The 288,358-nt window shown below is 34.7% G+C and overlaps 5 protein-coding genes and 2 long non-coding RNA genes across 16 annotated transcripts; 2 read left to right on the top strand and 5 right to left on the bottom strand.

Moving 5' to 3' along the window:
* Positions 1-9,649: 9,649 nt before the first annotated feature.
* LOC143242864 (dehydrogenase/reductase SDR family member 11-like) lies at positions 9,650-18,284 on the top strand. Of its 2 annotated transcripts, XM_076486468.1 has the most exons (6): positions 9,650-9,893; positions 10,272-10,453; positions 13,465-13,621; positions 14,138-14,229; positions 14,486-14,612; positions 14,906-18,284. In XM_076486468.1, exons 2-6 carry the CDS (start codon positions 10,356-10,358, stop codon positions 15,104-15,106), a joined length of 675 nt encoding a protein of 224 aa, XP_076342583.1. In that variant the 5' UTR covers positions 9,650-9,893; positions 10,272-10,355; the 3' UTR covers positions 15,107-18,284. The 2 variants fall into 2 exon arrangements, with proteins under 2 accessions (XP_076342583.1, XP_076342577.1); XM_076486462.1 differs by lacking the exon at positions 9,650-9,893 and having other exon boundaries at positions 9,942-10,453.
* Positions 17,754-40,065, bottom strand: LOC143242879 (uncharacterized). The gene is made up of 3 exons (XR_013023364.1): positions 39,656-40,065; positions 28,336-28,421; positions 17,754-23,047 (listed from the first exon to the last, which is right to left on the bottom strand). It is a non-coding gene; the product is annotated as an uncharacterized LOC143242879 (long non-coding RNA).
* Positions 40,066-68,286: 28,221 nt separating this feature from the next.
* On the bottom strand, positions 68,287-78,772 carry LOC143242709 (failed axon connections-like). The gene is made up of 5 exons (XM_076486185.1): positions 78,357-78,772; positions 73,993-74,195; positions 70,146-70,278; positions 69,695-69,832; positions 68,287-69,399 (listed from the first exon to the last, which is right to left on the bottom strand). The coding sequence occupies exons 1-5, from the start codon at positions 78,627-78,629 to the stop codon at positions 69,058-69,060; spliced, it is 1,089 nt and encodes a 362-aa protein (XP_076342300.1). The 5' UTR covers positions 78,630-78,772; the 3' UTR covers positions 68,287-69,057.
* A 20,921-nt stretch (positions 78,773-99,693) lies between these two features.
* LOC143242681 (WD repeat-containing protein 47-like) lies at positions 99,694-138,587 on the bottom strand. 3 transcript variants are annotated; one of them, XM_076486156.1, is made up of 7 exons: positions 138,038-138,560; positions 114,147-114,343; positions 113,316-113,485; positions 112,982-113,152; positions 112,351-112,491; positions 106,585-106,803; positions 99,694-99,967 (listed from the first exon to the last, which is right to left on the bottom strand). In XM_076486156.1, the coding sequence occupies exons 1-7, from the start codon at positions 138,188-138,190 to the stop codon at positions 99,822-99,824; spliced, it is 1,197 nt and encodes a 398-aa protein (XP_076342271.1). In that variant the 5' UTR covers positions 138,191-138,560; the 3' UTR covers positions 99,694-99,821. The 3 variants fall into 3 exon arrangements, with proteins under 3 accessions (XP_076342271.1, XP_076342277.1, XP_076342285.1); XM_076486162.1 differs by lacking the exon at positions 138,038-138,560 and adding an exon at positions 127,432-127,566; XM_076486170.1 differs by lacking the exon at positions 106,585-106,803 and having other exon boundaries at positions 138,038-138,587.
* LOC143242658 (cytosolic phospholipase A2-like) lies at positions 127,681-204,030 on the top strand. Of its 6 annotated transcripts, none has more exons than XM_076486138.1 (20): positions 127,681-127,800; positions 128,252-128,460; positions 132,358-133,880; positions 163,441-163,496; positions 165,594-165,618; positions 166,370-166,451; positions 172,725-172,871; positions 178,295-178,413; positions 182,067-182,104; positions 183,583-183,715; positions 184,514-184,650; positions 185,853-186,075; positions 187,996-188,119; positions 188,636-188,773; positions 189,967-190,152; positions 191,391-191,469; positions 192,934-193,130; positions 196,963-197,144; positions 199,920-200,112; positions 200,934-204,030. In XM_076486138.1, the coding sequence occupies exons 4-20, from the start codon at positions 163,441-163,443 to the stop codon at positions 201,176-201,178; spliced, it is 2,304 nt and encodes a 767-aa protein (XP_076342253.1). In that variant the 5' UTR covers positions 127,681-127,800; positions 128,252-128,460; positions 132,358-133,880; the 3' UTR covers positions 201,179-204,030. The 6 variants fall into 6 exon arrangements, with proteins under 6 accessions (XP_076342253.1, XP_076342252.1, XP_076342256.1 ...); XM_076486137.1 differs by lacking the exon at positions 127,681-127,800 and adding an exon at positions 127,927-128,069; XM_076486141.1 differs by lacking the exons at positions 127,681-127,800; positions 128,252-128,460; positions 132,358-133,880 and adding an exon at positions 140,047-140,298.
* On the bottom strand, positions 159,874-170,245 carry LOC143242698 (uncharacterized). 2 transcript variants are annotated; one of them, XR_013023154.1, is made up of 4 exons: positions 169,944-170,245; positions 164,240-164,513; positions 163,789-163,883; positions 159,874-159,994 (listed from the first exon to the last, which is right to left on the bottom strand). It is a non-coding gene; the product is annotated as an uncharacterized LOC143242698 (long non-coding RNA). The 2 variants fall into 2 exon arrangements; XR_013023159.1 differs by lacking the exon at positions 159,874-159,994 and adding an exon at positions 162,190-162,582.
* A 1,653-nt stretch (positions 204,031-205,683) lies between the features above and the next one.
* On the bottom strand, positions 205,684-247,005 carry LOC143242672 (solute carrier family 53 member 1-like). The gene is made up of 16 exons (XM_076486152.1): positions 246,741-247,005; positions 240,362-240,413; positions 238,975-239,076; positions 238,729-238,828; positions 238,133-238,313; positions 224,055-224,156; positions 220,864-220,944; positions 219,354-219,432; positions 218,491-218,678; positions 217,535-217,714; positions 215,933-216,080; positions 213,997-214,197; positions 212,237-212,406; positions 210,256-210,389; positions 209,452-209,637; positions 205,684-208,619 (listed from the first exon to the last, which is right to left on the bottom strand). Exons 1-16 carry the CDS (start codon positions 246,807-246,809, stop codon positions 208,553-208,555), a joined length of 2,040 nt encoding a protein of 679 aa, XP_076342267.1. The 5' UTR covers positions 246,810-247,005; the 3' UTR covers positions 205,684-208,552.
* Between the last annotated feature and the right edge of the window lie 41,353 nt (positions 247,006-288,358).

Genomic DNA, 288,358 nt, shown 5'->3' with positions numbered 1-288,358 from the left:
TAGAGGTACTTTTATATAGGGATGTGTTTTTATTTATTTGGTAAACTTTTAAAATGTATCTAAATAAAAAATGTACAACATACCTAATATACCTACATACTATATCATCTGTGTACAAATACATACCTACCATTAATTTTAACTCAGTCATAAGGTTGCTAAAAAGCTTCAAAGACACAAAACGAAATACATTATGTTGACTTTCTAGAAGCTCCACAACCAAGTTTAAAACATCAGGATCCCATGGAATATCTTCCAGTTGTACCTTTTCACAGTTAAAGAAATCTGGTTTATTCAGAGATTGTTGAAACATTTCCAAAAAGATTAGAAATAAAAATGCTGTTTGAGGCTGGCATTCTTTGGTTACAGTTGGTCCTCCTCTGTAGCAAACTAGATTGACCAAACCATTCATCTCCTGGGTGAGAATTTCTGAAAAGGAAAAACAAATATTCATAAACAATCCTTTAATTTTTTTACCTTTTACTTTTATATTAGTTTTTTTTCCTTTAACATAACAAAGAAATATTAAGTTTTTTTATTTTCAAAATTATAAAGCATGCATTATTGCATACAATACTGAAAAAAAGATATTTTGTGGTTCATCAACAAGGAGTTATTCACATACTATAAACAGGGTGGCCCATAAGTCCCTACCCATCCATAAATTTTTATGTATCCAGTGTATCTGTGTGCTGTCCCTCATTCTCACTGCATAATATTATGCGACACCATAGTCTGCAAGACATTTTCCTCAACATAGCAATAGTTATTGTTCCAAATGCCACAGTAACAGCTGCCTTCAACTCATCATTAGTATTATAACGTTGTTTAGACACAACATATGGATGGGTAGGGACTTACAGGCCACCCTGTACTTTTACATCATTGCTATCACAACTTCTAAATGACCACATGCACTATTTATAGTTTCAGCAGTAACATTAAAAATGTAAACAAGACGGAATGGGTCCCACATGTAATTTCATCTTTACCATAAGAGGCAAGTATTGTCCTGTAATGCATACGGAGAATAACTTGCAAATAATAAGACCACATGGCAAACCACAAATTCCAAACATACAGAAATAATAAAATATGATTACCTGAATGACTAAGACATAGAGACAAACAGCTAAGAAGATAGAATATCTGAACAGGAGCAGTAATATATATAAATGTAATATACAACAAACTGTGGATCTGTCACACAAATCATAACATGCTAAAAAATTATATCATTTCCAGTGAGTGTAAAACTTTAATGCAGCAACAGAAATATACATTTTTCATGCCACACAAGCACGTTGACTTTTCACGAGACACATTTTTCATGCCACACCAGCACGCTGACATTATTTCACGACACATTTTTCATGCCACATGCCACACCATGCCACACAAGCACGCGTTGACTTTTCCACACAAGCACATTTTTTTTCATGCCACACAAGCACGCTTGACTTTTCACGACATTTTTCATGCCACACCACATTTCACGCACATTTTTTCATGCCACGTTGACTTTTTTCACGAGACACATTTTTCATGCCACACCAGCCGTTGACTTTTCACGAGACACATTTTTCATGCCACACTTTTCACGGACACATTTTCATGCCACACAAGCAGACACACGGACACATTTTTCATGCCACACAAGCACGCGTTGACTTTTCACGGAGCCACACATTTTTTCATTTTTCATGCCACACAAGCACGTTGACTTTTCACGAGACACATTTTTCATGCCACACAAGCACGTTGACATTTCACGAGACACATTTTTCATGCCACACAAGCACGTTGACATTTTTCATGCCACACAAGCCGCGTTGACTTTTCACGAGACACATTTTTCATGCCACACAAGCACGTTGACTTTTCACGAGACACATTTTTCATGCCACACAAGCACGTTGACTTTTCACGAGACACATTTTTCATGCCACACAAGCACGTTGACTTTTCACGAGACACATTTTTCATGCCACACAAACCGCGTTGACTTTTCACGACACGTTTTTTCATGCCACACCAGCACGCTTGACTTTTCACGAGACACGTTTTCTTGCCACACCAGCACGCTTGACTTTTCACGAGACACGCTTTTCATGCCACACAAGCACGCTTGACATTTCACGACATTTTCATGCCACACAAGCATCGCACGCGACACGTTTTCATGCCACACAAGCACGTTGACATTTCACGAGACACGTTTTTCATGCCACACAAGCACGTTGACATTTCACGAGACACGTTTTTCATGCCACACAAGCACGTTGACATTTCACGAGACACGTTTTTCTTGCCACACAAGCACGTTGACATTTCACGAGACACGTTTTTCATGCCACACAAGCACGTTGACATTTCACGAGACACATTTTTCATGCCACACAAGCACGTTGACATTTCACGAGACACGTTTTTCATGCCACACAAGCATGTTGACATTTCACGAGACACATTTTTCATGCCACACAAGCACGTTGACATTTCACAAGACACACTTTTCATGCCACACAAGCAAGTTGACATTTTACCAGATATATTTTACATGCCACACAAGTAAGTTGACTTTTACAAGATATATTTTTCATGCCACATAAGTACATTGACATTTCAAAATTATATTTTACATGTCACATAAGTTTACTTTTTAAAAAATATACTTACATGTTACATAAGTAAATCAAATTCTTAAAAAATATATTTACATGTCATATAAATAAGTTGGCTTCTTAAATTAAAGCTAAAGCCAGCCAATTAATTAAAGTTACAAATACATACATGGTTTAAGATTAAAGGTGTCATGTAAAACATGATATTAAAATATTAAGTTAAAAAAGTGAATTATGGCAACAACAGCTAAGCCTAAGCTGATTTTATATAAAAATAGCAGAAGAGGCTCACCTGCTAATCTTTGAACTGTCATTGGTTAAAATTACAAGAAGCGAAAATCTTAGAGAAAGAAAAATAAACAGTATACGACTTTCAACCAAATAACTGAAAATCTATTTCCAAAATTGAAGGTAATTGTAGATCAGAAAAGGTTTGAGCCAAGAAGTACTATCAAGGAAATGTCAATAAAGTTGCAGCCACAGTAAGGTTTTTATCAATAATTTATGTGACAGTTTTAGAAGTGGTAGGTTATAACCAGCATAGTGAGTCATGGCTGCAGAAATGTTATACATGCCAAAAAATTATACCAGTAGACAAATTCAAACATTAAGAACAAACTTTGATAAATAATATTGCTTCCAAAAATTGGTATATTTTTAGTTATTGTTAAATACATAGCTACAAAATGGGCTGTCAGTACTGTGCCCACCAGAAATATTGAAATCTGATTTTTTAGCATCATAAGCCCACAGGACTTATCACCAAGACATGGGGGAATATTAGAAATTAACATGGTCACCTTAAATTTTACACGAGATATTACAACTGTAATTAAGTGTAAGTGTAAGAAAAAATTTTTTACAGTTTAATACTATTGTATCATACTTAAAAATGAATTGTTTCCAAGAAACACAATACCTTTATCATGAGATAACAATCGTTGTTGATATTCTCCAAATATATATAATACATATTTCAAACAAAAATTTCAAATAAAGCTTGCTTTATTTAATATTAAGCACAGTGTATGCCTCCTACTCCACAAGTTACATTCAAGTAGTCCAAAAGTTATGGAGCGGTGCCTCAATATTTACAGCAATAATAACAGTGCATGAACGTTTTAATATACTTTTATGTTTCAATAAAGTTTTATTAAATGTACCAGTAACAGATATATATATATATAAACTATAAACTACAGGCTTAAAGTTAAAACACTGTTAAACATAACTCACATAACTTTGTAAGGCATTATTATTCAAATACTTACGTAGTACTTTGATTAACTTACCCCTAATAACTTTCTGCATACGATGTTTACAAGCATGTTCAAAAATCCATGCTTTAACACCTGAAAGTGAAGAATCTGACAAATCCGTCCTTGTCTCACCCTCAATTTTACTAACCATCATAGAAATGTAGGAAACTGTATTGTATCGCTCATTAGAAACATAAATCCCGAACACGGTTAGTCAAATAAGTCTAATCTTAGACTAGTTAAGACCAACACATACTTTAAGTTTCACCTTACCCATACAACAATGTAACTTATAGATCTTAAAACAATTGACCAGTCTTACTCAGAAATTGCATAGTAATCACTAAATCATGATTCGTACAATGATAATAATAAATTATTCACTTATTGTTAAAACTCTCGCTGCTCTAAAGTAGTGTTTAATTTATTTAAACATGCGTTATTTTAGAATAAATAAATAACATGAAACTAAAGCAACAGAAGCATTAACATGTATAACCAACCACGGTACTTTAAATTAACTTCCCGATTTACAAAGCAAACTAAACACACATAATAAATTCAAAACGCCATTGTGCCATTTTATTTTCAAATAATAATACAGATTTATTAATATCGTGGCGTTTAATAAGTTCTTAATCCCAAACAGATAAAAAGATTTATTTTGTGTGTTTACCTTTTAAAAACTGGCGGAGCATGATTACACTTAATTATACTTGTTATAACACATTAGTATTAGGCCGATTACGTTTTCAAATAGGACATTCTTTATCTAGTCCCTGGAGGATTTAAAAATTTTAAAGAATTAGAAAAGTGTATAATAATAGTGTTCTAGCATACAATATTTGTTTTTTGTTGTTGTTTTTTTCCTTTCAAATAAAGTGTTTCATTCAATTCAGAGTTCTTCGGGTTGCTGAGTTTGTTTGTTTGTTTTGAATTTCGCACAAAGCTACAGGAGAGCTATCTGCCCTAACCGTCCCTAATTTAGCAGTGTAAGAATAGAGGGAAGGCAGCTAGTTATCATCACCCACTGCCAACTCCTGGGCTATTCTTTTACCATCGAATAGTGGAATTGACTGTAACGTTATAACGCCCCCACGGCTGAAACAAGCTGCTAGGATACAACAAACACAGAAATTGTCATAACATTATTTATACAAGCCATTTGATACAACAGTATTTGCTATACCATGTGTGCCTCTTACAAGATGATGTTTGTTGTATCCAACCAAGCTAAAGAACTCTGGACTTTAGCGAAACACATCGTCAGCAATGAATATGGCAAATATAGTATGTTCAAAGAATGTTATTATACACTCTTATAATTATTTAAAATCCTCAAAGGACTAGAGAAACGTAGTGTTGAAAATGTAATAGATGTCTCATGAAAAGTTTATGAACAAATGATTTGTTTGTTTATTTTTCAACACAAAACTGTACTTTGGTCTATCTTTTTGGTGCCCAACACAAATATCGAAACCAGATTTTGGGCATTATAATTCTTTAGGCTTACCGCCAAGCCACTGGAGGGGAATGAGCAAATCAAAAGAACAACAGAGAGTTAACCACGCATTGGAAAATAGGAATTAACTAAATAGCTACAGAAGCAAGGTTAAGAAAAGTATTGTACACTTGAGGAATTATAGAATATAATTAGAAATTATCCCTTACAATTTTAAGTGTGTTGGGATTAGTGCTCATTTCAAAAGTAAGTGTGAAGTACAGGCGAATGTTTTTGCGCTCGACTCGCTAATGGGTAAAAATCAGCTGAGAATTCTTCACCTGTTCCAAATGAGATAAGGAATTTGTTATTTTAGACCTTTTTCTTAGCAATAATAATTAATGGACCTGGTCAACTGAAGAGCGTCTTTTATTATATTACGTTTAATTTTTTATTAATCAGTATTATCTTTCTCCTATGATGTGATCAAAATACCAGACCCTTTTAGAATAATGGGATTACCAGAATGGCAGAATACAAGCATGCCACAAAAGATAGAAATTTTTAGTGTATCCTTAAGCTGAACATGTTTCTTTGACTAGAGGTTTACCAAATTTTAAAAATAGAGTATAAGTAGGAGGATGGCATATAGCAAATGCAAATACAACATTTATTCCAAGAAATAATCTGCTGTTCAACAGCTCTCTTGCTCTGGTGTACAGTGTTGTTGTTCTTGTTTTTCTTATAATAAAACTACTTCAAGCGACATGCTGCGTCTACCGAGAGAGGCCTGGCATGATCAAGCGCGTAAGGCATGCGACTCGTAATCCGAGGGTCGCGGGTTCGCGCCCGCGTCGCGCTAAACATGCTCGCTCTCCCAGCCGTGGGGGTGTATAATGTGACGGTCAATCCCACTATTCGTTGGTAAAAGAGTAGTCCAAGAGTTGGCGGTGGATGGTGATGACTAGCTGCCTTCCCTTTAGTCTTACACTGCTAAATTAGGGACGGCTAGCACAGATAGCCCTCGAGTAGCTTTGTGCGAAATTCCAAAACAAACAAACAAGTCTACCGAGAGCAAATTGAACCTCTGATTTTAACGTTGTAAATACGAAGATTTACCGCTATCGTCGCGGGTGACAGTGGATACACCCCCATTTATTACCATTTAAGGTCTAAATTATAGATGGCGCTATGATAATTTAAATATCCTGTAATTACCATAATTTGTCTGAATCTTGGGATGACTACCAGTAATATTAGAAATAGCTCACTGTTGTTATTCTTTTAGCTGGTGTGATTTTTAATTTTAAATTTCTCTAACTCGCTAATTACACATTTGTACTTTACATATTTATGCACTAAGTAACGCACTCAACAAGTAACTTATTAAATGACATTTCCTAAATAGCATAGGAAGCTTCGAAATACTAACTTAATGGCTAGATTCCTCTAACAAACAAACATTTAAATTCAAATGTTAAAGATGTAATTTGCAACAAAAACGATAGACCTCAGTTTCTTAGTTGATAAAAGATTAGGAGCTGCGCTATTTAGCATGTGTGTGTTTGTCACATCGAGGGGAATCGAACCCCTGAGTTTAGCGTTGAAAATCCGTGGACTTACCGTTGTATCAGCGGGAAACACGTTATTTAGCAAATAGGAAGTGTAGAGTAAGGGTTTGACCACCTGCTGGTATTATCTAATTTGCCATCAATAATAGCTCATCTTGCTTTTCAGTTTCTGTAATATTCCTCAAAGCAAACCATATAATTGTTTAATTACATGCTTCTTCGTTCTCTCACATAGACAGGGAAATGTTAGGAATACAAAGTTATATCTTTAACACCAGAGTGGGCACTTGTCACTGGTCCTGTAACGACAAGAGGAATCCACCGCCATTATAAAAATAGTCATGAAGCAGAAGGCCTGCTAAAAAAAAAAAGAAAAGGAAATAAAATGTTGTAGAATCTATACCTGTTATAGCTGCTTAAATCGCCGGAAAAAGAAGAAACCCGTCTCTCTTTTTTTACAAGTGTGTATATTTTTTCAACTCTTAACTGACAATACAACCAACCATGGACAAAACTTACGAATGTTTTGACAAATTATGTGCAGTGATTTGTGTAATCCAGCAGAGGGTGTAGTTGAGTCGGAGATCTATGCTCAGTAGTAGAAATACCGAAGTAGGAAGGCCCACTATTTGACAGCCCTCAACAACTTTTGTAATTGATTTATTAGTGCATATTTATTTTAATATCGATGTTTGTTTCAGTTAAATATACGTTTAGAATTGCACGTAACTTATATTGTTAAATATGTATTGCAAAAGTCTCTCCCATTCTCTGAATCTGTAGAAGATTCTCGAGTGTAAAAATCAACAATATATGTTTTATATTACTGCCAACTGAACTTTCGAGAACTTCACCCTAAAACTATGACTTTGATAAATGCGTATTAATCGGGAAACTGCAGATATTTGATCAGAAACGTTTATAGATTTCGAACACAACAAACCATTTAACTTCAATGAATTAACTTCGGACATTAATATTTCTACGAAGACATTAGATATTTTTGTCGGAGAAAAGTCAATTTGTCAACGTCGTGTGGCTAGCCAGTCAGCGAAGTGTTACAATATCAACTCAAAATTAGTTCGCTCATCGTGAACCATCGATAAAATTTTGAGTTCCAGATGAGATAAAAGAGTCAGTACGGTTTGAAAGTTTATAAAACTTTTGTAAATAAATCATTATTTAAAAAAAACATTAGTAATAACCGTTATTATAAATTGTATAGTTTTGTGTTTGTATATTGAATTATGTGTTTTGAAAAACAAATGAAAGTTGTGTGTGTAGCAGTCTTCTTGGCAAATATCATAAATTTAATATATATTGACATTTAATTAACTTCTGAGTTACTATTAAAATCTCTGGCTATTTGAACTCGTGATATGTAACGTGATAAACTGGAATCTCTTCTTGAATAGATTATAATATACAATATTTTCAAAGAGTATTCGAGGGCCCTTCAAAATGTTTGTGCTGTTCTGGTGTCCTGAACTTAAGTGGTGTTTGACCATTCATTATATAGTTATCTAAAGCCGTAATAACAAAGGTTTAATTAATATTAAACAAAATGGTAAAGTTTTAAACTCTATAAAATTATTGAAGAAAATTTGTCAATGTTTTTCAAAACGCCAGTTGTTTTTCAGACCTATGTTCAACGACGGTAGTGTACAACAGCGGTTCTCAACGTGGGTCATATGTAAGGGGAGCCACACGTAAATGACGGAAAATTAGGGGGCCAAAATAAATTCTGAGTGGGGCACGAAATCTTCGCTGCCCGCATAAAATATTTAGAAGTGAATTAAAGGTTCCTGTATCCCCCACAGCTCAGAAGCCAAGTTACCAGACACAACTAGTACTCGAGTAACAATTAAAATGTTTGTCTGGTATCTGCAAATGTTTTAGACTGATTCTCAAGAGCAGCAAAGCTATCGTTGTGCGGCGTGCCAAGCAATTTCCCTCATTGGTTACTGCTGACATTGAACTGAAAGATGACGACATTTTTGTGAATGTGGAACATTTAAAGCATTTGTTTGATATACTATTTCAGTTCAGCGACCTGCTAGATATGAATATTCCGTATTGAATCGTAGATCCATTAAGGGTGGATGCGGTTGCTGTTTATATCACACTACAGGAGTTCCTCATCAAACTGTAGAGTGATATAACAGCCCAAGCTAGATTCAAACGTGACAAACATTATTTCTGGATAAAAAGTGAAACAGCTAACAAGTTTCCATAGCTTTGGGAGTACCCCGCTGGTGCGATAAGTCTACAGATTTACACGATAAAATTATGGGTTTGATTCCTCTCGGTGGACTCAGCAGATAGCCCAATGTGGCTTTGTTATAAGGAAAATACACACATGCACAGACAGTTTTTGAAGAAGGCAAAGTTCTGTTTTATCGCTTTTCCCCTGCCTTATCTGATTTTCGTCATGTGACTTATTTGCTATTAAAAATATGTAACCGCCTTGATGTTATGAAGAAAAGTGATCTTCGCTTATCACTGACCGCTCTGCAATAGAACATTCAAAAACTTTAAGTTGTTCATCAGGCCCAAGGATCACACTAAAATGTCGGTGATTAACAGAATATTTTTTTACTTGTATAATTCAACAGTATATTATAAACAATATGTTTAAAAACAATAACATATTGTAAAAATAATATTATAAATCAATAATGTGGAAATAAAGTAACTTTTTTTCCTAAGTTGCATCGTCTACGAAGGGTGGTGCTACGGGGATAAATCAAACTGGGAAGGGGGTCACGTGCAAAAAAAGTTTGAGAAACGGTGGTATACAGTGTAACATATTCTTTAATTTTGATGGAGAAAACGTGTTTAACATATAAAAAAAGGCACATGGCCTATCAATGTTGGAAACAAAGACTCCTAAACAGACTAAGCCATGGCTGAACAGGCCTGTTATGAAAAAAAAAAAATTGTTGTAGTCCGATATTGCCGTATATGATTTCCAGTGATTGATCTCCCTTCTTTTCATGTAGGTATATGTAATTATTTTATTCTAGTATGATGAATAACTTATCATAGATTACTTACAACAAAAGCATTTGTAACCGTGTTTTCTTTAACACTTTAATGGCATAACTTACATACATTTTAATATTTTTTTATTTCGATTTATAAAGACATTTATTTATTTTTTATATGATTACTTTAATTATATGATATCCCTCTCTCGCGGGCGGACATAGAAAGTTTTAGTACGTAGACTATTTCCATAGAACTATAAGATTTAATAACCTTTTGACTTTACAAGTAATATATCCACACGTCACTGAAACTGAATTTTTCAATAGCAGTTGTTAGGTGCTTATTTGTTATTTACGCTTTTTATCGTAAATTTGTGACAATGCAGAGATGGGTTGATCGTGTTGCACTTGTAACCGGAGCTTCTGTGGGTATTGGTGCGGCAATTTGTCAAGTATTAGTAAAACATAGCATGAAGGTCGTCGGATGTGCTCGTGATGTAGATAAAATTCGATCTATTTCTCAAGAAGAAGATATAAAGTCAGCAAAGGGTTCTCTAATGCCAATCAAGTAAGTTTATAAATTATGTTTACGAAATTTTTTCACTTATTAGTAATAGAATGTACTTTAAATTAGAATACAGCAACATATACGAAGAGTATACAATGGTTCATCAAGATTATTCCAACTTAGATTGTGGTCATTTCATGTCAAATCATCCAGGGGGCTGCAGGTGACCCCACAGAATGCCTTGAAAAACTTCACGTACTGGTCTACCAATATAATGAAAAATTGCCAAAGATTAGATCAATATCTCTAATAGTTTCTGATTTACCACCCTGTAAAATTTAGTTTTTTTGGGTTTTTTTTTTGCGAATTCATTTTTGGGTAACTGGCTGCTTAAAGCTGCAAGAGTAATGGTGGTAGAAGGCTGAAATGTGCTACACTGACTGAATTAATCTCACAAAATTCAAAAATGGTCTCAAACCAAGTTTATCTCTCTTAGGATTTGCATAGTCAGGCTGTAAAATCACCTGAAAACCCAAAATTGTAAAAACATTGGTTTATTTAATAAGCCATAGCTCTTAGACTTCATATGATATAAAGCTGAATTTTGTTTTCAAATTTTCTATAACATATCAGTTGATAAATCAGCAATTGTTGTAATTAAAAGTCTATTAGATCTCCTGAAAAAAAATATAGTTGCATGCAACTTTTTATGACTTAGCTAAAAATAGCCCTACTTCAGGCCACAGTTTGACCATGTCACCAGTTATTCAGCCTTTTCAGATTTGTATCATATATTTTTACATCTCTGAATATGATCCACAAAAAAAAATCAGGATGGTGTTCAACCTACTTTTTGAGTTATAATTTTTTTAAGTATCCTCTGACCATACATTTTTTACTTGAAAAAAGCAAGTTCCATTCAGGTGTGTTACTGTGTGCAAATATATCCATACAATTTTGAAAATACCTGTCAGAATTTTATGAATCCCACCAAAATATTTCTCACCAGCATTTCACAGTGTTAAATAATGAAGTTGTAAGAAACAAGAAGGAATTAATTCATTTCTAAACAAGTTTATTGGCATAACTAGTTAGATCACATGACAATGCAACTATATTGTGCATGCATTACAGTTATGCAGATATGGCTGAGTTTAAGATTCATAATATAATAAATACAAAGGTAAATTAGACACAAAAAGCACAGTGCAACAACAGGGGATAACTGAGAAAGATTATAGTCACACCAAACTGTAATAATCGTGACAGTGAAATGTTTCAAAAACTGCTTTGGTGATAAATTAGCCTTAACAACATCAAACAAACATTGCTTTGTTCAGACAGCTTGAATAAATTTCTGAAATTCAAATTTGATTATGTTGAGATCACTTTGACTTAGAACATAGTGGGGAGCACTACTGCCTTGCATGGTAGGTGCACTTATCAGACAAAGAATATGTTGGAAAGGAATCGAACTTTCATCTTTACGTGACCTTGCAGGCCATGAGAACGGTTCGTTTCTTGATTTCTTCATAAATGACACGAACACATTGGAATGTTCATCTGATCTATCTTTTATGTTTCCCACATACCATTCATGATTGTATATGCATGCCACATATTTCCCTGGTTGATAATTGTCATTGTTATCATTAGACCCTATTTGAGCTGCTGCAGCATCACTTTCACTGCTACTACCAACAGTTACAACTGTGTACACATCATCATCTGATAGCCTTCTCATATACAATTTGTTGGTAGAATAAAGCTGTGATGTGACCTAATACCTATACCTGCCACAGTTTTGTATTTTTCATAGTGCTCAAGTAGGTCAAACTTACACAATTCTGCAGGACTGATTCCTGATTGACAAGAAAGAACTGAATGCCCTGAATGTGGTCCTTTGCCCAATGGTACATATCAGAGACACTTAAAATTTGATAATTTTTTATTTTACACAACCTTGAATTTTTTGAAGATCATATTCAGAGATGTAAGAATATATGGTAAAGGCTGATTAGAATATTTCAATGGGATTTATAAATTATTTCAAAATTGTATGGATATATTTGCACACAGTAACACACCTGAATTGAAGTTGTTGTTTTTTTCAAGAAAACAACATATGGTCAGAGGATACTTTAAAGAATTATAATTCAAAAAGTAGGTTGAACACCATCCTGATTTATTTTGTATATCATATTCAGAGATGTCAGAATATATGGTAAAAATCTGAAAAGGCTGAATAACTGGTGACTTGGTCCAACTGTGGCCTGAAGTAGGGCTATTTTTAGCTAAGTCATAAAAAGTTGCATGCAACTACATTTTTTTACAGGAGATCTAATAGACTTGATTACAACGATTGCTGATTTATCAACTGATATGTTATAGGAAATTTGAAAACAAAATTCAGCTTTATATCATATTAAGTCTTAGAGCTATGGCTTATTAAATAAATCAATGCTTTTTTCATGATTTTGGGTTTTCAGGTGATTTTACAGCCTGACTATGCAAATCCTAAGAGAGATAAACTTGGTTTGAGACTATTTTTGAATTCTGTGAGATTAATTCAGTCAGTGTAGCAAATTTCAGCCTTCTACCACCATTACTCTTGCAGCTTTAAGCAGCCAAAGTTGCCTGAAAATGAATTTGCCAAAAATAAAAAAACACTTAACTTAATTTTACAGGGCTGTAATCAGAAACTATTAGAGATATTGATCTAATCTTTGGCAGTTTTTCATTATATGGGTAGATGAGCACATGTGAAATTTTTCAAGGCATTCTGAAGGTTTACATGGAAAATTTTCCAAAATCTGGATGATTTAATGTGGAATGGCAAACAACCTTTTCCTCGTACTTTATTCGTTTTTTTTCAAAATTTTAAAAAAATTAAAATTTTGGTACAACATTCAGGATATATTTATTTGAAAATTTTTATCTTTTTCAAATTCATATATCAATCAACTGCTTTTAACATTACTAGTCAATGTATATATAAATTATTTCAGAACATTTAGAACACTTAAAGATTTTGTTTTGCGTCAATTTTTTTTTTTCATTTTTTTTGTCAGATGTGACCTGACAAAAGAAAATGAAATCTTGGACATGTTTGAGGAGATCAGAAAAACGTATGGTCGTGTTGACGTGTGCATCAACAATGCTGGGATTTCCGAAAGCAATTCAACCTTGCTTGAAGGTGATACAGCCTCGTGGAGACAAATGTTAGAGGTAAAATTTAAACATTTGTAACTGTTTTTAAATTGTTGTAAGTTCATTTGAAACAAACATACATTTTATACAAACAAATCTAAACTTGTTTCACTATGTTGTTGATCTTAGGTGTGTGTGTAAATAGTAAATTAATTTTTCTATTAAGTTTTTGTAATATCAATAAGAAGAAACAAGATGAATTTGACTCTTTTCTTTTAGTACATTTTTTTCTTAAAATGTCACTTATTATCCATTTTAATAAAATGTGTATTACTTTAAAGACATAAGTAATATATCTCTTGTGATTTTATAATTAAAGATTGTTTCAGTGGCACTTTAAAGTAGATGTAATAGGTTGGAAAACTTCAATTGCATGTATATATGTATTTCTTAGTGAAAGATTGGTGAAATGTTATAAAGACAATAACATTTAAAATAAATAATGCTTGTTTTTAAAATAAAATGTTGTCACTCTTAAAACTATCACTAATTACTTTACATGTTTCAATCAAATGAACTTAAATTATTTGTTAGGTGAATGTAATAGGCCTCTGCATTTGCACAAGAGAGTGTGTTAAACTTATGAGAGAAAATAACACTGATGGTCAGGTTATCCATATTAGTAGGTAAGTTTTGTCACTGTAATCTGTAATACATTGAAAAGTATTCTCTACACCATTGTGTTTTGTATAATACACAAGTTTTTGAAGTTTTTAATGGAAAAGAATCAGTTTTTTTATGTTTTGAAAATGTTATTTTGATATCACTTTATCAAATTGATGGTTAATCAATGTTAAAATTTGCTGTGATTGAAATAATGTAGTTTACAAATACTATGAATATTCTTGGCTGATAGTGCAAACTTTTTTCTTTCACTCACAGCATGTCTGCACATCGGATTCCACCAGGAGGTTTTGCTTTTTATTCAGGAACCAAGTTTATGGTGAGAGCATTAGCAGAGGGACTCCGAAACGAGTTGCGAGCTGGTAAGAGTGGAATACGTGTTGCTGTGAGTATGGCTTTTGTGGTACATTAATTAATTATACATAGCTACACAAAAAATACTACATTTTAATTTTGTAAGTGTATATTTCAAATGTTCATTAAGTTTTAAATTTTTATTTGCAAAAAGTATGTAAAGTATAAACAAGTTGACACAAATTATTTAATATTAAATAATTCTACAAAGATCTACTACTATGAACACATTTTCAAAAAGTACTTGTTTTTTAGTTATTGTAAAATTAGATGAGCTGAATAACTGTTTCAAACAGCTTTGCTTTTGTTTTTATTTCTTATCAGTGTATCAGTCCAGGGAGGGTTGACACTGAATTTCACAAACGTTTGTTCAAAGATAATCCTGAAGAAGCAAAACGTCGTGTTTCTCAGTTCACCTGTTTGAAAGCGGAAGACATTGCAAAAGCAGTTGTTAACATCCTTGAAATGCAACCACACATAGATATCAATGATATTTTAATACGTCCTACGGAACAACCTTTTTAAATTTTTAATATGACTATTAAAATAATTGTTTGATTAATTCTTTTCTTTTTCTAGATTTTGAATTTACATGGTCTAATTCCATAACAGTATAACAGCTAATGATTTAGTTGAATAAAATGCTTGTATTTAAAATATTAAGTAATTAATTATAGTATTAACTTTATTACTTTTTATGGGAAGAAAATGTTTCAAAAAGTTACATTTAATTAGAAGAAATTCTTAGAATCAAATTATTTCTCAATATACATTTTATTATTATATAATTTAGCTTTTTGGAAGGTTAAGGGGAAAAAATGTTTTATTTGAAAGTTCATGTCCAAATAGATGGTTATGGGAATTTAATAAAGTAAGAATGACTGGCATACAAGAATGTCATATGCTGTATCTATCCTAGATAAATAGCCTTAACGAGCTAGGCCATGCCAGGCCCTAATTATAAACAAGTAAATTCACTTGTACTTGACTCTGATCCACCATGACATGACTAAAGATATATAAACAACAACAACATACAGGTGTGAGGTTACCAAAGAGATTAAGTGTATTAGTGTAGATGAATGTAATATAAATGTCACTTCATTTACTAACAGGTCCTCGATGTAAAAAGGAGAAAAAAAGGTGCTTATTCATTTATACACAGAAACTTAACCAAGTCATTTAGGCCCATCATGGCCAGATGGTTAAGGGACTCGACTCGTAATCTGAGGGTCATGAGTTCAAATCCCCACCACACCAAATATGCTTCCCCTTTCAGTTGTGGGGACGTTATAATGTTACGGTCAATCCCACTATTCATTGGTAAAAGAGGACCCCAAGAATTGGCAGTGGACAGTAATGACTAGCTGCTTTCCCTCTGGTCTTACACTGCTAAATTAGGGACAGCTAGCGCAGATAGCCCTAGAGTAACTTAGGACAAAGTTCAAAACAAACCAAAACCACGTCAATTCAACACATAATTTGCTTCTTATGTTGTAAAATAAACCTACAAAATAATTATTAAAAGAGAATATCCAAGAACTTTGAGCTAGTAAACCTAATTTCTATGAATTTAGACTTTTTGATCCTTAGAATTTGTACAAGGCTTGTGATTAAAGTGTGATGTGAACTTAAAACATATGTAATATTAGTACTACTACTTTTATTATTTTGAAATTATAAAAACAAAAGATCTATCATAATTAATGTATTTCACATTCTTATGTATCACAAAATGTGCTTACAATTTTTACGTGAAATTACTGGAATTCAGTGTCTATTATTTTGCACAGTGTCTAAAGTTTCTAATAATTTTCTGCAGTCACTGATTTCATAGTACTGCAGCAAAAATACACAACAAATTTCAAAGACTAAAAACGTGTAGGATTATGCAAGTTTCCCTGGCTTAAAATTAAAATGTGTTTGTTTGGAATCAAGCACAAAGCTACATAATGGGCTATCTGTGCTCTATTCACTACGGGTATCAAAAGCCAGTTTTTAGCAGTGTGAGTCTGTAGACATACATGAGAGAAAATAATAAATAATCATATGTATTAAAAAGCATTTAGATTATAAGATATTAATATAAAAGAAATTGTAATTAAGAAAATGACAATTAAGAGACTAAGCACAATCACTCTTGTCGATTGTCTAAAGCAAATATATTACCTCATAGTACAACTCCAATCAACAGGTAGTAAATAATTACTTATACAGAAATGGTGTGATTTCACTAACTTCTGATGAAACATGAGCAAAGTACCATGAGTTAGAATAATTTTGGAATATAAAACCTTATTTTTAATATGCTAAAGAATAAAATGAATAAAAGATAATTTTAGATTTATATGTGATGATATATAAACATGCATGAACTCTGGTGTATCAATGGATTTAATTTTAGTTTTGACGACTTTTCCAATAATAGCATATAGGTAATACAATGTATATATTCTATTTCTTTACTGTATTATTGCTTTTGAATTTGTTTCTAATCTAGTTTTTGTGGTGGTTTTAGGCACTACCTGATAAAAGGCCTTGGTTAAAAATGTTGTCACAATTTCAAAATCAATTTACAATGTTTACTATTTGGCATTTTTAGTTTTTGACATTTAAAATGTTTTTCAGTTGTACTCTATAATCTATGCAGACCGTTTTTGGTATTTATTATTTGGATAACCAAATCTTAAAAACAAAAACCTTGTTACCCAAAAAGCCCATCCAACTGGTACATTTTGAGATATCATAAATAACTAAAATTAAATCAAATGACTAAATATGCTTTCATAATCCTTTCAAGTTAAATAAACAAATAAAATAATATAATAAAAACAAAATACAAACAACTTGAAACAAATCTGATTTATCTTCTACAGTTTCTAACTTGTCTCTTGTTACTATGTTACATATTACAATTTCAGATCGTCTGAAACTGTGTTAAATGATAATTTAGATTTAGAAGTTAAATAAATGTTGACATGTATCCAATTTATCATAAATGCCAACAAGATTGAATACACACAGTTACAGCTTTGAAGGTTTGTAGTACACCAACTATAGCAAACCAATAATATATACTGTCTCTTGGTGCATTGCATTGGTTACATTTATAAGTGTGAGGAGGATTTCTAGAAATTTCAGCCTGCACAACAATATGGACGATACACTAGTGTTTACATACACACATATATTGTTTATTCTTACACTTGAGAATCTTCTACAACTTTAATGAATAAGCAGGAATTTTGCAACACACATTTAATAGTACAAGATATGAATAGCTCTAAATACCACATTAACTTAAACAAACATCAATATTGAAATAGGTATATAATAGTAAATCTGTCACACTTCCTTCCTTCAAGAATTAAAAATTGGCATTAGACAGTTTTAACCAGATATATATACATATATACACACACATTGATAACAATACATTAAATACAATACACTGGCAAAGAATTATACAACTTCAATAATCATGACAGCATTAACGCAATCAATACAAATAACCTTATAATCATGAAATTACATTTGGTTCAAAAATGTCAATGGGTGATGATTAGTGTTAATGACAATAGGTCGTGGTGTTGCAAATATATAGATATTGAAATGTTCTAAGATAATACTAAAACCAATGTTTCTTTTTCCACAGTTGAATAATTATTTTCATGACAATTAAACTTTTTAGGAAAATAACAAACAGCATGTTCAATTCCTTTGTCATCTGATTGTTACAGAATAGCACCACAATTTCTGGCATCAACAGCTATTGTGAAAGGCTTATCAAAGTCAAGTGTCATCAATACAAGGTAGTGCACAATAAATATTTGACCTTTTCAAAAGCAGATTGACATGTTTCAGACCACTTGTACTTTTGAATTTTCTTCAACAGGTTTGTGATACAGTAATGTCAACAACATTTTTACAAAACTTCTTGTAATAAACAGCCACTCCCATATATCTTAAATTTTTTTTGATGGCAGGAAGTGGATAATTCAAAATACAATCAACCTTAGCTTGAATGTCAGAATTACTCAATTTGATGTTGCATTTATCTCCAATATTTTCAAATTTCCAATTTTCTGAGTCAAAGAGACTGTTATCAGTTTCAGAAAAACATTCAGTGGCTAAAATATTTTCAAATGCATCTTGGATAATGACAGAGTTTCAACATATTGATATGACACATCTGAATAGCCTTTGGATGATCAGGTGTTTTTACAATATAGTCTGTATCATTAACTTTACTCAAAGGGATCATGATACCTAACTCTGAGTGGATGTTCCCTAGTGGGTAACAATATTAAGACCATGTCATCAGGATGAAACTTATGTTCTTCAGCTTTGTGGTCATAAATATTTTTCATTCTAGCTTGGGATGGCTTCAAATTGTTTTGAGCCAATTCACAAGCACCTAAGAATCTGGACCAAAACTGACAAATGTAATCCAGTAAGCACATTTCTTTCAGATCATCTTCTAACCATTTTCCTTTCAGCAACTTCAAAGGAACACTCATTGAATGGTCAAACACCAACTCAAATGGGCTAAACCCCAACAACTTATGAACTGACTCATGAACAGCAGATAATAGCAAATTAACTCCTATATTATGTTATGTATTCTAATTTCAAATAGATTGAAACTAAATTAAATGATAATCTGTGATGATGAGAAAACCCACTTGTAGATAAAATACATACGTAAAAACATAAAAAATTTTCTCAACCCATACCAGCCATTTTTACATATAAATTAAATGATAATTTAGAATTTAGGTAAATGTCAATATGTATCCAAATTATGACACTTGCCAACAAGATTGATACACACTGTTATAACTTCCAAGGTTTGTAGTGCACCAACTATAGCAAACCAATAATATATACAAACTCATCTATTTGTAGAAATATTTTCTCACCATCTAACAAACTGTTAACATCAACATATATTTATCAAAGTCATCAAAATAATTTACTTCTGTATTGAACATGTTTGTTTGTTTCATAGTTAATCACAAAGCTACACAATAGGCTAATTGTGCTGTGCACACCGCAAATATTGAAACCCAGTTTTTTTCAGCATGATAAGCCTTCAGATCTACTGCAGTGCCACTTGAGAAGGGGAGTATCAAACATGTAACAACAATAAACAGTTTTGTTTAACAACATTGCAATTAAAGTCTAACTTCCCTTTACTTGAAATAAGAGATGAAATGATTTAATTCAGTGAGGTCATTCCATTACTCATTTTCACCATAGAAACTGAATATATCTCATTAAACCAACCATTTCCTATTCACAATGTGGTAGTATGACACCTTAAAATGTGCCTTGCAAGTAATATTTAGTTCAGTTATTTGACCACTTATGTGAAATACAAGTTTCTAATTGAATACCAAGCCAATAAAATAAAATATTAGATTACCATGAAAATAAGAAACTTAATGTAATTAATGAACCATATGTAAATAATGCAAAATTATATTAATTTTTTTTAAAAATTCAATGACATGTGTTAATACCCTTTTTGTAACAGAAGTAAATCAATGGTCAATTAAAGCTTACATTGCCATAAATTATGAAAGTGGTTACATCTACAAAACAAATGGATTTAACATTACTGATAATTCTAGGACATTTGTTTATACATTCTGCTTATATTGTACATATTTTATATCTGATCCAGTGTTTTCCACTACACTTCAGATGTACTTGTGGGAACTGTAGGTGGATGGTTTTAATAATCACTTCACAGTTACATTAGGTATCAACTTAAAATTGTTAAGTTAATGAAGGAAACCCTTCTTAAGATGTTTCACTGAGTTGCAATAATTATTAAAACTCAAAACACAAAAATAATAAATGATGTAGAAAACAACATTAAAAGAACAGTCTGTGGTTCTATGAATTATACTTTTAGTTGAACCACTAAGAATTTTTCTTTAAATAAATATAACTGTTTGTTTTGATAAACTGAAGATGGAGTAATACCATTACCTGTTTGTCAGTGCATGAACTCTACAACCGCAGAAGTTCTGTGGATTACTTATAAAAATTTTAAGAAGTGTCAATTTGGAAACATATTTTTAACATGTGTAGACTGTAAAAATTTAGGTATACAATAAAAATTTCAGGTAAAGATGGTATTGCTGTGAGCCACTCATGAAGTATGAACTGGGAGTGCAAAGTCTGACATTCATTTATTATAGGCTAGTAAGAAAGTCATAATGACTTTATCACTCATTTACAATTGTGATGCAACATTGAATAAAACAAATATTCCATTCATTTCTGTTTCCCTTTAGACCAGGGGTTCCCAACCTTTTTGCACTCGCAACATGAAAATGTAATTGATGAAATAAAATTAATGTTATCCCAAGCTACTTCTAACAAGGCTACGCAACCCCCCTGCCAAGGCTTTGCGACCCCAAGGGGGGTCGTGACCCACTGGTTGGGAACCCCTGCTTTAGACCATGCTTTTACATGAAAATATTAAATTTTATTTAAGTTTAAAACCAATAACTAAAGGTAAACTAAGACATTTGCCTAAAGGTTAAGAATCTAAGCTTTGTATACATGGTAAAGGAACAAATATTTGAAGCATGGAGCACATCCTAAAGTAATGACAACACTTGAAAATTATGGATTTGAGGCATGATTTGAATTATTATAATCCTTATTCTTAGTGAAAACATTTTCTGGTACAACTGAATGTTTCTTGGCATGGCTATACTCTTATAGGCAATTTATATGGTTTCTTAAGAATTAAACTGACCACCAAGACCATGCATTATTAAAACCTAGTGACCCAAAGATTAACACGGTAGTAATGTGCTCAGGGATATTTTAAAAATTTGCTCTGCAGAACTAAACTGGAAAAAGAAGGTTAACATAATTATTTCAAAATTATATTCATGCACATTTCACCAGACACTGCTTGAATTAGACTTTTTTATCTAAGATAAAAGCTTCCATCTTTGTTGTCATCATCTGACCACAAAGTCTTTTATTTATAGAAGAAATATAATTCACAAAATGTTTATGTGATGAAGAACAGCAACACAAAACTATAACTATCATTTTATTAACTGTGAAATATTTATTTTTCTTATGTTATAAATTTCTTTAACTTCTACACAACAGAAAATACAAAAATATTGTTGACTTCAACATTTTAATAAGATCTTTTAAACCTGTGACTGAGTTTTAGTACCAAGTTTGATCATGGAAAACTTTTGAAAAATATTATTTCTATAGATAATTAGAAATAAAAACTATAATATTCTCTTGTTTGTTTGTTTTTGAATTTCACTCAAAGCTACACGAGGGCTATCTGCACTAGCCATCCCTAATTTAGCAATGTAAGGCTAGAGGGAAGGCAGCTAGTCATCACCACCCACTGCCAACTCCTGGGCTACTCTTTTACCAATGAATAGTGGGATTGGCTGTCACATTATAATGCTCCCATGGCTGAAAGGGCAAGCATGTTTGGTGTGATGTGGATTCAAACCCATGACCCTCAGATTACGAGTCAAGTGCCTCAACCACCTGGCCATACTGGGCCCTATCTTGTTAAAAATTGTTGAAATAAAATTGCCTCTTTTATTTTGAAGTGATTAAACTATTTATAATTTTTATCATCAGTGCTTTCTTTCATGTAAAGGGCAAAAAATAATAAAAAGATATAAAAAAAGTTAAACAGTCAGTAAATAATAAATAAAAATAAACACAAAATTTGACCTTTTATACAGTAGGAGCTGACTGAAATTAGGTCTTCTAATGATAAATTTCTCTCAAACCTTGGTTTTGGAATCATTTTGTATCCAAATTACTGTGATTTAAATGAAAACAAAAGAAAGAGTTTTACCAGTTTAAATGTCTTTAGCCAGATATTTTATTATTCTACTGTTCCTTGTCTGAGCTTTCCAAGGACATCAATACCTTATGGAACAAATTAACACTGTATTCTAAATACAATGAAATAGCTCTTCATCAGTTTTATAAGGAAGTGAAACCACTTTTATTCTTAAACTCAATTTTTTTAAATGAATTTCAGAACTCTTTCAGTTTTTTTCATCATAACCAGTGGTGAAATTCTGCCTGTAATCACTGGAACTTATTTCCTAAGGCAGTATAAGTACTGAGACACGTTTGACCTGCTCTGTCATTTTTTATGTTTACACAGAGGTTTTTTATTTCATATTCAAAAAAAGGTCTACTTTGTCCAATTAAGTACCTCTATTTTTTATTTTGGATAATTTCACTCTTGACCACGAATAACATTCTGCTGGAAGTTCTAGCTATTATCAACATTTACATCCACACAGTTCCCTTTATCCATAACACTACAGTGTCATCCTTTCATATTGCATCATTTCACACCTTTCAAAGCTCATGATGTACTATGTTGGTGAGGTATTTATCTTCTGTCAGATGAATGGCAATGAATATCTGAATTAATCGCTGACAAAGAAAAACAATGGATCTCTTAAAACACAGTAAAGTTAAAAGGGGAAATAAAGCCATTTACTCTAATAAGATCACACATAAACCAAAATGGTAAACTGAAATTAAATGTTGTCTCAACACATCTCTAGACAGATATCTGAAGGAACTTAATACTAACACATTACACTTCTTAATTCTAGCTGACAATTACACACAAAATATATTTTGTTGTAGAAGGGCAAGTTTTTCCTTCCGTGTCAGAACCCTTGCTCTATTTGATTTATATCAATAATATAGATGAAGGAATGGTTGACAAACTACTTAAAATATTTTGCTGATGATATTAAGGTCTTAAGTGTCACTTGCTATGAAGAGGACACTGCTGATTTAGAAAACGATGTAGATCATATAGTGAGGTGGGTAAATAAATGGCAGATGGCTTCTGATTAAAGTAAATACAAGGTAGTGCATGTTGATTATTGTAATTTGAATTATAAATATAATTAGAATTGGAATAAATCTAACAATGTCACAAAAGAAAGGGGTCTTGGTTGATTAGTTTCTAAAAGTCATCCTAGCAGTGAGCTTATGCTCATGGAAGAACAAACAGGATTTTATGCTGTGTCTACATAAATACTGAATACAAGTCTAAAGAGGATATGGTTTTATTACGTAGGTCACTAGTTAGGCCACATATGGAGTACTGTGTTCAGTCTAAATCTCCTTACTCTAGAAAGGACATTTAACTGTTGAAAAGAGTTCATAGGAAGATTACTAGAATGGTGTCTGAAATAGAGGGGTTGTTATGTGAGGAAAGGTTAAGATCTATAAACTTTTCTTGAAAAAAGAAGAGTTAGAGAGGATCTGATTGAGGTATTTAATGAAAGAAAACTGGTAATGTTGATACAACATCTTTTTTTCAATCATAATGGTAGAGAATAATAGGAACACAAATATAAATTCAGGCAGCATGAGAATCATCTTCAGCTAAGACAGTTTTATTTTTCTAACAGGCAGTTGACCCCTGAATTTGGTTGGGTTGCCTTTGGATGTTGTGGTAGCAATACATTTAAGGGAATTTAAGAGGAAGCTTGATAATTATAAGAGTGATAAGGGGCAGCTTTAAGTTTTTTTTCTTTTAGTTTATGCATTTAATAGTTTTAGTTCAGAAGATGGGTGTTGTCCTTAAACATTATGTAATAGACATACATGTACCTTTTTCCTCAAATTCAAAAGCACAACGTAGCTTAGATGTACTGATTTGCAACTTTACTTCTTCTATCAATGACCACAAAACAAATAAAACCATAAAGTGATATCCCAAGGGAAATTAGACACCAAACAAACAAAAAAAGGTTTGTGAATAACATACACAAGAAATGAAGTAGGACTTTCACAAAACAATGTTTTTTCAAAAAATGAAACTTAGACTATGTTCAGTTGATAAAGTAAATCATGTAAATTGTAAATCATATTATGTATTTGGGATACACGTGTCTTGTAAAAAGAAAAGAAAGGTACTAACCCTCTTCTAGTTATAAAAACTCGGAATACAATCTGCTATCAACATGATTATTTTCCACTATTGACACTGTGGTTCAATAAAAATTTTGTTTCTGTTGTTATCAGTAGCATCTTCTGTAAACAAGTGATCAGTATACTTGAAGCTCCAGTAAAATATCTTTTTTTCCTTTCCTTTACCCACCAGGGGTTCAGTGGTAAGTCAATGAGATTATAATACTAAAAAAATCAGCTTTTGGTATCCACAGTAAACAGTTCAGTGCTTTACAACAAACAAAAAAATCTTTTGTGCTTAGAAGTCCTCTAGATATTTGGGTGTAAGTTCACGGACTCGAGTTAAAGTACTACAGTTCAGAATTTAATTTTTTTGCAGTTAAGTGTACCTCCTCTTAAAAACAAATACTAATAACATAACAAAAAATTCCTCTGATACATTTTTATGATAAATGTCAGCAGAAAATAACCAAATATGAAAATATCAACGGACTATAAATATTGTTTACATGTTTTTTTCGTTGAGAGGGTTCTTTTATATTATCTAGCAAAAATAATACGAAATACTGACCATATATCAATAGCAAATTATCACATTGTTTCCCTATTCAAGTTATTGCTATAGGCTACTTTCACTTATATTTTAGTTTCAAGCCTACGTGCATAAATAACGTTTCAGCAGAAATTTTGAGAATACCGGTACAATAACTTACAAATAAACTTATTTACTTATTAATAGGCACGATAAGATTAAATGTTAATATTAAACTAGGTATAAATTTTCTGACACCGAACTTATAAACTCACTAAACGTCCACTAAATTTACTAACTATATTAAAAGAAATGAATCCATTAGTCAAATAAATAAAATTAGCATCGAAACAGATCTGATTTGCTAAACAGGTGTTAATTCCCTCCTAAAATAAAATAAAACTCAAAAATTAGATTAATGCCTAAAGATATAAACACATACAGCAGTGTTTTACGGTGTCTATAATTAATTTGTTGTTACAAAAAACACAGAAGAGTGAGACTGAAATACATCATAAACATGAAAAGAATAAAATAATATATATATATTCTTCTTCTTTTGGTGTTTCACATGAAATAAATTTGTATTTGTAATGACTGAATATAGTTGATTTTAATATAACCAAAATGAGTGGTTTGAGAAAGAGAAACAAAAACATGACAGAAAAAGTTAAAGATCAGTTATTAATTCTCAAAATCTGTAAGTTATTGTTTTCTATGACACATTTGGATTCACAAAAGAATATTTATGATATCTTTTTTTATCAATAGACACAGTGTGTCGTGTCATAGGAAAACCTTGATTTGGTGCTCAACGACAAGGCCTTCAAATTTATCATTTGAATCTAGACTAAATCACATTCATAAGACATTTAGTGTAGAACATACTAAGAACAACCTTTTTCGTTTCTGTTATTACGATTCGGTGTATTCTTTAAAGATAATGCCCCTTACAAGGAAATGATGGTAGCAACATGTGAATCTCCTTTTTTTTTTTTTAACACAATGCCCAGGCTGTGTATAGTTTGGAATAATTTATTAAGTTTTCACGCGCTTTACATTTTCTACGGATTTACAACGCTAAAATCAGGGGTTCGATTCCCCTCGATGGGCTCAGCAGATAGCCAGATGTGGCTTTGCTATAAGAAAACACACAAACACTGGTTTACATTTATTTTATCGGCATCAAACAGTTTCACCTCGTTAACATTCTCACGAATGTTATGTAAATCACTTTTTTTGTAATTCTAAGAAGTATTTGTATTTGCATTTTGAATTTCGCACAAAGCTACTCGAGGGCTATCTGTGCTTCTAAGAAGTAAGCAATAGGACAAGAAACCATAAAACGAGTCCTAGCAACTAAACTATTCTAATGGAGCTCATTATATAAAAAATATTGAAAAACATTTAAGGAAAAATAACAGCATGTGCGTGTTCTCCATAACTTTTTATTTTGTTGCAGTCAAAGTTTCAATTTGTTTAGTGCATTGAACGCGTCAACGATATACAAATCTTTTTTTTATATAAATAGTAGTTATTTAGCGTAATTTTCTGTTTAAATTGTTTTGTTTGTTTGTTTGTTTTGAATTTCGCGCAAAGCTACACGAGAGCTGTCTACATTAGTCGTCCCGAATTTAACAGTGTAAGACTAGAGGGTTTGTTTGTTTGTTTTTGAATTTCACACAAAGCTACTCGAGGGCTATCTGTGCTAGCCGTCCCTATTTTAGTAGTGTAAGACTAGAGGGAAGGCAGCTAGTCATCATCACCCACCGCCAACTCTTGGGCTACTCTTTTACCAACGAATAGTGGGATTGACCGTAACATTATAACACCCCCGCGGCTGAAAGGGCAAGCATGTTTGGCGCGACGGGGATGCGAACCCACGACTCTCAGATTACGAGTCGCACGCCTTAACACGCTTGGCCATGCCGGGCCCAATACTAGAGGGAAGGCGCTAGTCATCACCATCCACGACAAACTCTTGGGTTACTCTTTTACCACCGAATAGTGGGATTGACCATCACATTATAACGCCCCTATTGCATTATGTGACGGGATTCGAACGCATGATTGTGGAATTGAGCACTCCTAACCACCTGGCCATGCCGGGCTATAATTAAACTCACAATGACAACGCTACCTATAACTTAAGGTAATCATTCTCGAAATATTTGTTTCCACCTATATACATATATAATAAGTATCCCTTTTACGTAAATATACACCAAACTCAAAAGTATTAAGTTTGAGTATTGACCCCTGTGATATTTGTTTTTGGTTTTTGTTTATTTTATTTCGTATGTACCACAAGATGTCGCTTGCTCTGTCAAAAGAAAGGTTACTTTGCACTGTCTCCATACTATGAGTAAAACCTTTATCACCAAAAAATGTTGATGAACTTTCCAATAAACTTCATTAAAACACTAGAAAAATAAGTCGTTTTGTTTGTTTATTTGAATATTTTGTAGCTCAAAATAAAGGTGTAAAAGCACTGATTCTCACACAATTTATTTTAACCGCGCTTGGACTGTAAGCACAACATACGTAGATAGCTTTCCGTAAAAATTCTGAAACAAACAAATAAACAACCAACACTTTTAAGCAAACTACATAATGAGTTTAGATAAATCAGTTTAGAAAGTGATTAGTTTTCAAGTATTTCGACTTTTACTGCTGTTAAATTATGTTGTTATTAAAATTCTGATGAAATGCAAAAGGTTACTCTCTCTACATAAGAACGAATTGCTTGTATTAATACGATGGCGTGTCGTTGCAACTGTGAACTGTAACATCAGGAACGCAACGTTTAGAATGTTTATCAGGTTCATGACAAATTCCAAACGAATCAACAGTGCATTGCCACTACGAATATACTTATGGTTGTAAGATAACGCTACAGCTTTTCACGGAATGATATTTGATTAACAAGATATTAAACGAGGTATAACTAAAGGACACAATATTTTTTGAAGGAAGTTTTCAATGTGTTCTACAGAAGCGAAACACTCAGTAGAGCACTGACAACATCAAGTCTTCGAATCATGTGATAAGTCAATCCAAACCAAAACCATTATCCTCAGGTTGAAGGAAATAACCATTCAACCCCTCTCCCCCCAAAAAAATAATAGAGATAGTTATATCTACTAATATCATTAATAAGATCATGAACAGAAAATAAGTTTCCAGCCACAGCTCACAATCAGTTGTTTATTTCAAGACAAAAAAAACTTGAAAAGACGAAATCATAAAAACTCACCAAGTTATGTGCTGTCAAATCTCCCGATGTAATTCCATTGGACTTTTGTGCTTTTATCTACTGCAAATAGTCTTGGAAGCCTATATCTAGTTACAAAAGAAAATATCCAGAAATTCTGTTAAGATGTGTGTCTCAACTTTGATCTCGCTTTCTTCGAAGGAGCTTGCTACAATGAAAGTTGCGTTGTTGGACAATGTTGCAAAATCATAAGCTGAGAACAATCGACAATAGAAAATACAGTTCCATGAGGAGAACGAGACTTGGAACATCGTTCTAATAAAATGCAATTAACACTCAGTGATCGGTTATTTAATACTAGTTTACTCGCTGATTTATAGGCATGTACATGCAGGTATAAAAGGATAATATAATCTTTCAAAGCAAATTCCACACGAAAATAGTTATATAAAAATATCACTAATAAGGAATTTTATAAAGTATGAGTGAGGAGCATAATTTTCTGAAACTAAATATTAAAAAAAATGCTGAGCTGTGATTGCGAGAAGTAATTAACATTCCAGTTATTTCATAAAAAAAATAAATAGAATAAATACATTTATATTTTGAGATGTTTTGCTCATATGTGATGTTGCCTGAAGGTCAGTTTCGAAGTTGATGAAAAATTAAACATATGTTTAATGGAAATTAATCAAAATATCTTGGAATAATAAGACAATGTGTTATAACTGGTGCAGTATATTAACTGCACCAAAACGTTATATATATGTGTGTGTGTGTGTGTGCATCAATAATTTTTAATATGATAATTCATTTATTGTTTCGATTTCATTTTTTGGCAAGTTAGAAACTCAAGTTTGTATCAATAATAAATTTACATTACATCACGAATTGGCTTTAAAACGAAGTGCATGCGAGGGTCGCTTACTGTCAGATGTGTAATTGTTTATTTCTGAATTTCGTGCAAAGCTACACGAGGGCTATCTGCGCTAGCCGTCCCTAATTTTGCAGTGTAAAACTGGATAGAGGGAAGGCAGATAGTCATCACCACCCACTCCAACTCGTGGGCTACTCTTTTACTAACGAATAGTGGGATTGACCGTCACATTATAGCGTTTCCACGGCTGAAAGGGCGAGCATGTTTAGTGCGACGGGGATTCAAACCCGCGACCCTCAGATTACGAGTCGAACGGGCCACAAACGTATAATCTATCTTACAGTGTCATCGGAACAAAATACGTAATATCTTTTAATTAAAAGAATAATGCTTCCCAAAAGTATAAGCGAAGTAATTCATCGAATCTTTGCAAGAAGGCACTGACAACAAAATATTTATTTAACTGTTTGATCACTAGGTCAGGCCAATAACAGTTCAAGCCTACAGCTTGGTAAATGTAAGTTGATTAATATATATTAATGAACATGTGACTTAACTAGAAAATAAATAGATTGACGGTAATGAATTTTCGACTGACATTCCAGTGAGAAAGAAACCAGTGACGACGAAGTTCTTTAAACTGTGTTTTATTCGATCTCCGTATAGTGTGTGTCATCAAGTCAACCCAAATACCACACATTCCGGTCATTACTCAATCGTTCATATATTACTTTCACCACACACGATTCCTCTGACACATACTTCATGCGGTTAGCGCGTGTTTGTCTGTAGTAACGTTAGTCGAGATAATGTTTATATTAGCATCATGACACAGGGCTTAACAATGATCAGTATACGACACAAATAGCACGTGCACAGTTTTTGATTTCTGTTCTATCTACAAGACGAACTCTTTTACGTAGCTGCATTAGGGCATTATCGGTGTTACTCTATAGTAAGGTGTATATTCAGTGGTTCTGATGTAAAACTGGTTACAATCTGACTATGGAACATTACATACCTTGTTTTGTTTTGAAATATAATAGTTATTGGCGGTAATATTAAAGTGAACCATTAGAAACGTATATTGTTCTCAGTAAAAAAAGGAAAAAAGTAATTATATGATAATTTTATTAATCCAATCCGGCAAGAACATAAGTACTAGGAGGAGGAAGAGGTCATACAGAACCTGACCCTCCAGGGTATAAACTTTTCCTACCCAAACACCGACAGAGATTCGAGATTGTTCTCAGGAAAAAAAGAAAAGAAAAACAGATTGTGAACAGAATTAAAGAATATTTTTCTTATGGAAAATACATAAACAATGAATAACCAGTATAATCACTGCATTACAATCAGAACGTTGACAGAACTAGTCAATGTTACATAGTCAAAATACATAAACAATGAATAACCAGTATAATCACTGCATTACAATCAGAACGTTGACAGAACTAGTCAATGTTACATAGTCAAAATACATAAACAATGAATAACCAGTATAATCACTGCATTACAATCAGAACGTTGACAGAACTAGTCAATGTTTTATAGTCAAAATACATAAACAATGAATAACCAGTATAATCACTGCATTACAATCAGAACGTTGACAGAACTAGTCAATGTTTTATAGTCAAAATACATAAACAATGAATAACCAGTATAATCACTGCATTACAATCAGAACGTTGACAGAACTAGTCAATGCAATACGTTTAGAACTTAACACTATATACAGGTCAAGACAATCTCTTGCGATTCGGACTTCAATATTATGATACAATTGTACAAATAAGTGTTCAGAGAATGATCGCGGAGTGATTGTCTTCATAATCTTATTTATTCAAGCAAGAAAGTGCATTAAACAGCTATATTTACATATACAGTTACACATATATCATATACAGTTTAAAAGTTTGAGAGTCATTGTTTTATAAAGTTTATCCACTCATCTAAGCCCATACCTTCTACCACTTCTGCTACACAGACATTAAATTTTCGTTGTATTTATATAATTTGTTAATGTACGATACATTCCGTCTCCTGCTGTGACAGAGGTAAGTCTACGGATTTACAACGCTAAAATCTGAGGCTCGATTCCCATCGTCGGCCACAGCACATAGCCCGATGTGGCTTTGCTATGAGAAAACACACACACGATACATATCTGTGATTGACCTTGTACATTACGCTGTATAACGATACGGAAAAGAAAACACGCAAAATAATCGATGAAATTAAATATCAATTATAAATAATGTACAGAAAAGATTGAACATAAGAGCAGTAGTGTACAGGAAAGGATAAACGTAAGGTTAGACAGTCCATTCTGTAGTTAGTGCCAGCTTTACTTACAGTATCTTCTTAGCTAGCCACACCTCATGAGATATTAATGGGATTGTGGACAAAGTAGCTTGCTTTAAACAGATGCTACTAATAACAAGAAGTGTCACTTCTAGTTGAACAATATGGTATGAGTTTTTTATATACATATACGTTATGTAGAACAATAGGTGATGTAAGTAGTTGTGAGTTATAGAATGCCTCAATTCTTCATCTGTTTTGAAAGTGTAGTATATCACAATTCATACTTACAGTGGAGCGCCGTTAAGTTGCGGTATTTGGGGGGTCAACCTGCTTAACCGCGGCTTAAGCTTAAGTGGTTCGCGGCTTAAACCTTTGTGACAGAAAAGCCGAAATAGCCAACAGCTCCGCCGAGGACCCTCATCCGGGCCATTGCATGATCATTATAATATTAATGTATAGACTATTCAGATACAATTGACAAGTACCGTTTTAATAAGTGCCGAGTTATTACATTTGAAATTCTTACGAATATATACGAAAGCACATTAAATTTTTGTCCACTTTTTACATTATTATCACAAAAATTTATTCAATTTATTAATTTTAAAAATTACAAATACAGATAATATAGTTCAAATACAGTTTATTTCTTGGTAAAGTATGACGTTATTGTTGCTTGCTTCTTGCTCATTGTTGCCCTCTTCTTGGCGTCTCTAATCATGGACTTTAGTTGTAGTGCTTGTCTCCCTCACGCTCGTAGTACTCTAGGGCTACCTCAAGTCCTTTGACGGCTTCATGTGCAGTTCTTGTTGGAGGTACTGGGGAAGGATCTTCTTCTTCATCATCTTCGCTCATGGTCTCTTCTGGTAAAATTGAGGAAGCTACTGGTACATCATCATCAATGGAGAACCACGCTGACAGAATTTCTTGGATGGGAACAGTTGAGTGGACAGCTTTCATTAACTTCTGCTCTGCTTCTTTCACTTCTGCTGGGGTGAAACCAAGGAATTCTTCTTCATCACTATCTTAGTCTTCTTTTCTGTTGCCTTCAGTGAATGGACCCCCCAGGGCCTTGTTCCAAAACTTCTGGATCGATTCTGCCTTTACCGCTTGCCACGCTGTCTCTGATAAATAAAGCGCTTGCTTAACCCATACCTTCTTGAGAAACTCGGGGACGCTCTTGTCTTCTTCTACATTGACTTGATTAACTCTTTACTGTAATTGGACTTAAAAGCTGAAATTATTTATCACTTTTTACACGGATTTACCGCGGATTAACTTTAATGTATGGAGAGGTGTGATTCGGTAACAATGGCGGCCTCCATAAAGCTGACATAGAGAGCAGATAAGGTAGATTAACGGTCGATTTCTGTTGTAATATATTTTATTTATTTCCCAAATTAAAGCAAATCCTTTTTAAATATCCCCTTGAAGTTATAAAGCCAGGATTAAATTCGTAAGGCGCGTTTTTACACGTTTTTAAATTAGCGGTGAGCCACGATAATCCTCGCTCACATTTGTCATGTCAGTGTCAACGACAAGGTGAGTGTGAGAAACTTTAAAAAGCCAGGTAGTAGATTTAATACATCAAAAATTTTGGGACAAGACTTGCTACAGCGGCTTAAGCGGTTTCACGGTTTACTGGTCCGCGGCTTAATGGCGCTCCACTGTATTTTGTCCTGTATGATGTTTTTGAAAAATCTCAATTTTCACTTCAACAGATAGTGAAAGTTACAACGTAGATATGTAAGCTAGTCACTTTACCTAATACATTACAGTTCATTATAAACAAAGAATTGTTTACTTGAGCATGAGTCGTTTTGTGTATGTGCTTTTATTTGAGTTACGGTTTGCTTTAACAGTCCAGAAATTAAGTTTTTGACAAAAATTTTGGCTAACTGTTGGATATAAGCGTACCTCAAAAGAAAAGAGGACCTTACAGAAAAAAGTCAAAATAAAGGTCATCATGAACTTAATATTTTAACTTTACTTTTCCTCGTAAATTAGTGACCATCGCTACATAAATCTAAATTATTTACGTTATTAAAAAGAATAAAGGTTACACCTCTTTTAAGTAACGTACTTGTTTGCCCATTATCACGTTGTGGATTAAGAGTCAAAAGTCACAAAAAACTCTGATACAGATTTTCCAGTTTTTGCCAGAAAATCGGTTCTACAGCAATGGAACTGAGAGAGATTGACTTGTAATAACTGTTCATATTCTGCTTCTATTAAAAATCTAATTGCTTTCCTTTTTGATATTTCTAATTATATGCCCCGGCTAGTACAGCGCTATGTCTCCGGAATTACAACGCTAAAATCAGGGGTTCGATTCCCCTCGGTGGGATCAGCAGATAGCCCGATGTGGCTTTGCAACAAGGAAAAACACACACATTTCTAATTATAATCTCGTTAATAGAACTTAGGTCCGGATATTATTTGGGAAATTCCTAATCTGTGTTGGTCAGATCGGTATTTGGCATTCCTTAAAGGACGTTGATCTCTGAGTGAACTTTGTAGTTTTACCTTTGATTCAACTGATCGAAAAGTGTTTGTGTTTTTCTTAACATCTTTCTTTCTTAACTAAACTGTTTTATTTTTCCTTCTAACTGTTGTTTCAAACAGAGTTTCTTTAACTTCTAAATAGTTTTTCTGTGTTGTTCATCTAATGATTATCTTGATCTAACCTCCATTTCTTGAAGAGTTCCCACATCCTTGAATAACTTTCAACGTTTTTTTCCTTTTTGAGAATTCTTCGCAAGTTCGAAGTTCTTCCATTTAAATTTTAAACTGTTCTAACTCTAATTTACTGTCTTCAACAGAGTAGGAAAATTACACATAAAAACCATCTAAATTTTATATGGAATAAATGGAGAATATCAGAGTAAGATATATTCCCAAAGTGTACTCAGTTTTCAAGCTCGTAAACTACACCCCAAAAAATTATTTTCGCTGATATATGTATTTCTTTACACGTAACTATTTAAAATACGGTCGAGAATGTCCTCCATAATTCTGACATCTTCAATCTTACGAGTTTCCATAAAGTATTTCGAGTTAAAGCCAAGTCAATTTGACCTTGATTTTAATTCGTAATTAAACACAAAGAGATATCTATGCTCTGCTCACCATAGGAATCAAAACCCAGTTTTTAGCAGTATAAATCCGCAGACATACCACTGTACCATTGAAGTGCATTAATTTTAATAATTCTAAATAATTCATTCTGCTGTTTAAAACAAATTTTAAATAAAGGATCGAGTTTGTCAACTTCTCTCGTTTTTCTTTTTTTAAAATAAATTACTTCAAGGTTTGAAAAAATAAATATACTTTCGTGAAGTGAAAATTATATAGAAATAATAAATTATTTCACTTTTTTTAAGGTTTCCTTCTAACAACTTTATTTGTTCCCTATTTTAAAAATTTATAAATCATGAATTTTTGTTTTGTATTTGTGGAAAAGCTTCTATGGTTATCTACCATTATCCATGATTTTTTGACTGCTAAACAGTGAGAAAGCAATCATCTAGTGGAACTCTACCAATCATGCTAAGGAGCTGCCTGTCACTCTCATATCTTATATCTGATTAACTAGCTATGGAATCCATATTTTTATGATAGGTTTAACACATCTTTATACAAGTCATGAAACAGGCTCAGTTCGAATAGAATAAAGCATTTCACAATGTAAGGAGAGCAAGGATGATTCTTTATAAATACATGCATAGAAAAGGGTAATTGTAACAATTGTAGTGCATAGAAAGGAGTGAATATAACAATAGTAATGTGTATGAATGAGTAAATGTAAAAATCATAGTTTGTTTGTTTTGAATTTCGTGCAAAGCTACACGAGGGCTATCTGCGCTAGCTGTCCCTAATTTAGTAGTACAAGACTAGAGGAAGGCAGCTAGTCATCATGAACCACGGCCAACGCTTGGGCTACTCTTTTATCAACGAATATTGGGATTGACCTACATCATAATGACCCCACGATCGAAAGGGCGAGCATGTTTGGTGTGACAGGGATTCGAACTCGCAACCTTCAGATTACGATTCGAGCACCTTAACCACCTGGCCATGCCCGACCAAAGTTGAAGATACTGAAATGAGAAACAGATTATTCATGAACATTCTGCTTGCCCCACATATTTTGATCCAGTTCATTAATAGAACGGCCTGCGAAAAATTGTTAGCAAAAATAAAACAACGAATAAATTGTTCAGAAGTTTAAGATAACTAATATTAATTATTCATTTATATTAATGAATAGTTTAACTCCAATAAATAAAGAACTTCTGCGGGGGACGAAAATTAGAGCGAAAGAAAGTCAATATAAATTTGTTTAATTATAAATATGAGGGAAAATGTGGCCCGGCATGGCCAAGCGTGTTAAGCGTGTTAATATAATTTCAAATCTTCATTTAGCTTTACAATTAATTCATGAAATTCCATATTCCATCATAATCCGCATATGTATTCAAGTTTGTCATAACTTAAATAAACTGCATTTGTATTGTAACTGGAAGCTGTCCGACTGTCTTCGTGGCTACTTTGTTTTAGGATTTCTACACGAGAAGGGGGAAAATAAAATTCCCCTGAAATGGGGCACATTTCCACTTTTTTAATATAGATTGGTGGCTTTAAATTTAATATCACAAGTACTTGATGAGTTAAAAAATTAATTATTACCTTTCACAAAGGAGGGTATGCAGTTAGCACCTAACCAGGTTTTTGGTAAGAGGAACATTATCACACATTGTCTTTCATATGTTTATGCCTTCTTAATGGACGTTCTCAGCTTTTATAGAAAGATGTATAAGAATGTTATTTGTTGAATTTCACGAAATATAAAAAAAAAGTTCCTCAAAGACTATCTGTTCTAGCCATCCACAATTTTGAAGTGATAAATCAGAAGTCAGACAGCTAGTCAACACCACACATAGCCAACTCATAGGTTCCTATAATCAAATAGTGGGGTATGATCGTCACTGCTATATTGCACCAGTGGCTCCAAAATGCTGAGTATTATTTTTCTGTTTTGTTTCTCTAAAATATCTAGAATCTATAGTCCTGGATCATAAGGTCAACTGGGATAGCAATGGTTGAGATGCTACTCATGTCATCAATTGCTTGAGAAAGAACGTTTTCAGCTAGAGCTATACTTGATTGATAAAAATCTAAATAGAAAAGATTAATTATACAAAGTCCACTTTTTCTTCTTCCTTTTTTCATCATCATGCCTTGTATTGTAACTCACCTCGTGTTGACCGAATTAATTCAAACACGGTTGGGTAAGAGTGGGTAAGACCATAATGAGAATCGTTACATTACCTTAGTAAAGACAAAATTTTGATATTTTTAAAGTACGTATATAAAAGGCTTAATCTTATAAACAGATGTTTGTTTCGCTTTAGCGCAAAGCAAAAGTATGAGCTATCTGAACTCTATCCACCAAGAAAAATCGAACCCCGGATTTTAACGTTTTAGGTCCGTAAACTCCTTGCTGATCCACAGGTTGACCTTATTCAAATAAACTATGCTATGCCTATTTTAGTGAAAATTAAGTAAATTTGTTTTTATTTGTTTTTGAATTTTGCATAAAGCTACACAAGGGCTAATTGCGCTAGCCGTTCTTAATTTAGCAGTGTAAGACTAGGTGGAAGGCAGCTAGTCATCATAAACTACCGCCAACTCTTGGGCTACCATTTTACCAACGAATAGTGAGAGTGACCGTCACATTATAACGCCCCCACAGCTGAAAGGGCGAGCATGTTTGGTGTGACGGAGATTCGAACCCGCGACCCTAGGATTACGAGTCGAGTACCTTAACCACCTGGCCGTGCCGGGCTGGTGTTAGTTAGAAGTCTACAGGAATGATGAGAAACTTCTCTTGAATATTTTGAAATTGTCAAATAGAATAATTCATTATTGTATGGCTCTAGTATGGCCTGAGGGCTTGAAACCCCCTTGTCTAACATAGCGTCGTTATAACGTAACGGTCAATCCCACTATTTGTTGGTGAAAGAGTAGGTTTAGAGCTGGCGGTGGGTGGTGTTGACTAGTGGCCTTTCACATATAGAACCTGGTAAGTTAGGTACGGCTTACGCAAACAGTCTTCAAGTAATTTTGCGCGAAATTCAAAACAAACAAACAAACAATTAATTATTTCGTAATGTCCAGCATGGCTAGGTAGTTGGACTAACAATTTGCAGGTCGAGGGTTTGAATCTCCATCACACCAAACATGCTCACCGTGGAGGCGTTATAAATTTAAGATCAATCCCACCATTCGTTGGTAAAAAAGGAATTCAAGATTTGTCGGTGGGTGATGGTGATTTGGTTTGAATTAAAAAACAACAACAAAATAAACCTCCCTAATTTGAAAACTGACAAGCTGGAGTGTATGGTACTTCAGTAAACACGTTCTCAAACATAATTCTGTTATCCCTCAGCTTACTTCTTTGTTTTTCACTAAACAACATCGTTAAAGGAAATATGTACTTAATCTAAAAAAAAAAAAAAGAACTTTTCTTTAAACTTTTATTTTCGAGATCCAGCATTGTTTCAAAATGTTTTTTGTTTTTTAATATTCATATGTATAGAGAGAAAGAGAGATACACATATATATAGGAATGTATCTATATAAATTCATTTTATTTGTCAAAGTCATAATTTTACACAGTTTCAATCAATCAGGATAAATAGATTTTTGAATTTCTATGTGAGTTGGGGTAGGAGTTGTCATGTGATATTTATTGGCAGTTATCTTGCTTTGGTAATGATGTTACATGATCTATATGCTATAGCTACAAATCCTTAACATGCGTAAGAACGAAGAAGTAATGGCATATATAAGCCTCTGTAACCGGCTCTAAATTAGATACGCGACAAGATGTCGCCTACATTATTGGTTTCATAATGTCAGCCACAGATGAATATCAAACAGCTAGCTTGGTCAAGCAGCAACAAACAAGGCCGTTTGAAGTATATTAGTAACCGCTCCCTTTGTTCTGTGGATAGCGGCCCGTGACGGTTGGGTACAGGGGCCTACAGCTACCATGGTATTCAATAATTAGGTTCCCTTAAAGCCACAGAGTAAATAAAACCTAGAAGAAAAATTCAGGTCACACATCTGTAAACGAGGATATATAAACACTTCATAATTTTAAACAATGCATAATTATGCAACGCGGTTCATAGATTTCTAATACTATATTGCAACTCGAGCCAAGTGCTCTAAATGTAATCTTTGTTCTAACATGCCAAAAAGAAGAAACGAAACGTTAACATCAGCACAGAGTGACACATGAACGTGTTATTTTTTTCTCCAAATATATTATAACTAACCACTTCCCGCATGTAGTCGTATGTTCGTAATAAAGTCACTCAGTAGGTCAGCAATAAGTTCATGGACTTAAAACGATCGTAGTGGATGGACACGGTGCCCCTGTAGTCCATTACGCTAAAGCAAATCAACTACTGTTATCAGTAACTAAAAACGTAAAAAGTTTTCGCTTATTGTTTTGTTGTTGTTTTTTTAATTTCGCGCAAAGCTACTCCAGGGCTATCTGTACTAGCTATCCCTAATTCAGGAGTGTAAGACTAGAGGGAAGACAGCTATTCACCACCCATCGCTAACTGTTGGGCTACTCAATTACCAATGAATAATAGGATTGATCGTCACTTAATAACGCCCTTACGGATGAAAGGGCGAGCATGTTTGATGCGACAGGGATTCGAGCCCGCGACCCTTAGATTATAAAGCAAGCACCTTAACCACTTGGCCATACTGTGCCTTTCGCAGTTTTACTCACGGAGTTCTGATAACATAAGGTCCGTGTTTTTCCTTCTCATGGTAAGTCTGCGGATTTACAACGTTAAAATCAGGGATTCGACTTCCCTTCGGTAGACATGGCAAATAGCCTGATGTGGCTTTACTATAAGAAAAAAATGTTGTTCTTGTTTTTTGTTTTTTTCTGAAAAAACAAATCTCCAAGGAAGTATTTTTACCTTCTTAAAATTACAAAAGCGCCACCACTTGATTATTAATTATAATAAAAAAAAGAATAAAAGTTGGTGTATAACATAATCTACTACTATGTATTCTATTTTAGTTATTATAATTGGGAAATATATATATATTCATATACAATCCCGAATTAAGGTATGGGCTTACCTGGCTGAAGCCCAGGGCCTCATACTAATTAGGGGGCTTCAAGCTATGACTATAAATGTATTGCACGTATAGATACTGTCTCGAGGGGTCCTCTATAAGTTGAAAAGCCCGGCGCCAATAAAACCCATAATCCAGTCTTGTTCATATAGAATGTTGTGTGCCCAGGAAGAAATAGCCTCTTTCCGACGTTTTACTGAACAATAACAAAACAGTAAAGAGTATTCAGCCATATCATCATGTGGACAGAACGAACAACATTTTAGAAAAACCACACAGTTAGAGAGAAATATTTTGTCTGAAAATGAGAATGTGGGCCAAGGATCCATGGCATTTGTTGTTTTTTTAAACCACGACGCGACCTTAGGTGCGTGGTTTCACCCAACTTTGTTTGCCATTGCGCAAAGCGATAACTAACGTTGTCCAGAGCACTGTTAATAAAACCTGATCCAACATTTCAGCAAAACGAAATCACTGAAGAATGTGGGAGAGGCTAAGAGCAAAGAGTCAGATTTCCCATAGGAACAGACTGTCCAAAATTAAGAAACTTATAATTTATTTTCCTGTCAATCTAGATATGGAAAGATTTAAAGAAAATATTAAATAGATTTTCATTTGTGATGCAGGTTTTCAATTAGTTTTCTCTATGTCAATTTCCACACACACACACAAACACACAAATATATCAGTATTTATAGTACATACTTAAGGAATTTACACGTTTTTGGCAATAAACTTTGAAAAAACGACCTTTACTCGTCAGTTAATAATGTATATATTTTTTGTTTTAACCAACGTTTCGCCAGTGCATTTTCATTGAGACAGTTGCACCAGTACTGCGTGTTTTTTTTTCTTGTAGCAAAGCCACATCGGGCTATCTGCTCAGCCCACCGAGGGGAATCGAACCCCTGATTTTAGCGTTGTAAATCCGGAGACATACCGCTGAACTAGCGGGGGGCAGCACCAGTACTATTCTTGTATTATCACCTCTATAAAGCTCCAATAGAGAAACGTTGACTGAAGTACTGAAAAACGAATTTATTATTCAAAGCGTAGAGATCGTTTTTTTTTTTTCTGAACTTTAATCTTTTTAAAACATGCTTTCCTAAGGTTTCTATATTTTGTACTGTTTATATAATGATTTTATTTTCCAACTTGAACTGTAGTATTTCAGTTAAGAAATAAGTTGTTTATTTTGGAATTTCGCGCAAAGCTACATGAAGTCTATCTACGCTATCCGTCCTCAACTTAATTAATACTGTAAATCTAAAAGAAAGGCAGCTAGTCATCACCTCCTTGGGCCCAGCATGGCCAGGTGGTTAAGGTACGTGACTCGTAATCCAAGGGTCGCGGCTTCGAATCTTCATTACACCAAACATGCTCGTCTTTTCAGCCGTGGGAGCATCATAATGTGACGGTCAATCCCACTATTCGTTGGTAAAAGAGTAGCCCAATGGTTCGCAGTAGGTGGTGATGACTAATTGCCTTCCTTCTAGTATTACACTACAAAATTAGGGACGACTAGCGCAGATAGCCCTCGTGTAGCTTTGCACGAAGTTCAAACCAAATGCCGGGCCTAAATTACGGACAATCATGCGCAAATAAGATGTACATTATGCAGGTATTTTACACACTATAAAATTTAAAAATAAAAAACAATTGGAGGTTAAAAAAGTCAAATGATACCACGTTAACAACGGCGAAACGTTGTTTTATTCGATTTTTTTTTTCTATCTCATTTTAGCTATTTTCTGAGTCTTGAAAACTTACACGCAGTTAGCCTTGGTGTGGATTTGTACAACATTCTAAAAATGACAAAAATGCTTTTTATTCTTGCTGACAATGCGAAGTTTATGATTAAAAAAAAAACAATAACAAAAAACGAGATATTGACAAAATGAATGAACATTGTTCTGAACACATGATGTTCGTATTAGCCTTACCTAAAGGAATAGCTCAATATACCGGTTGAGAATGATGGAAAACGGTTTTGAGTTGTTTTTTTTTTAATTTCGCCCAAAGCTACTCAAGGGCTATCTGCGCTAGCCGTCCCTAATTTAGCAGTGTAAGACTAGAGAGAAGGCAGCTAGTCATCACCACCCACCGCCAACTCTTGGGCTACTCTTTTACCAACGAATAGTGGGATTGACCATGACATTATGAAGCCCCAACGGCTGAAAGGGCGAGCATGTTTGGCGCGACGGGGATGCGAACCCGCGACCCTCAGATTACTAGTCGCACGCCTTAACCCACCTGGCCATGCCGGGCCCGTATTTTGAGTTCTACGTAACAGATTTTAAGACACCCTATGGCCTATGGAATATCCAGAATTTATCGAATAAAATTACGGTTCTCAGTGTAACTTTGAAGAAATTTATCTGCCCAAAGACAAACTGTTTTCAAGATACAATCAGGCACGACATGGCCAGGTGGTTAGGGCGTTCGACTCGTTATCTGAAGATCGCGGTTTCAAATCCCCTTCACACCAAATATGCTTACACTTTTAGCCGTGGGGGCGTTATGATGTGACGGTCAATTCCCCCTATTCGTCGGTAAAAGAGTTGGCCGGTGGGTGGTGATGATTAGTGGCTTTCCCTCTAGTATTTTAAGTTTAAAATTGAGTCGATGTTTTTACTTTCAAGATAATAGTTATGTACTTGGTTCAAGGCTAGGTGATCCCACACTACGTCTTTATTATTATAATATTATTATTATTACTTATTATACCAACACTCGCTACACTTATAAGGTTTCAAGCCTCCCCTCACGGCCCCCTTCACTAAAATCGTAATAGGAAGACAGTAATTGAACTATTCTACCTGGATAAATGCATTTTGAATTTTATGACTCTTCCTATTTCGCCTCCTTCTCCATTGGCACAGAGGAATGTCTGTGGACTCGCACCGCTAGAAACATGTTTTCGATATCCGTGGTGGGCAAAGCACATATAGCCCATCTCGTAGCTTTGTGCTTAATGCTAAATACACAAACAAACCTATTTCGAGAGATCAAGCGTGACGTGATGTGACACACAATGATTTTTACATACGTTATATTTGTAGACAAAAAGTTACAAAATGCTATAAAAGAAGAAATTAACCGTTAATTGAAGAAAAAGATATATTTCTTTTTCTAAAAAGTACAAACATTCTTATACATTAATTATGTTTCTGTTTTTTACAGTATGATACAAAAGCCTAACACATCAAATATATTTAGTTTTCTTCTATAATAAAAACAAGCTAACTCCTTTATTTTGTTTCTTTTTTTTACTATATCATACAAACAGAATGATAAAGTAGACGTATTTCTGTTTTTTACTATATAACACGAAAGCCTAACACATTAGTTATACTTATTTTTCTCTATAATACAAACAAACTAACAACTTTGTTATGTTTCTTTTTTACTATATAATACAAACAAGCTGACACATTAATCATGTTTCTGTTTTTTCTATGCTATACAAAAGCCAACACATTAGCCTCGTTTCTGTTTGTTTTTTAAATATAATACATAGAGCCTGATGCAATAGTCGTGCTTCTCCTTGTCATACATAATCGTTCGATTTGTTTGTTTGAAATTAAGCACAAAGCTATACAATGAGCTATCAGTGCTCTGTCCATCCCGGGCGCGGCATGGCTAGGTGGTTAAGGCACTCGACTCGTAATCCGAGGGTCGCGGGTTAAAATTCCTGTCACACAAAATATGCTCGTCCTTTCAGCCGTTGGGGCGTTATAATGTAACAATCAATCTCACTGTTCGTTGGTAACAAGAGTAGCCGAAGAGTTGGCGGTGGGTGGTGATGACAAGCTGCCTTCCCTCTAGTCTTACACTGCTAAATTAGGGATGGCTAGCGCAGATAGTCCTCGTGTAGTTTTGCACAAAATTCAAAACAAACCAAACTGTCCACCCTGAGCATCGAAACCCGGCTTCCAGTGTTGTAAGTCCGCAGACATACTGTTGTGTTACCAGAGGGCATTCTGTATAATACTAACAACCTAACTCACTAATTATATTTCTGCTTCTTCCTCTATAATATTAATAGCCAAACACATTAGTTTTGTTTCTATATTTTCTATAAAGTACAAGCACCTGTCACTTTAGTTATGTATCTGGTTCTTTCTGTATAGCACCAAATGTTTATTGAAAGACGAGATATCAAATGTTATTCTTGGTACTTGTGAACGCAAAGGTTAATTTAAGCAACACGTTCATCAGCTATGTTTTGGGTTACTATCGCAAGGTTATCGCTGTTAGACATTTTCCTTCTTACTCGCTCGGTGCGACTGGGTGAAATTAAAACTTTAAACTTAAAAAGGATTTTGTTTAAAAATAAATAAATGAAAAGGGTTCTAGGAAAATCGCTGAATTTTAATAAATTACAACAAAAAGAGTGGAGCGGTGAAAATTTGCGTATGTTACCTTTACGGCTTCATTAAGGCGCGGAAAATTGAGAGCCTTGTCTGGTTTTCTTACTTAAAATTCGTACCTTTTGTTGACATATCTGCTAACAGGTGGAGCGTTTAACAACGTGCGATGAGATCGCTGAGGATTGAAGGTGGGGCGTAGGGGTAACTTATAGCACGATCAAAAGTTCTTGTTTGTAGGTGCGACGCTTGTTGTGAACCTCATTAGCAGTTGACCGCTGTAGTTCTCCAAATATTTTTCCTTACTATTACGTCAAGAACTGCAACCGGTTAAACATCGACTTCATCATGAGCTGTCGCAGATTTCACAAGAGTAGCTCAGTACTTTTAAAAACTAAACATAGAAACAGTGCCAATAGACAAATAAAATAAAATGTCTGTAAAATGTATTAACTGGTTACGTCCCAGCACTTACAATTTCATAAATTTTGGAAGAAACTCGTTTTCTTCCTTCCCGCTTTGTTTCCATGGGAACTCTAAAGATTAAAGGGGGTTTCCATGGAAACATTAGCTTGTCTGCCCATCCATGTAAGCCGGTTGATTGTTCCATCAGATACCGAAATCTGTTTATCAGATTCTGGCAGAAAAACGACACAGAGTAGACAAATATCTTTGTATGATTACAAGAAAACTGTAATTAAATAGAGAAAATATTAAATGGAAATTTCATGTGGATAGTAAATTATTAATACTGTTCAACACTGTAATTCATTAGTATTTTAACATTTTGCGTGTCTACACACGTACATGTCTATAGAGAAGGAATACAGTGTTAAACACTACACAAGCAATTGCTTTTAGAGCACTAAAACAATCGATTGTTCCTCGACCAACAAATTAAGGCCCAGCATGGCCAGGTGGTTAGAGTGCTTGACTTGTAACATGAGGGTCGCAGTTTCGAATCCCCTTACACCAAAAATGCTCGCCCTTTCAACCGGGAGGCGTTGTATTGTGATAGTCAATCCCAAAAGTTAGCGGAGTGTGATGATGATTAGCTGCCTTCCCTCTAGTCTTACACAGCTAAATTAAGGACAGTTAGCGCAGATAGCCCTCGTGTAGCTTTGCGTGAAATTCATAGAAACAAAAATGAATAGCGTACATACATCAATAATTAAATAAATAAAGACCCTGTAACTCGAGCGCTTTCGAAAGGTGGACTTTTTTGCTTCCGTGGCAAACTTCTTGAACCTACCTGTTTTTCCAACATCATGAATACATCAGTACAATGTTGAGAAAGAAAACGTCCAAAAAATCAGTTTCAACCTAAATGTAACTCACCGTACCGTTTTCCAGTTGACATTTACACGTACACTGGTGTTTTGTCTATTAAATTTGTTTGTTTGGAATTAAACACAAAGCTACACATGAACTGACGGTACTCTTCCTACCACGGGTATCGAACCCCGATTTATAGCGTTGTAAGTCTGCAGAAATATTGCAGTGCCACTGGGATTTTGTTTGTTTGTTTGAATTTTCGCGCAAATCTACATAAGGGCTATTTGCGCTAATCGTCCATAATTTAGAAGTGTAAGACTAGATGGAAGGCAACTAGTCATCACCACCCACCGCGAACTCTTGGCCAACTCTTTTACCAACGAATAGTGGGATTGACTGTCACAATATAACGCCCCCACGGCTGAAAAGGCTAGCATGTTTGGTGCGACGGGGATGCGAACCCACGACTCTGAGATTACGAGTCGCACGCATTAACCCATCTGGCCATGCTGGGCCCACATGATTTAATTTATCGGTTTCGTGGTTTACTTTATCGACTACTTAACCTTTTGGCAGACCCAACTAGCAAGAACAACCATAGTCTAGTTTCATTTATCCTACAATATTGTATATCCACCTTCAACTTATTGTTCTTTCCTATTAACTTCCATAACTTCACTACCTACCTCTTTCATTCTAGTTTGTAGCTTAGTTTGCATAACACTTTTCTGTATTAACCTGCACCGTTTCTGAGAATGCATCGTACTAGCCCCCAGTGGCTCAGTGGTATGTCTGCGGTCTTACAACGCTAGAAACCGGGTTTCGATACCCGTGGTGGGCAGAGCACCGATAGTCTATTGTGTAGCTTTGTGCTTAATTCAAAACAACAACAGTCTCGGACTGAATATTATTATTTCTGTGATTTGTCAGATTTTGTTTACCAACTTGATAAGTTCTCTCTGTTATGATGTGTTTTTTTTTTTTAATTTCGTCACGTACTTCTGTCTTTGAGTTATTAATTCGTATCCTATAAATCTGTTTTGTAATAACTTAAATAAAATTAATAATAATTATAATTCACTCGCTAAATCTGATAAACACCATAAAAGTTTTTGTTTTTGAAAACTAGTGATATCAACAAGGACAGTAGAGCTTAGTATCTGGGGATGAGCCAAAAACAATAGTCGCCTCACTCAAATATATTACCCTATGATGCATAAAAATAACTAATAAAGTTGTGATGTTGGTTTAATTTAGCACTTAATTGCCATTGTCAAGTGTTTCACAACTTGTATAATAGTAATATTAATAAGTTCTTCTATCATAAGTATTTTTGAGGAAACGTATTAAAAATGAGACTACTTATTATCAGTCAGTTTAGTTTGTGAGCATGTATTATTTCCATGTTTCATAAATAACAGTTGCTGTGTTCTAAAGACGGCTGGTATGGGTATTAAAATTTAATTAGAATAATGTACGAACAACGTTTCGACCTTTATTTTAATTAAAGTTTTAATACCCATATCAGCCGTCTGTGAAATACATTTTAACTTCTTCAAGTGGGTTTCTCGTCATCATGAAATAATAGTTTAATATGTGGTCGCTAGATGGCAGAACAAACTTTTTATCGACGGATTGTGACTTTTCATTGCACAAACATGATACCAGACGAAACAGGTTCATTCAGAATAAATATATATAATTAAAAATAATCTAAATACATATTCAAGGTATGAAAGACAGTTTCATAATTATCTAAACAATACATTATATAGCAGTCTACTTTTCTCTAGATTTGCACTGAAGCAGAGCTTGGAACTGTGTTTGTGTGTCTATCCATGGTATCATAATTTATTACCTTGGATTTGTATGAAATTCTAAAATATAATGTGTTAGGGTGAAGTTTGAAGACGTGGGCTCTGTAATTATTCCTTTAATGTTAGTCCTGAGTATTTGTACCTTCCTGCAGGAACCATTCCAGCTTCACTGGTTCTCAATATAATCTAAAGTTAGAGAAACTGAACAAACTGATGTGATGTTAACAATGTATATTACCATTAAATTATAAAAAATAAAACAACTGCTCACTTATCAATCTGCTTCAATTAAATTGTTGTTGTTTTTTAAAGAAAGAATACAAGTAATAATTTATTTTTGCAAAAATTAGGTATGATGTAGAGATGACAATGAAAAAAATAACAAACAAAACAGGGATGTGTGCACATACAAGTAGACAGTAAGTAGTGGGTGAACATTTCAAGTTTATTACCCACGGTAAGACTGTATAGCAATGTTCAGATCAAGTTATTTTATTCCAATCTGAATTCAATCAACTAACAGGAATTCAACATTCAGTTGTTTAAAAGTTACTTTGGAAATATTTGGTTATTTATGTAGTGTTTTTTATATCTGTTTATGCATTCATTCCTACACCATACGTAATTTTTGTAAAAAGATTTATGACCTGTATATATATTTATATGGGTATTTTATAGTGTCTACATCAATATTATGTCTGCTATATTCTAGTTAGCCTGGTGAGTCCTAATGTTAGGCGAAGGGTTTTGTCGGCATTGGATTGGTAGCAAATGAAGTTTGTTAAACATACAATAATCTTTTCTTTCTCTGATGGATTCATAAAATTCACACTTTTAAAACGTTAAAGCTTTGGGGTGTTTCGTGGATTCTTATAGCTATTATGTTTTACACGATTGACTATTCTTCGCCCTTGTTTTCCCCCTACCCACTCCCGCCTTTTCACTCATATCATTCGGAAAGTAAACAAAACAGCACAGAGTGTTTTTTTCTGCTCTTTGCAGTTGTCAAGCCCAATTTTTAGCGATATTAGCTCTCAAACCTACTGTTGATCCACCGTTGGAAAATTTGAACTGATAAACTACACGGAACCGACTACTTATTCTTGGTCCATTTTGTATTGGCCTTTATTGTTGGACTTATATTTTACGGTACCAAAGTATGGAATGTGATTTTGCGGCAACGAATCACAAACCATGAATCTTGAGATTTACAGTCTGGACAGGTTAAAATTATTGACATGCTAGGCCTAATTCTTTCTTAATGTTATATTTTATAATATTACTCTACGTAAATCTCGAGCCATAAGGTTTCGATAATTGTTGCTTTATTTTTTATTTGCTATCGCAACATGGCATGACCTAATAACCTTCCAGTGATCAAGCGATAAATCCGCAGGATTAAAACACTAAAGATCGGGATTCGATACCTGTGGCTGGTAGACCACATATATCTCATCGTGTAGTTTTAGTCTTAACGACAACCAAACAAAACCATGACCTGATTACCGTGCTCGACTCGCAATCTGAGGGTCGCACATTTGAATTCCCGCCACACCAAACATGCTCGGCCTTTCAATTGTGGAGGCATTATAACGTGTTTATCAATCCCACTATTTGTTGATAAAAGAGTAACCCAAGAGTTGGCGGTGGATAGTGATGACTAAATAACTGCCTTAACTCTAGTCTTAGAGTGCTAAATTAGGAACGGCTAGTGCAAATAGCCCTTGTGCAGTTTTGCGCGAAATTCAAAACAAACCAAATCGTATATAGAGATAAATAAATGGAATTTGGAATTGTGAGTAAAACTGTTTGTGGTCATCTTCAGGAACGCCCGAACTAAAATCATCTATGAGAGCGAAGAAAAGCAAGTCCCTCTCATTGGACACGCCATCCATGAATTATATATCTGTGAATACTTCCAAATTGAGACTGATGAGAAGCATACGGTGTCGTGTTCAACCTAAAGTAAAAACATTTTATGTTGATCATAACCGACGTTTAACGAGCCAATGATCTCAAACTTGCGATAATTGAAATTCGTTTCTTAGTGCAGTTCTTATGGTTTAATAAATATATAATGGTTAAACTTGTACGTGTATTTATTCAATTCGTGTGATATCGAGTCGTTTTTGTTTCTCTACTTTTCTGAGTGTTTTCCTTTGTTGCGTAAACCTCACTGACAACGAATTAGTTACATTTAATACTGATTAGGCTTGGAAAAGATGCTTATCTGGAAGCGCGTGTATCAAACCCTGATCTCTTGCTATTTTATGTCACATTTATTTATCATTTTTATTTATCTTTCTATTATAGGAATCAATTACGTTGAAAACCAAATCAGTCGATAACAGATTATTCAATTTGGAACATTGATTTGGATGTTTATAATGAGAAAAAAAAAAGACAGGAGGTAACAAGAAAGTCAACGTTCGAAAACAGGAATCGAACCTGATATTTTAATATAAACACAGGTCACTACATAATCTTAATCTGGTATCACTTTTCTGAAAAAATATGTACTTCGACCAATTTTTACACACACATGTACAATGTATAAACATGAAACAGAATACACATAGTTAGTGAAACATCTATAAGATGAGGATTTATTTTTAATATGTGTGTGCATGCTTATATGTTGTAATTGGTTAATGCAAGTTTTGGTTACAACCACGTGACTTATAATGGCCTTCAACCAGACGAAATGTCAGACGCCTCTCTTAAAAAAAATAACTACCAAAAATTGAAAAGGTTAAAGTCTTCTGATAGAAATAACCTTTTCTTCTTCCTATTTCTGAAAATTCAGTTGGAATGGAGAATATTAATTTTCCATAACGGTTTCTGTAAGTGCCTCACTCTTTTGGTCAGTGGTAAATTTACAATGCAAAATTCGGGAATCGATTACCAACAGTGGACAGAGAGCACTGTATGAGTAGCTTTGTGCCAAATAATACTACACAAACCTGTTATTTATATTATCATTTTATTTTATTATGGAAACTAAATTAGGAAAAAAGGCCCGTCCGGGCGGTTTTGAATTTCGCGCAAAGTTACACAAGGGATATCTGCGGTAACCGTTCCTAACTTAGCTTCGCTTATTTTTCATGGGTATTTGGATATGTTGGAAATTTTGATACCCAAGAGGTTACGGTGCAAAATACCTCTTTCTCCTTCCTAATTTAGCAGTGTAAGACGAAAAAACCAGTTAGTCATCACCACTCACCCCAACATTTGGGCTACTATTTAACCATGGAATAGTGGGATTTACCGTCAAAACATAACACCCTCTGGGCTGAAGAGGCGAGTATGTTTGGTGGGACTGGGATTCGAACCCATGACCTTCAGATTACGAGTCGAGTTCCCCTAATTACCTGGCCATGCCGGGACCTTAAAACAGTATAAACATTGAAATATTAAGGCTTGAGCAAATTCTCAGGATTCTAAGCTGAAAAGGTATTCCAGCAGTTAGATATGTGTAAACATTTTTGCAATAAAAAAATGTATACAATACTCAAGAAGCAAGTCTTAGCATGTATTATATAAATCATTTATTAGAAAATCAATGCATACTCTAATGAAATATTAACAAATTTAGAAGTACAATTTGTAAAGACGATTTTCAAAATGTTTCCTTGACAACCCAACACTGTACAAGCCAAATGTAAAAATTGATTTAGGGTTAAATTAGGAGTGTATTCGTCAGTTAATCAGTACATTATTTAGTAATTTTTTGTTGCTTACTTAGTTCAGTGAATTTTTTAAGTTTTGAATTTGTGTTTGCGACGAAGTGGAAAAGATATGAAACTAGCATGAAGGTGGAAATTTTGTTTATGCGCTGTTTGTTTGTGAAGTGTATTGTTACAGAACTGGGAATATTATGACAAATATATCATGATATATTATGATAAATATATCACGTTTTTCAAAATAATTTTATTCTCGTACCTATTTTTTTCAAAAATAGTAATTTTTTTATCAATAATCTTCGCTCGAAATTAAGGTAATAAACAAAAGTATTTAATATTCGATCTTTTAACAAGTGTGGTCTGCTTTGAATTTCACGTAAAGCTACTCGAGGGCTGTCTGTGCTAGCCGTCACTAATTTAGCAGTGTAAAACAAAGGGAAGGCAACTATCATCACCACCCAACGCCAACTCTTGGGCTAAACTTTTACCAACGAATAGTGGGATTGACTGACACTTTATAACGCGACCCTCCGATTATGAGTCGAGTGCCTTAACCACCTGGAGTCCGGCATGACCAGTTGGATTGAGGCTTTCGACTCGTAGTCTGAGGGTCGTGGGTTCGAATCCCCGTCGCACCAAACATGCTCGCCCTTTCAGCCGTGGGGGTGTTATAATGTGATGGTCAATCCCACTATTCGTTGATAAAAGAGTAGCCCAAGAGTTGGCGATGGCTAGTGATGACTAGCTACCTTCCCTCTGGTCTTACACTGCTAAATTAGGGACGATTAGCGCAGATAGCCCTCGTGTAGCTTTGAGCGAAATTCAAAAACAAGCAATAATCACCTGGCCATGCCAGGCTTAGCAAGTGTGTAGGACTAAAACAAATTTAGGCTTATTCTAAGTTTAGAAAGGGATCAAGTTATATGACTATTTCTTACGATCCTAAAAATACTTTATTAGAATATGTATCTTCAATGTGATAAATTAGGAGTTAGTGAATGTGTATTTATATAGCAAATAGCAAACTGTTATATGCCGCAACACCGCAATGAATGTGAAACGTAATTAATTTTTCAGAGTGTGTATGTGTTTTTCTTATAGCAAAGCCACAAGGGGCTATCTGCTGAGTCAATTTTTCAGAGAGAGAGAGAATTATTTTAAGGGTATTGAGACACTCTGACTTAGTAAAGGATTTTTTATTTCATTATTTGTTTAGTTATTTTGCAGTGTGTGTATTTTTATTATAGCACAGCCACATCGGGATATCTGCTGAGTCCACCAAGGGGAATCGAACCCTTGATTTTAGTGTTGTTATTTTGCTGGACTTTCGTACACAGGGGGTATGAAAATTAATAATTTGAAATGAAAGCAGATAAAAGTGAAAAAAATGAATATTAATTAAATAATTTCTTATTGAAATAGTGAAAGAAATTGAACCGTTATCATGGAAAGAATAGAATAAAAAAATTTGAAAGTGAGACAGTTGGCTTTTTATTAAAAATACAGTGATCGTACAAGATAATGCTACTGGCTGATTTGGTGATGGTCCGATCTGGAGGTTTGAACTTGCTGCACTTCAAGGTCAGAGATCACAAGGCTCAGGTATAGTCATCTCTAATTTAGAAATGGAGAGGGTAGCTACTGCTGACTACACAACTGCTTTAACTCAAATACTTGGATTAGTTGACATGTGTGGAGGTTGTTTGTTTTATAACAAGGCTACATTGGAAAATCTGCCGTGTTCACTGCGGGGAATCGAATCCCTGGTTTTAGCATTGTAGGCCGTTAGACTTACCGCTATCCCAACGGGGGACCATTAGCGGAGTTTGTTCAGCGGAATATTTCGTTCGATCCTCGGCCTGCCAAGGCAGCTCAGCACAATAACCTCCAGTCCACACGCGGCCAACATTCAAAAGAAAGACTTCCTCTGATCAGTAAAGTTATAGCACTTTAAAGTTAAGAGTATCCACTAAAATGAATTGCGGAGAAGGGGGTCAGTTCAAAAATTTAACACGTGAGGCATAAAGAAAAAAAAAGATTTTTAAAGGATTATTGTATAGTTTATAGTTAATCGACGCGCGCAATGAAACTTTGAAGTTCGCACAATGACAAATTCTCTTCCATTTCTGCATTGTTACAACAAAATAATAATATTATTTTGATTTTCTATTTTTTTAAAATATATCGTTTTAAGATTCTTTAGGGAGGGGGAGTGCTCCCTATTATTTCTTGGAGCAGACGCCCCCTGCTTATAGTTTGACCAGTCATGTTCATGAGAGCTGGCGATAAAAAGTATCTACTTTTTCTACATGTGATCTGTCCGCTGCGGAGGATCGAACTCGGGACTTTAATACTGTAAATCAAGAAACTTACTTCTGGCTAACCCAGATGGGACTGGGAGATCACTTGTTCAGAAAACGTTACATCAAAGAATATAACCTGTCAAACATATCTAGGTAAAGACTGCACTACGTCAAAGAATATAATCAAATAAAGGTTATCCAGGCTAGAACTATACCCATTATTAAGGACACAAACGTATTTTTTTTTACGGTGATGATGAATTTTTATGGTTTCCCAGTCCAAGTTGAGGAACAAATTGTAAAAAAGTTTTTGTATTTCTAAAATATAGAAGTGGAGGCTACGATATATGTTTAGCACAATAGCGTGTGCGTGTTTTCTTACAGTAAAGCCACATCGGGCTATCTGCTGAGCCCACCGAGGGGAATCGAACCTCTGCTTCTAGCGTTGTAAATCTGTAGACTTACCGCTATACTAGCGGGGTGGACACGCGAGTATGACTAGTATAATATGTAATAGTTGTAACTGCTATAAAGTTGGCAGTGACTTGATATATGTATATCATTAACGAGATTCAATTAGTTAAATTTTGGCCGGAAATGTTGTATTAAAAAAAGTCTATTGATGTATTTCATTCTTCTCAATTAGTCAGTGTTTAATGATGAGATAGGGATTTCCTTGAAACCTGTTTAACTTCGTGACAAGAAGTAAACCGGATGATAGAATGTCCTTCATGTTTATTTATGACACCAAGATCTGAACGAAAAAACATAAAACATTGTTCCTGTCCTTTTTTAGAATGATTTTTTTTAAAGTTTAAACACAAAACTCACACAATGGACTATATTCTTTGCGTCCATTGCAGGGCCAGATTTTAGGGCTATGAGCTCTCGACCATGTAGAAGAGCCTCCGAGGGGCATTGATGAATGAAAAAAGATCAGAAAAAAAAAATGCAAATCTGTTGAATCATTTGTGGAAGCGAAACCTTATTGGCAACCCTTGAAGGAGGCGTCAAAGTTAAATGCAATTTATATTCAAATGCTGGTAAACTAATGTCAAGCAAAACTTATAATACGTAGTTTACAATGGCTCTAAAATAACTAATATATAAAACATCGCAAAACTAGGTCAAATGTCAAAATATGATTACATCCAAAAACGTATCCTTATTCTGTTTGACAATCTTTCTTTTTTGGAAGATAAAACGATGGGCTAAAAATATAAGTTAATCTAAGATCCACAAGAGGAGAACGTGTTAAACAACGTGTGGACCCAGACAGGAGGCTCACATCGGGCTTGGGAGTTCAGACACGAGTTGCCCTTTTTCTAGTAGCAGAGTTGTAGTCACGTGACTCTTGTTTACCACGGAAGACTAGTCTTGGCTTTTAGCCAAATCAGAGGGTATTTCAAGGTCTGCGATGCACATGTGCCGCAAACATCGTATATGTCTATACTACTATGCGCTCCAGACATGCAGAACAAAAACAATCCGTTATTTCTTATCAAACACTACGATAATTTGAAAACATTCTACAGAAGGTTTTATTTCATCGTTTTTCTTATATTTTTATAATTTTCCGAGGAATTAATCATTATAAACACCCACGTGTATACAAAAACTCCACTGTTTAATCGCATGAGATTGTTTGTTTCTGCCTGTTCGAAGTCGCATAACAGAGAGAGAGAAGGCAGACAGTCAACATCACCTACTGTCAACTCTTTTATCAATGGCCGTCACATTATAACGCCCTATCTGCTAAAAGGGTAAACATGTTCGGCAAAAGATTCCGATTCAGCGACACGCACGCATATTGCGACTTAAGCGTTTTATCAACGCCCGCCTCAGATTGTAAAATGTGTTTTGGTGAATACAAGAACTTATTTCAGATGGTAGCTACTGACATCTTTCCTATGGTTTCAGTATTTCAAGTAATGTCGATGAATGTTTAAATATTTTAACAGTTTGTCTATAAGGAACCGAAACACCGAATATTGACAAGTTGTAATTTTTTTTTAATTGCTTCCTGAGTGGGACAGTGGCAAGTCTTCGGATTTACAACGCTAAAATCAGGAGTTCGATTTTCTTCGGTGGACACAGCAGATAGTCAGGCGTGGCTTTGATATAAAAACACACACACGTGTTCCGAAGCGGCACATAGTAAGTCAGCGGATTTACAACGCTAGGAATCGGGTTTCACTACAGGTGGTGGGCACAAAACAAATAGTCCATTGTGTAACTTTGCACCAAACTACAGACAAACATTTTTTATTTAATAGTGTAACATTTTTTGATACGTCTTATACGAAAAATCACTTGTAGTACAACCAAGAAAAAATAAATAAACCTATTAGTTGTGAATATTCGACATTGTAATTTTTAGAACGTAGCTGAGTTAAAAGGACATTTAATGTTACATTCAATGTAAGCATTGAAAGAAAAACCCATTTATCAGAGCCAACTTTATGAGACTACACACAGTCCACCAAATAGGATGCACCGGTATGGCCAAGCGTGTTAAGGCGTGCGACTCGTAATCTGAGGGTCGCGAGTTCGCATCCCCGTCGCGCCAAACATGCTCGCCCTTTCAGCCGTGGGGGCGTTATAATGTACGGTCAATCCCACTATTCGTTGGTAAAAGAGTAGCCCAAGAGTTGGCGGTGAGTGGTGATGACTAGCTGCCTTCCCTATAGTCTTACACTGCTAAATTAGGGACGGCTAGCACAGATAGCCCTCGAGTAGCTTTGTGCGAAATTCAAAACAAACAAACAAAACCAAATAGGACGCACTCTAATGTAACGGTTAGGAACACTTGTTTCTCGAAATAATGTGTTTTCTTATAGCAAAGCCACATCGGGCTATCTGCTGAGTCCACTGAGGGGAATCGAACCCCTGATTTTAGCGTTGTAAATCCGTAGACTTACCACTCTACCAGGGAGGGACCCCCAAATAAATAAATATGTATTTTAATTAATTAATTAAGGATGAAATTATGTGTGCTACTTTGAGAGACCCGACATTCACTTTTTTTAATGTTCACGAGAGGTGAAAGTTCAACGACATATGGGCTAAAAATAGTAAGTAATTTAATTTGAGTTTTATTTTTAATTCACAAGCATGAGAGTCGTAAACGCGTGAAACTTCGAGCGGTTGCATATTATATTTATACTGCTGGCACCGTTAATTTTTGTTTTCGTCTTGTATAAACGTTCACTCAAACGTGCTTTTCTCGTTAATGATTAAAACGTTTTATATCAAAAACAAATTTTGCTCTCACTGAGTCGTTAGAAAAGCTTATGATACAATTTGAGGATAAGTAAGTCTTGATCCACGAAGATATTATTTTTTAAAGATACTTATATCGCATTCGCGAAAGTTTAGCAAGTCTGTGCCATTCATTTCTGTAAGGCAATGTTTCCCGAATGACCCAGCATCGCCAGGTGGGTTAAGGCGTTCAATTTGTAATCTGAGGGTCGCGAGTTCGAATCCCCATCGCACCAAACATGCTTGCTCTTTCAGCTGTGGGGGCGTTATAAAGTTACGGTGAATCCCACTATTCGTTGGTAAAAGAGTATCCCAAGAGTTGGCGGTGAGTGGTGATGACTAGCTGTCTTCCCTCTAGTCTTACACTGCTAAATTAGGGACAGCTAGCACAGATAGCCCTCGTGTAGCTTTACGCGAATATCAATAAACAAACAAACTTTTCCCGAGTCTTTGTCATTTACGCCCTCCATTTAATAAATATTTTTCTTCTCCTACCTTCTTTTTAACGAATGAAAACATGTGATAAGTGACGAGATATACAGATAGAGATTAAAACGGCTCTGCTTGGGCAGGTGGATTAAGGTGCTCGACTCGTAATCTGAGGGTCGTGGGTTCGAATTTCCGTCACACCAAACATGGTGGGTGGTGATGACTAGATGCCCTCCCTCTAATCTTACACCGCTAAATTAGGGACGGCTAGCGCAGATAACCTTCGTGTAGCTTTGCGCGAAATTCAAAAACAAACATATTAAAATACTACTGATTATTTTATTAGTGAAAGTATTATTAAATTATTTTTTATTATTTTAGTTTTTCAATTATATTTCAATAAAATAGCAAAACGTGTAATTTTGCATTATGACGCTATTGTCTCTACTCTCTCGCCCATCCACCCCCATTTGCGCTCCCCATTTTGGGAAACGATGCTGTGAGGTGACGATGATCCTCTGTTCTGACTGGATAATGTAAAATGAATTGCTTCTCGGTTTCTCAATAGTGTCTGAGCTTCCATTAATTGAAGCTGTAAGCTTAATGCAGTTAAAGACTACTAAATTTGGATCGTGTTATAAACAGTTCTTAAAGTAATAAAACTAAAGGACGTGAAACAACTAAGATCAGGCAAAAAGAAAAATTGTGGATCCTGTTATAAACAGTTCTTAAAATAATAGAACTAAAGGACGTGAAGCAACTAAGTTTGTTTTTGGAATTTCGCACAAAGCTACTCGAGGGCTATCTGTGCTAGCCGTCCCTAATTTAGCAGTGTAAGACTAGAGGGAAGGCAGCTAGTCATCACCACCCACCGCCAACTCTTGGGCTACTCTTTTATCAACGAATAGTGGGATTGACCGTCACATTATAACGCCCCCACGGCTGGGAGGGCGAGCATGTTTGGCGCGACGCGGGCGCGAACCCGCGACTCTCGGATTACGAGTCGCGCACCTTACGCGCTAGGCCATGCCAGGCCTAGCAACTAAGATCTGGCAAAAAGAAAAATTGTGGATCCTGTTATAAACAGTTCTTAAAATAATAGAACTAAAGGACGTGAAGCAACTAAGATCTAGCAGAAAGAGAACATTTTGATCGTGTTGTGGACAGTTCTTAAAGCACTAAAACTAAAGGGTGTGAAACAATCAAGGTCTAGCAGAAAGAGAAAAACCAGAAGTTTTAGACACTCCAGGTTTTTAAAAGACATACAGAAATAACACTTGCACCAGACTGCCACACTTAGGACATTTACCATGTACATTTAAAGTATTTGATAGAAATGGATACAATCTTATTCTAGGGTTACCGATAGGGTGAAAAATACTGACTCTCTTTTTAAACTTCATTTTCTGTAGTATTCCTGCGCCATTTTATTTTTGTTCATGTCGGATAAAAAGTCATTAATAATATACGAGTTGTACAAAAATAAAACCGAAATACAAAAAAATTGCAATTAATCCCACTAATTATAGATAGTCTCTTATTTATTTTACATGAAAAATGAGTGAATTCTCCATTCATTTTTATCATTTAACAGAGTTTTGCAATACACGTAATAAAATATTCATTATGATGCAATATGTGAACACCATCGTAGTGAACGGCATAAAAGGATATCGGTAATTAGGGTTAAATTCTTTGGGTTGAAAAGCAAAAATTACATCCTGTTATTTTAGCGATTTCATTTAAAAAAGAAGTGGTAAAAATATACTCACAAAGTAAATTTTGGTTTGAATTTCGCGCAAAGCTACATGAAGGCTATCTGCGCTAGCCGTCCATAATTTTGCTATATCATCACCACCCACCACCAACTCTTGAGCTACTCTTTTTACCAACGAATAGCGGGATTGACCGTCACATTATAACGCCCCTACGGCTGAAAGGGCGAGCATGTTTGGTGCGACGAGGATTCGAACCCGCGACCTTCGGATTGCGAATCGAGGGCCTTAACCACCTGTCCATCGTGGGCCATCATAACCTACCTATGTAATTATATCAACAACGAAATTCGGACTATTTTGAAGGAAATACATTAAAAAAACAAACTTATTTACAGAACCACCAATAATAACCTGGCTCAACTAGGGAATATATTTTCTTAGTTGCAGTAAAATTGATAAAAGTAAAAAGAAAAAAAGGAAAGTGTTAGACGATAAAGTTTTGTACATCGACCAAACAAGTTTGGTTTTATTAGACGTGCTTTAATCATAATGTGCTGTTCAAGAAGACAGCGTACTTGGTGTGTATGACTTACGGCTAATTGGGTTCTATGTAGTAATCGTAATAGAGTTCTGTTGTCAATTGTCTATGAACTAACACACACATACGAGAACGACTGTCCGAAATATCTGGTGCAACCTCGATGAAAGCACCGCCAAAGGCTAAAGCGGGTTACTCCTTTCGAAACGGATGCGCATAAAATAATTATCACATCAATAGGCTTAACAAGCCATACCGCAACGGAATGTGCAGGATCAAACCACCAATAAAAAAAAATTTAAAAAGGCAAAGCTTTTCAAATAGATGTAGTGCTGAGAACAATCCCTTATTTTATACAGCAGCGTAATTTTATAGCAGAGCTGAATCTAGAGGCCCCACTTCTTAGGGTAATTCAAAATGGAAGCCCTCTTCTTGGAAAGATCGAAGCATTTTATTGCTTGAGATCCCCCAGGCAATATTGTGATACTGGAAGCTCCCTTCGTAGGATGATCCAAACTTGAGCTTCTCCCAGTCTTTAATCTCGAAGCCCCTTGATATCTAAGGCCTCCATACAATTATATGGTTTCACTTTTTCTAAACCCAGCACTGAATTACAGTCTCAGTTTTTGTGACCAAAGCTATGTAGCTATAAAATAAAGACGATCGTTTACTTTTACATAACACTTGTGTAAGGTTAAGAGTAATTGGCGAAACTGTCAAGTGAAGGTAGAAACTTTTTATTTTCTTTTAAAGTTTTATGTTCTCCGGTTGTTTCCTTCGATCCTTATAGATGACACTTCATTGAAATCGTAGAGCTTTATATGTACATTTCAAAGGTAAACACCTGTAGAACTTACTGTAGTGTAAGAAATAACAGTGAGTAAAATAATTACTTTTATTACGATGGTATTAGATTTAGAACTGGGGAGTAGCCAATATGAATAACATTAATATACTTATCACCAGCTGTCTCTGACTGGCTGACCTGTTTACTCTGTGACTCTAAAAGCCAGGTTTCCATAACCGTAATGACAAAGCGCAGATGGTCCATGGTGTAGCTTTGCGCTTATTTAGAGACACAAATTTATCAGCATCTGGGAATAAAACAAAAAGTAATTATTATTATAATTTGAGTGATATTGAAGACTAAAGTCATTCCTTTACATCTGTTGTGTTTATATTAAGTTTACAACTAAATTTACAATGTGTATTCACATCAGCAGTAGCTAACCAGCGTGTTAGGCTTACATAAAGAAAGTAATACAATAGTAATAATGAAAATCAAACAGACTCTTTGCTAGGAAAATCAAAAACAGACCATTCAAATAACAAACTTAACTCTCCCGCTGGTACAGTGGTGAGTCTACTGGTTTACAACGCTAAAATCAGCGGTTCAATTCCCCTCAGTAGGCTCAGCAGATAACCTAATGTGGCTTTGCTATAAGAAAACACACATACACTAAACCTACACAGAACGCCACCAGGGTATGTTTGCTTCTTATTTTTTGTCTAATTGTCTAGAATTATACAGCTTCTAAATGCGTTCTATCTTGACAGTTACTGATGCATCAGATGGCCTATATAAGTAGTATTTCAACTACTACTGTATTACTTGTATCCCAGCCGGCCTGATGAGCTCTGGAACGAGAGAAAGGCGTCGTTGGCAGTAGATACAATGAATGTAATTTAGTTGAAATGATATCATTATAAACTCTTTTAATTGTCGAGTACCTTATGTATTTTAAACATCTTTTTCTCTTAAACTCACAAATAATTATTATTATTTGTAAACTTGCATGTTTGGGTAACTTATTTTAATAGATATGTTCCAGTATTAATTAAAACATATTTGCTAAATTCAGATCTATCCATATACTTTGTTTTCATTTCATTGATTTGAATTAAAAATAATAGGTGGGTAAATAATTGGAGACAAGTACATAAATAAGTATGGTAAACAACAACCAATAAAAAAATATAGCTAAGCCTAAATTAAATAAATTATAATAGTAAATAGAGTATAATAAACTCTTATAATTATATAGTACAAAAAACATCTTTATTTTTATGAATAATAATGTAATTATCAATTAACATTAAACAGTTTATATTGCTAAGTATTTATTTAATAGGCAAGCCTAACTATATTAAGTTTGTTTATTTTTTAATGTATGAAATACCTACGCTTATGTCTGGCATAGCCAGGTGGTTAAGGCACTCGACTCGTAATCCGAGGGTCGAGGGTGCGAATCCCTGTCACACAAAACATACTCGCCCTTTCAGCCTTGGGGGCGTTACAATGTGACGGTCAATCCCACTATTCGTTGGTAAAAGAGTAGCCCAAGAGTTGGCGGTGGGTAGTAATGACTACCTGCCTTCCCTCTAATCTTACACTGCTAAATTAGGGACGGCTTTGCGCGAAATTCAAAAACAAACAAAACACACCAAAATCTACGCTCGTATAGGGTTAGGCTTCCTACTGCACAGACAACTAAGCCTTACAAGGAGGTAGGTAATTTCCAGTTAATTTTATTTTTGTAATAATAATGTAAAATAACCTAATAAAGAATTTTTTTAAAGGAAAGCTTTGATTAAGCTTAGCCGTTTGTACTTTTTGTATTACCTAGCAGACGGTAGCCAAAAATTCACAAGTAGTTAATTTTTTTTCGGACATGCTGTGGGATCCAACTATACTCAATCTTTACTATGACTCTTTGTTCTCTGTTACAACTTATTTCAATACAAAAAAAAACTTAAATCTTTATGGATAATTTTTTATCTCATCTGATTAAGTTTGTTTGTTTGTTTTTGAATTTCCCACAAAGCTACTCGAGGGCTATCTGTGCTAGCCGTCCCTAATGTAGCAGTGTAAGACTAGAGGGAAGGCAGCTAGTCATCACCACCCACCGCCAACTCTTGGGCTACTCTTTTACCAACGAATAGTGGGATTGACCGTCACACTATAATGCCCCCACGGCTTAAAGGGCGAGCATGTTTGGCGCGATGGGGATGCGAACCCGCTACCCTCAGATTAGGAGAATCACGCCTTAACACGCTTGGCCATGGCGGGCCCGCGTCATCTGGTTAAAGTGGTTGCGAAATTTGAAATAAAAGTTTATTGGTTTGATAATTTGAATCACCTAACTTTAGTTACAAAGATGATATATATATTTCTACCCATTAAAATAATGTTCTACAGTAGCGATATTGGATGTCATCGTCATGTGTTTGTTTGTTTAGAATTAAGCGCAAAGCTACACCATGGGCTATCTGTGTTCTACCCACCACGGGTATCGAAACCCGGTTTTTTGTGTGTAAGTCCGCAGACATACCACTGTGCCACTGGGGGCTATGTTATCGTCGTGTGCACTCAAAGAAATTTAATTTTACAGTTTGTAAAAGTCAATCTCTATATTTGAATATCAAACATGATATTCAAATGCTAGCAATTGGAGGTAGAATTGTGCCCGAACTTCAAGTAAACAAAGTTTCGTTTCAAACATCATCTTTTGAACTAGACGTGTTTGTTGTTATTTTTCTGGCCACCGAAATATCACTTAGCGTCTGGCTCACTCCCCACTGATGTTGCCTCAGGTCATCTTTAGGTGAGGATGTTGCGTTGAAAATGTTTACTGTATAATGTTTAGTGATAATTTGCAATTTTACGAAATTAAGATTACAAAGTTGTATGAACGCGTCTTATTTTTGGTTTCGGGACCGGTTCAATAATAATTTTACCGTGACCTATATAGCTTCGGTTTCTTCGGTACTTAATACAAAATACAGTTCATTTAACATAACTCGATAGTTTTGTAAAATCTGTAGTTTCTTTATCAGCCAGAAGATCAATGTATTTAGGAAATAAATACCCGAAAACGGGGTCAACAAACTAGTTATTCTCAAACTAATGTGTTTTTAATGAATAATTCATTCATTCATGATATTATGAATGCTGTAATTAAAATACTATATCATGAATACACAGCTACGTTCCCGGCTTGCTATAAGAGCATAAGACGCAGGAAGTTATACCCTAATCATTGTTGTAACGTATTCTATCCTTGGGCGAATTATTTTTGATTAAACAAATAATATCAAGTTCACTCCAAAATACGATAACGAATTAATTTATTTCGTCAATAAACGTTTGATACAGACATGTTAACTTTGACACAAATTTTATGTTTGAGTACACAAACACGTTTCAATAAAAACTACGATATTAATATAAGACAAACTTCAAACACAACGTTTCAACAAAAATTTTGATTGGTAAGCCTAACTTGTTTAGATTGATAAAGAAATGCGCTAACTCACCCGAGTAACTTAATAGCAGAATAGACGCGATAATTATTACTTCTAACACTAAATAACTCTTCTGATGCTGACCTGGCTCATTCATTAAATATAAATATTTTAATTCACCTTTGCTTCTACATATTACATAAAGATTTTCTATTCTTCACTTCAATGAACTTCCTAAATCTTGACGTTATGCACAATTTAAGAATATTTAAACTGAAACATTAAACACACGGCTTACAATTATATTTTAACACCACTTTGAAGGGCGCGATAGAGATTATTTTAACTAAAGCTTTCACGCAGAAGGATAGTAAATTATTAATACGGTTCAACACTGCAATTCATTAGTATTTTGATATATCTGACGTGTCTACACACACACGTGTAGATAGAAGGAATACAGTGTTAAACATTACACAAGCAATTGCTTCTAATTAGAGCACTGAAACAGTCGATTGTTCATCGACAAAGGCACAGCATGACCAGGTGGTTAGGACAATCGACTCGTACTCTGAGGGTCGTGGCTTCGAATCTCCGTCACATCAAACATACTCGCCCTTTCAGGTGTGGGGGCGTTATAATGATAGGTCAATCCCACTATTCGTTGGTAAAAGAGTGGCCCAGGAGGTGGCAACAATGATTAGCTGCCTTCGCTCTAGTCTTACACTGCTAAATTAGGGACGGCTAGCCCGTGTAGCCGTTGTGTTATTTTGCGCGACATTCAAAACAAACCAAATCAAACGAAAAACGAAACAATTATATTCCGAGTAGTTCAGCGCAGCACCCCTCCGTCTCCAGGGGCTCAACGGAAGTCCGTAGGCTTATAACGTTAAAAAACAGGTGTTGATATCTGTGACGGGCACAGAACTTAACAGTCCATTGTGTAGTGAAGTGAAACTTTGGAAGTATTGAATGATTTCTTTAATACGTCGCTTTTTATCACATTTTGACGTTAGCTCTCAGCAAAAAGTACCATTGCTTTTACAAAACGAAGGCAGTTGTATGAATACACTTCCAGTTTACTAGTAGTGTTGGAGATACAGACATTGTGCGTGTTACAAAGTACTTGTTATATCAACGTATTTCGCTTACGTTCAGCATAGTTGTACTGAACATGACACTACAGTTTCCAGATATGAAAAATATTTACGTACAAAAACAGGTAGAAGGTCAAAGTTCATGGATACAAGTAAGACGTTTGTTTGACAAGAATCTACACAAATTCCTCTTGACTCGCTGCTAAAACCTAATCTAAGTTCGGCTGTGATGAAAAACATATGTAGTGAAGGCTTAGGATGGTGCATACTTCTCACACAAGTTAAGGCAGACATTTATGTTTACTATTTACAGAGAGGCGTTCCAAAAGTGTTTAAGCATATTCGAAGTTCTATAAAATTGCGCACAGAACAGTTACCGATGTATCCTATGGAATGAAAGTCCTGAAGAATAATTGGATCTCCTTTATTTTGTTTTACGCTCGCTCCATATGTTGAAGATTTAAAACTTCTTATCCTAGTTCAAACTAGATACGGTGCTGATCGCTTGTAGCCAGAACTCGAGTAATTAGAGTACACTTTTAAATGTTCTCATAAGATTCTTTTTTGCCACTGGTTTGGTTGGTTTTGAATTTCACGAAAAACTACCCAAGGGTTATCTTCTCCAGACGTCCATAATTTGATAGTGAGAGATTAGAGGAAAGACAGCTTAGTAATCACGGCCCACTGTCAATTCTTAGGTTACTCTATACAAAATAAAAATTAATGGAATTGACCACGCATTATGACGTCTCCATAGTTGAAAGGGCAAGGATGTTCAAGGACTGGATTTGAGCCTACTAGTTTCAGACTGTTCAAATGGAGGCCATTGCAGAAGATACATTTTGTGCAAGAAGCTCCAAAGAGACATTTTAGATCGATACCAAAGGTTGTTTGAGGTTAAAGTACCACAGATGGTTTGCTCATTGGAGAATGGTATCAACATGTACTCGTGGCTCCTTATTTTAACTTTGCGAATGAAAAACAGGCGACCTTTTCTGTACGGAGTTGCCACTTTGGATTATGGATAAACGTATTTTTCAGACAGAGCTTGGCATAAATTTAGAGTTACGTCCCGGCCTACTCGAACTCCAGATTTATTATTAGCGATACGTTGCTGAATAACATTCTGCGTTGTTGGGGAACGTATGAGTTATAAGAATGACAGTCAAATCTACTAGTCGATTGTTTGTTTTCGAATTTCGTGCAATGCGACACGAAGACTATCCGCGCTAGCCATCTCTAATTTAACAGTGGAAAGCTAAAGGGAAGGCAGATAGCCATGGCCACCTACCGCCAACTTTTGGGCTACTGTTTTACCAGAATAGTGGGACTGACTGTCACGTTTTCACGCCCTCACGGCTAAATGGGGAAGCATGTTTGGTGTAACGGGTATTCGAATCCACGACCCTCAGATTACGAGTCGAACGCCCTAACCACCTGGACATGTCGAGCCCCTAGTATTTGATTGGACAAGAATAGCACAACTGTCGGCGTTGGGTGGTGTAGCTGTTTTGCCTCTTCCGTATTAGTTCAAAGTTACAAACGACTAGGAGTAGATAGCCCCTGCGGTAAATTCTGAAACTTTTTATACGACTTAAGAGTCATCATATACAAAAGTTTCTTTCACAATCATTTAAAACCGAGCGACTTAGTTACGATCTACAGGATTTTACTTCACCACATGGCAACCTAAACTTAAGTTTACAAATACAGTAGTGGCATTTCGTTGAATTCATAATATCAGAATCTCCTCGATTCGTCTTTGGCGAAAATCGAAAATATTTTAAAGATACACATATGTAACGTGATTAGTATTTTATATCATAACCAATGTATTTTTATTTAACCATTCACTCCATAAAATGTCCGCCGCTGGTACAACGGTAAGTCTACGGATTTACAACCCTGAAATCATGGGTTAAATTCACCTCGGTAGACTCAGCAGATACCCCGATGTAGCTTTGCTATAAAAAAAAACTTAAAAAGAATGTTGGCGTCATCAATAACCGAAATTGTTAGTTTATTTTCAAGGTAAAAATGTCTTAGAGAGGTCGGTAGGTCATCGTGTTGACGTACATTTAACGTTGTACCAAATCAAAATAAACCTCTAGTGCTCGTAATTAAAACGATAGTATAATAAATAATAACACGTGAACATTTCATTATGCTCTTGGGACTTTGGTTGAACAGATGAAAATGTTTATAAACAATGTATAAATCGAGTTATTCTACAAACTGTTTACTTTTATTGACGATGTTTTATATAAAACTACTCGAGAGATCCTCTCCAATTATAGGCTAGAGGAGAGAAAGTCAACAATACCCACCGCCAACTCTTGTGCTACTTTTTAGGAAAGGGGTACAAGGATTTGACTTTTACTTCTGTAACGTCATCGAAGCTGAAAGGCTTAGTTAAGGGATAAATACGTATCATTATACGAACAGAAGTTATTTTCAAACGTATCTAGATCCGAGTGCTTATAGTTAACAATTTACACTTCGTAGCACGTTTTACTATTACATTTTTGTTTTCAATAGCGCTGACAAATGCACTGCTGTTTAGAACAGCTCGTCACGTTGGATGACCGGAAATGTTTTAAGATACTTTATTTTAAGCTCTTTCCATTTACAAATTATATTTGAAATACGAAGAAACTATTAAAGTTTTCTGCATCTTTCACTTTTAGATTTTAAAATATTTCATATTTTTAAATAACTAAATTGTCTGGTATCGCACTACCACTCGTATGGTTTAGCGAGTACTAAGTAACACGTTACAATAATTTTTTTCTGGTGGTTGTGTTCCCCGGTGGAAAAGCAGTAAAACATCGGATTTACAACGGTAAAACTAAGGGTTAGATTTCCCTCAGTGGACGAACTAGAGCCCATTGTGGCTTAATTAACAAAACAAATAGTTGTTTGTAAAATAACAGGACATTACCCTTTACAAATATATAATGCTAACGTGTTAATTCATACAATGACTTCTTGCTATGGACAAATATTCCACAGGTTAGATATCTGTGGGTTTATATATCAAATACCAAAAAAACTTTAAAAGTTACAATAACTTATCGATTTCCAGTTTACGTTTATCCAAACCTGTACTGCATACTCACGACTAACTTCTCCTGTAAATGCAGTAGAATGTTGATAAGCGTAAAAATACAGAATGGGCTGTGTCATGGCCACTGTCGGGCTCGGATCTCTAACTTTAGCATTACAAGTTTCCAACTTACTGTCAAGGGTATAAAAGGATGTCTAAAGTCAATGTAGATCACTTATAGTTTGTAATATGCTTTCACACACAACATTCCAGTGTCCGTTCAAACGGAACCGATTTAATTAAGTTTGGAACAAAAGATGACCTCAGATGAAACGCCACGTTTTCGAGCTACTTATGGAATTTTTACGTATAAAAATAATTTTAGGACACTTAGTGCCTGGTAATAAAATCGAGATGTTTATTATCTTATAACTTCAACTTTTAGTTTAGAACTTAAGAAAACGTTCCTATTAATATAAGACAAATACTATTCCCCCCTCCCAGTAGCACGATTTCCCCAACCGGATAAGAGAATTAACAATGAAAACTTATCTAATTTTTAACTTGATAGGAATTTTTGTAACTGTCTTTAAAACACAGCTAGTGACACCCATGTAAGTGTATTAAATTCCAGGTTTTGAGAGGGTCATTTCTCTTATGACTAACTACATTGATTTCTGATCCTCACCTTGTTATAGGATGGCAGTGTCTTACTTGAATCAAAGGGAAGTAGATGCGTAGTCAAGCTCGTATCTTTACAGAAATGATACTGACATATCCAGTACGATAAAGAGGCAGTACAAATACTATACCAAACGTGTAAGAATCAAGAATTTAAAGTCACAATGCTAGTGGTTAAACTATTTTTAATGAGAAACTTATAAACAGATAACGTTTACAAACATCTATACGATACAGCATAAAAGTGCAAGTCGTAAAAAAAAAAAAAAAGAATAACTTGAACATAAATTGTTACATTTAAGTATATACCTGATGCTAAAAATATGACAATGTTTTACCTTTACTTCGGTGTTCAACGCACCGACATATAGAAATACTGTATTATTCACATTTTAACAGTAGTCTTTACTAAGACTTAAAATTCATTGTTAAAAACGAATTCTTAATACAAGGGCGTAGATTTGTTTTCTGACACTTCAGTAAAATACATAGAAAATTCTGTAAAAAGATATTAGTGCGCGATCAAAAGTTGTATTTTTAAATCTCCCGTTTAAGTTAAGTATGGGAAGCACAGTAAGACATTTATGGGTCAATAAGCACATTGAGCAAACTAGCGGCCAATTAAACGGCTGACAAGTAGGACTATAGAACTGTACATCCAGTATAACTACAGCTACATAAAACTTCAGTTATAAATTCAAATAAAAAAGATTTCTGAACATGCAAAGGGGTGAAAAATACTGACGACGTTTGGAATGAAAAAACGTAATTCAGAATATAGCTATCATTTATCCCCCACACACAAAGTTGCCTGGGGGTTAGCCACGAGCAACATGAAATACAACATCCATATCAAAGTGAGCTGGTACATCATGTCTATACTTATGACCATAAATCAGAGTGGTCAGTTCGGATCACAAATAAGTGATAATGTGTCCATCATTCTTTTTTCTCACTTTCTTCTTTAGTTTTATCTTCGGTTTTTTCATCCTTGTCCTTTTCTTCTTTCTTTTCATCAACATCTTGTTTTTCATCTTTGTCCATCTCTTCAGCTGTAGCTTCAGTTTCTTTACCCTCTTTTTCTTCTTCCTTCTCTTTTTTCGGAAGATGGGTATTGAGTGCGAGGGTCTTGGTCATTTCTTCCCAGTCTTGCCAATAGCGTTCTTTCATCCTTTCCAGAAAGGAAACCAAGTTGGTGCATTCATTATCCATATATTCTTTCATGTCCCCAAATGGAACGTAGTAGAACTGGCACAAATGAGCGAAGGCCACACAGTCCAACTAAAAATAAAGTATTACGTAAATATACATCGGTTTATAAAACACAAGTGCTGAAAAAGGAAAAAAATATTTTAGATTTAGAGTTTAAATCTGTTAAAGTGAAAACGAAATATTTTATCCTATGTAGTTAAAAATTTATTGTTCTAATTAACTACCACTTAAAGAACCAAGTCAAAAATGGTAACATTAAATAGCCTGTTACCAATAGCAATATTTTTGCGGACTTTGCTAGATCGATTGGTTCTAGTTAATCACACAAAATTCACAGTTAAACATATACAAGAAACTAGCTTACAAGATGGGGTTCATCCCCAAAGAAGAAGGGTTTGTCTTGAAGATATTCCGAGAGTGCCTTCAAGTCATTTTTTCCGAATTGCAAAATTTCTTCGTTACTGTGACGTCCAAGCCCGTGACCAATGGTCTTTTTAACGTTCTACGGGATAAGATTAAAATAGAAATAGAATTTCCATTTACAGATCAAAAAACAAAAATTAGTTGAAATATTAATATCGTTATTAAACATTGGAAAAAATTTATTTGATTTAGATGTATACTCGGGCTTTACCAAATATTTTGTTTTGATCGTGACTATGTAAAGAAAAGATAAAAAACCCGACTTATTTTAAATATTGACCTACAACAGATAGAATGAACTTGAAAGTATTGCTTTGAAACTTATTTGCGGGAAAAGCGTTTCAAACGAAAAACTACCTAATCTTAGAATTGGGAACTCATGAGGAACTTACACTTTTGAAACCCATCTTAAAGAAGAACTGTAAGACGCCTTTTGGTAGTTTAGAATTTAAAACTTGTTTTACGTCCAGTTGAGCTGTCTTTAGAAACTGACTTGGGTGAGTGTAACGCCACCAACGCATCACCCTAAAATACAAAGTTAAAAGTAAGTAAAACAAAAAGACTTGCGATAAACAATAGAGTTGTTTCAAAAGATTAAAAACACGAGTTTAAACACTTCACGTTTATCATAAAATCTATTAAACCTTGAGACCATCCTCTACGGCTAAGCATGAAAAGTGTGTTTACTTTCACTGCTTCTCAGATGTGCTAACAATGTCTCGTCTGTTTTTAATTTTTTACTTTACGTTTAATAAAATCAGTTGAATAATCCACCGGAACAGAACACGTTCTCAGGGTTAGGCTGGATACGCAGACGATAATTAACATATTACAAGGCTCAATGAATTAAATTTGTTTAAATACTGCAATGGTAAAGTCTACATGCTGAATTCCTGACAGGCTTAACTTATGCCAGTGCTAATCGCACTGGCGTTAGTCCGAGTAACTACTCAGTATTCCTGACCCACATTCCAATCTCGCAACATGCTCAAATATTTATGGCGCGTAGCAAGGAATAAAGAAATTAAGTGACAACGATAATGTTCATGTTTCTCAAGCTAAAAAGCAAAAACATCTCGGTATTTATCCCCGAAAGAGATGCGAGTATTCCTGAAATCTGACTGTACTAAACACATTGTACAAATTATGTATTAATACTTGCATATAAATGAACTTCGCAATTATCAGGGAGTTTGTATCGCACGAGTTGATGGGTCGTGACTGATGACCAAAAAAATTCCCCTCAAACTTTACTTGTATTTTCGTTTCAAGTTTGACATCGTGGCGTTGTTGCCCTGAACCTTAAATATTATGGTTGTCTCGTGTACAAACACAAGAGAGCTTTAGTCTCTCGCAGAAGGAACTTAAAAATAACGTTTAATTAACATTTTTTTTTCTCCCGACTCAGAAGATATGCGTTAATTTTTTTTTAAAGGGGTATCCCTCCCCTTTCCCCACTACTGCTAAACACGCTCGTGAACTGTATGATCTAATTACCCTACTGCTTGAGGCTTCACCATTTATAGGGTCAACACTGCCCGAATAAATCAGTGTAATAGATTAAAGCATTTAACTGAGAATGAAGGCAAAGGAAGGGGGGGGTGGCCACTTGTGGAAAACTGGACTTTTTTGTCAATAATAAATTTGCCCTGGAACGTGTGATAAGATGGAGAAAAAAAAAAAAAAACTTTGTACTTAATTTGAAAAACGTTAGAAAATGATACGTCAGGTCTTATCACGATTACAATTATTGGTCATCAAGCGAGCAATGTAGCAGAAGTTTGCTAAAAAAAATTCCTCAGTTTGGTTTGTTTCGAACTTCGCACAAAGTTATTCGACGGATTGTTTTTGAATTTTGCGCAAAGCTACTCGAGGACTATCTGCGCTAGCCGTCCATAATTTAGCAGTATAAAGCTAGAGGGAAGGTAGTTAGTCATTACCACCCACCGCCAACTCTTGAGATACTTTTCTACAAACGAATAATGGGATTAACCGTCACATTATAATGCTGCTACGACTGAAAGTACGAGCATTTTTGATGAGACGGGGATTCGAACACGCGACCCTCAGATAACTAGTCGAACGCCTCAACACACATGGCCACTCAGTTTGGTGGATTAGAATCTGGCAATTACTAGTTAAACATTAATTACCCTTAACTATCTCGTAATCATTTAACAAAATAGTCTGAAGAAAAACTTAAATCAATGCGAAAACTACATAACCATTCAGATGACAGTTAGAGTCAACGTAAAAGAAAAAATACTTAACACTCGTAAATTGGAAGAAAAATGAATATGGAAGACAAATTTTACACACACGCACCATTAAGAAAAACATAGGAAGCACTCCCTCGTTGAATAACATTCAGCAGTTTTGTTGTTGGTTTTGTTTATAAAGAATCTTCGGGAGTATGTAGACATTTACCCTAACCCTGTAGCTATCTAGACCAACCCACCCTCCAAAACGTTAATGGTAGTTCCCCCAGAGTAGTCAACCTTTATCCAATATCGATTAGATTTCTTGGCACGTGTATGTAAAAGGTTAAATAAGATACGTTTCTTAGATCGTTTTAAACCAAGAAACAGATGGAGTAATGGATATGCTAAATTTCAGGAGTTCATTTTGTAATTGATATGAAAGCTAAAACCATGGAAATGTGGATACTTAGTTAACTTTGTGAGGAAATACCACCCTCCCCATCAACCTAATGCAAGCAAAACACGATATGAAACACAGAAAAAATACAAAGTTAGTAGTTCTCAGAACTAACACTAACGTTTTCCACCAAAGAGGTGGTCATTACGTGTTATCCAAGGTTAGCAATAAGATTCTGAAGTTATAGTAATTATATATGGCCGATACCGACACAGCTTTTGCTACTTAAGTTTGTTGCTAGGGTCGTCATTGTGAGATATCTGAGAAAACAGCTTGCATTATTTCCCCCCCCCCCACACACACACACAACTATTAATGATTGACCTGAGCGAGCTGTTGAAAAACTAAATTCTAAAATGAACCAATATATGCTTATAAAAAAAGGGCATTTGGTAAAGATGACTTTACACCTTTATAGTTCGACATCTTAATCATAAAACACCAAGAGACACGTGTCAGTATTAATAATATTCAATATATCATAGTCCACTTTTATAGAATGGTTCTCAGAACTTTTGGCATTTGGAATCAAGCATCCCATACGTGGTTGACAAAAGTATACAAATAAGAGTACAGATCCTTTCATTTGAAAGTGATCGCTTCCTTCTTTCTCCGAAGAGAGAAAGAGAGAGAGAGACACACACACACATCGGGCCATTTGCCAAGTCCACAGAGAGAGAGAGAGAGAGAGAGACACCCTGTTTTTAGCGTTGTAAATCCGAAGACTTACCGCTATACCAGTGGGGGAGAACGTGGTAAACTATTAAACTGAAGTCAGGGCTAAATTAATTCATGCCAGCCAAAGGATTGGCAAAATATGATTCCTAAGTCGGTCTTACATTCACGATTCCAATAATTCCTTCCACAACCATATGCATCAAGATACTATCTGAAAATGGAGTTGGATATGGTTCTAGTTTCACTTCAAACAAAAACATCTATGTTATCTGACTGTCGAGCTAAGCGCGGGGTCTTTTTGGTTTGTTTCCTTGTTTTTAAACAAGTTTTTGGTTTTTTACATTTCATGAACATTGGACATCTTTTGAACGTCACTACAAAAAAAAACACGACCCATTTACGCTTTCCTACTAGCGGAAGTGTCTCTGGAACTTAATCTTGCAGAGAGACTGTTTAGCTTAACAGTACGTACTTTGTGTACAGTCTAGTAGCAGATACTCAACGAATGTAGAAAATAAAGTTCTTCTGCTGTGTTATGAAATGAGTTAAGTGTTCGGCAACTGTTCCATTAGTTTGGAATTAATCTGACAGTCTGCTAATGACACGATATACTTAAATCACACTAGAAAGACCGGCTATGCATGACAAGCTGGCTGCCAATAGTTCAATGACTCTCGACTTATCTTTCCATGGAATACTTTAACCGCTATGACTGAAAGTGTAACAAGTGACAAAAGTATACGAAGCCATCGCACAAGCTAAATGAAGAATTATATAGCATTAAACAGGTGAAATACTTTGGTGGAAACACTAAGAAATAATCTATTGTACTAGTGTTCTCATGCTATTAAAAGAGTCAAACCCTTTAAGGAAAATAAAGTCAGAAAAAGATGTCAAATTTACCAAGAGGTGTGATTGTTGAGCATCGAGTTGAAAGCATGACTGATATTCTTCTGGTCAATACTGAGATCTGCATCAATATCTTTCTCAAACTTCTTGGTCAATTCACTGATGATGATGTCAGAATCTGCTATTTCGGTACCATTCAATTCCACAAAAGGAAGTTGGCCCTTTTTGGACTTGTACTTTAAACGGTGGTCCACATTCTGAAATTTGTTTTTACACTTTAATGACTAAGCACAAGACTAAAGAAAATTAACTTTTAACAAAGGGTTCGAATTTTAGTAAATAAGTTCACTTCGTAGAAAAATACAATAAATATTCATTCACTCAAAGTCAAGACAAGTAAGCTATTAGGAAACTTGAAAATTATAGATCTACCCTGCGAATTAATTAATGTAGCTGTTTATTTAGACAAACTGAACAGACAAACGATACAGAACAATTAAAAATTCTATACAAGTATGAACTTAATGTTCAACCAATAATAACGAACAGTTTAATGTTTTCCTTTAGAGTAATTTTAACTGAATCAAAGCTCACTACCAAATGACGCTAGGTGGACCTGCTTAAATACTTTTTTTAAAAAACATTCATAAGCTACCTTTTCACGTAACAGACCATTTCGCATTTATTACTAGGAAAGTTTTACGGGAATAATATTTTGTACGTTAACTTACTAGTCTACGAATGAAACATTTTTCATTCTTAACTTCAAGTAAGACAAGTGCACGTGTGTTACATGTTTCTTCCCTCGTATTTCTTTACACCCTAGGGGTTGTAGTGACTCAAGCTTGAAGTATGGAGCAGAGAAGTAAAAGCACCCTAAAGGAAGTTGGGCTAGCAATTACTTCTTACGCCTCGACATTGAACTTAATGTTCCACATACAGTATTCAACAGGCACCGCTACCCACTCTTAACAGTTATTATATATTGATGAGAAAACATTCAAAGTTGCGTTTGGGAATAGATGACTTAAGGAATTTGAAAGATACTCGTATTATAGACAAAATGTTTTAGTAGTCATTGATAAATGACGGACCAACTAGTTGATTTTTTTTTGAAAGGTCACGTGTGCCCCAAAATACGCTTTATCACATCATGCCATAAACGTCCATATTTTGTGTTTTATAGAAATCGTAGGAGCCAAATACTAAAGGCGAGCTAGTTGCAGTTCAACCAGGAAAAACTACTTATGTCAACAGTTCTAACACTAACAAGTCAGACAATAAACACTGAGTCTCGCAACAAAGCGTTAAGTTTAATTTTAAAAAAGCCATTCCTATTTTACCACACGTAACACGGGCAACAAAATGTGTTTAATCTTCAAATAACAATGAGGTAGTTTAATTTTAGTATTAAAATCTGGATAGGAAAGGTACGACTTTTATTTTAATATAAAACTTTAGGAGACTAAGATTAACAAAAGTAATTATAAAGTGTGTGCGTGTCAGCGTATGACTGATGAAATACTGGGCCGATCATCACCAAACATGACATACTCTTCAGGCCCTTCGGGGAGCGTCATAGAAGTGTGGATCTGACCCAACGTCTTCACGTGCGTTAAGTGGATACGCCAGCTAGCATTTTATAAAGGAGGCACTTGGAATAATACAGGATCTGAACACATTAAAAATATGGTCTTGAAGTCCCAGTTTCCTTTGAAATTCAGCATCAGTGTAGAATTTAATGTAATATACTTGTAAATGTTTGTCTTACATTACACTTTCCCAAAACAATTAGAAGTTTCTATAAAAGCGCCTTTCAATGGGCTCAAGTTAAGTCAAATTAATCTTATATATAATAAAAAAAACATTTATTTCCACGTTACTCACCCTACAATAAAGCGATGAATAAATATTCAGTTACTATGACATTCTATGACGAAGTGGATATCTATAAAAATATTTAAAGAAACTAGCCTCATTATCAGTTAGTGACACTCATTGGTATTCGTGTAGATGGAACATTGATGTCCGTTACTTTTGTTTGCGTATGTGAAAAAAACACCGAATTAACATTTTTAAATACTGAAGTAACTATGAAATGTGTAGATTAATTTGTGTTTAAAATTATTCACAAAACCAGTTAATTTCCACGATGCGAGCATGCAGCAAGGATTCCTAAACACCCATGGCTTAATGACCACTCCCAGGAAGTGACGTAACAAAAGTTATTTTACGATTATTATTGACTTAGTTGTTACCTTCTCTACTTTCCTGCAAATTTCAGTTGCCACCTTACAGTTAATTATACATCACAAGAACTACATAATAGTGTCAGCAGAAAAAACCTAATGTATATTAACGCTATTAGCAGTATCATTTCACATTGATTCTGGTAAATTCAAGACGTATTCATGTTTCAAAATTTTTTTTAAAGTTTGAAACGAACTGTTAAACTACGAACATAAACACCTTTTGAAGGGCCAAAAATACACAAGTAGTGGTAAAGGGTATTCGTGATTAACTTTATTTTCATGTGAACGTCAATTCATGCCCCAACAACTGAATTCCTCTTGTGCAGACAAAAATAAATTTGGTAATTAAAGTAGTTGAACACACTCACAAAACATTGAATTCAAAGTATGTGGGAAAGAACCGGAAAAACTAGAAACCAAAGAACTAAGTAGAGAACACCAGAGAAATGTTGCTAATTATCACTATTTACAAAAAAAATAAACATCTACTCCAACCTGAATATTTTAGTAACTAATGCATTACACAGTTAATAAATGCAAGAATATACGTCATTGCAGCCCCCCCCCCCAGTCTTGTTGAAGTAACGCTGAAAAATATTGAACTATATTCTTCTCCAGATACGAGATGCTTATCGAAAATGGATAGCTCCATTTAAACTTGTATCAGTTCAACTGTTAAAACTCGTCTTCGGAGATATGCGAATGACGCAGTCGTCTACAGTAGAGACGTGGAGCAGGAACCGGTTCACCGTTTATTTTTTCATCAATTGCAGGGTTGTATCTCGCGGCACCAGGCCCTCTTCAAGGTCAAAAAATAATTCAAATATGCGAGGTGATAAAAAATAAAGTGGTTAATATTCTTACCTCTCTTAAAGCAAAGAAATTATGCAGGTGTCTAACACTGAAAAAACTGCTTTATTTAGCCACTGGTCTATTCTGGTTTGTAGTTTCATCGGTGTGATTTTGACATCGAAAGAACACATACAGCAAACGATGAATGGTTGCTAAGTTAATTATGTATGATATAGTACGAAACATACGCATCCACATCACACTAATCACAATGGAAACACGAGCAAACATAATATGAAACAAACAGCCGGGTTTAACATTTTAACGCGTCTTGAGCTTGGCATTAATTACTGACTAGGCAAATGATAATTTAATAATTATTAAAACGAATAATTTGATGAAATAGTCCCTAACCCTGTTATGACGAGGATGACTTGTGTACGTTTTTCAACCTTCTGTTCGTTTTGAACTACAATTAAGAAATATGTCGTGACACTTTCTACAAAATTCAAACCTTAAGGGCATATAATTAATATTTCAATTAAGAGTTACACATTTCAAATGTTATATTGACATGGGAGGTTACTTATTTAACGTTGCACTTTAACAATTACATGTTACAATACCTAGATAAAATGTAAAGAGAATTTTCATATTCGTTGGATTTTTTTTTCCTAACGAACATTTTCTGCGGACTACGTCAACGTTTCGAGCCATATGAAAGTCTCAGCCTCAACATGGCAGACAGAACTATCAAGTTCCAAACCTCAGCTTATTGTCAAAGTTGCCTTGTCAGTTCTGCCTTATCTCAAACGAGACATGTTACATGCGTGTGCGCGCGCCCGTGAATTGTCACACGACAGCTGGTTAAATCGTTCAACTTACTTAACATCACTGGTTTCTAGAAATGTATTGCAAGTCACTTAATTTTGTTAAGCAATTAAAAAACAACAGCTGCTGCTCTTGGTTTGCGATACAAGACAAGATGGAGTGGAGCTGGAATTCGTTTTGGAGTCCATATTATGAGACATCTACAATCTCCACTGTGACAGGTCGGTGCAAGTTTTACGATACAACACTCGCGTAAGGTTACAAGTACTAACAGTAATACTATTATAGTCTGGTTATTTATTCTTATTTAACTCTTCTAGATAGAAACAAATATTAAAGAGGAAGATAAACTTATACAGTATTTTAACTTATAGTTCTATAGATTCGATACAACACTACTTTCATTCTACGTTTGACGAGGATTGTAACTATCACAATAAATTTTCTTTGTACTCGCAATTAATTTTTAACTTAAGATGCCTATTTGTAATAATAAAAAACCGGACGATTTCAACTTTATAAAAGATGTCGAATATGTCTCACCTCGTATTTCAACCCTGTCATTCGTAACCATGTTTCTACCTTCAGACAGAAAGGTGATACGGAGGGTACAACCGGACACCGTACAAACTGATACAAATAAACGACATCCTTTTCAAAGTCGATTTTGTGTACAGTTGGTTGTTTTCTGGTTTGTGTTGTAGTCTTGCTGGTATTTTCGCCCTTAGTTTCGGTATTGTCAGCATTATCCGGCGGGGTAGCAGTTGTTGTGGCCTCGATGGTAGCGTTTTCTGCGTTAGCTTCCGTACTAGTCATGGTGTCGACTATCAAGAGACAAATATCTACTTCAAAATGGCGACAGAAATGATTACCGATCAGCTCTCGTCGCTCGCGATCTTTCTTCTGCTAAACACACTTGCAGCTGGTCGTTTGGGAGTCTTCCTTCTCACGTCAAACGACATGCAGGTGGAGCTTTCTTCTCATTGGCTAAAAGCGTTAAATTTAGGTTAGTACGCATGCACTAAAAAAGCAATGTAACGAATAGGGAATCAGCTGCCGGGGGATTTAAATTCAGACAGTAGGGGTGGAAAGACCTAAATAAAATAATAATAAAATAGGGAGGAACAGGTCAAATACACCTGATACTCCCAGGTCTGTGAGACCTAAACACCGATAAAGATCAACGATGAAAACCTAAATAAAATACGCAAGCGATAATTACTTCTAGTGAAAAAAAGTGACATTTTGCTATGGAACTGTTTGTGCGTGTTTACGACCAAATGAAGAAAAATAATTATATGAAATTGTTTTCGAGTATGTAATTAAATAAAGAGTAATAAGATAGCACTAAATGCTATCGATAGTCTGCTCGTGGGTATAGCTCTGAAGAGGGAGGTAAAAATCGATGTTCCAACACAATGCTTTACACTAATGTTCATCTATTTTGTGAAAAACTGCATGGAATTTGGAAGTTCAGAAACAATAGTAAAGGATAGAGGGGGAGGTCCGAATGAACCTGACCCTCTCAGATCACGCAGAGTGACCAAATGCCGATACAGCAACGACTGAGGTCTAGATACAGTTTGTAATTGCAACATCATAAAATCTTATCAAAACATTTAAAGATGTCTAACGTTAGATCTTAAAATAATATTATATATGTTATTACTGATGAAGTTTAGCCTAAAATAAAATGAAACAAAAAAAAAACACACACACCCAAAATTTATACTGGTGATCAATCTATTTATAGAATACGGGCCATACTTAATAAAGGCTTAATTAATGTTAGGCCTAAGAGAAGTAGATTTGTAGATTTCGATGTATGTGATTATAATTTTTTTGTATTAGTCCATAAATTCAGTATTTAGACAAGTAACTGCTACAATATGGTACTAATTTGACCACAAATGTTTGTTGACATTCACCTGGGTAAAAGTAAAAAAGGGTTTGAAATATGCTGTTATTTCCAAATGTCAACATAATTAGTGATATTCTTAAATTTAAAATTAGAAGAAGTGGACAAACAAAAATGTTAAATATTTGGTGATCATGTGAAATCAATAAACTTTCTTAGATTAGAAGATCATGGATTGATGATGTGGAAATAAGAATTTGGAAATTATCAATAACATCAGGGCGTTAGTCATTTTTACTGTGAATACGAACACGAGAAGTGAAAGGTTATAAATACGTGAAACCTTATAGTTAACACAGGTGTATTTTACTTCATAGTTACTACAGTTGTGTGTTACTCTATAGTTACTACAATACTATTTTATGTTATAGTTAGTACAATATTACTTATCTGCATTTTACGTCTTCCAACATTCAAGTAATATAGGCCCAGCATGGCCAGATTGTTAAGGCACTTGACTCGTAATCTGAGGGTGGCGGGTTCGAATCCCCGTTACACCAAACATGCTCGCTCTTTCAGCTGTGGGGGCGTTATAACGTTACAGTCAATTCCGCTATTCAATGGTAAAAGAGTAGTCCAAGAGTTGGCGATGGGTGGTGATGACCAGCTGCCTTCCTTCTAGTCTTACACTGCTAAATTAGGGACGGTTAGTGCAGATAGCCCTCGTGTAGCTTTGGGCGAAAATTAAAAAACAAACAAACAATCATGTAATCCATTTTTAAGACTATTTAAAATATCAACAATCGTTCCCCGGTAAGACAGCGATAAGTCTTCGGATTTACAATGCTGATATCGGGGGTTAGATTCCCCTCAGTGAACACAGAAGGTAGCTTAATGTGGTTTTGTTAAAAAAAAAAAACATACATAGAAATTCACACTAAACAAGCGATAAACTTTCTTTTTAATGAATTGTCCTATGGACATATACAGTGTCTCAATAACTATTTGTTATCATATTAAGTAAATGTATATTTTTCTTTACACTTCTTTAAACACTTTTTACCAAACATTTCAAACGGACTTTTGTACCTAACTTTCTAACATTATAGCTTGCAATATGTGTTCAACCTATGTTTATATTCATTCCGGAACTTTTATTTTTCTATCACAAACCAGCTTTGCGCGAACTTCAAAACAAACAAACAAACTTGAATAAACACCCACGCCTAATTTAGCAGTGTAAGACTAGAGGGAAGGCAGCTAGTCATCATTACCCACTGCCAACTCTTGGGCTATTCTTTAACCATCGCATAGTGGGATTGAGTGTCACGTTATAACGCCCCCACGGCTGAAGGGGCAAGCATGTTTGGTTTTATTTAAGTTATTTGGGAACTATAACGCATGTTTTTCTGACAAGTCCATAATGAGGACTAACTAAACAAACGGTTACATTCAAATTTTCCATTTAATTATTTCTATTCAATTCACTAAAATCAGGTTTCATAAGCCTTGGTTGAACACAGTACAGACAACCAATTGGGTACCTTTGTGATTAACAATCAACCAATCTTAAGTTTTTAACAAAACAGAGAATTCTAATCAGAAATTACCTTCAGTTTGCATTCCCATTAACAATGACAATCATCCCATTTGTTTTAATAATTTAAAATTATTTACTATAAGATTATCAATTTGCGAACTTTCAAAGTGGCTGGTGTTCATTGCTTCATTGTTACTGTGTTATCGCAAAGCTACATACTGAGCGAGATATCAAACTTCCACATTTTATTTGGAGAAATGTCTTTGACATTTTTAAATATTGGTGTATTTCAATATTTTTTTCTTTTCATTATAAATGCCTGTCACATCAAACATGCTCGCTCTTTCAGCTGTGTGGGCGTTATAATGTTACGGTCAGTCCCACTATTCATTGGTAAAAGAATAGCCAAAGAGTTGGCAGTGATGTCTAGCTGCGTTCCCTCCGGTCTTACAGTGCAAAATTAGGGATAGCTAGTGCAGTTAGCTCTCGTGTAGATTTGCGCGAAATTCAAGACAATCACACAAACACTGTAATTATTTAATTGGGTTTATATAAACACGTTGTACGGCGTGCTGATTTTGTATAAAATATTACACATAACTTAAGATGCTTTGTTTATGTTAGAGCAGTACTGTAGAAAAGGATATTTATGACCTGTCCCCTACAGTCGCTTATGATGGAATTTGTTACTTTCAACACTCCTAAATTTCTTTTTACGTTCTGCACAATACCATGGCAAGTAACGAAACATACAATACCATGGCAAATAACGAAACATACAATACCATGGCAAATAACAAATCACACAATACCATGACAAGTAACGAAACATACAATACCATGGCAAATAACGAAACATACAATACCATGGCAAATAACGAATCACACAATACCATGGCAAATAACGAAACACACAATACCATGGCAAATAACAAATCACACAATACCATGACAAATAACGAAACACACAATACCATGGCAAATAACAAATCACACAATACCATGGCAAATAACAAATCACACAATACCATGACAAATAACGAAACACACAATACCATGGCAAATAACGAAACACACAATACCATGGCAAATAACAAATCACACAATACCATGGCAAATAACAAATCACACAATACCATGACAAATAACGAAACACACAATACCATGACAAATAACGAAACACACAATACCATGACAAGTAACGAACCATGCAATACCATGGCAAATAACGAATCACACAATATCATGGCAAATAACGAACCATACAATACCATGACAAAACGAGTCTTTCGCTTAGAACTTACAATTGAGCAGGCACATATAAATATTTTCGAGGATATAAAAATTATTTCCATATCTAATAAGATAACATATCTTTCATTGCTATGCTTTATATATGTCATTTTTAAAAGCTATGATTTTCGTGTGTTTTTTTGTTTGTATTTAAGCACAAAACTACACGTGTTCTATCCATCACAGGTATCGAAATTCGGTTTCCGGCAGTATAAGTCTGCAGACATACGGCTGTGTCACAAGAAAATAACCGAAAACTATCGAACATTTAATTGTCATGGTTAATAGTTCATTATAGATGAACTTTCAACCTAAACAGGGCTCGATTCTCCATGATGGATAGTACAGATATAGTCAAATATGTAGCTTTACGGCAGAAAAAAAAACAACAACAAAGTAAATAAATAAAACAAAAGGGTTTATTTTAAAGAATAAACTTATTTCAAAACTTTCACCTGTTTACACACCAAAACACTGATGTGCTGTCAAACGGTTTACGAACACTGTTTAGTAATATTTCCAAGTTCGTAGTTCTAGAACACGTCATTTTATCAGCAAATTGCTAAGACATTTCCCACTCTCATGTTCACGTGCTGGTGACGTTATTCTTTCTTGTATGCCACAAGCTTTCACGCAAAACACATCCGATAAATTTCGGATTACCGTTCCAGAACTATAGTGTCTTTGTGAAATAATTATTTTCTCTACTATCTGTGCCAAAAAAAAACAACAAAAAAACACGCGTTGGATTTTCATGGAATTCTCTCTCTCTCTCTTTCTTTCAGTCACTGAGTGTGAATATTTTTCAGGAATATTTTATAAAATTGGTTAAAGATTCAAATACAACGTTTAGAGTGTCAATAAGTTAGTCGGGCAGATTAGGCTTATCTCTTAAGCGGAAATAATATTACAAAATGTAAGATAAACAAACCTACTTAGGAGTCACGTACACAACCTTGGTTCTCGAATATAAACTCATCCAAGGGCAAGGTCAAGGATGTGATAAATTTGACGCTCAGATTGCTTGCAAATTGCCGTAGAATTTCTATTTGTTAAATACGTTTATCAGTTTGTTTCTTAAATACGACGCAGAATTTCTATTTTTTAAATACATCAGTTTGTTTCTGAAATCCGACGCAAAATTTCTATTTGTTAAATACATCAATTTGTTTTGGAAATCCGACGCAGAATTTTTATTTGTTAAATACATCAATTTGTTTTGGAAATCCGACGCATAATTTTTATTTGTTAAATACGTCAGTTTGTTTCTGAAATTTGACGCAGAATTTCTATTTATTAAATACATCAGTTTGTTTCTGAAATCCGACGCAGAATTTCTATTTGTTAAATACATCAGTTTGTGTCTGAAATCCGACGCAGAATTTCTATTTGTTAAATACATCAGTTTGTGTCTGAAATCTGCTTTTCGTTTTTATAAACATATTTCCACAGTTCTCAACTCTGAATTACTCGGAAGGTGATTATACGCAGGGACTTCGTCCCCGAAGGAGCAGTTATGCTGTTTACCTTCTGTGACAGGGCAGGGGTGTAGAGGCTTATCTTTAGTTCAGCTCTGATATTTTTTGCTGTAACTGTGACACTTAAAACATATCAATATATCAACTTTCGAGAATTTGGGTCACAAACACACGTTTATATACAGAGGAAACTAATTACCAGAATTTGTCTAGGGTGGAGTTAGAGATGCGTTTGGTTTGGTTTGTTTTGAATTTCGCGCAAAGCTACACAAGGGGCTATCTGCGCTAGCCGTCCCTAATTTAGCAGTAAGACAAGAGGGAAGGTGGCTAGTCATCACCACCCACCGCCAATCTTGGGCTACTCTTTTTTACCAACGAATAGTGGGATTGAACGTAAATTTATAACGCCCCCACGGCTGAAAGGACGTGCATGTTTGGTGTGACGGGGATTCAAACCCGCGATCCTAATATGACGAGTCGAACGCTTTAACCCACCTGGCCATTCCGGGCCAAATTAAAACATGTTTTGTTATTATTATATAGTATTGACAACTTGTCTACTTAATGCAAGTTAATATCAATGTAATATAAGCACCTATTCAACCTCTGTTACCAGTAAACAGCTTAAAGGCATAATTTGTATAATTGTTTATGGCTTTCAGCCGTGAGATGTTAGGTCACGATCTGGTTAAATATTGCTGAAATTTGTGAACTAATAAGGTTAAAAACGAACCCCTGAAATATATTACGTGGAATGTGACCGGAACAGGAATGCGTTACGAAGAGACTATTTCTGTTTGAAGTTTAAAACTTGGTGTCTCTGAACCCTAATTTTAAATTTAGTTTTGGGTTACTAAGATAATAAAGTTGATAACTTTATCATAAAGTTCCGTGGCATTAAAGTTACAGTAATCTGACAGCCAAAGCACGCAAAAAAAATCACTAGACCAGTCGTATATTAACTGAAGTAAGAGTACCTCGTGAGTCTATTAGTTGTTCGAAAATACTTAGAAGAAAAATAAAACTCAATGTTTCAAAGCGAGTCTTAGCTTTTATAATTAATTTGTTAACTTACCGAGGCATAGCCAGGTGGTTAAGGCACTCGACTCGTAATCCAACGGTCGCGGATTCGAATCCCTGTCGCACCAAACATGCTCGCCCTTTCAGCCATGGGGGCATTATAATGTGACGGTCAATCCCACTATTCGTTGGTAAAAGAGTAGCCCAAGAGTTGGAGATAGGTGGTGATGACTAGCTGCCTTCCTTCTAGTCTTACACTGCTAAATTAGGGACAACTAGCGCAGATAGCCCTCGTGTAGCTTTGCACAAAATTCAAACCAAAGAAGCAAAATCCTAGGTATGTAGTACTAATATATATTATTTTTTAAAATTCCTCTCTTATTGTTTCAACATAATACATTCAAATACCACGAAACTTAGAGGTTTTGCGCAGCAAATGTACTATTTAAAATTTAACTTAATTAAAACTAATCACACAACACGTACAAGATACAGTAATGTTATAATATACTACTTACTCAGTTTAAACCATTTTAATTGTGCGTGTAATAGTACATAACATTAAGAGATTAGGAGCGTTCAACTCGCATTCTGCGGGTTGTGGGTTCGAATCCCGATCACACCAAACATGCTCGCCCTTTCACCTGTGGGAGTGTTATAATGTGTCACTCAGTTATACTAATCGTTGAAAAAAAGAGTAGTGAAGCCATATATATATTCCACATATATTTGTTGTTTCCTTTGCTTCACTTTCAACGTGTCGCAAAAGTCAAGAAACCCCTAACTGCAGAAACATAAAATGACTAATGAGATAAAAATGAGAGTTTCAAGGTCAATTACACCTGGTTAATACCCACTTTCTAATTCATAAAAATAACGTTTATGGCACTTATTATTTTTCAGTTAATTAAAGGTGTTGAGTACATTATATTAAAATAGTTTTAGAGCCTCACATGTTACAATCCCTGTTAACAAGTCCAGTCATATTCTATCTAATGAACGTGCATCTTGACGAAAGCACTGCAGCATAGTTTCCTATATTTTCTATATATCCAACTTTTATTTGTATTGCTTTGTACACAACTCATCAAGTATAAAAGGACGATGGTTTCATAACATCCGTTTCAACGATTCAATTTCATATAAATCCACGTAAAAGCAACCTGTGTGCAACTGACTTGTTTTACTTTTCCAGATCAAGATTCATCTTGATTATATTGCTGCTTTTACATGGAGCACATGAACGACTTTTACCACTGTATATTTGTGTTCGTGAGTTATCATGTATTCTAAGAAACCGCACTTTGCTCACCATGACAATATGTCTTCCTGTGTGAACGTGTTGATACCTCAAGTGGATTTATAAGATTTATTTTCCAGTGTTATTATATACATGTAAGTGCAAAGGAAATATCCCTACTGGAACATCTCAACACATCTTTATGATTTGGGTGAGTATATTGATTGGAAGGGACCGTTATATACCATCCTCAAAATCGGTCATTTTTGGTGGCTTCGCATTACCCTATGTACTTACTACTAGACCTGTGTACTTGAATCTGTGTGCACTCAGATAACATAACCACAGTTGATACCTCAAGTCCAGTGTTATTATATACATGTAAGTGCAAAGGAAATATCCCTACTGGAACATCTCAACACATCTTTATGATTTGGGTGAGTATATTGATTGGAAGGGACCGTTATATACCATCCTCAAAATCGGTCATTTTTGGTGGCTTCGCATTACCCTATGTACTTACTACTAGACGTTTTTCTTACTGTGCCGAACAAAAAACATTGAATCTGTGTGCACTCAGTATAACATAACCACAGTTGATCCAACATCTAATGAGGTGTCGCTTGAAAGATAATTTTCATACATATTTGTCATCTAAAGTCAAATTTCTGGTTTCTCTGCTGTACCAGTTTCACACCGACTCTATACAATGTTACGTTATTATAAATTTTACTTTTTATAAAGTTAACGTGATTCTGATTAATTACCTAAGGTTTGCTTTAGAGTAAAACTACACAATATGCTATCTACGCCCTGTCCACCGCAGGTAATCGAACTCTGGATTCTAGCGTTGTAATTCTGTAAGCTTACTACTAATCCACTACGTAAAGATAGCGTTAGTTTCAACATGTTAACCTACAGACATGTGTGAAACGTTTGTTGTAAGTGTGAACATGACGGGATATACCTGTTACTATTTTTCTGTGTAGTAATCTGTATTCCATTTTACAAACAAAATATAATAACTAAAGAGGAGGGTCATTATCGTTCTACTACATTTTAGATTGTTCAACATAATTTGTTACCATATGTGTCTTATTGTTACTGGGGTTGGTACAATGAACACGGTGTTCTTGGAAGCGGCTGTGTCAGAAATGTGTAGGCGTGGCTTCCTACGTTAAGAATGACGTAATGATCATGTGACTCAGTTTAAAAACAGAACTTGAGTAACCAGCCTAAGTTCCCTCATCGTTTTGTCTGATAATTAGCCAACTTTACCTTGAGATATCAAGAAACGATTTGAAAAGTCACAGATATTGATAACCGCAGGTCGTTCCTGACACCACATTTTACCCACGCTGAGCTCTAAAGTGACGTAACGGGCGTTATTTTTCAGGTTGTTTATAGCTTTGCCAACAGAGCGACTTGAGAACGCGGAAATCCACAGTCATTTAACGTGAAACATAAGGTCATATCTTGAAAATAAAACACATATTCGACACTAGAAATTAAATATAAACAACTAGAAGAACCAGCACAGTGATCAATGTCTTGTACCAATAGCTGATACCATAATCTTATCTGTGGCTGTTGCGCAGACACAACAGTAATGGAAGCTTTATTTCGTACATTGTACGACTGAACTTTTCTAACGAGAAACATTTTCATTTCTTCATAGTCCACTGGTGGGACAGCGATAAATATACAAGCTTACAACGCTAAATTCGGTGTTCGATTCTCCGTGGTAGACACAGTAAATAACCCAATGTGGCTTTTCTCTGATTGTTTGTTTTGAATTAAAAACAAAGCTACTCAATGAGCTATCTGTGCTCTGCCTACCACGGGTTTCGAAACCCGGTTTTTAGCGTTGTAAGTCCGCAGACGTACCGCTGAGCCACTAGGGGACGCTTTTCTCTGAAGCAAACTAAATTTTCTTTAAGAATAAAATAATTTGTCATTATGACAATTATATCTCTGGAAATAATTATCCTGTAGACGTCAAGTGGTTTGGTTTATTTAATCATAAATACTATCTTAAATCAGTATGCTTTGATTCATAAGTAAAAATAAAGTACAAATAGGAATGCATGAAAGAAGAGAATGGTTAATTTAAAATCGTGAGGTAATAAAGTGCTTGATTAACAATGCGTTACATCTAATTATTGTTAGCTGTGGATTGAGTGGTTTATTAAAGTGCTGTATTGATACTACGTTGCATCAGCTAATTATTGTTAGCTATGGAAGCTGTGAATCACACACACAAACAAACACGAGCCTGTCATGGTCTGGTGGTTAGGTCACTCGATTCGTAATCCAAGGGTCGCGGGTTCGAATCCCTGTCACACCAAACATGCTCACTCTTTCAGCCGTGGGGGCGTTATAATGTGACTGTCAATCTCACTATTCGTTGGTAAAAGAGTAGCCCAAGAGTTGGCGGTGATGACTAGCTGTCTTTCCTCTAGTTTTACACTGCTAAATTAGGGACGGCTAGCTCATATTGCCCTCGTGTAGCTTTGCGCGAAATCCAAAACAAATCAAATCTAACATTCTAACATAGAAACATATCTAATACATAAATGTTGAACTCAGTATATATATATATATATATACATGCACACACACACAACTATTCTAACTCTGGCCTTTTGTAACTCCGGAGCCGTCAGATGTAACCTGAATCAAGCAACCATTGCATTTGTAACATAACATTACAATATGTTAGGCTATGTTAGGCAAATACAAATAACCTTTTATTTCATGAAGTATTTAAAACTTTCAGTTAAGGGTTATATCACTTCATCCACATCCATACCCATTCGTATTGTGGCTTAGTGATAAATGTGAAGGATTATAACGTCACAAATCTGGTTCGACACTCACAATTAACGTAGTACTAATAGCTCATTGTCTAGCTTTGACTTTAAAAACAAATTACTATGTTATACGAAACGATCAGTAGAGATATGCTATTGGAGATAGTAGATTGACAGATATAACAAGCAATCCCAACGATAGTTCAATTTTTAATTATTAGGCCGTTACAGAAAGAAAGAAAAAAATATGTATATACGGCCCCTGTGATATACAAATTATTGCCTGTAAATGTTATTTGAATAACCTCACATAACGAGTACGAAAACAATGAGAAGATTTATCAACCGTATGAGAAGGACCCCCCTCCTTGTATTAGGTAATGAAGCATTCTGTTACTGTAGCGATACTTTTTTTTTGTCAATGAGGCTGGAAGTTAAGTTAACAAGAAACGGGCGTTTCCAAGGTCGTCTTGGGTGATTATACTTTTGTCAAATTCAGCATCTTTCTTTTACTAATTAATCTGTAATCTGTAACCGATTCTATTTGATTCATATTAACCAAATGTGATATTTTTTATTGAACCATATATTAACCGTATGTGATATTTTTTATTGAACCATATATTAACCGTATGTGATATTTTTTTATTGAACAATATCTATATTCCACACTAATAAGTAAGTGATAACAGAGCAAAGCATGTGCGCCGATTTATCTCACATACGGTGGATACAAGATTTTTGGGTGGGGAAGGTATGATCGACTAAGTAACAACCCGACTCCAAGTAAACTTTTCCTTGTTACTGCAACATGAATTTCATGGAATTAACTTAGGAACAAAAAGAAACATATATGACTATGAACTCTCATTTATTGATTTTATTCTAAAATATCAAGTTACAAGTAATCGGACAGCACTATACTGAATCACACAACATGTGACAATGAACTTTCATATATTCCTAAATAAAATGTTACAAGTAAACATACAGCAAAATATTCTAATTGAGATGATCAGTACTTTATATTTCTGATTTCCCATTAACCTACACAATTTTGGTATGACCAATGGGGGGATGTATCCCCCCCTCTGTATCCATCCCTGCTCACACACCACATTCTTCAAACCTCATTTATAAAAGTCGGTGCAGTTTTATATCATTGTTTTATCTGTCAGAACAAATGTATTGTTCTTGACAAATCGAGATGTATCTGATGGATGGTACAACGTCGTTCAGGTCTCGTTTCTCTCAGTGGCCTCAGACTTATAACGGTAGCAACGGGGCTTTGATAGCCATGATGGGCACAGTACAGTTAGTTAATTCTGTAGCCATGTGCTTAACTACAAACAATCAAATCTCAAGTTTGGAAGCAAATATTTAGACACATTTTAACAAAACACCTTTCCAAGACAACATTTCAGTCATTTATATTACTTTGATCAGTGACCGTATAAACCATTCCCGGAAACTTGCTTCAACTTAGATTTAATTTAGTAAAAAAATAAACAAAGTTTCTTTTTAACAGAGTACCAAAAGTGTAATGGTTAAAATTTGGTTTTTATATATTGCTTTACTTTGTTGACAAGCACGACATGGCCAGGTGGCTAAGGCTCTCGACTCATAATCTGAGGGTCTCGGTTTCGAATCCCTGTCACACGTAACATGCTCACCCTATCAGCCGTGGGTGCGTTATAATATGACGGCCAATCTCACTATTTGTTGGTGAAAGAGTAGCTCAAGAGTTTGAGGTAGGCGGTGATGACTAGCTGCCTTTCCTCTGGTCTTACACTGCTAAGTTAGGGATGGCTAGCGCAGGTAGCCCTCGTGTAGCATTGCGCGAATTTCAAACAAACAATACTTTATCAACAAATCTTTGGCAAGCATTTCCACTGTGTGGCACAATGGTCTGCGCTTCCGTATGCATGAAATGAAACTATCGCGTGGAATTGATTATTCGCTAGTTATATAAACAGAAATTGTATTGGGAACCTTTGCTGAGTACTTTACTCCAGAAACTAGTGTCCCTCAGGGAGGGATGGTTAGCCCTATACTCTTCATCGTGTATGTAAACAATATGCCACTGAAAGATCCAAATCATGTATTTTCCTCACAGTTCGCTGATGTGGTAATATGTAAAAGTGCCCCAACACCAGCAATAACAGCCACCAACATACAACCACAATTAAATAGAATAAGTGAACACTGCCAAAAATATAGATAAAAATAAATACAGCAAAAACACAACTAGTCGTATTTATCAAGCTGACAAAGCACAAAAACTACAGCCGGAAATATATATTAATGGAACACTACTTCAGACTGTCACATCGGCAAAATTTTTCGGTCTAATCTATGACTCAAAATTAACATGGATTAACCATGTAAATGAAATTAAAAGTAAAGTCTGGCGAAGAACCAGCTATACTAGGAATCTAACTGGTAAGAACAGTGGAGCATCAACAGACAATATACTAAAAATTTACAAAACATACATTAGACCATTAATAGATTATGCAGCTCCTGCTTGGGTTATTGTAAGTGACAAGATAATCAAAACTAAGCTGCAAACAGTACAAAACACACTACTCACAACAGCATACAGAACCACATCATTTAATTTCATACACAAATATTCAAACATACCAACCATAATAGACAGACTCCTACATAGTATAATAATGTATTTTGATAAAAATTGGATGAAAGATGAATTATTATGCAAACTACATAAGTACTGCATACATGATGAAGCTAGTCCTAAACATCTCTCCCCGATCAATATTTATTTTAAACAGAAAAATAAATTTAAAACTTTTATTATTATTTTTTATTATTATTTAAAATAATAAATTTATTTTTTATTATTTAAAATAATAAATTTATTATGCAAACTACATAAGTACTGCATACATTATTATTTTTTATTATTTAAAATAATAAATTTATTATGCAAACTACATAAGTACTGCATACATGATGAAGCTAGTCCTAAACATCTCTCCCCGATCAATATTTATTTTAATATGATGAAGCTAGTCCTAAACATCTCTCCCCGATCAATATTTATTTTAAACAGAAAAATAAATTTAAAACTTTTATTATTATTTTTTATTATTATTTAAAATAATAAATTTATTATGCAAACTACATAAGTACTGCATACATGATGAAGCTAGTCCTAAACATCTCTCCCCGATCAATATTTATTTTAAACAGAAAAATAAATTTAAAACAATAATAAATAAATAAATATATATATAAAATGGAAGTGAAAAAAAGAGGCTACCGTCAAACTAGACTTCCTACTGATAGGGCAAATAATATCGATAAATGTACGAAAATAGTACCTGGACATTGCCCTGAAAAGGGTCGGAGTAAACTCAGACCACTCTAACCCTAAAACAGTAGCCATACCAACCCACACTGCATGATTATGTAAGTTAAGGAAGGAGGAAGAGGTCAAAGCGCACCTGACCCTCTAAGGTACATAAGATCATCCAAATCACGAGAGAGATCTTTGTGTTTTTTTTCTTTTAATGTCCGAATACTTTAATTTTACAGGAGTTAGTTTTTCACTGAAAACCTTCAGTAAAGTAAATTATACACATAACTGTTCAAATCGAAAAAGCTCTTTCTTTGCTTTCTTTTTACTTCGAATATATTCTAACGAGCAAGGTTTATTTGTAATTATGTAGATACATCCACAAAAACACATATTCATTAACTTTTTTAAAAATATATTTTGCGTATTTTCAACCAGTTTGGTTTGTTTTGTTTTGACTTTCGCTCAAAGCTACTCGAAGGCTATCTGCGCTAGCCGTCCCTAATTTAGCAGTGAAAGACCAGAGGAAAGACAGCTAGTCATCAACACCCACCGCCACGTTTTGGGCTACTCTTTTACAACGAATCGTGGGATTGACTGTAACATTATAATGCCCCCACGGCTGAAAGGGCGAATATGTTTGATGTGACGGAGATTCGAACCTGCGACCCTCAGATTACGAGTCGAGTGCCTTAACCACCTGGCCATGCCGGGCTTTTCAACCAGAAAAGGCACCTTAAGCACACGTAGGCCCCGAGAGTTTAGAAATAGTCGCCTCCAATTTTGAATCATTGGCCAGAAGGAAAACGGAAAGTCAATAACTCATTCCCTCCTTTCTACAAGAGCTTGAACCGAATAATGGAAGGGATTATCTCTTGTATAACAAATTAATAGCTGAAACTACAGAGCGTGACCAACATAATTCTGTTTCGGACTTTGGACATTCCGAAAGACACCAATCGCTAAGCCACGCTTGACCTACAATAACTTGTATGAGATAGTATGCGTTCATCCTAGGTTTTCAAAGGTTATTTAAGTAGTAAGAAGTGGCGTGGTACAACACAGATAAACCATTAGGCTTTGAATATAAATTAAGCGATTTGTATTTGAGTTCATATTCAAATATATATATAAAAAAAAAAACAAATTCAAAGGAATACGCCAATGCTCTTGATTAAGTAATTTTTCCTTACTGAATTTAGTGATGTATTACAATATTGCTACAATGATATGTTTTTCTTGGTTACGTCTTTACGTTATTTCTCTTGGAATAGTTGCTGATGTACGTATCTAATTATAGCTTCTACTTGACAATATTATACTTGCCCCACCTCCCAAAAAATTAATTAAAAGGGACGTGTTTAAATATTATAATATCTTCATTAGACCTGACGTGACATTTAGTTGTTTTCTTTTTTATATTCGTTTTCAAGTATGGATAAATAATTCCAGATTACATTAAAATGGTACAAATGGTTATTCGCCTTACCATATTATTTTATTTGAGTTTATTAGTTAAAATTATTATTAAATATATATATATATTGTTTGTTTTTGAATTTCGCGCAAAGCTACACGAGGACTATCTGCGCTAGCCGTCCCTAATTTAGCAGTGTAAGACTAGAGGGAAGGCAGCTAGACATCACCACCCACCGCCAACTCTTGGGTTACTCTTTTACCAACGAATAGTGGGACTGACCGTTACATTATAATGCCCCCATGGCTGAAAGGGCGAGCATGTTTGGTGCGATGGGGAATTCGAACCCGCGACCCTCAGATTACGAGTCGAACGCCTTAACTCACCTGGCCATGTCGGGCCATATATATACCTTATGAAACTTCAAACAAACAAATAAAAACAGCTAAATAACATGAGCGACATCTTTCGGATTTTCGACAAAACTAACAACATTTTCCAGTTCGAAACAAAATAAGCTTTCGAATGTTGAACTGAAATGTGCCATCATTCTTGTAGTTTCTGAAGGCGAATAGATAATCAATCATCCAGTGAATTATAGATATGATTCAATAACTTTATTTACCTTAGTATAATTTTGATTTATCACCTAGTAAATCTCTCAGGTTAAATTTTGCTTTTTCAATTATGAAAACATCCAGATTGAACATTAAACAAAAACATAGAAAAACTCACTGTCCATCCAAGTAGAAACTTGATCGGCCTAGTAACCAATTAACTCGATTATTGGAAAGTTTAGTGTTCTTGTGTTACAAACTTTGGAACTTTTAGAAAGTCAGAAAACAGCCACTATGTCGACCTATTACCCTGAATTTGCAAAGGGTACGTTTCTAGTGTTTCACGACATAGTTTTTTCGGTTCACGTGCACATGCACGTATTTGTGTTAACCGTTAATAAAATTAAACCCCAGGGACTGTCGACTCCGGTCAGAACTAGCTCTCAACTACGAAAAGCGAATCGCGTCTCAATCAAATGATAAATTCTTTACATACTTGCAAGTAATATTTGGTTCACCCAAATACAAGTATAATTTATAAAACGTATTAGGAGACCACAAACATGTTTTATGATTATTTCATTGGATATTTGGGTTTCAAACTAAGATGTTACTTAATAAGGAAGAAAAAAAAGTACACCAAGAAAAGACTAAACTAAATATTTAATTAACGGATTTACCCCTGGTTTAAAAAAAACAACCAAAACTAATTGGTTGCACATTAATTATTGACTTACATTTAAGTTCGGTGTTCAAAGGGCAAAAATTATTTCGGACATTTATTAAAAACTTATGCACATTGCACATTATCCCCCTCACACCAAACATGCTCGCCCTTTCAGCCGTGGGGGGCGTTATAATGTAACGGTGAATTCAGCTATTCGTTGGTATAAAATAGCCCATGAGTTAGCGGTGGGTGATGATTAGCTGCCTTCCCTCTAGTTTTACACTGCTAAACTAGGGACGGTTAGCGCAGATAGCCCTCGTGTAGCTTTGCGCGAAATTCAAAACAAATCAAACAAACAAAATCTTATGCACATTAATATTGTACTTTTAAACTTGTTTAAATTTGTTTGATTGATTAATCTATTGTCTATGAATTGATCTATTTGTCTGTCTTACTTTTATCAAAACCAACTCTTAAACATTTGTCCATATAAAATATTGGTATTTATTTATATGTATATATATAAATGCCAAATTATTAATATTTTATACCCCTTGTTATACAAACTTTCACAATAGCGTCGTCACTGTTTGACATATGGAGGAAGAGGTCAAATGTACCTGACCCTCCTGGGTATTCAACAACATCAATACCCAAATACCGACACAGTGAAACTTGGAACTGTTTGACATACGAACTTGGTTTCTGTGATCTGGTCTGTAGTATGTGTGTGTGGACTAACAACGCTAGAAATCAGGATTGGATACCCATGATGGGCAGAGCATTGATAGCCCATTGTCTAACTTTGTGCTTAACTTCAAACAAACATTGTAAAATATTTCATATCATAGATTATTTCAATAATTTCTAGGACAATTTAAATTCTAAGAGGGCGTAATTAGGGAAAATATGTTTTCTTAGCGCAAGCATACATAATGGGCTATTTGTGTTTTGTATATCGCGGGTTATAAAACCCCTGATTTTAGCATTACACTTCCATAAACTTACTGTTAACCCCCCGGAGAACATGGCAGAATTAAACACGAAGTTACTACCCCCAAACATTGTATTCTTCAGAGACCTGTATTTTTGTTTATTATTTTTATTTCAGAAAAACAAAGGCGTGTTCACTCAACAGAGTTGACTATCAGTGATGTCGAGAAACCCACTTGTTGAGAATTTTATATGCAAAAACGGCTCGTTTGGGTTGAGAAAATATTTGACATAGAAGAGCGAACAACGTTTCGACCTTCTTCGGTCATCGTCAGGTTCACAAAGAAAGAGGTAACTGACCGGAAGCTGACCACGTGTTTGAAAGGGGTTGTGTAACCGTGTGTCGAAATGTAGAGGGCGGTATTAGATGTTTGAATATATAATTTTATTTATTTTATTATATTAATATAGGTATAAAGGCGTTCCTTCATATTGGTTTATTTTGGGTTTAAGTTGTTGTATAAGTAAGGCTTCTTTAATTTTGCGTTTGTTTATGTTTGTTTCTTTATTTAGTATTTGAGTGTTTTCTATGGTTATGTTGTGTTTATTTGACTTGCAGTGTTCGAAAACGTGTGAAGGTGACTTTTTATGTTCTTTGAATCTGGTTTCCATTTTTCTACTTGTTTCTCCAATATAGAAATCGTGGCAGTTATCACATTGTATTTTATAAATAATGTTGGTGTGGTGTTTGTCAGTGTAGTTTTTACATAGTATAGACCTCAGTTTTGTGCCGGGTTTTTGAATAAATTTGGTATTAACTGGAATGTCATATTTTGTTACTAATTTTTGCCAAATGTTGGTTATTTGTTTGCTGATGTCAGGAATGTATGATATACAGCAGTATATGGTTTCGTGGATTTTTGATCCGTGAGTTGTATTTACTTTAGTTGGTTGATTTTGCTTTCTGTCTACGTGTGTGCGTATAATGTTTTCTACGGTTTGTGGAGGAAACTTATTGATGTTGATGAAGTATTGTTTTATTTTGACTATCTCGGGTTTCATTAACATAAATTTGAATTTCATGGAACTTTAAAGACTTGTTTGTTTACAAGTGATAAAACAAATCATCAAATCATCAAGAATAAAGAGCACAAGTTTCGCTCTAATTTGGAAATGTTTTAAAATCTGTCTTGATATCTAGGTAGAAACGTTCCGTTTTTAAAGATTGCGACTCACCACTAAAAAAAAAAGGTCCCGCATGGCCAGGTGGTTAAGGCACTCAACTCGTAATCCGAGGGTCACGGGCTCGAATTCCCGTCCCGCCAAACACGCTCGCCCTTTCAGCCGAGGAGGCGTTATCATGTGACGGTCAATCCATCTATTTGTTGACAAAAGAGTAGCCCAAGAGCTGGCGGTGGGCAGTGATGACTAGCTGCCTTCTCGCTCGTGTTTTACTGCTAAACTAGGGATGGCTAACGCAGATAGCCTTCGTGTAGGTTTTGCGCTAAATTCAAAACCAACTAAACAAATAGATGAAGTATGAAAAACACCTGTTTAAATGGGGTACTTTATCATATCTTTGCCTTTCAGCAGCGCTCTCTAAAAACATTAATGAATTAAATATTGAACTTAAGTCGTTCCATTAAAGTTAACTCATTTCTTTATCCAGCGCTTCCCAATCTTTTGTCATCCATGTTCCCCCCTCTAACAAATATGATTTCTTGCGTGCGCGCGCCCTTCCCTTTTAATGACTGAAAGAATGAGTTAAGTGACAAGATAAAAATAGACGAATAAACATTAAAATGTTATATGGGTTGAAACAACTAATTATTACTTTCATTTAATTAAAATGTATTATAATACTTAATTTTGCATTACTGCACAACCGACCCCACCCTATTTACTCGTGCCCCCTAGGGCGCAGGTCCAATACTTAAGGAAACTTTTCCTTAATCGAATGAGTTTAATGAGGTACCGTTCCGATATTCTTCACGTCACAACGCACGTAAATGTGTTATTATTATTTAGTGAGCCAATGTAGCATCTGACAGCTAAAGTTTAATCACTAGAAAGCTAAACAGCACTAGATTCGCTTTCGGAAGGAAATACTGCAATGATACATTTGAATCCAAAAACTATTCTGATTCATTTTCCACGCCTAAAGTCATTGAATAACAATTTCTATGATTGATCAACCTAACTGGGCTGATAAAAACTGATATTCCTGGAATTACAGTTTTCAACTGATTATGAAATGACTTCAGCACTTGGTGTGATACTATGTTAACTTTTTGCAATTCAGTTAAAAAAAAACGAGAAAGAAATATGTTAAATTTAACAAGGAAATTGAATAGCCCAAAACACCTTTTGTAAATATAAATATTCAAGTGTGTTTGTCTTCCTTAAAACCATAGAAAATCTCACTATATGTTTTTTTTTCATTTTGCCGCGTGAAATAATGGTCAAATTTATATTTCTATGTTATTGCTATACAAAATTCCCGAAGATGCAATTTACATTTAGATTTATTAAAAAATATTCAAGGACGAAAAATAAAAGGTAGAAGGCGCTTTTTTACTTAGTGTCTAACTTGTTATTAAACAGAAAATCAAGAACTATTCTAACAGGTAGTTATGTACAAAATATATAGTTGTATAATATGACCTTGAAAATCAGTTGTATTATTCCAAAACCCTAAAAGAAAGAGGACCATACTTTTATGTTTTGATAATTTATATCAACTAGACCGTCATGTGTCGTAGAATGAAAACGATTTTCCCTCTTGTTCTACTGGTTGCTTTAAATTACGCTTCAGTTTGTGACGATCTGTTGAAGTTTTACCTTATTTGGCAAGTTTTATCTTCTTAACTCCAACGCGCTTCATTTTGTGACGATCTGTTGAAGTTTTACCTTATTTGGCAAGTTTTATCTTCTTAACTCCAACACGCTTCATTTTGTGACGATCTGTTGAAGTTTTACCTTATTTGGCAAGTTTTATCTTCTTAACTCCAACACGCTTCATTTTGTGACGATCTGTTGAAGTTTTACCTTATTTGGCAAGTTTTATCTTCTTAACTCCAACACGCTTCATTTTGTGACGATCTGTTGAAGTTTTACCTTATTTGGCAAGTTTTATCTTCTTAACTCCAACACGCTTCATTTTGTGACGATCTGTTGAAGGTTTACTTTATTTGGCAAGTTTTATCTTCTTAACTCCAACACGCTTCATTTTGTGACGATCTGTTGAAGGTTTATTCTGTTTGGTTTACTTAAGTTTCTTAGCCGAGATTTTGAGTTGCGCAATGTTTGTTTGCTTGTTTGTTTTAGCGCAAAATAACACATTAATCTAGCTGGGCTCTGTACACCATGGGGAATCGAGCCATGAATGTAAGTCCCCCACTGAGGAACGAGTAAAACTGTAACCTTATAAGTTATTGAGAGTGAGTCAGTGTACACTTATAGGTTAAGTTCTGTTGATAGGTGATTTAGTTTAACTGGTTGAGAACAAAGCCAGAGTGGGTTATGTATTACGTCCAACGCGAGGAATCGAATCCCAAATTTTAGCATTTTAAGTCCTTAGACTTACCACTGTCCTACTAAAGGACTCGATACGTGTATGCGGTGCCCTCTTTAAAGGCTTGGGTGGACATGTAACAGTATGGATGTGTAAGGTCGATTAAGTCACGTGTCCATCATTTCTTTTTACCATCATTTTTTTTTAATATTTGGTGAACTATGCTAATCTTTCACATTTATTGCTTGTTAAAAACAGCGACAATACATTTCAGATACGTCAGTTTAACGACGATGAATTCATTCCTTAAATGTACATAACGAGCATCGCGGACATCGCCTTGACAGCAACATTCAGTTAGTAGAAAGTCCCCACAAGATGACGCTCTTATCAGCACTGGTAGTGAGGAATGAAAAGTCGGTTGGATGCCAGCGAGCTTGAATTACCTTATCTTCATGTTCTGCTACTGTGACATTTGGAATTGGCTGGGAGAGATCACCTATTGAAGAATAAACATATAACATGTAGATTACTTTGGGCACAAAACATGAACGTCTCGTTTAAGCAATATAAACAAGAGAATACAGAACATTTGCCTATTCATACTGACAAACTTCTGAGCCGTTTTAATCGAAATAAATCTGTTTTTTGTTACTTAAGTACAAAGTTACGTAATGGGCTATTTGTGCCGAGTTCGCTGTAAAGATCTGATTCCGAGTTTTAGCGTTAAAAACCATCAAGATTGCCATGGAGTAAGATTATAAATACTTAAGTAAAACTTAAAATTAACGTTTGTTTGTTTTTTGCATTTCGCGCAAAGCTACACGAGGGCTATCTACGCTAGCCGTTTTTAATTTAGCAGTATAAGACTAGAGGGAAGGCAGCTAGTCATCACCATCCACTGCGAACGCTTGGCTTACTTTTTTACCAACGAATGGTGGGATTAACCGTGACTTTTTACACCATCACGGTTGAAAGGGCTATAATGTTTGGTGTGACGGGGATTCGAATCCGCGAGCCCCAGAACTATGAGTCGAAAGCCCCTAACCACTTGGCCATGCCGGGTCCTTAAAATTATACCTGGACTAATGCTTCAGTTGATTGGAAAGTGCGTTTGGGATATAATGATCGAAGACTAGCCGCGACCAACCAAACCTTTGCGGCAGTTTCCATGCGCTTCGCTTTTTCATGCACTTCATGTAAGCTACGCTTTCTAGCAGTAATTATTATTAGATCGATAAATTCTGGTCTGTTTGAAAAAACAACAACAAAAAAAAATATTACGCACTCAGACAAACATACTCACGTAAATGTGATATTAGTTGATAAAACTAATATCAAACATACTCACGTAAACATGATATTAGTTGATAAAACTACAGGTACGTAACTGTATTTAATAAAACTACACATAGGTATAAAACAGTTGAGGTGACTGTGAAATGAAAAGCCAATAAACAACCTGGCTGGACTGCTCTGATAGAGGCCTTTCTAACGAGGTGAGATTTATAACGTATTGGTTGAAGAATTTGCCAGGAAGGTTTTGGATAGACAAATAAAAAGCGTATTATTTACACATGTACGTAAAGGGAGAACTTCTGTATTTCTATTCACTTATTACGTCACAAAGAAATTAAATAAAACGGAATGGTTAAAACCGTTATAACTTATTCATCTTTATTAAACATTCCACCATTTCACTTCACTATAACAGTATACTCATTAGATGGTTTAATTCTGTGTATATCCGTTTCAGTTGTTTTCGCTCAATGTTATTTGGCTCACGTACAATAGCATACCATTAAAAGGTACTTAGTTCCTTGAGTACCAGAAGATGTACCAACTAAACAATTGGGTCCCATGGCACCAAAGTCCTGTGAATTTGAGGTTTGCAACAAAAGCCCCATAGTGGTACAGCGTTATGTCTGTGGACTTAAAACGCTAAAATCCGGGTTTCGATACCTGTGGTAGGCAGGGCACAGATAGCCAGTTGTGTAGCTTTGTGTTTAATTACAAACAATCAGTTGTAACAAAAATGATTCTTAGTGGAGAAATAAAAAAAATCAGACACCTACAAAAAAAAAAATATTTATGTACGAACAATGATACCCAGGTAACCTAAATGTTATGGCGCCAAGATTTCCGAAAGTCATAGCACAAATAATAAAATGTCGACACCATCAGTTAAAACAGAAATAAAAATTCCGTTTCTACAAAAAAAATGCGCACAACACTGTAAAGATGTGGATGCGTTACAAAAGTGACAGACATATCCCACTATTCGGTCAGAAAGAGCTGATGTGAGTCCTGTTGACTGGCTGTCCTTTTTTCTAGTCTCGTTTCCTTCTGTCTGAGGCTTATCAGGCTAAAAATCGCGTTTCGATACCCGCAGTGAACACCGTAAAGATAGCCCGCCCATTACATTATCAAAATAACAAATCTTTTAATCTCAGCCTTGAAATAAGGGGCGGCTATACAAAGAAAGCCTATCGTGTATCTTTGCGCAATCATTTTAAAACAAGTACACAACGGTTTCGGAAAGCAGTATTGTCCTCCTCCCATTATCGTTACAAAGTGATTCAAGAAAACTTTAGAGTTGATAAAAATGACATTGTAACTTAATATATTGTACTTTAAAAGCTGGTCATGTATACCTGTAATATTCACTCTTACAGCAGTTCATGTTCGGGCAATAAGAGCTATATCTTTCTTCTCAAATAAGATTATAAATTCTGTAAGATATGTTGGTCCGGCATAGCCAGGTGGGTTAAGGCGTTGAACTCGTAATCCGAGGGTCGCGTGTTCGATTCCTCGTCACAACAAACATGCTTGCCCTTTCAGTCGTTGGGGCGTTATGATGTGACGCTCAATCCCACTATTCGTTGGTAAATGAATAGTTCAAGACTTGGCGGTGGGTAGTGATGACTAGCTGCCTTCCCTCTAGTATTACACTGCTAAATTAGGGACGGCTAGCGCAGATAGTCCTTGAGTAGCTTTGCGCGAAATTCAAAACAAACAAACTATAAAATAATCTCGGATAAAAGTAGCAGAAAATTATTTTGACTTTGTTGAACCATCTAATTTTAATATACTTAGTTTCTTTTTTCCAACATTTTCACTGGAACAGCTGTGCTGCCGTCTACTATTGATTAAAGTTCTCTGATTTTCGTGTCATTAGACATTAACCACAAGCTTGCTATTAAAAATTCCGAAATTTATTTTTTCGTATCGTGCGAGTGGTTTTACATTATCGATTCTCACAACGAGCTCTGATTTATTCGTTTCTTAGAGCTAACATTTTTTTTCTCTCTCTCTTTTTCGGTGTTGATCAATAAATATCTTTTTATTAACAATTCTTTGTTGTATATAATCTAGTTTCTCTCATTCTATGTACATATGGATTTAAATAAGAAAAAAATACGTATATATGACGAATAAAAATAAAAATTACGTAATGACAATTTTTTAAATACCCTCCAATTTCGGTTTGTGATCTCGAAGGTTCGCGATTCGTGACATTTGTCATGAAAATGCACTTCGCATTTTTTGAAGTCTCATTGTTCGATCATATAGCAATTGGCGCTTAGTGCTATTGAGTACTCTTGTAAACTAGGGACAGCTCTGCACAAGTAGCTCTTGTTTAACTTTGCGCAAAATCGTAAAACAAATCTGTACGTGTTTATAATGTTATCATTGTGCTTTGCCCCTTTTGTAAAAGCATTTTCGAACTCTACTGCGCAGATCTTGATTGAAAGGACTTCTTTCACTGCTAAATTAGAGACGGCTAGCACAGATAGCCCTAGTGTAGTTTTGCGCGAAATTCAAAATAAATCAAATTAAACTGAACATTCCTCTGATACGCCGTCCAAAAACATTTTCGATTTTTAATTTGAAATTAATTTTGTACCCGTATCATTTATCAATCTTTCAGTACATAAAACAAAAACTCTGAGTATAAGTTTATAACGATATTTATAAGACAGAAAAAGTGTATGACTGGAAATTTGATGCATTCTGTAGCAACTGAAAACCCAAAGATTGGCTTATTAATCACGTATTAATTATCATAAATTTAAACTAATAATATACTCACTAGGTTTGGTTCTGTAGTACAATGTATAGATTACATATTCGATTTTGTGTCGTTATAGCTGTGGTTCTGTGCATAACGTGTAAATAAAAAATATTGTGCTTCATAGCGGAGACATGACCGAATGTCTAGTGGAGATTGCGAGTTGAGGCTTGCACACGACATTTTAGATAAGGTATTACGTTTTAATATACCTAACTATATAAATGGCGCCACTGGGTAGATGGGGGTTAACCGTCAAGGGACTGTGTCACCATCCACCTGTGTTATTCAAACCTGCTTTCAGCATCAGCTGTTGTACACCATTTAAGAATGGAGAAGATATGGAGTGGTCTATACCAATAGCTCCCTCTAGAATTGTAAAGAGCAAACAAACGACACCAACAACAGTCATTTTGAATTAGAGGACTTCCTCCTGACGACGAAGTTTCCAGTTCAGAGATTCTCACATTTGACTGCATAAAATTTGAAAAAAGAAATAACTATATACACTGTACTTTTACCAGTTACTCCATAACAATACCCTTCACTTGTAAGTGTTACTAAGAGTTATTGAAAGTAACGACCACCCCCTCGGTAAAAACAAGTTTCTGTGCCACTAAAGTATCGAGTAAGTAGGCGTAAAACTATCACTCAGCGATGGCACATATTTAAAAGTATGCTGATCGTATACACTAATTCCATCTAGGTTTTATGAATATGTATAAAACCCTCTTTTTTTTTTTTTTTAACTGTAAAGTATGCAATTCGTTCTTAGCTGAAACTCGCTTTCCATGCCAGTGTCAGGAATTTCCCGCCAACTTACGTGTTCTTCCCACAACATTCAAATAGTTTGTCATGGTTACTAGGTGCCAGACATTTATTATTATGTATAACTTACACAGGTGTAATTTGTTTATTTTTTTAGTTTCTCTGTTTGAGGGTTATCAGTACCAACTGTTTCTAATTCAGAAATGATAAACTAGAAGGAAGACAGTCAGTTAACACCACCTCCGCATTAGCATTTTACGAAAAATGAGACTTACTATCACATTATAACACCATAAAAGTTGAAAGAATGAGCATATTTGGTGACTGGTTTCGAACTCGTGACGCGCTAATTATGAGTCTCGCTCCCTGACCACCAGACCAAGCCAGATCCAGATAAGTTAACTGCCAAAGAATAACTAAAAAAAGATGTGATCATATTTTCAGTTTTTGGTTATAAATCAAAGGAATAAAACAGAGATATTACACCCAGCTAATAAACTGTGAGGGTCCAGCATAACACAAGGAGAGAAGAATGGATGAGTTAATGTGCTAAGAAAAATGTTCACCTTTAAAAACAAATTATCGCATACTTTATGTAAAACGGGTTTCGTAGTACAGCGTGTTGTCTATTGTTCAACTTTCATGTCAGTAAACACAAGAGGCTTAGTACAACATGTTGTTTATTGTTCAACTTTCATGTCAGTAAACACAAGAGGCTTAGTACAACATGTTGTTTATTGTTCAACTTTCATGTCAGTAAACACAAGAGGTCTAGTAAACCATGTTGTTTATTGTTCAGCTTTCATGTCAGTAAAAACTAGAAGTGTAGTAAAACATGTTGTTTATTATTCAGCTTTCATGTCAGTAAAAACTAGAGGTGTAGTAAAACATGTTGTTTATTATTCAACTTTCATGTCAGTAAAAACTAGAGGTGTAGTAAAACATGTTGTTTATTGTTCAGCTTTCATGTCAGTAAAACTAGAGGTGTAGTAAAACATGTTGTTTATTGTTCAGCTTTCATGTCAGTAAAAACTAGAGGTGTAGTAAAACATGTTGTTTATTGTTCAGCTTTCATGTCAGTAAAAACTAGAGGTGTAGTAAAACATGTTGTTTATTGTTCAGCTTTCATGTCAGTAAAAACTAGAGGTGTAGTACAACATGTTGTTTATTGTTCAACTTTTATGTCAGTAAACACAAGGTGTAGTACAGCATGTTGTCCATTGTTAAACTTTCATGTCAGTAATAGTCTCAGATTCACCGGTGAATCAGCGGTAAGTATAAGGGATTACAAAGCTAAAAAGTGGGTTTCGATACCAGTAGTGGGCATAGCATAGATAGTGATTTGTATTTATTGGCCTGGTGATTAGGGCGTTTGACTCGCGATACGTTCATCTTTTCAAATTAGGGACTGTTATGCTTGAACCTTGGGACCTTTGACCTGCTGTTGAGTCTTTATGCTGCATAAGGTAACGTTGAGATTTAAAATGACAAATATCTTAACAGAGTCAGACACCTACTAGAACCCTCAGAAAATATTGTTACAAAAATATGGCACAAAACTGTTATGGTGTGTATGGTAAAGTTCTGTAACTTGTCCCCGTATGGTACTGCTAACAGAAATGTGCAAATAAACAAACACCATCTTTTAATTTCACTTAACATTTCAGAAACTTTCAAAGATATGATCATTGTCGGTTTTCCAACATACTTAGTTTTAATACAATTTATTGTCTCCAATTATTAGCCGTTGCTCAGAGAACGGCCCCGAATTTTTTCAATTACAACCTTTTCTCTCGTACCTCCATCTCTTGAACGATTTGAAAAGCTACTAAGGATTACTTTTTGTTTTTATCTTGCAACGACAGTTCCGCAGCACGGAATTAACCTTGCATAACATGATGTGACCTGATATAGTTAACCTTATAGTCAGTTACTTCAGAACCACGAAAAAGGCTATGTATAGTTTGTTTGTTTGTTTTTGAATGTCACGCAAAGCTGATCGAGAGCTATCTGCGCTGGCCGTCCCAAATTTTAGCAGTGTAAGACTTGTTATCACCACTCACTGCCAACTCTTGGGTTACTCTTTTACCGACGAATAGTAGGATTTACCGTCCCCTTATAATGCCCTCATGGCTGAGAAAACGAACATGTTTTTGGTGTGACGAGATTAGAACCCGCGACCCTCAGATTACAAGTCGAGCACTGTAACCACCTGGCCATACCGGGCCCTTTCTTTACAGATCTAATAAAACAACAGTAGTTTCTGTTATTCTTACCTTGTAAGTCTGATAGGACAACTTTGTGGTCGAAAGATCCCGTTAGTAGGTAGTAAGCCTTTTGGGAGAAACGAATGGTTCGAATCTCTGCAGAATGAGGTTGAAAGCACTGAATGATCTTCCCGCCAGTGACGTCATACAACATACACGTAGAATCATCGTGGCCAGAAACAAGTAGTCGTCCTGAAGGATCAACACACACAGCGCTGACTGGACTGCCTAAAATATTACTAGCGGTTTGTTATAAAGTTCGTAACTTGTAAAACATTGTATTTATGTTGCACTTTTCTCATTGTCTTTCGCTTATATGTAATTCATAAATATTAAATATACGCATACTAGCAATAGATTCATGATGAACGTTTCTGAATAACTTATTCCATGATAAAACTTTGTAGAACGGACGGCAACTCCCTGTTGTGTAGACACAAGTGTAGAGAACTTGAAGACGAAAGTTGCCGTCCAATCTGTGACAATCTATCAAAGAAAAACTTATTCCATGATCAGAGAAATCTGGAATTGTGTTACAAAGATTATTATTACAACAATCATAATATAAGATATAATATTGTGTAATATATAATGATTCACAAAGCTCTTTAGATTCTACATTTTCACACGCAACTCAGCCACATTGCAATATATATATATATATTATTTTATCCATACATTTTCCACTTTTCCTAATATCTAGATAAACTAAAGATTATGTTATATTATATTAAAAATCTAGTAATGATCATCTTTTTAACACAATTTTCAGATTTCGCTGATTATGGAATAAATTATTCCGAAACGTTTAAACTTGTAAATAAAATATTGTATGTTTTGTGAAGTCTTCACCTTTATTATTACACATATATATAAATACTAATATCAATGGATTGTATACTTGTATTGTTCCAAATGAACTGTTTTTGTGTGTTTTTTTACAACCTGGAAAATTCCCATCAATAAATAAAATAAGCCTGTTTTATAACTTATACGTATCAGATAGTCTCGTTACATTATTAAAACTAGTCTTTCAGCCATAATTACATCAGAAACGAAGTAAGCTCTATGTAAGCCTTGTTTACACACGTATTCTTTCATTTCAAAACAATTTTGATCTATAACGCACCATAAGATACTAAACGTTAAATCATAGTACCACCTGTTGCCAAATGTTTCATCGTATTATTTCTTATAATAATCTATTTTATTCAATCGTGCACGGAATGATCAAAGATGGTTAAATTTCGATCTAATTCCAACTGCGAAATCACAAAACTAAAGTGTTATCAACACTAGAGTTAGTTGAATATTTGGTCAGCCTGCCTCTTTAAAAATGAAATATATATGTATATAGGTATATCAAAAAATGTTATTATTCATTGCATTTCCCCTCATTGTATTAAAGTTCGCCAATAAAGACCTATATAATTCGACACTGTTGATCTCAGTTAATCACGGTATGTGTGAGCTTTGATGGTATGTCCTATTTTTATAATTTGTTTTCTTAGTAAAGTTTGTTTTTTGAATTTCGCAAAATGCTACTCTAGGGCTATCTGTACTAGCCGTCCCTAACTTAGCAGTGTAAGACTAGAGGGTAGGCAGCTAGTCATCACCACCCACCGCCAACTCTTGGGCTACTCTTTTACCAACGAATAGTGGGATTGACCGTCACATTATAACGCCCCCACGGCTGAAAGGGCGAGCATGTTTAGCGCGACGGGGATGCGAACCCGCGACCCTCAGATTACGAGTCGCACGCCTTAACATGCTTGGCCATGCCGGGCCTTTCTTAGTAAAGACCACCATCAGCGGCGTAGCAGTAAGTCTGTAGACTTACGACGCTAAACCCGTGGCCAGAAGAGCGTGCGTATACCATTATGTAGTTTGGCGCTTAACAACAACAAACAATTAATCCTGAGAATAAAATATACTGTTGGTGAGAACGTGCTTTGTAGTGACTATGAGAACAATATTATACATAAGGAGAAGAAAATGTGTCATGGGCCACCAGTCCTAAATGTTGCTGCTGCCATCTATGAGCATCTTAATATAATATCACGTCACAAACCTGGTCCCTTTCATGATTTTGTTTCCCAAAATTTGCCCAGAACTATTCCAAGATTATCTGTATTAACCACTCATGATTTTAAAGCGACAGATTACGTGGAAGACAGCTAGTCAACACCAACCTTCGCCAACTGTTGCAACTCTCTATATCAAAGAGAAGTGCAATTGAACGTACACGATAAGTTAACTCAACAACCAAAATGACGATCATGTTTTGAGACGAGTTTCGATTGTGAATTGAGTGTCCTAATCACTCAGGCCTCACTTTCATGATCACAACTACAACATAGCCTTAACTATCAGATCATTCTAGGCCTCACTTTCATGATCACAACTACAACAGAGCCCTAACCACTGGCTCGTGCTGGGCCTCACATTTCATGATCATAGCTACAATGTAATCTAGAGGCCACCTCTATTATCATAACTGGTTTTTACATTTAAAATTTCTGTACTACAAACACATATATTTTAAGTCCTATTATAGGGAATAAATTAAATAATATAGTGTCTCATTAAACGTTTTTATTTTGCGTGCTATTTCATCACTTTCCATAATAGTTCAAGTTCCTAACTAAAGAAATCCCACATCTTTTATAAACAATGGAGTATTTTAATTATCTCCTATTTCATTTTGTAATCCTACGGCACCAAAACAAATCATTAATAAATAGTATTTGTTCTCAATGTGACTCAGAGCTACAATTTTAATCCTTTTTTGTTTGTTTGTTTCTTTGATATTTAAATACAGAGCTACACAATGGTCTATTTGTGCTCTACCCACCACGAATATCGAAACCCGGTTTCTACCGTTCTAAGTTCGCAGACTGTGCTACATTGTGGGGGGTTAGTGTAAATGTAATAAACACAAACAACTCGATATCGTAACAAGTAATTGCTTTCTCACATCCACACAAACTATTACTATAAATATCAAACGATGGTATAAATTTTGATATAACTGACAACTATAACATAGTTTTTGTTTTACCTTAAATATAAATACAATTATACACCAAACATGCTCGCCCTTTCAGCCGTGGGGGCGTTACCATGTGACGGTCAATCCCACTATTCTTTGGTAAAAGAGTAGCCCAAGAGTTGGCGGTGGGTGGTGATGACTAGCTGCCTTCCCTATAGTCTTACACTGCTAAATTTGTGTGTATGTGTTAAAATAAGAGAAAATTAATCATTTACTAAACAAGAAAGTTATATGAAACATTAATAACTTATATGCTTAATAATATTCAAATATAATAAATAACCAAGCATTGTTGTTCAGCAGACGTTTAGTCAATTCCAAGAAAACATTGTGGAACTGACGTGTGGCGTCATCTATATGGAATAACCATAAGAACAGATGCAGATTTTTTTTAACACGCGCTAAAATTAAAATATTATTTAATGGGCTATTATTTTATCAATTTGATAGTTAAACAAATTTATGATATAATATTATCGAGATAATAATCATCATTATATAATGCTAGTATGCATATTTGCTCTCAGAGTTTCACAAAATAAGAGTAAAAAAAAAGACGACTTAAGCACATACAACAGATTTATACTTTTAAACACTTTTGTTTTGTATTTATGACGCCCTGTTAAACTACTGACCAGATAAAAGGCTTTCAGTCAACAGTACTCAACCACACAAGCTAAGGAAATGACTGTCACTTTAAGAACGCGATCACAGATTAAAGTGTGTGTGGGGGGATATATGTTATGGTATCGTGAGGATTTGAACTACTTTTTCAACTCCAAAATTACCGAACTTATTGGTTTACGTGCACGGTGAGCAAACTGGTTCATCGTAAATAAATTATCTTAAAATGTACATATTAAATCACGAAAACTAAACACCAAGCGTTACACTAGCGTAGTTCGTTGTTTACAAAATCAATTATATTACGTATTTATAAGAATGTATTGCTAACAGATTTTGGAACGAAATTATTAGTATATGGGTTGCATAAGTCAGTAAAGCCAATAGGGAAAACGGGGGGGGGGTGGAGAGCGTGGCAGGGCTTGTTTGACAAGTTAATATTAAAAGATGGGCGAAATTTTATGGTCACTAAGGAAGTGGTTAAAAATATCATATTCAAGTACGCTGATATTAACAAGACAGCCAAAAGCGCCCGCAAATACGCAGTCTCCGTCAGTATTATGTAGAGAATAAACTTGAAAATAACAACAAAGAAAAAAATAAGGAAACGCAAGTGAAGAAGTACACACAATCTTTATTTATAAATATTCAAAATCCTGGTGTGGCCTGGTGGTTAGGACACTCGACTCGAAACTTCTGGGTTCGAATCGTTGTCATTTGACATACTCGCCCTTTCTTTATTCACAAATATTTAAGCAAATTATGCTCAAACTGGACGACCTCTGGATGCTGGGGTGAAGGGCAAAGTCGACAGAAAGAAAGAGTTGTGTGACTATCTCACTTTCATAATTATACCAAACTCCTGTAATGTATCCCACAATTTAATAAGCCTAATGTTTCAAATACTATTCCAGATACAAGCGGAAGGGAGAGAACCGTAACTTATATCAAATTGAACTACGACAAGTTAAGATGGGATTGCCTCACACCAGGAAACTGACACAGACACAGGGTTAAACCGATACAAGCTTCCACAAGACAGCCGGTGCCTTACGTAACTTTGCCTGAGCGATAAGATAAGTGCATTTTTGTGGCTTGTCGGCAAGCAGCTTACAAGAATATTATCAACTACGTGCAGAAAACCTTCGCCAGACACTTGAAGACGTATTTGACACTTATTTTCTAAACAGGGGTGAAATTCTACCGGTAGTGAGTACCAGAACTTATTTTTAAGGCGATCCTAGTTCCGGGGCTTATTTAAGATGCTTTGTCGTTTTTTTTATGTTTCACTTGTTTTTTTTCTTCTTCAAAAACAGATCTACTTCACCCAGCTGAGTACCTTTTTTTTATTAGAATTTCTTTCACCCCTAGTTCTAATGCGATATAAAAATGGAAAAAAAAATTCTGTTTTTAACAAATTGCAAGAATTTTAGTAGTGTAAAAACAAACAAACTGGTATGTAGTGTAGGTTGGGCGAAAAATATTTTAAAGTTTACAACACAGGTATTTCTTACATGCCCTACGCTAGTACAGCGGTATGTCTCCGGATTTACAACGCTCAAATCAGGGATTCGATTCCCCTCGGTGGGCTGAACAGATAGCCTTTGTGGCTTTGGTAAAAGAAAAACACACATACACACACACATTCTTACATTTAATATACGAAATTATAGGTGTCATTTTTAATATTTTTTGCTAATTATTGTTTTTGGTACTGAAAAGTCGGCGAACTCAGCTGCTAACCCGATGTAGCTTTGCTATAAGAAAACACACACACACACACTGAAAAGCTTGGCCGATAAGCGTAGCTTCTTTAGTGTTATCTAGTCTGGGCCCAAACCTTAGACAGAAATCGTGTATAACTCCGTAATGTTTAGGCACTAAAAATATAGACATTTAATGACTACTTAAAAATATGAGCTCTTATGATATTGGTTTGTAATATAGAAAAGTTTTCCAGTTATTCAGCGGTAATTCTGCAGACTTACGACCCTACAAGTCGGGTTTCGATACCCGTGTTGGGAAGAGCATAGATGGCCATTTGTGCTTGCTATACAGAAATAGGGCTTTACAACAGGTTGTAGCTTAGAAGGACTTACCTGATCCAGCACCGGAAGCGGATGGAGCAGTTATCACGTTCACACAGCCTCGTGATCGTAAATCCCACAAACGAATGGTTTTGTCGTGAGAACCGCTAACAAACATGGCACCTCCCCAAGTGTACAAGGATAGGATTGTACCTTGAAAATTATAATGAAGCCATGAACACGTAGTAAAAGCCTGCTAATAATGAACAGCATAAAACAAACAACAGACACGTCATACGTATGAGACTGTATGAATAAAATTTCAAGAAAACTGCTGTATGTTTGTATGGATAACAACATATTAAATTAATGTAACTAAACAGTGACAGCATTCACTTTGTTACTTCAACGTTATTAATTATGGCATTTGCGATTTTAGAAGCACTGGTTCCATATTTTAACACATAAAATATGGTTATGCCAGTGTAACTAACCTTTAACTAGCTGTACATTATAATTGTACATATATGGTGGTTTAAAATACATGGAATTATATACGGGTTATTTTTTAAAATCTAAAACAAGCATGTGCACACCATATAAGTATATAGAAGGGAAATGACCCAGTAGCATCGTAGGCTAATTACATATTGGCTATGATTAAACATGGGAACGAGCAATAGATGAATAGGTAATAACACACCGGAATGTCCAGTGAAAGTCTGAAATGTCATTCCCGTTTCGCAGTCCGTTATAAAGATTTTATTGTCAGTAGCGCCACCGCTGATGAGTAAACTGGACCTGTTACTAAGATCTTCCATGAAGCACAAGTCCCGTACTGTTCCTTTATGCATCGTCAGTTCCACAGCGTCACCTGCAGGTCAACAATAAAATTATCAGGAAGATGTTTTTTAACAAATTGCAATTGGTATCGTATAAGATAGTTTCCAATTATTATGTCTTCTGTTAATGAAACAAACTAAACATAAAATTTTGAGCTATGAGCTCTTTAATAAAGTACTTGATGTTTTACCCACCATCAATATTACAGACTTCCTGATTGAATCTCGTTAATTTGATTGTCTTATCACTAGAGCCCGTAGCCAGCAGGTCGCCTGTTCCATTCCAAGCTATACAATAAATGGGGCCCTTATGGTGTTTCTTCCTCTTCATCAGAACGGTGGGCTCGTGCGTCTCGTAGTTTTCTCTGTGGAAACATCTAAACGTTAAGAACTTACTCCAACCTTTCATTCAATTCTCAAAAACTTACAAGAGGTTTATGTGAAACTTTATAAAATAGACAGCAAATTAAGACTTTCGAAACGTCGTCCTCTACACTTGTGGCTCCACAACAGGCAGTTGTCGTCCATTCTACAAAGTTTCATCATGAATACTCTGCCTGAACAATCTATCAAAGAGATATGTACTTATGTAAATATTTCTGCATAATATCCTATTTTAAAACTTTAATTAAAGTTTTAATGTGGTGGTTGTTTACAATTAACGTCACAGCACTTGACATGAACTTCTGATCTAAAAAAAAATCCGAGTAACTTTCTATTTATTAGATGTTAATTCAACATACATTTTAAAAACTATTTTCTATCGTTATAATAAAACGGAAAGGAACACGTTGAGTATACATTCCAAGGAAGGCCCAGCAAGAAGATATTGTATTACACTAAAATCATATTTATACATCTCTTATAAAGTGTAAAGAAAGAAAAGAAAGAACATAAGGGAAAATAGAGAAAAAAATCTTGCTTATACAATGAATATCTTTTTTTTTTTTATAAATAAGCATTATTTATTTACACAATCATCTATCTGCTTTCGCCTAAGATACTATTTTGTTCTAGAATACAAACCTTAGTTCATATGTTTTTGGATAAGTAAAAATTTGTAAGGCCATCGAATTAGTTCCAGTTGCGTAAAATTGTCCATTTGGATGAAATTCAGCAGCCCTGATGGGTTGGTCATCTTCTAGTTTTGTTACCGGGATAAACTTTGGCTTATGGTCAGTAGCGTCAGCCCCGTTATGTTTGTTGGATTGTTCTACACCGTGCTGGAAGAGAACAACAGTTTCAAACGCTAATGTCATATTATTCACGCTTGTAGAAGAAAACAAATTTTAATATTCATTTATTTTGTTTTTACAACAATCGGACCAATTTTCGACACCCTTGAAGATAATACTACATGCAAATAAACTTAGTTAAACCGTTATTGGATCTAATACATCAGATTGATCGTTCTAAATCAGCCTGTTCCTGGGATCTTATATACATCAAACTAATCGTTATGCATCTGGCTGTTAAGGGATCTCACATATCAAACTAAATCGTTTAAAATAAAACTGGTTAACGAATAATATTTCTCTAGAAACTGTAAGTCAAACATTCCATTTCGGATAGTTTGATAACCTTCTGGTGGGCACTTCTTCAGTTTTAACCATGCAAGGACAGCAGTGTGCATTTCTCCAATTTTGGAAGGGCATAAAACGCAGTATAGTAAATATTTTTGCATAACAGTTTTAGATTAAAGATTACCATTTGAAAATACCATTAAAGTAAAAATAATATTTTGGTATAATAAGTATAGATAGTGTGTAATCAGGTGTTAAACGCGTGGATTACTTTTGTTGTAGCTAACACTCTAACGTGTTAGTTCTATCAAGTTTAATTATAAACATGCAGTGTCAGAAAGTTTGTTTGTTTGTTTTTTGAATTTCGCGCAAAGCTACACGAGGGCTATCTGCGCTAGCCGTTCCTAATTTAGCAATGTAAGACTAGAGGGAAGGCAGATAGTCATCACAACCAACCGCCAACTGTTGGGCTACTCTTTTACTAACGAATAGTGGGATTGACCGTTACTTTATAACACCCCTTTCAGCTGTGGGATCCAAAATCTAATAAACTCAATTTATAACCATAATGTCGCAAGAAGACCTAAACAAGGCTTAGTAAAACTATAACATAACCCTAACGCAGCACCAAAGTCTAATTAAATCACGTTACAGGTTTTATAGCACAGCACTAAGGTCTAATAAACCACGTCATAGTCATTGAACAATGTCAAGGTTTAATAAAGTCGCAGTAATAACATAGCACTGAGGTCTAAAATAATAAATTACAGGTGGAAGCTACAGGAAATACAAGACTTATCAAGGTGTTTTGAGGTATCTATGCAACTAGGAGTTACAGTAGCAGAAAGAACGTCTGTCGGACATTGCATCGTTCTGTATATCCTACAAGAATATACTGAAGCAACAATCAACGTGGAACAGAGTATTTATTTTCAACAACAACAATATACATTAAACGAGAAAGTGGATACTATTAAAACTAATGATTTTAACCTTCGTGCCCCCCATGGCCAGATGGTTAAGGCGCTAGACTCGTAATTGGAGGATTGCGGGTTCGAATCCCAGTACATTAAACATGCTCGTCCTTTTAGCTGAGGGGACGTTATAAAGCTACGGTCAATCCCATTATTCTTTGGTAAAAGAGTAGCCCAAGAGTTGGCGGTGGGTGGTGATGACTAACTGCCTTCCCACTAATCTTTCACTGCTACATTGGGGACGGCTAGCGCAGATAGCCCTCGTGTCGGATTTCGCGAAATTCAAGAACAAACAAACATATTTTCCCTCTTGAGGGAATTTTTTTCAAATAATTCCTTTTATAATGTAAATCTTTTATATCTCACCATAGCTGGAAGCAGATGGGTTGTAAAAACGTGATACGTGTTTTTTAAATCATTATTATTATTTTGAAATTTGCGAAGCTTGTATATAAATACGTTAAATTTGGCAAATAAAGTTCGACTAGCATTATGTAAATTTTATTTCTACAATACCGTTAATTTCATTATCTCCATGGTTTCGTACTTTGCACATACACACACACACACGTATATATATATATATATATATGTATTATCTATCTGTGTGTATGTATACAGATAATACATATATATATAGATAGATAACACACACACATATATAGATAGTTAACATACATATATATATATCTATATATGTGTGTGTGTTATCTATCTACCTATATATGTATTATCTACATATAGAGTGTGTGTGTGTGTGTTTGTATGTGTATTGTTCTTCCTTACTGGAGCGAAACGACAAACGCCAGAATATAAATTATTTGTGTCCAGTGCACCAAAAAATTTAAAGGCAGGTATTTAATATAGTCTGCAAATTCGCATTTGGATGTCATTCTCAAAATCGATTTGTTTTTGTTAGTTATAAACACATTTCTCTTATGTGGTTGGTATGAAAGCACTTTGTTTCGGTACGTTTGTATGTGTTGCCCGTACTGGAAAGTCAATACTCTATGTTGTGTTCCATACCAAAAACTACAGGCTATAAGTTCTGTTCAGATGTTGGGATAAACACAGAGACAACTAGTAGTTAATGTTTATACCTACAAGTTTGTAGTGTTAAGGGTGTGAACACGTTATAAAGAAACTGTTCATTACACTTCACAACATAGCTAGGGTCAAAGACTGTCAACTATGTCATACAATCACGACCTTCACAACATGACTTTTATAAATCGCCAGTCCACTGCTCATGCACTGAGGCAGTAAGGACAGTGACGTGAACATCAAAGAGTAAGGAACAGACTTCGAAAGTTCGATTTATTAACTTTTCACAGATATATTACCTTTTGTATTTCTTCCTCTCTGTTTGTTTTTTACTTTCGCGCAAGGTTACATGAGGGTTATTTGCGCTAGCCGTCCCTAATAATGTAAGACTATACGGAAGGCAGATAGTCATCGTCATCTACAGCCACTCTTGGATTACTCTTTTACCAACGAACAGTTTCATTCACCGTCACTTTATAACACCCTCATAGCTAAAAGGGCGAGCATGTTTGTGTGACGGGGATTTGAATCCGCGATTCTCAGATTGTATGTCAAGCACCCTAATCACCTGGCCATGCTGGGACCTCAACCGCTCTGTAGATTGTATTCATATCTGTGGAAATATCTCTTACTATAGCAATTACCTTACCCAATTTGCACTGATTCATTGAAGACATGGAAACACCATCGTATAACGTTATATTTCTTTGAAATTTTAAAACTGAGATGTTTTGTTAACACAGACACATACGCATAGATATATGCGAAATTAATAAGTGGAAACTTGTATATTTGTCCTGGCGTGGACTGGTGGTTTTGGGGCGCTCGACTCGCAATTTGCGGGTCGTGGGATCAAATCCCACCATCGAACATCCTCATCCTTTCAGCCGTGGATACATTTTAATATGACGGCCAATCCCACTCTTCGTTGGTTAAAAGTCGCTCAAAAGTTCATTATTGCTAAATTAGGGGCGGCAAGCGTAGATAGACCTCGAGTAACTTTGCTGGAAATTCAAATAAAACTTGTGTGTGTGTCTTTTAGTTATATACATACACATATCGAACATACAAACTGCATTTATTTAACTGTATAGAAGCAACTAATTCACACGACACTGACTGATGCAACTCCGAAATGTACATTAATTGTAAATACTAGCTGATTACCTGTGGCGCTAGTGCATTAGATCCGCGCGTGACTTATTGATGATGTCACACCTGCACCCTGAGAATGGAGAAAAATAAAGTTCTCCGTAACGAGAAACGGAGGCAAAACGGGAAAATCGTGACCCCTATTGCAAATATACATGCACACAAGATAAAACTTTCGCGAAGTCTAGGGTTGAACATCGCATAATAAAAAGATTTTCCCAGTATCATATAAGCAAGCGTTCCATTATAATATAAGGATCAATGTATTCGGGTTTGTTCTCTTACCTAAAGTTTTGTTCAAATGACGATGCTCTTCTTCAGATTCGAAACGTTGTCACCTCAAGGAATAATTAAACAGAAGAAGGTCCATAAAGAATAACCGATAAATTATCAAACGTATTCCTCAGTCGTCTTCACAATTACTTAATCAAAATGATTGGTTACGCTGCTTTAAAAATGATAAAAGTTAGGTAAATATATATCGTACAGGAATGATTTTACTACAGAACGTATGGAGCGTTAAGTTCTTTTTTAGCGACATTTGACGAACTATACATACACTTTGAAATGATAATTAATTAGCTTTTCCATAAAATTCAGCTCGTTTATGATACACAAACGTTTAAAGCGCGTTTTTTTGATACGACGTTAATTTGTTTTAGTGCTTCCCTTTTTCCTCTCTAAACATTTCTAATCAACATCTCACAAAACACTAATTAATTCTGTCTATTGTAAGTAATATACTTTGTAATTTAGATCAAAGTATGAAAGCATTATTTAAGATAGTGTAACATTAACGTCAATTAGAACTTGTCACTTTTTTGTATTATTATGTTGTATTGCACGATGCAACAAAATTTTTACTTTTTCTTGTTCCTGGGCAGAAAGTGTTATTTCCTAATTTCTCATGCCTAAAGTAAATGGAAAAGTCTTATTTTTTCTTCAAACTTTGCTTTTGTGACCTGGGAACGTATGACGAAAACATGAGGGGAGACAATATTTGGGGGCTGATACGTGAAAGTGATTTACATTACAGTCACACATCTCGAAAAACTACTCACTTCTAAACATTTTTGTTCATTTTGGTATAACTTTAGTATAAATACATGTAAATCTTCATTCATATGTTGTTTTATTCAAAACTTTTGTAAACGAAAATGTGCAAATTTGCCTGTTTTTACATAGAAAATAGGTGAATTTCTAAATTTCATTATCCAGGTCATAAAAGCTCGTAAGTAATTAAGAAATAACACATACCATCCAGGAACAAAATTTGTGTTACATCGTGTTATTATGTGCTCTATTAACAGAGGGAATCGAACTTGGTTTCAGTTTTAATTTATTCATTCTTCTTTTAGAGCTCAGTGATAAATTTGAGGATTTATAAAGATAAAATTCGGGGTTTGGGGCACGATGCAATCAGCCCATTGTTCAGCTTTGAGCTTAACAATAAAAACACCAGTCCTCTTCAGTTGACTAGCAAAGAATATCAGTTGCAAAACAAACGCAATTATTTGTTTGAAACAGCATTATAACACACTAATAGTTTGCTCCAATGCTTCAGTTTCTAGTATAATTCATTAAGTTGCACGTGTGCTTTTTAGTGGGGTGCCTACTACAAACCCTACAGAGGCACAGCGATATGTCTGCAGACTTATAACGCTAGGAACCAGGTTTCGGTACCTATAGTGGGCAGAATACAAATAGCCCTTTGTGTAGCTTTGCGCTTTACAAGAACAGGGGTATGACTAGAACAATCTTCTCAACATAAACTAAACTGAAAAAACAACAGCTGCTCATGCTCAGAGAAAGTAGGGGTTTTCAGACGGAAACTTCGAGCTGTCTCAGTGAATCATGTTGTTGCTAAATGATGACATTTCTACTTTTTTGACAAATTTAACAGCCAGAAATTCGAGTGACTTTGCTTTTCTTTAGAGTAAAGCCACTTTGGGCTATATGCTGTGTGTTTTTGTTTGATTTTGAGTTAAGCACAAAGCTACACAATGGGCTATCTGTGCTCTGCCCTCAACGGGTATTGAAACCCGGATTTTAGTGTTGTAAGTCCGCAGACATGCCGCTGAGCCACTGGGGGGCGATATGCTGTGTCCACCGCGGGGAGTCAAAACCCGGATTTTAGCGTCGTATGTATGTTGAATCACTACTGTTCAAACGGTAGGTGGTGGTGACTAGCTGCCATCCCACTAGTCTTACACTGCTAAATTAGAGACGGCTAGCGCAAATAACCCTCGTGTAGTTTTGCGCAAAATTAAAAAAAAAACACAAAGAAAAACTGCGAACAGACCCACTTTGTGTCTCTGACTTTGATAACATAGTACAGGCATCTTGATACTCCTACACAATGGACTATATGTGCTTTGTCCACCTTTGCGCTTAATTTCAAAACAAGCGCTCACCGTCAGAGAATTACGCATTAAATGTAGAAAATTAAAAAATATAACGAAGAGTTGTGTAAAAAAAATAATCAATATGTTCTCATAGCAAACTAGTCTATTTTCATAAATACAGACGTAAGAGAAGTAAGTATATTTAACTAGCTATGCTGGTAAACAGTTTGATTTCTTTTAGTTTCGCCATAAGTACGTAGTTTAGTCTTATTGGAGGTTATTATTATTTTATAGGTGGATTACTTTAAGAAATGTGTTCGCGTAATGTAGCTTGTTAAAAAATAAGCCACTTGTGCCATCCTTGTGAAAACCATGATAACGTTTATAGTTACAGAGATGCCAACCATTACGATTTTGGTGTATACATTACGACTATACGCTCATACAGACAAATATTACGACTTCTTGCAACTCCCAAATTATTACGTGTTATATAGGCCTAGACAATAAAGTGATAAATTATTCCTCCATGCCTTGAAAGGGGTGAAAAGAAAATTTCTAGTGAGATACAAATACATTTTGATAATAAATAAATGACATAGTCCAAATGACTACTTGCGATAATCATGTTTGTGCTTGAAATAATAAAATATATTTGTATCTCTGACGTCTACCAATAGTTTGAGTGCGGTGCTTCTCCATACTGGGTATGTAGGGAATCCATAGTTACGTCATCAGTGCTTGTCAGCCAATCAGCGCTCGCGTAGATGGGTATTTTTTGTTTTCTAAGCGGCATAGAAACACCAATGCGATCGTTCACAAGTTGGAAAAAAAGAGGCCTCGTTCACCAGATTGTCTTGTTTCTGGCAAATCTAAAAGGACTAAAACTGTGAATCAAAAATTTAGGAAATAGTATAGTGCAAAATATCCGGTCATTGCATCAAAAGTCAGTGACAGTCATGCGTTTTGTACAGTTTGTCACATCGATTTTTCTGTGGCGCATAGTGGGATAAACGATTGTTCCAGACAAACAAAATCAGCATCTTACCAACAAAAGGCTGAGGCGAAGACAAAAAACCATGCAGATAACGACATTTATGAGTAAGAATTCAGAATATGAAACCATAAATGCAGAAGTGATGTTCACGCAATTCGTCATTACTCATAATTTACTCCTAGTTATAGCCAATCATGCAGGACATCTATTCAGAGAAATGTTCCCAGACTCTGATATAGCAAAAAAATATGGCTGTGCTAGAACCAAAATTACAGCCATTGTACAAATGTTGGGTTGTGAAGATGACAAAATGATTTCAAGCATACTTACTAACAGTGTTTACAGTTTAGCCACAGATGGATCCACAGACATGGATGACTCAAAACTGTATCCAGTGGTTGTACGATATCTTGACCCTTTGCTTGGAAAAATTGTTTGTTCTCTTTTGACAATGGTGGAATGGAAAGAAGCTTCAATGGGAGAGAATATTTTCAAGCTTTTGGACCACGAACTGACAAAGAGGAAAATTCCATGGGAAAACTGTCTTAGTTTTTCTTCAGACAATGCCTCAGTTATGTCTGGTATAGGTAAAAGTGTGATGGGACACATCTCAAGACGACAGCCTAGCATTTACTTCATGGGCTGTGCCTATCACCTCATGAATATTGCTGCCCAGAAAGCTTCCAGCGAACTGCCCTGCCCATTTTCTGATATATTGATAGATATCTGCTATTTTCTGGACAAAAGTGCTAGCAGAAAACAACATTTCAAAGAGTTTCAAAGATTGTATGACAAAGAAACAAGAAAATTTCAAAGAGTTTCAAGGATTGTATGACAAAGAAACAAGAAAATTTCTACAACTTGTTAACACAAGATGGCTATCACTTGGGGTGTGCCTCAACAGAATATTTGGACATGTGGAAGCCATTGAAGAAGTATTTTCACTGTGAAAAGGAAAAACTAGATTCAAAAGGATCTAAACGTGCAGCTCAGTCAGGCAGCAAGACTTTAACAGTCAGGATATCCTCTCAGCCACACAGGGACACAAGACAACAGTTCCCAAAAGCAGACAAAGAAAAATTTGATATAATTCAATATATGTTTAGGCAGTCTGATCTTGAACTAAAGGTTTTCAATCAATGAAAAAAGAGAAGAAAACTAAAGCTAGCAAGGAAGTAACCAAGAAACGTTATGTGCAGAGCAAGTTAGATAAGTTAACAGTTTTCTTGGATAACAAAATGAACTTGTTATTTTGTCTTTTTCTTCAGTCTGCAATTTCTCTATTTGAGCAAGCCAATTTGATATTGCAAAGAGAAGAACCTTGCATACACATTATGCATAGAACTCTGATTACACAAGTTAAAAATATACTTGTCAGATACATCAAGCCAGAATATCTTGAAGGCAACATCATTAACTTGACTACAACAATGAATCCTTACACAAATCTGATGAGGCAGTTTCTATTGGAATTGCTGCCAAGGAATAGATTATTAAATATGAAAAGGACCTGGACCTGATCAGCTTCTACACCAGTGTCAAGAAATACTATATTGCAGCTACAAATTACAAGATGAAACATTTCCCTCTAGATGATGAACTTCTGATTCACACAGAGGTTGCTGATCCAAAACTGAAAGTCAGCAAAGATTTCTCTTCACTACACTTCTTCACAGACAGGTATCCTGTCCTTGTCAATACACATGAGCACGACACTATTGACAAGTTGGAAGGGCAACATTTGAACTATCAAATTGATACTTTCTCAGAAACTGTCCTTCAGTTGAATGTTGACAAGTTTTGGGTTCAGCTGTCTACAGTTAAGGATGGAAATGGCAACCAGAAGTATGACATTCTGTGTAGGGTTATGCTTGGAATTCTTACAATCTTCCATTCTAATGCTGACAGTGAAAGGATATTTAGTTTAGTGAGTAAAAACAAAAGCAAGTTCAGACCAAACTTGAGCACCTCAGTTTTGAGCAGTATTATAACACACAAGATGTGTATGCAGTCAAATGGACAATGTTATTATAACTCCCAACCATCCAGTGACATACTCATGAAAGCAAAGGCTGCAACAGCTGCAAAACTATTACAATAAGTGTCATAAACATGATATAAACTAGTCCTTACACAAAGACTTTTTCTGCTTACTGTTTGTGCATGTTCAGTGTTGTTTTACCAGTAGGTTTGTTACTCTGAACTGAATAAAAGACATAATTTCAAAAGAATTTTTTATTAATTTATTTATTAAATACACAAAACACAGTCATAAATGAGCAATCTATAGCAGTAATAAATAATAATAGTTATAATAATATTATAATAATAAACAGCTTAGAGACATTGGTCAGGCCTAGTAGCCGCAAATGATAAAGGGCTCTGTCTACAATCATTACGCTCAGTCATTTGAAATAATTTGCATCTCTGTAGCTACATGACACGGATGCGCGTGAATGAAGAGGTGACGCCAGGTGGACTGCGAAACATTTAGCTGCTCTTTGTCACGTGGCCTCGTACGTGTGTCAACATTCTGAAAGCACTCAGTGATGTGTTTACTAATATATATCAACAATACATTTATATTTATTAACAATAAGCACGCATATATTCATACTTGTATACGGAAATCGGGTCCTTCTTTTTTATTATTTCAATTCTTCCTATGATGAAATAACGTAACTCTGACTCAGTTGACACAAATGTATGAGAATGGTGACACCTTCTTCCCGGATGGGACGAAATGCGGGTTAACTCTCACCTAGCAGGTGGAATGCTTCATACAGCTGAATATACTGGAACAAGTGACATCAAGTGTTTTGCTCAAAGCCACAACCACATATCGCAGGCCAACCTCGAACCGCAACTATTCGACTACGAATCTAAAGCGAGAAGTCACCGAACCACGTTCTCTCCGGGATTTTAAATAGTGAAATGAGATTTATAAATCATTTATATTTTCAAATAGCGCAAACCATGGCAGTGCTAAGTATGTAAGGGTGGATCGAGAACAAAATGGCCACCACATGCAGTATAGTATTCTATGACGCTTAAAAGCAACGGCTGAAGCTTATTGATAGCCTCATTTTACCATCTAACCCGCATTATCGGGTATTCCACAGCTTGTATATAACAGTTATATTATTTTCATTATTTGCATGTTTCGAAAAGAATAGTTTACTTTTTTGGTTAATAGACAATAGCATTAATTGTTGTTGTTGTTTTTAAACGACCATTTACGTTTGTTTGTTTGTTTTGGAATTTTGCGCAAAGCTACAAGAGAGCTATCTGCGTTAGCCGTTCCTAATTTAGCAGTGTAAGACTAAAGGGAAGACAGCTAGTCATCAGCACTCACCACCAGCTCTTGGGCTACTCTTTTATCAACGAATAGTGGGATTGACCGTCACATTATAACATCCCCACGGCTGAAAGGGCAAGCATGTCTGGTGCAACGGAGATTCGAACCCTCGACCTTTTATGACTCTTCATTGTACAGCGTGATATTTTCCAAAACAATTCCAATAAAAAATAAAAAAGAAAGAACAATCTAAATTAATATTTAATGTATCAAAAGTATTTATGCAACTGAAAGATCTGTGTACATGTTATTAATGTCCGAATTTTGAAAACACCAGTTTCTGAAATATCGAAACAATACCTTATATAACAATCTATTTTTTTATTTGTTATTATTGATGAAGATAATAGACTCTTAAAAACCATAAAGGCTATATTGAAACCTAGATGGAAGCATTACCACGTGAACAAAAAATGACGTCATTATACAAATATTGAAATTCGTTATTTTTATTTCCAGCTTTGCACACCCAAAACGAAATAGTATGAAACATATTTTAGCTATGCAATGGGCTATCTCTATATTTAATAAGTGAAAATTATAATTCCCATGTATTTAAAATTATTAAAAATTATATTGATTAAATTCCAGTGTTATTCAAGTCCAGACTTTTACAGAAATATTTGAAGATTAAGTAAAAGGTGACACGTTTAATTTACATATCCATAACGCATAGATTATTTTCCATGTGATATGTTAAACTTATGCTGTTAGCATAAGTAGCCTTCTTGTGTGAAGAAGATTTTTAAACTTATCTGTCATATATATTGATTAAAAAAAGAAAAGCAAAAATATTCAACAAAAAAATAAAAGTTGATCATTTTAAAATCTTTAAACATAAAATATAAAGTATTTATTTACTTTAGTTCACTCTTTAATCTTTGAAATCGAATCATTTCTTCAAACACTCTAACTTTTAAGATTAGAAAATCTAAGACGTTAAACTAGCTCTACTCTGAAAACTAAAAATATCGTTTAAGTTACTATATACAAAGCTTTGACTTTTTATAAACTCAGTTATTAAAACTCTCAAGTTCCAAGGTTTTGAAGGCCCGGCATGGCCAGATGGTTAAGGCGCTCGACTCGTAATCCAAGCTTGGTGGGTTCTACTCCCCATTACACCAAACATGCTCGCTCTTTCAGGCGTGGGGGCGTTCTAGTGCTACGGTCAATCCCACTATTCGTTGGTAAAAGAGTAGCCATGATGTAGTAATATGATGGAGGAGGAATGTAATATGATGGAGGAGGAATGTAATATGATGGAGGAGGAATATAATATGATGGAGGAGGAATGTAATATCATGGAGGAGGAATATAATATGATGGAGGAGGAATAAATTATGATGGAGGAGGAATACAAATGGATGAAAGAATGGAACAGACTGAAGGAAGATAGATGAATGTGGTTCAAAGTGATGAATATATTAATAGACACACCTTGTCAAATTCAGCTTAAATCGAAGTTCTTAACAAATGTATTAAGTATTTATATAGCATTTTCCATCCTATTACGCCCTTAAAGTTTTTTTGTTGTTGAGCGCAAAGCTACACAATAGGCGTTCTTTGTTCTGTCCATCCCGTGTATATAAATCCAATTTTTATCGTGATAAGCTCTAGGAGACCGTCGTTACAGGGAGAATGCATAACCACTAAGATCCAGGTGTCAATATAAGAGGTTGCTAGAATCTAAATGCTATGTTTCATAATGTTTTCTTTTATAAATAAACACACGACATACAAGTTTGTATATACATGTCTCTTGAAGAGAGAATGTATACACAACCATTAAGGTCCAAAAGAACGAACCCCTCAGTGGCACAGTGGTGTATCTGCAGACTTATAATGCTAGTAACTGGGTTTCTATACCTGTAGTGGGTAGACCACGGGTAGCCCTTCATGCTTGGTTTTGTTATTAATCACAAAGGGCTATCCGTGCTCTGCCCATTACACTGTATTATAAGAAAGGTCTTCCACTTTATAGAATTATTAATTTTCCATTCCTATTTCATTAATCCCGAAATTATGCATCACGGATACTTTCAACAATACACCACTGGCAACAATTTAACAATGCACTAGGGACAATAATTTAACAATACGTCATGGACAACAACTTAAACAGTGTCATGATGACGTAAAGAGGTAGAAACGTTCTCATTTGTTTTTTTTTTAAGTAAAAGTGTTGAATACTCATACCAGCTGTCTCTACTATATATATATGTATATATAAGTATATATATGTATATATACCCCTTTATATATCTGCGAACAACTTGCTCACATAAACATCTTACATAATTTTTGTATGACATTTCTATGTAGTCAATATATCATATAAACAGAAGTAAAACACGACGCTTTTAAATTGTATTTGTAGAGGGTCACAAGTTTTTTGATAACCCACAATATCTCTGTTACTATAGGTCAAGATGGTGACCTCCAAACGCGTGTCGACGAGACGGTCTGAGGAAAAGGATGGAGGTGGGAAATTTATCGTGTAAAAATATTCTTTTTGAAACTTCCCAGGTTCTGGATAAATCAATACTTTCAGCAATAATTATATGTATTGCTATAAATAAGACTTAACGACGTCGTTTACGTTCGATATTTTAAAAAAGAAAATTGTTGTGTAACTAAGATAACCCCATAGAGATTATTATTTACTATTCCTGTCGAGTCTCCTTGTCCCCCCCCCCTCCGTTGGCACAGCGGCATGTCTGCGGACTTACAACGCTAGAATTCGTGTTTCGTTACTCGTAGTGGGCAGAGTATAGATAGCCCATTGTGTAGCTTTATGGTTAATTACAAGCACACAAACCATTTCTATCTGAATCATTAGGTGGATTGATGGGTTCAAACAAACAAGTTTGGTAACCTCTGGTTCAGGAAAATATATATATATATTTTATCTTACTTACATTAAGTGCTAAGTCTTCCACCTTAAGAAGTTTCCCTTTCAATGCCTCTCGCTGGCAACAGAGACGAAAGTGAACATTTCTCCCGTGAGTTGGGCCAAACAAATTGGACATCGTGACGCTGTTACGCAAAGTCCAAGGACAGAACGTAAATTGGTGGACTCCTTTTCTACAAATTCATGCACTCATGAGAGACTATACAAAGCGGTTCCCTGTCTCCAATAGCCAGTGTTTTATACGTTTTCCGCCACGAGAGAAACGGTTACATTCTTCAAGCGCTATTCTGTGTGTGTGTGTGTTCCTTTACGTTCATACTGTATACACACTCCCATAAGACTGTAGTCCTATCGCGTTTGTTTACGTAGCAAAGAGGTGCCCTATGCTGAGCTGGAACAAGCAACGAATGCTACATAGTTAGGGCAAAAAAAGAAAGAAAAGTCCAATTACCAAGTTTCGATGATTCGTAAACTCTAGTTTTCAGAAAGCGATAGGAAATTTCACCATAATTTTAAGAGGCTTTCGTAAACAAAGTAAAAATTTGCCCCCGAACATCTACGAAAACTTTCGGGTTAATCCGTTTAGAATGTGTAGAAACGAACGGTTGCTTTTGTGTTTACGATTTTTAAGTCGCAAAAAAAAAGGTGTTTATATTTCGAGGTTCTTACTTGATAAAACTCATTCTGATAAACAAAGCCATTAATGTTTGTTATAGCGTTCGCATAAACAGTAAAACTTGGATTTAAATAATCACTGGCGTTTCTGTAAACATTAACGTTGTTTATATTATTTCTTTAAAACTTTTTCTTCTTCGTTCAACTTGTAGAATCGTATACATTCAATGAGACTGCATAGAAAAATATTCACTACGGAAGGCCAGTTGTCGCCAGCTTGCAGAGAAAGACAAACAAGGAAATCGAACCATGGAATAATAACCAAGTGTACAAACCTCCTCTGGTTGCTAATGAAATAAGAATGTTCAGACAGTTTGAGACGTTTGTTTCATTCTGCAAGAAGAAGAATGTCGGTGTTTGGGTAAGAAAAGTTCATACCCTGGAGGGTCAGGTTCTCTGTGACCTATTCCTCCTCCCCGTACTTATGTTCTTGACGGATTGGCATTTATAACTGAAGAACTGAATATTATTTTGATCCTTTTCAGGGTAATGTTCATGTATTGTGGCTCGTATATAGTGATTATTTTATTCTATCAGCAGAATGTCAAGTTTGTTGTGGCATTTTTTTTATTGTTTAATACATATATGTATATATATTTTTATTATTTTTTATTATTATTTAAAATTTATATATTTTTTCTTTTTTTATTTATTTTTATACTTAAAATATAAATTAACTGGGGAGAGATCTTTAGGCCTAACTTCATCATGTATGAAGTACCTGTCTAGTTCGCATAGTAATTCGTTTTTCATCCAATTCTTATTAAAGTACATTATTGTAATATGTAGGAGTCTATCTGGTATGGTTGGTATGTTCGAGTATTTGTGAATGAACTGAGATGATGTAGTTCTTGGAACTCTGTATGCAGTTGTGAGGAATGTGTTTTGGATTGTTTGTTGTTTAGTTTTAATTATTTTATTGCTTACAGTTATCCATGCTGGAGCTGCATAATCTATTACAGGTCTAATATATGTTTTATAGATTTTTAGTATGTTATCTGTAGACGCTCCACTGTTTTTACCAGTTAGACTCCTAGCATAGTTAGTTCTTCGCCAGACTTTATTTTTAATTTCATTCACATGATTGATCCAAGTTAGTTTTGAATCATAGGTCAGACCTAAAAATTTTGCCGATGGGGCAATCTGGAGTAGTGTGCCATTCATATATAATTCTGGTTGTTGTTTTTGTGTTTTGTCAATTTCGTAAAGACTACGAGTTGTGTTTTTGCTGTGTTTATTTTTATTCTATATTGTTTACAGTATTCACTTATTCTATTTAGTTGCGGTTGTATGTTAGTGGCTGCTATCGTGGGTGTTGCGGCACTTTTCCAGACTGCCACATCATCTGCAAACTGTGAAGAGAATCCATGATTTGGATCCCTCAGTGGCATATTGTTTACATACATGATGAAGAGTATAGGGCTAACCACCCCTCCCTGAGGGACACCAGCTTCAGGAGTAAAGTATTCAGAAAATGTTCCTTCAACATTTACTCTACATTTTCTATTTTACAAAAAGTTAGAAAACCAGTGAATAATTCCTCACGGTAGTTCCGTTTCGTTCATTCGGAACCTCAGACCATCGTGCTATACAGTGTCGAATGTTTTCTCGATATCAAGGAAGCAAGCGATAGTACATTCTTTTTTATTGAAGCTATCTATTGTGGTTTCGGTTAATCTGATTAAGTGGTCTGTCGTTTGTCTAAATTTCCTGAATCCATTTTGTTTTTTTTTGGTAATTTTGGTGTTATCTCCAAGAATGTGGAGAGTCTATCACTAATTATTCTTTCAAGAAATTTGCCTACACAGCTGGTCAGGCTGATTGGTCGGTAGCTATTAGGTTTATTTGCTGGCTTTCCTTCCCTATGGAACATTAATATATTTGCAAGCTTCCAAGAAACTGGGATGTATAATATTTTTAAACTGATTTGACAACAAGTATCAGATAGCTAGACACGTTAATAACAGCAATATGTAAAATAACTAAAGCAGATAAATTTGGTAAAAATGAACACAATCTTTATAAAAGAAAAGACAAAAGTTAAAGGCAGCACATATACTTGGACAAACAGAATCACAATCCAATCTCTATTAAGTTGTACTTAGTTCCATAACTTTCAATATCTTACGATTGATCTCTTTAGAACTAAAACACAATGATCTTCAAGTACAATCTTTTAGTAGAAGTGGACCAAGACAATGCGCCTGAATTCAACAGGTAAACACAGTTTCTTTGCCCAGTCGGCAGCATCTCCTCGAAACCTTTGTTCTCTCATAACATTGGTCGGCTGTTACGTTTAAACTTCAGTTTGGGTAATAAAAAATAATACAACACCTAATACTTTTAAACTAGATGTTATACGTTACTGCAATATCTTCTAAGGCAGATTAGACATTATCTAATTTGGAGAAGAACAAAACAAAACAGAGCAACTCGATAATAATTTTATTAAATATTCAAATTTTAGTATAGGCGTTATTATATCTCTGGTACTCGAAGGTCGTAAGTTGTAAGAACACGTGAAAATATTTTACATTGATATTGTACCCGGATGATGCCTAATGAGGATATTATGAAGTGATATCTCAATAACATGACGTATTGGTGTATTTTTATTCTTGGCTTCTCAGTCAAGTTCATTTAACCAAGGAAGGGGTAGACAAGGGTTCAGTTAGTGATATGTTACGTTCAGAGCGTAATCATAACGACTAAAGTTAGCAAAATTCTATCCAACACATTATTTCTCTGTCATGGTTGCTTAGATGTAGAATATCTGTTTAATTTGTTTGTTTGTTATGGAATTTCGCACAAAGCTACTCGAGGGCTATCTGTGCTAGCCGTCCCTAATTTAGCAGTGTAAGACTAGAGGGAAGGCAGCTAGTCTTCATTATAACGCCCCCACGGCTGAAAGGGCGAGCATGTTTGGCGCAATGGGGATGCGAACCCGTGACCCTCAGATTACGAGTCGCACGCCTTGACACACTTGGCCATGCCGGGCCTAACTGTTTAATAACAGACAATATATACTGCTGGCCAAATTCTTAAGGCCAATGAACATAAAGAAAAAATATGCATTTTGCGTTGTTGGACTCAACCACTTATACGAGTAGAGCTTTGAAAGATGAAAATAAGAAAATGAAAAATAATAAAAAAAAATTTTTAGCATTTAATAGGAAAATGTGAACACTATGAAATTAGTCTAAATACTGGCTGGTTCAAAAGTTTAAGACCATACCAAAAAGAAGTCCTAAACAGGGTAGCAAATGCCCAACAAGAGGTCTCAGTAGTGAGTTGTACGGCCTCATTGCGAATAACTTCAAACGTTTGCTTTGGCATGGTTGACATAAGAGTTTACAGAAGGCTGGCTAGAATGTTATTCCAAGTTGTGAAGATGGCTTCACGAAGATCATGCACTGTTTGGAATTAACGTCCATTTCTATAGATTTCTCTTGCTATCCACCACCAAATATTTTCAATGGGGTTCAGTTGGGGCGAACACGCTGGATGGTCCAAAAGAATTACGTTATTCGCCATGAAAAAATCCTTTTTCCTGCAAACATTGTGAATTGCAGCGTTGTCCTGTTGAAAGATCCAGTCATTTCCACACAAGCAAGGGCTTTCAGTGAATAGGGATGCTCTTTCCAATATGCCAATGTCGCCAGCTGCTGTTTGACACCCCTGTATAACCTAAAGCTCCATTGTTCCATGGAAGGAGAAAGCACCTCAGATAATGATGGAACCTCCTCCACTGTGTCGTGTAGAAAATGTCTCTGGTGGGATATCCTTATCGTGCCAGTAACGTTGGAAGCCATCTGAGCCATCCAGGTTAAATTTTTTCTCACTAGAGAACAAAATCTTTTTTCACTTTTCTACGTACCATGTTTGGTGCTTCTCAGCAATGTTTAACCGAGCTGTTTCATGGTGTGGAAGAAGGCGTGGCCTTTGAAGACTTTTACGGTTTTTAAAGCTTTTTTCTCGTAAATGCCGTCTTATTGTTCTTGAGCTGCATTCTGCGTCCGTAAGGACCTTAATCTGGTTCGACGATAAATAAAAACTCTTACTGACATATTTTTAAAGCTACCGAAAACGTCTTGGTTCTAGGTAAAAGTTGTGCTTGATACGTAAATAATACGTTAATTTCTAATAGTATAACAAAAATATCACATATGAAATATTCTGCATGAACCTCTTAAACATTAGTTGTGGATGAAATAAGTTAATTCTTCATAATAACAATTTTATTTTTCTCTTTTGCAAGATGGTACAGAGGGGAAGAGAGAGCCATGAAGTTTGCTATTGCAAGAATTTGGCGTGAACCCACTTACCACTCAGGCAATTGCTACTTCTGCATGGTGGACCCTACCAAACGTCGGACTGGCAAGAATGCATCTGCTATCGTGTATGCGGATATTTCATCATCCCTCGCCCCAGTGCCACACTGCTCTGAGTTCCCTGTACCCACTCCGCTAGAGAAAAAGCAGCCATCATCAGACGAGAGCAGAAAATCAGAAGAAGAGGTAGACGTTGAAGATCCAGATTACAATTTCAGTGATGCAGCTGGTGAGAGAAACCCAGACTACCCCAACCAAAGAGACTTCAATGACTTGATCAGAGATCTTGGTCTAACAAAGTAATGCCGAAATTTTGATATCGATGCTCAAGGAGTGGGATTTGTTAGTTGAAAGTGTACAAGTCGTAAGTCAGAGGAAGCGTCACCGACATTTTTCAAACTTCTTCACTCGTAAAGATGGGCTGTGTTTCTGCCACAATGTATCTGGTCTGTGTGAGGCAATTGGAATTACCTGTAACCCGAACGAGTGGCGCCTTTTCCTTGATACCTCATCCAAAAGCTTCAAAGCTGCGCTGCTCCATAACGGAAATAGTATCCGTCTTTTCCCTTGGCTCATTCGATACATCTCAAAGAGCAAGGCGAGCGCTTCCACCAAGATATACTGGACTTTGAACGCTGCTACCAAGGAGCATATAACGCGAAAACATGATTGGAGACTATATTTGGGAGCTGATACGTGAAAGTGATTTACATTACAGTCGTAAATCTCGAGAAACCATTCACTTCTAAGTATTTTTGTTCATTTTTTATAACTTTAGTATAAATACATGTAAATTTCGATTCGTATGTTGTTTTATTCAGACCTTATGTAAATTAAAATGTGCAAGTTTGCCCAATTTTACATAGAAAATAGGTTAATTTCTAAATTTCATTATCCAGGTCACAAAAGCAAAGTTTGAAGGGAATAATGACCATTTACTGTACTTTTAGAACATAAGAAATTAAGAAATAGCACATACTATACAGGAACAAAATTTGTGTCACAATGTGTAATATGGATGAAATATAGGTGGATTTGAAAATTTTATTTGTAGTTAAGCGCAAAGGTACACAATGGGTTATTTGTGTTCTGCCCACCAAGAGTATGGAAACCCAGTTTCCATCAGTGTACGTTTGTAGACATCTCTCTGTATCTCTGGTGGTGTTAATGTGGCTGTGGTAGAACCTTCAGATAAACAAAGCATTTCATACACAACACCTTTCGCCTTGATATTCACGTAGCAGAACACGTTTGATGGAGTGCATATGAAATATCACTTGGAAAAATGCCAATATCGCTGGGACATCATCCATGCTTAACAAACAGTCCATGAAAACTGCCAACCTATGAAATACTGGGAACTAGATCAACAATCAACTTTCCAAGACAGTTTAGGATTAATCATGCAAATGAAGAAAATGACATCATTACTTTGCACGTGGGAAGAGAGGTATGTGAATTCAATGGTACGTTTACATTAGCTAAAGTTAGAAAGTAAAATGCATTCATTCAGTAGCAGTTCTCTGCTAGCTAAACGTTAAAATGTTTTAATTCATCGCTACTTTCCTATTGGCAGAGCGCCAAACGTTTTCTTCTTACTTAACCTAACGCTGAAGGGCCCGGCATGGCCAAGCGTGTTAAGGCGTGCGACTCGTAATCTGAGGGTCGCGGGTTCGCATCCCTGTCGCGCCAAACATGCTCGCCCTTTCAGCCGTGGGGGCGTTATAATGTTACGGTCAATTCCACTATTCGTTGGTAAAAGAATAGCCCAAGAGTTGGCGGTGGGTGGTGATGACTAGCTGCCTTCCCTCTAGTCTTACACTGCTAAATTAGGGACGGCTAGCACAGATAGCCCTCGAGGAGCTTTGTGCGAAATGTAAAAACAAACAAACATACCTAACGCTGAAGGTTTTCATCACAAAAATCGGAATCATAGCGCAGAGGGCTAGGCATGGCCAGGTGGTCAGAACGCTTAACTTGTAATTTCCCATCAAACATACTCGCCCTTTCAACAGCAAGGGCATTATAATATGATGGTGAATCCCATTATTCATTGGTAAAAGAGTCGTCCAAGAGTTAGTGATGCCTAGCTGCCTTGCCTCTAGTTTTAAACTACGAAATTAGAGACGGCTAGCGCAGATAGCCCTTCTGCAGCTTCGAGAAAAACAAAAACTAAAGAAACACAGCACAGAAAACACCAATATTTATCATGAGCAAAATTATTTATTTCTCAAAAGGATCTCCACTATTTTGTAAGTGACCCTCAAGGTCAAATCTTGTTCTAATAAATATGAAGGATAGTGATTTTTTTTCAATGCGCTGTCATTCTTACAGTCATTGTTCCGTTTTAGTTTACAGTCTATCACTCCAAACTGAATGTTACAAAACCTAGTTTACAGAGAAATTCTATTTTATGCCTTGGAAACTATTTACGACAAAGATTGGGGCATGAGCTTCAGTTAATAAGAATAACCATCCCCACATCCGTGCCACCTTATGGAAGGGGTAAATTGCAATAGTTTATGAAAAGCATTCCAGCGGCTTGGCCCGGCATGGCCAGGTGGGTTAAGGTGTTCGACTCATAATTTGAGGGTCGCGGGCTCGAATCCCTGTGACACCAAAAATGCTCGCCCTTTCAACCGTGGGGGCGTTATAATGTGAAGGTCAATCTCACTATTCGTTGGTAAAAGAGTAGCCCAAGAATTGGCGGTGGGTGGTAATGACTAACTGCCTTTCCTCCAGTCTTACACTGCTAAATTAGGAATGGCTAACGCAGATAGCCCTTGTACAGCTTTGCGCAAAATTCAAAACAAACCAAAATCCAGCGGATCGTCAGTTATCAGCGCTCGCATACACAAACTTTTATCAATTAATATAACTATTACTGTTCGATTCCACTTTGATAGTTAATACAAAAGCTTCGCTCGACCTTTGCGTAACGCACAAATTGTAGGGTTCTTTATACAAAATATTTCGAAAGAAAATGGTTCTGTCACTCTATACAAAACGTCCACCGCTAGTACAGCGGTAAGTTTACGGATGTATAATCATAAAAATTAGGGGGTTCGATTCCCCTGGGTGGAATCAGCAGATAGTGCGATGCGCCTTTGCTGTAAGAAAACACACACTATACAAACCATAATTGACAAAAAGGAAAGGATTACTCTAAAGGAAAACAGTAATAAAATATTAAAGTGTATTTAAAATTAATTAAAAAGAACTTAGAAAGTATTATCTAGCTATAAAAGAAAATTTGTCACAGAAACGCAGAAGTAAAACATGATCAACAAACAAAAGTTACGAACGATTAGTGCTGCCATCTCGTGACGTATAGGACAGTTAACTCTGACAGTAATGTGCTGTTTATTTTTCAAATTAAGTGCTACTTCCTTGGTTTTGTTTGTTTGTAATTAAGCCCAAAACTATACAATGAGTTATCATTGCTCTGTGCACAATGGGTACAGAAACCTGGTTTAGAGGGGTGTAAGTCTACAGACTTTCTGCTGTACCACTAGGGGGAGGAGGCTACTCCATTGATACACTAATTGTAAAACTTTTGATTTGGTAAGCATTAGACCTCTAAGTGGCACAGCGATATATCTACGGACTTACAGAACTGAAAATCAGGTTTCGATACCCGTGGTGGGGCAGAGCACAGATAGCCTATTGTGTATCTTTGTACTTAATAACAACAGCAAATTATTATTATATTTATTTTTTATGCTTAGCTTTGAATCTTTTTTCTCCCTCTTAATTTGTCTTCCGTTTGAAACGAGAACCTACGTTAAGACAAAAATTTAACAAGAAAATAATCAATAATTTGTAAGCTCCAAGCATCTTCCACAATTGGAAGTTACGAGCTAGATTCAATAGACTTTAAGTCCTAACTGGAGCCGATAATGTAATGCATAAATGAAAAGTGGTTAAAAAAAAAGTTTGATGGGAAGTGTTCTATTACCAGGAAACGTTTTGTATAGCATTGAATAATGTAATATATTCCTCACTAGATTAGAAATTCAGGTAAAAGTTCAAAAGATATCCAGAGATACCAGTAGAAGCCTCGTTTAGCTACAGATGGTCACGGGTTCGAATCCCGGTCGCACCAAACATGCTTGCCCTTTCAGCCGTGGGGGCGTTATAATGTGACGGTCAATCCCATTATTCGTTGGTAAAAGAGTAGCCCAAGAGTTAGCGGTGGGAGGTGATGTCTAGCTGCCTTTCTTCTAGTCTTACGCTGCTAAATTAGGGACGGCTAGCGCAGATAGCCCTCGTGTAGCTTTACACGACATTCAAAAAACAAACAAACAAGCTACAGATGATGATTTACTAGAAGACATTTGTAAAAATGCTGTAAAGGCATCGTAATTACTATATCACACCTAACCTGTTTGGGCAAGGCAAAATATCAACTAATTATTCAAGCATTTAAATTACAAGGTCCAAGGTTTGAGGCGCGATATTGTTTAACTTGCTCAACTTGCTGTAGGTGTGTTATAAGAGTGGCAATCAATTCTATGTTTTTAGGCCCCATACAGAAAAAAAAAACCCTTGTGACTAGGGATACTGCAGGCTGTAATTCTTCTTGCTGATAAGTAGTTCATCATGTCTAAGTTTAAGAGGGATTTCTGCCTCGGCTGTTTAGCCCACGTATACATAAGATGCAATTGAGATTGGAAATATAGACACCATTTTGTTTCTAACCATTCTTTCGTGACTGAATTGCATTGCCAGCTACACTAATTACGATACACAGTTGCTGAAAAAGGGGATGGGCCTTTCCTAAGGACTTGTTGCGAGCCTTAAAATTCTTGGATATGTTTCCACGATTAACAGCAAGAGTTCTCATAGTTGAGCGGACATCATAATCAACTAAAGTGAGCTTACTAAAATATCTACATGTTTGGTAAGGAGAGTCACGGATTAGAATTATATTAGGTCTCATTTTGCGTTTCTTTAGAAAATGTTTAAAAGGCGGTATGCCAGTCTTGACAATGTTTATAGTTAGACTCCATTTAGTGTCACTTCTATTGAAGTTTACAGCCGATTTAAAAATGACAAAAGTACACTGGATGCTTCAGTGATCCCCCGATGGGATGCACTTAATCATTAATTCCATAAAGCTAATCCCCCGATGGGACAGCAGCATGTTTACAGACTTACAATACTAAAATCCGGGGTTCGATTCCTTGCGGTCGACACAGCAGATAGCCCAATGTTGCTTCGCTTTCAAACAAACATAACAACTTAATATTTTCTACCTCTATTCATACATATATTTGAAGTTGCCCGTTATTTTCAGTTACTTTCTGTTTTCTGATACGTATTGTTCAACTAATATAGAGAAACTTCTTTAGGTGATCATTTTAACGTACAATGCCGAGATTGCTTTAGGCAAAATTTATAGATGGACGTAAACCTTTTAATAATTTTACCAAGAGTAACAAAGCTAAGAACAAAGTATACTACTAAATTTATTCCGACTGACGATGAGAAATGTTTTTCAAAAAGTTGTACGTTTGTTATTGTAATAAACATTCTTCCATTACCTATTCAAGCTATTTCCAAACATTATTTGTGGAAAGCAACTTTCTTATCATTAAAACTTACCTCTGGTTCTGGTGCTGGACAGGTGTGAGGTTCATGCAAACGATGGCCAATGGGGTGTTGATGATGCGTGTGGATCTCTGTCACGTGCGACACAGTAGGCCTTTGATCCGCGAACAGTTTGTTGATTCGTGTTCTTATTTTTGTCTCATTCATGACCCTTACAATTAATAAATGAAGCCAAGTATTTCTGACCACTGCTTGAGATAGAAAATCACTTAGGCCACACAGACGCCTCGAATGACAACAACTGTCAACGCTGGCGTAGGTGTTATTTGTTATTGGTTTTTACTCTGACGTAGTTGAAATACCTGTTGTGTAGAAATGTTGTCACTATGATCACTCTGGCAGCTTGTTTAAAATTTCTTCTACTAGGTTGAGCTTACTCAAACTAACTGATGCAACCTTCAGATGAAATGTTGAAAAAAATAAAACCTCTGCCCACGAATGTTCTCTGACGTCACACACACAAAAGAAAAGAACATCGAATTAGGGTGTTTCCGCAGTAGGCACTGGGGTACTACTTATGTGAATAGGAACCATGCCCGAAGTCAGAAGTCACCAACACATGCGCAAATAACAGAGTACAGCTTTTACTCGGTATACACAACTGGTTTCTTTGGTTATGACTGGCAATCAAGATAAAGGAGACGTGATGACAAACATATACTATTTCTTTAGTCCTGGCCAAGAAGAAGAAAACAAAAGAGAGAAAAAGAAGTTGACTAAACCTTCTATAAGTTCCTTTCTCATTTCCTACCATAGGCCTAGTGGTTAGGGCGCTTGACTAGCAACATATGGATTTGAATCCTTGTCACCGAACATGCTATGCTCCATCTTTCAGTCGTGAGGACGTTATAACGTGACGGTCAATCCCACTATTAGTTGATAAGCTAGTCTATCTTTGCTGAATTAGGGATGGATAATGCACATAGCCCTAGAATAGCTTTGCAAGAGATACAAACCAAATCTTGGCCAGGTGGTTAAGGCGCTCGACTAGTATTTTGAGGGTCATGGGTTCAAATTCCTGTCACACCAAATATTCTCGCCCTTTCAGCCGTGGGAGTGTTATAATATGATGATCAATCCCACTATTCGTTGGTAAAAGAGTAGCTCAAGAGTTGATGAGTAGCTGCCTTCCCTCTAGTCTTACACTCATAAATTATGGACGACTAGCGCAGACAGCCCTCGTGTAGCTTTGCACGAAATACAAAAAACTAAAAGTCGGATGTGATCCACCAGAGGGCACATGGCATCGAACATGTTAAGATGCTCTTTTGAGCTTTTGTGACTTTTGTTGTGGTCACAGACTGCTATATCAGGATATAGATAACGAGAATTGTGTAGAAAAGTCTTTACATTTTCAATTACGTTAATGAACCACGCTCTTCTATGAGCCAAATGTACTGAAAAAATAAAGTTTTGTTTGATATAATTGTCCTCGCTCTAGTTCAGTGTACAAGCAATGTTAATTATTAGTTTTCTGTAAGAAATTTTGATAGTTTCCTACAAGAAATGTTTATAGCTAGTTTTTTTGCAATAAATGTTAGTGGTTAGTTTTCTAGGCTGAGCTAAAAGATTTGGTAGTTATTTTAGGTTTAGCAGAAAACCTGGTGGTGTTCGGAAACTAATGTTATTTCTCACCCCCTTCCTTCTTGACTTACAATATTTTTGATGGGCTGGTTAATGGTGGTTTCTCTGAATAGTGGGTTTTTCGTGGGTCAGGCGTGATGAAAAGCCTTGAAGGTCAAAAGAGCAATGTATTGGAGTTTCTAGCCTAACGACTATTAATTAACTAATCCGATCAGTAGATATAAACGGCAGAGATCTTCGCGTAAAGGCTAGCACCTTCCCCCCCCCGTCCCCAGTAGACTCAAGACCAGAACCACAGTTTAATGCATCACAAATGAAAGTTACAGATTACAATTTTACGTAAATTCGGTAGTTAGTTTACTGGAAGTCTATGTTAATTAATATTCGTAGAGCGTCACCTGGACGGTGATTACATAGCATACGATGATTGGTCCCTAATACAGCTAAAAACGGCCACGAGACGTGGGAAAACTTCCCGTCATGCAGCGATATCTAGAGTATCTAGATCTACTGACAGTAAGAGAAAATGGCCGCTACTCATACAGAGTCTTAGGAGTTGACAGCTTCACCAAGGATCGTATTTTGTAGGTAGAGCGGAGGTAGACATCTGTCAGGGTGGGGTGACGTTCTGCTTACATCATTGACCAAATATAGACAAAACCTGATTTAAGGTAGGAAGAAAGCATGATAATAACGCTGGCTAGTTAAAAATAATTTGTTTTACTTTAATACATCGGAGGTTTCATAATGTTTATCTTCTGTGCGTTTCATTAACATCTGTGTTTACTAAGATGTGTTGACGATGTAATCTAAAGGTAATACAAAAACGGTTAACTTATGTAGGTATAGTTAAATATCGCACTATCATGACTTTCAGAAAAGTTACCTTAAACCTTGTGGTTAAAGTCCAATAATTTTTTATTCTGTTGATCTGCAGAATGAATTAATAAATGTGCTTGTACGCACAGAACGTGTAGCTACCAAAATAACCCTTTATTTCGTGTTTATGACTTTCCAACGACGAAAAACAAAACTACGGAAACAGCAACGAACATTTGACACGTGTGTGCACAGTAACAAACATTTTATTTTTAACGTTTCAATATTCCATCTTCAGGTAGATTATTAGGCACAAATATTTATAAAGTTTAAACAGTTTATAAAAAAAAAATAATTCGAATACAGAATAAAAAGATAAAGTAAATTAAAAGACAACCAAATGAAGAAAGAATATGATGGTTTGTTTGTTTTGGAATTTCGCACAAAGCTACTCGAGGGCTATCTGTGCTAGCCGTCCCTAATTTAGCAGTGTAAGAAGGCAAGTGTAGAGGGAAGGCTGCTAGTCATCATCACCCACCACCAACTCTTGAGCTACTCTTTTACCAACTAATAGTGGGATTGACCGTCACATTATAACGCCCCCACGGCTGGGAGGGCGAGCATGTTTGGCGCGACTCGGGCACCCTCGGATTATGAGTCGCGCGCCTTACGCGCTTGGCCATGCCGGGCCGAATATGATGGTGCAGTAATATTATACAACTATTTAGAACAGGCTTAACTGTTAGGGAAGATGACAAAGGTGTCGATGTTATTATACTTAATAAACTGAATTACTTTAACAAAATTCAGAAATGTTAATTGTCGAAAGCTCGTAACCAAATGTGAAGATAAAAATACAACGAACCTTCATAAATTACAAACATTGTAATTATATTTCAGGAAACGTTCTTGAAGACATTTACCTCTCGGACATCTACCCAGGTCTCATGTATGGGTTACCTAAAGCTCGCAAAAACAAAGGCCCTGCATGGTCAGGTGGTTAGGGCGTTCGACTCGCAATGTGAGTGTCGTGGGTTCGAGTCCCCATCACATCAAAGATACTCTAACCTTCAGCTGCGGCGGCGTTCTAAAGTACGGTCAATCCCACTATTTGTTGGTAAAAGAGTAGCTCAAGAGTTGACGGTGGGTGATGATGAATAGCTGCCTTCCCTCTAGTCCTACACTGCTAAATTAGGAATGGCTAGCGCAGATAGCCCTCGTGTAGCTTTGCGCAAAATTCAAAAACAAACAACCAAACCAATGAGTTTACAGTTAAATATTCAGGCAAGAAACTTTTTATGAGCCACCTTCAGACAGCCATTAATGAGGAAGAATCAAAGGGCTCAATTGAAAACAGAGTAAACTTGGTGACAGACTTAATAATTATTATTCAACAGTTTCCCAACATATTGAAGCAATTGGTAAAATGAAAAATCTCAATAAATTGGTACCTCGTGAATTAACTGAAAACCACCAAACAAGAAGAGTTGAAATCTGTTCCTCATTCCTTGTCCTCCCCTCCCCCCAGAAAAACGACCCATTTCTCCATAGAATTCTCACCTGTAATAAAATCTATTTTTTACGATAAAATCCAGACGGAGGCTTGACTATAAAGAAACACCAAAATCAACAGGTTTTATCCATTTAATAATTCCTAATCCCGGGAGAAAAAATCACACCAGAGAAATATTATTACCAACTTAGAATTATGCATCAAAAGTTGTCACAAAAACATCCAGTAATACTCAATCGCAATGGACCCATACTGCTTCATGGCAATGCTTCACCTCATGTCTCAGTTATTACTGTCCAAATACTAAACGAACTTCAGTATGAAACATTACCTTTATATAGAAGATATACTCGTATTGACGATACGTTTTTACTCCTTCAACACTCTAGTTACATCAAACAGTTTTTCGATTATTTAAACTCGAAACACCCTAAAATTAATTTTACTCGTGAAACAGAAAAGAAAAACAAACGGTAAATTGCTTTTTCTTAATATCCAAATCAATAGATTAGATAATCACTTTACAGCATCTGTTTATCGTAAAGAACACATACAGGCTTATATACTCGATTCCACAGCTGTATTATGAATTATTTTAAACGTAATCTTATACTCAGTCTTCTCAATAAAGCATATAACATGTGTTCTAATTACGTATCTATTCATATCGAAATCATCATTTTACCGAAAATCATACTGTAATGGTACTTTTGCTTATATGATACTGGAAAAACTTTTTTATTACACGATGTGCAACCCCCAACTTTGCGAAATATTAATGCTGTGTGTATTTAGATTTGGAATAGGGGTCATAATTTTCCTGTTTCACTTCTGTTTCACGTCACGGAAAACTTTATTTTTCTCCATTCGAATGTAAAGAAAAAATTGGACAGCTAAATTTTTTGCTCGTTGTAGTGGAGCAAAACGAAGATGGTTTGTTTGTTTTTGAATTTCGCACAAAGCTACTCGAGGGCTATCTGTGCTAGCCGTCTCTAATTTAGCAGTGTAAGACTAGAGGGAAGGCAGCTAGTCATCACCACCCACCGCCAACTCTTGGGCTACGTTTTACCAACGAATAGTGGGATTGACCGTCACATTATAACGCCCCCACGGCTGAAAGGGCGAGCATGTTTGGCGTGACGGGGATACAAACTCGAGATCTTCAGATTACGAGTCGCACGCCTTAACACGCTTGGCCATACCGGACCAAACGAAGGTGGAGTGGTCACACGCAGATTCGACATTTACGGAATATTTGGCTGCAAATCGGTCATTGCCACTATGCATTGTTATCCATACCAATTGTTGGCACCCCAAGTGAGCACTGGTGCCATGGGTAATCGGCTGGTTTTAATAAAGGACGGCTATCCCTTACATGTTATTCCAGCCATAACACGCAATTGTTGATGATTCGTCGTCTCTTTTTCAGGTAATCCAAGTTTCACAGTGAAGTCACAAATATAAAAATAATTAAAACGTTTCATCCCCAAGTCCAACTACAAACGTTATTTAAGCCACCAGGTTTAGATATTTGTGGTTGGCCCAGCACAGATAGTCCAATTGTGTAGCTTAATGCTCAAAAAGAAAAAACAAAAATTATTTCACTTACCTGGAAAAATACGTTATTTACTAATTTACTCTAATCCTGCCTAAAATAAGTTTAAGTGCCACAGCTATTGAGGATTCCCTCTTGTTTTCTAAAAGTGAGAGAGAAAAAGAAACGCTTGATGGTTAAAACTTTTGCTAAAGATACATTTGTTGGTTTATTTTCTCCATGGAGAATTGAGTGGGGATAACTGGAGCTTTGGGAATGTTTTCGCCAAACGCTCCAAGTATGTTTTCACGTGCTTCCGGCTTGCACGTACACACTATAAGCTGGACCACTCATTACCAAGTGTCTAAATTTATCTCGTGTCCTCTTTTTAAGGTGAATCGTCTACTAGCCAGTCGATGTCGAATAAGTTTACCCACAAACAAAGTTCTGATCAAAGCATATTTATATAAAGAGTGAAAATATCACTGTTCCAACTCTCGAGTTTACAAGCAAGTTTGTTTTGTTCATTTTTTAAATTTCGCGCAAAGCTACTCAAAAGCTATCTGCGCTAGCCGTCCTTAATTTAGCAGTGATAGATTACTCGGGCTACTTTTGTATCAAAGAATAGTAGGATTGACCCTCACTTTATAACACCCCCACAGTTGAGAGTGGCGAGCATGAATGTGGAAACGTATATAGGAACAATATTCAACGAATATTTTTTTCAAAAGAGATTTATAATTACCAGTTTACCAATCAACAGCAACGATACTAAAATAATCTTTTCGGTATTCTTATGTTATTTAATATGGAAGTTAATTTGTCCTGTAATAAGTTTCAAGAGCCCTCTACCGACTTGTGATGTCATTATTTCATTATATTGGATGAAAAAAAAAACTGTAATAATTTTTGTTGTTATTTGACACGTGAGTAGAAGAAACGAGAACTGGACCTTTACGTATACATTCATGGTAATAAATCTTTAGTTATATACGTTAACAAGACTAGCCTTCCAGTTGTAATCAATTTCCGTTTATTCTGACATCAAGTTCAACACTTTGCTTCCATCTTAAGTCATTTAACTTTTTTCCTTCAAATAAGGATAACACAGCACAACAAAGTTTTTGCTTCTAAAACACTGTTGGATGCTCCTTATAGATTTTGGCTTCTGATCACGAAAATCACATCCAAATTTGCCCATCACGTACCGTTTCATCAAAATCTTCAGTTTTGCTACAATGCAAAAACAATATCAGGGCAACTGGAATCCGTCAATGCTTGCTGATTACTGTTGGGCACTGCAACGTGATGCACGGACATTGAATACAAACGAAAATCAGAAGCAAAACATTTTTAATTATGTTGAACTTATAGCGTATTAGAAACATAAACGCAATTAAATACGTTATTCCCGGTAAACAGTTAACTGTCTGTTTCTCAGAGTTCCTACGTGATTAAGCAAAACCAAAACTATATTTGTGCATACCCACCAGGTACCTGTTACAATCAGCCAAAACTTTTCAGAAAGCAAATCTTTAAAAATAATGTTGTGCAGTGTAATTTGTTAGTTGGGAAATACACTGCTTTATTAAAGGTAGTAGTAGGGAAGTGTAAGTAATAACAATAAAATTATCAGCTTAGATTCGTGGTAATGAAATGTCAGACTTCCATGTTTATAGCGCCGAAATGAAAAACATAAATCTCATTTTCGAACATTTAGTATTCTTCTTTTATATGATACCTTTGAACAGGAAGTGGTTGTTTGGAGTACCGATGTTGAAAAATAGGTGTTAAAAAACATGTAGGTTCAAGAAGTATTGACAGCAATAACAACAACAAAAAAACTCTTTAAACCCAAGCGTTTTCGAAAGGCGGAACTTTCTTTTGCAGGAGCAAACTCGGACTCCTGACGCAAACGCCTATTTGTTTTCTTAGAGTGAAAAACACTTGACAAACAAATTAATGTAGATTGTTAAACCAGCTGCACCCTATTTGGTTGTTTGTTGTTAAGCACAATAGGCTATCAGTGCTGTGCTCACCACGGGTATCGAAACCCGTTTTTTTAGCATTTTAATTCTTTAGGCTTACAACTGAGCTACTGGAAGTGTGTGTTTGTGTATAGGGGGGGGTATTGAGCCGAAGTGTTTCGGACAATACAATCTTGAAGATGAAACGAGCTGAACCCTAATTGGTTGTCTGTTGTTAAGCACAAAGTTACACAATAGTCTATCAGTGCTGTGCTCACCACGGGTATCGAAACCCGTTTTTTTAGCATTTTAATTCTTTAGGCTTACAGCTAAGCCACTGGAAGTGTGTTTTGGGGGGCTATTTAGCTGAAGTGTTTCAGACTATACAGTCTTGTAGATGAAATCAGCTGAACCATGATTGGTTGGGGTCTTTCACGAAAAATGCTTTGTATTTATTAACGTACAACACGTCGAGTAAGATTATTCAGTCGACATTTTTGATTGAGATACGTCAGAGATATGTGAGCGAAAACAACACAAACATTTGAACTTTATTATTCTACTGGATACTAAGTGAAGTAATGGAAAAAAATAAATAAAACTGATTCAAACCTCGTCTGAAACTTCATGTATGTAAGAACTAGTTTGTTTGTGGGTCTGACCAGTAAGAAAAACAAAAATAACCCTTTCAAATAATAGGAAACCGAAGAGAGAGTGACTCCCTATTGTAATTTCCAGTCACATTAAGCCATTCAGAGGGTTTCTCCGTTGTGGGACAGCACTAAGTCTACGGACACACAACGTTCAAATTCAGGATTCGATTATCCGTGGTGAACACAGCAGCCTGGTTAATACGGCTTTGCTCCAAAGCAAATATTCGTAGAAGAAATGATAAAGTACTACAATGCAATACTTACAGACAGAAATATGAAGATTTGTGGTTTATTTTTAAATATCTCTTGATATTTGTAACTATCCACAACAATAATAATTCACAGTAAAGCCATATATTATTCGTCAAACTTAAACTGACCCAGCAACAAATAGCTTCGAATAAAGTAATGAGAAACACCATCAGATGTTCAAAATATTGTGTTTTGAAAGTCAAAGAGGTCTATTTTCGTCTACTTATAAAGAACAAAAACTGCACCTCACTTAAGAGAAGTGTGGGCTTACTCCTAATTTATTATATTCTTTTCGATCTAAAGTATTACATTCTGGTACACATTACAGGTTGAAGTTTGTTTGTTTAGAATTGAGAGCAAAACTTCACAATGGGCTATCTCGGCTCTGACCACCATGGGTATCGAAAGCCGGTTTTTAGCGGTGTGAGGACGCAGACATACCACTGTACCACTGGGGAGCTAGTGGTTTGGGAAGAAAGTTTTTAGTTTTTTTAGGCCATTGCCATAGCTAAACAATGTGGCACAGGATATGTGCAATGCACAAGACTGGCATTCAGAACATGCCATTTGTAGAGGGAGAGGGACCTGAGGCATGCTTCCCCAGAACTTTAATGTTGTGAGGTTGAATCCTAAGTCATTTTAACTAAAAGAACTGCATACACACGACATAATATATTGAATTAAAAGAAGCAGGTTTTAATACATATAAGTTTAACAGTATATGCCATGTAAAAGTGCTCAGGACATGGCCTTACAGCTTCCTACAGCCTTGCTCAGTACAGTGTGTAAATTATTTGCTAGAAAAAAAGTACTTGTACGAATACTTCTAGTTATTGCCACTAGATGTCCCTAGTTTGATTACGGTATTTAGTAGCATGGTTGATGTTTACGAATGACGTAAACCTGATATTAAAGCTTTTGTTTGTTTGTTTTTTTAATTTCGCGCAAAGCTACACGAGGGCTGTTTGCGCTAGTCGTCCCTAATTTAGCAGTGTAAGACTAGTGGGAAGGCAACTAGTCATCACCACCCACCGCCAACTCTTGGGCTACTCTTTTACCAAAGAATAGTGGGATTGACCGTTACGTTATAACGCCCCCACGTTTTACGTGCTATTAGGATAAAATATGTATATAAAAATAACATTGTTATTTGTTATGAAAATTAGAATGTTTCAATCGTATTGAAATTTTAATTAGCTTTTATATTAAATGGCCTAGCGCGTAAGGCGTGCGACTCGTAATCCGAGGGTCGCGGGTTCGCGCCCGCGTCGTGCCAAAACATGCTCGCCCTCCCAGCCGTGGGGGCGTTATAAAGTGACGGTCAATCCTACTATTCGTTGGTAAAAGAGTAGCCCAAGAGTTGGCGGTGGGTGGTGATGACTAGCTGCCTTCCCTCTAGTCTTACACTGCTAAATTGGGGACGGCTAGCACAGATAGCCCTCGAGTAGCTTTGTGCGAAATTCCAAAAACCAAACCAAACCTTTTATATTAAAACAACATGTTAGACCAGTTTTCGTTAAAGACAAATAGTAATAAAAAATGAAAATATGAATATGTTAAACCTATACATAAAAACGCATTTAAAATCAGTTCCTGAGTTTCAAGTACCCTCGAAATAGAATTGCACTTTACAATTCAAATAAGTGAATGAGATGAAAGAGTTTCTATTGTATTCAGTGCCCCCAGTGGCACAGTCTGTGGACTTATACTGTTAAAAACCGGATCTTGATACCCGTAACGCGAAGAGCACAGATAGCCCGTTGTGTAGCTTTGCGTTTAATTCAAAACAAGCAAACAAAACTTGAATTGATTAGTTGACGTAAAACATAGGACATCAAACGTTAAACAGACATATTCAATCAAATTCATTGAGCCTAAAAGTTACCAAATCAGTAATTCCAAAGCTGCGAAAAATATAAGTGCTTATAAAAACACCTTAGCAAGCTTCTATATGGTACAAGAGTGGATATACTAGTATTAGTGTGCGGGGCTATGTATATCGAGTCCTCTGACCACCAAAAAAATAGGGCTCCACAATTTGGGGCCTTGGGGTTTTGTAATAGTGATAGTCAGTCCCAGTGCTTGTTTAAAATACAGAACCCTAAAATTGGCGATGGGTACGGTTGGCTGTCTGCTTAGTCTTCTAGTCTAGTCTATTAGTACAAAATTAAAGACGGTTAGCACAGATATTTCTTGTATAGTTTTGCGCTGACATAAGAAACAAAAGCATATATAATACAACTATATGTTGTTGTTTCATATCTGAAACCTCGGATTCTTTAATTTTAGCTTTTAATATTATTTGATTACCTAGACTAACAATTGAACTTTCCAAGTTCGTGCAATGACGTGATTTAAAATTCAACCTATGACAGCATCAGGTTGTCAGTGCTTTTTGTGCACAGACCAAGCATCAGAAATTATCTAGTTAATTAACTTTGTGACATTTAGAGAAAGGTGGCAGCTGAAACTGTCAAGTTAATTAACACTGTAACATTTAAAGAAAGGTGGACAGCTGAAACCGTCAAGTTAACATTAACATTTAGAGAAAGGTGGCAGCTGAAACTGTCAAATTAATTAACACTGTGACATTTAGAAAAAGGTGGACAGCTGAAACCGTCAAGTTAACACTGTGACATTTAGAGAAAGGTTGCAGCTGAAACCGTTAAGTTAACAGATCAATAACACACCATCAATGAGATATTATCTTGCCATACTGCCAGCTGCTGCCTCAGCAACAGGAACTCATTAGGGGTTGTTTGTACAGACATCTTCTAAAATACAAACCACTTCATGTAGCATAAAACGGTCCTCAAAACGTTAAAAATAAAACGCGTGCGCGTGACTTGATTACAAGCCAATTATGATCAGACAGTCGTTGTTTAAATGAAAGATGCTGGTAAAACAACCAAACACGTTCCATCTTTTCATATGGTATAACAAATTATAGCCTATATATTTCTTGTGAGAGTTTCCCAAATCTGGAACCCCATCTTTCAACCTTTAAAGTTAATCAGGATAGAACTTTTCTTTGTCAGTGGTGTGAAGAGTCAAATATCAAAAACCATCAATTTGTAACTGTTGGGATTATTTAGAAAATGTCACCTAAAACCATAAATTAAAAACTGTCTTTTTTTTTTCTTTTTTTTGAAACCATAAAGTTAGGCCTGGAATTTACAGCCAAAGGCAGATACTTCAAATATTAAATTAAGAATGCTAGGAACTAGTTAGGTATCAACTAATGCACTATTTACAACACTACCAGAAACTTGTTAGACATCAACTATGTCTGTTATTAATGCACTGCCCGGCATGGTCAAGTGTGTTAAGGCATTCGACTAGTAATCCGAGGGTCGCGGGTTCGAATCCCCGTCACACCAAACATGATCGCCCTTTCAGCCGTGGGGGCGTTATAATATGACGGTCAATTCTCCTATTCGTTGGTAAAAGAGTATCTCAAGGGTTGGCGGTGGGTGGTGATGACTAGCTGCCTTCCCTCTAGTCTTACACTGCTAAATTAGGGACGGCTAGCGCAGATAGCACTCGAGTAGCTTGGCGCGAAATTCAAAACAAACAAATTAATGCACTATTTGCAACACCACTAGAAACTTGTTAGATATCAACTGTGTCTCTTATTAATGCACTATTTACAAGATTGACAGAAACTCATCAGACATCAGTTATGTCTGTTATGTCAACTCTACCAGAAACTCGTCAAACATAATCTACCAGGATTAGGCTAGTCACTATTTGGGGATTGTACGTGCAGTATCGCTCTGTCAGAAACACAAACGAGATGGCAGTTAAATGTTGGCTTTCTTTGATCATTACACAGTTCTGCGAGAAAGTATTGCATGTCAGTTACAACCTATTTTACTGCATCATAACTGCTTTATAAACCGGCCCCCCGCTAGTACAGCGGTATGTCTCCGGATTTACAACGCTCAAATCAGGGGTTCGATTCCCCTCGGTGGTCTGAGCAGGTAGCCCTTTGTGGCTTTGCTATACGAAACACACACACACACACGCTTTATAAACCACTTAGTATCAGCTAGTGGTTCCTATAATTATGTAGTTCTGTTAGAAATCGCTAGGTGTAACTAAATGTATATTTTACAGCTTCACTTTAAGGTTCTTTCGTTCTTTATATTCGACTGACTATAATACTATAGTGGAGGGGCGTAGATGTTTTACACCTGATGGGGGGAATGATTTTTACAATCACTTATGTGGACTGTTCAATTTGCAAATTGGTAATCTCTGATTACGTGAACCTGAAAGCTGTAAACATACAGTCACAGAGTAATCTTGTTGCCACAATACTTGCATGTATACTTAGGCCTACTGACTGAAACTTACGAACTATCGCTCAGATCGAAAAGCTTAGAAGCACGCCTGTATTAAAGATGTACATTTCGGCTACTGAAAAAGCCTACATCTAGGCCTAATTATGTAATTCGATTGGTAAGAACACGATAATCACAAGAACAAACACACAATTTGTAGGCCTGTGATGCAATAAAACAATTAAACAGACCAAACTGTATGGGGGATGATTGTATGCATCATACCCCCCACCTAAAATGAAGGGGGGATGCACCCTATCCCACACATCCCCCCATGATCTACGCCCCTGTATAGTGCTATAGACCATTAAGTATAGCAAGAAAATCAAACAACATTTTTTGTGAACCTGACGATGACAGAAGAAGGTCGAAACGTTGTTCGCTCCTCTACGTAAAATATTTTCTCAACCCAAACGAGCCGTTTTTACATATAAATTTTTCTGTACAAGTGGGTTTTCTCGGCATCACTAATTAACATTTGTTTTGGAGCTTCATTCCAATCTCTTTTCTCAGCCTGGTCAAGGAACATTTACAGTTATTTTAACTGGTTAATGAACACTATTATGTTCTGATAAAATTTCTGTTGTTGTTACAACTTCACAGTTCTGTTGTTCTGAGGGTTTTGAACGATGTAGAAACTTATTTAAATACATCACAGGTCCTAAGAAGACGAAATTCTTTACCTTTGTTATCTTATAGTGGTTAGGGCTCTCTAGTCGTAATTTGAGGATCGCGGATTTTAATCCCTGTCACACTAACATACTCGCCCTTTCAGCCATATAAAGTTATGGTCAATCCCACTACTCTTTGGTAAAGGAGTAACCCAAGAGTTGGCTGTGATGACTAGTTGCCTTCCCTCTAGTCTTATACTGCTAAATTAGAGACGGCTAGCACAATAACCCTTGTGTAGCTTTGTGCGAAATTCGCAAAAGAGACAAACTTATAGTTCTGCTTTATTTCTTCATTTTATAGTTCTGTTAGAAAAACACCAGGTGTCAATTAGTGTCTGGTTTGCTGCGTCACAATATAATTCTGTCAGAAAAACACCAGACGACAATGAGAGTCTGTTTTATTGTGTCACTTTATAGTTCTGTCACAAACACAATAAACTTCATCTAGTTTATGTTGCTGAGGTGGAATTTGATCTTTTTTTGACATATTTTCCTCCTCATGTTTTAATATAATATGGGCTATCTGTGCTCTGCCTACCATGGGTATCGAAAACAGGTTTCTAGCAGTGTGACTCTGCAGACATACCGCTCTGTCGCTGGAGAGCCTTAAGAACTAGAAATACCCAAAATGTTCTATCCCCACAAAACTGTTTATGTTTAAAACATTCCAACTTTTAGTTCCCTTTGAGAATAACTATAGATTTTGTTAGTATTCAACGAGTGTGTGAAAGGAGCTGAATAGTCATTAGAAAAAAACCATATCCTCTACAGCATGCCCCTCGTGTACCTTTATACTATTGTTTAAGGTGTTGTCATGAACCAAAACGTGTAAACTAATGTGATTTGAGATTAACTTTTGTTTCCCATTATTTTTATGAGTTGTTTTTCTGAGTTGTATTATATTAGTATGACACGCGCTTCATTCAACACGCATCCCACCAACTCTTGACGTTTCTACCTTCAAATTCTTCATATCCATCAATAAAGAACTCGATGACTGTTGTCTGGTCTCTGTTTCTTCAACATTATTTTGTGGTAGTGCATGGTAACGACTGAACGTGCACGAGAGAGTATGCATTGAGTTTGTTTCTAGGAAACATTTGTTTCCACCTGCAATCCTAGAACAAATACATGGTACATTATTCAGTATTAGTTAGTACGGTACTATTTAATAGTAGATATGAGGTCGCGGGTTTGAATCCCCATCACACCAAACATGCTCTCCATTTCAGGTACGGGAGTGTTATAATGTTACGATCAATCTCACTACTCGTTTATGAAAGAGTAGCCCAAAAGTTGGCGGTAGTGTGGTAATGACTAGCTGCCTTCCCTCTAGTCTCACACTGTTAAATCAGGGACAGCTAGTGCATATATCCCTCGTGTAGTTTTGCGCAAAATTAGAAAACAAACAAAATTAATAGTAGGGATTGTAATGAAATAAGATGGCGACCATTAAAATAGTCCGTTTAAACCCATCTTTAAAATGTCTAAATATTAACAATGACTATCTCACAGTCAGGCTGGTCAAAACTAAAATATATTTCACTTATAAAGCCGCCCAAATCACTGTATATGTATTTATGGAATGAATCAAAATTTTACCATTTCAATAAATTTTCATTTAAGTAAGTAAGTAAGTGACTTTTTCGGGCAAGCACAGAGAAAAAATAACGAATTTTATCGCTCCAATTTGTTCGCATAACTCTTTCGTTTGAGGTTCCAATGATTCCATTCTTGTACTGAAAACGATAGTAGTATAACGGATTTGAGGGTAGGTTGGTAGAGATCCTGATGAGTAATAAAATCTAATCGGGTGTACTTGCGCCCCATGTTTGGTATTGCTGGCACCCAAAAATATAGCTTATAAAAAAGAAGCGAACAAGTATGATAAACAAAAATTAAATTTTATAAAGACAAGTTAGGATCAATATATAAACGTAGCCTAGCTAGCTATAGCAATATAGAAAGTTTTAATGGTACAAAAAAGGTTTAAAAAAATCAAAACTACAAAAACATTGTTCATTGTAATAATGTTTGTCTGAACCAAAGTAGGTGTACATACGTTTAGTTTTAAGTAACTCAGGTTCTAGTTTTGACTTCCTTGTTTCAATAATTTTTTGCAGCATTAAAACTTTCTATGATATATCCCACAGCTAGCCAGGTTACGTAAAAACCGATCTAAACTGGCGTTTTTTTATTACACTTGTTTTACTATTAATACACTAGGATAGTTGTATTCAGCGCATTTTAGGATATTGATTCCAAAGGTGAATCAAATTTGACGTTTCTGGTTCGAAAAAAGTATGAGGCGTATCTAGCCAATCAGAAAGTGCTACACTACGGTCATGCACATAAACGTACAGATTGTCATATTATTCATACAGCAGTAATGATCAAAGTTCTTGGCTATTGAAGCTACTCCATACGAAAGATTGAGAAGAAATTTTATGTTTCATTAGCGCTCTATAGAAATTCTGAATAAGATACGTGAAATTAGTTTCGTTGTTAATAGAACCGGTTTAGGAAGAAAGTCAATATTCCACAACAGTAGTGCCAAGCACGTGAAAGTATGTTTTTTACATCATAAATAACCATCCAGTAGCGTTCTTCCCAATTAACTAGCTGTGAGTACAGAAGTGTTTCTTTCAGGACAGTAAGATACACATTAACAGAAAGTGGCCTCAATAGCTGTGTATTTGCTCGAAAATCACTGATTAGAACGGATAACCAAGAAGGCTGAAATGGATACCAGACTTCAAACAGTGCATAGTTGGAAAAGGAAGCTCTTTACGGGTTGATCCAAATCTAAACTATTTGTCAGCAATTAAAAATAATTTACTCGATAGCATATAATAGAACGGTATTTTGACTAATATACAATGTCTACAATGGTTAGTGTTGGAGGATCAACATAAGCACGAGATGTATTTGAGATATGCACAAGATTGATGGTAGCCTGACTGCTAACAGGGTCAAGCACATCGCGCCCTCCATGTCAGTTTGTTTGTTTGATTTATTCTGAATTTTGTGCAAAGCTACACTTAAGCTAATTGCGCTAGCCGTCCCCAATGTAGCAGTGAAATATTAGTGGGAAGGCAAGTAATCATAACAATCCACAGCCGACTCTTGGGCTACTCTTATACCAACGAATAGTGGGATTGACCGTCACATTATAAGGCCTCCACAGCTGAAAGGGCGAGCATATTTAGTGGAACGGGGATTCGAACCGGCGACCCTCTGATTGCGAAACACGCGCTTGATCTACACGAAGTACTCATGTGAATGTTATTATTGGTTCGTATTGAAATTGAAAAGATCAACTGCCAACCAAAACTCTTGAGTAAATTGTGACACATGTAAGAACATTTCACAATCACACATTGATAAATTTATCGTAGCATAGAAACAAGCTGTACTACTCTGTTTAGCATTATACAAGCTATTTGCTTTACTTTCGTATTTTCTGTACTAATGCCAACCACTTAGCTGCAATTAATTATAGTTTATGGCTCTTGTAGCATATGTATACTTGTGAATATCCGTTACTGTACACTACACACACAAACACACATGTGAGCGTTTGGAGAAAATATGGTTTTGTATGCACGCAGTTTTGGTCATTTCTCTGACTAGAACTGATTTATTTATTTTCAGCTAGATATCGAATCTTAGTGCTGAACTAGAAAGAAGGATAAAGAAATAAAAAGTAATTTCATGTTTCTATATTTCTTCTTTTTTTATTTGTTTCGCATCAGACCTTCTGAGATATTTGACCTGATCGTGATTAAAAGAAATTAAAAAAAGTAATGAACACAGCTATTTAAGACAATGGCACTATTATAACAAGTTTCTGATTAAAGAGAATTTGTAGAAAAAATAAAGAGAGATTAGTTTACAACAACGATCTCACTTACCGTAATCTGATAATGTTGATTTATAAATACCAGTGAGGATGCGAAACTAACTCATCAAACGTTCAACTCGTATTGCGAACTACAAAAAAAAATATATATATAAGGTCAAGTATGTTTAACCTCAACGACCATTTATTTTATTAATATGTTTGTATTTTAGTTGTGTAGTAGACCTTCTAAAGAAATTGCATGTCAAAACTTTTTGAGACAGTATATAAGATAAGGTAATTTAATCGCGTTTGCCTAACGCAATTTGAAATAATTAATATTTACGAACAGGAAAATCGCAAAAGCACGTTTTTATGAAACCGTAAGGGATCATTAAAACGTTTACGAATATTAAAATTATATTAAAATATTTACAATATCGAACTGAAAAATTAAAAACAAACTTTTTTGTTTTATTTCAATTATTACATGGAATAAAATATATTCTAACTTTTTTCGTCAGTTAATAAATTGTTTAAATTTTTATCACTTATGTCGTTGCAGTATGGAACTATGTTATACTATGTGGTTGATATAGCGTTTGCGATAATTAAGTGCCCCAAAAAGAAATGTGCTCTTGTTATTATGGAAGTTGCGTGTTTGTGAAAATAATATTCAATAATAGAAGTTATTAGTAATAATTTTCAAAAGTAAATGTTTTCTTCTTGTTGTACGTCGTGTTAGCGAAAGCTCCACCCATTTAATTAGATAGAGTAGGCCTACTCTCTAAATTGAGCTGCCTTTCGTGCAACACCAGACTTAATGTCGTTTAATATCTGGAAATGGAGCCAAACGTGTCATAAGTTGTTATAATTACGTTCTATAGTTAACAATATAAACACCTCAGCACTGTAAGCCCAATCTGAACGATACTTGTAACCATTTATTCGTCTTTAACCACAGTTTTTATAACTCTTTAACTATACTAAACACACATCTACTTATCTTTAATAGGAATAATCTACCTGTTCATTCATAAAACTCTGCATTTTAAGTGCTTGAAAGGTCTCATTCGCAAGAATGAGACCATATATAGATTATTAGTGACATATTATTGGACAAGGCATAGCCTAGTAGCTAGTGTGTCGGGCTGCATATCAGAAAGTCCAAGGCTCAGGCAAGTAATATTACGCCTAAACACAGTCCTTTCAGCTATGAACACATCATAAAAGTGATAACCAGTCCTGCTGTTTGGTTAAGATTGTCCTTTTTTCTTTATTTTAATTTTTTTCTGTACATATAAGGGAAGCAACTTTTCATTTCTAAAATAACATTCCATTAATCATGAATTTACATAACTTCCGTCCAGAGGGTGGGTATTCCATCTAGTTGTAACAATATGTTGTAGTTATGGGTGGTCATAGTTTCAGTAACATTTCACTGTCCTCTTCCCAGCCCGAGTAAATGTATTGCAACAGTATGTTATCATTACTATTGCCAGTCACAGTTTCAATTTCACTTTCGCTCGAATCGTAATCTGTGGGTTGTGGAGGTTCGAATCACCGTCATCTCAACATGCTCGCCCTTTCAACCATGGGGGCATTTTAAGTGACAGTTAATCCCACTATTCGTTGGTAAAAGAGTAGCCCAAGAGTTTGCAGTGATGACTAGCTGCCTTCCCTCTAGTCTTACACTGCTAAATTAGTGACGGCTAGCGCAGATAGCCCTCGTGTAGCTTTGAGTGAAATTCAAAAACAAGCAAAGAATTACAAAACCCCAAGACTTATTATAATTATAGTCCTGAACGATGTTTTGAGTTTTTTTATGATGGCCCAGCATGGCCAGGTGGTTATGGCGCTTGACTCCCAATCTGAGGGTCGCGGGTTCGAATCCCCGTCACACCAAACATGCTCGCCCTTTCAGCCGTTGGGGTGTTATAATGTTACGGTCAATCCCACTATTCTTTGGTAAAAGAGTAGCCCAAGAGTTGGCGGTGGATGGTGATGACTGTCTGCTTTCCCTTTAGTTTTACACTTCTAAATTAGGGATGGCTATCACAGATAGCCCTCGTGTAGCTTTGCGCAAAATTAAAAACAAATAAATATCACTTTGGGTTTTCTTACTCACTTAGGCCAACAAACTATCCATTTTTCGTTTGAAATAAATGGAAATTTGGCTCATATGATTATAAGAAATGCTTACATTTTACGATTCGAATTTCAATGAAATATAGGCTAAATGTGTCTCAGTTTCCCGACAGAGCTCATCTTGTAGCTATCTATATTATCTTTACTGTAACTGATACACGGTAATCTGAAATATAGCAATTAACAGATTGTGATTTTTTGAAATTCTATGGGCCTTTATAGATTTATGGATCATATTTTACCCCAGTACCTTTCTTTTCAGAAGACCCTGAGCTCGGCATGGCCAGGTGGTTAAGGCACCCAACTCGTAATCTGAAGGTCGCGGGTTCGAATCCCCGTTACACCAAACATGATCGCCCTATCAGCCATTGGAACATTATAATGTTACGGTCAATCCCACTATTCGTTGGTAAAAGAGTAGTCAAAGAGTTAGCGATGGGTAGTGATGACTAGCTACCTTCTCTCTAATCTTACACTGCTAAATTAGTGACGGCTAGCGCAGATAGCCCTGGTGTAGCTTTGCGTGAAATTCAAAAACACAAACAGGAGAAGCTTCTTTCTTGCAACGTTTTTGGTTTGTTTTTTACTAGGAAAATCTTGAATCAGCTACCTACAGAAACCTCGCGATGGTTTAAAAAATGAGAGAGCTTTAGCTCCCCCTACAAACCTTGTAGAGGAGTCGCTCCTGGTTATAATCCCTTGTCAACAGTTAATCCAGTCTAGAGGGCTAATTTATAATGATATATACTTACTTCTTGTCACAGTGGCACAGCGGTATGTCTGTGGAATCACAACGCTGGAAACCGAATTTCGATATCCGTGGTAGGCAGAGCACAGATGGTCCATTGTATAACTTTTTGCTTGCCTACAAACAATCAAAACAGCTAATTTAGAAAGAAGGTGAAAAGGGTTTTGACAATTGTATCACCGAGAAAGCTAAGACTTCAATTGCATCACTGATAATGTTGGACACCATAATATAGTAGAAGATTTGGTTTTCATCTGTAGTTGAAAACATCTCACAGAACATCCAAAAGTTTTTGTTATTGCAAGTTAACAAAAAATATATTTTTCTAGTATTGAAACAATGTTATAACTAGTCATCAATGGTCCAAACTAGAGAAAAGTTTCTGTTCAACAATTAAATTTTCTCCCAACCAGAGAGAATTTTCTGTTCAATGACATGACTTCTAGCGTCTCTCTGTCCGTAAGATAAACATTTGTAGAAAAGCTCGTCTGTTTGTTCTATTACAAAACTATACAATAGGCAGGTAGCTCTTTGTGAATCACGGGGAATCGAACTCAAGAACTTAGCGTCAAAAGTTCGTAAACTTATTGTTGACTTACCAAGGCGACAATAGTCTCTATAAGTAACTTTGACGAATTTTAAAACGATTGTAATACAAATGTTACTCTGTTGAGCTAAACTGTTTCTGTGATATACATATATGTAAAAAACGGCTCGTTTGTGTTGAGAAAAATTTTTACGTAGAGGAGTGAACAGCGTTTCGACCTTCATCGATGAAGGTCGAAACGCTGTTCACTCCTCTACGTAAAAAATTTTCTCAACACAAACGAGCCGTTTTTACATATATATTTCTCCACAAGTGGGTTTTCTCGACATCACTGTTTCTGTGATAATTGTTTATATCATCCTTAAGATGTTGCTTCTCTGCAATAGTTCAGTGATAAGCTGGAAAGCTCATAACGCTAAAAACTCGGAGTTAGATACTAGATACCAGCCGTGGGTTAATCATAGATAGCCACTTATGTATTTTTGCACTCAATTTTAAGAAAAAAGTTGCAAATAGTCTTTTATACAATCTAATGAATACGGAGAACTTTTTATGTTGTAGAAATGGCTTATAACAAAACCAACCTCGTAAACATTTAAAGCATCAAAGTATACATGATAAGATTTAGCTGTTTCAATTACTTATTTATTACTATATACTTTATATATTTTTATGTTTGACAGAATTAGAATTAATATACATGAGGAATCTTTAGTTTTCCCAGAACATTATGTTTATGTAATAAATTCTCTAACTTACCAATAATAGGAATTTAATGATCAAATTAAAGTTTTAAATTTTAGTAGTGGCTTCATATTTGTCCTAAATGGGTACGCCATGGACACGTGGTTAGAGCGCTTGAGTCGCAAGTTTAGGGTCGTTGAATGGAAACGCGTTCTCCCTTTAAGTCGCGGAGGCTTCTTTATGTTACAGTGAACCCCACTGTTTGTTGGTAGAAGAGTTGGAGGTGAATGGTGATGACTAGTTAGTTGCCTTCCCTATAGTCTTAAACTGTCAAATTAGAGACGGATAGCGTAGATTGTCTTCATGTGGCTTTGCGTGAAATTCAAAACAAACAAAACAAATTGTCTGACATAAACTGAACTCATAGAAGTTAGGCAGCTAGTGAACAGATCCCACCGACAACTCTTACACTAATCTTACCTGATCGATCCTTGGGATTTTTAAACACACCCATGATCTCAGAGTGTGTTTATGTGGTAACAAGTTGCGAAAAACGATTCCTTGGATTCACGGTACAGGCATGTTAATATTATAGGCTACTTGCGGCCATTCTTGTAACAAACGATATGATTTCCAAACTGAAACTAAACGTAAGGCATTAGGATATTATCATGTTTTTTTCTCTATAATATCCTAACGGAAACATTACAGTAGTTATCAAGTAGGCTAGATTTATCAGGAAGGAGGTGGACAAATTACAATTTCCTTTTAAAAGATTTAAAATGCATACTGCTAAGTTAACTAATTAACTGCAAAAAACATATACTAAGCAATATTTTGTTAAGATAAGATACAGTCAAATAAATAAATAGTTGAGAACTATTTTTTAAATATTATAAGAGAGGGCGCTATAAGTGAAAAAAAAAAAGAGAAGTAAATACAGTCGTTCCGCGTCAGCAGTAGCGTACAAGCTATCGTTTGGTATAAATACACAAACGCAGGGGAATGAGCGGTGATACGAAAAGAGTAGGTCGGGATAGATAACGTTGTTATTTCGTATAGTGAGTATGGAGTTTGTTTTTATGTTTATCACAGAATATTTTACACTTTATCAGACTTTGATATTTTGAATATTACAAGTAAATTTATGTGACTTCACTCTTTCGTTTTAAGGTAGCATAATTAGATTTAGTAGTTAACAAATAGAACTTCGTTTTATGAACTTCTAAAAGTTTATTTTTGTAATATTTTTGGTCTAATGTAATCTTTCTCTCTTATAGGTGTTTGGGTATTGCTGTTTATATACCCAGGAGGGTCAGGTTTCGTCGACCTCTTCCTTTAAATTTTGGTGTTGCAACTATAAAGTGTATTTATATATTGTACATGAGGGCCAGAGTAACCCGCAGTTACTTAGACCCCCTATCAGGGCAATGTCCATGCACTATTTAATGTAATTTAAAGCTTTGTTTGTTTTTTGAATTTCGCGCAAATCTACACAAGCGCTATCTGGGCCAGCCGTCCCTCATTTAGCAGTGTAAGACTAGAATGAAGGGAGCTAGTCATCATCACCCACCGCCAAATCTTGAGCTACTCTTCCACCAACGATTAGGGCGAATATGCTTGGTGTGACGGGGATTCGAATCCGCGACCCTCAGACTACGAGTCGAACGCTTTAATGCACCTGGCCATGCCAAGCTTAATTTCAAACAAAGTAGGAAATAATGCAGCTAGTTTTGTATACCGACACAATCAGAAATGTTAAAAACGAACTATAATCACAAGAAAACTTGTATGAGATTGCGTAAAACTGGCAGTAACATAGGTAATAAATGTTTTATTGAACTTCAAGATTCAGTATTTTAAATTCTAAAATTTGTGGCGCGTTGCGTATTATTATCATTGAATAAGACAATATTATAAAGATGGATGAAGAAACATCAAATATTAGAATACAATGGTTAAAAATATACGAGTTGGGTTTTATTTTGTTATGCAAGTTATGACGCTATTACTTCGTATTAGGATAAATATATATATATGTGGATTTTCATGGTTTCATATAATATATTTAAATAATCTTTAGGCGTTCGACTCGTAATCTGAGTGTCGCAAGTTCGAATCCCATCACACCAAACATGCTCGACCTTTCAGCCGTAGGGATGTTATAATGTTACGGTCAATCCCACTATTAGTTAGTGAAAGAGTAGCCCACGAGTTGGTGGTGATGACTAGCTGCCTTCCCTTTAGTCTTACACTGCTAAATTGGGGATGGCTAGCGCAGATAGCCTTCGTGTAGCTTTGCGCTAAATTCAAAACAAACAAACAAACAAACGTTTTGAGAGTACTTATTGATAATATATATTTTATTACAGTTTACAACTTTTACAGTAAGATTAGTTTTTACAATAGGTTCGACTTTTCGATCACTGGTGAGATCCTTATCACGTACTCGAGGTTCTTAACAATAAACACTTTAGTACTTCAATCAACATTCAAAATCCGACAGTGTGTTTAAATTCTTGAATTGTTTGTAGTTATTCATGTGAATATGAATCCGCGGGGAATTTTACAGATTATTTATGCAATGGCTAAAAGAAAATCAAATATTGATAAATAATTGGGGGGAAAAACTAGTATGTTAAGAAAATTGTATAACAAACCCAACCTCGCCAGGAACTGTTTACAAAATGACTTAACTCGAATATCAAGTCAAAGAAACGCATCAAAAACCCTTTTTTCAAGTCATCGACTATGTAAGTAAACACAAACAGTTTTTTCATAATATAACTTCACATTATTAAAACATGATTCTGACACTAAAAGAAAAAAAATCGGAAAAACTAAATTGGAACAATCCCTCAAATAACAAATACCCACGTACATCTCCATCTTTGATTGTTGTTTATGAGCTTGTGCAGATATTTTCTTTATTAATCTTTGAATTGTAGTTTGTTTAATCATGCATCAAATAATCTGTAAAATTCACGCCGATTGACATTCACATAAATAAGTAACTACAATCAATTTCAGAATTTAAATATTGAAACGTTCTTTGCTATAAAAACTGTGATCGCACCAGTGATTGAAACGTCCGACCTGTTCTAAAAATAACAATCCTAGTTACTGTAACGCCCTCCGCTAGTACAGCGGTATGTCTCCGGATTTACAACGCTAAAATTAGGGTTTCGATTCCCCTCGGTGGGCTCAGCAGATAGCCTGATGTGGCTTTGCTCTAAGAAAACACAAACACAGTTACTGTAAATTGTAACAAGATATTTTTTGTTTAGTGTAAACCGTATAAGTTCTTATAACTATTTAGTATACTCGCTGCTTCAACTGGCTGTCGTTTACACAATCGTTACATTTGCGAACGAAATCACGTATCTCGCATACTTTTAAACTAACCTTATATTACAATGCATTCTGCTATGATAGTACTTTAAAAATTAAGTTGTTTACTTAATCTTAATCAAAGATTCTTTTTATTTATTCACGAGCCTTAAAGAAAGTTGCAGTTAATTACACCAGAAAGTAATAAAACGGCTTATTATATTGCTCGAGTAAGCTGAATAGGTTATAGAATATTTTTTTTATCAAATTATTAATTAATTTGAGCAAACTGTAGTATTATTAAAGCTAGAGATAATCTAACCATGGAAGGATGAATCTGTGAATGTAAACTTTATAGGATGCGTTTATAAACAAAATATAGCTTCACTGTTAACCTGTTTATCTTTCTATGCCTTGTTATCCTCATGACCCAGAATACTGTTAACTTTGGCTCTGTTATATTTAAAATATAGTTGGAAATTCGTTTTGTTTGTGCTGAAACATACAGGTGGAATTTCAAAGGCATTTATCATGATGTGTTTCTAAATTTTTATCCTTTTTTATGTCTGGACATTTAAAATTAAAATGTATTTATTTTGGTAGTATAACATCATATAGTTAAACATTTGAGCAGATTTAACCATATATTTTTGTAGTTCAGTGGTTTTAACTTTTACATTGAATTGCTCATTTTGAATTATTGTGTTTATTGCAAAATCTCGTATATCGATTTTTTTTTTGAATTTTATTTCTTTTGTAGATGGCATTCAAATGTGTGAACATTTGTCAAAATAATCACCATGAAGAAGATAAAGGGTAATTGGATGTTTTTTTTTAGCTTTTATATTGCAGTAGGATTGGACTTTGAAATAAGTGAATGACAAAAGGCTAGTCAGTCCAGTAATTTTATGCATAAATATTCCAAGTAATTTATTTAAGAATATTGCAGTTAATTATGCCTTTTTATTCATAAAAATTATCTGAATTTCAAAAGTTTAAGAATTTTTGGTTAACTCTACACATTATTTCATAAATGTCTGAAATAATCTAACACGTATACATCCATATCTTGTTTCAATAGAATCTAATTTACCATAACCAGTCTTACCATTTTGAAACTAAACTTGCATTCTATAGGCAGTTTATGAACTTTTCATGTCATTTTGAACAGTCATCAGATCTGAATTCATAATTTCCATACATCTTAAAAAAAAAGAGCACCATTATCTTTCCAACAAATCATTGCCCTTTCTGCAGTCAAGAAGACAAAATAAAACAATTTTTTAAAATAAAACTTTACAAGTATTGTACAAAGCAAGAGTGAAATTATCTTTTAAACATTTTTAAAAGAAAACTCATTATTTCATTACTAATCAAAGCTGAAGGTTCAGATTAACACCTTGATCATTCTTCCCTATCTTCTTTTTCTGCAACTATTATGTAAAGTATAAACTCATTGTAAATATTTGTATCTTAATCATATTGCATTTCTTAATTTTCAAAACTTATTTTTCCAATGTTCTACGATTTAATGTTTTTTGTTTTAGAGAACTACTTACAATATTCCCTCAGAGTGTCAGTTCAATTGGCCTGGCATGGCCAGGTGGTTAAGACACTTGACTTGTAATCTGTAGGTCGAGGGTTCGAATCCCCATTGCACCAAACATGCTCGCCTTTTCAGCCCTGGGGGCATTATAATGTGACGGTCAATCCCACTATTCATTGGTAAAAAAGTAGCTCAAGAGTTGGCAGTGGGTGGTGATGACTAGCTGCCTTCTCTCTAGTCTCACACTGCTAAATTAGGGATGGCTAGCACAGATAGCCCTCGAGTAGCTTTGCGTGAAATTAAAAAAACAAACAAACAGTTTGTCAGCATCAGTGGGTTGGCTCATATTGTACAAAATGTTAAGTTTTTTTACACTGCTCTTAATTTCAGTGAATAATAAAAGCTCAAAGAATGATGCCAATTTTAAACTATTGAAAATATGAATTTGAAGCAATTATCGTAATGTATTTAGATTTCTTGATGATAATAAGTTTAATTACAAAGTAAGATGTTAAGTTTTCCATTATATAAAACTTATCACATTACAATTTTAATACCACTATTAGCCATGTTTGCATGATCCTATGAATAATAATAATAATAAAAAAGCTTATATTGAAACTTTACCACTTGTTTGTTGTATTGTTTGTCCAGTTTCATTAAGACTTTTTAATAAATGATTGGACAATTTCAAAATTACTGCAAGTACCCTTTGAGAAGCTATATGTTTCACCCTAAGTTTTTCTAACTGATCAGCCAGAATAAAATAAACCTTCAATGATCCAATACTGATATAATAACCAATGTTTGAAACCTAAAGTATAGTTACTTGCATGAGAAACATTGTCTTTTGTAAAAAAAAAAATGGTGACAAATCTTTTTTGTGTATATGAAATTTAAAAAAATTCATACTTGATGTTACTTTTCTCATGAAAAATTAAAAAAAAATCAAGAGAAGATATAATGCAAAAACTTCTTATTTGTACATTTAATATCATGGACAGTTGTACTATAATGAATTTCCAGGAGTTGTTAGTTACAGTGGTAACTATATTTTAAGTTTAAAACCAAAATCTGAGTACAGGATATATAATACTTCGATTTTTTTTCTAAAATAATAATACAAACTTCATGAAACTGGTTAAAGCTTAAATGTATGAACACGGTAATGGAGTTTGTAGTTTTTAATGAAAATGACTCATTTTCTTTTTATGAATCTGAGTAGTACCACTAAGATTAGGTTGCATTATAAATGAAAATGTACAGTTATTACTTATGTGCTAAGTGTTTACAGTGGAATTGATAAATTTTTACAATTTGTTTACTGTCCCTAATTATGATGTTTTCTTTTTTTCCTATCTTTACAGGTTTAACCCATACCAAATTTTTGCAGTAAGTTTTTTTTTATATTTTGCACGTGTTTATAAATTCATACTTTGGTAGGAAACTTTCAGTATGTGTGAGTGCTTAAGTTATTAACTTAAGCTTTGGAATAACTTGGGTATGGATTTGGGCTTCAAGGATGACCACATATAGCTTGTGCTATATGTTTATCCCCATGTGCATATGCACCATATAAGATGTTTGTTCCACATTTGTTTTTGTGTGTTAATTGCACATATATCCAGAAGGAAAATATTGTAAATAACATAAAGCTGCATGTAAATATGTCAGCATGTGATGGATGTAATGTTATTTATATATTATTTACATACACATATATATTTTAGTGAAATTAAATAATTACATTCAAATGAAGCTAAGTAAGTAAACAAAATAATGAGGAAGAACTGTGTTAGAAACAGCAAATCCCAATCTCAGATTAATTATATTATAACCATAAATTTTTAAGCCATAAGCAAAATGCATCAATTTTATATATATATAAGAATATTGATTAGTATATGTGTGTTTTGACATGTAATCATAGCTCCAAACACTTTCATTGGGTGATGTATTGTATTCGTGACTTTTCAGAGAAACTTTAGCTGTATACCAAATACTGTCATTTGATTGTAGTTCATTCAGCTAATCATTGTGTGATTCTCTGTATTTTGATATACTTACATTTTGATAATACTATAGTTGATCTTACACTAAGACAATTCTTATTTAAACAACTTGTGTCTGAATTGCTACACAGGTGTCACCAACTTTCTGCCACATTCTCTATGTTGAAGTACTTGAAGGTACTGGCATTACTAAAGGAAAATTCTCAGACTTTGGTAAGCAGCTTATTAAAAAAAAATCTTCAATTTATAGATTATACAATTTGTCGAGAGATGTAAAACTTAAATTATTATAACTTCTTGTCATATTAATCAGGGTAAATTCTTGTAGGAACAAAGCTAAAGGAATTTTTTTGCTTTGGTAGTCCATAGTGGCTTTTCTTTAACATATTTCTCATTGTCTGGTTAAATTTACCAATTAGAAAGTAAATACCTTTATTAAATGAAGTTTAATCTTTTTTTCTATTGTTAAAAATAGTGTTCTGTTAAACGTAATTTACAGATATGTTAAGCCACAATTTAACAACAATAAAACTTGTCAATCTAAAAATGTTTTTCTCCCCTAGATAAAAAGAGAAAAAATATATTAGTTTCTTATAGAAGTTTTAGCTTAGTGAAATGTTGCCTAGCACTCTATCACCCAAAGTAAATTGTTTGTACATTCATGATGAGAATCACTGAAGAAAGGTCCCAGGCAAATTTTCTTCATTTCCATGTGCTAGTTGTCATGGTATGTGGTATCATTAATTGTTATGCACATGAAATGTAGTGCAAGATATTCATAAAACGATTAATTTGTACAGAGTTGGCTTGGAGCCAGACTACTTAATCATTAACCATGTAATAAGTTTCCAGTATAAATGTTTAAGGATATGATACCCTCTTAAGTAGAAGGAATCTAAGGAAATGTAACTTGTTTTGAAGAAAAACATTGTCCTTTCTTTTTGATAGTTATGGTGAGCTAATGCTTACTGCATATTTAATATGGCTAAACATTATGTGAGGTCAAGGTTTTCAAACAAGTTTATGTATCGGTTGTTTTGCATAGCTTTTCATATAAAAATGAAATAAAAAAATTTGCACATTAACTATATTGTGTTTATGCCTATCTAAGAAGATATTGATACAGTGTACAATGTTTTAAATTTCCTGTTTATTTTAGGCCTGTAATGGTTTTTATGTTTGTCTTGCTGTAATGAGTTAATACCGTTTCTTCTTTAGTTTACATGCCTTCCACATTTACATGCATATGGTTTTATTACGGAGAAACAAAGATATAATGTTGAATGGATTGAACAAGTGTGATTGTGGTATAACAGAACAAGAAATTAGGTAAAACAAGAATTTTTTTAACCACCAAAATAGGTCCTGAGAACTATTATTTTTTGGTATTCACGTTAATAGCTTGTTGTCATTCTGACAGCCCATTAATTGGGTTCTATTTTTTTTATATCAAATGAATCTCTTGGGTTGCAATCAGGGTGGTAAGTTGCAGACTTGAGAGGTTTGTTGGGTTTGTATTAAATGGATTTGAAGGTATTGGTGCTAATCTTATGATAGTGTAATACCAGAGAGACATCTAAATTAAATGAGGTAGGTTAAACTGTGTACCTTCTTCATTAGATGAATGACATAATTTCTTGTGCATCATTCTTTCCCTGGATTAGCAAGTGTTGTTGAATCACAAAGAAATGTTATCAGTAGATGTTTTCTTGCATTGTTCTTTCCTGGTGTTTACTGGTTTTATATTTGCATCGTAATAAAACTAAGAAATGTTGTTGGCATGTTTCTTTGCATTGTTCTTTCCTTAACTTAGCAGGTTGTGTTTTTGGGTCAAGAGATGGTAAAGAAATTTGTCAGCCTAATGTTTCTTTATGTTGTTACTTGATGTACCTATTTTATTCTGTATGTTCTGGACCCTAAAACAAGCCTTCATCTTATTATGTTGGAAGATATTTTGATTATTTATATGAACAATGGTTTGAGTTGGACTTGTTGGTTTGTAGAGCAGTAGAATACTGTGGAACTTGTACTGAATAAATGCTTTCTTACATGAATGGTTTTCAAGTACTGAAATGTTTATGAACCAAACTATTTATATTAGCTGTTTTCATCAGTTAGCTTCATGTTTGTTGTATTATTCTAACCTATTATGTTGAATAGCCCATTGTTTTATTCTTATCCAGATTAGACCTTTTCTGCACTTTTCCTTCTGTTGTCTTTAGAAGAATATATCAGTTATGTAAGCAGGGGTATTGCAGAAGTTTCTAAGCATTCCTAAATTGTCTTTCTAAAGATCTAGTATGGAGAAATTTATATAATAAATTTATTGTGTTCTAATATTAATTTCTTTGGCATTTATGATTTTTTGAAATTCTACATCTGTGTTTTGTGGTGTGAATTAATCCTCTTTAAGAGGTGTATAATTAAGTGTAAGTTTATTTTTTACAGTTTTCAGGATGGGCAGAAGGAATATCTAGAATATTTTTGTTTCTTGTGTTAACTTCCATTGTTCTATTTCACAACTGAAATAAAAATATTAATTTAGTTTAATCGTTTTTGAAGCCAAGGAGTGCCAAAGATTTCATTTTAGAACAACTTAAAACTCTATGGCTTTCAGGCATCCCTAGGTCCCACTTATTTTTATGGAATCACCTTAAACCCCTGTTGGATTAAATAATAAATTCTGTGTGCTTCTCTTAATTAGCAGCTTAAGTCTCATTTGCATGTATGAACATATGTGTTTCCAATTAACTTGAGTTACTGGCTGAAATTTAATATTCATTAGATGTCTTTAAGTGTTAAGGTCAATAATAAATAATGAGAGGTTTGGTTTTTCTATTCTGTTTATTTTGAAGAGTTGGAAGGCTGCTTGAATTTCTATGTTGGGGAAACGTTGGCATATTCTCAAATGATTGTCTGGTTTTTGCTTGTAAAATATTTACCAGACTTTCTTTTGCTTATTTAATTTTAGAGATACTACAGGGTGGCCCGTAAGTCCCTACCCATCCATATGTTATGATGTTATATCCAATTACGCATGTATTATAAATTTGTTTCGTTTTTTTCAGAGAAATATGGCCGATGTAAGCCCATTTACACTTGAAGAGCGTATATGGCGTCACATAATATTATGCAGCGAGAATGAGGGACAGCACACAGATACATAAGATATATGGATGGGTAGGGACTTACGGGCAACCCTGTATACTCCTCATTGTGTGTGTGTGTGTGCGTGCGCGAGCATTTACACAGCTGCACAATTTCGTGGTACATTTTGTAGACTACTGCAGGTGAAATATCAAATATTATGATAACCCATGGCTGCCGAGTAAACTTGGATCAGCTACGTTTTTGATTCTTGACTGTCCTTAAATATATTTAAATGAGTTTGAATTTAATTGACAACAAAAAAGGTTATTTGGTTGGTTTAAATGTATTCTCACTACTAACCTAAACTAATTTAGATGTTTGGATAACTTGACATATTGTCACAATTAATTATCCATTATTAATTTATCACGTCTCACCATCATACGAGTTATTTTCTTCTCTTCCAAGCAGAACTGATGAGACTGAATTCAGTAAAACTAATTTTTGTTGTTTTTTGCAGTAAGAGTATTGAATTTAAGAATAATTAGGCCTATTTTCTTCAGCAAAATTCACGTTTTTGTAAAGAAACGAAATTGGTAAAGAAAAAATATTTACCTCAAACACATTATCCTGATTTTGACTATTCACGAAAATATAAGAAAGTTGCTTTATAAATTTATTATTATAGCAAATTCATTTTATAATTTGTGCAAAGCTAGAATATTAAATAACTTGTTATTTGATTAAAGTTGTTGGAACAATAGCAGTGCGTAGCTTGACGTAAATAGTTTTTCAACTGTTTAGCTTGGAGCTTGTGAAATATAACAGCCCGTGTGGTGTCTCTATAGAACAAAATTATAAAACTAAACCAGGTACAGTAGACTCTTCATGGGCGAACATTTTCCGTGGGGAACCTCTCCTTCATTGCAGGTAAACTATCAGTCTCTATAATTTGTCTAGCTTTATCACTATAAAATATTTCCTCAGGCCAAACATTCCCCAATTCTATATTACGACCATTTTAAATCGGTCCCAAGGCCATTGTTGGCTTTCCACGTTTCAACTGTCGGTTGCTGTTTGCTTCTTTTACTTTTGAAACGACAAACAGGTCTGGTTGATGTTGATTGCAGTCTCATTCAATATTTACAGTACTTTGCGCGAGTCACTTTTAAATTACTTTGGTGTTTCTAATTTAAATTTTAGTGATTTTTGGATCGTGATTTTTTTTATTCGCGCCATAAAAGTTTCAAAATACGTGGTAACATGAAACAAATGTTACATTAATTAAGTTACATAAACTAATAAAGCTCGACTGCTTGCGGTCTGTTAGTGGTTTATTTTTTAATTTCGCGCAAAGCTACACGAGGGCTGTTTGCATCAGCACTCCCTAATTTAGTAGTGTGAGACAAGAGGGAAGGCAGCTAGTCATCACAACCCACCGCCAACTCTTGGGCTGCTCTTACCAACGAATAGTGGGGTTGACCGTCACATAATAATGCTCCCACGGCTGAGAGGGCGAGCATGTTTGGTGCGACGGGGATTCGAACTCGCGACCCTCGGATTACAAGTCCATCGCCTTAACCCACCTGACCATGCCGGGCCTCAACGTTATTGTGACAGATGCACTTGTGTAAATAAATACCGTTTCAGTCAGTGATTAAAACATTAATTTATTCGATTTGGATTGCACATTTAAATTTATTGTCAAACACTTTTTAATCTTCGTCACACAGAAATTCAGTTCTAAACTGACGCCTAAGGCACAGCTAGGTGGTTAAGGCACCCGACTCGTAATCTGAGAGTCGAGGGCTCGAATCCCTGTCACACCAAATATGCTCGCCCTATCAGCCGTGGGGGCGTTATATGTACGGTCAATCCAACAATTCATTGGTAAAAGAGTAGCCCAAGAGTTGGCAGTGGATGGTGATGACTAGCTGCTTTCCCTCTATTCTTACACTGCTACATTAGTGACGGTTAGTGCAAATAGCCCTCGTGTAGCTTTGCGCGAAATTTAAACCAAAGCCTAAGGCAAAACCATCTGATCGTAGTGATCTATCATTGACATATTGTTTTTCAGGCGCGTAATACCAGCAATGAAAGCCAGCGGAAATTAGCTGAAAAGTTAAGTGTCGGCACGAGAAGACGCAAATCTAGGAAATTTTGGGTCTTCTTTCCTCAGGCATCATCTGGATAGTTTACTAAATTCAAAGCCAGGCATGACATTTCGAAACTTAAAGTCAATGGTAAACGTTTCGATTTCATTGATGTATTAAATGCCAAAATGGCTGCTGTTATGGTTGAGTATGCACCTAGAGATATCTAGTGTGATGAAACTTGTGTCATCTATCATGGTTTAAGTTCGCTTAGGGGGAAGTGATCAAAAGATAGACTAAGCGTTACGTTATGTTGTAATAAATAACGTTGGTAAATTTGAAAGTACTTTTGTAATCGATAAGAGCAAAACAACCACTAGGTGCTACAAAACCTAACACGAGTGACTTTCTTAACATTTTATGTAATTAAGAAATATCTGTAGACTAAAATTTTTAAATACTTTGAATTGTTTGTTTGTTTTGAATTTTGCGCAAAGCAACACGAGTGCGATCTGTGCTAGCTGTCCGTAATTTTACAGTGTAAGACTAAAGGGAAAACAGCTAGTCATCATAACCCACCGCTAACTCTTGGGCTACTCTTTTACCAATAAATAGTGGGATTGACTCTCACTTTATAACACCCCTCTACAGCTGAAAGGGCAAGCGTGTTTGGTGTGACGGGGATTCAAAGCCGCAACCCTCCGATTACGAATCGAGTGCCTTATCCAACAGGCCATGCAGGGCCAGTCTTAATAGGAAGTCTACTGTATATAACTTTTTTTTTTTTTCATTTCTTTAATCTTGAGCCTAAAATTGAGTACCACTGCCTGGGCCAATATACTTTAAAAAATTACCCAACTATTAAAGTTGGATGATGGTACTTAATGATAACTAAATAAGTATGGTTTCCGTGGTGTGTGATTCTTCAAACGAATAAATTTAACATCTGGGAGCGTGTATATGTGTTTATGTCAAATTGGGTTGTTTTACTTTAAGCCATGCATTTGTTTAAGTTGCAAAGGTAAACTTTGAGAATTTTATTCACCGTACAAAAATTAGCATAGATCAGAACATCTGTATAGCATAATATTTTTTCACGTGTTTTAGTATTATTTGCTATAATTTGTATGCTAAATGATGGACTCTTTAAACATTAATAACTGTTGACTGGTTCATAAGGTGTATGAAAAAATAATCTCTTTGGCTAGCAGATATGACAATTGTACTGTTGTGAATATCAGTTTTACATAATTTTAATTAAATCGTTTGACTTTAATACAAGATTCTTATTTATATTATATAGTTGACACACCAGATCCCTATATCGTCCTTCGTGTTCCAGATACTCCAAATGGAAAGAAACGAACCAGATGGAAAAAAAATGTAGTTAACCCTTCTTGGAAAGAAACTTTTACTTTTGTTGTGGATCCAGAGAAAGATAAAATATTAGGTATGAATGAAAAGAATAAATTATGCTTGCGTACGTAACTGAGAATTAAAGAATAAAATTATACTCGCTATCTGTGCGTAATTTAGCAGTGTAAGACTGAGAATAGTAAAGAATCTTGGGCTATTTTACGAATGTGGGATTGACCGTCTTATACACCCCACGGCTGAGAGGGCGAGCATGTTTAGCGCGACGCGGTTACATCGGATTACTCACACGCCTTCAGTGTTGTGTTGCGCCAAAATATTAAATTTTGAAAAACAAAAATACTCGAATGGGTTAAAAGTAATTTTAATTATTTTCAAATGAGATTTTGTGATATGTTTTTTATAAGTCAATTTTTGTTTATTACTTATTGCAGGAAAAATGTTAAGAATTATCTCTAATTAAGAATTCTAGTTTTTGGAATATATATTCAGGACTTCAGCAGATATAATTAAATGTTTTTGGCAGTTGTAGTCCATGGACATATTATTTCAGGTTTCTATGGCAATTACAAAGTTATTGTTATCTCTTTTATTAGACTTAAAACTATGAAAACAATCCTATTGAACTCATCAAATACGGACTTATTCAAGAACATCCTTTCTCTGAACATTTGATGTTTTCCTTTGCAATAGACACTAACCTTTCCACTCACTCTCTCTCTCTCGCACGCACACACACACACACAAAATGGTGAAAACTACAGAGGATTATTTCAAAACATCCCATAATAGCTAACTTGAACAATACCTTTCTCAGCCCTGAGCCTATGGCTTTAATTATGCCTAATGTCTTGAAATAATATTAACCTTTAAAAGCAGTCCCAAGTATCTTCTCGATATAAAAGCATGTTACTGATAACCTAATTTTACTACATCTAATTTGAATTTATCATGGTGAAAATTCACATTCTGATAAATCAAAACTCCTGGAACTTTATTTTGAAGTACAACTGACCCTAAGACTACATGATAGTTTGTATAAACTCTTAAGGAAAGTACCTATTATTAAATGATTTTTCTAAAAGCTAATTTGTATAATTAACCTCTGAATGAATTTACATTTAATAATATATGTGGATTTCCTCCTGATTTATTTAGTAGGTAATAGTGGAGTTAGAATGTGTGGCATTGGAATGATTTGAAGTTAAATTATAAATTTCAAAATATTCTAAAAGTACTTTAAACATAACATTTGTCTTGTAAACATTTCTCACTTCTTATCAACAGAAATTTACTAATACAAAACTCCAAAAGTGGACAAACACTTTGAAAGTTAATGTTTTTGCATGGGCACTTTCTGTTTTAAATACTACAATATGCAATTTCCTTTTCCTTTAGTTATAATTTACAAGTTATACATTTTTTTTACAACTTGAGATATGTCTGTTAAGAATATATTTTATATCTCTAACCTAAGATGTAATTTGTGATTTTTTTTTCATTTGAGTTGTAATTCCTTAAAATAATCCTGTAAGGATAAAATTTTATTCCTTCTGCACTTGTAGTCACCTTTTTAGTTGGATCCTTAATGCTGTTAAAAGTATGTAATTAGAAGCTTCACAGAAAGACCTTGACTAGCTTGTTAAAGAGACCCGAACACATGTTGTTTATCTGTAAATATGCCAAGACTATTTTAATATTGCTTATTTTAGCTCTTCTAATCATCCAGTGTTTTGACAAGAACATGAATAAGAGATTCTTTGTGGATAGATGTATCAGTAGTTTTCCTTAAAATATTTAAGTTTCATATTGTAGACCTTGACATAGTTCTAGTAGAAGATTTACTTATTTTGGAGTGTTTAATGAAATTATTTACTGGACATTAGGAAAGATACCACTGTAACTAAACGCTAGCAAATACTTGATTTTGTGACTTGCATTAAATATGAAAATTTGTAGAAAGGCAATATGTTTATTTAATTTTGCATAAATCATGAAAAGAGAAGGAACACTTTACATGTAACTAAATGAAACTAGTAATTTCTTTTGAAGTTTATTTAGGCACTGTTCAGTCATATTTAAAATAAGTAGTATTTTTTTCAGTTTATTTAAATGTTCTGCACATACCTAAACAGAAATGGCTTTTAAGCATTCAGTATATCTCAGCAGAAGAAATCATTTCAGAACATTTAAGCCTTTTACACACAACCAAACAAGAGTACTAACTGTGCCAGATTCTTTTAGACATTATTTGCTCATCTAAATAGGAGTGATTTTTTCAGATATTTTTGACATCTTAAACGTACTTCAAATGAAGTATTACTTGCTGCATGGTATCATTAAGTATTTTGCATATAACAGAAGTAAGATTTCATCCACATAATCTTTATAGGCATTCTATTCCTACAACAAAAGTAATTTCTCCAAAGTATTGTTTTAATTTGTAAACATTTCTTTGAAATTTGTTATATGGCATTAGTTGAATTATGTGGTGAAAAGAAATGAAGCAATTAAATAATATAATGTTTTGAGACAATGTGGGACCTGTTGGTCCATTTCTGCTGTTACCTACTCTAGACTAAATTAACTTAAAAATCACAACAACAAACACTTAAAGCTAGTCTTAATCATTCCTATACATATCAAGCTTTTTCTTAAAGTGATTTTAATTTAAATTTACTGCTTCTATGACATCTTAAGGCAACTAATTCCAAAGACCAACCACCCTGTTAGAAAAATAAAACTTATCTTTACTGAATGTGACTCTTCCTGTCAAAAATGATATATGATGCATCAGCACTATTAATTTTCTTCACAATTTTAAACACTACAATCAGACTTCCCCCAAACTCTTCTTTTATCAAGAGAAAACATTTTGGGAGATTTCAGTCTTTCTTCATATAACATCCATCCTAGTATCTCTTCTCTGAACCCTTTCCAATTATACAGTAAATTATAACCTCAATATTTCTGTAGGTACAACCTAAAATCCACTTAGCCCTACCACTGGCAACAACTTATTGGATGGCTTAAGAGACTGATCAATTGTTACACCAGTATCCGTTTCTTTCATAATGTTAAGTTTATTCCAACCGTAATTATACTTATTCAAATTATTATAAATCACATGCATTATCTTGGATTTGTTGTAGTTAAATCCCATCTGCCATTTATCCACTCAACTCACTGATATAAATCCTTTTGGTAATTAGCAGTAATCTCTTTACAACTAACAACACCCAAAACCTTAATATCATCTGCAAATTTAAGTAATTTATTGACTATTCCTTCATCTACACCATTGATGTTAAGCAAAAAGAGCAGAGGTTCTAAGACTGAGCCCTGAGGTACCTAACTTGTGACATTAATCCAGTTTGACTGAATTCCATTTGTAACAACCCTCTGCTTTCTTCCATGCAGTTACTCTTCAATACAGTTTGCTAACTTATCCACTCCACATCTGTAGACAAGTTTATTTGTTTTTTATATATTTCTATATATTTCTTTTGTGTGCATCTTGTCAAATGTCTTCCAAAAATCCAGATACACCAAATCTACACCTTTACTTTCATTTAAAAAAGCAGGAACCTTTGTAAATAATGCCAAAAGATTTTTAAGGTAAGGTTTTCCTGTAATGAAACCATGTTGACTATTCAATAAAATTCTAATCTTTTAACAGACTTTCCAAAGTTTTCCAGAACATACATAAGACTGTGTCTGTAATTAGTGGGAAGGTTTAGTATCTCCCTCAAGAAAGGGAGTTACATTAGTGAACTTCTAATCCTCTGGTACTTGCCAACTATTTTAGGGCTGAAAAAAAGAGTGGCTTCATTATCCAATCTTTAACCTCCTTCAAAACCATTTAAAATATCTGGCCCAGGAGTCTTTTTGTTTTTTAAACATCTCAATTTTTTCTTAACCATCTCAGAATTATTGCAATCATCTTGTTTGATTTCATTTCCATCTATCAATACTGGAATGCTGCTTAAATCTTTGTTAGTAAAAACTGAAGAAAATAAGATAATCTAATAACCAAGCCATCTCAAAATCATCAAATACTAGCCTTCTTTTGTCACCTCTCAAGGGTCCTACCTCCTAACATTTTTTTACTCTTAATGTATTTAAAGAATCCTTACTGTTAATTTTTATATTTTCAGTCTACTTTTTCTTGTACATCCTTTTTTATGTCTTAATTTCTTGTTTCACCAATTTTCTTGATTACATAATCTTCTGAATCTCCTGTCATACCAGTAAATTTAAATTTATAATGCTTTTCTATGTAGTTTTATTTCTTAAATTCTTTGTTTGTCAACCTGGTTTTTTACTTGCAGCTACTTTTTTCTTTTTATAAGGAATATGTTTACCTTAAATATTAAAAAACAAAAAACTTTCCACATCTTATCAGTGTCTCTATATAGCTCAGCTGTCAAATTCACAACAGCTATTTCTCGTCACATCCCTTCAAAATTTGAAACCAAATTATCATTCCTTATCTCAATATGCAGCGAAACATTGGACTCAATGGAGCAATGACCACTTGTACTCAGATGTTCCCCAGTTTCTACTCCCTCAATCATTTCAATGTTTGAAGTTAGCAATAAATATAAAATAACATTGTTCCTTGTAGGTTTTTTTGACTGCTTGGTGAAGAAAGCCATACTTAACAGTTTCAAAAAACTTTTCTTCCTTGTGGTTTCACTCTAGCATTTTCCAACCTGTGTGCCTGAAACTTAAATCCTTCATAATTGTGATCTCATTAACATCTGAATTTTTAATCCCACTGTGAATGTTGTTGCTAATCTCATTAATATCATTTGGTGGTCTGTAAAAAATTCACACTAAAAGCCTTTTCCTTTTGCATCCACTAAAAGAAACATAAATGTATTGTATTTTCTTGCTGTTATCTCTAATATCTTCACCTCGAACAAGATGTGACTTACATTTTGCATGTAAAGACACTTCTTACCCCTCTTTAATACTTTGTCACTATTAAATAGCCTATAACTCTGTGTTTCAAAGAAACTTGTGTCACCAGAATCATCTAGTTAACCATGTTTCATGTATTCCCATTATATCAAAATCCTCCATTCTTATTAATTCTCTGAAGCCATCTATTATATTTCTTATACATCTTGCATTACAACAGTAACTATTAAGTCTCCTTATAAGTACTACTATACTAATTTCCTATGCTAAACGTTTCTCTGCTTCTTACTGTTTCTGCATTTAGTTTTTCTGACCCTTACCACTGTCTGATCCTAATTTAAAACTTCTTTTAACAGCTGAGTTAATTGCTTTAGCAAACAAATCATCCTCTATAATATTCAAATATAAGCCATAATACTGTTTGTTAACTTTGTCAATTCTATTTTGTGATGTATATAATTACTTAATTCTATTACAATCATTATTGATTAACTCTTTTCCCCTGAATATTTTCTAGCATTTAATGCTGTTCCATTTTATTTCTTCAATTGTTTTCTTTTATATGTTTGACAGAGGTAACACTCAAGGATTATGATTATGTCTGTCGTGATGATGTAATTGGAACACAGGAAATAAACCTAAGCACTTTGGAGCCAAACAAAGCAGTAAATGTTACTGTCGCTTTCCATGATGTAAGTCTAGTTTTAACTTCTCTAATTTTTCATTGGAAAACTGAGTTTACTTAGTTGTTTATTTTGGTTTTGTTTTTACAAAAACATGTTTAGATCTGGCTTGTCCATCTGGTTTTCCATGAGATAATTCTGAGTGGGTCACCTATCACCAGACAAAAATTAGAAATAAAAAATAAGTAACATATTAAGCTGAAAAATAAAGTTTTGGGTCTTAATTGCTCAGTGTTTGTTGCCCACAAGTGAATTACTTGAATTTAATGTGAATAAACTTCATAGATAGATAATATTTTCTTCATCAGTAACAAGTGTCAAGCTCTTAAGATTGCTCTTGTAATATTATTTGACCCACTACTATTATGAATTGCAACAATCTTATTTTAGCTAGAAAATGTTCCTTTTTGTTCACTGTACTTAATTTAATTGGAGATCATTGTACTTTGATGGGTGAGATGTAGATTACTCTGTCAGGTTTTTCAATGGCACATGTACGTTCAGAATAGTGAGATCACAAATATAAAACCCGTAAAGGCAGTTATTTTAATTTTACTTTTCTTGATTGACTATTGCATAAAAAGGCTTTGGGGTACAAGTGGGAGTAAGACTTGGCCATTGTATGAGTATATACATAAGTAAAAGAAATAAATGTCAGTTAATGTTTTGATTAATCACCTAACAAGAGCTTGTGGATTTATGTTACATGTAAATGCTACAAGGATGTCTCTATATTATTGTAGATAAATTAGGTCTGTTCTTTTTTATTAAGTTTATTTAACTGTTATAAGGAAGAATCTATATTATTGTGGATAAATTAAGTCTTTTCTTATTATTTACACTTATTTAACTGTTACAAGGACATACACTGATGGCCGAAATCTTAAGACCAATGAACATAAAGAAAAAATATGCATTTTGCATTGTTAGACCAACCATTTATTTGAGTAGAGCTTTGAAAGATGAAAATAAGAAAAGGGAAAATAAAAATAAAAAAATTTTTAGCATTTAATATGGAAAATGTAAAGACTATGAAATTAGTCTAAATACTAGCTGGTCAAATGTTTAAGAACATACTGAAATGAAGTGTTAATCAGTAAACATGTAACGAAATTTAGTCATTTATGTTCAAGCATTAGCATTGTCAACATCTCCCACTGACATCTTCTATGTTACATTGGATAAAAACATGGCAAAGGCTAAAAAGTTGACAGAGTTTGAACGCAGCAGAATTGTCGAGCTGCAAAAGCAAGGTCTCTCTCAAAGTGCCATTGCTGGTCGTAGTAAAACTGCTGTTGCAAATTTCATAAAAGACCCTGAGGGATACGGAGCGAGAATTTCAAGTGGTCGGCAAGACACCAACCGATTGTCAAACCAGATTAAGTCCCTTACAGATGCAGAATGCAGCTCAAGAACAATAAGACGGCATCTACAAGAGAAAGGCTTTAAAAACCGTAAATGTCTTCAAAGGCCACACCTTCTTCCACGCCACTAAACAGCTCAGTTAAACTTTGCTGAGAAACACCAAACATGGGATGTAGAAAAATGGAAGAAGGTTTTGTTCTCTGATGAGAAAATATTTAACCTGGATGGTCCAGATGGCTTCCAATGTTACTGGCACGATAAGGATATCCCATCGGAGACATTTTCTACACGACATAGTGGAGGAGGTTCCATCATGATCTGGGGTGCTTTCTCCTTCCATGGAACAATGGAGCTTCAGGTTATACAGGGGTGTCAAACAGCATCTAGCTACATTGGCGTGTTGGAGAAGCATCCTTATTGACTGAAGGCCCTCGCTTTTGTGGAAATGACTGGATCTTTCAGCAGGACAATGCTGCAATCCACAGTGCCTGCAGGACAAAGGACTTTTTCATGGCAAATCACGTGATTCCTTTGGACCATCCAGTGTGTTCGCCTGAACTGAACCCCATTGAAAATATTTGGGGTGGGTGGCAAGGAAAGTCTATAGAAATGGACGTCAATTCCAAACAGTGCATGATATTTGTGAAACCATCTTCACCACTTGGAATAACATTCCAGACAGCCTTCTGCAAATGCTTATATCAACCATGCCAAAGCAAATGTTTGAACTTATTTGCAATGACGGCTGTGCAACTTACTACTGAGACCTCTTGTTTAGAACTTGTTTTTGGTATGATTTTAAACTTTTGACTAGCTGGTATTTAGGCTAATTTCATAGTGTTCACATTTTCCATATTAAATGCTAAAAAAAGGTTTTAATTTTTATTTTCCCTTTTCTTATTTTCATCTTTCGAAGCTCTACTCAAATAAGTGGTTGAGTCTAACAATGCAAAATGCATATTTTTTCTTTATGTTCATTGGCCTTAAGATTTTGGCCAGCAGTGTATCTATATTATTGTGGATAAATTAGGTCTATTATTTTTTTATTTAAGTTTATTTAACTGCTACAAGGACGTATCTGTATTATTGTGGATAAATTATGTCTGTCCTTTTTTATTTACCCTTATTTTCTAGAAAATTTTTTATGTATTAATTATTTAATTTAAAATAAGTTTTCTCAATTTTAAAGAAGCTTTACTTTTATGTACATCTCAGAATTGTTTTTTTAGTGATGTCACAAGAAATCTAACAAAAAACAGGTTCTGACACTTGAAGTGAGCACAGCAGAGATAGCTCATTATATGGCTGTGTGCTAAAATTCCAAACAAACAAATAATAGTAATAAAATTTTGCTGTTTGCTTTTGATAAAAAGTCCACCTTCCGAAACATTCGACCCTGAGGACTTTTATCACAGTAGTATTTATCTTTGAAAGTTATTGCACATGTATGTGTATATATAAATATATACAAAGACATAAGATTTATTACTTAAAAAGAAGGACAGCCTAAAATGTATGTATTAAAAAAAACTTTCTCAGTTTTAAAACTAGAACTTGAAGTTTATTTGATAAACTTTTTCTTACAACATTTGTGTTTTTAACTGTTTGAGAAAGATATATAAGTATTTATAATGTTAAATTCTGCAGTGATGCACTTTTTAATATAGTTTTGTTTTAAAAGTTTATCTAAGATTACCAGTGGGTGTAAAATAGTTTATACAGTTGTTAAATTGCACATCTTTAATTATGTATATATATCTGTATTTTACTACTTGTATTTTACATCATTGTAGGAGGGAATAATTAATTTTATGTAAAATATGTCTTCCTTTTGTTTCTTTAATTTGTGAACAGTTGATTTCTTTCTTTCATATGTACTTAGTGTTTGGTTTTTGTCCTACAGTAACAGATAGATTTAAAATAATTAATCTCTGTAAAATAATAAACCAATGAGAAACAGTTATAGTAAGTAACTTCAGAGGCTAATTGGCTAAAAGTGAGTGCATGTTAAAGTATGCAATTTTAATTTTATAAGTTCAATGCATTTGTTATTGAAACTCAAATTTCAGTTCTGACAGTTGGAAAAGTGCAAATAGTCTATTATTTATTTTTGTGCTTATCAGTAAACAGATAATTCATCTTTTAATCAAATGAGATTGCATTATAATTATTTATACAACAAAGAGCCTAAGATTTTCTACATTATTTATAACTGGATTGATAGAGATACTATTAAGGTTAAAATCTATTTAGCATGTGACTTGATTTTTAAATAAAATTTTTTATTCTTATGACAGGCTGGAGAAATATCATTAAATCTAAAGCTAGACCCAAAGTAAGTTTTTATTTCTACATTTTTACAACTTTAAGAATATACTGACTGATGTATTTCTTTTGAATAAATATTATGTTTATGTCCCAAGAATTTTATTTTCTTAAATTTATTGAGAAGTTTCAATGCTCCTTGTGATATTACATAAAAAAGTGTGTGAAAATAAATAGAATCTATTAAATAAATGATCTGGTAGAGAAATTAATTGGTTCTAAATCTTCTTGTTTGGATCTAGAAATAATTTGATTATAAAATGTCATAATTAGGATTTGTTTTACCTATACATATAATTTAAGGACAACAAGGGATCTTTTGGTTCATCTAAGTCATCCCATCTGGTAAACTAAAATTTAATAATAAAACACTCAAAACCAACCTTTATTGTTCAAATATTTATGGAGCCTTTCATTAAACTTACTTAAGTTAAAATACATCCAATAAATCTGAAGGAACCCATTCCAAAGGAAACTTTTTTCTTAAATAAAATAAAGCCATATTAGCTGAAGATGATTCCAGTTGTGCCAAAAGTTATGTCCCATAGTCTAACCATTCTTACCATTAAATACAGAAAAAAAAGTGCATCAGATCCATTAACAGTTTTAAACATGTCTATCATATCCATTAACAGTTTTAAACACGTCTATCAGATCCATTAACAGTTTTAAACACCCAGATCCTCTCTAACCCTGTTTTTTTTTCAAGAGAAAACATTTGTAAAAATTAAAACCCATCATTGAATGAGAAATTGTTCCTCTCTAGGTGCCATCCTACTATCCCTTTTCTTAAATTTCTTAATCCTTTTTAATATTTCAACATCTTTCTTTATGTAAGGCATCTAAGACTGAACACTCCAAATGTGGTCTAACCAACTGCTTATACAAGGAAATTGTAACCACTTTAGACTTTTAATAAGTAGCATCTCTTAATAGTGACCTAATTTTAAGAGACAGTTGATAGACCATGTTTGGATTCATTTAGTGCTTGTATTAACACCTGCTACAGAATTTCTACAGACATAAGTAAACTTTTTTCATATAAAATTGTTAGTGCTGTAAAACTTGGTTAAATGCTTTAGTGTTTTGTATATGTTACACTAGCTGTTAAGAATCAACAAAAACATGTTTTTTACTGAACAGTTTGTGTTAAACATGGATGTAGATTTATACCTTACTCTTTTTGTAAGGTGGCTCATCTATAAAAAGGTCTTTATTTTCATGAAAACAAATTTACATATTTAAAAAATTGAAATAGATGATTCTAATAAACTTCTGCTGAATCTAATATGTTTTCTGTATTTTATTTCGGTAATACTGTTATTGGATTCTAAATACTTACTACTTGTTTACATATTTTTGTAATGGATGAAAACTGTGCAGTTTAATTAGAGTTCAGATTTATAATTACTATAATATATGATTCCTTTAGTTTTTCTTCTTATATGTAATGAATAAAACTGGCATAATACTTTGTTTTGAAACAAGCACCAAGCCTGATCTCAGATATGAACTTGGCTTGTGTAAAGAGGAGTTGGAATTCTTGGAACATCGAAAGCGCATGGTTCTAAAGGGACTTGAGGCATTTTTGGGAGAAGACAGTATGGAGGATGAAAATGATGTAAATATATTGTCAAAATGTGAATAATTACTGTACTATAAATCTTCAAATAATCCATATAACAAAAATATTTCTGTTTTACAAAGAGACATTTTCTAGATATAATTCGGTGAAAAAAATATCCTGAGTAAAGTTGTTTCTAACAAATTAATTTTTAACTTATCTGATTATAGAAACATATATAGAAGTTTTTGATTATCTGTTATTTAAATTTGCTTAATATTTATTTGATATGTTTTTAACCTCTTACTCTTAACTAATATAGAGTAGCCTGTCAGTGGAAGTCAGTTAATTGTATAATATTTTGCATAAGGTAATAAAAATACAATTTTAGGCATTTAAAAAAGTACATTGATAGTTTCAGTAGTATCATGAATATGTTTTGTTTTATAAAATAGCCATTTAACCTATTGAATCACTAGAAATTCTAAAGTACTTTGTTCACATTGTTGTTGAAAAGCTGTTTTATGTGTTTCTTCCTTATTTTTTTAATGCTAGAAGGGGTGAACATTCACAAATAGCTGTACATCTTTCAGCCATGTATTTATTCTATATTGTGATAAATAGCTGAAGGGGCATGGTAAAAAATATCGTTTCACTAATTATTTCTTTATAAAAAGATTATACAATCTACATATCTCTATAAAAGACAAGGAAGTTTTATGGTTGTAGTTCTGTTGATATGATATCAAACACTAAAGGCTTAGTAGGTATTTTGAAAAAAAAAATGATTATTATGATTAAACTTTATAGAGGTGATTATAACAATTAAAATATGAACCTTTTTAAAACTTGTAGGCTCCAGTAATTGCTGTCGTGGGCTCAGGAGGAGGTTTTCGTGCTCTTACTTGTCTCAGTGGTATCTTCAAGGGCCTTTCAGAAACTGGACTTTTAGATTGTGCAACTTACGTAGCTGGGTTGTCAGGCTCTGCTTGGTAAGACATGCATAATATTGCATTAACTATGGGTCTCGGGTTTTTCCTTGCAAATGAAACCTAATTTTGTTACGTGCTAAAGAATATCTGCTTTCGGGTTGTATTTTTCAGTTTAGTTTTAGTAGTAAATGTTCCTGATTTGTTTATTACAGAACTTGTATAAACAAAGTTGGGAACTTTGATGTAGTTAAAACTCTAATATTCTGAAGGTTAAAGGCATGACTTTCTTATAGATATGTTTTCATCTAAGCTTGTATTAACAAAATTATCTCATCATCTTCAGTAACAAACAGTAAGTGATAACTTGTAGTACAGGATGTTATGATGCAGTTCCTTTTCCCTCACTAATGTGTGAATTTTTTTTTTAATTTCTGTGTTTCTTTCTGTTATGTTTGAACACAAAACCACTTATGTAGCATCTAATTCTTCATAATCCTTCACCTGCTTCGACTTGGTTCCACTAATTGTCAATCATATTTTTATTTGGGAAAGATAACTTGTGAAGTCCCAAACTGGAAGGCTACTTTTTCTGTTTGCAAGTTGGTTGGCTGTGTATGTGCAAAAGGAGTTCACATGTGGGAGAGATTACATATGCTCATACTGATTCAAATGCTACTTTTTTTGTTAGTGTTAAAAACCAGGTTCTCCTTTGTTTAGCACATTAGATTTTTTATTTGGTTTTTCTTTTTAAGATTTAGGTTTTACTAATTTTTTTGGGCTTTTAATAACTTTTTTACCTTTATTTATAATTTATTGTTTGAACTTTGGGTCTATTTTTATTTTTGAATTTTTAAAATTTATCTTGTAGAGGAAGAGAGTACTCATTAACGTTTTATTTGTTTTAACTTTCTATCCAGTTTGATCCAGTCACCACAGATCCACTTGTCTCAATTTTGTTATTGTTTTTTTTTTTTGTGATATAAGCTGCATTTGTGATTTGTATGTAATTAACGATTAGATTGTTGAGAACCATCTATATTTTGACAATGCGACACTTAGGGTAATTAAAAAAAAACTGTTTGATAGTTGCACACTTGATTAAATATTTTGTTAGTCTAGAAAAAAAATGTCATAGCTGTGCCTATAATTTTCATTTCAAAATAACAGTTTGTCTTCTCTTTACAAAAAAATGTCCTTGGAAATACTGTATATAGACTTATAAAAGTAAGAAAAAACATTGTACTCAATATTTTCTTTTGCAGGTATATCTCAACCCTCTACAGTCATCATGAATTTCCTGTTAAGAGTCCTGGTGATATCCAAAAGGATTTAAGAAGTTATATAAGCCAAAGTCCATTCCGACTACTTGGTCCTCATAGATTTTTCCCCTACATCAACAGTATTTTGAGTAAATATAAAAGGGGTCAACCTGTCAGTTTCACAGATTTTTTTGGTCATCTTCTTGGTGATACGCTCTTAAAAGATGTAATTGTTTTTATAAATATTTTCATGGGTGTTAAAAATGTTTGTGTATAAACAGCTGCAGGTTTTGCATCATTGGGTTAGTGTATAATTGTTTTATTTTAATTTTTTATACAGTTTTCATGCTGCCTTCAGTTAAGTGAAAACCTTCAAGTACTTTTATGTAATTAATTTTACAGTGAATCAAGGACAATGTTTTCTTATTTTCAGTGGGATGTCAAATGTAGAATTAGATGATTGGTGTGTGTTGAAATACCCATAAATAACTTCCTTATAATCCTTTAATTAATCCCAGGTTACCATAATTACTTATTCAAGAATGATTGAATTTAACAGAGTGAGTTTTCAAATTACTTATTGATACTTTTGATGCAGGCCACATTTACTGGTTAGCCTAATTTCACAAACAATATTTAAACAGAAATTCTGTAACTAAATGTATGCCTTACTTGTAGATGAAGCTCTAATCAGTTGCAAATTTTCTCTCTGATTTAATAAGAGGTATGGCAACTGACAAGCTAAGTTTTTGACCACTAAATAACTTGATGACCAAATCACGTACGAAAATACTAACTGTTAATGTTTGACTAATATGATTAATTCTCCCTAACTGGTGTGTTTGTGTTATACACTGTTTCACAAGTGTTTGAAATCCCACAGAAGTCTAAAATTTCATGAAAGTTTTAAGATTCACACAGTATAAGCTTTATAATTATGGGAATGATAAGGGCTGGATTTAAGTTGTTGTATTGTTTAATTATTTGAATTTCTTTCAGAGGATGGAAAAGCTGAGGTGAAAACAAAATCTCCTTCTAGTGAATAAATCATTAAAATATTAAAAGTATAACATAAAACAATACCAAATACAAAAAAAAATATTTATAACTTGAAGTTGACCACATCATATAAAGTGAAAGGTTTGGGTAAATTAATTACATACAGTATTTTTTTTCTCCAAGAAATCCTTTCTTCATTTTTATAGAATGCTTTTAAAATTAAAACATTTTATCTGTAACGTTATTGTTGCTATGTAATAAAAATAGTGATATTTTTTTAGCTGTATCTTACTCACAATGAACTTGTGTATAAATAGGACATGAAGAATGTATGGCATTTATGGCAAGTCCTAATCTGCTCTTCTGAATTATTTAGAAAAAATACTGAAAATAAATAGGAATCCTAAGCTATCCTTTAGTTCCCCACTTGTCACACAGTTATGATAGTTTCAGGGAACCATGCTCTTCATCAGCAACTCTGGATGAAAATAACTTGAAAAAAATCACACTAGGCTTCTGGTTGCAGTGACTCATATGTTATATGTGTGGTATTTTTAGTTGCCTTGTACTCATCATATTGAATCTATTTTTATATTAGATGTGAATATCGTATAGTATTTATATTGATGTATTCGGTTTCATGCTTATTTTAAAATATATAAACAGATTATCTGTAAAATAATGCAGGGTTAGTGATGAAAGGTGGAATTCCTTAACTGGTATGTTCAGTGATAAGTGGTGGATGTAAGCAATAGATTGGGTATCATATTTACTTTTAGTATTGTAAACTATTTCATTACATTTGGTTACTGTTTTAGACAATGGAACAATTAGGTATTAAAAGCCTCTCGGCACAGGATTCTTGCATGTTGATAAAGTTAGGATACTCCAGTACTTTTGCTTGTTGCTAAGCCCAAAGCTACACAGTGGGCTATTAGAGTTCTTACTGTGGATATTGCAAACTGATTTTTAACATTATAAGTTATGGCTTACTGCTGAGGCAGCAGAGGCTATTTCCAGTAGCAGTTCTACATACATGTACTTTTTAAAATTGAAATGTTTATTGTAAACATTGATTAAATAAATTATTATAATAAGTTATGAATTTAATATTAACCATTTTTTGTGGGTTTTTTTTTCCCAACAGGATATACAAGGAAAAACTAAAAGGTTGTCAGAGCAACGGTCAAAAATTAATGTTGGACAAAGTCCCTTACCTCTCTATACTTGTCTTCATGTAAAGAAAGACATTGCTGCTCCTGTGTATCATGGTAAAATATGTTTTTCTTTATTTCTGTAAAATTTCAGCCTCTTGCATTCTTTGACATTTACATAATCAGTTAGTTTAGTGTATTCCAATTTTATTCTTCAGAACTATTCTTTCCTTATGCTGTTAAAAAAAATACGCATTCCAAATATCCAACATTTAAATTACTCAAAATTTACTTCTAAATTATGAAATTATAGTTAAAATGTTTTTTTTGCAAGTTTTGTCTTAATATTTTAGTGCCTTTTGAAACCAAAATTAAAATAACAATGAAATGTTAAACTGAAGTTATCCTCCACCCTTACTCAAATAAATTAAGAGAAACTGTAGAAAGGTAAATAATGTTTTAAGTCACAAATGGCTTATGGAAGCTCATCCTTATAGTTGCTTTTTAAGAAAGTTTAAAAACTATTTTTATTTCCTTAACTACTGATATCTTAATACAGTACAATTCACTTTACTGTTTGAAGGCTATTTAAGAAGATAAGTTTTTTTTTTTAACTATCACATTATTTTCCAGAGTGGTTGGAATTTTCTCCTTATGAAGTGGGTATTGCAAAATATGGAACATTTATGAAGACTGAGCATTTTGGTTGCAAATTTTACAAAGGAAAAATCATCAAATATTTTGAGGAGCAACCCCTTCACTATCTTCTGGGTAAATTTTTGTACTTTTCATGTTTTTTTGTTATTCTAGCAGAAAGTGGAAATTTATCAAGTGTATAATGGCGGTGTCTAAACAGATGTTCAATACTGAAAAATTTTTAACCTTCAAAAGTAAAATGTTTTTGATTTTTGCTGCACACATGAAGTGGATGGGAAAAAAGTATTATTTTGTGTTGGAATTATAGTTATTTTTTAATTAAAATTGTTGTTTTCTTGTTACTGATGTATTCCAGAAAGTGAAAGAATCTGACATTATCTTCATGCTGCCAAGAGTAGAGGTATGGTACTGTTTATTACCACTGGTGGAAGTAGAGGCCTGGTACTGTTTATTACCACTGGTGAATGTAAAGGCCTGGTACTGTTTGTCACTGCTGGTGGAAGTAAAGGCCTGGTACTGTTTCTCATTGCTGGTGGGAGTAAAGGTCTGGTACTGTTTCTCACTGCTGGTGGGAGTAAAGGTCTGGTACTGTTTCTCACTGCTGGTGGGAGTAAAGGTCTGGTACTGTTTCTCACTGCTGGTGGGAGTAAAGGTCTGGTACTGTTTCTCACTGCTGGTGGGAGTAAAGGTCTGGTACTGTTTCTCACTGCTGGTGGGAGTAAAGGTCTGGTACTTTTCTCACTGCAGGTGGAAGTAAAGGTCTGGTACTTTTTCTCACTGCAGGTGGAAGTAAAGGCCTGGTACTGTTTCTCACTGCTGGTGGGAGTAAACACCTGGTACTTTTTGCTACTGCTGGTACTGTTCCTGTTTTTGAAATTAAATGATGAAACGTTTTTGAATTGTATTGATATGTGTAAAATATTGATGTTTTTTAGAAAACAAGATTTATAGCATAATGAACACTTCATGGGCCTTTTATCTATAATACAGGCTTATTGAAGAATTATTTTATCTTTAATGTAAAGTTTATAGTAGATGACTTGGAGAAGTGAGTTATATAGTCTTAAAAATTCAAAAACGACTAAAGTGGGATAATTTATAAATAGTGTTTTACCACTGTTCATGTGGTATCAATATCTGTCATATATCAGTGAGTTAAGTGGGTTTATATTTGAAATGTCATTAAAGCAAGCTTGAAGGCATATGGGAATCTTTTGAGGAAATGAGAAAGTTTATTTTATACTAAGTTATATTTTCATGTGTTTTAAGATGCTTAAACAATCTGTTCCTCAAACTATTTATTACAGGAGTGTGGGGCAGTGCTTTTACTATTCTGTTCAAACGGCTCATACAAACCAAGACTAGGATCAGTAATTTGCTATCCTTGGAACAAGAAGTAAAATATGATGAAACTGATTCTCCTGAGTGTGTTGAAAGACAGATCAAAACCATTAATGCTGAAAATGAAGAGGAAGAATTAAAGAGTTATCTTGGTGAGTTTATCTTCATAATCTCCCTGAATTAAAGAGTTATCTTGGTGTGTTTATCTTCATAATCTCCCTGAATTAAAGAGTTATCTTGGTGTGTTTATCTTTATAATCTCCCTGAATTAAAGAGTTATCTTGGTGTGTTTATCTTCATAATCTCCCTGAATTAAAGAGTTATCTTGGTGTGTTTATCTTCATAATCTCCCTGAATTAAAGAGTTATCTTGGTGTGTTTATCTTCATAATCTCCCTGAATTAAAGAGTTATCTTGGTGTGTTTTAACTTCATAATCTCCCTGAATTAAAGAGTTATCTTGGTGTGTTTTAACTTCATAATCTCCCTGAATTAAATAGTTATCTTGGTGTGTTTAACTTTATAATTTCCTTGAACACTTACTGTGCAGTTGAACATTTTTGGTATTAACCATTTGTAGGTATAATACTAATGTTCAAGGTAGTTGTTAACAGATATATTTCAGTCCTTTTCATGGGAAGATTTTGTTTGTTTGATCACACAACTATATGGTATACTGTGTACACTTTTGTTAACTGCAGGAAATCATGTTCCACATTGTTGTGTTTTGAGAAAATAAAGCATTATATTTAGCATTAGAGCTTCACTAAAGGTTAGATTAATATAAAAAAAAATGTTTGGTCATGGATTATTTGTTTTTCTTTGTAATAATTCTCTTTGATCAAGATGCCTTTTCTCAAAATCCAAACCTTGATCAAAAAAGAAATTAATTTTTTTATCTTAATTAATCAAAGTTGAAATAACTGAGAAATTATATTAAGAATGCATAAAATAAGTAAATTTACTACTGTTAATTGTGGAATCACTTTACTATAAATAGAAATATTTGAGTGAGTTTTCTGTGGTTGCTACAAAATATTTTACTCCTTACATGCTGGTTATGTTTAGTCTTGAATTTAATGAAATCTTTCGAAAATGGTTTCTTTTATCTTAATTTATCTGTTTCTTTTACATCCATTTGTTTCACTGAAACTTTGCAAGTGTTATGTTTTTCTCTTGCAACTTGAATAAATTTATGGTAGACATTTCTTACCTAAAAGCTTTAAAACTGTTATTGTTATAAGAACATAAAAAAAGAATAGATATACTGATTTTGATTTTTCTTTAGTTTCATCATAATACAAATTTAGCTTATTAAATTTCATCCTTTGATACGAATTTTGTTTGTGTTGAGTATTTGTGCTATTTGGAATTCTGTTGGCTGTTTTTCAGAACAACTTGCTGTTGTGGAAGATGAGGAATCAGATTCCACGGAATCTTCAGACTCAGATGATGAGACAGATAATTCCGAGTAATACTGGCTTTTTTATTATTGTTGTGCTTGAAGCGTATTATTTAATTTAAAAAAACATGTCCATGGTTTCATAGTCCAAACATATCATTGATGTATCTAAGTAAGAAATCATAGTCAGTATTGGTATCTTAATACATTCTCTTGTTTGAAAAAAATAAGCATAAATACCAGTGACTCGGGTACCCTAAATGCTGCAGTTTCACTTAGTTTATGATATTATATTATTTCATAAATACCAGTGACTCGGGTACCCTAAATGCTGCAGTTTCGCTTACTTTATGATATTATATTATTTCATAAATACCAGTGACTCGGGTACCCTAAATGCTGCAGTTTCGCTTACTTTATGATATTATATTATTTCATAAATACCAGTGACTCGGGTACCCTAAATGCTGCAGTTTCGCTTACTTTATGATATTATATTATTTCACACACTACACTGATGCCCACTTCTGTCCATATAGATGACTAGAAAGCTACAATGTTTAATGGAAAGAGTATTTTTGTTCTCGTCACTATGTGAGGTTTGTTCTTGCTTTGATTTAAAGTAACAAATCTTGTGGATTTTTCAAGTGTGCTAGATCGTAACTGTAATCATTAAATAAAATTGTATGTCTAAGCAGACACACACTTTTAGTGGCACTACTACACGCAGGATATTTTTTTTACAAGTTTTTACAATAGAATATTTCTAAGAGAAATTCATGAAGATGCCAGAAACACATTACTGAGTATTAAAAGAAATATCTGGATACATCTGGTTCATGTGAATATTAACTATAGGAATTTTCCAGTAAGAAGAATATGGTATTCTCATGTGGACGTTTAGTTTAGAATTATTTGACTGGTGAGGTAGGGAGTATTCATTCAGCTAGGTAAGTGATATACATCTGATAGAGAAAATTGTTAAGCTGAGCCATGTTTTTTTCTCTAATTTTGCTCTAAGTGTAAAGAATTTTGACTGTTGAATTATATGTATTTAAAAGAGTATGGTTCCCATGGGACTGACAGCATATATATATATATATAATTTTACCATTATAAAAGTTCTTAATAGTCTCTTGTGTTATCTCGTATAGGTTTTCCAGTGCATGAGACATTTCAGATTTTAGGCCTACATTACCCACTCTCAACTGTAGTTAATTTATTTATCTGAGAGCAATATTTGATAGAAATAACACATTGTGACAGAGGTAGTCTGTAAAACATCACCATTGTATGCTGATCTATGATGTTTAAACTTGTAGACACTTATAAAAATCAATAAAACAGAAAGTTCATTTTTCATAATTATAATCTGAACTATCTGTGTTATTAATTTGTGAAGTGTGCAAATAATTTGACATTGGTTTGGGTAATTGTACACTCAAAAGTTTTGTTTTTATAAACGTATAATTTTGATGTTACTTGAATTGATGTTACATGTATTTAAATTTGTTTTTGCCTTTATATTTGCAGTAAAAATGATATTAAGTCAAAAGAGAAAGATGGGTACATCACCAAGGCTTTTGATCAACTGATAGAGTCAGTTTGTAACAGCTCAGTTTTCAACAACAGACGTGGTCGAGCTGGGATGATTTTAAACCCCCTCCTTGGATTAGCCCTCATTCCACTCAAACAATTCTCTCCATCTTCTCCAATCACTCCCACTGATGGTGAGTTAATACAGCTTGACAATTGTTTCTTACATATAAAGTGTAGTAGTTGAAGCACTGCTCACACTGATGTTAAGTTGACACGGCTGGAACTCTGCTCACACCAACAGAATATACAAAGTATTTTTGTGGTTACAATTATATATTTTTTGAAAACTTGTATTTTTTATATCACAAAAATTAACTGAATACTCAACTAAGTTTTTTACTTTTATTACATTTATTTTCTAAAAATATTTTTGGTTGGATCTGAAATTGAAGACATCTTTTGATAAAGTCTTAACATCTAACAAAAAGTTCTTGAAAAACGACAATTCTTATAAAGAAATATGACCAAGTGCAACCTAAACGTAATGCAGTATTTTGAATTTCATTCTCTATGAAACTTAAATTTTGACTTATCACATGGCTGATTACCTAAAATTTACTTGTAGTTATTTTTATTAAAAAATTTTGAAGTTCGTGACACTTGGCAAAACAATGAAAAATACCTAACACGACATCTTTTTTTTCATTTCAATGCCAACATTAAATCAGTGTTCTTTTCTTACATTTTTAGAGTTACAGCAGGTTGTTTTGCTTTCTTGTAACTAATTAAATAATGTACTTGTATATCAGTTATCAACAGTTAGTGACCTTTGAAGTAAGGCTACAGTTATGTTGGTAACTATAGTTTGAGAAAATCCAAGGGTTTTGTGGAAAACCAGATCAGTTGAGCAACAAGTATAAACTACAGAACTTCAACACAAAACCAGTTTCTGCATTATACAATACATTTGTTGTTTTTTTAATACAAGCATGATTTCTTTTTGAAGGAACATGCTGCTTGAACTTTGAATAAATCCAAGGTCTCATCAGTCAGTGCATGGTTTTAAATGGATACATTACTTTTTTGACATATATTTTTAACATGCAGTTTTACACTCCTTTTCTTGCAAAAACAAAGTAAATGAGCTATCACAAAAATGTAACAAAAGAACAAATATCTATCCTTGGATATAATGCAGTGAAAAATTAGAATTGACTTCAACAATTTATTTTTGAACCAGTACTCATTCAAAAATTAATTTTTATTTCTCTAACCATCAACATCCATAAAGCTATGAATACATAGATATCACTACCAGTTATGTCATTCCAACATTGGAAGAGTGAGTGTTCACTCATTCTGACAGCTTTGATTAATGTATTTGTAATATGTCTTCTCTGCAATTTGTTGATTCAAGGGCAAGAGAGAGAAAATTTTGATGTTTTATGTGTTTTTCTCAAACTTTTTAAATTTGTGGTCCATAATGTATGGTGTCAAAAGTTGCACTTTTGATATAAAATGAAAACATGATATGAAAACATCTTTTATCTGCATCCTTGCACCAAATCGTTGTTTCTTAGGTTAATACAACAGATGTATGAGCTTTATCATTCACTTTCACTCCTATTTTCATATTCCTAATCCATTTATAATTTTCGTTTTCCATGAGAGTATAATGTTTTCTTTTCCATTGTGAGATGCACTGATTGGGTACATTCTACTGTGCACTGAAATAGTGCAGACATAAGATAATGCATGTACTTTAAATAAAGGAAAAGAAAAAAAAACATTTATTTGGCCAAAGGGATGATAGATGTCAGCACTGAAGATCTGCTATTTATCTTGAACAAGTTGACTTGGTAGGAGTAGTGATTGACATAAAACCCAAATCAAGTATATTCAATTGGAGCATCAGGATAATTTATACAAGAATCGAGTATACTCATTAGGAGCAGTTAAAGACTGGAGTATTACCTGTGCCAGTTGTGTCTAGTTTTGAACTTATTATATAGCTAGAAGGCATCTAGCTATATATATTAATACTCCAGTTAAAGACTGGAGTATTACCTGTGCCAGTTGTGTCTAGTTTTGAACTTAATATATAGCTAGAAGGCATCTAGCTATATATATTAATACTCCAGTTAAAGACTGGAGTATTACCTGTGCCAGTTTTGTCTAGTTTTGAACTTAATATATAGCTAGAAGGCACCTAGCTATATATATTAATACTCCAGTTAAAGACTGGAGTATTACCTGTGCCAGTTTTGTCTAGTTTTGAACTTAATATATAGCTAGAAGGCATCTAGCTATATATATTAATACTCAGTTAAAGACTGGGTATTACCTGTGCCAGTTGTGTCTAGTTTTGAACTTAATATATAGCTAGAAGGCATCTAGCTATATATATTAATACTCCAGTTAAAGACTGGAGTATTACCTGTGCCAGTTTTGTCTAGTTTTGAACTTAATATATAGCTAGAAGGCATCTAGCTATATATATTAATACTCCAGTTAAAGACTGGAGTATTACCTGTGCCAGTTTTGTCTAGTTTTGAACTTAATATATAGCTAGAAGGCATCTAGCTATATATATAATACTCAGTTAAAGACTGGAGTATTACCTGTGCCAGTTTTGTCTAGTTTTGAACTTATTATATAGCTAGAAGGCATCTAGCTATATATATTAATACTCCAGTTAAAGACTGGAGTATTACCTGTGCCAGTTGTGTCTAGTTTTGAACTTAATATATAGCTAGAAGGCATCTAGCTATATATATTAATACTCCAGTTAAAGACTGGAGTATTACCTGTGCCAGTTTTGTCTAGTTTTGAACTTAATATATAGCTAGAAGGCATCTAGCTATATATATTAATACTCCAGTTAAAGACTGTAGTATTACCTGTGCCAGTTGTGTCTAGTTTTGAACTTATTATATAGCTAGAAGGCATCTAGTCAAAACCACTCAGTGCCAATTAATAATAAATAATGAGATTGATTGTTATGTTCAAATGCCTGCATGGCTGAAAGAGTAAGCATATTAGATAATAGTTAAATCTGTAAATTATGAGATCGAATCCTAAGTGCCACATCAAGTCGTACCAAACTTGGAAGAAATAACAGCAAGTCCTTGTAAACTTTTATGTGAAACACCACTTTTTGTAAACGTTTTTCACCTGAACTCCAGTATTATGAAACGTAGAATTAAAGAATCCTCTTAACTGTATAGCATTGACAACTTGGCATATAATAGTTTTTTTAATATAGATTTAAAATTCTAGTGGTTTTAAGATATGGAATTTAACAAGCAAAATTATACGTAGCATTATATATACTTTTAACAGGAATGGTCTTTAATAGCAGAAGTGAAGTGTTCATGGATTATCCTTAATGTATTTGGTAGTAGTGTTATATGATCATTCCTTGTTATAAAGTTTTTTGTATGGGTTTTATATAAAGTTTGTAGCCTAGCTTTAACTTTGTTTTCTACCTTCAAAGGTATAACTACTCCTTTTTAATACGTGTGTGACATTACATCAGTATAACACTTGTAGTAACTTAAGTACCATCATTCTTTACTACTGTAATACAGTTTTTAGTGATAAGAAAATGTTGTGGTGCTGTATAGCTCAGCTGGAATAAATACTCTGGTACTGAGCATGTAGTGCTGTAACACATGTAACCCAGCTAGTCATACAAGTTTTTCTAAAAGCATTTGTAATTGAACTTTATGATCTTTGGTACTGTAAAACAGCCAACTTTGTGAGAAATTGTATTCTGTATGTGATGCTGTTACAAAGTGACTCTTATGATCTCTGGTATTCAGCACATAGTAATGTAATCCAGCCAATACTTACAAGTCCTATTATCAAACATGTACTGCTATAACATGGCTGACCTTACAGGCTTTAGTTTTGGGTAAAAACTTAAATTTGTGTCCCTACTACACTTGCTTAATGTAATAAATCTTTTTACACACACTTATGTAAGACTGTAATCCCTAATTGATATGATTATTTTATTAGACAAGTGGTACAAAGGGATTCATCATCCTGCTAACACACAAACTAAGTCACTGTACTTGGTTGATGGAGGTCTGACCTTTAACCTTCCTTTCCCCTTGTTGTTAAGACCTTCCAGAAAAGTGAAAATTTATCTGACTTTTGACTTCAGTGGACGACCTTCTGACGACACGTATCCATTTAAGGTAAGAAATAAACTTGTTAACTTCAGAAACGCCTTGTTATGTTGAATCTGAATTGTATGTCTTTCTTGAGAAATCATGGAAAACCTAACATCATACAATAAGACACAAATACAGTTTCTACAGTTTTTTTGTTAAAAGTCTGCTTCAATTAATATTTATTGAAATAACTGTGTTAAAGAAAACTGATATGTAAGAGAGAATTCACAATTGATTACACTAGCAAAAGAAAATTTTTCTTTAATTATTACTTCTGAAAAATGTTTGCTCACTATTTTAATAACTCTCAAATTGTATTAAAGTGACAAATTCAAAAATTAATTATAGTACTTTATAATGTATTAGAGGAAAATAAAATGAGATCCATTTTCCAAAATGTACACAAGACATTATATAACATAGAATCAAAATACTTCACATTAACATATTGTGACACTAATTTAGGCATTCAACTTTCTTTCTACATCTGTAATGCAATGGGTTAAGTAAAATATAGCTAAACTATTTTGAAAATGTAATGTAAGTAATGTGAATGCATTGTTTCCACTACATATTTGTCAACAGTTTACATACCTCATGCAGGTAGAGATTAAAATGGGTATTTATACTAAACCAATTTAAAACATACGGGTTGAGTTGCTAGTTTCAGCACCTAAGACTTCTGTGTGATCAGACTCTTTAAACAGATGCTTGGAAACCATCATTCTGATACAATAGTTGGATTATGAAAGGCAAGCAGGAAGTAGTAGTGTGCTTCATCCAGGAAAGTTTCACAAGTCTTTTGCAATAGAAGCTATATTGTAGGGATACTGTTAAGATCCAAGGTCATCATATGGAGCATTATCACCTGGGGCTATTATCCTAATCATTTAAATGATAAACAAAAGTACTCATCTCCAGTGATGCTAAAAGTTCAAGTTAATCTATCAGTTTAAATCATTTCATAGACTTTAAATGAAGGTTAATCATGGTTCATTCCTGGTTTCTCTGAAAGCCAAATCAATAATTACTCTCTGCTCACTGCAAAGAGTAAGTATTGAGCACTTCAGCCATGCTGAAAGCTGCCCAGTAATAATGTATGGTAAACCCACATTTTTATTCTTTAAGTTGCACCTCATTTTGAAATGTGAATCATATTGTGACTAATTCCTAACAGTTTAATGTAGAATATTTTACTTATAGAATAAAATTTGGCATCAACATTATTCATGGTTGTTCCTGTATCATTTCTAAAGCGAATGTTGAGCTTACCTGCATGTGCAACTTTTCATCAAATATTGTAGTTTTATCAACACTAAAAAAGAAATGTTTAACACATCATGACATTGCGTAATATTGTACAATGGACAAAAATACTTCTGAGAGAGCAAATTATTAGTGTAATTAACCTGTGGATGATAAACTGTTTAGTAACTGGTACTCCTATAATACACAAAAGCTACTTAATTTAGCATAGCTAGGTTCATATCTTACAAGTAACCTTTTGTAAACAAACTTATTTATACTTTGACTATTTCTCTAGGACTAATCAAGTCAAAATTAGCAGTCAGAGAATGATGTCTTGTGGCTTAATGCTTAATTTCCAATTCATATTCCCTTTTAAATTAACAGAATAAAATTGGTGCAGGATACGTGTCAAGTGTTATATATTTTAATAAAGAAAATGTAAGCTAATAACACAAATTAGCATGTTAATATTAATACTGCCACTTCTAAATTAATAACAGACTACTGTATGTCAGTCCAAGTAAAATGATGCTCTGTGGTATAATTTTTAGACAAACGCAAACTAACGTGGCAGGGGTTTAGTTTAGAGAGAGAGAAATCGTAAGAATTCTCTCTCCAACTGGGGTGTTCAGGAACGTTGTGGTTCCTCTTCGTCCCCTTTCGTGAAAGGTTATTAGGTTTAGTTTTATTTATTTATTTATTAAATAATTTTTGACTCTTTTTTTCGGGTGAAGGAGGTCATAAAATTCTTAGACATTTACTTTTTCTAAACCTTAAATAAGGACCTTACTAGAATGTCAGTGGTTCTAGAATTATTACCTATTGAAATTTTGTAGGTATAACAAATAAGACTTTAAGTAGGCCTTGTTAGGAAAGTTTTAAAAGAATCTGTAATATATAATACAGGGCTTGCTACTCACAATATAATATAATTAGTTAATATTAGCTAGGCACTGTTTTTTAAGCTGTGGGGTAGATTTAATGTTATGGTGAGTAGTGATAACTAGCTGCCTTCCCTCTAGTCTTACACTTCTAAATTATGAACAGCTAATGCAGATAGCCCTCGTGTAGCTTTGCACAAAATTAAAAAAAAATCATTGTAAGTAAATATGTGTAGAACTATACCAGGCTTCTCATGGTTTCTAGCAAATAGTGTAAGTGTAATAAACAATACATTGGGGAAACTTAGTGCCATGTAGAGTAGGTTCAAAGAACATCAAAAAGATATTAAAAAGTATACTATAAATGTATCAGCTATAGATTTTTCATGTTCTGTTCAGGAAAATAAATATATAATACAGTCATGTACTGAATTGTGATTTGTTTAATGACAAAAACAGAACTTCTACTTTCTATTCATTTTTCATGAAAATATGCCTTAGGTTTCAAAGTAGCATATTTGAAAATGTTTTATAATCTTAAATAAATCCAGGTATAAAGGAGCCTATTTTAAGGTGAATTGAATAATTATATATTTCTTGGATGTATAATTAAACTATTTTATGTTCATTTGTTTTATGTTTATCACATAACGTATATTTACAAAACTAGGAACTGTTACAATCTGAACAATGGGCTCAAAGAAATGACTTTCTGTTCCCACCTATTAAAGATCGTGTTAAGCAGTTGATTAAAGAACCAATGAGAGAATGCTATGTCTTTGATGATCCAGATAACACTTCTTGTCCCATTATCATTCATTTTCCTCTAGTAAACATAAATTTTCGGAAATTCAAGCAACCAGGTAAGTTAGCAAGCTTGATAAAAAGTTAGAAAATATTGTGTAATATTTTACTTCATAATCTGAAATACAGAAATAAAACAAAAGTATTCATAATGATTCATCTTCTTCACTGTGTATATAGAAAAAATGTTGCTGAGAAATGTTTTGATTATCTTACCTAAACTTGTCCACTAGGTCATGCTGTAAGTTCGAAAATGTTGGTCACAAACTATAACTTGACAACCCACAAGGAGCTTTATTTCACATATGTGAAGTAATTTGTCTTAGAATGTTGGCACAACAAACATGTCTGTATTAAAAGTTTAATGTGGGTTTACCTTGAATTTCAAAAGCTCTATCACTCAAGGATGGCAACATATAAGAGCATTTACAAAAGATTTTAGTTTGTGTAATTTGCTTAAACCAAATTAACTTGTTTCTGTATTTTGGTTATCTGTGCATCACCAATTATTGTCATCTAATTGTATATTAGTGCAGTTGTTGTCCATCTTACCTGTGTGTCATTCTGTCTGAATCTAGACGTATATTCTTGTGTGTGCTTAGTCTTTGGGTAAAGTAAGATTATATTTGCAGGTAGAATCTTCCACAATTAGGATTTGTTTATTCCAGTTGTTGTTTCTTTAAAGTTTCTTAATTTTTAAAATCTTTGGATATAGAGTGGTAAAATTCGTTTATTAAAGATGGTATTTTTAATAAGAAATTTCTTTACTGTTTCAATGATTACAGGTATATTTGTAACTCTTGTTTTTCAAACATGAATTTTGGGGGAAATAACATTACAATATTTTAAGAAATAATTTTACTATTTTGTATTATTACAGGACTTGTGCGAGAGACAGATGAAGAAATACAGTTTGCAGATTTTGATGTTTTCAGTAATCCAGATACTCCATATAGCATCTACAATTTTTGTTATACACACTACAATTTTGACAGGCTTTCCAAGCTGATGGAATTCAACCTTTTAAACAATCTCCAGACCATCAAAGATGTTGTAAAAAAGGTAATGACAAGAAGACAGCAGAATTCAAACCTCATCTTATCTGAAGCAAAAATGGTGAAATAATTAAAAAGTACAAGGAATGATTTTGAATTAACCAATCCAGTCTTTCATTAGTCTTCTTAAAATTGTTTAATTGCACTGTTTTTATTCCAATATCATTTTAATTGTCACAAATTTAATTTTAAAAAATGGTGATTTCTTTTTTCTTTTCTTTTTACATCATGCTAAACATTTTAGAAAATAAACCAAAATTGTAAATTTACTGCTTGCTTTATTTTTGCACCAGATTGATGGTGTTCTCATAATTTTTTTATGAGACAAAAGCCTGTCTGTTTGTTGTGACTGCTACACACTGGTTGGTAACATGTTTCAAAGGATGTAAATCATATTCAGTTCTCACTATGCCTATTTGTTGAAGTAGCATATTTGGTGATTTCATTTAATAGTTTTTCGTCCACACAAATCAAGCAGATAAATTGTTTTAATGTTTCATCCTTAGGAGAAGAATATTACTTTATCTAGATAAGTTTATTTATTGATGAGGATAATAAACATCAGTTTCAATAAAAATAACTGCTAGCATAGGGAAGATGTTACTTCATATAAATATTTTTTTTATCCTCAATTCAAAATAGCACAGCAATTATTACAGTTCCTTTTAACTTTTTACAATGTCTGAACATTGTTATTGTGTCTTTGAATGATATTAAGATGAAATTACACACAATATATCCTGTGTAATTTTTTCAGTAGCTTCCTGTTCTGCACTTATTGTGGTGAATTAGCCAAACTGTAAGTAGTAACTAAAACTACCATTCCACAATAACTTAAAATGATGTAAGACAGTAGCATCTGAGTTTAAAGCTTGTCTGAAGTCATTAAGATAATTATTTTCTAGAACTAAACACTTAGACATTTCAGTGACACCTAATTATATTCTGCACAATTGTTGCTCAGATGGTTAATAGGTGGTCTTAATGCTTAAATGCATTTCCCTACCTTTATTTTTTGTGTAGGAGATGAACTTTCCAAGAAAATTTTTTCCCATAAATTATATAAACAAAATTATGATTTTCATTGTGTTTTAAAATTATTAGTCTTAAGTGATTTAAAGTGCAAATGTATATTAGTATTGTTAGACATTTTGACAGTAGTGCCCTCTAAGCTTTTAAGACTTAAATTTGATTGTGAATTGAGATTGAGGATTCAATTCGTTAGCTAGGGCTCCAATCTGAGATTTTTTTAAATCTACAACACTTCCAGTAAACTATATACTGGAACCTACACATATTTAAGTACATTATATCTTGTTTCTAGAAATATTTACTTGTATATTCATTACTGATTGTGTTTAGAAGAACTCTACATAAATAAACCACTTTTTATTTGGTATAAAATTTAATTATAGTGTGATTTATTGATTACTACAATGCTATTTTTGTTCATCTAATGTTTACTACGTGGTTCATGATTACTATTTTACTTGGAGCTGCTTTACTATCCCACCGATGAATGTTACAGAAGAGCAGCAATTAAATATATCAGTGTTATATTTTTACTACTGTTATAAGAATTATGTACAAAGTATTTTTCTCCTTTAAATATTGAGTTGCTTTTTAATACATATTTTCTAAAAGTTTTTATAATGAACATTGAGAGAATTTTTTTTACATTTATTTGTTCTATTCAAGAAATTGTGTTGCCTATCAGCAGTTCTTTTGTGTAAGGATAGATAAGCTACTTTTAATTTCCGTAATATATAAAATATTGTGAGAATGATGAACATGGTATATTCTGACAGTTGCAATGACTTGTAAGATGACTAACAAGACTACATTTCACTTATGGAATTTCTCCACTGAACATGTTGCGATGCAGTGAAGAAGTGTACACATATTGTCAGTTAAGGTGCATTTCCATTTAACTAAATTAGTTAAATGACTATTTTTAATAATGTTTGAAGTTTTGTTGTAAAAATTAGCAGTTGAGTGAAATTATTTAATTATTATAAAAGAATTTCTTTCATTTGATAAACATAAATGAATATTATATTTACTACTTCTTCAGATATAAACTTTGTTTTGTGAACCTATTTGTGGGTGATGTTTGCATATTTAAAAAGTTTTGTACAGTGTTTTGGTACACAATCTGTTAAACAACCATGATTTTATTGCAACTTGACCTTTCACATATACGTTAACTTTCAAATATTTGATACTTCATTCTCTGACTGGAGACTTTAGTGATATGTTTTCAAACTTAGATGATTTTTTTTTTACAATATTTAGCTTTAGTTTTTTTTTCTTAGTTATATACAATGTTCCTTTCATGAATGTCACTTTAATGTTCCACAAATGTATGTGAGACTCAAGCTATTCTCGACTTTACATTTTGAAATCAGTTTTTGTTTTGAATGAAAGGAGAAAAGATTATAAACTATTTAGACAAATAGCTGTAGTGTAAATACAATTTTCCTTTGATTAATGTCACTTTAATGTTTCACAAATGTATGTGAGACTCAAGCTATTCTCGACTTTACATTTTGAAATCAGTTTTTGTTTTGAATGAAAGGAGAAAAGATTATAAACTATTTAGACAAATAGCTGTAGTGTAAGTTCTTTAAGACATGTACAGCAATTACAGGAAATGGGATGAAATGTTCCATAGGCTTAGTTTTAATTTGTGAAGAGATGTGTTGCTTGAACTGTAGCAATACATAACACGCAAGCTTCAAATATATAACTTAATACTTATCACAAGTTTTTCTCCTAAACAAGAATTGATATGCAAGTGTTGTGAAACTACGTATTTCAATACTCATAGTTTTAATGCATGACTATTGATCCAAGAATTGCTTTTTTCCTTGTGTAATAACATCTTTAAACAATAGAATAATAAAATGACCTGAATATGTTGAATGTTTGCCTTGAATAAAGTTTAGAAGTTTTTAACTGACACATTCAGAGAGAATATATACAAATTTCTTTGAAAGTAAAAATTAGATTTAGATTTTTCATATACGATCATTAATTAAATATGCATCAATAATATTAGTTGTGATAAGTACTTTGTTTAATATAATTTAAATTTTACCAATTACTTTCCTACGCTTTAGTTTTTCAGATACTCTAACATATTAGAGATACAAATTTTATTTACTTACACTAAAGAATTTATATTAATGTGTGGCTGTAGAAAATAAAAACAATTGGTGGTATTATGGGATAGAATATGTTACTTGCATATAGAAATAAAGTTAATTCTGAATAAATCTCTTTAAAACTAATGATGAAACTTTACTAGATTTTTATTATACAATTGACACTAATACAAAGATGTTTAAATTCATATGGTAAAATGCTTAGTTAATAAGAAAGCAGCATATGATAACTGTTGTCATATATGTTTGAAATGAAAGGGGCCCAGCATGGCCATGTGGGTTAAGGCATTCAACTCCTAATCTGAGAGTCGCAGGTTTGAATGTAGGTGTGGTCGTTGGCAAGCACAATAATGTGCAGTCATTGGTTAGTAATGATACAACACTGTTCTTTAGGTTATGCAATACCTCTAATAGAAGAATAAACAAAATTAGAAGTTCACCTTACCATCTTCAACAAGGATAATTCTTCATCCACAGTGTTGTACTCTGAATCTGATTGTACATTAAAAAAGAAAAACGACACAAACATCCTTGGAAGTCTAACACAAATAGTTAAGTGTTACTTTGAAGATGTTATGTTAGGATACGTCAAACATTTGAGTTTGTGAAGTACAAAGTGAGAAAAGCACCTGTAGGAAAGCTAATTTATTATTGTATTTAAATGTCAATGTTAAACTGTTTAATAACTCCCATAATAATACTTAATTTTGGGTAAATTAGCCCTTATGCTTTAGGAAATAGTGCCACTTATATGTAATTCAAATGTATTCTAGAAGAGAAATGAATTTACATAACTTTGAGTACTGGTTGTAAAATTCTCTAAACTGTATCTACCAAATAACTGAGTTGTGAAGAATTATATAAGAGTTTAAGTTCATATGAAAGTAATGAATGGTAAAAAGGCTCAGAAAACAATTCATTTTATGTTGTGTAAATAATTTAGATGTTGTCACGATAATTGCATGTACATAGTTTTCAATTTTTATTTCTGTTAAGAGATCAGTAATCAAAACAGTTAAGTTTTGAGTATGTTATAACAATCTAATTGTTTGTTAGTTGCAAAATGCATGAAATCACAATTAAATGATCAGGTGCTGAAAGCTTTTAACTGATGGACTAAATACAAGAAAACACTCGTGTTTTAGTTTTGAAAATAAATGTAATTTAAACAAGACTGACAGGTGCCTGTAATTATATAGAATCTTCACCAAATGTTATTGTGTATGATGTTTTTGTCTTTGACTTAGGCAAAGGTTTCTACACAAAACACTGCCTACTTTAAAACTTTAGATGGATGTTTCAATAGTAGAAAGTTTGTTTCATATCTTCAATTAAAATGTAGGTATATATGTTTGTGCACAGTATTAAACTGAACAACCAACTAAAAACAGGTGACACACTCCAAAAATGTATTTTCTAGAATTTATTACATTCCATATATTTTTATAAATTGTCCATCAACATCATTTCATACTATCACATTCAACTAGTTACACAATGTTTATGGCACCGTGGAGGCGGAAAATTGAAACTATATCATCTCAATGATGCAAAAAAACTAAACATAATAAACTAAAGATTTAAGAATAAGATACAAGACCACATGATTGGCTTTATCACTGATCTATAATATTATGCTAAGTAACATGATTGGTCATCTTATGACAGAGAACATGTGTTTAGCCAATAGAATTTCATAATAATGAATTTAATTTATGGTAGCTTTAATTTTAAAATATAGTTACATGCATAAGCTATCTCACTTCAGTAAAGAAGTTTTGAATATAAGATAACAAGGTATTAGATAGTTGCTTAAACAAGTGCATGTGTTTTATGTACACAAAGATAGTGCTAGTTCTGAAGCATCAATTTATAGAAATTATGAAAAGATAATATACCTTCAGCTGTTTGAAAGTTCAAAAGGTTCCAGGTTTTATTTAATAGTTGTAAACTATTTATTAACAATGAGAGCAAATCAATTTTCGTACATAAGAGATATAGTACAAAGAAACAAGAACACAAAAAGACAATTTGTAAACTGGCATTTAAAATCATTACCTAAATTTCATTAGTAAATGCAACAGTTTCACTTCAGTTTCTGTGTAAGAAACTTGTTATATGAATTTTGTCACAATTAAAGTTTTAAACACAGGTAAAAACAAACTTATAATAACTAATTCTACATTATTTATTCTTTTAAACAACTACAAAATAATGGCATAATAAACCTTGCTGAATAAAGACTTCCAGTAATAACTATTACTAGAGTTAAACATTTGTTTTTCATATTACAGACACTCATAGAGGAGGTGGGAATAAACTTATTATACGGTTAGTACTAAAGAATGCATTATGAAAACAACTTAATTACTGTTTATTTCAGAGTAACTGTCAAAAATTATGTTATAAATGAAAAAAAACTGTAAAGACCTAGCACACCTTGTCCTTGTAAGATCTTCTAGAGTTCATCATTTTTAGATATTGTAATTTGGAATGAAAGAAAATAAATCCATAAGATTTTATTTCAACGTTTATAATAAAAGCTTCTTTCTGTAAGGTGTGAAAAGCCCAAGTATATTATACTTATTTAAAATAATTAATATCTCTAAAAGGGTTGTCTTTCTTTGGTACGATGACAGGTCAGCCTTGTATGCAAGTAATATTTTATGATATCATCGTACGCTACAAATTTAGCAAAACATTATTTTCAGTAATATCTTGAAACTAATTAAATTGCAAGTAGCAATGGCAATAATTATATGAAGGAAAATAAGTTGTACAAAAGGGACATCTAGTGATAACAAATATAAACTAGACTTAAAAAATAAATATTCTTTTCACTGGTTGATATTAATATGATTAAACATATAACAACTCATAACAGTATAAAACAAATGCACTTTTCTTCTAAATGTAGTATAATAAAATTCATGGTTCAAATGTACATTAAAAATATTTTTTTAATTTCTAGTGACTAATAAGGAATACATGAGGAACTCTCATCAATTTAAAACTAACAGTAATAATTACAAAAACCAAAAAGTCTGTTTTTAGAAGCAAGAAAAACCTAGTTTCTCTGCCCTACATAATTTTTTAGTAATTTTGAATAAATAACATGAAATAAAAACTTAACTTCCACTAAGTGGTACTACACAAAGTAAAGTGTAAACTCTGGTGGCTGGAATGACTATTTTTATCTTATAAATCTAAAGAACATTATGATTTTGTGTGATATAACAAAGTGATAAATGACTCAAAAGTTTCAACAGATCTTAGAAGTGTATGTTTATCATAACTATGGAGGTTTTCAATAATTAATAATTAAGCCATAACTCATTGCAACCTATCATATTATAGTTTACTTACATTTGGTGCAAAAAACATGACAAAATGAAAATAAAGGTATTCTAATGAAAGGATAGATCTATATAAAGACTTGAAACTAAACCTCGCTGAAGAGCCCTGTGATTTATCAGGTGTTACATCTGAGTGACTGCTGCTAAAACTATGACACCTCAATTCCAAACTGACACAATTGTCACTAGTTCCAGTAAACTTCTTATTGTTTTCAATACAAACACAACCCACTCTTTTCATCAAAATATCCTGACTGTTAAACTAAAGGTTTCACACAAAAACCACAGTGTTTGGATTAAATAATGACAAATGAAGAAGCATCAAACTTGAGCAATCATAAAAATAAAGTGCCATAGTATCTGTGCACATTTTGTTAACACTTATTATCTAAGTTGATATTAAACAGTTGTTGAACTGGCTAGATAATCACGTGTACTGAAAGCTATGCCAAACCACACTCATTGTGAGACTGAAGGAGATATATCTGTTCTGAAAAAGATCTTCAGTTCAACAGTATCATCGATTTACATCAGATGGTGAGTCTATGGTTACAGAGCATGCCATAATACATTATTTTGTTCAGAGCCAATGTATATGCTCACATATGATTTTGAAATGCATCTTCAAATGCCATAATAAAATTTGTTTTAGTCTGAAACACTGAAACTAATATATCTGAATAATTATATAAATAAATTTGGAATAGCTATATTAAAGACACTTATTTTTGCAGCATCTTTTAGTGTATTTCAAAATTCCTAATTTTACATAAATCAAATGTATATTAACTGAATACTTGGATCCCAGGATGTTTGGTCTGATAGTGTACCTTCAAGCATGTTAATGGTATTGTATGCCACACTGGTAAAGTTTCTTTAACACTGGAAGCCAAATATGTCATTCAAGTTTAATAACTTGGACTAAATTTCAGGATCATCGGTGTCATTTCCTTCTAAGAGTAACCTACTCTCAGTTTTGTTTCTATGCCTTAAAGAGAGAAAACTAAAGTAAAAAATAATAATAAAGAAACAACAGAAAAATAAATAATTAGGTGTTACAGAAAGAAATAAAAGATCTATTACAAAACCAAACTTCAAACAATGCTTTACACCTTGTAAAACAAGTTTCACACAATACCTTACCTTTTAAAATAAGCCACATCATTCTTTGTTTAACAAAACAAGTTTCACACAATGTATTTCCACACTGTTCAAATTATAAAAGTTCCAGATAAACAACCTTAAATGAAGTTAGGACGTTACTGCAGTAATTAACGTTTTAATGTCTATACACACATGCAGGAAAATAATCCTGAAACTTTTTTATTACAAAATTATTTCAGACAAATAAAGCATAATATAAATCATAGAAAAACAGAAAAGAAAACCTAAAAATGTTTATGGTTTTGACTTAGATTTACTAATTTGGATAAAATTTGAATAAAAAACAAGCCACCTTTGAGAAAATATAGGTTTTACCATCAAATCAAAATTAGTATTTAATTTGTTTTTAAGTTATTTTCAATGTAAGTTACACAAGTAAAAAGAAAAGAAATAACTTCAACTGTGTTTACTGGTGAACAAAATAATTTTAATAAACTATTTCAGCATAGTTTATAGAAGATTATACATGTTTATTATTAATCGTACAGCTGAAATACTTAAATAATGCAAACCATACATTAACTTAAGTCAAAATTACCAATGTAATTTCTTTTCAAATTAAAAATATCTAATAGTTTAAAATTACTTCAACTCACAAAGGAAAAAAAACACAACAAACCAATCACCAGTTAATCAAGTAAAACATAGTTACTTACTTGTGGCCTTTCTTTTTATCTCTTCTCTTCCTGTTAATGACACCATTTGGTTCATCCATCATTTTCAAAATTAATACCTGATCACTAGAGTCTATCGGGGCCACTGATATATCTCTCACTGCTCTAAATTTACCACAGTTGTTCAGGTGTTCATTTTCCAAACGAAAGAAGTTCCAGACAAAACGCCTTTTCCAAAGAAATAAAGGGTGTTATTTGTCATTTAAAACATAGAAAAACAAACTGAAAAAAGAAATGTATATCCATAACAAAACTAGATGTATTTATCAATTGTTATATTGATAAAATATGTTTTTGGTATTCATAAAAAATAGAAATAAATAAAAACAACAACCTGAAGATGATTTGTTGAAGCATTGAATCTTATATAATGTATTTGAGCTTGTACTTAGATCCAAATAAAATTTAATTTTATTGTGTAAATGAAAAAAATGTTTGTTGTTTTTAATTGTATTCACTTATCTGTTCACTTAATAGTATCAAACACAAGTCTACAGTTTTCTTACTTTTACGTATCAGACAAAAACCAAAGAAATAAAGGTGTTTGTTGCAATGATTCTCCAGTACTTTTATTTTTCTGAAATAGAAACAACTTGAACTTTATTTTAAGCCAATATGTATCTCTTCAGTAGTTGTTAAAATATAAATATTCAGTTGATGGGGAATACACAAGTCTTTGTGTCTTAAATTTACCAACACTTTTATGTATTCCCTATGTAATAGAAAAACGTATAACTAAACTCGAGGAGTTTGACAATCGGTAAGAGTTACACACACAATATTTACCTCATGACCTCTAAGGGGGCCAAAATGGAGACAACTAAATCACTGTGAATCAAGTCAAGATCAGCCATTGATACTGAGACTGTCCATCCAAATCGCAAAAGAAAGTCTTCAGTAATAGCAAAATAATAGTAACCCTAAAAAATACAGAAAACACTATCAACAAATATCATTCTTCCAGTTTCTCGTCTCTTAGAGCTTAAGTCAATGAAAAAAAACAACACTAAAAGATAACAGATATCATTTCATTAATAAACAAACTACAACTTGATTTAAAATATTATAAATAGATATATGATGATAATCTTCTCATGAAGATGTATCTAAGAGTTTAATAGCTTCCAATGATATTTAGGATTTTATAAACAAGTGCAGGTTAAACATTTTCTGTCATTATTTTTCTTCATTTCTGCTCTGTAGTTTAACACGAGAAGCAACTGTATGGTGACGATATACAGAAACTTAATGAAACTTGGACAATAGCTTCATTTGGAATTAGTTTGTGTGTCATAACTCTTAACATCACAATATTATTACTTGTTTTTATGCACAAAACTAAACAAAGGGCAATCTGTGCTCTACCAACCATAGGTATCAAAACCTGGTTTGCAGTGGTACAAGTTTGCAGATATAATGCTGTGCCACTAGGAGGCAACATCACAATCAAACTTTTATAACAACAGAATAAAATTCTGTGTCACAGTTTAGTAGAAATTTGCTACAACAATCCTGACTTTTAGGTTTAAAGCTTGCAAAAGTATGTTTTATCATTTTGTACTGCATTTGAATTATGATAGAAAGATAAATGTTTTTTTGTGTAGAAAATGAGATAGGCTTAATTAAATCTATACCACATTTCATCTTGTCAACAAGGCCACTGTGTTAGGGTTAAGTAACTGCTTCAAAGGGCCAAGAAATTTGCCAAAGACAAGTGTAAAAAATATAAAAAACTGTGCATACATATATATATATATATATATATTTATAGAAATAAATATAAAACATATATTAAATAAAACTTGCAAGCTCTCTAGCTTACCATTGAACCACTAGAGGATCATTTTACAGAAGAAATGCAAATACTGAAACTGTAACAAAATTCAATGGTTTACTTAGATTTCCTAAATTCAACAGAATAACTTGCTTAAGTTAAACCTATTATCAAGTGATGTTTTACCACAATATAATTACTTTCAACTAACTTTGTTTTTGAAAATATATATACTTCCAAAATTTCATATTTTCTATTCACTAACATAATACTGACAGTGTCTTTTATTTAATTCATTTTCTCTGTACGGTCACACTAAATAGAGTTAAATGAGTCATATAAATGTTAGAAATAATATCAAAGTACAAAAATACTGAAATTACACATAGAACCTTCATGCTAGAAAATTATAATGACTTACAACTTTGTTTATTTTTGATATATGTACATGTGTGTGTTTATATGTCCCTGTTAAATTGTTGTAACTCTTGTTTAACTTTTTATCTAATGTGTAGCAAATAACTATATAAACCTAAACATTTGTTGAGCTCATTAAGGCTATTCACTTCTAGTTTAAGCATTATTTTTCTCTTGAAGATACTTTCATTTTTATTTTATTGGTGGGGTTCTGACTGATATTAAGGTTTTGAAGCATTTTAAGTTCGGTAATGAGAATTGAAATAACGTTGAGTTACGGGCATGTCTTGGTTACTATTAATTGTTTATGGAACTTCAAATAGGTGGTATGTCTTGGTTACTGTTAATTAACTGTTTATGAAGCTTCAAATTGGTGGCTTGAAATTACTCTTATGCATTTTCAACAGTGGTTAAATATTCAGAATTCTCTGTATCTCAAAAATATGTGTCTTGGATGTTATTAATAGTTTTGTTTGTTTCTTATATATCATAATATTTACTAAGTATGTGATTTGCCTGGTTAAACGTATCTGATACTAAAACCTAATCGCTTCCTTCCAGTGTTTCTTATCTTACCGGTGAAGAATAAACAATTTCTTCCCTAAGAAATTTGTTCTCTCCAGCATTTGAATCAAAGAGCCCCCAGTCCATTTTAATATCCCAGATGTAAGTGTAACAAGAACTAAACACTGCAGATACAATCCAGAGGAAGAAAAAAGGGTTGTATTCAGATTCTTCATATCTATCTGCAAATAGAATTAATCCTTCATTATAAACTCTGTCTGTGAAGATGGAAAACTCTATCATCGCAATTGACGACTTCTCCTCCCATTTAAAATCTCTGACTACAACAATTCTTTAACAATATATATCTCAATTACTGGTAACTCTGTGATACAAATCACAGTACATGTTAAGCAAATGTACAAAGCAACTCCACACACAATATGTGATGGTTTTTGGTATTTTCAACTTATGGCATCATGTGTATCATAAGGGCCAAATAGCCAGGTCAGAGAACCTGAGATTCAGAGGGGAGCAGGTGTAAAACTTCAGCCTTTCAGTATACAGCCCAACAGCAAGCCACATTTGGCCCAATAAGTAAAATCATCCAACAGCAGTTGACCTACAGGTTTGAAGAAATAATCTTAAGTTAAACCACTACAGAAGTCTAAAATGTGACCATTTACAAGGCAACTTAATTTAAAATAAAAAATCATTTAGGTAATCTGGATAACAAAGTTATGGGTTTAATATTAATAAATAAAGTTGATATACTTGTAGTTTTTACAGTACTCAGACTAAACCTAAAAATATGTAGAAAAAAGCATATAATTAATGTACATTGTATGCTGAAGAGATACGATTTACAAAAGTTAAAACACACTACTGATATACAAACTCTCGCTAAAAAGAAATCTATGTATGTAATAAGAATGATGTATCGATAATTGAGTAATTACAAACAAATAACAAACATTTGACTAAGGAATGTTAGAAAATGATAAAATCAGATGAAACTGATTGCTTGTCTGAAAATGTATAAGGTATACATTGCTAAAACTTTCAAAGATTCACCTTCATTGAATTAGTGTACAGATGAAAGACAAACCACAGGATATGAAATCAAAGGAGCTTCGTTACTTTTATTAACATATACAAGACTATCAGGAAAAAGTTTTTTATACTGAAATAAACGTAATTAGAATAAATAAACGTAAATAAAAAAGGTTTATTATATTTTACCAACCAACTTTTCATTTAAATAAACGATGTTTATTTTAAAATATCACAAGAAAAACATTTACTTAATTTTTCTTATTTTAGTAATCAAAGAATCAAAACATCTAGAATTTGTTTTCAATGACTACTGTCATTAAAACACAAACCATTTTTATTTTACAGGAATTCAAGCTTTGCAGTCCCTTAATAATAACAGATTGGTCAAAACTGTTAAAATTATAATAACAAAAAATTCTTTGCAAAATACACAGTTAGTTCAGTTTTGAAGATATCATTTATATGAAAGCAGATTACACATTTTCTATGTTCCATTTATCCTTTTATTTTTTAAATAAAAAGTACAATGAAAAAAAGTTTAGAAAACAGTTCCACGTTTGGTAATAGTTCCAAATTTAGATTGTTCTCAAAGGTCAAAAAGTTTTAAAGGCTAGCAAAAAAACTGATTTCTGCAACTTACAATACCATTAGACAAAATAAAAAAGAGAAATTACTTTCCTAAATGTAAATACATTAGAGCCATTCTCATACTGTAATTCTGTAACTACAAAAATAGTAAATTCTGATCACGTTAACCTGGGATTTTCATTTCTTACCTTTAAATACATTGAAGAGAGTTGAAAAAGTTACTACAAAAAATGTAGTAGAGTATTTTCCTGCATTTACCAAGTGAGGAAAAGCTTCGTTAGTGTCCCGATAACGACGAAGACATTGAGCAAATCGAAACCATGCAGGTAGGCAGGCTACAATGGGTCTAAGTATTATACCCACTTGTTTGTCCATACAACGAACAACATCTGAAATGTTCACCAAAATTTAGTCTTGGTTATAAGAAATGCCCAACTCTTTTTTTCTTTTTTACTATTAAGCATATTAAAAGCTTACAAATATTTTTTTAGATCTTCAAAGTGAATAATGTATCATTAAATTAATTTTATTATTTCTACTTGTGCAAGATCCCAGTTTACCATTTTATGTTCTTCAAACACCAAAGCCCTTTCAGCCATGGAGGCATTATAATGTTACAATCAATCCCACTATTCATTGGTAAAAGAGCAACCCAAGAGATTTTGGTGGGTGGTAATGGCCAGCTGCCTTCCCCTCTAGTCTTATACTGCAAAATTAGGGATGGTAAAATAAATTGAATAAGCTACTTTATTTTTCATCATTATAGCATAATCCTTGTTTTAAATGTGATGTATGATGAAACCATCGGCTAAATCAATTAAAATTCAAACAACAAACTGTAATTATAAATATGATTATGAAAGACATCTCCAATTTTTAGTTTCAACCTATGTTCAGCTTTTAATGTTTAGTACTTATGAAATAACTAACACTAGTAATGGTTTCTTTGTCTATTTGCTCAGCATAAAGATACAAAGAGGGCTATCAAAATCCATATTTAAATATCATAAGCCCACAAATTTACTGCTGAGCCACTAGGGAGCAACATCAGTAATGGACATAAAAGCATGTACACAGATAGGAAGTGTAAGCAGTGTGTTTGAACAAAGCATGAAAATACACCAACACTAATAGAGGTCTATTTCTTATCAGTTACCTTCTTCCTTCCAAGAAACTGTTTTATACACTAGTCAAAACATCTAAAAAAAATAATTACAGGTTGTCTCAAGTGTGGCAAAAGTTTTAGTAACCAAAGATTTCAAATACAAAAAAGTATATTTTCCTTATTTTAAAGCTGTAGTGGATTATATATGAAACTAAGAACTTATCAACTTTTGTCTATTGTCTGTAGTGACAAAGACATTTTAAGTTTACTTTCTGAGATTAGATGTATCTAACTCTTTTAGAAATGTAAAAATGTACATCAAAATGTTTCAATGTTTTTTTAATTTCAAAAACAACTTATGCGTAAAAAGTTGTTTTTCCCATTTTAAGTACATTATCATGCATCACTCATTGTGAACGATGCTAGATCAGAAAATTTTGTATTAAGGTTACTGTAGTCCAATAGTTTTACCTCAGATACTTGTACAAAAGGTGATTAGGAACTACAAACCTTCATAAAAAAATAAAAATTTAATGATTTAAAAAACTTTTATGCTGGACTTTATTTGTTCCTCCTCTTCACAGTGTACATTAGTTAACCTTTTGTTGAACCATCCATAAACTAGGATGACATTTCAAGCTAGTGCTTTTCATCAAATTGTGAATCTCATGAAGAATGCCAGCTCAAAACATCGTCCTTTTTTTAATAAAAATTTGATGATTGCTCAACCTGTTAATTAATTTTAATATTTTCATTATCTATGCAGTTTTGATTATATTAATCCACAAACTAAATCATCATTGGAATATTATGATAAGTTGGTTTAATTATATTAATCCACAAACTAAGTTATCATTAGAATATTATGATAAATTGGTTTAACCTGAGTAGGTTAGGGAAAAAGTTAGTGAATAAATAAACACACACACATACACATGTATGCACTTAAAATCAAACAAGATTGTAGCAGTAAAAAACACACAGCTTCAGAGGTGAAAGAACTTTATCAAGATACAAACCACTATTCTCTGTCCAATCTAGTGTGCTGACGTAGAAACACACAAAATATTCAAAGTCCACCAGAACTGGTACTAAACTGTTCAGCTGATCTGCAAGCCAGAAGTCAGCAAATCCCACGTGAAAGAATGGAGAAGCTATTACTCGACCCTGGAGAAAAATCCACATTCACTAAATACAACTATTTACCCATCCAGTACCAAACAACTAAAGTGAGTGTAATGTTTTTGTTAACATTTTTATTTTCAACACTCTGTGAGGCAAAAGTACCCATTACCTATAGTTTGGATTTATAAAAAATTAGAAAAAGATATCAACTGAATATACCAAACAAACTACCCACTTGACAAAATAAAATAACAAAATATCTAATTTTTCTTCCTGTGTATTTTACTAAGTACAACATTCCAAGATTCCCCAAAAGTTTTTATCTCCACAATTACACAAGCCCCAGATTAACTAAGACATAACCTTCTGTTTATTGTTTACCTGGAATCTAACATAGAAGGACAGAAACACATAATAAACACAAAACAATACCTAAGGGTAAAGATTTGGAGAAATTAACAGGAAAAAAAAAACAAAACTTGAAGTATTTAGAAACTTTGCACAGTGGCAAGTTGCCAACATGTACAAATACTGAGAAAAAAAAACTTTCAATGTTACTATTAAGTCATTATATTTTGGTTCTAATTCCATTCAACAAAACTAAAGGACAAAAATATATTAACCAATGGAATGCTCTATATTTCATTTTTATTAAACAAAAACATATGAGGTGCAAGTAACAAAATAAAACTTCAAATATTAATCTCTATAAACCTACATTGAAAAGCATCAAAATCTGAAAAGAGTTTGGGATAAACTTGTATACTACAAGAAATGAGATTCAGATTTACTGCTTAGAATTTAAGATATCCGTAAAACCACTGCCCAAGTTTGGACATCAATCTGGAGAGATGTAATGGTTTCTTATTTAAATAAAACCAACAGAGCAGAGCCATTTTCTTGATTTCAGTTATTCTTGGCTTTTGCTGGGGATCAGATAGAACTATATAAACCAACATTCCCAATGTATTGTCTTGATAGATGATCTTTACTTTAGAACCTAGATGGTGAGATTTAACTGACACTTTTTAGTCTTGCTCAACCACTTAAAATTAATGAGAACAATTTCTTAGTTCACTTTATATAAGACAAATAGTAGTAAACAGTAAAAGTATATTGATTTATGAGGTTGTTATTAATGCTAACCTTAACTTATCTGTGGCTCCTGTTCTATTCTATGAATTATACACAATTTCTAGATTATTCCATGGATTAATTTCAGTTACCTTATAATAACATTGTAATAACACTTTAACAATTATTATGGGTTTGTTTTCAACACTATTCTGGTTTTTCTTGTAAAACCTTATTTAACTCTATGTCTTATTCTATTGTATACATGCATGTGTTTATGTATTCATTTATTGTTTACCAATAATTTATTTATTACACATATACAGATGGATCAACTGATTTGAAAGCACATCTGACTTTATGTACGTTTAAATGAGAGAGATTTAATATCATACAGAAATCAAAGTAGAATGTCTACTTACGAGGACTCGAAGGAGCCAGAATCGAGCATGATGTTTCATAGTTTTTACTGGATTGACTAGAAACAAAAGCATTATAATCACCAGAGCCAGTGGATTTGCATAAGCAGGGATTGCTAAGGTGTTACTGTAGAGGAAACCTAGAACACTGATCGTCCACAATACCCCAAAAATTGCTGCCATCTGAAAAAAGTTAGTGCACTTACTATCAGAATAATAATCTATTATTACTTTTCTTCAAGTAGCATCAAAACTAAATATGAGGATACTTCACTACAAAGATATGTTATAATGAAAATAATTTTAGATTTTGCCAAAGAAAAACTTTACTCGTCACATTACAGACAAAAAAATGTTTAACAGTCTCTAGACCAATATTATATCAAGTTGATTCAAAAGATAAAAATGCCAACATGGTAGTCAACAAAACTTAATTAAGTACCATTTCACACACACACACAAAATCTTTAAATAAAGAAAAAATATGAATAATTTTAACCATATCAAAGTTGTTTTTGAGGTCTTGTTGCTGGCTGTTACTGACTTATAAAAGATTTAGATTATTTGGCAAGATAGGCAAAGAACTGGCAGATGGATTTTAATTATAATAAATTCAAAGTAGTGCATTCAAGATATCACAATTTGTATTATGATTGAAATTCTGAAGTAATAAATTTAACAGCATGATTGAAGAACAAAAATCTGGGGTTCTAACTGATCAGTCTCTTAAGCCATCCAAGCAATGCATTGTTGCTATTGATATGGAAAATACAATTTTAGGTTGTATCTACAGAAATACAGAACACACATTTAAAGAGCTTACAAAGGACAATGAATTGTTATAAATGGTTCAGAGGACAGTTACTGGAATGTTATTGTAGGAGTTCTATTGTAGATTATTTTAAAGTTTTTGTCACAGTTTTAGGTGAATTAAATTTGCAGCTATTTGAGAATCTTACTTCCATCAAGTGTTGCTCTGATAAATGATTTCTTGGATCCAGCTCAAATATCAGTACGTGGTTCACTCCTGATGTTCTCCATCCATACACATTAATACCAATCAAAAACATAAACAGAATAATTAGTAGCGTTCCCCTGTACAGTCGAAAAACAATACGCCAGTCATCCCTGGTTTTACTGAATACACCTAAAGAAAAAAAAGGTGCTGTTCCAACTTTCTTTCTAATACATCTACTATCGCAAATAAAAAAGCAAAAACTTAAACAGATTTTGCTGAAAATACCTAAACAACATATAAAAGAAGCAAGCAACATTACTGGTTTCACTAAAAATGCTTAAACAAAGTGAAAGTAAAGGAAGTGAAAAAAATCTATCTTGATTTTAATTTATTAATTCTTATTAAAGTAAAATACAGAAGGGTACAATACCATCTCCATTTAAGTAAAAATATATAAATAATTATCAAAATTGTCAACAAGACAGTGACCAAGTACCAGATCAATGAGCATCAAGTTCTCTCCAGCAATTAATGAAATGAAAATCCTGTTTAATTATATAAAAAAGCAATACATTCAGAAGGAGAGCTTAAGATATAGAATATTCACAACTTTATAAACATACCTTAAAAGCTAGGTTAAATTCTTTTGAAAACTGTCAAATTTTTCTACAAGATGGTTCTAAATAATTTTTAGGATAAATCTTTGAGCACAGACAGGATAATTGAACAGATGAAAATACTATTTTGGATATTTCATTAAAGTGCTTGATCTAACGGGACCAGATTCTGATGATTTATATTCATTTCCACTCACTTTCAACAAAACCATGTTGTTGTCACACTAGTGGTTTTAATGGCACTCACCTGACAAAATTACGGTTGCTATAAGCACTAGAAAGGCACCTGAAAATAAGCCCACTTTAAACGTTGTCCATGGTGATTGCTACATAAAACAAAGATAATGGACTGTTAATCAACCAAAAGCTTGTACCTCCTGAAGTCACATTTATTTTTCTATTCAATTAGATGTCACACAAATCTATATAGATATATTATCAAAGTCATATAAATCTCATCTTAATGGAAACTGCAACAGTATTTGTATATTCTAACCAATTTACCTCATTATTTTTATTAGTTACCAAATTTTGAACTCAAAATTTAGAGTTTGGTATTCATTTAAACCTAGATTTTTGGATTAATTATTAAAACAAATAATAATAGTTGGAAAAAAAGCAGCCTTTTATACAATTCCTGCAGTTTAGAACCTTATTTATGTACTGGTTACGTTTCAATAAACACAAATTAAAATATCTTTAACACTTCACTGTTTATTGAAATTTCTTATAAAGTTATAACATTGTGATAAACATTAAATGTTGATTTACTGTTAAATGATTCAGCAATTCAATATTATTATCTTAACTCTCAAATGAAGGGTAAAATATTCATGTCATATATGGTAGTGTGGATCAAAATGAAGGGTAAAACCTTCGAGAAATATTATCTTTATAATACTGTGGAATTAGAATGAATAGCAAATGGTTACAACAGCAAATAAGATAAATGCAACAACACATCCATTTTGCTCAACTCCCAAGAACTGATTGTGGAAAAAATACAGAAAATATCGGGTATAGAGCAGCACTACCTAAACTGAAAAAAAAAACTACAAAAATCAAAATGAGTTATTATGACCCCACCCCTATGAATTGAGGGTTAAAGTTGGTTTTTCAAGCACTTATTTTTTTAGGGCTATCTTGCTTTTTTTGTTACTTTCAGACTATATTAACCACGACATCATCACTGCTTTAAAGACTTTATGTTTTGCTATTTCAATAACATACACTTGGTTCTTCTCACCAACAAAGTGATGTACCTTTAAAACACTTGTTTCTTGTGATCTCAATGAATCTATTAACATAAGCAGATGGCATTCATATGGATAATTATACTAAAATAACAAAATATGAACTTCTTCAATGTACTTAATTTAACAGTAAAGTACCATTACGTGGAGACCACTTGAATCTTTTAAACAAAATACAACCTCTTAATTTGTTAATATTCTACAAACCTTTGTTAAAATAAAGTTAATATATTTTGTTGTTATTGTTGCATTTTCCATAGTAGTTATTTATTTATGTTTTTGAGGATTAGATTCTTTTATGGACTCACAAAAGCATCAATTGGCCTTTGTTAGTATTCCATATCTGAGAATCAAATTTAATCATAAGTGTCTTATTTGAGATGTTTTCAAACTCTGATCTGATTGCAATTCTCACAGGAACTCCAACAAAATAGAATTTCAACTGAAGAACTGTTCACACTTTCTACATGATACTTAAAGAAGTCTGTGGTAAATATAGATTACCTTATCATTCAGTGGAGGAACCCTTAATCTTTTCATTGCTTTTTGTCTGTCTCCTCCTTCCAGTTCTGATGTGAAAAGTGTCTATTCAGAACACAAGACAATTTTGAGAAACGGGGTTGAAAAATTCCCCTAATAGAAAATAAAATAGTAGAAAAACTTTTGGATCCAAACATTTTTAAATTAAAAAACACCAAAAAAAAAAAAAAAAAAGAATTACCTTTAATGGTGACATAGTTTTTAAGAGATACAAGTATAATAAAATCTGTCATGATCCACTGAATTAGTACAAGATTATATAAAAACTTATAAAAGGGAAAGGGGAAATGAGTCTTGTGTTTCTTTTTGCATTCACTGAAATCCAATGTGTTACCCTTAGGGATACAGATGCAATGATTACAGAAAGATGTCGTAATTTTACTTCCGAAATAAGTACAAAGCTGTAATAATTTTTACATCAAATAAACTCGAAGTTCAGATATTTTAATATTAATATCAAACTGATGTAAACCTGAATTATGAATTTACTAACTATATTAGAACTGGGCAGTTTAATCAACATAACTGGATTACTACAAGCAGCATCAGTGTCAGTTAGTGAAGATACGGTATTCAGTTAGTGAAGGTACGGTATTCAGTTAGTGAAGGTACGGTACTCAGTTATTTAAAACTGCAATTAAATTGAATAATCAAAATTTTTTATTTCTAGTTATTCCAACCAGCAACTGATGAAATTTCCAATTATATCAACTGTCATGAAAAAAACAAAACTGAAATCAGGGTTTGTAAATAGTGCTATTTCTGACTATTACATCGATACAAGTAATCAAAATATTGTCATTCAACTTATATGTCCCAACTTCATTATGACAAAGTTCCTAACGCTATTTACCAGTGATGATTAAAGGGAAACTAAGTGGTTAGCAACATCCAATGCCAATCTTTTTTTCTGATTTTGTTGCTTGTATGTACCATGGTTTGGAGGAATGCTGTACTAATCAAATATTCAAAAGTAATTGATTAACAGGATAACTGATTATCAAAAACTTCTAATCATCCATCTCTAACATACAATAATTTAAACTACAATTTTTTTTTACACATAATTCATCACACATTAACATGTTGGCATTTTCCAATTAAGCTACACCTAAGTTCATCGAAACCACTGTCATTTCTTTCCTTCTTAAACAAGGTATAAACTGGCAATATTTTCTCTCTTAACCCTTTGTACACTGGCTCAGTCATTTTAACAATCTTGTAACCACCACGTAATCATGAAGGTATACAGAATATAACTATATATTTTCTAAGCGTATCTTCAAGAAAATTGGTAAGCTTTTAACAGACGTTATAAATGTGTTTTACACAAAAAAAATCATACTTTTATTAATTAAGTATGTTTACTAATGATTTGTCTGTGAAATTTCAAAGCCTTTACTGAGTGCAAGGTGATTTTCAAATTAAGAATAAAAACACTTTTTCTTTTTATTTGCATGCCCTCTAGAAACTCCTAAGTTAACATCAATTTGTTTTTAGTACAACTTTATATTTTATCTGTTATTTTGTCTACCCTAATGCTTTAAATGGGATCAGTCCATTTAACTGATCTTGTATAAGCAACATAAAGCTTTAAAATAAATGTGAATTACCTCCTTTTCTCTTTCTAGAAAGACTGAACATTGTAATAGATAATAGCAGATATTTATCCAGAAAAAACTTCCACCCTCTAACTTGTTCACAAATGTTTTTTATTTTATTTTATTGTTTTATCACATTTTAAAACAAAGCTAACTACTAAATGAGTGAAAGAAATGAATACATTACCCAGCAGAATTATACTGCAAGTTATGGTAAACAAAGAATTAAATTACATCATGCATAAGCAGCTCACACGTATTTTGCAGACATTTTTTGTTTTTCATTTATGTTTTTTAATCTTACATAAAAATTTATATTTATTGTACTTGAAGTACTTTTATAATAATAAATAAATAATATACATACAAAACAAGAATTTAGTATGTGTGGATCTTTTTTTTTATCAGTCAAAGTATTGAAGTATCTATAAATGTTAACCCTAAACTTTATTTACTTCAAATATTCAATTCAAACACCAAATAAAACCACATGCACAGAGAGAATATAATGATCTTTAACTATTATAATTTAACTGCCTTTTTAATTAAGCTATAAGCAATTTTGAAATAACTCTTGTAGTCGATCAAAATGACCTAGTAATTGAGAAGAATCAAATCACAATCAGAATAAATAAAATCTGTCATCAGAATGAGCTAACCTTTTAAGGAAGTTATTAATAATTCTCTTTCTATTGGTTACAAACAATCTAACAGTAACTATTGGAAAAAATTATTCATAATTCTCTTTCTATTGGTTACAAACAATCTAACAGTAACTACTGGAGAGAATTATTAACATTATGAAAGTGAAGCATTGTGACATTTTGTACTATTTTCAAATGTTTCAAAGAGTGAGAAATACAATTTTATAAAGATCCTATGTACATGCAATATGAAAAAAACTGTGCACATTTAATGAGCACATACGAAAAGTCACACAATGATGCTTGATTAGGAAAGGAGATGTGCATATTAAGCATAAACTAAGATTTTCCAGATGGTATTGGAGACCAACTGTTTATATTATTGAGATAAAACAAATGCAAGCACAGCAGAGAGAAAACTATGAGAAAGAGTATATTAAATCTATTAGAGTCAGAAAACAAATTCTACAGAAGGATTTAGAGAAGAAATCAGAGGCTCTTAATAGAATTTTGATGTGAAGAACACGACGAGAAATACATACAAAAGGACTGCTAATTTACCCTCTCTGATCATAACTGATTTAGTTTTGGTATTTGTTCTGAGAAACTTTATCCAATTAAATAATATATCTACTTGCGAGTTGGATGCGTACACTACATGGAGAATTGTAAAAATACCAAAGAAATTTGTATAAAAAACAAAAACATTTTGGAGCTAAAAGCGAGTTCTTTAGCAAAACCTAAAATGTCCTGCTGACAGTCCATCCTGAACCAAAACCACCAATAAAGATGTTGATTTTAACAAATACTGAAATCTATCCCACATAAGCTCAATGCAAGTAATGATAAGTAACCACTGTTAATCTAGTTTTAACAACACAATTCACTTGCAAAAGAGAACTGGACTCACCTCTGTTTCTTGAATGAGCTTATCAATATCTTTGTTAGAGTAAAATGGTGCCACATCTACATGAACTTGTCTCCATTTAGCTCCAGCATCAGTACCTAATAACTGTAACAACAATTATGTTTATTTGCTAAACAAAAGCAAATAAACTTTGTTTTCAACAACTCTGTATCACAAAAGTTAATGTTATCCTAAACTGAAAATGTATTTTCAATAATACTTACCTCAGCTGACCGTATAATTATTTCTTCAGGGTTTCCACCCTTTGCCCACCTTAGTATTGAAAACACTTGCTCCAATCTTTTATATCCCACTCGAATGCTCTAGGCAAATTCTCCATCAACTTCAAATTTTCCTCTATCTTGCTAATGTATATAAGAACCTCATTCGGACAATTTAATCACTTTTTCAATACATAAACTGATTTTTAGTTGGAAGGTAGAGCAGAAGAGTGTCAGCAAAGGTAAATATTAATGGAGATACATTTTTAGTTCAGGAAAAATGTTAACTTTCAAAACATACTCATCTACACTGGCAATATACCTAGAATCCTATATTGAGAAGGTGGATGGAGCCAGTACAGGCATGATCCATACAGAAAGCATCTGTATAGAGCAGAAGTGTACCAAAACAAAAATAGTACAAGAGTGGGGGAACTACATTACATCCAGAACAGGTATACTCTTCACCTAGATCTTAGTTCCAATATCAAGAGTGGAATATAATATCAGTAAACATCAGTATAAGCCAGACCAAACCAGACAGCCAAGGTTCCATAACTTGAGGTTGGAATTAAGAGGTCATGGTACTTGTGTTAAATGTTGGTGTCGAATGTTACACAACAAGAAAGTAAGCAACACCTAAATGGACAAACTTTTTCCTCCACTTCAAGAAGTCCCAAAGGCAATGCCTCAGGCTTGGAATGATGGAACTGTGTATTTCATACTCAACCAAAGGAACAGAATTCCTCCAGTCTGGAATTATGAACATTCATCCTCACTCACAAACAAAGTGAACAAGGAGTATTTTGCTTGCCCCTGAAATGATGGAGAGGACATGGAACTTGTGTCCATACAAGGCCTTACTAGCATGGCACCACTTCTCATTTGGAATTATGAAGAAGACAGTGGACATTCTTCTATCAACAATTTACAAAACCAACACTGATCAAAGAGAAGAACCACACACACTCTCCACAACTAGATAGATTCATGTCAAATCTGTATCAGATTTATGAGTAAGCTTCCACATAGACTGGTGCCACTTCTATTGACATTTGGGAAAAACAGCCAGGAACCTGTACAAGAGACCCCATGACTTTACCCTTTTCTCCAAGAGTGGAGAAATGCTTGAACACTCTGGAGGAAAACCTTCTGTCCACCACCCCAGTGAATGGAACTTGGGGGGTGGTAAGGACTCCTGAGATCCACTAGTAGAGTGTGGAGGGTAATATGCATCATGGAGCCCTGAGGAAGAGTATTCTGGAATACGTGAAATAGGTCAACCAAGTTTCCTACATTTTAAAAAGCGCACCAATCACAATTTATTCAACCTGAAGATTGATAGGGATGGGCAGGATCCCCTTTAGCTTCATTCATGACAGTCCACAAGTGGTAGTCAATAATAAAAAGGTAATACCCTCCAATAGATGCCTAGAACATCCTATTTTGACACAGACTGTTGCAACTTGTAGTAATTACAGTAAAAGTGGTTGCTAATGCAGAATTGAAGAAAGCATACCTGCCTGGGCAACACTCACCACAGAGAAGAATCCAGTGAAAAATAAAGGGATCCTGGAAATAAAAGAGTATATGAATGAGGAAAATACTCATCTGTGGTTAAAGTCTAACAGTTGTGGTCAAAATAGCTACAGGGGTAGTCAGAAACACTCAGAAGAGGAAACTGCCAGTTCATGTAAGTAATGAGATAGGCAAGTATTAGTAGTATTCCACATAATAGCTTACACAATGTCTTCCAGAGGTGAGATGTGGCAGGTAAAAATATTCCTCTTCTGTAACAATAATTATTGGCCATGTGAATCAATTTGCAAATTCACCTTGTTAGGATAAGGAGATAAGTCACAAGAAATAAGAGGATCCAAATGAACGAACAGTTGGTTCCTATTACCTTGAAATAAGTTAGTATTAGCCACATGACACTTGAGGACCTTGACAGAACATAACAAATGATTAGGATTGGAGCAATCATAAAGGTGAGAAATTGCTGGCAAATGGATTGGTGAGAAGGATCTTTCCTCTTTCCTGGCTGCCAGATTCTTGGGAAGAAAAAACCTCTCAGTGTAAAGCAGGACAAATGTGGAATGATAAAGAATCCTATGCATATGGATTGAAAACAACTCTGAATGACAAAAGTCAAGAACAACAAAAAACACAATTTAAGAGAAAGTTGAAACAACATGAAGATAAAGGCTCAAAAGAAGGATGAATCAACACATGAAAAGCAACTGTAGAAATCCAATTCAGTAACTGAAAAGGTTATTTGGGCTGAAGAATATGAAAGGATTTTAATAGACCTGATAGAACTGGGGATTCACAAACCTTCTGCTATTCTGAAACCTTGAAAATAGTATAAAAGGATGCCTTATATAAAGCCACTGTAGATAGAGCAAAGCCCTTCTCAAATACCCAAGTCACTAAATGGGTTATGGTACATACTTTTGGATGAAAAGGGTATAATACACCAGTGATGATAAATATTTAATATCTGTTGACAAATTGTTTTGTTGGTTATAGAGAGGTTTAGTTAATTACAGAGAAAGCTTTGAAGTTAAACCCTTAGTATAGCAAAGGATTGCATAACTTCCAAGCATGAAGATTGAGTTTCCAAACATCTGGGTGGAGAATGTCTGATTACGGTTGTCTCACCAGACTGCTAATGAGGATGGTGTAGGGGTGGACATTCCTGAAGATACTAAAGAAACAAAAACCATGCTTGAGCTGATCAATGCAATGTAACCAAGAGAACTTGAAAGGGAATAGGAATGAACCTTAGTCATAACCTGAGGCAACAGCTGAAATGGGGGAAAGGCATACAAAGTTAAACCTGTCCTTGTCCTTACTGAATGCATATACTGCCAAAGCTTGAGGATGAGGTATTGGAGACCAAAATAACTGCAATTTAGGATTTTAATGAGTCACAAAACAACTAACTGTTGGAAACCAAACTTGAGACTAAAATCCACTGTAACACCTTGTGATGTAGCATTTATCCTGTTGGAAGAATTCGGTTGACTTGAGACAAGTCATCTGCAATTAAATTTATCACTCCTGGAATGTGACATACTAAAAGACTGATATGACAGTATCAGCAGAAAAGATCTCAGGTATGAAAACAAAGGTCTCTAAAATGTATGCCTCCTTGACGATAAATCTAAGATACAACAGTAGATTTGTTAGAAAGCTTCATGACAATTTTTCCTTTCAAGAAAGACAGATCTTGAACTATTGCTCAGTGTACTGCAAGAGTTCAAAAACTTCATAGGATTCTCGACCTCAAAGATAAGCTTCCGATGCCTAAAGAAATGCATCTGTGAACAGATGAATCTCAGAACAAAGTGGTGGAAGGGGTACCCCAACAAAAACATTGTTCTGACCCAACATCCATTTCCAATTAATAACGTTGCTCCTAAGTAATAAGACAGGATGGGTGCCAACTTCCTCAAAAGAGAAAGAATCATCTATGCAGTAGGAGAAAGTTGGTTGATTGGTTGATTTAGTGTTTATGGCACAAAGCAGCTAGGTTATCTGTGCCAAACGTCTGGTAAAAAGGTAAAAATGAAGTAAATGTAGTAAAATTCATAAAAGGAAATGAAACTAAAACAAAACAGCATTGAAAAACATAAATAGTATAAACCAATGTTCACATCTAGTCTACAATGTTAAGAGAGAAACCACAGTAAGAGAAGTTGTAAAAGACTTTCTGTAGCATAATGGTAATTATCATAACCCCCCAGGAAGGCTAACAAGTAAGTACAAGAACCACCGTCAGTCACGTGAAGTTGGCCTTTCCAGTCCTGGTTCCGGGTTATGTGACATTATGGCCATTTTCAAAAAGTAATAAAAGTTTTAAAAAACATGTAACAAAATTGTAATAAGAACTTGCCAAAAGTCTGGTAAAAGTAAAGTAAAGTAAATGTAGTAAAATTCATAAAAGGAAATGAAGGTAAAACAAAACAGCATTTAAACACATAATTAGCATAAAACTAATGTTGACATCCAGTCTACAATATTAAGAGAGAAACTACAGTAAGAGAAGTTGTAAAGGGCTCTCTGTAGGATAATGGTAATTATCACAACCTGCCAGGAAGACTAACAGGTAAGTACAAGAACCACTGTCAGTTACCTGAAGTTGACCTTTCCAGTCCTGGTTCCAGGTTACATGTCATTATGGCCATTTTCAAAAAGTAAAGTAATAAAAGTTTTAAAAGTCCTGGTGTTGAGTTATTTAATGTTACAGCCAATTTCTGCTTTTCAAATCGAACTAGGGAGACTGTGATTCTTAAAAGGGAACCACATTAAAAAAGGTTTAATGTATAAATTTAAAACACTTAAATTACATTAAAAAGATTAATGGCCTTTAAAAAACTAAAAACTTTATCAAGGTGGACAGTGTCACCATCACCAATGACACTGTCTAATGTTACGGACAAACCTTGAAACTGAACAGTGTTAAAATGGTGCGGTTGTTGAGAGTCGTAATGACAGCAAGAAAGTAAAATGTGGCTTATAGTGATCTGAGTATCACACAAACTACACACTGATGCATCAGTTCCAGATAAAAGAAAACGATGAGTTAAAAACTGTGACCAATGCGTAGTCTAGTTAGAACAACTTCCTCCTTCCGATCGTTATGAAAGCAAGACGGTCAAAGTCCAATATAGGGTTTTATTTGGAAAAGCTTGTTTTCACATTGCTCATTCCAAGTCAACTGCCAGCTGGCACGGAGCTGAGCCTTGAATAGAGGACCATAATCCATGTATGGAAGAGGCACAATGGTGATAGTGCCAGAGCAGATAGATTTAGCTGCCATGTCTGCAAGCTAGTTCCCATGAATACCAACATGACATGGTATCTAGAAAAACTGTTAATGAGAAATGGGCCAGTCAGTTTTGAATATCAGTGAGAACAGGGTGTGAACCAACGTGAAGCGATTCCAGAGCAAGTAGAGAACTAAGCAAGTCAGTATAAATAGTGCAGTTGGAGTACTGCTTAGCTTTAATATGATCCAGGGCAAGAACAATGGTATACAGTTCAGCAGCGAACACAGAAGCTGTAGAGAGGATTCTGCGAGCAACCACCAAACCGCAACAAACCATGGCAGAGCCCACAGAGTCACCTGATTTGGAACCATCTGTATAAATTGAAATGGACTGTTCGAAAAATGTTCAGTAAATAAAAGATGGTACTTCCAATTGGGAGTATCTGTTTTTCTCAGATAACTTAGAGAAAGGTCACATTTGGGGACTGTAATAAGCCATGGTGGGATGGGCTGACCAGTGGATACTGTAATACTATCCAAGGACAGACCCAATTCATCCAACTGCACCTGGATACAAAGACCAAAAGGAGGAATGGCAGATCATCTGTTCTCAAAACGTATGGCCAACCAAGGAAAAAAACACAACCCCAGGTGAAATGCTTTGGCAAGGAATGAAGTTTTGAAGAATATAGTAAAGACAGTTGCAAACGGCAAAGGAGCAAAGAAGGTTCACAAGATTCTACGCATAAGCTCTGAACTGTGGAGGTACAAAAGGCCCCAGTGCAGAGTCGACGTCCTTGATGATGAATGGGGTCCAGCATCTTTAAGGCCGGGTTCTGGCAGAGACATAGACCAGTGATCCATAGTCAAGTTTCGATCGAATAAGAGTACGATATATCTTTAACATAGAACATAAATCTGCTCCCCAGCAGGTGGTAGAGAGGAAAAGGATGATGTTCAGTGCTCTTGTGCAATTGACCTGTAGGTGCTTAATGTGTGGTATAAAGGTCAGCTTACGGTCAAAGATAAGCCCCAAAATCTTGGTCTCAGGGACCACAGGTAGCAAAACTTCACCAATATGGAGTTCAGGATCAGAGTGAATACCCTGTTGGTGTCAAAAGTGCATGCAAACGGTTTTGGAGAGAGAGAAATTAAAGCCGTTTGCCATGGTCCACTTCAGTATACAACTAAGGGCAGTTTGTAGTTGCCGCTCAATATATCTCATGTTCGACGACTGACATGAGATGTGAAAGTCGTCAACATAGAGCCTGTTTGCAACAGTGAGAGGGAGTTGTTCAGTGATGGCATTAATCTTTATACTGAACAGTGTGACACTCAAAACAAAGCCCTCAGGGACTTCAAGTTCCTGTAGAAAAGTACGGGACAGTGTCGAACCGACACGAACTTGGAATTTCCTGTCCATTAAAAATTTTTTAATAAAAATGGGTAAACATAACCAATATATATGGAGGTCTCACAAAATGCCATACATCCATGTTGTGTCATAAGCCTTCTCAATGTCAAAGAATATTGATACAAGATGTTGTCGTTTGAGAAAGGCTTCTCTGAGTGATGTTTCAAATCGAATTAGGTGGTCCATGGTGGAGTGTTGTCGTCAGAACCCACACTGGGTGGGCAAGAGGAGGTTGTTTGATTCAAGGAACCAAACAGGACAAGCATTAACCATCCTCTCTAAGGTCTTACACAGACAGCTCGTCAAAGCAATTGGACGGTAGTTTGAAGGAATCTTGGGATCTTTCTCAGGCTTAGAGATAGGTAGATAACAGCCTGGTGCCAGGCATTAGGAGAAACATTCTCCTGCCAGATCTGGTCAAAAACAATTAGAACAATATCAAGAGAAGCAGGAGAAAGATGGCGCAGCATGTCATAGTGTACACCATCTCGTCCAACAGATGTACTGCCAGACTGATGCAGGGCCAGTTTCAGTTCCACCAGTGTAAAGGAACAATTATAGTCCTAGAGACAGTCAGTTTGAAAGGAAAGAGGTGAACGCTCTGCCTGAGTCTTGATGGCCAAGAAGATGGAGAAATAAGCAGAAGTGATTGATACCTGGCAAAATCTTTCACCTAGAGTATCGGTAATGGTCTGGACATCAGCTATTTCTTGGCCATCAGAGAGTAAGATCAAGAGGGGACAGAATTGTATGTCCAGTGACCTTTCGAAACCTGTCCCATATGACCTTGGAATTGGTGGTGGAAGATATGCCAGTTGTGAAATTAATCCAAAATTCCTTTTGGCTTTGACGTCTTACCCATCTAGTATGTGCACAGACCTGCTGGAAAGCGATGCGGTTTGAAAGTGTGGGATATCTACGGAAAGTATCCAAGGCCCGTTTTTGAGCCTTCCATACCATGTGGCAGGCAGGATTCCACCACTGATGAGGATATAGTGGAAAACATGTCGAGGTTTTAGGAATACATTGAGCAGCTGCTTGTATAATACAGTCAGTTACTGCTGCCACACAGTCGTCTATTGATGGCTGACAGGCGATGGCAGGATCAAGTTCTATGAGAGCAGTGAAAGTGGACCAGTCTGCCTGATCCAGCTTCCATTGGGGCATGCAGGTTGGGTGGCATCGACCATGGCCAGTCTCTCTCAAAAGTATAAGAAAATTATCACTGCCTCATGGATCATTGTCATCAACCATCCATGAAAAATGGGAGAATACTGAAGGAGAGCAAATCGAGAGATCAATAGCAGTAAAGGACTGACTAGGTGTGGGAAAATAAGTGGAAGAACCAGTATTGAAAAGAGAAAGGTTGTGATCAGAAAGCATACGCTCTACAGAGCAACCCCTTCTATCAATAACAGCACTTCCCCAGAAGACTGGGTCGATTGGGCAGGTCTTTGTTGTTGAAAGGGGATTCCAGTGACTGAGGACATGAACGAATGATTGTTTTGCATCTTGGGGTGGGAGAAAAAGATGTATCTGAAGAAATGCCTGTACCTGGAACAAAAGGATGTGGATCTTGGGGTTTGTTGGAATGTATGGGAGGAACAGAGATGGGTGTAGAAGTTGATTCATCAACTTTAACCATGGAGGTCAAGAGGCTTTTCATTTGTTTTGATTCTCTTGGAGGCACAGAGAAATCTGTCTGCACTCCCACTGTAGTTGTGGAACTAAGTGCAGCAGCATATGTCCAAAATGAAGTGGTGGACAGCAATTTCCAAGTCTCAGGATAAGTAATGTTATGAGTCATTTTCAAACGCTGCATCTTTTTTCCCTCCAGCCATTTAGGGCAAGAACCATTGCAGTTGACACAATGTAGGTCCATTTCACACTCATAGGCATCATGGTCCTTGCCACCACAATGAGCACACGTCAGGGAACCACGACATGACATCTTTGAGCGACCAAACCTCTGACACTGGAAACATTGGAGAGGGTTTGGAATGTATAGCCGTACATTGCAATTTAGATAACCTGCCTTGATGGTGGCAAGTGCACGTGGTGATGTAAATGTCAAAACAAGGGTATCTGTTGGCAGTGTAACTCCATCTTTGCGAGTGGAGATGCATCTCATTGCAGAAACTCCTTGAGTGGAGAAACCAGCGAGAATCTCCGACTCGGGGACATTCTTAAAATCCCTCTCAACAATAACTCCTCGTGACGAATTCAAAGTAGCATGAGGTGTAACCTCAATAGGTATATCCCCAATTGTCTTTGAATTCAAGAGGAGTTCACTGTGTTGGGATGTGGATATTTCAACCAATATGTCTCCAGATCGAAGCTTCTTTACTGACTTTGGAAAGCCAGCAAGCCCCTCCAGTCCCTTCTAACAAAAAAGGGGGACATCTGCCCTAAAGGTTTCTCTGAAAGAGAATGTAGGATGAGAAAATGAGGTACAACTGGTGATACAGATGTTGAAGATTGCTGATCAGAGTCTTCAAGACGTGGTCGTTTACCTATTGACTGTTATTCACTATTTTATTTAAGGTTTTATTTGGAAGATCCATTGGAAAAAAGAAAATTTTGGTGCCCACTGACCCCATCCACCATAGAGACCTACGAGGTAATGCACTACAATTTTAAGCAAGGACACTGCAGCAATGCCAAGGTTTCGTGAGCACTATACCCAAACACCAGGATCAGACACAATGTCCACAACACCCGTTGAGAACTACCAACACTGGTGCTTGGTTAACCCTAGCTCAAGTGTCTACAGGAATTCAAGGCCAAAGTGGTGTGTTTGGTAAGACCCCCAAACACACCAAGATCCTCTCCTCCCCTTCACGGATCGCCATGCACGGCAAACACGTGGGTGGATGTTTAAATCCCAGAGGAGGTAACCTGAAAGAACAGAACCTTTCCTGGGAGGTCCCCTCACCACGTACAGGAATCCACATCGAGGGGATAGGAGAAGGAGTTATAAGCAAAAGCTTATAATGTCTTGAAACCTGATAAGGGTTGGTTGAGCACAAATTAAGGGAATATTGAAAAATACACTCAGGTGGATGAGATATTGAGTCTAGAACCAAATATATTTCACCAATATGATACAGAAGTCTGCTTTTGTGGCTTCTGAAAGGAGAATCTGAGTGTGTTGTTTTGGTAATTGGTGAGATGGAACCAGAAGGAGCCAGCCATCCACATAATGACATGTGCACAGACACAAAGAATGTAGGTCAAGAGAAAAGGCTTGAACATCTTTGGAGAAGACAATGTACTGATGCGAGACCAAAAGATAGAGCCCTGAACTGTAGCACCTGACTCTTATGCACAAACCGGAAAAACCTATGGGGAGACTTTGCTATGGGAATAGGGAGAGAAGTGTCAGTAACATCAAACTTGGTCATCCAGAGTAGTTGCACAAAGTGCCATCACAGGTTAAGAAATGATTTCATTGTAAAGCAAGGAGGATATAAAAATTGGATGTGTCAAAATAGATCAATGATTGGACACCAATCTCATGTCTTCTTGGACACAATGAATAAAGGAGAATAAAATCCAGGAAGAACAAATTTAACCCTCTCTACTGCCCTTTTGATGAAGAAGTCTCTTATAGCCTGGGAATAAAGTTCCACTTACCATGGATATTTTGGAAGTGAAAAGACAACTCGATGAGCAGAAAATGGTGGAAGTGACCAACCCTGAAGCCAGAACATAGAGTGCCCATGAATCCATAGTGAAATAACTACAGAGTTCCCAGAAGTGATGTAATTCCACTCCCACCACACCCCCACTCATGGAATAGTCACTGATGCCTTAGTTATCTGTCCACCTAAGCCAAAGATCCTTGAAAATATAGACAAACCCTACTATGTAAACCACTAACCTAGGAACCAAAGTAGGGGGTTGGGAAACACTACATGCCAATACTTTCCAATTAGTGCCAAAAAGACAAGAAGACAATGACAATAAAGAAGACTGTAAATGAGCTGTATTTGGGATTTTGGGATTCTAACATCCCTGAAATTTCAGCAAATAACATGGGACAGAGAAAAGGAGCTTCCCATAACTCCCTCAGGGCAGATGGTAAATGAACACTTTCTAACAAAGTGTCTCTACCCAACTAATTCCAACAACAAACCAACCAGGAAATCAAAGAAAGAACTGAAGAAGACTGCAGTAACATCCCCACTCATCCTCAGGTTTCTGAGGGGAGCGACAATAGGCTCCAGACAAAAGCAAGGTTCAAAATAAATACCTCAGGACAGCCATAAGAGTAAGACAAAGACAAATCCAAAAGAACTGTAATCTATTTAAAGGGATCACAGAATCCCACATGTCCAAAAGGGGTTCTTATTCACTGAGAATCTAAATAAACCTCCTCCAGACAATAATAAGTCAAAATATGCTATTCCAGTAAATTTGGCAGACAACTCATAGCTATCCCATTATGCAAATGAGTGGCAAACCTACAAGCCCAAACAGTAATATCAGGAGAACAAGGAAAAACCAAGTAGTCACTTGCTGTTCTTTCTGCTAATAAGGAAGGGGTAGAGCTGAATGCAATAAGAGAGACTCTCAAAACCTCACAAACCTCAGTAACCAATAGAAAAAAGGGGCTTGAGGTGGCTGATAAAAATGATCCTCTGTTAAGGCCAACCTAGTAAAACAAATAACCAGAAAAAGTAAATCTAAGTTCTTGCCAGTCATTTCCAGGTCATTTGCAAAAGTTACCTTGGAACCCTCCAGAGAGACACCCTTGATCCACATATATATTTACATCTCGCAACAGATCATATCATAAGTGGCTCTGACTGAGATTATCTCCTCTCGCTGTTGACATACACCAGATAGCAGAGGTGGAACAAAAGAGGTCTGGTTGACTTTTGTAGCAGAAACATTAATTCGGAAATTCATACCCATTGGTACTATTTTTTGTTAAAGGGTTTATAAACATGAACAAAAGGATAACTGTAGAAATGACAACAACATTCAAAGTCACAATGTAAGTAAGGAATAATCATAACACTCCTATTGATAGAAACCTGTCAAAGATACTTTGATGAGAAAAGGCAATTATATTACCTGAATTAGGTGCTTATATATAGTACTTAGAAAGAAGACACGCTGAAATCGGTGGATAATTTTGCAAATTAGAAATTGCCCAGAGTATTCAAGTGGGGTATAAAAGACTGGAGCACATGTTTTCAATATTCAATTATGCAAAGAGTGGAAACCCTTGAGATTGAAAAATAGTCGTATTGTCAACGGATGCAAGTTTCATTGGAAAAACATTGTTTTGATCTGAAAGTCCAGATAAGCAGAATACAAAGTTACACAAGTGCTTTATATGCTAATTGCAACCTGAAATTTAATGTTCCTATTTTTCATGCTATTACCCATAATAATGCACTTCCAATAAGATCACAAATTCCATGTACCTAAAATAATGCACATGTAAATTCACTGTTATAAGAAATTAGTATTTTAATTGATCAGACCATTATATAGTTTTACCATACACTGAAAAATAATTTGCTTCTTAAATATGCTTTTTTTGTACATCATTATTTCTTATGAAGATTTTATTTAAGTCACACCACAAGACATAAAGTTACTTATAATAAATAAAATAATAAATAATGCAATCAAAGCAGTCTTTTACTGAACTTTATTCAAGTAATTAGATGTTTTCAGTGATTACAGACATAAGAATTATTCAGAAATTATAAATTTTTGAAAAAATATAATAAACTTTATATCAGGTCATCCCATAAGTAATGTCTGAAAATTTAAAACATAGTGCATCATCATTTCTGTCTTTGTATAAGGCTTTAATGACTAAAATATGTTGTAGAACGTGTATAAAAATGTTCAGACAAATAAAAGAAACTAACCTAACTCCACTTTTTCAAATCATTAATGAAATAAACCCATACAAAGATGGATTTGTCTGAAAAACACATTAGGCATATAATGCTTTACGAGTTTAAAAAAGGCAACAGTGCAGCAGAAACTACACAAAACATTCAATGTGCTTATGGTGTGGAGTCTCTCAATGAAAGAAAACACTGAAGGTGGTATCAGAAGTTCAGATTAGGTGAGTACAGCTAAGGCGATGTGGCACGTTGAGGTCATCCTGTTGAGTTTAATGATGACTTGCTGGTGGCTGCACTTGATGAAGATTGTGCTGCAACAGTTGAAGAACTAGCACAGAAGTTTAATTCAACACTTCACCATCATCTGTAACAGCTTGGAAAGGTATCAAAACTTGGAAAATGGGTCCCCCATGATTTGACAGAAGCCAACCTTAGAGCAAGAGTGCATTTCTCTACACTCTCATGAATGTAACTCACCTTTTTTGGACAGGTGAGTGACTGGAGATGATAAAATGATATATTATAAAAACGTTAAGTGCTGCAGACAATGGCTCAGTGCAGGTACACTGGCTAAAGCACAGTCCAAAATGGACCTCCACCCTAGGAAAGTCTTTGAGCATTTGGTGAGATATTGTTGGTGTGATCCACTTTGAGTTGGTGCCACTCAATGTAATGATTACATCAGACTTCTATTGCTAACAATTAGAGTGTTTGATTGTTGCACTGAAAGAAAAGAGGCTTGCTTTGATCAGTCATAAAGGTGTTGTGTTACACCAGGAAAATGCACAGCCCAATACAGCTAGAATCACATCTGCAAAGATTGAAGAGCTAGACTAGGAAAACTTCCATATCCTCCTTATTTCCAAACCTTACTCCATCTGATGATTATATATTTTAAAGTCTGCAGAACTATCTTCACGAAAAAGAGCTTGGAACACATGAAGATATCAAAACTACCCTCTCTACATTCTTTTCCAAACCCCAAGAATTTTATAGAAATGGCATTCAGAAGCTTGTGAATCGTTAGCAGAAAGTAATGAATAATAATGGAACATATATTATTGATTGAATAACATTAAAAGCTTCTAAAATTCTTTCTCTTTTCCTGAACCTAAAATTGGACATTACTTAAGGGATTACCTGATATATTACTCTAAACAACACAAAACAAAACACACTTTACACATGGTAGAAATAATACCATTTTAACACAAAAAAGGACAGTTTGCAGAAACATTTAAATATTTATTACATTGTTCTACAGTAGGCGTTTAGTTACAATATTAGCTTTTCTTTATGACAAAAATTCAATTTGTGACAATAAAGCCTGACAACTTCCAGATGTTTATAAAGATTTAATGCTCTAGTTATCATAGTTTCTGTGTTACATTGGGCAATTTTACAATGTGTTTCTGTAAATGTGTCCATCTCTTTGAAAGTATTTTCTTTTACCATAATTAAATCAATTTTGCATAATTTCTAAATGTAAAGCTCTTAAAATTTGAAACATAATAAAACTGATTCTGATACAAGCAACATAATATTAAATTCTCAATCAATATAGTTTCAATGATATCAAACAACAACTTTAAACATTACAATTCAGAGAATTTATAATCTCTTACATTAGAATCATCAAACCATATACAATTTTGTAACAAAAGCATTATTTAAGGACATACTTTTATTTCTTTTCAACATCATTTTATATTTTTAGCTTTATGGGGAAGTAAAAGGCTTAATGATTTGTTTTTCAAGCAAACCACCACTCATACTCGATTCATAGGACCTACCTTGTCATGTTTCTTCAGAATCTTTCGAAAACCAGTGAAGTTTAGATTCTGGTAATTCTGCAGAAGAATCAAACTTAGATAGAACTCACTAAATGCAAGCTTTAGGTCATGCATCTTTCGTGTTTGGGTTCGAACTTGCTTCTGAGTTTCTCTGTTCAGAGCTTTCAGCCTGAATGTTAACCTAGAATTTGAGAATAAAAATTGAGAATGTGTGACATCAGCACTGATATTCTTAACAGCAAATTTTAATCTCTTCTTTTAAATTATGAAATTGAAAATTAGCTTTCTTTACCTTTTTGTTAGAATTGTTATTTTCTCTACATGTAAACATTATTAATAAACATTTTGAAGGCATTTCAAGTATACCAGTTGAAACTGAAATATAATAATATATACCACCCAGGAAAAATTTAACATTCTTCCCAAAAACATCCATCTAAAGACAGCCTATGATCACTATAAACACTATAAAAAAGAGCATTTCAAAGTTTATCTTTACATTAAGCTGAAAGTGTTAAATATGTGAACAACTATATTTCCTTTATAACACAATGCATGTATTGTTTACTTTTAACTATATAATAAAGTGACTTTACCTTTTTCCTTCAGATTCACTTTTGACACCAGAAACCCTAAGAGAATTGTTTAACTCTGTCTTTAAGTTACCAAACTTGCGGGTAGCTTCTGCTAGTTTTTCTGTAAAGTAAGAGAAGAGCAATAAAGTATAATTTTTCATAGCCTAAATTTACTTACTTACATCTTACAGCTTTCTTAGTCCTTTTCTCATAATTGATTTCTTTTAGATAAAATAGCTTTTCAAATGTTACTGATTTGCTACTTACCTGAGAAAAATGTATTTATCTTTGCCAATTCCTTGTCACAATAGTGAAAAAATTCTTCATCAAACTTTGCAATGTATTGAGTAATTTCTCTTCGTTCTACAACTAAAAGAAATACAAATATATTTGCAACATAATCTGATTTTAAATACTATGAAAAATGTGACTAGATAAATATAATTTAGAGAAAAGAGCTCATCAAAAACCACAGTTCTGGTGTAGTAACTGTAAAACTCATGCAACAGGCACTATTTAAATTAATTACTATACAAAGAATATTTAAAAGAATTTAAGCTACTTGCACAAACGGCTAGACATAATACTTCACAAGTTTATGTGGTTAAATTTTTTTTTGACAAATATCAAATATTCACTAATTCTTCTAAATCCTACACGTGGTACTCCAAATACTCAAGACAGGAATTCTAATATTCTCCTGCATAAACAGCTCATCCAATTTCTCTAAAAATTTTAAATCAAATTTGAGCAGGTTTCCTGTAGAGACACCAACTAATCCAGACTGTGTCTCAAAGTATTAACCTTCTTAACACTAAATTCCATTTTTCATAAATAAAAAAAATTTCTGTTTCAAGTCAACACTAAAAACTCAAAAGGTGAATTTATATTGTTTCAGCAATCAGAATAATGAGATTCTTGTCAAATTCCTGTATCACAAGTCAATTTCTTTAAAATGCTCAACAAATTCATTTTTATGCTCTGGCTCTCTCCCAGTAAATCTGTACAGGTCCTTTTGATCCAGAGAAACACTGTTAAGAGTACCAACCCTTACCAGGTTTTCAGTATCATTAACAAAATAGGAAAATATTTTACCATTTAAACAATCTGCTCTTCTCTCATTGATTATGGTTTCCATGTGTTTAATTGATTACTTATTCTGCTTAAATTGATTTCAAAAAGTTAACATAAATTCACATTTCTTTGATATATTAATGACAGAAATTTGAAATCACCATTATCAGTGCACACGTACATTTCTCAAGCACTTTACATTGTTATATAATGTACGTTAAATAAAATGGCCAGTATTCCTACTTTATCCTTCACTGAATCAAAATTTAGCTCTTAGATAGTTGGTAAGTAGTTGATTTATCTCATTTTGAAAGAATTATAGAACTTCAAGCAAGGAAAAAAATTAGTTTCTATAACTAGAGCTGAAAACAGGTTCCAGAATTAAAGCACAATTTTTAATAAAATAAAATAAATTATATTTAACAGTTTTAATATACTTACTCATAAATATTCTCTAATAACAAATCTATTTTATTTTTAAAGTAAGAATAGTAATCATACACCAAATCTCAAATTTTTATTTATATATCCGCACATTGATTTACAGAAATAATTAAAGACAAAAATATGTCTCTCCCACCTTCCTCCGACGGTGCTCTTTCCATTGAAGCATACAACATGACTTTCATTTCCTGTAAAGTTTAAAAAATTAATATAATAATTTACAAGAATAGTAATTGCCTTTTTACAATAAAGTTAAAACTACTCGTATTAAAGGTTTGCAGTAAAGCACAAAAATTTTTATATAGTTTCTTATGGTATACAATATTACACATTATCTTAAATAAAATCAGATTTCATATAATAAATGTGATGAATATTAATTATTAAGAGTTACAAAAAAACAGCAACAACCAAACAAACCAAAACCGAAATATGAAAAAGTTACAAGTTCAATGGTTTAGCTGCTCACAATATTAAATTCTGGGTGAATACAAACCTGTATTGCAAAATTATGGTTAGTAATAAAATTAAATATAGGTGCAGATTTGGTTTTAGGCAGAAACAGATATGTTTCAAATATCTGTCACTTCTGAAATGATCTTAAACAATAAGCATGAGTAATTTTGCTGATAACTTAAGCTCTGTAGGGTCAGTTATGCAAAACTTTATGTAAATACATGTTAGAAAACTGTGTATATAAACTTCTATCACAAACTGTAATTGTGAGAGATGAACCACTTCTAGATTTAAATTTTAACACTAAGTTAACAAAATTTTAATGTAACACTATCATTAATAAGAAAGACAAAACTGACAATTAAGAATAGATTATTTAATCTGTTAGAATTATCTTAATCAAGGGTCAACCACCAACACAACTACCCCAATTAAAACCCGTCATATTACTATTTCACCAAATTAATTCACAACCAACACAACTACCCCAATTAAAACACATCATATTACTATTTCACCAAATTAATTCACAATTTGAAAAACCTAGAAGAGAAGTAATAATGGAAGTTAACAAGCAAGTTCAAACTTAAGTTTCAAAGTAATATTACTTCTTATATTTGAGTCACAGTAAAAGCTTTCAAAATATAATTGTTTTATCAGTGAAGGCATGTTTTATTGAATTATTAAAACTTATTACTCATAATTTTACTGTTTCAAAACTCAATAATTCATCTCTTATGACTGCTTTTTGAAGGTAAAATGAATAGTGTTGACAATGAAGCCTTGGTCCAGAACAATGTAAGCTCTTTCAAAACATTCCAGCTAATAAGACAAAAAATCCTTTTATTATAAAAAAAACACAGTGAAAAATGGTCATTAGCAATGCCAACTTTCCAAAATTTTTTCTAAATGACTGCTTGCTAAATTATTCAGGCTTTTAGATAACAAAAGAAATCAAACTAATAGATTTATAATTTCCCAACTCCTTCAATGAACTTTTTTATTTTATGTCCAACTTTCTAATCACGAGAAATTTCTCAAAGGAAAATATTTTAGAAAATAACAGCTAATGCCCACAGCACATGTAGTTATTTGCTAAGCTTGTTTGAGGCCTTAAGATAAATTCTTGTAAGATGATTAAAACCTTTACTTCCTAGAATTTTCTGAAATATTTCTAAAGCCTTTTCTATATAGATTTTAATGGAAAAAACTTTATTTCTTTCAAGCAGTAACTTAAATGTTTCAGTCATGTTTTCCTCTATAATAAAGTTCCCTTTATAATCTCTTAATGAAGCACTGAGTTGTTTTTTTCAATTAATACAAGAATAAAACTGTTCATTTCAGGTTTAATATTCTCAGTTAAAAGGTATTTACAATTCCTCTTTACCTAATAACTAGACAGCAAAGTTTTTATTTTTAACATATGATCATATGACCTCTCCTCATTAAAATAAATAGACAAATTTAATGTTGTGCAGCTTTGCTATCTCCTTGTGAAGATCTATAACATATGCTTTATTACAATATTGGCAAAGTTCTTGTATAATAATGACATCAAATTTGTTACATGTGATGTCTAAATGAAATACAGTGTAAAATTTGGGATAACTATACCACAAAAAAATATTTTAAATTAGTATAATACCTCAGTAAGTGTGAAAAGGAATGCTGAAACAATTCTCTAAACATGCAAAGCTAAGCAATTTAACTGATTAATCAAGTATCAATGAGCAATGGCTACATATATTACTGTCATTTAACTAACCCATTAACCCATCAAAATTAAGATTTCCAATTATTTCAATAATTTATTAATCAAAATTAAGTTTCCTAATTAATGTTTTTATTATTCCAATTTTAAAAGTAATAGAAATATTGCTATTATATTTTCTTGTTAAACACAGCTAGATGAGTGGCCATCTGTCACTTGCTTTTTCTTTGTTATGGCAAGTTCCCAGCTGGTACAGCAGTAAGTCTACGGATTTACATTGCTAATATCAGGGGTTTGATTCCCCTCTGTGGACTCAGCAGATAGCCCGATGTGGCTTTGCTATAAGAAAATACTCACACACTTGTTATGGCAAAACTACTAAAGCCAATTGCCACTGTGTAGGTTTTGAACTGCTCACTAGAGGGAAGGAAACTGCCAAGAAGCATTCAATGATAACTCCCCCCCTTCTTATTTTGCTTGTAGATCTAATGGTTTGTGAAGCACTGTACTAAACAAATATTTAAATGTAATCAATTAATGAGCCTACCAATCAACTGATTAGCAATTACCAATAATTGTCCAGCTTTGTCAGTGTGTAATATAAAATCCTGTTTCAAATCTTGCAACTTTTGGAATAAATATTTTTCCTTAAACATGTATCACCTTTAACCACTGAGATTGATCCTGGAAAAGTAGTTAGCACAAATGCTACAGATGTTGAAATACACAAATATGTTGAACACATATTACATTAACATTTTATTACTTATGTTAGGCCATCCCAGCAAATGTTTCACCAATTACTTTTCTCTGTTCTCCTTCTATGTTCTTATAAGGTGTCAGCCTTCACTATAGCTGATGATAACCCCTTCTAATGAATTAACTCAATTATGAAAAATTATCTTAAATGAAACCTGGAGCATTTTTTCCTTAGTCTTGTGTTCTCTTGTCCCATTGTTTTCAGCATATAGAACAAAGAAATCAGGGCCATTAATTTATAACTTTCAACAAGATCACCTCTCACTTTTCTTTTCTGACTAGTGTGTGTGCATGCATGAGATTGGTCATAGAGAAATATTTATTTCCAAAGTTACGCTCTTTGAGATACCACATAGCATTGTACCTACAATCATGTTAAATAATTTATTAGTGAGATTCTGAAGATGTTATCTTTAAATCACATGGAGTATAGATTTTACTGTATATATAAAATTATGGGGAACAGTAGGAACTTGAACAGCAAAGTAAGAATGCACTTCCATTCCCTTGTCTGGTAACATTGGGAATGTATCGTCTAGTGACTCTAGTCTGTGATTACAGAAGGGCACACAGCCACATATGTAAGGTAGAACTTGTGTGGCTGATCCAGCTCCAATCATCACTATATCTGCTGGAAATCAACATGTAGAAGATGGTAAGAAGGTGAATGCCTCACCCCAAGGGGCAAACTGCATGTTTGCACTGTCCAAGACAACCTGATGGCATCTGGAATTGTATATTAAGTCCACAGTAGGATGTACACCAATGCTATGTACATTGGGAGAAAACTACCATCCTTGTTTTACTGAGTAGGATTGAGCACACTAAGAGGAAGTCTCTATGGTCCATCATCCCAGCAGCTAGGAACTAGTAAATGGCAAGGACTATCATCCTTCACTAGAAAAAGGAGAAAAAAACACATTGAAGAGTCTGAAAGAATGCTGTACCAGAGACAGTGCAATCAGTGATTATGGCACCTTATCTTGAAACGCACACTGATCCAGTGACCTACGTGACATGCATCACCAGGGATAGGCAGCAATCCTCATCAGGTTTATTCATGTTAGTGCATTTGTGTATTATCCAGAGCAAACATCTTTATGAAGGAAAATATACAAGGAATATGTACAAACAGTTTTGCAAAACACCTCATCTCAGTGGTGGGCACATTCGACACATAGGTCTTACAGTGCAGATTTAAGAATGTGTACACATGGTCTGGCAACACTTGACAAATATGCAACAAAAGCCCAAACAATCTTTTTCTGTTTTCACATGGTATGTGAAGAAAATCATCAGGTGACCCAGAAGACCACATAAAATTATCCAGCACCCTAAGAAACATAGCTATTACTTCCTGTATGATAAATCCTGCTCAGACGCCAGCTGTAGTAGTTCCACAAGCTGTAGTAAATGCCATGTGGAATTGCAAGTGAAGAAACAGTGGATTTAATAGAAGAAAAATGTTTTTTCTAAAGACATAATTTGCAAAAATGTAAAATTTTGAAGAATTAGAGTTGGAAAAAATATATACAGTGAAATAATAAACAATAAACTTGTTGAATTAAATAAAAATTCAGTCTTAAAATATGTCCTGACAGTTACACTGCCAACTGAGAAATAATTATGAACTACACACAAGAGAGGGTGCAAATAGGAGTTTTGTTTCATTCCTATTGGTGGAAAGTTGCTGCAGGATTACTTGGATAATAACATTCACATACCTCATGTAAGGGTGGATAGGAATATCAAGGCTAGTGACAAGTGAAAATCTGTGCATATAGAGGGCAGAATAAGTCAAGAAAAGCTATTTGTGAGAAAGGTATGACATTGCATTAAAAAATACTAATACCCTGATCTCTCTAACATTGGTAACAAACTTTATTGTATGGGTAAAGGCCAATAACTGAAAAGAAATTCTGGGACTAGGAATTAAACCCAAGACCCTTGGTTAACAAGGCTTATGTGATTTGGTTCAGTGTTGGTAAACCAACTCACTAATTGCCTGACCACACCAAAACACAGTATGAAGTTTATATGTTTACTAAAAAACTTTATGAGTGAAAAAGAGGTGGACAAGGACAGCTTAACTGACAGAATAATGACCTTTTTAATCAATGGTCCTGGATTCAAGCTCTTGCCCTGGAAATTCTTTTAATTTATTTTGACTTTTTTACTTACCACAATATAATTTTTTATTTGAAAGTTTATTGTCATTAATTCATAATATAAATTGAAAGGTTACTTTATTTTCTAAGATAAATGTACTAATTTACAATGAAATTTAATTTCAAATAAAGCCATGCAAGTTCATAGTCCTCTATACTAATACAGTAATAGTAATAACATAATATTTAGAGGCACAAATGAAAAACAACAAAAAAACCTCAAAACCAGCCCTTTTCATCTATGTAATTATCCAGTTTCTCTTAAACTTACTGCCTCCACAACATCTAAGGCAACTCCTACCAAAAACTAACCAAAAAAAATGAAACTTTTTTTAGCTATAGATGACTCCTATCCTTCTAAAATTTATATTTCTGTCTTCTAGTCCTACTATTCTGAATGTTAAATATGAAAAAAATGATGCATCATCAATACAAATTCCCTTAAAAGTTTTACACACCTCAATTTGATCCCCTCTAGCTCTTTTTCTTTTTTTCAAGAGAAAACACTTTCTGAGATGTTAACCTCTTGTAAAACAACCACCTTCATCCCAGACACCATTCTAGTAACCCTCATCCAAACCTTTTCCAACTACTCAATGCCCTACCCAAGCTACGAAACACAAGACAAAACACACTACTCTAAATGTGACCTATAGCCTCTTTACACCTATATTCACTATTTCTCTTGATGCAAACTCAAATCTTATTTGTTCTACCAGTACCACTAGCACACTACTTGGATAGCTTATGAAAATTATTAATCACTATGCCAAGTTTTCCTTTCTTTCATAACACTATTAAGTTTATTCTCATCTAAACTATATTTATAATTTAAATTATGATAATCCACTTGTATTATCTTACATTTATTATGATTAAAACCCATCTGTCATTTATTTGCCTAAATCACTAAATCCTGTTGGAAAACAATGGCATCCTCACAACACCCAAGACTTTAAGTACTACCATAAGATAATTTAAGTAATTTATGGACATTTCCTTCACCTACATCATTGATTTAAATCAGATAGAGCAGGAGTTATAACACTGAGCCCTGTGGTATTCCACTTTTGACATTAATCCAGTTTCACTGAACCTCAACTGTAACAACCCTCTATTTTTACTTTCCGTCCAGCCACTCTTCTATCAAATTAACCAACTTCTCACACACTTATAGAGACAGTTTTCACACGCATTTTAATTGTTTATGTAACACCTTGTCAAATGCTTTCTAAAAATCCAGATACAACAAATCTACACCTTATACATTAACTTACACACATAAAATAAGTATCGCTGTTAAGTGGTTTCTGTCGTCATTAGTGGCTTAATCATAACCGACGACTTACATGAATAATATTACTAATATCATACAAAGCTTATTTAAATTAAATTTTCCTTTTAGCTTTTTTATCACTTACCTCGTATGTAATATACTGTTTGCGCCATTCTGGTGTAATATGTGCTGATAAATGTTCAGCGAATTTCATAACAAAAATATTCCGTTAATTTTAAACTAGCACAGATATTCTTCTGCTTCTAAGTGATTAAATGGTGATGATTATTAAATCAAAATAGTGACAAAGTAAATATCACAAACAGAATCTAGTCTTCTAATCTAAACTTTCCTCCATCGAATCAATCCAACTATCACCATCTGCTCCGTATTTCGAAAAGCAACGACACTGATTGGACAATAATATATAAAATGTACAAAGACCCCGTCTGATTTTTCCCTGCGAAATTCCATTAACCCTATTGGCTTATTCGTGAAATTCGCAACACTGTAGGAGGTTTGTTGTTTCTCAAAGCTAGTACACGTGCTTTTCGTACTCAGGTAGTTAGTTAGTAGGTTGGAAACTGAATGGGACGTGTGTTTACACTAGCATCGGTAGTATAAGAAAATTTGAAGCAAGAAATATAAGCCTTGGTAAATTGTCTTTTCATACAAGGTTTATTTCTTTCTTTTTTTTGTCCTGAATCGATAATTTGTCTATTTTTCGATTTCAAACAAGTGTTACCGGCAGCAGAAAACAATTATTTATAATTAGGCGGTCTGATAAGAATTCAAAGGTAAGTATGTTTTAATGACGAACGTTTAATAGGCTTTACATATTGCTAGTACATTAGCACACCAGTTTATATCACAACTTTGTAATAATAATGCTTTGTGAATATTTTGTAATTAAGTTTCAATATTTTACACTTTCCAGTTATGATGTTAGAAAGTTTGTGTTGTTCTTGTGTTTCATATTTTTCGTGCGAGTTTTCTGCTCTTTACATTTGACTAATATTAATGAAAAGACGTTTTTGAAAATAGAGTATTTTTTCTCGCACACAAAAATCGTAATTCTTAAAACATTCATCAGTGAAAGAGAAACTTCTACTAGTGTTACTTTACGGTGCCCTCTAGTGGCACAGCGGTATGTCTGTGGACTTGCACCGCTAGAAACCGGGTTTTGATACCTGTAGTAAGCAGAACACAGATAGCCCATAGTTTTGTGCTTATTTCTAAACGAAAATCTTAAGAGATGTAATATACTTATAACAATTATATTTGTTATTGGTCGATATTATGTGGGCCAGTTTCATCTACGAAGTGTGAAACTCTCACAAATTATGTTTTGGAATTCAGCAATAGATTTTAAAAATAGCTATATCATTACTTTTTAACAACCTCTGAATGAAAGCAAAACATGGGCTTCCTATCAGGTCGAGTTAGGTACTTAGAGCGAGGCCCAAAATCAAGCTGATTAAATATACTCTTTTCATGTTTGTAAATTATAGAGTGGAATGTATTGTTTCATTGTATTGCTGTTAACAATATTATACGAACTACATAACTAACACCGTTTAAGTAAGTGACGTAGAATTGTACTGTACTACTAGAGTCCAGCTTACCCGCTTAATGCAGAATTTTGTTTGTTGTTAACCGCAAAATTACATAATAAGTTACATGTGCTATACTCACTACCGGTATCGAAACTCGGTTTTTAGCGTTATAAGTATTCAGATTAACACCAGGAGCGTATTTTCGTAAGAATATTTACATTTCTTAAGAGCGTACAATGTAAATAATCCATGTTTATCATTCCGTCTAGTGGTATGACGTTTCGCTCGTAGCCTGGCATGACCTGGTACTTAAGGCAATAGACTCACAGTTTGTGGGTCGCGAGTTCGATTTGATTGTTTGGAACTAAGCACAAAGCTACACAATGGGCTATCTGTGCTCTGCCCACAACGGTTATCGAAACCTCGTTTCTAGCAGTGTGAGTCCGCAGACATGCCGTTGTGCCACTGGGGTGGGGGCGCTAGTACGAATCATACCGCTGAACACGCTCTCTTTTTCAGCCGTGGGGCCGTTATAATGAATCGTTTAAACTCACTAACCGATTAGAGTAGTCCAAGAGTTGGCGATGAATGGAACTGACTAGCAAGCTACTTTCTCTCTAGTTTATTGCTTCAAACATATGAATGGCTAGGAGAGTTAACACTTGAGCAGTTTTGCGCGAAATGCAGCGAACAAACAAACGTTTTGACGAGTAATAAGTCACAATAAACTTAAAGTTTTGAGAATAAAATTTTCTTAATTAAACACTAAAATACATTTGTTAAATAACGGATGTTTGCATGATTTTATCTGTTCTTGTGTAAACGTTAATAGTTATGCACATGCTACAAAAATAAATATTATATGTACACATTTTGTTATAAATGTAAAATGTGTAAAACTGTGAAAGTGTTAATGCTTTAAAGATCTAGTGTAATAATTACACTTATCTCTGCTATTCTACACCTATTTCTGAGGATTTTAAAATTTGTGTGGTTGTTGAAATGTATTTCTCTGCGAAGACTGCCCTTGATCCCAGTGGCACAACGGTAAGGCAGTGGACTTATATTGCTACAAGTCGAGTTGCCTCCCAGTGGCTCAGCGGTATGTCTGCGGACTTACATTGCTAAAAACCGGGTTTCGATACCCGTGGTGGGCAGAGCACAGATAGGCCATTGAGTTGCTTTGTGCTTAATTCAAAATAACAAATAACAAAGGGGTTTCAATACCCCTTGTGTAGCTTGTGCTTCAAGTGACTATAGAGAAACTGAACTTTTGTCTATCAGTTTAAAACTTTTTAAATTTATTTTTGGAACAACTGAAGAACGAGATATAAAAAGAACTAACTATCATAATTTTCGAATGATTGATGTTTCACGCTCTAGAGAAGTGATTTCCGGTTTGGGTAAACTTTGATTTAAGCCGTTAAATGTACTGTATTATCTGATACAAAAATCATAAAGATATAATCCACAGCTGTCAGGTTTTAACTGGGAAGTGTCATAGAAACATATTCATATTCAAGGCAAAATATAAGCTGTTTTTTAAACCTGTAACGACGTGTTCAAAGGCACATCACACCTGAAACCAATAACCTATGTCTAGCTCAATGGAGTTTTGTTTCATTTTAAGCTGTACCCATGTCAGGGATCGAATCTCAAGCATTAGCGTAATAAACCCATAAACTTACCACTGAGTCCACTGCTTGGTGTCCTGTAAGGAAGGAACTAAGACTGTCATTTTAGTTCGTAATGAGACACTTTCAAAATAGTTGTTACTTATTAAGTTTATAATAATTGACTGTCTCGTCGGAATGCTGTCTCGTTGTTATCTCAGTTCAAAGTTCACGTTAAATATTTTTGTTTCTCATTTGTTGGTTTTTGATTGAGAATTTCGCTCAAAGCTAGCCGTCCCTAATTTAGCAGTGTAACACTAGAAGGAAGGCAATTAGTCATCACCCATCCACCGCCAACTCTTGGGCTACTCTTTTACCAACGAATAGTGGGATTGAATGGCACATTACAACGCCCCCACGGCTGAAAGGGCAAGCACGTTTGGTGTGGCGGGGATTCAAACCCGCGACCCTCAGATTATGAGCCGAGTACTTTAAGGAACTACCTGGCCATGCCGGGCCTCGTGCATAAGTATTACGACACGTGAAAAAGTTACGTATTTATTATTTCAGAATATTTTAATTTCATTTACCCTCACACTCACACAAAATACGTTTTTGTTTTTTACATTTATTTAGTTTGTATTGTAAAACTGATACAAACAGAATTAATGATTAAAAAATTTAGCGCTGCTTCAACCTTTTTCATTTAACATTTCAACGTAGAAAAATGGAAACAATATACATTCATGTATAATTTTCTAACTTAAAATACGAATAACCTAGCACAGTATAACAAGTGGGCAATGGGTTTTGTATACGTTTATAAAATTAACTATTCTTCATTAGTTATACAGAGATTGTGAATCACTGAAGCATGTTATGGAGTTATTGTTAGGGAAGAGACAATGTTTCAAGGCACAATGACGAAACACCTGAGTCTGTGGTGTTGAAACGAGACCTTGATCTAGCAAGTGCAAAGCACATGTTCAAATGCATTACAAATTTAGACGGAAACTTTGTTTACAGGCCCGGCGGTTAAGGCGCTCGACTCGTAATCTGAGGGTCACGGGTTCGAATCCCCGTCCCACCAAACATACTAGCCTTTTTAGCCGTGGGAACGTTATAATGTGACAGTTACTCCCATTATTAGTTGGTAAGAGATTACGCCCAAGAGTTGGCGGTGGGTGGTAATGACTAGCTGCTTTCTGTCTAGTCTTACACTCCTAAATTAGGAATGGCTAGTGCAGATAGCTCTCGTGTAGCCTTGCGCGAAATTCAAAAAACGAACAAACAAACAACTTTGTTCACTTGAAAGTGAAACGGAATTCATCATACTGCAAATGGATCGGATTATATGTGTGTGTAAGAGAGATAGACAGAGGGTGAAATTTTACAAAATACTCACTAATCGAAGCGTAAAAAAGAAAATATTACAGCGTTAGCGGACAGGAACTCCGAGAAAAATGTCACTCATGAAAAGGGCACTAGAAAGTGTAGAAAAATGGAGTTGCCCCACCTCAAAGAAAAAAGCAAATTAAGTAATAATAACTGTTTGCAATTTTTGTGTAGGCCTAATATTCTCACTTTGCGTGATAGCTTCTGTAAATAATGTATTAACAGTTATTTTCCCCGCTTTTGCTTAATCATTTGTGTTCATATCACCGGATACAGGCGAAAATAGATCTACAGAAGAAATCGTAATATAACTGTAGTTATAACTTGCTTACAAAATTTCTTCTTCAATCTTTAACTACCTGTCGTCTAAGAGGTTGAGGTCGACTTGCACCGTGCTTCTAACCGTAAGGAAACTAATTTCACACATCCGGTGTGCTCTCTACCACAAAACACCTGCAAAATTAGTGGGCTTATATCTTTCTTGTCAAAAATACGATCGATTCGATTTCTTGGGTTTTCTGCAGAACAAACAAAGCCAGTCTGGGTTCAGTATAAAACACGTGAACTTTAATCGTTCGAAATCAATCTCAACATACCTTTGATATTATGTTGATGAAACAAAATTAGTTGCAGTGGAACGTGACAGCTGGGAAATACGATTGAAAGAGACATCTGGTGAAGGTTTTTTAAATTGTTTTTGTCACGTGTATTATTAAAATTAATTGGCGTGAAGATATGAAAGTAAATGGTTTTTACATTATCATGGTTTATTCTGTCTTCCGTGCTAATATTCGTAGAGGGCCCGACATGGCCAGGTGGTTGGGTTAGGGCGCTCGACTCGCAATCTGAGGGACGTAGGTTCGAAACCCCGCCTCACCAAACATGCTCGCCCTTTCAGCCTTGGGAGTGTTATAACGTTTTGGTCAATGCCGCTATTCGTTGGTAAAAGAGTAGCCCAAGTGTTGGCGGTGGGTGGTGATGATTAGCTGCCTTCCCTTTAGTCTTACACTGCTAAATTAGGAACGGCTAGCGCAGATAGCCATCGTGCAGCTTTGCATGAAGTCCCCCACTGGTACAGCACTAAATCTTCAGATTTACAACGCTAAAATAAGGGGTTCGATTCCCCTCGGTGGGCATATAGGTTTTCCTCTAAGAAAAACATATATACACTTTACATGAAATTTCTAAACCAATCAAACACACAAGTATCTTTATTTCCTCAATTTTTCGCTATTACAGCTTCGTAAGGAGCGATCGACAACCAAGAAGTTCGCTAATATAGTTGAAACTGAATGATGACGGTGTTCAAATTTAGTTACTACCAGATTAGCGGATTTTTAGGCTTTAGTATCGAAATATGGAACTGATATATAAAGCGTTATCTTATTTACATTAATAGACTCTAACTAAGTTATTAGTGTTAAAATAGTACTTGAGTTACGACGTGCAAGCATATGCATCACGACATATTTACACATTTCACACATTTTTATTAATTAAGCTTGCATGCTGCATGAAGATGTATAGGTCCTCATAAATCAGAATAGTAAACAGATGTGTTTTATGAAACACAATCACTGTTAGATACATCTGAACTTTTTTCCTTCTTAAACGCACGTGGAGAAACAAAATAATATAACAAAGTAGTTTAGTAATCACGGTATCGGCGTAGGAAGAAGTCTGTGATTAGAGGTGCAAAAATGAAGTTGTCAGAAGGAGTTTAGTAGCTCTTTTACAGTGCTATAATTAGGGGTTCGATTCCCCTCGGTGAACACAGAAGGTGATCCAATTTGGCTTTGCTATAAAAACACACATACATATACCATTAAGGCTCCAAGGAAGAATGGCCGAGGTGGAGATCCAAAATGGACAAGTTTTCCTTGAGTTAATGTTTTAACATTTCACACGAGCGAATGTTGCCCAAAAATCTCTTTGGTTCATACATTCTTACAGTCTTTCTATATGAGAATACATTGTAAGTTTAAAAAATAAATTGTGATGAAAGAAAATAATTATGCTATTTTTTTGCTGAATCACGAACAGTTCAAAGTTGTTGTTGTTTTTCGGGGGGGGGGGGAGGAAGAGAAGCAGCTAATGTTGCCCATCTTCACTTTTGTCATTTAGAATAACGACCTGTATTATATACCACCTGTCTTTCTACGCGTATGTAAACTCCTTAGGTTTGAGCATCACGTTCAACACATATTCGTGAAGTACTTGAAAACTGGATTAGTTATTATTATCAAAAAGATACCTTAAGAGATTCAACTATCTCTGTAAAATTAAATAGGGCCCAAATGTTTCTTTGGTTGTTTGTTTTTGGATTTCGCGCAAATCTGCACGAGGGCTATCTGCGCTAGCCGTCCCTAATTCAGCAGTATAAGACTAGAGGGAAGGCAGCTAGTCATCAACACCCACCGCCAACTCAAGGGCTACTCTTTTACCAACGAATAGTGGGATTGACCTTAACATTATAACGCCCCCACGTCTGAAATGGCGAGGATGTTTGGTGTGACGGAGATTCGAACCTGTGACCCTTGGATTGACCATTTGGCTATGCCGGGCTGGACCCAAAAGTCTAGTAATCTTACCAAATAAAACTGGGAATTAAAGAAGTTCAGAATGAAATTTGAAAAAAGTGCAGTGTTGCGTCACGAAAGGTCTCCAACAGCTCGTGACGCACAATTTGACGGTCGATACCTGCCGTGGGTACAACGCAGACAGCATATTGTGCAGATTTACTCTTAAAAACACAAACAAACTTTGTGATGATAAGTTTGAAAAATGATTTTTTGATATATTTCCATTTTAAAACAAGTGAAACAATTTATCATGGAAAATCTGGCAATGAAACACGATATCTGGTAGGTGTGAAGAAACGAAGTCTAAGCACCTGACACAACTGATATCTTTTCTCTAGGTCACTGAGAAAAATTTGAACATGGTAGAAAAAATAAGGAAGTTATGGCCTTTTCTTTAATAAATGATTTTAGGTTTTCAATGGGAAAATTTCCAAATATTAAACACAGTAAAAGTTGTGTCAGCTTCATGTTAACTTAAGTGAAAACATATTGAATGCTTTGTAGAAAGTTAGCATGGCTATTAATAGAAGTTAGAACAGACATATATATATTATTATTAAAATATATGCCTCGCATTTCTCTGTTTGTTTTAAAATTGACACCCATCGGAATGACTATTCATTTCTACATAGGTACGGCATGGCCAAGTGGTTAGGGTGCTCGACTCGTAATCTAAGGATCGCGGGTTCCAATTTCAGTCACACCAAAGTACGCGACCTTTCAGCCGTGGGGGTGTTATTATGTTACTGTCAGTCCCACTATTCGTTGATAAAAGAGTAGCCCAAGAGTTGGCGGTGGGTGGTGATGACCAGCTCCCTTCCCTCTAGTCTTACACTGCTAAATTAGGGACGGCTAGCGCAGATAGCCCTCGTGTAACTTTGCGCAAAATTCAAAAACAAGGAAATAAACATGTCTACGTACATCCTGAAACATCATTGGTATTCATAGTGTATATTTTGAGTAGATTTAAATTATTCTTCCTTTTGTTAGTGAAAAGTTTTTGCTTTGGAGCTTCATTAAAGTTGTTTCTTATAAATAATTAGTTTAAGCTTCAATTTATTTTCTGTTTTCTTTTGACTTCTAAAGAACTGTAGTACACGTTTTGAATGTACTTTACCTGTACTTAAATTGCATGGGATACGAATATACGAACATATTTTCTTTTTTGTGGGGAGTAACTTTTTTATCCTCACGCCCACCAGCTGAGGCTTACCGCATCTTTAATTGGCCTTTTTATTTACTGGTGTACTATATACGTCTAGCTTTTACTTGCCCACCGCTAGTACAGCGGTAAGTCTACGGATTTACAACGCTAAAATCAGCGGTTCGATTCTCCTCGGTGGGCTCAGCAAATAGTTCGATGTGGCTTAGCTATAAGAAATGCACAAACACACTTTTACTTGCTATATATGTATAGACACTGAGAAATTATAAGATAATACAACACGGAGGTCTATTTTCTTTTTAAGTCGACAACATGTTTGTAATTTTGGAAGAAAATCTTAATCGAGCTTGTAATATAAATTTATTTGTATTTTTTTACATGAGACTAAGATTTCGTCGGAATTTCAACTCTGGGTCGTCGTGATCAAATAACACAAATACTTCAGCATCTGAAGAGTGGATTCATTTCATTCATTCATTCACCATTAGATTCCATCAAGGAACATAGGGCCGCAATCGCTTGCGCATTCTTCAACAGGTATTTAAGTGAGTAGGTTGTTAGCCCACTGCACCGAGCCGTCCCTAATTTAGTAGTGTAAGACTGGAGGGAAGGCAGCTAGTCATCACCACCCACCGACAACTGTTGGGCTACTCTTTTACCAACGAATAGTGCGATTGACTGTAACATTATAACACCCCCACAGCTGGGAGGGCAAGCATGTTTGACGCGACGCGGGTGCGAACTCGCGACCCTCGGATTACGAGTCGCACGCCTTACGCGCTTGGCCATGCCGGGCCGAACAGTGGATTAGAAGCTAACAATTATTGGCCTGATCTGTGATCAATGAAGTGGGGTGTTTTGCCCTTCACCATCCAATCCGATCAAATAACACAAGTACTTGAGCATGTGAACAGTGGATTAGAAGCTAACAAGTATTTGACTGATCCCTGATAGATGAAATGCGGGGTTTTACAAATCAAAATTATGGTAGGGATTAACAACACAGTGTTCATGTTTTTGTATAACATCAAGTGTTATTCGTACCCTTGTATAGAACTGTTAACCAGTAAAGTTTTGCATAAACGAAAAGTTCAATTTGAATCACAACCTCTAGATCGTCTCCGATATAGTGAATCAAACTAATCTAATGAAATTCTACGTCGTTTTGTATATGTATAATCTATATATTTAAGTGTTAAATCTCGATTCCCGTTAAACAAAAATAAACGAACAAAACAAGCACGATAAAAGATACCAATATGGATATACACATAAGAATACAAAATATTATTTAACATGGATGCGTAAGGACAGCAACAAATACCATGAGCATCGCTACAGTCATGTTTCTTACCCGACATCTTAACTGTTAATAAAATTAGGTTGTCTAGATACACACGCTTCATGAGAGGTAAAACCAAAAAAGTAGATCTAGATAGTAGAAGACACATACGAAATTTGTAGAGTTTATAATAAGATTTTTTAACTTCATTATTTCTACGTTCTAGAATAATATTGTTTTTATTTTATATGAATATGCTTAACAATACAATTCAATAAACGCCAATCATTGGATGTGTCTGTGTTTTCTCTTATAACAAAGTCACATCGGGCTATTTGCTAAGTTCACCGAGGGGAAGCGAACCCCTGACTTTAGCGTTGTAAATTCGTATACTAACCGCTGTACCAGCGGGGGACGATTGGATGGTGAAGGTCAAAGCGCCCAACTTCATCTATCAGAGATCAGGCCAATAATTGTTAGCTTCTAATCCACTGTTCAGATGCTCAAGTACTTGTGTTATTTGATCGCGACGACCCAGAGTTTGAATTCCGACGAAATCTTTGTCTCATGTGAATTCACACCAGTGGTAACGTTGGAATTAGTTTCGTGTACTTGTACATACCCAAACTTTTCTCAAGTTCAGTTTTTCTAAACATAAATTGAAAAATACAAATAATTTTATATTACAAGCTCGATTAAGATTTTCTTCTAAAATTACAAACATGTTGTTGACTTAAAAAATGAATAGACCTGCGTGTTGTACTGTCTTATAATTTTTCAGTGTCTGTGTATGTGTGTGTGTATATATATATATATATACAGCAAGTAAAAGCGAGACGTATATAGTACACCAGTAAATAAAAAGGCCAATTAAAGAGGCGGTAAGCCTCAGCTGGTGGGCGTGAGGATAAAAAAAGTTACTCCCCATAAAAAATAAAATATGTTCATATATTTCGTATCCCACGCAATTTAAGTACAGGTAAAGTACATTTAAAACATGTACTACAGTTCTTTAGAACTCAAAAGAAAACAGAAAATAAATTGAGGCTTAAACTAATTCTTTATAAGAAACAACTTTAATGAAGCTCCAAAGCAAAAACTTTTCACTAACAAAAGGAAGAATAATTTAAATCTACTCAAAATATACACTATGAATACCAATGATGTTTCAGGATGTACGTAGACATGTTGTTTGTTTTTGAATTTCGCGCAAAGCTGCACGAGGGTTATCTGCGCTAGCCGTCCTTAATTTAGCAGTGTAAGACTAGAGGGAAGGGAGCTGGTCATCACCACCCACCGCCAGCTCTTGGGCTACTCTTTTACCAACTAATAGTGCGATTGACCATTACGCTGTAACGTCTCTAAAACTAAAAGGAATGTGTATGTTTGGTGTGACGGGATTCGAACCCATAACCCTCAGATTAGGAGTCGCGTGCTCTTACCACTTGGCTATGCCGGGTCTGCGAAGAGTTCATGAAAATATTGATCTCCACAATCTTTATCATTGTTTCGGAATTTTATAGATTAGTAATGCGGCACGTCCCGGCATGGCCAGGTGGTTAAGGCACTCGACTCGTAATCCGAGGGTCGCAGGTTCGAATACCTGTCACACCAAACATGCTCGTCCTTTCAGCAGTGGGGTCATTATATATTAAGGTCAATCCCACTATTCATTGATAAAAGAGTAGTCCAAGAGTTAGCGGTGGGTGGTGATGAGTGGCTGCTTTTCCCTCTAATCTTACACTGCTAAATCAGGGACGGCTAGCGCAGACAGCCTTCGTGTAGATTTGCGCGAAATTTAAAAAACAAGCAAAAACAGTAATGCGGCTTTTCTGCTTGGAATAGCTAAAGTGCAGGAAGTGTCAAGGATTTATCTCTCATTTGGGTTTGAACAAAGAATAAACCTCAAACTTGTTTATTAAATAATTCCTTTCATCGTTTTCGTGTTATCGATCTATAAATATCAATAAGAAAGCAACAATATCGAAGCTTTTCTGAACGCTGTTGATAAACACGAGGCAATATCTGTGCTCTGCTGGTATCGAAAGTCGGTTTTTAGTGTTGTAAGTTTTCAGTCTAACCACTGAACTATTGCTGTAGTGAGGTTGAGTACCGAATGGATGAAAAGTTTCAATTTTGATAATAAATACGTGAAAAGATTTTATTACCTGGTATTTCTGTACCACAACGATTTTAGGATTTAACATTCCAAAAGGGTGGACTTCCAAACAATACAAGAACTAAAAGAGATAAGAACTTTATATATAGCGGCTGAGAAACAAGTTCGTTCGTATGTATACGCTTGGGTTTACGTTATAATAATGTATCTGTTTATATAATAAATGTATACATACATGCTTATCTTGACAAGTTGAAACGGGAAAACGTCTATTGGATATTCATATATCCATGCTTACAGTAATTGCATAGTTGAAAGTTCCAAGGGCGACTGTCTTGTTTGATATATAACTGAGTATGCATGTATAACTTTCCAATGTTGTATTCATTTACATTGTAAAATATGCAAATGACCAGACCTCGTAAACAACCTGGTATTTCTAGACGACTGACTTGAGACAGGCCATACTCAGTGAAGCGTGGTAGTGTGTGTGTGTGTGTGGACTGTGTGTGTGCAGTAAACTGTATTCGTATTAGTTTAAATTCAGAGAGTTGTCAGTTATATGGAGAGTGGGCGTGTCCAAAGTGGGGTGATGCGTGAGTAGATTTATCTGACCTTTCACGTCTGAATACGTGCAGTCATTGACCGGCCCTGACCTTTTGCTTTACCCTTACAACACCTTTAACATTTCTAATGCCTATACACACCCACTTGAACGAGATAGTTTGGTGTGAAAAAAAATGACACATAAATTTATAACTATTCACTATATAATTTGAAGTATAATATAAAAATATTTTTCTGTATCTTGGTTGGCGCTTCGTGTACGTTTTTTATTATTATCATTTTTTATTCTACGTTTTTATGTCTGTGGGTATGCGTGCGCAAACATCTGGACAAAAAGTATCGAGCTAAGAACCAGTTGTTCAAATGATTGATTTATTCCCGTGTTATAAACATAAACATTGGACACGAGTAACTATTATATAATGAAGGTTTAAACGCTTGAAACAAAAATTTATTCGAGTATTATCGTAAATCTTTGCCATTCCTGAATTTATTTTAACCATAACGACCAAACCTTCAATATAAATATTTTTTCACATGACTTTGCTCGAGGATATATAAAGCTGTAATCAAGTGATCAACAACACAGAATTATTTTCATATATGGAATCGTAAATCGTAAATCCTCTACTCGCCAAACTTTGTTATGACATAGTGAATTCAAGAGTATACGATCTTTCTTTGCTGAAAAAGATTTTAGAATTATGCAGATCGCGACACATTCCCACTTTAGTTATAGCTTATATATCAAATGTGGTTAATGCTCAGGATTTGGAGTTTGTTTGTTTGTTTGTTTTTGAATTTCGCACAAAGCTACTCGAGGGCTATCTATGCTAGCCGTCCCTAATTTAGCAGTGTAAGACTAGAGCTAGTCATCACCACCCACCGCCGACTCTTGGGCTACTCTTTTACCAACGAATAGTGAGATTGACCGTCACATTATAATGCCCCCACGGCTGAAAGGGCGAGCATGTTTGGCGCGACGGGGATGCGAACCCGCGATCCTCAGATTACGAGTCTCACGCCTTAACACGCTTGGCCATGTCGGGCCAGGATTTGGAGTTAAGCACAAAGCTGCACAATGGGCTATCTGTGCTCTATCCATCAGGGCTATCGAAACCAGGTTTTTAGCGTTGTGTGTCCGCAGACATACTGCTGTGACTCTTAGGAGCAGTTAGTACAATTTAATCTTTAAAACGCAAACTGAACAAATCATTAAATAGTACTGTGCAAGTGGTTGTTTTTAGTGGAAAGTTATACAAAGTTGTTTCTGTGCTTTGCCGACCACACTCGAAACCCGGATTTTAGCGTGTAAGTCCGTAAATTTCCCGCTGACTCGCTGGGAAATGTGTACTGTTAAAAATTAACTACAAAAGCTAATCGTTCTTTTTCTTCATTACAATACCTGCTTAACTGTCATTGATGCTTTATATTTCATTTCAAACTTAGCTACTGCCACAGAGAAACAACGCAGAAGCTATGATTTTGACTGAAGACTGTAGTCACTTACTGTATGACAATCTTAAAGCGATAATTTTGGGTAGATTCTTAAACAGCTGAACACTGTGGCTACCTACTACATGACAACCTTAAAACAAGTTTGATAGATTTTTAAAGAATTGAAAACTGATCACCTACTGCATGACAACTTTAAAACAAGTTTGGTAGGTTCTTAAACAACTGAAGACTGTGGTCATCTGCTGCGTGACAACCTTAAAACAAGTTTGGTAGGTTCTTAAACAACTGAAGACTGTAGTCATCTGCTGCGTGACAACCTTAAAACAAGTTTGGCAAGTTCTTAAACAACTGAAGACTGTAGCCATCTGCTGCATGACAACCTTAAAACAAGTTTGGTAGGTTCTTAAACAACTGAAGACTGTGGTCATCTGTTGCATGGCAACCTTAAAGCGATAAGTTTGGTATATTCTTAAACAGCTGAAGACTGTGGTAACCTACTGCATGACAACCTTAAAGCATCAAGTTGTGCAAGTTCTTCAAGAAATGAAGACGACAAACGTTATGTTAGGTGATACAATGATGAAATGATAACTATCTAGGTCTTTGGTCCTGGGACGTCCACCATCATCCTTTTCCCAGTGACTGGGCTGAAGGGGCTACATCGTGAATCTTATAAGCAAACATATTGTAGTGTTTAGAATGTGAAACGAAGAAAGCTTTTAATTTTTTTTTTGGTGTGGAATTACAGGAGAAGTTAAGGTTAGCTTTAGCCTCAGCGAGCACTCCCCACTTATCGCCACCCCTGCTCAGGTGAAGGCTTCAGGTTTAAAACGTAGTGAGCTTATACTATTGAAGGCCAGGATAGTAAGGTTCAACACAATTTATAAAAATAGTGTTTGGAACAACTTTTTAAAGCGTTCATTATGCTCAGCCTGGTGGCCATGATCACACTTTGTTCGACAATATAGTTCCATTGTAACATGCTACTTCTGAGGATCATGAGGTCCATTTTAGATCATATATATTGGCAAACGTATCGCAGATTCTTTGTTGTTTGTGGACATCGACTTCCAAAACTAATTCAGTAGACCAAAAGCACAAGGGTCTATTTTGAACTTCGTAAGAGGAGTTGATAAGTAAGTAGTTGAATTAAACTGCGGCAATTCTGGTTTCTTCGGCTAGTTTTCTCAACAACCATTTAGTTCAAAGTGTAGCTAGAAGTTTCTGGTTTGGGATGAGAGGCTGTAATTTTTATATATAATTTTATTGGCACTAGTCAATATGCCCAGCTTCATTCAACAGCTAAAGGTTTTCTTTCGTAATCAGTGCCTTAGCTTTGCAACTAAGGTTTGATTATGGTGTGTGTGTGTGAGGATGGCATTTCTCTTTTTCGTATTATTTCTGTGGAGAAAACTGAATGTTCTCTTTATCGCATTGTTGTGTTCTTCCGTTTTTATGGAGAGGAAGAAAAGTTTAGTTTATTCTACTCTTTTGTGAATTGCCTCTATATTATTTAAATGATTCACTATGCGAATATTTATTTCCCTCAGCTATGTAGATGTGCGGTGACATTACTCTGCCAGATGGTCGGAGAGTCATCGTGAACAAATTTTCTAGGTGTATGACATCTGTAGCTATGGCTCGTGTTGCGGTGTCACACACACCACTACATTAAAACATACGTATCGTTCAAATAAAGTATGATTAACCCTCTGTACTACACCACAATATTAAAGTGTGGTTAATCTTCTGTACTTACTAATTATGACCAATTGGTCATTCTAAAATATTTTCTGCGTTAATTGAAAATTTATTGAAAATATTTTGTGTTACAGGATAAGCTAACTTGAAGATATTTGGCATTTCATTTACATTTTTATGTTTTAACTCTAGGCGTAAAGTTTTATTTTTATTTTTTCAGCAAGTTACCAGCTTATGGCAATTCTTCTTTATCTTTGGTCTCTTCTGAGGGGACAGTATATTTGAACTCCTGGAAATCTTTGTTTTATTTGTTAGGAGTTCATATTGATATCTGAAACAGTTTGTTTTTGGTCTGTGATTTTTTTAAAAACTTTTCTTTAAAATATATGAACAGAATGTTGATATTGTTTCTTTGTATTTTCACGTTAGAAATATCACCTGTTCAATGTTCATATAGCAAACACTTTATTAAGTGCACGCTCATGCACGACTGACGCCAGTTCACGTATGTAATTTCATCTTTCAAATGTGAAGACATTTATTCGTACTGACTTTACACATGTTAAATTCTGACATCAAATATATTTTTACGTGAAACAATTGTTGTTGAGTTGGGTTAATGAAAGCTACACAATGGGCTAACTGTGCTCAGTCCACAGCGGGGAATCAAATTACAGATTTCAGCACTGTAAGTCTGTAAACTTACCACTGGTAGAGATAGCTCTTTGAATTTCGTTATGGAAAAGTTACGTATAGAAAAACTACTTACTTCATAATGGTATACGAAGAAAGATGAAGTAATCTGTTATCTTACAATCACTATTGGAACTGTACACATTGCAGTCTTCTGACGGTTTTGCGCCTCAGTGGCTTAGCGGTAAATTTGAGAAATCACTCGATTAAAAATAGGATTTCGACACTCGTGTCGGGTACAGCACATACAGCCCGCAGAGAAACTTTGCGCTTAATTAACAAAGAAAAGAAAATCGGACGCTTTATTTTTACCGTTGGTTGATGTCAAGACCTATAGTGACAAATCTGTACATGCATGTAAGCTCGGATCCTTTCTGTTTACATAGGTGCCAATTCCAATCAATTAAAATTAAGGGCACCCCAGAAACCTACGAAAGGATACAAAAATCATGAGTATCTTATTAAAACTAGCCTAACAGAAAGATCAATTATTGTATTTTTTTTTCATCAGTGCAGAGTTCATTTAGCTAAATGAATTAATAACTTAACAACAGTTGTTTGTTAAATTTTGGCGAAACTCTCTAAACGAGGATTATCTTGATAGTTATCCCTAGATTTAAAGTAATAAACTTAATGGGACTGCAGCTAGGAAATACCACCAGCTTGCAAACTGTTAAACTGTAACGTCCTGACTCGGCAAAGATAACGGGTCGAGCGCCTTTACCACCAAGCCATTTCGACAAGTGAGTGCTACTCACAAAATGGATATTGTTTGTTTTCGGAAATTCGCTCAGAGCTATTCAAGGTTATCTGCACTTGGTGTCCCCGATTTCGATGTGACAGACTAGATTGGTTTGTTATGAGTTTCGCGCAAAGTTACACGAGGGCTATCTGCGCTAGTCGTCTCTAATTTAGTAGTGTAAGACTAGAGGGAAAGCAGCTAGTCATCACCAACCACCGCCAATTCTTGAGCTAGTCTTTTACTGACGAATAGTGGGACTGACCATCCTTCTATAACGTCCATGCTGTTGAAATGGCGAGCATGTTTGAACAAACTAGAGAATTTGTTTGTTTTAGAGCAAAGTCACCTTGTGATATCTGTTGTGTTCCTCGCGGGGAAATCAAATTGACCTCTACTGAAGAAATTTAGGCCTTTCAACGTTTACGAACAACAAACTACGAAACTTCCAGAACGAATTACGTCGGTGCGGCATGGCCAAGTGGGTTAAGTCCTTTGACTCAGAATCTGAGGGTCACGGGTTCGAATCCCCGTCACACCAAACCCTCTAGTCTTACACTACTAAATTAGGGACGGCTAGCGCAGATAGCCCTCGTGTAGCTTTGCACAAAATAAAAAAAAAACATTAAAAACATTAAGTTTGAAGCGTAATAGTTTTAGCGTTGTTTTTGTTTTGAGTTAAGCATAAAGTTATGCAATGGGCTATCTGTTCTGCCCACCACGGGTATCTAAACCCTGTTTTTAGCGTTGTAAGTCTGCAGACAAGCCGCTGTGCCAGTGGAGGAACTTTAGTGGTGTTATTCACGAAACTATCTGAATAATGTCGAATTAAAACATCGAGAAAAATTCATATGTCACGCCAAATGTAACTTGTAATTTATACGTCACAAGGGGACGTATACTACATGTTGCAATGCCTCATTTCATTCTATAAATAATAAGTTATAGCCATTTAAGTAGTAATACATTCCCCTTTCTGCGTGAGTCAAATACGAAGTTGTGACCCGTAAAGAGATGTGAGGCTTTAGCAATATTCATTGGAAGACGTTTTAGGCACTAATGGCGTCGGTATTGTAATCTAATAGAAAAGAGTCAGGCGTGGCAATGTGGTTAGCGCACACTTTGAATCCAAAATTCACGATCCACTTTCCGTTGCGCTCAAAACGTGATCTGCATGTTGGATCTTTGGGTGCTTTGTAAGAGTGATGGTTCATCCTACTAACCCAGGATTTAACGGCGAATGCTGATGCGTAGCCGCCTTCCTTCTGTTCCCTCAGTTTTTAACCCTTTGTTTGTGACTTGTGCAAGTATCCAACACTACATGTGGAAAGATTCGCGAATGTCTGCGGCGGATCATTCAAAGTATTTCGCACAAAATACCTGTATCATGTGATGTCGACCGCAGTTGAAGGGCTAAAACTTAAAACAGCCATAAATATCTCTTGTATAGCTTTGCGCGAAATTGGTAGAACCGTTGCGCATCTTATAAGTTTTCCTTCCCTTTTTTCCTGATATTCGCGACAAAGATACTTTAAGTTTATCTGTGCAAGCGTACGTGTTTTTATATCTTAAATGATAAAATACACATACATTAAACGAGTATACAGATATGTGAGAAGCCTTAGAAATATTGGCATTCCAGTAATGTCTCTGGATTATTTAAAGTATCCGATAGTGTGATTGAGATGTAGTGAGTTATGTGATGGCAAATAAGACAAAGTTATTAACACGTCGAATGGGTATACATGAAACAACGATATGTGTCCCCCGCTGGTACAGCAGTAAGTCTACGAATTTACAACGCTAAACTCAGGGAGTTCGATTCCCCTCGGTGGACTCAGCAGATAGCCCGATGTGGCTTTGCTGTAAACAAACAAGACACACAACAATATGCAATATCTGCATCGGCATTATCCACTTAGAAAATAATAAAGAGGGCGTCATTAATTTTTGTGTAGCTTTTTAAAGGTATGTAGAAATATAAGAATATTGCGTTATTTTGTAAGCATACCGTTCATTTTAAAGATTATTAATTTTCAGTCTAAACTTATGTAATAATAATGATAATAGCGGTGATAACGTGAATAATTTTCCTCGAGCACTAGAACTGAAATTAACGATGGTAGTGGCCATGTGGTTAAGGCACTCGACTCGTGATCTGAGAGTCATGGGTTCGAATCCACGTTAAACAAACATGCTCGCCTGCGCGAAATTAGAGACAAACAAACAAAAATGGTAGTTTGTGTATGTATGTGTAGATTTCTAATCGAGTTATTAAGCACTTACGTGAACATGTCGACTAGAAGATCATTAATTAAACATTATTTATTCTTTTGTTAATAGCAGTTATGTTGTTATTGTTCTGTCATCCATTGTTCCCTGAGTTGTGATTGTATCGCGCATGTTTGAGTTTCTTATATTTTTCACGCCTTCTAGCCAAACTAATTCAGTGAAAGACTGAAATTGTAGCAAATGACCCGGTGGCACTACTAATCCGAATTCTAAAGATGTATGAATTAACGACCACAAGTGAAGGACCGGAAATTGTAGTATATGACCATTTGACGTCACTGGCTCTAATTCTAAATATGCATTGACGACCATGTAATCAAAAGATAGTATAGTGTTAATAAAGTATAGTGGTGGGCTCTCAGAAAGTCAGGAACTTTTATTATCTTAAATGAAGGGTGTTGCCTTATATTCTGCACGAGCTTTTTAGGGTGTCACATGTCGAACACGTGCAGCCATGAAAGTAAACCTCTTTACAAGGACATCAAGTTTACAGTATAGCTGAACATTTCTCCTTCTTCTTTTTAATACAAAAAACAAATAAACAACCTCGGAGTTTCCTTTAATCATTTATAGGCTACACGTAAACAGATACGGTAATAGATTGCTTGATTGTATCTACGTCTTTGCTGTTTAACCCTTAAACAGCGGGATTGTTGTTGGTAGCAGCATCAATTGATGATGGCTGTTGTTTAAGGGTTAAGTTAGATGAAGGTTTATCTTGAGCTTAGTTTAAATTTACCCCCCAAATAGTGGCACAGCGGTTTGTTTTCGGACGCTAGAAACCGCGTTTGGATACCCGTGGTGGGCGAAGCAAAGATAGCCCATTGTGAAGCTTTGCGCTTAACTACAAACAAAAGTTTAAATTAGAATTCCCTGTGTCCTAGCGGAAGTTTTTATAATTTTTAGTGTTAATTTTTAGAAAAGTAAAATTGTCTGATAATCAAGTACGTTGGAGATTTGTTCCAGCAATGGTAAGTTTGCTCCGCAAGTTATGGTTTCAATAAAGTCAGTCACAATCGCCTATTTCTTACCATTATGACTGCCTCCCTTCCTCCAGTGACACAGCGGCATGTCTATGGACTTACACTGTTAGAAACCGGGTTATGATTGACAGGCTGACGTATCTGTTAGTGAGGCTATACGCTTACGTTCCTAGTTTTGATCTATTGACCAGAGGGAAGGCAACCAGTCAGCGGCACTCTACCTCAGTCGTTTACGCTTAGGGATTGACTGTCACTCTCATAACGAGCCAACAGATTAAAGTGTGGAAACTATTATGTTGTCGTGCACAGATTTGAACTTAGTTTATCAGCTAAGATATCCGAAACTTTATCATAGGATCAACTCACGCTCCCATATTGTTGAAATATTTGATAAAAAAAATACTCATATCATGAAGTACAGTAGTACTTAATAGTGGAGATCGTGATGAAACAAAATGGCGTCCATAAAAATCGTCCGTTTAAAACCACCTTTAAATTATCTTAATATTAACAAAGACTATTTCACAATCGTGGCTGATCAAAACTAAAGCTTATTGTACTCGTAAAGCTGTATAAATTGCTACATACGTATTTATGGCGTGAATCAAATGTTTACCATTTCAACGAATTTTCATCTAAGTAAGTAAATAAGTGACTTTTCTAGATAAGAGTGCGGATAAAATGACGAACCCTATCGCTCTAATCCTTTCACAGAGGTTTGCCCCCTCTGTAGTCCCAACGATAATTTTCTGAAAAGGATAATAGTATACACACATTCACACACATAAATATATATAACGGAGGATGCGTTACTTGGAAGATATAATTAGATCGGGAGGTTGGTTGGTTGAAATCCTGATGAGTAATAAAATTTAATCGGATATACGCACGTCTCACGCTTGGTATTGTTGGCAAAAAAAAAAAAAAGCTGATAAAAAGGCAACAAACAAGTATAATAAAAAATCTAACTTTCATAAAGACAAATAATGGTCGATATATATATCTACAGGTAACCTAGCTGACTTTAATAATATAGAAAGTTTTAATGCTGTTAAACATATCGAAACAAGTAAGTCAAAACTACAAAAACTGAGTTACTTAAAATGAAAATAAAATCACTATACTTTTGCCAGTAGGAATAAAAAACATGCTCGCTTTTTCTGCCGTAGGGGCGTCATAATGAGACGGTGAGTCACAGTATTCGTTGTAAAATAATATCCTAAGAGTCTTTCATTGATAAATTAGGGACAGCTAACGCAAAATTCAAAACAAACTAACCAGTCTTCTATATTTTATATAGGTGACTGATGATTAAATATGTAAGTTATAAGTTAAGTTGAGGTTATGCGGTTAATCAGTTGCGTAAGGTGTGTGGTTGTAATGTAAGATATGTAGTATCTTTGCTTGTATGTTGTTAGGTATAAAGCTACGCAATGGGCTATCTGTGCTCTGCATAAAAATCCGGATTTTATCGTTATAATCCTTTTCAGATTTACTTTTGAGCCACTAGAGGGATGGTGGGACATTTAGGATATCTAAACTTTCATGATCACAAGATCATTTCTGAGTTTAAAAATCACATACTGATCATAGGAATTATTTGGTGAGTATCATTGCGCAGGTCCGATATAGCTAGGTAGTTAGGGTGCTCGCTTCTTAATCTGAGGATCGCGGGTTCGAATTTTCCTTACACCAAACATTTCACCCGTGGGGCGTTATAATGTTACAATCAATCCCCCTATTCGTTGGGAAAAAGAGTAGTCCAAGAGTTGGCGGTGGGTGATGATCACTAGCTGCCTTTTCCTCTAATTTTACACTACTAAATTAGGGACGGCTGGCGCAGGAAGCCCTCGTGTAGCTTTGGGTGAAATTACAAAAACAAAATACTGCGGCCCGCGAATTAATGAGCCATTTTTATAAAACTATTTTCTTTAGTGTGTTTTTCGTGCTTAATTCTGGTTTCTATTCTACCAGCAATCACTGCCTGGAATTTATCTACATGGCCCGGCATGGCCAAGCGTGTTAAGGCGTGCGACTCGTAATCTGAGGGTAAGCAGGTTCGCATCCCCGTCGCGCCAAACATGCTCGCCCTTTCAGCCGTGGGGGTGTTATAATGTGACGGTCAATCCCACTATTCGTTGGTTAAAGAGCAGCCCAAGAGTTGGCGGTGGGTGGTGATGTCTATCTGCCTTCCCTCTAGTCTTACACTGCTAAATTAGGGACGGCTAGCACAGATAGCACTCGAGTAGCTTTGTGCGAAATTCAAATACAAATACAAACAAAAAATTTATCTACATACCAACTTAAAATTGTGGTTATTTTGAACTATCGCCTTTTGAGGTGCTGTAATCTTTGTTTCAGAATTTCGCGCAAGGCTTCACAAACAACTATTTATTTACGACAGTTTTCCCTAATTTTGAACTGACAAATTATAGAAGAGGTCACTTGTCAATAGTATTAATAGACTATAGAATAGGTAACTTGTCAATAGTACTGATAGACTATAGAATAGGTAACTTGTCAATAGTACTGATAGACTAGGGAAGAGGTAACTTTTCAACAGTACTGATAGATTATAGAATGGGGAACTTGTCAATAGTACTGATAGACTATAGAATAGGTAACTTGTCAATAGTACTGATAGACTATAGAATAGGTAACTTGTCAATAGTACTGATAGACTAGGGAAGAGGTAACTTTTCAACAGTACTGATAGATTATAGAATGGGGAACTTGTCAATAGTACTGATAGACTATAGAATAGGTAACTTGTCAATAGTACTGATAGACTATAGAATGGGTAACTTGTCAATAGCACTTATAGACAAGGTTTTGTTTGTTTTGAATTTCCCGCAAAGCTACACAAGGGCTATCTATGCTAGCCATTCCTAATTTAGTAGTGTAAGACTAGAGGGAAGGCAGCTGGCCATCACCACCCACTGTAAACTCTTGGGCTACTCTTTTACCAACGAATAGTAGGATTGACCGTCACATTATAACGTCCCACGGCTGAAAGAGCGAGCATGTTTGGTGCGACGGGGATTCAAACACGCGTCCCTTGGATTACGAGTCGAGTGCCTTAATCGTTTGGCCATGACGGGCCCTTATAGAAAAGGAGAGAGGTAACCTGTGAACAGAACTGATAGACAATAGAATAGGTAACTTGTGAACAGTTCTGATAGACTATAGAATAGGTAGCTTGTCAATAGTACTGATAGACTAGGGAACATATAACTTGCTAATAGTGCTGTTAGACTATAGAATAGGTAACTTGTGAACAGTAGTGACAGACTATAGAATAGGTAACTTGTGAACAGTACTGATAGACTGTAGAATAGGTAACTTGTGAACAGTACTGATAGACTGTAGAATAGGTAACTTGTAAACAGTACTGATAGACTATAGAATAGGTAACTTGTGAACAGTACTGATAGACTATAGAATAGGTAACTTGTGAACAGTTCTGATAGACTAGGGAAGATATAACTTGCTAATAGTGTTGTTAGAATATAGAATAGGTAACTTGTCAATAGTACTGATAGACTAGGTAATATATAACTTGCTAATACTGCTGTTAGACTATAGAATAGGTAACTTGTCAATAGTACTGACAGACTAGAGAATAGGTAGCTTGTCAGTAGTATTAATAGACTAGAGAATAGGTAGGTTGTCAGTAGTATTAATAGACTATAGAATAGGTAAGTTGCCAATAGTACTGATAGATTTGGGAAGAGATAACTTGTCGATAATACCGATAGACAAGAGAAGGGGTAACTTGCCAAATCTTGGATTTCGCATTTCTGATCGAATACTAAAATCTGACCGTAACTCTTAAAGCACACCCACAGACACAAGTGGAAAGCACGTTTTATGGCAATGGGTATCGAATAATGAATCTTCGGATTCACAGTCCGGAGAGGATAACCTCTATACTACTGCCGTTCCTAGATTTTACAACAAACATACTGATAGGAATTATTTAAACTGGTAACTGATCATATCTTTCACAGTAATAACTTAAACGTAAACTTTGTCTCAAAATGTTAAAATATAACAAAGCTTCTTCACAAACAACGTTTATAGTTTGTTTTCCATCTACCAACAAAAAAAGATTTTGAGGTGATCCACCTTTGAATACCCTACATCTAAATCACCATGAGAACAGTTTGGCTGGTTGACAAACAGTCCAGCAACTTTCATACTTTGCGAATCTTTTTAGAATATTCAACATTGTCTCAAGCGCCAACCTGCAAAGATTGTTTAAAATTAACTCAATAGAATGGTAGTAATTATCCAACAGGCAAACAAGAAATAAGATTGTGTTTTAATTTTGCTCGCTTTGGACATCACCCATAATTCGTGGTGTTCACATACAACTTTTGGGTAAGGTTTAAGGCTCGAAGGAGTTAGATTGCAAACAAACACACATTTCAGCTTTATGTATATAATAAATACATGATTATTGGACCAGCGCTACCTCATTTTACGAAACACATTGTACTGATTACTTGTCTGGAATTAGATACATAATATCCATTGGAGAAAATCTAAGGGATTAGTTTAAAGTTGGTAAAAAAAAAATGCTTAGTGATTTCACAAGATGGGTCTATAAATAAATTCTGATAATCCTGCATATAAGCTTAATATGCTTGAACGCGTGACTTGAAACTTGTACATTGTTTTGTACTCTGTTCTGTTTGCACGTATATGAAATTTATGGTAGTTTTGAAGAGCGCCGCCCACCAACGGGTACGGGATCAGCCCAACTCATGTTTCAAAGGTTTCATCTACTAATTCATAAGAAGTAGAAAAAAAAGTAAGAAAAACCCATACATTTGAAGGGCTTGCTTTTCATTGCTTCAACTATCAAATTACACCATAACAGGTGTGTTACGATTCAGTCAGAGTCACGTGGTAATTTCTAATCCCTCAAACTCTTGAAGAAAAAGTGCAAATATTTCATAAAGAATCAGATAACAATAAAGATATTTTACTGGCTCTTTCGACGCACATGTAGAGCACTTTAAAAATACACGTTCTTGCTTGTTTTGTTTTTGAATTTCGCGCAAAGCTACTAGAGGCCTATCTGCGCTAGCCGTCCCTAATTTAGCAGTGTAAGACTGGAGGAAAGACAGCTAGTCATCACCACACACCGCCAACTCTTGGGGTACTCTTTTACTAACGAATAGTGGGATTGACTGTCACATTATAACGTCCCCACGGCTGAAAGGGCGAGCATGATTGGTGTGATGGGGATTCGAACCCACGCCCATCAGATTACGAGTCGAATGCCTTAACCACCTGGCCATGGCGGGCTACACGTTCTCCGAGACAGTTTTAATTTCTTTTAAACCTACGGTATATGCAACTGAATTGCTAGGTTTAGAAAAAATATAAATATATAACAAACAGTAATGTCTTCGTTTTTCTCAGTGCAAACGCAAAATTAGTGGGCGTGGCGTGGCTTAAGAGTTATTGTGCTTAGTTGCTGGTTGGAAAGTCCAAGGTTCGAACCAAAAATATGCTGCTAAATACCCTTTGCCATTTCAATCAGTTCAGAGTTTTAGTTGGAAGTAACCGTCTAGGCGGCAATTCCAAAACAAACAAATTTAACTCGGCATGAAAAGGGCCGGAGTACTATGGGTTACTCTGACCCTAAAGCACTACAACTAAAACACAGTAGTAGCTGAAATGAAAGTTAGGAATGAAGGAAGAACTCTTTTGCATATGATCCTCCTGGGTATCAAAATTTCCAACACACCCAAATACCCACAAAGAAGAAGCGAAGCGGTAACGTTGAAGTATTGACTAGTGGTTGAAGAGGGTGGCAAGACTGTATATTCTGTTTCCTTTGAAGTGACTTTAGGTATCAGGAACCTATGTCTGTTTGATTATCGCCACAAGTTTGAAATACTAAGGCATATTAGTTTCCAGGAACATTGAAATTGAAGAGTTAGATTGAAGACAGACGTGATTTTATTTTTTAGATTTAGAAAGAAGGGTTCTTGTTTTAGTTGTATCAGAAGTCGAATGATGACTCTTTGTGATAATGTTAATGAAGATACTTGAAATAAACAAGAATGCAGAGGCTTATTGTCTTCGTTTTAAAACAGTGGAAGAAGCGTGATGTGTACTTGGCTTACATCTAGACGATTTGTGACGAATTGTTTTTTACATGAAACACCTTGCAACCTGCTAATTTAACACAGTACAACACTGCTAATACAATACAATACTGGTAATAGTATAATTCCCATAGTATTTTATACTGCCTCACTCAGTGATTTATACTGCTAAAAGCCGGGTTTCGATACCTGTAGTGGGCAGTACCGTGGGGTACGTGACATAACAAAACAAACAAACAAGCCCTCTGGTGTCTATCAGTTCAATATTAGTGAACGATATGCGCAGATAACCTTATTGCGCGCAATTGTGAAGCAAACAAATAAACGAACTATTGATACAACTGTAGCAGAAATCAAACTTGAAACTTCGCATTCTCGTAAACCGATATAACCATATAAACATGAAGTAGCTGATAATCAAACAATTATATTTTAATAAATCTGTATTATATGGTTGCTGAACGCTGCGTGGTTGATTTGCAAATTGGTTAAAGTCGAAAACCTTTCACACAAAACATGGAGTCATCCAGCAAACATGTGCAGATAAACTTCCCAAGGTTTACCCACAATTATATAAAATTCCAGAAAAAAAGAGATAACAATGAAAGTCACATAGTTAATTGTACCAGACACGAAAATAGTAAACTTTAATGAAAATAATGATTGGATGAATAAGTGGAAAAAGAAGGAAAAAAACTTAAAACGAAACATCAAATACGAGCTTAGAATTAAATAACTACGGAGAATGACGTATGAGAAACGTGGAGGGTTATTTACTTTTTTAAAAAATAATTTTCGCGTGATCATACAAGAGAAATTTCATCACTTAACTGGACAAGACGGTTGTAATTGGTACATTGAAATTTTATTTCATGGTGCGTGGTAGACCGAGACGGTTACTATAACTGACTGAGAATTTTCATTTCTGGGAAGAGAGGGTACGTAACCGACCTTTCTGAAAAATGTTTTTTATATTTGCAAAAGTGAAATGGATGCAGTACAATGGAGCGCATATGAGTGAAGATTTAGAAAGTTTTCAGCCTGTAAAAAAAAAAAAAAAAGGAACAAAGCTGTCAGTCAGTAGAAGTAGTACTGTTGGCATTCAGAGATAACTTTTACTGGTCTTTTTACAGCTGACCGAAATTTAAATTTACTAAGATTTCAACAGTCTGCGTTTACCTATACATACACTATCGCAACACATAACATTTCATACCCCGAGCCTGTAGTTATGTAGTCCCCCTCTGGTACAGCGGTAAGTCTACGAATTCCCATCGGTGGACTCAGTAGATAGCTATAAGAAAACACATACGCAGTTATGGACGACACTTATTTTCGGTCAGACGTGGCAAAGTGGCTAGAGTGCTCGACTCGCAAGGTGAGGGTCGCGGGTTCCAGTCTCTATCCCACGAAACGTGTTCGTCCTTTCAGCCGTGGGGGCATTATACTGTTACGGCCAATCCTCCTATACGTTGGGAAAAAGAGTAACGTAAGAGTTGGCGGTGTGTGGTATTGACTAGCTGCCTTCCTTCTAGTCATACACTGCTAAATTAGTGAACAATGATTTCAGTCGTCACAGTATTTTGCTATTGCCTATTGTACTCTCCACTTTTAACGAAACTAATACCTGGTGCCTTGTTTGTTTCAGAGAACACTTTGATAACCCCTGTGTCTATCACTAAGAATTTAACCCCGGATGTTTTCATTGTAAATCTGTAGACTTACTGCTGTTCCACTGGGGACGATGTTTCGTCGTGCAACGAAAAGAAAATTCGTAGTTTAAAACAAATACTGTTTAAAGGTTTGTTTGCTTTTGTTTTTTGAATTTCGAGCAAAGCTACTCAAGGGCTATCTGCGCTAGCCGTCCCTAATTTAGTAGTGTAAGACTAGAGGGAAGGTAGCTACTCATCACCACCCACCGCCAACTCTTAGACCACTATTTTACCAACGAATAGTAGGATTGACCGTCACTTTATAACGCCTATACAACTAAAAGGGGTGATCATGTTTGGTATGACGGGGATTCGAACTCGCGATCCTCAGATTACGAGTCGAGCTCACTAATCATCTAACCAGGCATGTGTTGACTAGCTAACTTCCCTCTCTCCTATCGCTACTAAATCAGGGACGTCTAATGCAGGTAGCCCTCACGTAGCTTCTCGCGAATTCCCCAGCTGGGACAGCGGTACATCTACAGATTTAAACACTAAAATCAGGGGTTCGATTACCCTCGGTGGACACAACAGATAGCCTGATGTGGCTTTGCTATAAGATAAACACACACATGGGCGAATTTCAAACCAAAACCTTCTTGAGTCACATACTAATGTTGTTAAAAGTGTTGTTTTGTTTCTTAACACTTAAATAAGTTTTTCTTTTTTTTCACATTTATTTTATTTTCTCTTTATTAAGTTGTGTTTGCCGTCGTATATACAAAATATTTCACTTATATATTTTACAACTTACGCTTAACACTTGCCAAGTCCTTTAAAACTAGGTTATTACTTGTATTATGATGCTATTTATAAGTAGATTGATAACATCCTAAAAACATCAGTTGTTTTTCTGTAGGTAAAAACATTATTACTCAGCAGTTGTTCTAAATTACTTGCATAGAATTCCAACAAAAGTTTTAACGTTATCTGGCAATAGAAAGTGAGTCAGAGAAATTAACTAGAGGGGGAGTTGCTTCAGCTGTCAAGGCCACGACTGACCCCTGTTATAAAAATGTACTGTTGCCAATTTTCTTCAAATAAATTAGCCTTCTTATATATGGTGGAGACGCTTAACGAGTGAAATTACATCTGGACAAGGCCTCAGCTGACGCGAGTAATTACGCGATATCTACTGCATCAACAATAACATACTGCCTTCGTGCAAAACAGTTTTGGAAAATAATACAGTGGTACCTCGGTTCTCGAACGACTCCCTTCTCGAACAATTCGGTTTTCGAAGATATTGTTTGAGAAAAAAATATCTCGGTTGTCGAACATAAACTTGGTTCCCGAACCAAGCTGTCGTGGCCCGAACCCCCGAAATAACCCGACTGATGACCGGAACGACCCTTCGACCATTTTCGGCACAAGCCAAGCTTGCCCAAAACATTTTACCCGCACCTGTCGCTCAGTCCACACTCCTGCTAAAATCTGCTGTGAACGTTTTCGTTTTTATTTTTGTTCTTTTTCTAAATTTTCTGATTAAATAAGCCACCATGGGGTCAAAGAAGGATAATGAAAGCAGCAAACCAAAAAGAAAAGTTGTTAGAACCACAAGAGAGGTGAAAAAATATCTCATAGCGAAGTATGAGAGTGGTGTTCGCATGTCTGACCTTACTGCACAGTTTGGTCTGGCGAAATCTACAGTCTGCACCAAACTGAAAAATAAAGAGGTCATCAAAAGAGCTGATGTTGCAAAAGGAGTGACAGTGCTTACGAAACAAAGATCACAAACAATGGAAAAGGTAGAAAAAATGTTGTTGGTTTGGGTAAACGAAAAACAGTTAGCTGGTGATAGCATTTCTAAGACCATCATTTGTGAGAAAGCAAAGCAGTTGCATGCTGACCTCGTGAAAAACACCTCTGGAACGAGTGCTGATACAAGTGATGCCTTTAAGGCTAGTAGGGGGTGGTTTGAAAAATTTAGGAAGAGAAGTGACATACATAGTGTGGTGAGACATGTGGAGGGTGCCAGGCAGAAACAAATCTCATTAGACAAGTGTTTAGTGAGAAATAGGTCCAGTGAGTCTCAAGCAGGTTGTAGCGGTGCAAAGAGACAGAAAAGAGAAAGAATCCCAGAAGGAGAGTTACCTGACGTTTTTATGGAAGGTGACTCCCCTTTAAACAATAATAACCCTTCTACTCTCCACGATCCTCACCACCTTTCACTTACGCCATCAGCTCCTCAGCACAGATAAAGTGCAGTTAAATTTTCATTTATTGTTTTTTATTGTGTTTATAGTTTTTGTGGTTGACTTTATGCATATAAGTATTACTATACAGGTATAAATAAGCAATATTTTTACTTAAAATATTTCTTCATACGTTTTCAGAAATAAACGATCTGTCTCGTCCAGTGAATGGTGAAATCATTTTGTGGTCACATATTTGTGTTGTTTGAAGTGGAATACTACGCTCATTTAGACACTGGATAAAAAGACGCCGGTCTTCAAAGCCAACGTTTCAAAATCTCTCGTGCACAAGACAGATAATCTTCGCTGGCTTATAATTGTGAACTGACAGACTAGAGGGAAGGAAACTAGTTAACATAACTAATTACCAACTCTGGGCCATTATTGTCTGACCGAATAGTGACATATAGGTGTTGCTTTTACAGTGTACCGATTGCTCCATTGTTCAGAGACCTTTATCTTTTCTCTTCCAGCAGCAGGACGCGAGCCATTAATACAAAGATTCACAGTCTGGGCCTGTTAATAAGAGGCTACGCCTGGCCTCATTTATCACGTAAGAGGTGGGCAACTTATTTTTCATAGTGGCCACAACTATGGCTAATGAAAACAACGTTGGCCAGACTATTCAAAAACAAAATTGAAAGATGTTAGTTTAATCAAAATAATTGCATTTCAACTAACCTTCAATGTGAAAACTGATGGGAGTATTCATCGACAAATTTCGTGAAACTTGGCTTAGCATCTGTGCTTAATGAGCATCTTAGCTATGCCTCTAAATTTATACCAGTGACCGAGATCTGTATTTAGACTTGAGAAAATCTAGCGTAGAAAATGTTGACTCGCACACCCATGTGGATCCAAACATGAAAAAATAATTTTGAAATTGGTATCTTTAAATTTGGAAGACTCTCATTTATCAGAATAGTGAGCCACATCTCTCTGAGAGAACATTTTTATTTACCTTTTATCTGTTCTACACTTTGCAGGGTAAGCATCTCGTCTTCAAATCCACACTTATCGAAAGACAAAAAAAAAATGTAATTTCCTTATTGAAGTTCCCTAGGTCAAATTGAAATGGGTCATGTAAAAATTCAAATATCAATTTCAAATTTTTAAATTTGGAGAAACGTGATTCAAATTTTTGAGATAAATTTTTGATCCAGTTTACATAGAGATCATCTTTAGCATCAGAGAAGTCATAGTTTTTATTATTTTCTCGAAAACAATTCAACTTTGCAAAATGTTTCAAATAATTCTTTTGTAATTATTCTGCAAGGAGGTTTAGCTTTAATTGAAATTCATGACTGTGATTGCTCACTTATTATTTTACCTCATTCATGAAGCTTCGTATTCAGATTATTCAAGTGAGTCATCATGTCACACAGAAAGTGCAAATCACAATGCCATGACAAAGTTTCAGTTTCAGGGAAATTTTCAATCTTACCTTTTCCAACAAGATACTATTTTAATTGAGGAAATAAGGAAGTAAATCGTTCCAAGACTTTTCCTCTACTTAAACATCTTACATTTGCAAAATCAGTAAGATCATCAAAAGTACAGTCATTGCTTTTCTTCAAAGACTCAACAAACTGTCGATGGATGAGAGAGCTTCCACTTCTAATACAATTCACAATTTTTACAACAATGCCCACCATATTTTTCAATTCATCACTTAGACAATTGAGCACAAATTTTCCTGATACAAAATGCAGGAGAAAGATGACAGCGTGGACTTCACATTATTTTCAGTTAAATGCTGCTTCAAAAAAGAAAGGAGTCATAATTTCGCCCCAGTCATGGCGGGAGCACAGTCTGTTGTGACAGAAACCAGTTTTTTAAAATCCAGGTTAAATTTTTTTGACATTTCAAGAAATTTTTCAAAGATGTTTATTCCACATGTTCGATCTCGTAATCCACAAAGGCCAAGCATTTCTTCCCTCACTTGAAGATCTGAAGTTACATATCGAACCCAAAACATCAACTGTACAGTGTCACTAACATCTGTTGACTCATCTAGTGCTAAAGAAAAATACAAACAGTCTTTCAGTTGTTCAAGAAACTGATTTTCTGTGTCTTTCGCCAACTCTAACATTCTGAGAACAATTGTTCTTCGACTTAATTGCAAATTATTTACTTCTTGAAGAATATCATCTTTTATTTTTGAATCATAATTCTCCAACAAAGTTTCGATGACCACAATCAATATTTCTTTTTCTAGTTCAGCATCAAAAAACGATTTCTTTTTTTGAGCTAGAATCCAAGCTACTTTATAGCTGGCTAACGTGACTAGTGAAAACTTTTATCAAGGATAAAAATCTTTTAGGGCTCTCTTTTGTTCATGAAGTTATGCTTTCAGATGGCCAATTTCATTCATACGATTTTTGCTATCAACTGGAAATTTTAAATCAAATTCGTTGTGAAAATTTTAAAAGTGTTGGTTTAGGTTGTATACTTTATTATTCCTAAAAGCTTTGTTACACAAAACACACACTGGTTTATTACTTACTTCAATCACTACAAATTTCAACTTCAAACTCTCATTAAATTCTCGTTTCACATTTTTTTTCAGTCACGTGTCATTCTCTTTTCGTCAGTAATTTTAGAATCAATTAAGTTGTCTTTATTTTCTAAGTGTTCACCATCATCTGGATTCTTTCGTTTTCGAATTATCCACTAATCCATATTATGGGATTAAAAACAAAATATATTTAAGCACTTGAAAGTTGCACAATAAAAATATGTTTGCAAGCGCATGCAAAACAACGCACACTTAATAACAAACATCTAAACCAGACTGACGTTACAAAATGGGCGGAGTCTGTGGCAGTGATGAAGCACGCGACATTAACGATAACGTGAGGTAGTGCAGTTGCTGATTGCCAAATTTGCGATGAAAAATAAATGATGGAAAAAGTTGATTCCTAAACTCGAGCTGGCCACAATTGTACTATCCACTGGCTATGGAGTTGCCCACCCCTGACGTAGATAATTGTTGAAATGAAAATTTGAAGTCGTTAAATTTCCCAGTGAGGTAGCGATAACTTCAAGGAAGTGCAATGCTCAAATCTGGGGTTCGATTCCACTCGGTAGACACAGCAGATAGCTCGATGTGGTATTTCAAAAGATCATTGTAAAAACAAACAACAAAGTCTTAAACTGTTTTAAATGATTAAATCTTACTGTGCTTGTTCTATGCCACAAAGGACCGGCATGGCCAGGTGGTTAAGGTACTCGACTTGCAATCCGAGGGTCACGGGTTCTATTAGCCGTCACACCCAAACATGCTCGCCCTATCAGCTGTGGGGAGTTACACTGATACGTTCAATCCTAATATTCATTGTTAAAAGAGTAGTTGAAGAGTTGGCGGTGAGTGGTGATGACTAGCTGCCTTTCCATTAGTCTTACACTGCTAAATTAGGGACGGCTAGCGCAGATAGCCCTCGTTTAGCTTTGCGCTAAATTCAAAACAAACCAATCGATGCCACATGTGAATGGTACTAATCTGTAATATTATTTTCCATAAGCTACGTATGATATATAAATTAAAGGTTTGCAAAATAACTACATGAGAACAGGTGGGTGGAGTCAGTGGAAGGGGGTTGGTAAGCAATCCAGCCTAGAAGCTGATTTATATAGGAATCTTACCCGAAAGGCTCAAGTAAGACATTAGTATGTAACATGGGCTTACGTGAAGAATGAAACAGGTGGACCAGTGTTAATAATGATAAACTCTGCTTTAAGAAACCGAAGTTTCTGTTTAAACCACGAGATTTGATGGGAATGGAATGGGTTTGGTTTGATTTGTTTTGAAATTCACGCAAAGCTACTCGAGGGATATCGGTGCTAGTTGTCCCTAATTTATCAGTGTAGGACTAGAGACAAGGTAGCTAGTCATCACCACCCACCGCCAACTCTTGGGCTACTCTTTTACCAACAAATAGTGTGATTGAACGTGACATTTTTAACGTCCCCACGGCTGAAAGAGCGAGCATGTTTGGTGTGACGGGGATTCGAATCCGTACGCCTCGGATTACTAGTCGAGTGCCTTAACCACCTGGCCACGCCAGGCCTGAATGGGATGGGAGAAATGCACATATTATGTATAAATTAGTTTTACAGCGCACTGCAGTAATTTTGTTTTTATTTGATTACTGTTGTATTTGCGTTCGTGTTGTTCACAAATTTACAAGTAAACCAATAAACTAGAAAAAAAAAGTAAAATACAACGAACTTCTTTAGTTAAATATAGTAAGGGGCCCGGCATGGCCAAGCGTGTTAAGGCGTACGACTCGTAATCTGAGGGTCGCGGGTTCGCATCCCGGTCGCGCCAAAAATGTTCGCCCTCCCAGCCGTGGGGGCTTGGGAACGTCTTGTTACTACATGAAACATAATCGACGAAAATGTTCAAAGTTGTGAAAGCTTGCAATTTTTTTTCCTGAGTATGATTGTTGAACATGATAATTCAGCAGTTAATAAACTTATGATAATAAAGTGTAGTTTAATGTAGAGGCATGTCTCAGAAAGGTGAGTTGATACTGATGACAATGCTTTACTTTTCATTATTGCAGATTTACGTGTACTATCTAGTAATGTACTGCGCATGCGTTTGACGTAAGTGTGTTGCATAATACACTTTGACATCAATTACCCTGACGTTGAATCACTGTCGGCAGTAACATGTGACGTCATATATATAGATGGTTTGTGATACTCTAAGCCTCTAGATATTTCTTTGAATTGTTTTCGTTCATATGCAAACTCAACAGACAGAAACTTTTGGGGTTTTGGACTAGTGGAAATGTCTTCACTCTAGTTTTTAGAGTTAGGGTGTAAAGGTTATTTTCCTGGTAAGTGTTAGTGTGTGTGTGTGTGTGTGTTTTTCTTATAGCAAAGCCACATCAGGCTATCTGCTGAGCCCACCGTGGGGAATCGAACCCCTGATTTTAGCGTTGTAAAACCGTGGACATACCGCTGTACTAGCGAGGGGCCAGGTAAGTGTTAGATTTTGTTTAGAAAAAAGAGCTGCACAATAGATACCTGAATTAATCGTCCCTAATTTTGAAATGGTAGACAAAAGCAACGCAGGTAGCAAATAGCATCCACCGCCAACTTGTCAGTTACTCTAATCTAATCGAACAGTGAAATTTGACTGTCACTCATATAACGCATCCCCTACCCCTAAGCGCGTGGCGCGATTTTGCAATCATGAGCCGCAAATCATGGATTTTGGGATTCATAAATCGAGATGCTATCCATTAGATCACGCCCAACCAAGTTATTATAATAACTTGGATGATCGTTGGCTTGCGCTTGCAACAACAACAAAAAGGCTAGACCACATTTGAGTAACTCACTCATTAACTTCATTTTGGTTGAGTTTCTGTCTGTTGTTTTTGTTCAGTTTCAAGTTTAAGAGAACATGATTGAATTCTTAATTTATGATACACCTGCACCGTCGTTCCACCCTTTAAATACTTGCTCGTCGCAATTATGTTTATTTCAGGCTTAACAAAATTATGATATTAAGATATAATGATATTAGTTGGTCCGGCATGACAAGGTACCTAAGGCGCTGGACTCGTAATCTGAGGGTTGCGAGTTCAAATCCCCATCGCACCAAACATGCTCGCCTTTTCAGCTGTAGGGGTATTATAATGTTACGGTCAATCCCACTATTCGTTGGTAAAAGAGTAGTTCAATCTAGTCTTACACTGCTAAATCAGGGACGGCTAGTGCATATTACCCTCGTGTAGTATTGCGCGAAATTCAAACAAAGACATGCGCAGTAATTATCAACGTTTTCTTTATTTTGGAGCTTAATTATGTTTAACAGTAGCTTAAAAGTTTTATTTATATTTTCAACAGTAGATTTGTAAATGTGGTTTGGTTTGTTTTGAATTTCGCGCAAAGCTATACGAGTAAAATCTGCGCTAGCCGACCCTAATTTTGGAGTGTAAGACCAGAGGGAAGGCAGCTAGTCTTTACCACCAACCACCAAGTCTTAGGTCACTCTTTTACCAACGAATAGTAGGAATAACTGTCACTTTATAACGCCCCAACGGCTGAAAGGGCGAGCATGTCTGGTGTGACGGGGATTCGAACCCGCGACCTTTAGATTATGAGTCGAGTGTCTTAAACCACCTGGCCATGCCGGGCCTTATCAGTGTGAAAATCTATAATAGGTCAGCTTCAGTTGTTTCATATTCCATGTCTAGAGCTCAGTAAACTGTAGAAATCAACGCTAAGGTTGCACTAATTTATCTATTCATCGAATTTTATTTCTATAGTGATCCTCGTTCCTAAGTTTATAATCCCATACGATTAGCGATCACTCAACACAATACCTGTTTAAGCATCAAATTAAGTTTTGTAAGTGTTTGGTGAAACTGGAAAAAAATAAAAAATGCAATAACTAAAAGGGGCCTTGATTTGTGTTATCTTGTTTTCTGTGACCACGATATGATTTAAACTAACCAAACAACCATTCATACCCTCGGACAAAAAACAGACAGCCACCAATGAAATGCGGGCCTGGAATGGCCAGGTGGTTAAGGCACTTAACTCGTAATCCGAGGGTCGCGGATTAGAATCCCCGTCACATCAAACATGTTCGCCCTTTCAGCAATGGGGGTGTTATTATATTATGGCCAATCCCAGTATTCGTTGGTAAAAGAGTAGCCCAAGAATTGGCGGTGGGTGGTGATGGCCAGCTGCCTTTCTTCTGCAGTCTTGCACTGCTAAATTAGTAACGACTAGCGCAAATAGCCCTCGTGTAGCTTTGCGCGAAATTCTAAACACACCAAACCAAACCAAACCAAACCGATGAACTACAATAGAATCGTGTATTTCGGAGAGGGATTTGTAAACTAAGAGCAGCTACATTACACGAGACATCAGCTCCAACATCTGAGCGTTTACATTGCTCAGCAGTTTCCAGCCACATTTGACAATCACGTTTTACCAGTGGTTGGGTTTGATACTCAAGATGACTGACACAATCCCAGAAAACAAGGCTTAGCACGTGTGTTTGCATACGAAGTTGCTAATAGTAGTGTGTCGACCATATTTATTTTATTTTTTACTAGACACACAAGTCAATGAACAATGGATGAGGGTAGGTAGGTAGGGTGTAGTTTGAAAGGACTAGATTTATAGGATAGTTTGATACAATGTTAGTGTTTGAGTGTGTGTTTTCTTACAGCAAAGCCACTTCGGTCTATCTGCTGTGTCCAACAACGGGGAATCGAACCCCCTGATTTAGCGTTGTAAATCCGTAGATTTGCAGCTGCACTAGCGGGGGAATTTAGTTTTTGAAGAAAGAAGATAAAGCGTTTAACGAAACAAAATGCAATTAATATTTTAAAACACTGTAATAATGGATATCTTGTGATCGAAAATGGGACACAGATATGCTAAATCTATTATTGTGTCACTTCTTCGATGTGTCACAAAAGTCGATAGTGTGCGTGAGTAATATATATATATATAAACTCGAGACCAACATAAATCTTTCTTGGTATATTTATCTCGCTTATGATCGTATTTTGACCTCGTAAAACAGTTCTAGAAATTTAACTAATATATGTGCATGTTTTTTTATCTTATAGCAAAGCCACATTGGGCTATCTGCTGTGTCCAAAGATATGGGAATCGAACCCCTGATTTTAACGTTTTAAATCCAAAGACTTCCCTCTGTACCACAAGGGACAATCTAACTAACAGTAATATTTCCCTCACGAACGTTACTCAATCATGGTATTTGAGAGTCAACAACATGACGGTACATGTGCGTTAGCTAACAGGCCCGGCAAAACCAGGTGGTTAAGGCACTCGCCTCGTAATCTGAGGGTTGCGGGTTCGAATCCCTGTCACACCAAACATGCTCGCCCTTTCAGTCGTGGGGGCGTTATAATATGACGGTCAATCCCACTATTTGTTGATAAAATAGTAGTCCAGGAGTTGGCGGTGGGGGGTGATGACTAGCAACCTCCCCTCTAGTCTTACACTACTAAATTAGGGACGGCTAGCGCAGACAGCCCTCGAGTAACATTACGCGAAATTCAAAACAAACCATATCTTCAGCCGACACACTATTTATACTCATGTCTTCTTTGAAATAAAATGTGTCAGCATACTTAGTTTAAAAGTTTTTCTAGATTTGGGCTCTCTTGCTAGTAAGCGGACTAGGTGTCACCTCGAGATTTTTTTAAAAGAAATTGTGTTTATTTTCTGGACAGCAGTCACTGCTGGATAAGAAGGTTGCGGGTGATCATGGACTATGAAATGATTTATCATTGATTTTAACAGATTACCACTACTGGTACTGATTTAGGAAGTACAATTTCGACACGTGAGTACTGGCTGTTCGTCAGTTAAGATATAGAATTTAGCGAATCATTTCAAGAGAGAGCTACAAAGGAGTATATATATCAAACGTAGCGCTGAAATCCTTTCATACACTTAGTTCTTACTGGTTTGGTGTGAGTTCTAACACACGCAGTGGGCTATCTGTGCTCTGCTCACTACAGGAATCGCGAACTTAATTTTAACACCGTAAGCCTGCATACTTACCACAGAACCAATGGGGAGGACTTAGCTTTGTGTAAATGACAAAACGTCAACATAGCCTCGAAATAATTATTATAGCCATGGTCAATGTTCCAGCAAGTACGATCCAAGATTTGAGTGGACATTAGGTGAAAATGTTTTGACCCAGCGAAACTTATTTCAAATTACTGAACCTGTAAACACGTGCCTGTTAAACTGGTGCATAGATTTTGGTTTTTGTTTTTAAATAAGCATTAAAAATAACAGAGGAAAAATTTTTTTTCAGTCCTTACAACTACTGAAATGCGAGTCTACAGCGTAAGACGACAAAACTCGATCTATACTTCATTGAATCATACATCATAAGTTTTGTTATATAAAGCGCGTTAACAGGAGAAACGTGGACGGTCATAGTTTTAAAGTCTTTTTAGTTACTACGTCCTTCCAAAGGTATTTTTTTTTTCTAACGCACACATAGGTCTTATTTATTAGTTAGTGCTCCTTTAGAAGCACAGCAGTATGTCTTCGCACTCACACTGCTAGAAACTGAGTTTCGATACCCGTGGTGGGCAGACCAAAGATTGGCCATTGTGTTACTTTGTGCTTAATTACAAATAAACAAACTTTCCTGTGTTTAAGGAAAACTTCTTCTACCCTAGTAGCCAGTGAGAAATCAAAACATGAAATTAGGTACCGAAAGCTTGTTTCTCAATACGGCATCCACAAAAGAATATTTGATGTATTTATTCACTTGTGTTTATTCGTTTGTCATGTGCTGCCCATACTTCGATCTGCATTTTTGCAGGAACTTATATTTATCTTTTGGATTTCTGTTTTCCTGAAATACCACAGGGAGTCGCGAGAATAGCATGACATAAAGGGCGTAAGATTTCTGATGAAATATTCGATATGAAAACGTGACAATTGTCGTGAACATGTGTTGATGGGTTGGAAGAAAAACTCAAGAATAGAAACGAAGAGTTTGACGTAAAGCACGTGAGAATTATAGTGAAGGGTTTGTCGTAAAGCATGTGAGAATTATAGTGAAGGGTTTGTCGTAAAGCACGTGAGAATTACAGTAAAGGGTTTGTCGTAAAGCACGTGAGAATTACAGTAAAGGGTTTGTCGTAAAGCACGTGAAAATTTGTTTTGAATTTTGAATTTTCGCACAAATCTACTCGAGGGCTATCTGTGCTAGCCGTCCCTAATTTTGCAGTGTAAGACTAGAGGGAAGGCAGCTAGTCATCACCACCCACCGCCAACTCTTGGGCTACTCTTTTACCAACGAAAAGTGGGATTGACCGTTACATTATAACGCCCCCACAGCTGGGAGGGCGAGCATGTTTAGCGCGACTCGGATGCGAACCCGCGACCCTCAGATTACGAGCGCATGCCTGAACGCGCTCGGCCATGCCGGGCCACGTGAAAATTACAATGAACGGTTTGTCGTAAAGCGCGTGAGAATTATAGTGTAGGGTTTGTCATAAAGCACGTGAGAATTACAGTGAAGAGTTTGTCGTAAAGCACGTGAGAATTATAGTGAAAAGTTTGTCGTAAAGCACGTGAGAATTACAGTGAAGGGGTTTGTCGTAAAGCGCGTGAGAATTATAGTGTAGGGTTTGTCATAAAGCACGTGAGAATTACAGTGAAGAGTTTGTCGTAAAGCACGTGAGAATTATAGTGAAAAGTTTGTCGTAAAGCACGTGGAATTACAGTGAAGGGGTTTGTCGTAAAGCACGTGAGAATTATAGTGAAGGGTTTGTCGTAAAGCACGTGAGAATTATAGTGAAGGGTTTGTCGTAAAGCACGTGAGAATTATGGTGAAGGGTTTGTCGCAAAGCACGTGAGAATTACAGTGAAAGGTTTGTCGTAAAGCACGTGAGAATTACAGTGAAAGGTTTGTCGTAAAGCACGTGAGAATTACAGTGAAAGGTTTGTCGTAAAGCACGTGAGAATTACAGTGAAGGGTTTGTCGTAAAGCACGTGAGAATTACAGTGAAGGGTTTGTCGTAAAGCACGTGAGAATTACAGTGAAGAGTTTGTCGTAAAGCACGTGAGAATTATAGTGAAGGGTTTGTCGTAAAGCACGTGAGAATTACAGTGAAGAGTTTGTCGTAAAGCACGTGAGAATTATAGTGAAGGGTTTGTCGTAAAGCACGTGAGAATTACAGTGAAGAGTTTGTCGTAAAGCACGTGAGAATTACAGTGAAGGGGTTTGTCGTAAAGCACGTGAAAATTACAGTGAAGGGGTTTGTCGTAAAGCACGTGAGAATTACAGTGAAGGGTTTGTCGTAAAAACAAATGAATTGTATTGAAGAGTCTGATGGAAAAAGAACGTAAAAACTACGGTGAAACATTTGATGTAAAAACATGAAATATATGGGCTATCTGTGCTCTGCCTGCCACGGGTATCGAAGCCCGGTTTTTAGTAGTATGAGTTCGCAGACATGCCGTTGTGCCAGTGGGGGTCTCATATTTGAAAACTAGAGTAACTATCAAATGCCACTATATTATCACTAACTGTAAAAAGCTTAGTTCTTTTGTCATACTGTCGAGAACACATTCACTCTCCTTTTTTGGTCATGCTCAACAACATACATCGTCACTTAGCAACAAAACTATAACCTATTTATTCTTAGACCAATTAAGGTGTTTCTGTTGAATGTTCAATTCATGTTGATTTGTTAGAAATGTTTGTTTTTATATTTTCATAACTTCAGTCACATAACAGTAAAATAGTTTAATTCAGAAGTTTTATGACTGAGTTACAGCCAAAGGTAAAATAAAAGTTATTAAATAGTGTTTCAGCTGAGCCTTATGTAACGTATTAGACTACAAATTGTCCTTTTTTCTAAAATTACAGGGTTGGTGTTTAAAAAGTTCCAAGTGGTGAATAAATGTAAACTAATAAATATTATTTTGGTATTTTAACACATGTATTATCTACTTGACTTTAAAACATAAAGAAGAATAAATTATTATTACTACCAAATATCTTTTATCCTTTATACAATCGAAAGAATTGGAAATTTGTGTTAG

Source organism: Tachypleus tridentatus, chromosome 2, assembly GCF_004210375.1.
Source record: "Tachypleus tridentatus isolate NWPU-2018 chromosome 2, ASM421037v1, whole genome shotgun sequence".
Lineage (NCBI taxonomy): Eukaryota > Metazoa > Arthropoda > Merostomata > Xiphosura > Limulidae > Tachypleus > Tachypleus tridentatus.
The sequence above is the reverse complement of the archived record's forward strand: the minus strand, read 5'-3'. Positions and strand labels throughout refer to the sequence as shown.

Coding starts and splice junctions, on each gene's coding strand:
- LOC143242864 (XM_076486462.1), top strand. CDS start 10,266: ATGCAGAGATGGGTTGATCGTGTTGCACTTGTAACCGGAGCTTCTGTG. Junction 10,454..13,464: donor GGTTCTCTAATGCCAATCAA/GTAAGTTTATAA, acceptor TTTTTTTGTCAG/ATGTGACCTGACAAAAGAAA. Junction 13,622..14,137: donor CGTGGAGACAAATGTTAGAG/GTAAAATTTAAA, acceptor ATTATTTGTTAG/GTGAATGTAATAGGCCTCTG.
- LOC143242709 (XM_076486185.1), bottom strand. CDS start 78,629: ATGACTAGTACGGAAGCTAACGCAGAAAACGCTACCATCGAGGCCACA. Junction 74,196..78,356: donor TGACAGGGTTGAAATACGAG/GTGAGACATATT, acceptor AACAAATTTCAG/AATGTGGACCACCGTTTAAA. Junction 70,279..73,992: donor CTCAACAATCACACCTCTTG/GTAAATTTGACA, acceptor TTTGTATTTTAG/GGTGATGCGTTGGTGGCGTT.
- LOC143242681 (XM_076486156.1), bottom strand. CDS start 138,190: ATGAATGAGACAAAAATAAGAACACGAATCAACAAACTGTTCGCGGAT. Junction 112,492..112,981: donor GACTTTCACTGGACATTCCG/GTGTGTTATTAC, acceptor ATAATTTTCAAG/GTACAATCCTATCCTTGTAC. Junction 99,968..106,584: donor TGTCCTATCAGACTTACAAG/GTAAGAATAACA, acceptor ATTCTTCAATAG/GTGATCTCTCCCAGCCAATT.
- LOC143242658 (XM_076486138.1), top strand. CDS start 163,441: ATGGCATTCAAATGTGTGAACATTTGTCAAAATAATCACCATGAAGAA. Junction 166,452..172,724: donor AGGAAAATTCTCAGACTTTG/GTAAGCAGCTTA, acceptor TATATTATATAG/TTGACACACCAGATCCCTAT. Junction 182,105..183,582: donor AATCTAAAGCTAGACCCAAA/GTAAGTTTTTAT, acceptor TTTTGAAACAAG/CACCAAGCCTGATCTCAGAT.
- LOC143242672 (XM_076486152.1), bottom strand. CDS start 246,809: ATGAAATTCGCTGAACATTTATCAGCACATATTACACCAGAATGGCGC. Junction 240,414..246,740: donor AACAGTATATTACATACGAG/GTAAGTGATAAA, acceptor TAAACTTTACAG/GAAATGAAAGTCATGTTGTA. Junction 217,715..218,490: donor CAGAGCAACACTTGATGGAA/GTAAGATTCTCA, acceptor AACTTTTTTCAG/ATGGCAGCAATTTTTGGGGT.